The sequence below is a fragment of the Aplidium turbinatum genome, chromosome 2 (assembly GCF_918807975.1).
Source record: "Aplidium turbinatum chromosome 2, kaAplTurb1.1, whole genome shotgun sequence".
NCBI lineage: Eukaryota > Metazoa > Chordata > Ascidiacea > Aplousobranchia > Polyclinidae > Aplidium > Aplidium turbinatum.
In genome coordinates this window covers 48,785,188-49,073,545 of record NC_137473.1, presented here as the reverse complement: position 1 = coordinate 49,073,545, position 288,358 = coordinate 48,785,188, and the positions used below count along the sequence as shown (strand labels likewise).

Here is a 288,358-nt window from a genome sequence, read left to right as displayed (position 1 = left end):
TTGACCAGAGGTTAATAGTGATAGATTGATAGTACTGTATAATTGTATATATATTAATTCAACAATCAATATCAGTGCCAATGGCTCAGTATAATGAGAAGATTATCTTATCAACCCCTGATGCTTGGATTTAAGTTTTGGACCCACCTTTACCATATAATGTAGTACATATCATAGTGTTATAACACTCCTTATCAAAAGATTGATGAATGTATAATACAGGAACTTGTGATAAATATCTTGAAATTGCCTACATACATGACCACTACAATTTTTCTATGCAAAGAGAAGCAACTCTGAAATGAGGTTTTTGTCAATATTTGTACACCAAACGGTTGATGCCAAACACCCGTAAATGGGCAGTTGGGTTGGGCAGCCTTAAATAACGCAAAGTGCTGATGACAATTCTTATTTTTTACAGTTAAAAATCAGCTATAATTTGTATCATGGTGCCAGACTCCCTAGTCTATTTTTTGCTATTCAAGAAATTTCAACCCAGTTCCTTTCACCTCTTGCAAACAGAATACAATATGAGTGTCACTGTCAGGGAGCACCATGTTAAGTTACAAACAGTTGTATAACATATCATAGCATGTGATGCAATGTTTTTGTTTGACCGGTTTTGAAGCGATCTAAGGTCATTGGTTAGAATGTCATGTCTAATCAACTGTGAGTTCCATGCAATTATGCATTCACCTTTTTTTTTATCGGTCATCATCATCATAATCCATCGTCGGTTTGTTCCCCACTAGTGGGGGTGGCCGATTGTTTCCGCGCAGCAATTGTTTTAATCCCTTTTCTCCATTTCACCCTGTCCCTTGCATCTTCCTCCTTCAGTCCGACTTTTTTAAATTCATCCTTCACTTGTTGTTTCCACGTTCTTCTTGGACGACCGCGTTTCCTCTTCCCATCCACCTTTAGATCTAGTGCCTTTCTAAGAAAGGCACTAGATCTAGGTCATGTATGTATTTTAATTAGGTTTACGCTATGCATTAGAAAAATATTTTTCTGAAATCATAAAACGGTTTATTCTTAGCCACAAGGACAAGCCGTATCGGTTTCAACTTGGCACAGGAGAGGTTATCGAAGGATTTGATGAAGGGTTGGTGAATATGTGTCCTGGGGAAAAACGAACACTCACTGTTCCGCCAAATATGGCATATGGGAATGATGGTGGTCGTAAGTAAAGATCTAAAATGTAGAACTGTCTTTGTTGGTCGTCTATTTTCAATATGTATATTTTTATGTGGTGGTTTGGTGCCTTGATGTTTAAACTTACATGTACTACAATAAAGAAAAGTTTTTACCTGCTTAAAGTCTTTTTGGATGCTAAAGTAGGTCCTTAGGCAGCAAAATACGTCCTTTTTACCTTGATTCAACGTCTGAAGACTGGTGCGAGGTCTCACTTATAGTCTTGTTTCACACCCCGCAATTACCAACTGTCTTGATTTTAAATACAGTGTTTTGAAATATCCTATTAACATTTTGTAGGCTTCTGGGTTTAATAGGCAGTGGTTTTCTTTTTAAGGTTGAGAGCGCAGTAGTTGTGGTTAACACTTGAGACTGTATTTACCCCATAATCATTAGTGTTGTGTTTACGTAAAACTACGTCATCCTTGCAAAATCACTGCATTTGAACCTACTTTTTATCTATTGCTTAAAGATCTCCCTCAAATGCCTGGTGGTACGTTGGTCTTTGAAGTGGAGTTGGTACATGCAGAAGAAGGTCCCAGGCATCCTAAAGTATTCAAAAACATGGACCTCGATGGCGATAAACTTTTATCGAAGTTTGAGGTGCGTTTGCCTGAACTAAACAACTTTGCATACCCAGGTAGCAAATCAACCGTTTTTACATTGATTCAACGTATGCAGTCGTTGAATCAATGTAAAAAAAAAACGGTTGATTTGCTGTTTGGATAAATTTTGCCACACTTTTTACACGCAGATTGATTCGTTGTTGATTTTACGCAACAATGCTGCGAAGATAATTATTGAAATCTTTGAAGAAAGTGACCTCATACCAAAATTGTAAGATAATTATTATTAGAAAAATATTTTTAAGTTTGTTTTTGTTTCAGCTTCAAGATTACTTGAGAAATCTTGTTAAAGAAGCTGATGGAACTCCCATGTCCAGCAAAGAAGAGGTTGACATCATTAAGAATATTCTGGAAATGGAAGACACCGACAAAGACGGCTACATATCTCACACCGAATTTAGTGGCTCAAAGCACGACGAGTTTTGACATGTTTATCACAGCAATGTTTATTTACGTTACTTTTTCATATAACTTTAATTTGATCACCATTAATCTGCAAACCTCTACCAGCTCGCAAAATCCGTCTTTTTTTCGTTGACGAAACGTTTGAATTTCAAAGGACCCCCCTTAGGGTTATCCGAACAGTCATAATGTTTTTTATGGATTGGGAATAAAATTAGAGTAATACTTTTAAAATTGAAACCCAGTGTTGAGGTTTAACATTTTTGGTGGATTAACCAGCGCCATAGGTCATTCGTAAGCCATAGTTATGCGATGATTGCAGCATTTTGTATTTCATTTTGTCCATATTTGATCTATCTGAAAAACGATGTTATACCACACTATAGCGCTTTCATATGCAGTAGTTTTGTTTTATATTTTGTATTAGTCATGCAGCATTCGTATTCACACTATTCACTATTCAGTATTGTTGTTATTATTGTGCATTTTCGAGAATTTGTGCTTAACCAATGGTGCTTGGTAGAGTCCATATGTGGACCAATGAGTTTGCTGGCTGCTACATACTTACAACAACGGGACTTCACTAATATTAAAGCTCTACTGTGTTCATATTTTATGGTACAGTTCCAAAATATGTTACTTTGCATGGATACGATTACCTGTTTTAAATATTTTTTTATAACTTATTAATAGGCCTACTGCTTTTCACTGCGTGCATTTCTCATGTCTGACGTAGAATCGTATGTATTTGCATATTACGTAACTGCCATCATTTTCTTCGTGTAAAGTGAAACACCTGTTTACTGAATAGGTTCATCGGTTGGTGAGCAAGAAAGAACATTCGTCTAGATATCACAGTTGAATAAACAACCCGCTTTGTAATATAAAAAACTATGGTCAAACTATGATTTTCAGTGCGGCTTAAGTATCGGGCATCTCGGTTATGGCAGAGTAGCCTACTATGTAGCGCCCTAGAGCTTCCTTAGACATCACACGCTTCATACTCGTCGTGTCGGAATCCTACAATCCACTTAATTTGTACAATAACCGCGGGCTTTTAGCATAATCCCCCGCGTCTCACTTACAAATCTAGGAGCTTGCAAGCACTGGGATTTTGTAAGAATGCCTATTGCCTAATCGCATCCTGGTTAGTGGCTTCATACGCACATAAATTTGCCTCTATGTTACATTGACTGTTTGTGTACAGCGATTGCAATGCTTACATCGGTGTTTTTCCAATCAAGACTAGAGTCCTTTTTAAGTAGGCTAACTACAATCATGGTTTCTGACGTAGTTTTTCGGTCTTTTTCTCATGCTCACTCCAAAAAGAACCCTTAATTATTAAATTCAAGTCGGCAATGTAGGACGGCAGAGCGTTGTGTTGATTTCTGGTGGTGGGACTGTCTGTCGTTTCGGTGTTGTTTTCATTTGGTGCTCTTGTTGCCTGAATTCTGTCCTTCAACGTCAATTATGTTGGAATGAATCAATAGCGAAGACCATCGTGTCCCGATCACTTCTCGCCATCATCATGCCCAGAAGTGTTGTCCCATCGACGACTGTAGTCTATATGAGCGGACATGTTAACAAGCAACGTGCCGCTACAAGGATACCCAACTCTTGCATCAATAATCAAATGACTGGAGAGTTGATTTTTCCATTAAACTGGACTTAAAAACATTTCGAGTGCAACACCTAATTTCTTATTGGTATTTTCCGAATAGGCTACTAACAGTTCTTGACCTGTTGGTTTACTTAAAGCAGGGGTTCCCAACCTGTGGTACGCGTACCACTAGTGGTACGCGAAGGTTTTTCAGGTGATACGCGAGTAGCTTCAGTTTTTTCACAACTTTATATTTTATTTATCTGGTTTTGTTTACAACAAAATAAAATTCCCGAAGCTTATTCTTATTGTTACGAAACTTTTCCTGTGGTTTCGTATCATTACGATCTTTAAAATACAGGTCATGTCAATTGTCAACAAGGAGCACAGTTGCTTTGAAAAGCCGTACAACGCTGTGGGACAGTGGGCGTTAATTATGTCAAATGATTGCTCTTGCTAGATATCATCTACTGTTTTATAGCTTGAGCTACAAATGGCGTTGAATAATGCTAGTTGTAAGCTAAAAATAGATCGGAATAAAATGTTCAATAACGGTTACAAGGAATGTTCTCCAATAAACTTCTGGCTCAGTATGGCCTCTTCATATTCAACGCTAGCTTCCCATGCTGTTCCACAGCTACTGATTTTCCCTTCCTCGTGGGAATGCGAGCAGGGATTTTCAGTCATGATGATTATCAAGTCAAAAAATCGAAACCGACTATTAGGTGCGCCCGGAAATGACTTTCGATGCGCTGTTTGCAAATTTACTCCGCGCATCGACCAATTGGTGGACAGTAAACAAAAATCTCATTAAGTTTAGTTGTGGTGCTTTAGTGTTATTTTAGTACGCCAATATTATTCTTCTGAATAAAATATGATTCGATCAAATTAGTTGTTTTGCAAGAAGTGGTACGCTTGGCAGTACAGAGCGTCCAAGTGGTACGAGATCGTAAAAAGGTTGGGAACCCCTGACTTAAAGGCATACTAAATGAAATTTTCAAACGGAAATTGAGCATAAAAATGCGTAAACTGAACATTCAAGAATACATTTCAAAAAGAATTACCGAAAAAAAAATGTTTTCAATAGCACTGGCAAGGTAGGCACTTTTACATCACCCACTCGTCGAAGAGCGCCTGCTTTTCAATGTGAAATTGCTTTGTGTTTTGTTTAGTCACAATTTTCCTTATAAACTCCATTGATTGCAGTCATTAAAATCCTTCTTGCACTCAGTTCAGTTCCAGAAGAAAAATAGTATTAGCAGAGGGTGGTCACAGCGGTAAACCATAATTCTTCGTGGGAAAATTGTAACATAAAGTTCCCGGATCCGTTTGTCTGTACGTAATGACCGAAAAATAAACACACCTTCGAAACGTCTATTCAAAGTGTATTCCAGTAAAATTAGCCCGCGGCTATCGAAATGACTGGTGCAATGCCTACACCTCTAAAACTGTCACTACGATACAGATTACTTGGATAAAAGACGGAGAATTTGTCCAGCTAGCAAGCACCAAATAAACCAGTTAAATGTGCGACCGACTTCCAACAAACAACTTCGAGAATGAATCAGAAAAATTTGTGATAACTCAAAGGCACGAGAGCAGTTCGTGACGCAATATTTCATGTCCAAACAGGTCTCAAACTGAAACAGGTTTAAACCGGTCTGACACGAGTCTTACGGACGATGGTGCAATTTTGGCTCATGTTTTAGGAATTTCCATGACGTAATATTCAGTAGACCCGAACGGTTTCTACATGACGTTTGACCAGGCGAACAACCGTCTGTAACAGAGGGTAGGAATCGAACCCAAGAAATCGAAATTACTACTCCTCTGCCCTAACCATTAGGCAACGGTGGTTGTGGCAAAGCATTCAGTTATTATAAATTTCTTTGTATCAAAATTTTTCGATCAGAATATCACGTGTCGAGTCACATGACTGAAATCAGCTGAATCGCGAGTGAACATGTCACGCATGATTGCGTACCTCTTCGACAGTGGGTAATGTTAAAGTGCCTACCCACTGGCAAGGCCCAAAGTCCAGTGTTTCAATTTTTTTTTTAAATGACCAAAAAGTGCAAACACTGCTCGAGAATACGTCACTATCGACAGCAATAACAAAAGCCACGTTACCACTTCTGATGTTTCAACATCAAATCTGATGTTTTGAGCAAACTGTCTGATGTTGAAATCTGCTGTTTTGATGTACATACATACATAGCCTACAGTTAAATCGGCCGCAGTAACAACTATTGCGCGATCAACTGATTGCTCGCCTATAGTGACGTAGACTGTACAGTCGCACGCTTCGCTGCTCACGCCCATTCTCGTTTTGAAAGCTCTGACAAAAGCACGCGCGGAATGCTGATCAGACCGCAATGGGGCAAAATTTTATTGAAAATCGTTTTATGGTAGTATATTAAACACAAAGAACGTGTACAATCGCCAAGTCAGGCTTTTCCTTTAATATTCCTTTAAAGTGGACTACATCTGATATCTCGAAGATTAATAATGAGTTATTTGTGAACTTTTAGATCACTGCACCATGTCTGTGTCAAGGATTCATAGCGGTTCATGCGTAGCCTACAGTCTTGTGTACAATTAGGCTATGCGAAACTGCAATGGTTTTGGTTGGTTTTGAATCTTTATTCTCGGACTGACAAAGCCTTGATAGGTTACTCCTGGTAGTTTCCCATACTTGTAGAGGTCTTGACGCAGGGCCGGTTTCGAGATTGACAGAGTGAAGTTTTCCGATTCTTGAAGTGTTGTTGCCAGGGAATTATTCCATTGACTAGGTGCCGCTGAATGGAGAGCAGTCCTGAAATGCGTTGCTCAAGCGCACACTCCGATAGTCAAACTTGCGTCGCGTAATCTTGAGCCGGGCTCGTAACCACTGAGCTACCGGGGCAGACTGCAATGCAATGAAGAAGCTTTCGAAGAGACTTTCTTGGTCCGTTCGAGTTTAAAGATTCAGTCAATCAATTCCTACCTACGTAACCGGAAAGCTGAATGTTAAGATCAACGCAAAATCACTGTTTTTTGCCTAAATTCAAAGTACGGTAATCTATTTTGTGGTGACGTTAGACCAATCGCTCAAGCAATTTCCCCACTTAGTGTCCTTGTGCAAGAAAGTGCCACCGCGCGCTGCGCTATTGAAGACTATGATAGCCTCTAGCTGGGGAACGAGAGCTCCATTGCGCACAGCAACACCAGTCCTAGTTTATTTAGCAATTTCACAGTGTAGATTCAAACGATCTGTTATAGCCTGATGCTGCGGGTTCTTTTTGGCAATATCAAATTACACTAGCTTTCGGAACACAGTTCCCTAGTCATGTGCTATGACGAAGTGCTATTTCGTCATAGCACATGACTAGGGAACTGTGTTCCGAAAGCTAGTGTAATTTGATATTGCCAAAAAGAACCCGCAGCATCAGGCTATAACAGATCGTTTGAATCTACACTGTGAAGTAAGCAACGATCATGCTGCTAAAAGCGAAACTCATTCAACTATATTTAGCAATTATTATGTACCTGTTTAACACTCATTGCCAACTTCGGCGTCCTGCTGGGTGTAACAGATGTTTGCGTCCCATATTATCAGACAATCTCCCTATTCTTGCTAGTATTCAAGTCGCTGAGTTTCATTGCGAAAAATCTTCTCAGTCAACAATCATTGGGGCCTTATCACTTCTTTCACTCCAGGGTCTCTCTTCTTTCAAACGAGCATTCCCACGGACTGAAATCAAGACACCCATTTGTGCTAGCCGCTCAACTTTTTCTTAACGAAGCTGCCAAACAAAACACTTCTAAACTTAGTTGGGCTCAACATACATGGAAGTGAAATACCACCAAACTCCATTCATTGATCGCCGATAGCTCAATTGGTTAGCGCGTCACTTCTGGATCGAAGAAGCTTCAAGATCAAGCTGCGCTGGTTCGACTCTCGGGGTGTGCGCTTGAGCAACGCACGTTAAGGACTGCTCTCCGTTCAGCGGCATCTAATGGATGGAATAATAGGGTGGAGTGAAAAATTTTTTTTCTTTCAAATCGAAAAGTCTAGTTTACCAAAATTCGGAGTTGACCCCAAAAACACCATCAAACACAATTTTGGGTCGGTGCCCCCCAGGGGGTGCAGGCACACCTCCCCTAAAGTTCGAAAAACCCCAATTTTATAAAAAAAAATAATATCTCATTAACCACAGACGATAGAAAGTCGGTTGATGGCTCAAAATCATCAGAAGGTACAAGTTCATATTACTTTTAAAAGAAGTGTTATTACTAAAACACTACAAAGTGGTCATTTTTGCAATAATGTAATTTTAGTCGTAAATTTACGTCAAATTTGGTCGATTTTGTAAATTAAGTTAATCTTTGTGCTTAGTAGGCTATGTGTCATAGAAGTGAAAAATCAAGCAGATTCATTGTCATTTAACAATATGAATATCATAAAATGGTAACTGTAATGCAGTGTTCGCTCTAAGGTGCAAAGTTGAGAAATTATTTGAGCAATTTTTTCCTTGATTTGAAAAATGTGAAGATAGATTTGTGTGAAATTTTGGCATATTACTTAAAAAATTCGTGTGTTGAAGTAAAAGTATGGGCAAAATTTTTCTAAAGCAGAAAAAAATACGTTGGGCAAACTTGTACTTTAATCTACTTTGGGCAAGTACTTACTTTACAATTTTCTTAGCGAAGAAAACTGCTGTAAGAAATGCACTTAACTACAGTGAGCTGATGTAAAAATGTTCAATTACGTGTAAGTTATACGACCAAGTTCAAATTTATCATAAATCAAATTTCAGCAAATTTTTCATTAGGCATTAAATTGATTTTTGGTATTGAAGCACGGCATTAGCATACGAGACTTAATTTTTTGTCTGATCATGCCACCTCGTCTGTGAAAACCTTCAACGCTTGCAGCAGCTTCAGTTACCAAGTGCACATGCCTTTCCACTGCCTGGTTATGGCAGGGATGGTTTAGATCAAGTTTATCTGTGATAATTTGTTGCACAGCTTCATTCGTCATGTTCCTGACTGTAGGCGGCTCGTGAAAATCGGAAAGGTCCAAACTTGACATATTGTAATAGGCTTTGGCTCCCGCATCTAACTTCGGAAGAATGAACATTCGTATCTTAGCAGAACCACTTTCTTGATGGATGCTTTGACTTCTGCTTTGAAGAATTTTGTTTATTGCAGTGATACGAACGCTTCGGTCATCATCTCCCAGCATTGCCAAAATTATGTTTTCATGGTGGGCAAAAAAAGCATTGTTTTGCAAAACTTTAAGTCCAACGTTGTTTACCAGTACATTTGGAAAATGAGAAATGGCATTTAGCATAAAGAAAAAAATTTTGGACCCGTCTGTAATTCTATGATGATATTTGATGCGGAACCAACAGGGAAAATAGACTCGAACAAGTTATTCAGTCAAAGTGCGCAAATTCTTTGAAGGCTTCTTCCTTGAAACGTAATAACGTAGGATTCGACATCCTAAGATCAACCAACGGGAATGGCATTATCCACCAACTTCAAGGTATTTCAAATCCTGTGTAACAACGCCTGTCATAACAGCTTGACACATTTGCATAGCATAATATTGATCACTGCTCAGACTTTCAATTACTTCATCAGGAAGAATAGGAAACTCGTCATTAAAGATAGGCAGAAAATTCGCCACAGCCCAAGCTGACACTTTTCCATTTAATTGCTTGCCAATTGTTCCAGAAAACGATTCTGGGCCACTTGTTGAACCGTCTAATTCTTGAAATATATGCCTTAGAGGGAGCTCATTGAGATGCAGCAAGCATACCACCCATTGCAATGGATGCCCAAGCTTTTTTCAAGGGAAGTAATGAAACCAGATTTTTTTCCTGTCATAGTTGCTGTTCCGTCTGTTCCAATGATGTTTAGCTTGCTTTCCATTGCTGTGCCTTCAATTGCACCATACACGGCTTGAGCAATTTGTTGACCAGTTCCATTTTTTGGTGTGATATGAGTGATGTAAAATTCAAAGGGTTCACCGACAACTACATAGTGCTCTTCAATGATTCTGGTTCGATGATAGTTGCTCCCTTGTTTCACACTGGTAATGGTGGCATCCTTTCGCCCATCAACATACAGTCCATCGACAATATCGAACTGCAATTCTTTTTCCTTCTGAATTTCTTCTCTGTACTTTTGTCGCTCTCTCCTTAATTTACTTTGGTCAATAACTTGTGATTTATCGACGTCAGTTACTATACCAAATGCTTTGAGAGTGGCAGTAGCAACAGCAGCACCTGCTCTATCCGAAATTCCAAATCTTTCACTAGTTATTGCTACTTCTTTTAGAGATGATCGGTTTTGTGTGGTAGATTTGGTTGGCAATATTGACAAAGCTGAAGAACCTCGAGCACGTAATTAATCTGAACAAGTGAACATAGATTGAAATAAACTTACAATTATTGAAGCTACATCCGTGCCTAATCATAACAGATTAGGACTAAGGGAGTCATTAACAATGCGGTTTTGTAGCCAAGCGCCACTGTACGCATTTACACCGTACTAAGCATAAAATATCAACTGAATATACAAAAGTCGACCAAATTTGACGTAAATTTACGACTAAAATTACATTATTGCAAAAATGACCACTTTGTAGTGCTTTTAGTAAAAATACTTCTCTTAAAGGTAATATGAACTTGTACCTTCTGATGATTTTGAGCCATCAACCGACTTTCTATCGTTTGTGGTTAATGAGATATTAATTTTTTTTATAAAATTGGGGTTTTTCGAACTTTAGGGGGAGTGTGCCTGCACCCCCTGGGGGGCACCGACCCAAAATTGTGTTTGAAGGTGTTTTTGAGGTCAACTCCGAATTTTGGTAAACTAGACTTTTTGATTTGAAAGAAAAAAATGTTTTCACTCCACCCTAATGGAATAATTCCCCAGCAACAAGACTTCAACAATCGGAAACTTCACTCTGTCAATCTCGGTGACCGGGCCTGCGTCAGTGATTCAAAGCCTCTACAAGTACGATATGCGAAACTGCCAGAATTAAGCTCTGCAAGAAGCTTTCCCAGTCCGAGGATAAAGATTCAATCAATCAATCATAATGTTTTTTTAAACGAACAAGGTTGTTAAATAAAAGTTTTGTAAAGTATTTTTGTCAAGCTTTTTAAACAAAACAAAGTCCTTGCTTCTTATAAATTTTTCTATTTCACTTCACAGTTTAGTTTCTTAATGAGCCGATCAATAAGTGCCACTGATTTGTTTGTTAGGGAAAAAATCGAGCCAACTGCAACAACATATGTTGTATGTGTGCTGGCTAAGTCAAATATTCATCCATACAAATTCTCAGATAGGCTGCTGAGCTATTTTCGATCTTTGAAGTTCATTTTTATAGAAAGTCTATGCTTCGGCATTTTATTGATTAAAATGTAGGCCTAATTTGTTTTAGAAAGTAATGTAGCCTATTTCTGCGATGGATAGCCTCCAGTACTGTATAAAAAACACACACATCATTTTGGTTATTTTAATTTTGTTTTCATGCTATTATGTACTATGTTAAATGCCGTTATTATATTTTATTTGTCTAAGGTTAAAAAAAAATCACCTCTTTACCAAAACTGTATTATTTTAAGGTGGCGAAAAGCGCATTTCATGTTCCTCACACAGTAAAATCCGTCATTTTCACATTGATTTAACATCTGCAGACGTTATAACAATGTGAAAATAGTAGGAGTTTGCTCTCTAAGTCGTTAGTCAGATCAAAGTTTAATATATTTTGGTTGAGATACCGAACGCTTCTGCTTAGCAACGAATGCGTACAGTGTAGGCTCCTCTAGCTTTAACCTTCTACAAGAAAAGTGAATAGTACAATCTGTCTCATCATTCAAAATATACCATCAAAATTATAGAATCGATATTGGATTGAACAGTTTGTTGCAGCAAAATGTTTGTAGAACTTGGCTTTATTTTGACATACCTGATGTAAGGAGCCATTAGACGCGTGCAGATCCTCCATATTACGCTATAGGTAGGGCCATTAGCCTACGAGTATAATTTGGGCCCGATACTAATAAGATCCTCGAGTTCCAAATTAAGACACGTTTATGAAGAACACGCCACATCCAAAGAATACAAGGTTGTTTCTTTAAGTTTCCGAACCTTTGGAAAGGTTAAGGTCCCTAAAATCACCCCGGAGTTCAAAAGTACCCACTGAACCCATTGTCAACGCTAGTTCAGTTCAGTTCAGTTGTTTTTTATTTCTGACCATCATATCAAAACAATACACGTCAACATAGCAAAGGTCAAGAAAAAGGTAGAAGCGACAAAACGCGAACGTTAAAACGTGCTTGTGATCGAAGTAAGTTATTGAGTTGAAAAAAATTTGGCACGGTCGCAACACCTTCAGAAAAATTTAAGATATAAAGGGAAAATAAAAAAATAAAAAATGTTACAAAACAAATAAACATATAGGCTATAACTTTATTAGCCTACATAACTTTAGCTGATATATTGAAGATTTGTATGGACAGTTGCTATGAAGATCGGCCATGGTGCGTTATCAAGAGTGCTGATGGTCGTAAGGGAAACACGTCTTGATGCGTTTAGCTCATAGCAAAGAGCAAGGCAGGCAAAGAAAACCCCACAAAGAAATCCTACCACGGGCAAAGCCATTTCAAGCGCAACGCACCAGGCCTTGCATGACTCACAAACGCTACTGCCTTCAGGTAGCCTAGCAGACAGCATAGTCGAATAGTTTAATGTTCAATGAACAATTCTGTATATTTGAAAGGGAAATGCAAACAAATCACTATACGGTAGGCTACTTCCTTTAGTTGCAATGAATCAAGATGACAATTTTTTCGATAGGCTACGAATGTCATTATAAAACTTTGACATTAATTTGGTAGAGCAATGAATCAATGCTCATTGACATGACGGCCACAACAGTTAAAATCGATTTAACAAATATTGAATGCATAGCAATGACTATCGGAAACTTAACTGAATAGTATCGTGGTCTGACATACTCTCGAAAGGTCTAACGTTTTACATCCATTGGGAGTAGCCTATGTTGTGAATACAAAACCTAAAAATATCAGTTAGGAAATTAAAGATGCAAACGGTGATATCTAAAACTGTATTCTCGAACGTTGGGCAATATGCTATGAGAGCTTTATCACGACGACGACATCATATAACAGTTAGACATCGATGACTCTACCTCTGACGAAATCCAATCTATTTTTAGAAGAAAAATATCTAATGCTATAAGCACTTTGAAGTGTGAGAAATGTCCAGGTTTCGACGGTATTTATTCGGAATACCTCAAAGCAAGAGGTAAACCTCTAATTAGGGCTCTGTGAACAACATCTCGCCTCGCCTCTCCAAACCCACTTGTGGGCCCCTATGTCTACCAACCAAGAAAAGGAACAATCGAGGAAATCTTAGCTTTGAAACAAATTATAGAAAAGTATATTCGCATTGAATTCAACAATCCCTTCCATATCACCTTCATTGGCTTCAAGAAGGTGTTTGACAATAGTAAATTAGTCTACCTATGGCAACGTTTGGATAAAACTTCCATCAACAAAAAATATTTTAACTTCTTGCAAGCAACCTACGACAACTCTAAAGCACTAAGCAAAACAAAAATTGAAACAACCATATCTATCAATATCCTGAAAGGTGTTAAGCAATGAGATTGGGACCGTGCCATATTTTAAACTGATTGTCCTGCCTTGGTATCATGCACGCTATAACGTCCGCGTTTTGTCGTCTACCTTTTTCTGGACCTCTGCTATGTTTGTCATATATATTGTTTTTTTTTCGTTGTGATGGTCACAAATACAAACAAACTGAACTGAACTGAGATGTTCTGTCTGCTAGCCTGTTTTGCATCGTGGCTGCTGCAATAGCATCAGAAACTAAAAATGAGTGCATAACTGGATTTATGATTGGCGGTTACATACTATCCAACCGAAGTTACGCAGACGACATGGGCATCATCATCATCTAGGTATTACTCTAAACTGAAAATACACGAATATCTAGACACTTTGTCAAAAAACGCTGTTAAATTTGGCCTTCAAATAAATGTTTTTAAAACCACGTTATGACAACCGATAAAATTAACAACACACTTTATCTCACTCTACTTTATACCGAAAACAAATAGAACAAGTATCAAAACTTCGTATATCTTGGCCATACCTACTAACCAGGACCAACGATGGAAAAACTGCAGCACAACACAGAATTGGCTTAAGCTGGGCAGCTTTGGAAAAGAATAAAAAGTTCTTAACCTCCTATAGACGTCCAATCAAACTGAAACTAAACATTTTTATCACTTACGACAGTGGTTCCAACCTTTTCTATCCGGTGGACCCTTTTAGTCAATATTCAAATCTAAATTCCCCCCTTATAAATTCAGTTTGTTAAAAACTCGTTTACACTACATAATCTAAGTCGTGTAAGATAAACTAAACTTTCACTAGTAATAAGTTTTTTAGCCTGTAATATTCCTTTTCATACTAAAATAATTTAATTAAAAGAAGAACGTTGCTGAAAAGTATTTTATTCAAAGAAAAAAAAAAAGAGATACAAAGACCAGCTGAAAGTTTCCCTCAACCATGCAAACACTGATCTGGATTCATGGGAACAACTTGCTAGTGACAGATCACTCTGGAGAAAAAGAACTATGGAAGGCACAAAAAACTTGGAAAGAAACATGATACAAAAAGCTCATGAAAAACAAAACACTAGAAAAGAAAAGCTAAAACTAACATGTCCCCCACCATCCATACAATGTGATTTTTTCTCACGTCCTTCTCATCATAGACTAGGCCTCCAAAGACACATATGACACCACCATCCAAAGCCAAATTCGATCAAACACGAGCTAGAGCCAACGACATTCAAAATATAAGAGTCAATGCATAACAGTCTGTGTGCAGCTTGTGATTTTTTTGTTTCGACAACTCATGAATGTGGTGGAAGAGTATTGGGAAGAGCAGAACGAATATCATTCTCCACGTGTTGTCTAATCTGTTTCTCTGTTTTCTTTTCATCTGCAAGAGTTGAAAAACATGATTTGCATAGATACGTGGAAGCAAACGGAAGGATACTACGAATAGCTTTCTCTGACACTTTGAGATAGGAATTACACGTTAATGGCCAAAATCCAGTGATTGATTTTTTTCTCTGAATAATTCTCTTGTACAAGAATCCGTTTTGAGTTCTAAAAATTCGTTCTGCAATTTATCGGGAAGTTTTTCCATCAACAATGTGAATGAATTTCGTATTACATCAAGCTCATCGTCATAAATTTCAGGAAAATATCGAATAAATTCCAGTTCTAATGCTGCGAGATGTTTTAAAATCAATTCTTTTTCCAACTCTGGAAGAACTTGTTCTTTGCCGTCAACAACCAGCACCGATGATAATTCTTTAAAAATGGTGACATGTTCAATATTGTTCATTCTAACTTTTCTCTTGCATTCATCAAGCTTGCTAGTAAAAGCATCTTTAAATGCTGAGCGGTAGGCTACTATAGCATCTGCTCCTGGAAGGGCCACCTAAGCCAGGCTGGTCAAAAGGTAGAGGCCAGACATAACGTAGTCTGTGCTGTTTGTTATTGTTTATTATGAGGTGTTTGTTCACTTACAAATTATTAATTTGCACCATTCATTATGTAGTTTGGTAATACAATATGTCTAAATGTAAGGTCAGGCACCTGTTAAATGCATTAAAAACGCCTAACAAGTCTGAAAAATATCTGCTTTGTTGTACCCCATGCCAGTAAGAGCAGTTTCTTTGTTAGCTAACATTTTAAGTATTTTTCTATCGGCCCGTTGTAAAAAGGCCTTTATATGTGACATAGCCGGCCATATTCTACTAGGTGGCCATGCAGTGACATAAATCAATCACTCTCTTCCAACCTGCCTTGAGCCAGCATGGAAGCAGTCGGCCTACAGTTTGTAAATTCACATGGTATCAATATGTCAATGGCGCATGGATACAGATAACCCATGTTGATGCGCAATCTGTTTCAAACGGAGATGGCGATTGAATATACCTGTACACCGCATATTGGTGTTTTTCCCTTGCATTTTCAGATTCAGTTTATTCAATGGAAACATATTAACCAAATAAGCAAGGAAATTAATCCATCTGTCTTCATTCAGCAATGAAACAAATTCCAATTTTAGTTAAAGATTAAAAAATAATTTAAGCTCATCTCTGAGCTCAAACATTCGCTTGGTTACGTTTCCTCTTGACAGCCATCGAGTATTTGCATGCAAAAGATGTAGGCCTGCGTGATGGTTTGCATCCATGTCAGTGCACAGCAGTTGCTTGAATAATCGGGAGTTAAGGTTAAGAGTTAAGGGCTCCTCTTTAACGCTTTAAAGCTCTGGTCTAGGCCAACTTACTAGGCTTAAAAAGCTTTACAATCCTAAAACCAAATTCCCCCCTGAAAATTGCAAAATTCCCCCCTAGTGGGGAATTTCCCCCCGGTTGGGAACCACTGACTTACGTTATACCATTCGTGTTCTATAGTTTAGAATGCGTCAATTGAACATCATGAACAATGCAAAAACTCATTACTTTCCAAAATCAGAATAGCCTAGCTACACGGCGAAAGTGCTAGCAGCGAAAATGTTACATGACTAAATCCCGCATGAATTTGATCACAGTTTCACACACTGTAATTTTGGTTTTCATTAACCTACAAGTCTGTAAGTCGGTTGCACTTAACTTACAAAATATTTCGAGGAAGGAAGAAGCCTCGTTTGACCCCCCCCCCCCCTCTCTTGACTACGCTTCTAGCTACTGCCAACAACTAGCAAAGAACATAGCACAATATTTCAAGGTTCAATAAACAATTTTGTATGTTTGGTAAGGAAATCCAAATGATGCACTACAGATCTTTTATAAAGTTGCAATAAATCAAGATAACAATTTTTTGATACGAATGTCATATTAAACTTTGACATTGATTTGATAACGCAATGAATCAATGCTCATTGACATGACCGCCCAAAAGTTGAAATCGATTTAACAAATATCGAATGCACATTGCACAATGACCATCGGAGACTTCATTGAATAGTAACACGGTCTGACACCTACTCTAAGAAGGTCTACCGTCCGACTTCCATTGGAAACAGCCAACGTACGGTAACCTTGGTTGATCACATACAAAAAGCACTGCTCTGCATAAATCTAGAGTATGGAATCAGCCTACTTAGCATTTTATTAATAATTAATAATTACAATTTTTTGCTAACAAAAATTACCCAAAGGAAACATAAAAAAACAGCAAAACAAGCCAGTGACTCAGTGTAATCAATTAGTTATGAAGATCAAGAGCTGCTTGATAATGATTGAAGTTGTACGATTTCTAAAAACAGTCTTCAGTTATCAAGGACAGCATCAAACTATTACTAAAGTTAATACAACGCTGTATAAAGCTAAGAATATTCCTTCTCAATTCAGCGTGCAAAGTGATGACATCAAAATTATTTTGGTGCTCACCTGCGCTTACATAACGTGGCGGATTATATCGGATCCCAAGCTTCTCAAAAATGCTTAAGACAAGGAAAAACGATAACCCACCTATTCAACACTTGCGAATCATAAAACAACACACAGTACGAACGAATAAAAAAGTCTTTAACACCCGTTGAGCATTTATAAAATCTTGATTTTTGTTCGTTGACAATGCGATAAAGTCAACACACTTGCGCTAAATACCCACTTCATTAATTCTATTTGAATAAGCACTTTCTGACAATTTTGCAAAGGGTACAGACTGTAAAGATTACTTTGATTATATTGAGTCAATTTATTTGAATTGGCTCTGCTTAGCATTGTGTTTGGCATTGAGCACTCTTTTTTGGTATTAATACCATTTACCGCATAATGATTAGTTATATAGCCTAGCTATGTGATAAATACCCAAGTATTTAACCGACTTAAAAAAGAAAACTTCTTCATGTCCAAGCAAGAACTGTGGGTCTCGAGAAAGTTTAGAATTCGTCCTAGCACATGACTAGGAAACTAGTGCAAACCGCTACTACTTACTACAGCAAATTCGTTAGGCTAAAACAGGTCGTTTGTATCTACATTTGTGAAATAAACAACGATCATGCTGCTAAAAGCGAAACTCAGTCCACCGCAAAATTTAAAATGTTGAGGAAAAAATCACAAACCAAAAGATTGACTTGAAAGCAATGTCATGATTGGAGCCAAAGTCGCTACAGCAGTTAACAACATTTTAGAGACCAGACAGCTTTCCTACGAGGTGACTGTATTTTCTCTTCTCGTTTGTTAACCGTTACCTAACCCGTAAACCGATATCAATGCAGTTTATAACTTGTAAATTTTATTTTGTATGTTATTCGCTCTGAGGATGCGCATTGTCGTGGTGCGCGATACGTCAGTGAAGCAATAAATCAACTTGTTTATCTATGCTTTTACTTTCACTTTCTTCAGATGAACGTTGCAACTAGTGCTACAGTAGAAACAATCATTATTAAATTTGTGATTTGACAAAACGTTCTCCGCTTTGCATTCGTGTTTATTTGACATTTCTTATGTCAGCTATTTTGATAACGTTCTCCAAGTCAAAATTGTGATGTGATGTGCTGCAACACGTCCGCCCCGTTAGCTTAGTGGTCACGCACCCGGCTCAAAATTATGCGGCTCAAGTTCGACTCTCGGGGTGTGCGCTTGAGCAACGCACTTTCCGGACTGCTCTCCATTCAGTGAATGGAATAATTCCCCGGCAACAACACTTTAACAATCGGAACAACTTCACTCTACTAATCTCGGTAACCGGCCCTGCGTCAAGAGCCTCTACAAGTATGCGAAACTACCAGGAATAACCAATCAAGGCGTTGTCAGTTCGAGGATAAAGATTCAAAAACCAACCTACAAAGTGTATTGAATGCTATCAACGGTTGAGAAAGTTGCTGCTAAGAGGCAAATTGTGTGAAGTGGTTGCCACGAGATTAGCTTAGCTAGGAGATAGCCTGCCAATATATATGGCTGCCATCTGCCAGTCAATATATAAGCTAAAAAGTATAACTGCAATAGGTAGGCCCAAATGAAAGCACACGATGTATAACGGCAAGTATTATTCAGTTAAAGACTCTTCAGTCCAAAACTGGGCGGCCTTTAATTGTAATTAATCGGGTAATATTTTGTAACAACTATACCTCAAGTTTTTTTTGTTTTTTTTTCAGCATTTTTTTTGTTTTGACCTTATGTACCTCTTTCAAAGATTGAAACCTGATGTTCGATTAGTTTCAACTTGATGAAAAGAATCCTATTCGAGACGATGATAAAGCAACCTTGTTCATGTATAATTAATGACTCGGTCAAAACCCATTATCAGATTGTACAACTAATCCGCAAACCTGCGGTTGTTTTTTGATAAATGTCTAACCACATTTCAAAACATAGACAAGCTGTCTATTTTTCTACGTCTTTTTGACTATTTTTAAAAACTTCTCCGCGCAAAACGGATGTGCTACGTGGGTCATGGATTAAGGCAAATGTTATTTAATGAAAAAAACAACAAACCACCGAAATGTATTGCCAAATGTGAATCTAATATTTAAAAATGAAACACCTGGATTTATTTTAACATCCGTTTAATTTGATTAAAAAAACTTTGCTTTCTTCTATTAGAGGAGATTTTGCCGCCTGTACAGACACACAAGCGGAGGATTTTCCACTATTGGCGCGTAGCCTGAAGTCCTACAAATAGCACTTCTCCATTTAGGGACGGTACATTACGGGACGCGCAACTCCGTTGTTCCTTCAACATTAGAAGGGTCAATTGCCAATTTGACATTTTTTTACGCTTTACTGCTGGCTTGTTTTCAACTAAAAACCTTAAATTACTTTAAAACCAACTTCACTCTTCTTATATAACCCATAAAAAGTAAAATATTTTGTAAATTACAAAAAAACGTAACCCTTCTAGTGTTGCGGATAAGCCAAAAGCGGATGAAGTTTCGCATCCCTATGATCTACAATCCCTATTCTCCATTGCACGTTGCACCATTGTACAAGAGAATTGGCGAAAATTGTATCACGAGTTTGTTGTGTGCTTCTCTATAACGTGATGTAAAAGGTCAGTGGCCTATTGCATACTCACTCGGCTTGTTTAACGTCGTATGCAAAATTTCACAAACGTGGCATCGTGAGACCCATGTAGGGAGCAAACTGCGTTGTTTTGAAAATGGGAAGAATGTTACAATCTCATATTCTTCTTCATTTTGTCACAAGGCCGTAGGCCAGAGGATCATGCAAGCTCTTGCTCTATTATTGAACTCGGCCAAGTCTTGTGCAAAGCATTTTGATTTCAGACTAATGCATTGGAGCAGATGTTGCATCGTTTGCTCCTGTCTGTATGTGCAACTTATGCTTCCTAAGGAATATCTCCAGTGCTGCATTGACTTTGTACTATCCTTCGTACATTCCAATGGAGCACAAGATCTTAGTGTCTTTGTAGTCCGGTAGTCCATGTAGTTCGGGACACATTGTCAATTCAGGTGGTAAAATGATAGATCTTCCTCTTCTCTCAAAGACTGAAACGACAGTTACGATCAAATCTTCTACCAAGACGTGGTGTACGAGTTATCTATTATGACTGGGTCCTTGAGCCCAATTTTACCAGACTACTTACTAATACTTGCAGGTATCCAACTTGCTGAGCTTCTCCGAAAGGAAGCCAATATACAGTTGGCTTGCCAAGGCAAAAATTGTAGCTACTTGCTTCACGAAAAACTTTAGAAACTCTATGTAAGCTTATGTTAATTGGCTGGTCAATGAGACGGGTATGATGACTGCAGCGCCAGGCAGGGGAACAATATTCAACAATGGATTGAACCAACAACCAAGGCCTGGGTAGCAGTTTTCCAAGATGTCAGCACTTGCATCCTAATTTTTGCCCACCAGACCCTTCAGTCACGTAACGTAAGATCCTATTTTTGGCGTTGTGACTGTAGTGTAGATGGTAATGGTATGTGAATGACCTACCAAGAGTAACCCCAAGGTATGTGGACTCTGGGCAAGACGAAAATGTTTTGCTGTTGATGGTCACTTTTAAATCAAGTTATGTCACCCTTAAAGGCTGCCATACAGTTTCGTTTTTGCTGACTTCAGTTTTCATTAATGGTGATATCTTGATAAGGTAATTCGGCATGTTTTGAGCAGCCTCCTAAGTTTTCTGCTTTCAATAGTAAGTAGTATGCGTCTATCAGGTAGTGGTGAAGTTGTTTGCAAGCCAGATCTCAGTGCATAGCCGTACGAGACCAAACCATTTAATGAAAAAAAGTGGAGCTGCCATGTTTCACACAAGATCTTGCAAAGTTTTTTTGTTTTTGTTTTGTTTATTTTTTATTTTATTTATTTTTTTTTTTATCCTGCATTGCGGGAAAGCGGACTTGAGCGCTATGCATCGGTGTACGCCTTCCGACATACACCTGACCCACGCTGCAGCCGACGGCAATGTCTGTTTCCGGTTGTCTACTCTGCTTATGACTTAAATTTGGTACTACCCATTACTCGAAATCGATCACTGGGTAGAGGCAATTATCGTAAAGTTTCTTGCCCAGAGAAACAACAGCAGGTGCGGGTGGCTGGAGTCGAACACGCAGGCTCTCGACTGCAGGGGAACAATATTTAAATATTGGTGAAATTAACATGACACAGTTGCATAAACAAACTAAATATTTTTTTTTTGTTTTGGGGCGCAACTGCATCATTTTAATTTGGGTAGTTTTATAAAAGTAACCAAACAAAGCTAAGCAACACCGCAACATTAGGCTAACATTCCATTTAACAGGTAGCCTATAACATTTTTTTGTTAAATGTTATGGTGTTGCTTATAGTTACGTCCGTTTATGGTTGAAAAAGTACTGTAACCTCTCCACCCGAATTGTTTTATAAAAGTATTCACCAGATTTATATTCAATTCAATTTTCAATTCAATTTATTTTTCTTTGTCGGAAAACAACAGCGATGATAAAGTTACCAACAGTTTACGGGAATAAAACCAACAAAAGGAAACGGCGGCAAAACCAAAGAAGTTTAAAACGTGCATGCGATGTAAATTTAAAGGATACGTCGATGAAAGTAAATTTAAGCACGGCCACCAAACCTAACAGTTTAAAACAGATGAATTAGTTGAAAGAATCAGTTGGCTCCACATACCTAAAGCAACTGGAGGTCTGACTATATAAATTCATATTTTGTAGTTGCGCAAATCAAGATGATGCATTTATGGATATTATGAAAAAAATTAAAGACTTTGTCAATTTTGATGCCGAGGCAACTACATCATGCCAATTTGGGCAGTTTTATAAATAGACTATGATCAGATAATTTCATATTTTTTGTTGTCCGAATCTAAACGATACAGTTATGTAAACGGAAAAAAATTAATGAATTTGTTCATTTTGTGGAAACTGCCTCACGCTAATTTGGGCAGTTGCATAAACAGACTAATCAGTTTCATCAAATCATTTCATGTTTTCAGCTGCCCAAATCAACACGATGCAATTGCGAAAATTAATAAAATTAGCTATATAGCAAATTTTGCGTTTTGATTTGGGCAGTTTCACAAAAATATTAGAGACATATTTTGGTGGCTGCCCAAATTGGCATGATGCAGTTGGTTAAATGCATTTCGTACTACAGTTTGATCACCATGCAATACAATACATCAATACGGGTGTGCCAAATGAAAAATTTGCGACACAGTTCTTGTGCAAATAAGAGGCTGTACTTAGTTTGATAGGTAAAATATATTAATTTATAGTTTTTCTTAATTCATGCAATTTTGTAGCTTTTCATATAGCAATTTTTGCCCTAATAATTGCAAGATTTTGCCCGAATTCGCGATGTTTTGAAACAACAGGGGGGGCAGCTGCCCCCCCCTGCCCCCCTGGCTCGTACGGCTATGTCTCAGTGTCAATCGGTGTCATCGACTTTTCTTAGATCCATAGACAAATGCATCCTAGCAACCACACAGCATTTAACATAATAATGCAATACAGTGATGATAAACTATAACTTATGAACGTTTTTAGCCATACACATTTTCTTAGATCAAAAAAATAGTCCAATTGTCTTCAGTGTCCTAAATGAGTAACGTGACGACTTCTGTTGACTTCCCAAATCAAAAACCAGTGTAGTTTGTTTTTGGAAAGCAATAGATGAATTTATTGGTTTGACAGGCGTAGACCAGTCTCTCGTCAATGTTGAAAGAGATGCAGATTAAACTGATGGAGTGGTAGGTCCTTGGATCATGTATTGTTTTATTTGGCTTTGAGATCACAACAACCAAGGATCTTCTTGATGGGCTAATGTCTGAATCTTGAGGAAACGCAAGTAAACGATAGCAAGTTGCACAACTAGGACGTAGTCCGCCTAGAATCTTAGCTATATAATGTACATCACATACTTTATCTGGAAGTTACAGACATATTCTATCTGAAGCAGGAGACTGAATCGTATTTTCATCTTGTGAGCAGCTGGAAATACTTTCCGGGTCTTTCATGTTGATCTTTTAGAGCTGTGACGCTTTTTTGGCCACAAATCGGTCAGAAGTGCGATTGCTTGACTTGTACAATGTACAATTGTACTGTACAAGTACAGTGCAATGTACAGTGCAATGTACAGTGCAATGTACAGTGCAATGTACAGTGCAATGTACAGTGCAATGTACAGTGCAATGTACAGTGCAATGTACAGTGCAATGTACAGTGCAATGTACAGTGCAATGTACAGTGCAATGTACAGTGCAATGTACAGTGCAATGTACAGTGCAATGTACAGTGCAATGTACAGTGCAATGTACAGTGCAATGTACAGTGCAATGTACAGTGCAATGTACAGTGCAATGTACAGTGCAATGTACAGTGCAATGTACAGTGCAATGTACAGTGCAATGTACAGTGCAATGTACAGTGCAATGTACAGTGCAATGTACAGTGCAATGTACAGTGCAATGTACAGTGCAATGTACAGTGCAATGTACAGTGCAATGTACAGTGCAATGTACAGTGCAATGTACAGTGCAATGTACAGTGCAATGTACAGTGCAATGTACAGTGCAATGTACAGTGCAATGTACAGTGCAATGTACAGTGCAATGTACAGTGCAATGTACAGTGCAATGTACAGTGCAATGTACAGTGCAATGTACAGTGCAATGTACAGTGCAATGTACAGTGCAATGTACAGTGCAATGTACAGTGCAATGTACAGTGCAATGTACAGTGCAATGTACAGTGCAATGTACAGTGCAATGTACAGTGCAATGTACAGTGCAATGTACAGTGCAATGTACAGTGCAATGTACAGTGCAATGTACAGTGCAATGTACAGTGCAATGTACAGTGCAATGTACAGTGCAATGTACAGTGCAATGTACAGTGCAATGTACAGTGCAATGTACAGTGCAATGTACAGTGCAATGTACAGTGCAATGTACAGTGCAATGTACAGTGCAATGTACAGTGCAATGTACAGTGCAATGTACAGTGCAATGTACAGTACAATGTACAGTACAATGTACAGTACAATGTACAGTACAATGTACAGTACAATGTACAGTACAATGTACAGTACAATGTACAGTACAATGTACAGTACAATGTACAGTACAATGTACAGTACAATGTACAGTACAATGTACAGTACAATGTACAGTACAATGTACAGTACAATGTACAGTACAATGTACAGTACAATGTACAGTACAATGTACAGTACAATGTACAGTACAATGTACAGTACAATGTACAGTACAATGTACAGTACAATGTACAGTACAATGTACAGTACAATGTACAGTACAATGTACAGTACAATGTACAGTACAATGTACAGTACAATGTACAGTACAATGTACAGTACAATGTACAGTACATTACTGCGACTACAGAAGGAAGGATTAACAAAATAAAATACTGTTTGCATTAACTAAATAATATATGAAATTCGATTTGACAATAATGATATAAAATGTAGCCTACACTCACATCAAAACATACTTGAAGAATGAAAGTCTACCATAACGAATCTAAAGGATCGATGAATAAAATGAATATAGATAATCCAAAAATCGCCTACTGTTGTTCTTTAGCATTTTGCGGTCTGCAAACGGGATCAAAAGTAGCTTATATGAAGAGTGTTTACCAATCAGTGAAATGTGCTGTCGTTTCATGATAAACGTGTTCACACTCAGTACGAAATCAATACGTTTAAGACGTCATAAGAACTAAAGCCAATAGCCACTCCAAAATTTTTTTGACAGCAAACAAAGTAGGCTAATGGAACATAAAAAAAATAAACAAACAAGGCAAGCGTAGCCTAAATCTTAGGTTACAGTTTACAGCAGGTTATTGATTGTTACATTTTCTTATCTGTTTACTACTTGCCGCCATTTGAGGTCAATTTACGTGAATCTTTTATCACAGCAGCGCACAAACAACAATGACCCTATTGGTATATAAAGTGGTTTTAGTTCTCCAGAATTTCCAATCCCGTAGTTACAGATATCCCTGATCAACACCTTGAAGTAATTGCTTCAATGCACGATTGGCCTACGCTACAAAACGTTGTTGTTTTGCAATAGGCTGAATAGGGTATATTCAAAGCTTAAATAAAATTATTTTCACATTTTCACAAGATGCTTAAAATAATAATGTGTGTTACTACGTTACACAAACCAGGTGAAAGATAAGAAACAGTTCGATTCACCAGTTCAATTATTAATTAATAAATCAAAAAGTCGCAAGAAAAGTGATGGATTTACCTCCAGGCTACACATCGATAGAGGCAACACTCTTGAGACAACAAAAATCATCAGTTATTTCAGGAAAAAGTTTTGTGAGTACCGTACTGTAGATAATGCTCACCTTAATAAATAGCTTTGAAGAAAAAGCTTTCACCGTCGACATTGACTTCAAAGTTTATAAGCATCAAAAAAATGTCAAGTTTGCTGATGATGATCATATTTAACAAATCCAGAGGGTATCGGTTTTAGATTAATTTTGTATTGCATGTTGTTTGTCCTGTATTCACCATACAGGCGAGAAAAATATCGTATATCATGTCAAAATTAACCAAGATTAATACAATTGAATGGTAGCTAGTTAATAGTTTCGCTTGGAGTTTTCACACTTGAAGCTCGTTGTTTTTTACCCAGTTTGTAAATGTATTTCCGTATTGGTAAATTGTGTTGAAATCACCGCGAAGTGCAGTCCATGGACATTGGACAGTCTAAAACCAAATGCTCGACAGTTTGTATGCTTTTTTTGCAATTTGAACAAATTGGTGTGTTTGAATGAACGATTGAATGAAAATGTGGGAGTAGAGTGATCGATGATATTGGCATTCTTAGTGTCAGTAAAGTCAGCAGACATCAGGCTGAACCAAAAGTCTATTTAGTTGTAAAAAATGAAGTTTTTTGTGTTTATTGCTAAAATACAGTAGAGATAAATTAGCCTATATAGCCTGTATGTTTTTCTGAACTTGTTATGATCTTATTTTGTTTTAGAATTTTAGAACAATTTTTGCAATAAATAGCCTACACTTAGAAAGTTTTTAACGACGAAAAAGAAATCATTTGACAATGCATTGAGAATCCAATATGGAGATAGGCCTAATAAGAATTATAATATGCCCCGATAGCTCGGTTGGTTAAGGTTAAGCGCCTGACTTTACGAACAAAAAAACTTCAACATCAAGCGGAGCTGGTTCGATTCTTTGGGGTGTGAGCTTGAGCAACGCATTTCAAGGACTGTTCTCCATTTAGTGGTACTTTGCAGATGGAAAAATACGCAGATAACACTTCAACAACAGGAAACTTCACTCTGTAAATCTCGGTGACCAGTAACGTTGGGCCCACGTCAGTGGTTAAAAGTCTATACAAGTATGCGAAACTGCCAGGATTAATTTCTCAAAGAAGCTTTCTCAGTCAATGAAGATTCCCTCAATCAATCAATCTTCCATCACTCTTTGTAACCAGTAACGAGTCTGAAGAAAAAAAAAAAGCACCAGCAGAGTTCAGTCGAAGCAAAATGTTTACGATACAATCGGCAACATAATAGTTTGAAGCATCAATAATATTGCAACATGTAACAATTACATTTTTCTTTGTGTTTTTTTAGGGGGGGTGACACATGACCAAGTGCTCTTCCTCATTCGCTACACAGCTACAAAATACTCTAACTGTTATACAAGAATTAAATTATAAACTGTGTCATATGGCAGAAGATACTTGTTTCTTTTCACATGCTTTCTTGACAAAAGAAGTTTGTTGCCATGGAATACTTGACATTTCGGTGTAAATAATTAATAAATGTCTTGACTTTTTCGATGACGAGACACGCCAGAAAAAAAAATCTTTTTCGAAAAATTAGATGTCTCTTTGAATGCAGGGTTTCCTAACAAAGGTGAATGAGCTACTCAACTAATCTCCTGCACGTAACAACTACGTCAAGCCTAAGCCTCACAAAAAAAAAACAGAGTATTTGGATTAATAGTAGACCTTCTTTTTCATTTTGTATTTTGTTTTACTTTTCTCCTTCAACGTTTCAATTGGAATTTGAAAAAAAGAAAAACGTATTTAGTTTTTCAAAGAAGAAAGTAGTGCACAGCTCGTTAGAAGTGAAAAAATAATATAAATAGATTGTAGGAAGTCTTTCACGTCGCAGTATACTTAATTTCTACAGGAGCATAACAAGACAGACTTTGAGCTTTTTTGCATAATATAGAATATCATTTCCGTAAAAAGGAATCATGGGTAGGCGTAGGCCTGGCTTAAGTAATAAAATATAACGTAGCCATACCAGGAGTAAGACAGGACATAACTAAATTTATCTAATGAATGTGGTAAGTAGCCTACGGTATATCTCCGGTTAGACGAAGTTTCAAAAAAGCTATTAGCACTATCCTGTTATGCCAAATTCCAGAAAGTTTACAAAAGTGTCGCTGTTTTGTCTCAATGTTTTAGCATTGGTGTGGTTCATTAGAAGAGTTTATGATTTTGTAGAAAATTGAGCAGTTAGCACGAAATAACATTTATATTTTGTACACAGTTTTGATTTTCGTTTTTCTTAATTGCTTTGATTTTTAAAATGATTTTTAAATGATTTTTTTTTTAACAAAAAATGTTTCTCCTTCTTCATGTTTTGTCCAATCTTCTTCAAATGTTCGGGAATTGTTCACAGCAACACGGGCATTCAAATAACGGAACAGTTTTTTTGAAATTCATTGTAGCCTACTACTCTTCTAATGAAAAAAAAGTGCAAATAGAAAAACCTTGTTTTAAAGTTGTATATTTTATGACGCAATATTTCTCGTAACAAATCAGTTAGAAAAAAATCTTCCCAGTTTTTTACCCATACGGCAATATAAGCTGCAAAAAAGTTTCAACTTGATGGTTTCACCTTATTTATGTTTTTAGGTTTTAAATATTTTTGTTTTAATTTTTTTTGTTTGGCTTCGAGTCTAACTAATTAGCTTATCTGTTATCATTTCATGAAACTTTTGCTTTTATCTAAGCTTAATAGAGCATTTCAAGATATTTTCAAAAACATATAGGCCTACAGTAAGTTGTTGGGGCTTCAACAACATCTTGTTTGATTTGGACGTATTTATCCGCACTATCAAAAAGTATTGCTAGCACTTGTTTTGTCGCCTTGCCTTAAAAAACTGTGTGTGCTGATTTAAAGTTTTTCCATAGTTTTTATTGAAAATTAATAGACTTTTTGCAATCTTTACAAAGAATTTCTCCCTTTTTTCATTTGTAGTCACTATTTCGATGTAATCACACTCTTGGCAAAACTGTGAGTGCTAATAAACTGCTGATTAACGTTTGCATTTCTAAGTTAAGGATCGATCAACAATCTGCTGTCTCAAAAGAATTAAGTTGAACATAGATAGCCTGACAAAAGTTTTAACTCTTTTACATGAAATTTTGAGTCAGAGAGCTAAGTCTGCGTGTGACGCCATTTTAAACTTCAAACGACGCACCAGGGTGTCGTAATGCACAGTTTGAGAATCATTGTAATACACAAAGCACAACCAATATTTCAATGTCGTAATTTATCAATCATGCTAATCAAAATCTTTTACGGACCCCCTAAAAAGCTTCGTGGACCCCAGGTTGAGAACAGCTGATTTACAGTGTTATTAAAAAATCTTTGCTTTATTGCGTCACAGAAAATTAAAATTGATTTGCCGTCTACACTCTACAGTCTACAACTCTACACAGTTAGATTCGTAGCTTCAAACATAGAACATGGAAATCTTTAAAAGAAGTTTACTTTGAAACGAAGCTACAGTAGTCAAATCAATTTTGTGTGGGGACATATATGATGCATTTATTGCATGTATGATGCAGTGCAATAACTGCAAACTACATTGCAGTGGTTTGTCAGGCTTTCGATTTCTTGTCGAATTTCTTTCGTGCTCGTAGCCCTGCTTTAAACTACAATTTCACATTGTTTGATTCACAAAAATTCTCTGCCAAAAATCCAATTTAGTAGCCCTGTAACTCCCTTTGGAAATTTGTCTGAAGAAATTAAATAGATTTCATAAAATCTAGGCATTGTTGTTTCTAAGATGATTTATTTGGCTGATTTAAAAAGTATCTGCTGTAAGACAATCTTTTATTACCTATTTGCATCTGATAGCCGTCTGTATCGAAACACCTTTAAAGTGACAGTCGACTTGATGTGTAGACAGACAAGATAGTGTTTGGAGTTGATGTTATAAAAAAAGAAAACAAAGTTTCAACTTAAGCCAAACCTTGGACACAACCTCAAAGCATTTTGAGACTGAGTATTTTCTGTAGAAAAAAAATCGATTTTTTTTCAGTGTTTTTTTAGGTGCTCTGTAAAATTTTAACAATTTTAATAGATTTTTCTCAAGACTCAACTAATTTATCAAGATAATTACTGTAAATTGTGAGAAAAAAATGAAACTGTTTAATTTTTGTCATTTGCAGATATACGTAGATTATATGTTGCTGAAATAAAAATCACATACTTAAACATTATTCCGTAATCACTTTAAAAGATTTCAATCTTTAACAAAATTTTGAGATGGAAACCAAAGGCTACAAATTTGTTGCATTTCTATCATTGCTGTCAATACAGTGTACGAAACATTGTTGCCAAGCTTCAGCTTTAAGAGTCAGCAACGAAATTTTTGACGACCCTCCACAGCTTATATCGAACCATCAAAACCATTATCCACACGGAATGAGCGGAAAAGGTTTTAAACCGGAATTATACGGTAAGCGGATAAGCACAATATTTAACCTTAAGACTTGACTGTGCTGTTTGATAAGATTTATAAGGAGCTGGTTAAGTATCATGTGATGAGATTTTCTTGCTTTTTCATCATTTCTTCTGACGTCACTTCCGGTAGGCCTACCGATCTTGAAAACTTCGTATGATATTAGAGCAGCCGTAACTACTGCACAATAATTTATCGTGGTCCATTACATTCCAGGAAAAAACGTCGACCTAATTTGTCACATCAAAGATTTGTTTGCTCAAGAAGTGATTTTCTCAAGCTAACATAAAAACTACTGTAGGCTATGACAAAAAGTAACGCCTAACAAATGCCTTTTGTTATGGATATTAACTGTTTGATATCTATTGACCGGGTCGATAGCTTAGAGTAAGACGTTTAGACTGACAGCCTTTGAATCGGCATTGATATTCTGTAGCCTATATTGTTGTTAGCGTTATATGAATATCACATTTGTTCGTCAAACAATGATTGTATTTTTATGTTTTAGCTTAACTGTAGTCTATTGTAAGCACAAATTAATCCACTTTGAGGTAGGCTATCTGTACCATTTTAAAGCATAGCTATAGAATAAACAAAATGTCTTCTTTGCAGACAATTTCTCAAACAAACAGGAATTGGATTCCGAGCTTTTTCATCAAAGTAAATGCATTTTGAATTTAAATTTTATTTAAAATGTGATACCTTTATTTCGTATGCATTTTGATTTATGACACATACGAGAGCCTGTAAAAATACTCTTTATTTTTTTGCTTTATTGTCATTTTTAAAGTTTACATAAGAGATGAAACTGAACGTAAAATACCATTATCATCTTATCATGAAACTCTATGCAGGAAATGTTCTATCTGATGACAGAATTCTTAAAGAAGCACTGAGAAATTACTTACAAACCCATCAAGTCGCTCAAAATACAATCTCTGGGTTGATACAACGAATAAAAAGTTATCCCAACAAATTTTCCTTCGACAACCCTGAAAAACACTTTTCAATACCGGAAGCTCGACGTAAGAAAAGTTTGAAAACTTCTTTTAATAATATTATCCCAAAAATTCTTAGCCCAGTGATTAAGCTCCTAACTCAAGATGAAGCGACGCTGGTTCAGCTCTCTGGGTTTGTGCTAGAGCAAAGCATTACAGAACTGCTCTCCCTTCAGCTGCACCCACAGTGAATGGTATAATTCTTCGGCAACAACATTTTACTGTGTCAATCTTGGTAACTGGCCCTGCGTTAGTAGTTTAAAGCCTTTACAATAATGAGAAACTGCCAGGAATCACCTATCAGAGACCTTGTCGGTCCAACTCCAAGGATAATGATTCAAAATCAAACCAATTGCATTTTTTGCGTTTTGAGTTTTTGGGACAATTGACACTACAACGTTTATCAAGAATTGTTTGAAATGATGTACACTGGCGTTTCAACAAGTTGAAACACATTTAAAATTTAATTCAGAATATCAGTTTTAATGTTCGCCTTTGTTAAATGCAAATTGCAAAATTTGAGACATTCAGTTGGCAACAGAATAATTTAAAACGATGTAACTTTATACGCTAATGTGAGCAGTGGGAATCGACAACGAAAATTAACTTTTGATATCATGTAGGGTACCACAAGCAAGCAAGACACAATAACGATTTAAGATTAAGCATTACAATGATAGATTACACATAAAAGTAAAATGGTTGGAACGTCTGGTTAATCTAATAAAAAAATAAAAAGTCCAAAAGTGAGTATTTTAATAGCACTGAAGACAAAAAAGAAACATAGTTTAAATTGTTTGCGTTACAATACTTAACCAATAAAGTTTCACAATACGTTGAAAAAAATTCTAGGTTTGCGCAAAAATAAAAATGTGCTAAACATTTACCAAACCATATTATTGCAGAAATGTATCAAAGTCTACTATGAATAAAAACACACAGTTGGTGGCCTTTTAATATTGAAAATGTCACCAGAAGTGAAATTTCAAATAGGTTTTGTATAATTTAACGAGATGAACTTTGTGTATGAATTTGTAACATAACATACAGGTGCAAGTTTTTTTTTTAATATTACCAATTTCAAAGTTCACACGTTTTTGGAGCATTTAAAACAGAACGAAGTTTTTTTTCAACTTCATATAAACAAAGCTATTTGAAAATATACAGACTGTTGACGTTGAAAACATGTTGTACTTATAGATACGGATATAGGTATATCCTTTTAAAATTCAGCTCATTGTAAGAGTATTTTCTCTAACTAACTATTTATAAATTTATTATAAACTGAACAATAATTTGAATTTACAAAGTTGATATTAAATGCTCTTTGTAGGCTACAGGAGTTATATTTTTAGGATAAAGCAACGATTTCTTTTTGAAGATTCAATTCAGCTAATAATTACATGGCAATAATCGATGTAAATTTAAAATTTCCAGACAGAATGTCTTGGTATTTTTATTGTTGGCTAGCTTATTTATCCTTTTCCACATGTACGGTATAATTTTTATTTGTAAATGATTCATTTAGCAACCATAATTGGTACAAGCTATGAATTTTTAAAAGGTTTGAAGGATGTGTGTAACCTGGATTGGACCCCTACACACGAAATTTTAAGTAGGGTAATTTTTTAAAATTATGTATAGGTCTGTGCCAATAAGCTACTACGGTATATTCATAAACTTTATTTTGCGTGTAATTTAAAATCGAATTTTTTTCTTCTTTTATTTTTGAGCAGGTGTTTTTTGAGCATGACACTGGTTTGTCATCGCTTGTACTTTCTTCTGGCGCATTACGCTCGGTGGTTATTGTAACTGTCATCAGCAGCGTAGGCTGACTTATGAACTCCAAACCCTTTGTGACGTATGTGACGTCACGACAGTTGAATCAATAACAAGGATAATATCATTTATTAACATTATTGATTGGATTGAGTTTTGAGTTTATAATGTTCCAACAGAGGGGGAGAGTGGTGTTCACAGGCCCCTCTGATAGTTGCGATGGGTAGAAATAAAACTTTTCTATCCTGACACTCACGCTATGAAAATAGTCTTCCTAACAAAAACATTACAAAAGCATAAGAAAGAAAAAATCAAGCTAAAGATGCGCTAAGATCAACAATTTTGAAGGTTGTTTACATTTATCGTATTTTGCTAGGTTCTCACGACGAAGGCAAGGAAGATCTTGAACGCATGGATAGGAATTACTACGGATGGATGGATTTTGGAAAGCGATCGATTGATGAAGACGATTACCTGGCTTAATTATTCAACTCCGTCCTGGCAAATTTAACGTCGCGGTGCAAAAACTGACATAGCCTAGTTACAACGCTACATGAAATATCACCTCTAAACAATAACAAGAAAAGTAAATGTAGGCTACGCAAAACTACAGTAGCTCATTGGTGCATATGATTTTTAATGAATTAAATGAAATATTGTACAAAGTTAATAAAGTGAGATTTTTGGTTCAGTTCTTTTTATATTGAGTGTCAATTATAAATATCACATGACAAGTATTTGAAAGGATGTAAACTGTTCACTTTTTGTCTTACTAAAACACTCGCTACTATGAAGGCTATAGTTTACAGAATTACAATGAAATATTTCTATAATTACAGATTACAGTACAGTAGTCCTCGCTTATTAAGCCCACGGTTAATAGGCCAACCGGCTTATTAAGCCCAATTTGGTCCGGAATTACTGAATGTATAGGAAGGGCAGAAAATCGTCCACCGCTTAACCTTACCAGTCATGGATTTTTTCTTCATTTTATTTTTTTAATTTTATTGAAATTTTAACTGACTGGAGTGCATTGAAAGAAAATTCAGAAAATTGTGTATGCTGCAAATTTCGCGGAACGCAGAAATGTTTTGTATCATATATAACCGGCTCGGTGGCTTAGTGGTTATTGCGCTCTCCTCTGAATCGGTAGACATGGGTTCGATACCCTGTCGGGTCGTACCAAAGACTTTTTAAAAATGGTACCGAATCTATTTTTTTTGCTTGGCACTGAGCAATGGAGTGGATTTGTGTGATGATGTGCTCCATTGCGCCTCTATATGGCTGCTGCATTGACACTGTCTGCTTTGTAAAACGCTGAGGAGCAACGCATTCTGCAATGGATACAGCGCTATATAAAAACAACATTATGACTATATGGGTGCGAAAATGGCAACTTATTAAGCCCAAAGTCGTCCCATCACGAAGTGAGCTAAGCGGGGACTACTGTAATTCAATCTAATCATTTTGTAATTCAATCAATCTAATCAATGGAATAGCCAAGTAAAACCAGACTACTGGGTTATTTCCTACTGCTTAGCTAAACCAATCAAACAGAACGCAATCACAAAGACGGCCTACTGCACAGTAGCCTATTAGAGTTTCAACAGTGGCATGGTGGTCGTGGAGAAAAATAAACTATTGCACACTACAGGCAAACATATGCCACTACATTATCACTTGTTCAACTAAATCTAAGGGATGGGCGTGATGCATTAATATGACAAGCTAAAACAAGTTGAAAAAATCAATTGGTACCGCATCAACTTTCCCTGCAATTCAAAGGTGTGGGAATAGAATATACATACATTATGCACAAGGTCAAAAGTTCAAACCAGCCATGTAAGCTAATGGTCATTTTGAAAATATAAATTACCTTGCATGCTTTAAATAGTTTAAAAGGAATACAAATAGAAAATGAACAAAGAAACACAAATGCAGTTGCAAAGACATGCCATGCCAATACCCTATCTAGCGTGTAGCTTGCCAAAATACGTCCAGGCTAACCTCAGATTAGTGGCTAATTTTGGTAGGTTATTTGGTATTAACGTCATAATGCATGCGCTTGTTTCAACGGGTTAATATTTATAAAAAAACTTATAGATGGGCAGAACGATTTTTGTACGCAGCTTAATGGTAGAAAAGTCGGGAAAAACTCTTTGTTTTTTAAAAATAAATGTCATGTAGTTTGTAGAATATGAAAACAAACCAAGTCCATTTATTTTTGGCATTCTTTATGATAAGAAAGTAAGGCAAATGGTTCTATTACTTTAACACTTCTAAAACTTGTTTTAGCAGGCTACTTTAGAGAAATATTCGCAAAACGTAAACTAAAAGCAACCGTTCAAACACGTACATTTTTCAAAGTTGACAATAATTAATTTGAGCACTATTTTCTAAAAACTTAAAATCTTAGAAAAACGTGAGGTAAAGTTTAAAACACCTTTACAGCATTTAGTTGCAAAGCTTTATTCACACTTAGCGCAATTTAATGCAGTGGTTCTCAAACGTTTTCAGCTTGCGGTCAGGGTATGGGATGAAATGGAAAGGAAGACGTTTTTTTTCCATCTTCCATCCTGAGATTTTCTTCCATTCCATCTCCATTCCATCTTAGAAATCTTCCATTCCATCTCAGAAATCTCTTCCATCTTTACATTTTGTGATCTCCGAGTTGAATATGCCACAAATAAACCTAAAAACCATAGGCTAAATTTAAGCTAAAAATTTAACAGCAGTATTTTCCTAAGGATTACGTACCGTTTGGTGTTAGAACTAGAAGCGTAGATTAATTCTATAAATACAGAAAGAAACAAAGCGTAGCAAAGTTAAAGAAACTGCAGGAGTAGTCTATGCATGGAGAAGATAAAAAAGTAAGGAAAATACTTGAGAAGCATCGCGGACAATTGGTGTAATAAAAGCACAAGTCAAACTCATCATCATCGGATGACATTACTTTTGTTCTGGTTGCAAATACTTTCAAACGTTTACTTTTGAGACATTTTTGTTTTGTTTTCTTCTGTTTTCTATCAACTTTGCCACTGTAGTTTTTCGTTTCGAAATGTACAAAAATCTATTTCGTTTAACTGCCTTCTCGAAACAAAACCCACGAGAATCTCCAAACATAGAATACAAGTGTCGTATGATAGAATGCTGTCAAACGTCAAGAAGTTTCCTCCTCTTGGGAGAAACGTTTATTGCTTGAATCGTTTATTGCTTTCTGATTGGTCAATTCTGCCTAACGAAAGTAGGTTTGACAATTTGCGTCAGACAACAGTCCCGTTGGTTTAACACGAAACGAAAATCGAATTAACTTATTTCAGCAAGCAACGTAATATTTTGCATGTCTTGATAAAGCGTTAGAAAGTTAATAATGGATTTGGAATGGAATGATGGAAGACTGTCTTCCATCCCATCAGCAAGATCTTCCATTCCTTTCCATCCTTCACATTTTCCATCCCAAAATCTGTCTTCCATTCCATCCCATCCCATTCCCTGCTTGCGGTAGCCTACAGCAATAAACAAAGCATTCGCGCATACATTGCTATGAAACAAAGTCGTTACAAAACAAAGCAATGTTATACAGCAATGGGTATGCCTATTGGTAAACGTAGCAACCCTTACTACATACATGGGAAAGGCAATTTGCAGATAGGCTTACTTGTAACCTACCCACAATACCATCAGTTATTTAACGGATAGTGTGCATTCAAGTCTAGCATGACTGCCAGCATGCCTATTTCAATATTGTAGGCTAATACGAATTGGATTACTTTCTAAAATTCAAAAAAAGTTTCTTGGTACACCTGAGAATTTCTTGTGGTAGCAGGCATGCCAGATTGCCAGTGCGCCACGGCACGCAGTTTGACATCAAATTAAACCAGGGGTTCTTAAACTTTTTTTTAACGCGGACCCCTCGAAAAAAATTTTGGTTTGCGTGGACCCCTTTTATGGCCTAGTCTGAGAAACTTTTTTGATCAGCATGAATTAGACATTTAATGCAATAAAATTAAAATGAATTGCCAACAAAATATATTTCTATTTGAATAAGGACCTTCTGATGATCCTCCTTTTAGGGTGAAACAAGCTGTCAAGGGTTTACAAAGTAGTAGCCTAACTACATTTGATTGGAGGTAACAAAATTTATGTTTTATTAAATTTAAGAAATAATAAAATTGCAATTGCTTGCAACTGATAAAATTTTGCAATGTTCAAGTAGTGGCAAAACCAACAATGTGGATACTGGATAGTGCCGTAATAAACGTAGGGTACGTAACAAAAAAAGTAGGCTACAATGCAATAACATTTATCTGGAAACGCCAAACTAGAAATCATCAGCGTTGTTTGAACTTAATCTCTTTTCTTTTGAAAAATTTATTTCAATTTTGAAATTATACACTACATTAAGATTTCCATTGGGCTTTCATGGACCCCCTAAAACTAGTCCGCGTATCCCTTGGGGGTCCACGGACCCCAGAACCCCTGAATTAAACAGTTCAACTGTTGGTATATAGGCTTGCCTGTCTCTTCATCGTTTGGAATTTTGTTGGTTCATACGATGATATACATTTTACACTAACCGACAAAAGTGCTTCAAACCATTTTGTGTCGGTATCAGTGGGCCATTTGCTATTATTTTTGTCCTTGAAGATTTTCATTAGGTTTGTTGGTCATAAAAATTGTCAATTTTGTAACATGTGTGGTCTAAATCTATAACTACTCTTATAAAAGATTAAGCCATTAGGCCTATTACTGATTTATGTGTTAATGTTAAACAAGTCATTTATGCTGATTGATGTGATAGAATGGATAGAGAAGAACTTTGGTTCTGAACACCTAAATGTTTTTTTTTTTTTTTTCATTATTAAATGCAAGAAATATGTTAAAACTCAAGAAAGTAAGCCATTATTGAATATTGAATGTATGTAATTTAATTAGATCGTTACAAGCAATCAATCAAACTGATTTTCGAGTGGTTCTATGCTAGAGTTTCTGCATCACCAAATCGGCGAAATTAAGTTGGTCAATATCTCGACCAGTAAATCAACGGAAGCCTATTTGCATTGATTCAACTTCTGCAGACAAAGAATCATTAGTAAGGACAACTGATGTTTCACCAGATGAACCTGACCACAATGTTCGCTATACGAGATCTGATATAGCTTGCTCAAGACCGTAGCCAGCAAAACATTTCGGAGGGAGGGAGGCAATTGCCCTCTTCGCCCTCCTGACTACGCCCTGAGCTTGCAGTGATTTTATCCATGGTCGAGACATAAAAAAAACAATTGAAAAAAGCACTCCTTGATGGGATATTTTAACATAGCAAGCTACATATGACAGGAAATTTATGTGCTATAAACAAAAGGTGCTAAAACAAGCGAGCGCTTTTGATACAACATATGCAACAATAACAATTTGAAAAAAACCATCATACGCAGAAATGAAGGTTCCATCATCAGGGTCCCTCCTCCCAGGAGCAAACGCCAACTGGGCATAGTGGAAAATTGACTGTATTTGAATTTCATTCTATTTGAATAAGAACTGAAGATGCTCATTACTATGTAGCGAAATATATATTCTTTTTAAACATGAGGCTGGTTGAACTTTATTTTAATTCTCAACTTATTTCGATGTGATCAAGTCAACCGCTTCTTGCTGACGGCGTGCCAGAGTTAGGTCTCGGTGTCTCAGATGACATTCACTTTATCAATTGTTATCTTCAACTGATTTCCCCAAAGGCTCAGCAATGACATGAAAGATTTGACCTTGAAAAACATCGAGTGCAACAGTTGATCTGGCCCTTGAAGTTGTAGCCTACATTTATTTGAAGTTATTGCATTTAATGCATGACCGATGGTCAAAGTGTTTTGTGGGCCGCACAAAATTCTTTGACGGGCCGCAGTTTCGTCACCTCTGTTCTAAGCCAAAGGTAAGGTAGAATTTTTCCTCTATTTAATGGATAAAGTATAGTAGGCTGCAGTCGTTGGTGATATAAATAGGGCATCTAAATAATAGCATCTGGACTGGAAACTCAGTGGGCAACATGAGGCCAAAAGTTGGTACAACAGTTGGCCAACAGTGGGCCAACAGCTAAGTAACTAACCCTGTTGGCCCACTGTTGGCCAACTGTTGTACCAACTGTTTGGCCTCATGTTGCCCACTGAGTTTCCAGTCCAGATGCTACTATTTAGAAGTCCATGGCATAGCTTACTATGTGGTATTTTTAGTTCCAGTGCTCTCGCCGAAAGGACAAGCTAACTACAATCATAATATTGATAGCCTTCGTGGCTGTAAGCGGAAAAAACCGAATTGTATCTACGCCTGTCCCGATGAGGACATTCTTGTGAGATATGATGGATTGTGGGAATCGTTGTTCTCGGAATTGAAAGCTCTTTTGAAAACTTTTTTCCTGGCAGTTTCGCATACTTGCAGAAGCTTTGAACCACTGACGCAGACTCCGCCACCGACTTTGACAAAGTTCCATATTATTGTTGGTGGAGAGCTTTCCTTAAAATGTGTTGCTTAAGCGAACATTTCGACAGTCGAAAGAGGGCTACTTGATCTTGTTCATTCGTTTATGAAATCGGCGGTCAAATCAACTGAGTTATTGGAGCCGACAATAGTTGGAGATTAAAAAAAGCGGAGCCCAGGCTCCAATCATCATCTATTTGGTCATAAAGAGAAATGGTTTAAAACCATTGAAAACAAAGGCAAAACGTCAGACAGTGTCGATATAATTGACAAATGTAGATATCACTGACACCATGCCAATTAGCACCCACGTGTTGCGCCTTCAAGACGTACAAAAAGTATGTTTAGTTCGGTTTCCTGCTGGTGGCTACGTTAAAATGTGTAAATGACCAAAATTTTGCTATTAGTTTTGTTACTTAAACATCTTACTTTAAATCATTTGTCAAGCAGTGTAACAGTTATTTCAATTGTGCTGATAATTCAAATTTAATAATCAAAGCAAATCCAGAAAAACAAAATGATTGAAACAACCTTCTCAAACTTCAGTGGTTCATTGGAATAGGAAGTTTAAAGAACAATACAACAAAACGTAATTACGATTTATCTCCATTGACAATCGGAAGTAGTTTTCTGACAGAAGAAAGCAAAAATCGTCTGATTAATGCAGAGCTTTCAAGCATCAGGCAAAAGAATTGCCATTTTTGCACACCTTCAGTGTTGTGTGACGTTTAAGAGACGTAAACAATGGAAACCCCTTTTCAAAAAGCATGAAAAAATTAGGACGTGACATTCAAGTAACAGACTTTAACTCAGCGGAGTTGATAGAGAAAACCCACACTGACAGCTTCGTTTCTACTCTGTTGTGACTGAAAGTCAATTAAGATTGCTTGAGAAACCGAGTGCAAAAGTGCTAGTCCTGTGGACAAGTACTGGTAGGCTACTTCATAAAATATTGCAGCACAAGGAATAGGCCTACTCTGGAGTTGTAATTGTAGGCTGTTGACAGAATATTCAAAAGGAGAAATTAAACTATTTATCAAGGAACTAGAATACATTTTTTCATAAATTGGCAAACCGTGAAACGAGTGTTCATATTTACAAGCTACAGGTGAAGTTATAGCTTACTAAACATAATAAACTACCGTACTTTTGCTCAGTTTCACTTACTCTGCGTTCCAGGGTTGCTAATTCGGAGAAGTTAGTTTATTCTTAAAGTTCAAAAATGATAGAAAACAAGTCTACCGAGTTCAACTTTATTATACCAGTGTTGCTAAAACTTGTAAATTTGTATTTGAACTGAGCTGCATCAGTGGCGGATTTAGGGCAAAATTTTAGGGGGCGCCAAAGAAGCATGGAACAACCTTTCATATAATTTTTGTTCTTTCATAGGTTCTTTCATATAATTTTTGAATTGAGGAACCTATTATTTTAAATCAGGTGATTAAAGGTCATTGTTACGCACACAATAAAAGGTTATTAGCGGTTAGTAGGTCTACATGCCGAGACTAAACATCACGCATTGTTTTACGTTAGTAAAATGAAAATTTACAAGTTAAAGTATAGGACAAAAAGGAAATTTGCATGCAGACATAAAAAAATAAATTGGAATTTTACGGGGCGCCGCGGCGCCATAGGTAAATCCGACCCTGAGCTGCATTTAATATTGTCATAAACTGCTCTAGCAGGGGTCAGAAGCGAACAGGCGTAGCTTCTCAGACAGCAAACCACTCTTTCACATTGATTTAACATCTAAAAATGTTGAATTAAGGTAAGAAACACTGATTTTTTAACTGAGTTGTTGGCCAATTGGTCTTATTTTTGATGTAAAAGCCATTTGTCAGAAACAAAATAGCCCAATACCGTTACGCTGATGCGCGCAACTTGGTTCAACCAGGGGCGGAGTGAACCAAAACACAATTATGTTAACCCTTACGAGGTTGGGCTCCCTGGAGTCTTGCTCAGTTTGGGGGGGGGGCTGTCGATTCTTCTTATGCTTTAGGAGTGATATCTCTGTTATTTTTTAAGGTACGGCTTCAAACTTTGGGATTCACTTTGTAAAATTATTCACGCTGAGCATATCCGAAAATTAAACCTATGTGAATTTTAGAACTGCTCATAGACGTTGAAATGTTGAGGTGACTTATGACTTTTGGATTATTTTGCGATTAAAGCAATTGTAGCGTGAGTTTACACATTATTTTTTGGTAGAGTAATGAAGAACATGCATTGCCATGTTGTGATTAAATTTTTTTTACATAATCTCAATTTGAATCTATATTTTTCATGCAAAATAATAACTTTTCCCACGCTCAAAATAAAGCTCGCTTCTTGACTAAAAGAACAATGCTTCATCAATTACATGCAGTAATGAGATTTCTGAACGCGTGTCACACCAATTTGGATTATGATCTTGTGACCTCGGTTCCAAGAACAGCAACTCCTACGCTTTATTAACAAATGTAGACCAGCTGAAGAAGCAGGGTGGCGTTTATCAAATACTATTATGTAATCCACGAAACGAATGGAAGATCATGCAACAAAAAAAGCGGTTTAAATGCAATGTATTGTAGTTGCAACAGCGTCTCTCAATGTAAGTTCAATGTGAACTCGGCTACATACAAGGCTAGTACTAGGAGTAAGATTACCCGATAAAGTCGATGATGCTTTACATAAACAGAAGTCAGAAAGAAATTCAAAATAAAACAGTTACGGTTCATTAATTAACAGAACGTCACAACGCTTTTCATCAAAAGGAAAATCTGTAATGCCTCGGGTCATTTTCTTGTGGATTCAATAAGCTCTCTAAGATTCATATGCCACACACTAAAATCCAAACAATATTTAGATTTATTCAAAGTAGTATTTATTATGCGTCAAATCATTGTGAACCTGGAGAAATACTTTACAAAGAATTAGCTGCCTTTTTTTTTTTGCCTAATGGGCGTTTATGCGATAAAAATGTCAGTTTGGCAGCAAAATATTGATAAGTATTTTGATTTGGTTACAGCAATACCGGACTGCAGCAATTGGCACAAGGCTCTTGCAGCAACGTTTTTCAACTTGATTCAATGGTAAAGCAACCTGTGTTCTGTCAGGTTATGTACACACAAATTCAGAAATATTTAAGAATATGCAATGAGGCACATTGAAATTACAAGTGGCTGCACATTTACAGTTCGATAATACGAGAAATTGAATACAACGCTAATACAATCATTTCGACGTGGATTCAACATTGCAAGACGATGTAAACATGCGCGGGTTTGCAATTAGATTACTTCTCTTCTGTCCTTGTTTGTATAAAAGTCATAAAATCAGTCGTTGTATCCGTGCTAAAATTCAGCTATGCTCAAACCGCATTATATTGATATTTTCTAAATAGAAAATGGATTTATAAAATATGAATACAATACTGTTTCAGCATATAAAAATGCTGAATTTTACATCGAGTATTACGATTAGTTTTATGACCCACTTTTTATACAAAAAAGGATAGATGATTTTGATAAGCAATCTAATTGCAAAACCGCACATGTTTACAAGTATTCAACGTCTTGATATGTTGAATCAACGTAAAAATAGCTATCTGTCTAATAAAAGCAAAAAAGGAAAATCTCTCATTGAGCTCCGCGTTTTATTTAGGCTGTGGTTGAAGCCAAAGTTTATAAAACCGCAATCATTCAAATAGTTTATTCTGCGCAAAAGCAAACTTGACATACTCGTATGGAATGTGCAGGGCATAAAGGCTTTTCACAGCATTGACATTGGCCACGGTTTTTTGGTAGTTTATTTTTTGTGGCTTTGGCACCTTCTCAATAAGCAAACGCAGTAGTTGTCCACCGTGGGGACTTCGCTTTGCACGTGAATGAACCAACCCATCCTTTGGTCGATGATATCGGTGCCACCCTTTGTGAAGTCGTAAAGCTTATACAAGCCTGGCTTCTTTTTGCCGTCATCCTTGGTAATCCCCAATAGAGGTTGCATGGTCGTCAACATCAACACATTCCGCATGCCAGAATTCTTCGTTTTTACTACATAAGAATGTAGGCTGAGATCAGCCTCACTCGTCTGCCAATAAATTTCGTACGAAGATTTCTCCCTACCACTCACTTGCTTCACTTCCAGGGGTATTCCTCTACGTATAGCGTTGAGGGTTCCAGCTGACGTTATACCCCTGTCAAGCAACCACTGCGCGAGTGGTATGGAGGTGTAAAAGCGGTCATACAAAATATTCCGACCTTGAAGGTCACCGTGTTGTTCCAGGCTCATCACCATTCCTTTTACCAGTTCTTCTGTTCCACGAACGTAAAAATTAAATGGCTCTTCCTTCGGTTTACCTGAATAGACCGATGCCGCAAATGTGTATGGGAATCTGCTGGCGTTTACCGACTTGAACAGAAGGCCATATTTCGCAGGCTTGTTTGGATTATATTGCTTGAAGGCAATTTGTGTCCTCATGGGGTATAGCGTTTTGTCCAACGACAAGTAGTCACCTGGAATGACATGTTTGCCGCAGTTTTCGTTAAACATTTCGAAAACGACTCGAAATGCGGCCAACCAGTCATTCTTCCAACGTTGCGGCCTAGTATTTTGGTCGTCGAACGAAATGTTCGAAAATAAAAATTTAAAGCGGTTCTTGCTCATTGTTGCACTAAACACGGGATGTCCTTGCAGTTGATTGAACAATACATCCGTGGAATGACCAGCCTGTCCTAAAAGCCCCCGAAAATACTCCAATTCAACAAAGGCCAGCATCTCCTCGTTGTTGGTTGGGCCAAAATAGCAGTACCTGCTGTCATCTAAAATTCTCTCTGGCAATTGAGAAATGAGTGTGGCAATTTTTCTATTTGTTAAGAAAATGTATAATGAAACAAATTGTTAGTCCCATAGAAACTAGTTAGAAAAAAACTGTTACACAGAATTATAAAAATCGAGAATAAATCAAAACTTTGCAATATAATAAATTGTCAGACCGTTGTTAAAAATTGTGAAGTGCACTTTATATATTTACTGATGATGAAACTATATGAATGCTATGGTTATCTATGGTGATTCAGATTAGCTTTTTGAGCAATGCTTCACGTTTATGATAAACTACACGTAGAAGGGAAATCCAACAGGCGTTTGCACAATATCGTCGTTTAGCGACGTAGATTCGACGAAAGCGGCGTAATAATTAGTAGGCCTACCTGGTATCAATATTGGCTGTTTCTGCAATGTTGCATTATGACCATGAACGCCATGTGGCTTGAAAAACAACATTATAACGCTGCATGAAACCATGTGCATGAAACTGATAATCTATCTAATAAAATTATCTCTGATGTAAATTCAACGATTGGGCAATGGTATGTCTCAACAAAATTACCAAATATTCCATCATTTTGACGGCTAGAATGCATTGTTGAACCTAAACCGAAAAATATAGATGCGCTGTTCATTCATAATTTTTGATATTTGTTTATATGTTTAGTGAAAATAAGCTGTCATTCTTGTTATTATATTGAAAACGAAAAGAGCAGTTTGCAAAACGTCTATATTACCATGAATGCGGTTTCATCTATTTTGATTGTCCCTTGCTGTAGGCCTACTCAGGCAAGTTGTAATTATCACAATCTAACTTTTCCAAACTGTGAGCACTATATCTCGATGCGCATTTGTGTATTGTGAGAAAATTTTGATGGTGTCCAAAAATCAAATACTATTTACAAAATAACTCGGTCTCTTAGAATATCCTCATATGTCACATCAACAAATACTTTCCTGACTTACCAATAGGCCTAACTAAGGTAATAAAGAAACATTCTACTAACGGACAGTTCAGTGATAAAAAAAATCCAAAAGTTTGATATTTCTTGCAAATGCAAACAATATAAGTTTTTCATAAAAAGATGAAGTTCAATAGCATTACAAGAATTCCATCACCATAATTCAAAAAGAACCTTTCCATTACTTGGGTTGACCCTTGCGATTACCCCGCATATGGGTTATGTTATGTACCACTATAGTTCACCGTACTGCCGATTGCCTAAAGCATGAAAAAAGTTGCATCTGTCTGCGGTTATAAGTTATATTTTTTTCTAAATTCAACTAAAACAGCTATTCGCATTATGAAACAGTTGGATAAGTGCCATAAATCAAACTATGGAATAAGTTTGTATCTCTATAAAAACGCCTGCCTGCAAAATGATACCATGTTCATAAAAATTACTAGATGTACATAACGCAATATACTTTACGATATTATATTTTCTGATTATACATTTCCAGTCCTTGTCACAGACTGCATAATGCTTACTCATTCACTTTCAATGTAACTGAAAGTAGTTGTTAGATAAAACCTATATATCACACGCGCTATCAAGTAAAAGCGTTCTATTTTACATTGATTGGATTGGCTCAATATGAGATGGCTACTTCTAAACTACACTTATGAAGGCAGAGTCTGCAATTACTTTTGCAGGTGTTACCTACAATAAATAATGCGATTAATCGAATACAATTCTCACACAACTCGTGAATATGTCTAGTCAATCAGCGCTGACATAATGCTGGATGATGCATTATTGTTTATTGAATAATTTAGTAAATATGCGTAACTTCATTTGTTTGTTATTGTGAGACGAAACTAGGAAGAATGGAAATAGAAATGGATAAAATAAAGGTATTTTTATTCAATGTAAACGCGCTGCCGCGTGTCATTATCTATCTAAAATATCTCTCGCCGCTAGCCTATGTCGATTCATCGTTTTCTGACGTCACGTCCATTCGATAATAAACGATTTCTTTCATGCATTCTCAGTTCAGTTTGGCAGTTACCCGCCTTTCCGTCGATTCAACGTTGCAAGACGTCGCATAAGTTCATATTTTTAGTTTGGTAAACGGAGATAAGATTTCATTGTGACATTGCTATGCAAACTTATATTTCACATGAGACAACTTGACAAGTAAATACACAAGTTTTCACAATTTATGACGAGTTATAGCACATGGAAATGTTACGCTACAATTGCTTTGCGAGGTACTGCATTGCGGTTTAGTTTATCAGTGACAGTGAACCTGGTACAAGAAGCCTCGAATATATTGATTCAACTAAGCTGCATCACGTATAAACGTGGTGGAACGATCGTCCTTTTCACAAAAGCGTGATGTTCTGGTTTATCCTACACAAATGAGAAGCGTATTGCATTTCAAATCTTTACATGTCGACTTGGAAATAAATGTTTACAAGTATATGTGAGAAGCTTTGGGAACATCGACGCCTTTTCTGCTTTTGATAGTGTGTCGGACAAAAGGAAAGATTTGAAACCAAAATCATAATATGTTACAGAGCAGCTTCTATAGTAGGCAATAACGTTGTAGCCTATGCTTTGTTTGATTGAAAGGACATAATTGTCTGCGAAAAACTATTCTCGCTCTAGATGCATTGGCACCAAGTCTTATGTTTAATTTTACGCAATTTCAACCGCAAGCGACGGTAACTCATCGTATCAAAGTTGAAGCTTTTCTTGTATCGACGTCGCTTATAAGCCGTGGTGAGAACAAAAGGTCCACGCATACTGTCAATTTCCTTCACGCTGTGAAGCAGTTAGGATTAACAAGACATGGGCCAAATTAATTACTTTCATCCAGCTGGTGGGAAAATTTTGAACAATAGAATATGAAATATTTCAGAGGATGTGCTGAGAAATGCCTTATATCTCTCAATTTATAACCTTTATTCGCTCAAAATTTCAGCTCAATAGAGGTGAATGAAAGTTAGGAAAAGTCAAGAAATCTCATAGTCGCAGCCTCAGTGGTTTTAGAGATACAACTGTTGATGCAAAAAAGTTGAATTGACAGCCCCCCCCCAACCTTCAAACAGTTAAGGTATTTATTAATTGGACTTTGCAAATACAGCGTGAATAAAGTTACTTTTCTAGGGAGAAGCGGGAAGGCGATTGCCCCAAATACCCCCTTGTGATCTGTTTTTCGGCAGTCGAGTTTTAGCAAGAATGACAGTGATAGACACGTGTTTCACCCCATAAAGGTAAGCTGTTCAGTATCGCACCACTAATTTATGCAAGAGTTCCCGACCGTTGCTTTCCTTGTGCTGACGCCAGAAATACCGCTTCTTCTAAACACTGCTCTTTACTTTCGTAGTTTCGTGCATACATAAACAACTTGGTGGTGTCAATGCATGCATATGCGTATGTCAGAGTTGCCAGTTCTGCGGCTTTTCTGCAGAATTGGGGTAGTTTTGCTTTGGAGTAGTAAACAAATTTTAGCAGTCGTGGGAAAATTTTGGCAGTCACGTCTTTTTCGTTGATTTTGTTTCATTTTCACCAACATTTTTTAGATTTTGACTATATTTTGAGCTACTTTTGGGTTTGTTTCATCACTTGTTGCGATTGGGCTATTTTCAATTGAAATTGGGCTGGAAATTTCGAAAACATCTGGCAACCTTGTAGAGTGCCATCCATGCGGCAATGCAACCAGCTGAGTGGTCGAGTAGTTGTTGGTTATCGTCTCGGTTCTAGTACTAGGTAGGTATGAGTTCGATTCCAGATCAGGTAATACACTTTAAAAGACTTTAAAGGCGATGCGTTACCGATTTTGTTCTTTCTAGTATAAGTCGGGAAATAATTTGGTGACATGGTAAATATGATGCAAAGTTGAAAAAAATGCTGTTGTTAAAAATCCGTAGCTGTTGTGCAGCCACAAGAAATAAATCAATACGATTATGCGGCAATGCAGAGAAATCTAAAGTATATCCGAGAAATTAAAAGCGATTCGAGTCAAGCTGCAGCGTACGTTGATAGAGATAGATAACTCGATTAAACGTATGAAAATGACAGCAATTTCAATTTAGCGTCTTACGAAACAACAGTTCGAAATTTATGTGTTTGACTATTTATTATAAGTTTTGTTTGTGTAAATTTTCTTTATGTAATCGGGGACCATCTTGCTTCCGAGCAATCAAAAAGACACACATTTCACCAGTGTATGCCTTGCACTTACAGCTTACAGTCACAGATGACTCCGCTTGTAATCTACAAAAATAGAAAATATGTTGAACCCGTTGACGTTACTTAATTTTACGTTTTAAAGAGCAGGTGGATAATTTTTGTTTATTGTTTTTCATTAGCGCTCTTCTTGGAGAAGCAGTTGCTTAAACACATGTAGACATGTTCATTGATCAACCTTGATATTGGTATTTTTAAATAACCTTCCAGCTTCCAGGGACTCGAGGTTTTTGTAGCTACCGTAAAGAACTTCTGTTTCACAAGATTGATCATGATTCATTAGCTGTGACTTTCCTCAATTTCGTTCTGTCTTTTGTTTTTATTACTAATTTCGGCATGCTGTCCATTTCCGTGGTTTGCTTGTTATTGTCAAAATAATTCATTTTATATCGTCATTTTGTTCGTTTACCTTGCACCAACCCAGTCTTCTTCCTGTTTTACGCCTCATTTCCCGGAGTCGAAGTAGGACGGATCTGGCAAGGCACATACTCAGTCTCCACTCATCACAATCTAGGGTGCTAGTGTTGGTCACCTGCCACCCTTTCCTGCATTTATTGTATCAGCCCACGTCTTCCTAGAACGTCCAGGTTTCTTTGTGTTGGGAACTGGCACATCTCAGCAATGATTTATCCATCCGCTGCTCCTTTCAACATAACCCTTTTTTCAATGCTCCTTTAAACATTGCATTTTACGATGAGTTATTTGTGGCAAAGAACAGGCGTATCAAAAAAGACACGATTCAGCAAATCTACTGTAATGGGGTTGTGCGATCCACTCGGTGGCGCTACAACTGGGTCCTAGCAACACGCTCGCAGTGATTGCTTCAAGCTTTAGCACGCTTTGCGTAACGCGCGTATAGCTGATATGGGTGGGATGGGAGTGCAGTGTTGTGTTGATGTGAAGGCAAGAAGGTGCATATTACAAAGTTTGATACATGTTAGGCTTGATTAACGTTGCTGTGGCTATAAAAGCAAATAAGTAAACAGGCTTTTCGAACACATTGCATGACAAGGTATCGACTTGTGGTGACAGGCAGAGAGGGAGACAGAGCAGTTTTTGAAGCTATAATCCTTTAATAATGTCCTTGAAGTCTATGATTGTGCTGTCCCTTCCTTGTAATAATAAATTGAGATGATTTAACTCCGTAAACATGTCAGTTAAATAAGCAAGATTTTCTTCAAAATTATCAGCATTCATCACATCAATCAATTTTTTTTCAATCATGCCATTTTGTTTTTGGATTTGTTTGGCAGTTTGCTTCTTTTGCATTTCACTATCAATTTTATGCTGCATAAATGCCTTTACTTCTCTTCTTAGCTGAAATAATCGATTCAAAGCATTGCCTTTTGATTCAAAGCATTTGTCTTTTGATGACATTAAATAAAAACTCTTCTTTAATGTCATCTTTTATTTTGTAATGGACGTAAACTAGCATCTGTGCACAAGATCGAACTCCAGTGGACTCATCCACTGCAATGCTGAACAAGCCAGATTCTTTAATTTCCTTCACAACAGTCTCCTTAACATTGTCTGCCATTTCAAAAATTTGTCTCTGCACTTTTGTTGGATAGTGAAACTTGCATACCCTGCCATCACCTTTTATATAGGCTACCAAGTACTTATAGGCTACTTGCATACAACCATTTATATAGGCTACCAAGTAGCCTACTTGCATGTTTAACTGTATGATGATTGATGAATCAACCATGTTTGATGGGTGTGCGGAGCACACACTCTGAATATACGCCTCTGCAATATCCAGGGTTGCCATCGACATGGACCCCAAAATAAGGACAACAGAAAAATTAAATTTTCATACAAAATAAAACAAACGTTTTTGAACAAATCTCAGCATTTATACGAGCCATTATATATCACATGCCATATTGTTTGCCAGAAACAATGTGTTCCAGCAACTCATTGTTCGTAAAAAAATACTTTGTGCATCTCACGACAACTCAGGTCTAGGTTTACTTTTACTGTAGTGGGGATTTGGCTGTCATTCTACTAAGTTTATTCACTAATTGTTGAAAATAAGACAAAATAAGGACTCAAATCAAAAAGAAGGACATTTCCTAGCAATAAGGACAGTAATATTTTCTAAGATAGAGTTCTTCAAAATAAGGACAAATCTTAGAAATAAGGACGGTATGGCAACCCTGGCAATATCCCTGGAATGGGGTGATTTACCGATTAGGTCCGTGTTGTGTACCGTCTTCCTGGCGTTCAATTAAAAAATGGTTTTCGATTTCGCCATTTACTCGACAAACCTCCTAAGAAACTCTAGTTGCTAAGCGATCTGTTTCTGACGGCCCTCCCTACTGTACACTTAGTTAATTACAAGCACTTTTGCAACTTTATGAGATGTTTTCTTTATTTTTATATCACTCTTCGTTCCAACTTTCTAAAAACAAACATGTTTTGATAACTACAATGCATATCCGAATCATATTTTAAGTTATTCTTTCGCCCACGTATAACCAAGCGCTGTACAACGCATCGTCTATATGTTGCGCAAGGCTAGTTCTCGTCTAGAAGGACCCAGTTGTACCGCCGCTAGTGGTTTCGTGGTATCCTGTCGCACAACCCCATTGAAATCAGTTTTAAAGGGCAAAGTATTCTTCAATGTCACTATTTATGAAGCTTGAGACGCCACTGACAACTTCCGCTCTTGTTTGGCTTGATCATCAGACGCTCACAATACCGGTGTCGAAGACGAGTAAATTTAGTGAATGACGTAACGTATGACATAAGTCATAGGAAATACCTTTTCAACAAAAGAAACACACATTTCCATTCAATTGCAAACTTGATCGCACCGTTACAGTACCTATCTGGCAATTAGATAATGATGATTATATTCAAAGTCTGGGCATTTGACGCGAATTTTCTTTGATAGAAGGAAAACGAAATTGTGTTCTATGAAGAATGATTCGAAATAAAGCTGAATGAAATTCTTCGCAAGAACATATATATTCCGAATAGACTATCTTTCATAACAAACAGTAAATAGCCTTAGAAATTTGTAGAAAACGGAACTGCACTAAATTGTTTTTTTAAAAACAAGACAAACAGTTCAGTTCAGTTGTTTTTTTATTTCTGACCATCATATCAAAACAATACACGTCAACATAGCAAAGGTCAAGAAAAAGGTAGAAGCGACAAAACGCGAACGTTAAAACGTGCTTGTGATCGAAGTAAGTTATTGAGTTGAAAAAAATTTGGCAAGGTCGCAACGAAATCTCGTGTTCAAGACAAAATATTTTGCTTAGAAAAGCACTGAGTTGAAAAACTGTTCCATCACAGACTGGCCCTTCAAAGCCACAGTGACGATCGTCACTGATATTAATCAAAGAATATATCGGCCAAATACATAACAAAACCTAAGAGACAAACACCTCGGACATGGCAAAAGCCGACGACGGTGCCGGATCAAAAGCAAGCACAAGCACTGGAATACGGTAGTCACTTTAACATGTTAAACCCCAGTACGATCCGAATTGCAGCAATGACACCGCCATATAATGAGATCAATTTATGACAAAGCGCTGTTTGGTCAAAATCACCAAAACTACAGCAAACAAACGCTTAGCAGAAATCTTCTGAAGTGAAAACAGTGAATTAACAATCTATTGTGTATGTAGAGTAACTATGTCAGAAAAGATAAGATGTATGATTTTTCAAATGTGGGAAATGTTGTTTTGTAAAAGTGTGTCTCATCTAATTACAGTTATGGGAAGACAATAGCGGTTACCAATGTCATACTCTCTTTAGCCACAGCAGTCTATAGCAAATCTATGTAAAAAAATGCATTTGTAACAGTTGCAACTTGCAAGAGTTTTAATTACTTATGCAACTACAGTAGAGCACGACAGCTACGAATGAGTCAGCAGTGATTCTGCAAAACAATGTAGAAGTGCTAATTTTAGCAAATGTTCAATGAACAGCGCCGGCAAAGCTGAAGCGACAGTTTACAATAGGTATAATTTTACGTTGGCAATAGAGTATGATTAAATTTGTTTTGTCCTGTTTGTGTCAAATCAAAATCTCCTATTGCTTCACGCAGCAAAATTACACACTGATCCATTTGTCCAGTACGCACCATCAGTAGTCACAAACACTTGAAAGCAAGCTGTTTACAGTTGTTCCTCCATTTATCAGTCTTCAATGATTCGTGTCATTTCCATGCTAATTGTGTTTACTAAAACAGTCAGCAGTGCAGGTTGCTAAACTCAAGAAGTTCATTCATTTACCTACATGTTGAATCGATTGAAGGCAACATTGAAGTAATGTAGTATTACAAAAATACTTTATGAGTTGGAAAACCTAGTGATCTGTTTGACTTTCCTGCCAAGCTAATGAACCTCATCTGACAACATGCAGTTACGACGCCAAAAGCGCATTGTCAGTGTGCGGTAAACGTCTTTTAATTGAAGGTCAAGGGTTTTGACCGTGAACTTGAGCAAAATTGCATTACAGTTCACTTACTTTGTCGCAGAATACAGGAAATAACATCAGCTGTTCTGAAAAGTTGCGTTTTGCAGCAAAACAAGTCTAGTCTTCTCTTCAGAGGTGGCGAGGCTAAACCATGGCGACCTTTACAGATCGTTATGGGCTGAACTAAGCTTATACTTTGGTACACGCAGCACCAAACGACGACTTAATTATGTGCCCGAGATGAGGCGTATCTCGAAAGGCAGTAATGAGTAAGACAATGTGTCTGCAGGATTTGTATCAGTGTATAGTCAAGTGTTCCACCGTTTTTAATTTCTTGTCCTTTTTTGTGTTGTTTGCAGCAAAGCGTGAGTAGGCTACATCTTAAAATATTTACTATAGTTTATTACATGTGCTTTGATCTCAATTCCGTGTAGCAGGGAATACACCGAATCAAAGTTACAACTCTTGTTAATACACTGGCAGTGTTGTACCACGAAAGTAGAGTGATTTTAACTTTGCAACCGTAGCGCAACAGATGTCAAGCCCAGATATATGATTATTATTTGTGCACACAGCAAGCACACTTTAGACTTCGCAGTGAGTATAATACTAATATGCAATGATTAAAATGAAGCTAACTTGACACGACTTTTATCATGTATAGCTTGTTCAATGCAGCAGCTTCGATGATCATAAAGTTAGTGAAAAGCAATATTTTGAAAAAACAACAACATTGAAGTGCTGTAGTAAGTCAATATGCCGCGGTAGATATCGAAATTGTTTTGGTGTGCCGTTGTCCAAAAAAGATTGAAAACCACTGAGGGTTTATTTTGTGGTATGTCAGGTTTAGCAAAAAAAAAACATCTCAATTGAAATTCTATTCGGTATTCAATTGGCGAAACAACTAAACAACGATTGCGTTGTGCAGTATATTGTGGCTTTTTATGTTTTAAATGTCATAAAAAGTTTTTCTTTGACTGTAGCTTAGGTTTATATTTACTTGAGTCTTATTTATTACTCCGCTATGTTACAGGTTCGCTCATTATAACGTAACGAAGGCTTGCTTTCACTTATTTTGATTGAGTTTAAAGCAAATAAAGTCAGTTTGCTTGTTGTTTTTCAAATAAAGACATGAAACTCTTTGTTTTTCTGGCGCTGTTAAGCGCCTGCACTTCCATGCCTATGAGTGGAAGTCATATGAGCTCCCAAGGTAAGTGTACTTGGTCGACAGATTGATAGAAAGAGAAAATACTTCAAAAAAGTTAGAAAACGTCCATTTATTTCAATCATTCGGAATATTGTGTTGTTGATATCAAGTTGTTACCCCTCTTCGAACAATTAATTTTTCGAACAAATTAATGCCGTGGTCCGTAGGCTGTAGCCTAATGTAAATAACTATATACATTAGGCGTACTGTAGGAGTGTGGGTGATAAACCCAGACCCTGTACTGAGACCCACTGCCATTGATTTTTCTTGGTTTCTTGGCTAATAGTGAAAACTGACTAACGTTCAAGAGGGTTTTGGTTTGAGCCTCGCCAAAGTTGTAAGGTTGTTGCGGTATAGTGCAATGTGCAAATATAAGGATGAGAGAGAACATTTTATTTGTTTATTATCTTTTTCTATCCAGTATTAGAGGGCGAGGCCATAAGAGGCAACTGAGATTATGCTACGACAAAGATAACCTCTACATCACAGCTGTAATGTGTTGCGTGCAGAAAAACAATTTCAAGCTTTTTACTGTCGAAAAACGTCTTTTTTTTGACAAAACTATAATAATGCAATTCTCATAGGTATGTTAACGTTTCAGAAAATTTTACTCCGCGGTGTCAAGACAAAGATGGAACCTATTACAATTTGGGCACTAACTTCCAACGATTACGTGATGGTTGGTTGTGTAACTGCACTTACAACACTGATACTTTAAGAGCAGTACTAGAATGCAGATCACCAAGATATACCAACCAGTTGTCTGGGGCATCGTACTACAGACCAGGATACATTCAGAGAACAAGAAATATAGCACTAGGTAAGATGACTGCGTCCTAGATTATAGAAATAATTTTGTTGTCGTTTTAAAACAATAATATATACGTTTAAATTTTCTGGTTAACGGCCAAACGTTTTTTTTTAGTTTGACTCGCTGGTTTGATTAGTGTCAAACATTTTAAGTTTGCTGGTAATTAACAAGCTGTAGCTGCCCTTGTTTCTGTTCAATGGTTGGCACAGTACAAGGCTTTTAAAAATATTTTTCTGTTGGATTAATCTGAAAAAAAAAAAAACAGTACTGAGAACATAAATTGCTCAATGGCTGTATTCTATCTATCGTGCAACACTTTTAATGTTTTGATGGGATAGTTTAGAGTAGGCTTGAAGTTTTTGTCTACACTATCTTTTGTTTGCCGCCCTTTATGTTTTCCAGCCTAATGTGGAGACTACTACAGGCCACTGATATTGCTTTTGAATATGTAGGCTAGTAGACCTAATACAGTATAAAAATACAATATCTTGCAATGCGTTTTTATTGGTGTGGGTAGTAGTTTACACAACATTTTTTGACACAAAGGTTCTCAGCTGGGGGTAAAATCACCCTCGGAGTAAATTTTACTTAGCTTGAGAGTACATTTTGCAAGAAAAAAAATTGCCAACTTCTTTCTTACACAGGGCTTTGGAGCAGGCGTAAATGTTAAATTGCCCCAGCTCCGGAGCTCTCTTTTATCAAAAATTAGCTCCAGCTCCTGCTCCGGAGCTTATTGATACCATTGCTCCGGCTCCAGCTCCAGGCTGCGACAAGTGCCTTGATTAAAATAATGAAGACATATCAATTTAAATTCTAAAGCTTCAAATTGCCTGCAGTCAACTGTTGCTAAAAAATGGCACAACTTTATGAAATTTAAGGTACTTTCATGAAAATGTCATGCGGAACTGTGTTTCAAAACATATTCGTTAATCTGACGTCTGATCACGCAAATAGTTTCTTAATTTTGTGAAAGGTTACTATTAACTTATGTGAATTCAGCTAATAGTAGTAGCATCTTATGAAATACATTGGAGCCGGAGCTATTTTTCAAACAACTGGCCCCAGCTCCTGCTCCAGCTCTACTTGAATTTCATTTAGAGCTCCAGCTCCGTTGAAAATGCACGGCTCCGGCTCCTTGCTCCGGCTCCAAAGCCCTGTTCTTACAGACCGTGCAATTTTTAATGTTCATTAATAACAATGCTTTGTTGCTGTAAATTTGAAAGATTAGTCTTGCTGTGAATAGTAGGCTACTGTGTGATTTCAATGCTCATGTGGATCTTGTGCTTTAGTTGTTGTGTTTTTGATGTTTAATATTGTATAAGTCTATTTTTATCTTTTTAGTTGCTTGAATCATTTATCGATGTCTGAATAATAATCATGATTTTAAATTTATTTTTTAGTTTTCTTTGATGTCAATATTTGGTTGTTGATGAGTTGATATTCTGTGGATATGTGTAATCAATTATTGTAAGCGTGGTGTCAGGCTCTTCGATATGATTATCAACAACGCAAATGCGTCTACAAGCAGAGCTTTTGTATTGTTGAAGCTCACAGACATTTCCGGCTTACATTTGCAATGCAAATCATCAAACGATTCGTCGTGTTTCTTTCTGCATTGTTGTCACACAAGGCCTTGGCTGAGGGACAAACAGAATGTTACCTCTTAACAGTTGCTTAAGTCAAATTACCCCCGCGAATATGGACAACGGCGCTTCTGCTGCCTGCATGTAAACTCGAAGTTGTTTGTCAAAGATATGCTGACTCAACCAAATACAGCAACAACTCACAGTTCACTTTTCTTCTAAATATCGTGCAGCTTAATGTTGCCACATGGAAAATTTTGTTGACAAATTAAGGATTTCAAAGTTGTTGACACAAATTGTAATTAAGGAAATTTGGAGGTTTCGAAAAAGAGAGTGAAGGTAAAGTCCTAGACGAACACTTATCAAAACCAATATTTGAGAGGACAAAGTTTTTTTTCTAGCGATCGCCAAAAACCGATCATAGATGATGATTAGCCACTTGGGAGTTGACAAAGCGGCAGTAGAGAATTATTTTGGAGGCGTCTGGTTTAGCTCACTCATAGTCGTTTCTGTCGTTACGTCGCAGGTTGTGTTGCTACTTTGTTTTTCAGATCATTGTGTGTACGAAGGAAAAGTTTACAACAAAAACACAGAATGGCGAGCCGTAGTTGGAGGCGTCTTGATGGATTGTTCTTGCAACAACACTGCTTACTTGAGTTGTCGCACGCCACGTTCAACTTCCACAAACGTAAGTAGCCTACCTATCACCAATGATGCTTGGTTGCAACACAAGGTTATGATATTATTCATGACTTAATTTTGCAATCTACAATTACAACTTACAGTATTATAATATTAAAAAAAGGAGAGCGATTACTTTAAACCCGTATCAACGTAAAGTCAATCGGGGATCCGCGTAAAGCAGATACAAAAGCATCAAAATTTAAGAAAAATATGAATAGTTTGAAGTTCTTCTGTCGCATTTTTCCAATTTGAAATTCTTCTGTTGTATATCGCGATTTCGGGTATTGAACCCTCTTCAGTACAACTTTATCAACAACATGGTACAGTAAAATTTACAGCAGTTCACTTTAGAAAATGACTAAAAATGTTATGTGGTTGCCAAGAAACAAATTAGTCTGCGAAATTAACTTTTTTAGCAAACGTCTTTTTTCGAGCAATCGTTACAATCCCAGACAGCAAAATCTGTTGTTCTTACATTCAACGTCTGGAGACGGTGAATCAATGTAAGATGACCGGTTTTGCTGTCTGGGATGTTTCCCTTACCCCGACGTCATTCCAGAGGTTTACTCAAGAAAGAGCACAATCGGTGCGTTTGAAAGTTCTTGTTATAAGCGGAAGGAAATCGAAGCAGCACCACTAGAGCCAGAGTCAACAATCTTAAACCAGTCCATTACTGAGTCGGTTTACTCCATCTAGAAATGATTTTTTTCACATTGATTAGACGCTGAATCAATGTAACATGACCCATTTTGCTTGTTGGTCTACCGCCAAAGATTATTTTTTTATATAATTTATTGCAGACTGTAACCAGAGTGCGAGGTGGTTCTGCTGACTACAAATGCCAAACTGGGACTTACCACAGTGGAGAGTATTTTGCTTCCAGACAACCTGGAGGATTTTATTCAATTTGTACCTGCGTTTCTGCTTTTGCTGCTACTTGTCGAGGTATGTAAATATATTTTTGCTTTACTCAAAGTATGATTGACTCAGAGTTCAGTAGAATAGTTATTCTAGTCGTCTATTAACGGCATATTTCATAAATTTTGTCTACTTCATAGAATTTGCTTTGTGTTTGTGGTATGTCTCGCATGGAAGAACTTACGCCACGCACTATAATTACATTATGGCTGCTGCACCTGGATATAATAACGTGGCCTGCAACAGCCTCAAACGCAAGAAGAAGATTATGTGGACAAATTTTATTCTTGATAAAAGTAGCTGTCCACCCCGTTTTCTCAGTGGTTACGCGCTAGACTCAAGATTAAGTGACGCTGGTTCGGCTCTCGGGTTGTGCGCTTTAGCAACGCGTTTCAAGGACTGCCCTCCATTCAGTGGCACCTAATGGGTGGAATAATTCCCTGGCAACAAGACTTTAACAATCGGAAACTTTACACTGTCAATCTCGGTGACCAGGCCTGCGTCAGTGGTTCACAGCCTCTACACTACAAGTATACGAAACTGCCAGGATTAAGCTCTCCAAGAAGCTTTCCCAGTCCGAGGATAAATATCAATGAAACTACTCACCACAATTTCAATAAAGCAAATATCGTGCTTTTCTAAAAGATTCAATTCGGATTACAACGTATTGAACCACGTCTACTGTCCATCTTTACAAAATATTCTTTATTTTTGTGGCGGCTGTTACATTTGTGCCAGTTAAATTACGTTACTTAAGAAGAGTGTCTGATTATATCTTTAACAATTAATGTTATAAGTTTAGACAAACCCAAGAAAACTACCAGTAATATTTGTTATAAGAAAGTTACCGTTTACTATCCTGTACTACCGTTTTCTCCGCTTACAGGACAGTAAACGGTAGTTTTCTTATAACAAATGCTATAAGTGTTTGTGCATTTTAGTAAACCTTTATTATATAATTATTATCTGCGTTTTTGTGTACCATTGCAAATGGTTTTGGTACTACGACAGTTTATCGAACGACAGTTTATCGAACGACAGTTTATGGAACGACAGTTTATCGAAACGACAGTTTATCGAACGACAATTAATCGAACGACAGTTTATCGAAACGACAGTTTATCGAAACGACAGTTTATCGAAACGACAGTTTATCGAAACGACAGTTAATCGAACGACAGTTTATCGAACGACAATTTATCGAACGACAGTTAATCGAAAACCTAACCCCTAACTTAACACCTAACCCTAACCCCTAACCACTAACCCCTAACCATTATCCCCTAGCCCCTAGCCCCTAACCCTTAACCCCTAACCCCTGAGTATTCCATTGCATAATTATGTGCTTCGTCGTTCGATAAACTGTCGTTTTGATAAACAGTCGTTCGATGAACTGTCGTTTCGATAAACAGTCGTTTCGATGAACTGTCGTTTCGATGAATTGTCGTTCGATGAACTGTCGTTCGATGAACTGTCGTTCGATAAATTGTCTTTCGATAAATTGTCGCGTCACGAATGATTTGATTGTACATAATTGTGCCTGCATCGCTGTACTGATGAATGCAAGTTTTCTCTTTGAATACTGAAAAGTTTGGGTGTTCATCAGGACAATTATCGTTTCCAGCACTAGTTGCAACGTTCATCTGATGAAATTGAAAGTAAAAGTAACAACAAACAAGATGGTTATTCGATAACTGCTCTCTTGTAAAAACCGCTGCAATCATATTATGGTTCGTTTTTGATTAACGCAAAGTTTCATGTTTTATTATTTCAAACAAATGAATAGTGGTCACTGTCTCCGGCGAAGAATGTCAGTTTCCGTTTGAAGTCGCTGGCAACCTCTATTCCACATGCACATCACGCGAAGTCGGCAGACCTCGCTATTGTGCCACGAGCGCATACGGTGTTTCCCCTCCAGTGGTATCAAACTGCATAACGAAGATTAGAGGTAAGCTGCACTTTTGTAGAGTGCATTGGACTATTTTGAATTGTTGCATTGGATATTTTACGAATATCACTTTATTTTTTGTGAGACATATTTTACTTTAGATAAAAAATCACTGATTAAAAGGTTATATTGAAAGATCAACTTGCTAAAAGTCGGTTAGGCCTACTTCTGTTACGATCAATTGGCTACGACCTACGATCATTCGGTCAATCCTGAGTAAAATGTCTAATTTAAATGAAAACTGATTTTTCAAGAGAGCTTACATGGAAAGCGACGACAAAATCTTCTTTTATGCTGTCTTCTGCTCTCTACAGCTGCGCTGGAATAAGTTCAAGCAGCTATATACTTGGCTTACAGCTCATCTTCTTTATGAAATAATACGTTTTAGATGTTATAAACATTTATATACCTCTTAGAGTAGACTACATGTAATAATTTTGTGTTACGTAGGCTAGGCCTACTTCTACTCATTAATTTCATTTTCTGTAGAATTCCGGACTTACTTTGGCTACATTTTTACATTTGGTGGAAATGCAAATGGCGCTCGCTGTCATTTTCCCTTTTCTGTTCGAGGCGTTCAGTACAATCAATGTACAACACAAGGCAGAAGAGTTCCTTGGTGTGCCACTACAGCCAACTATGACAGACATGGACGCTACGGTTTTTGTCAAGGTAACAGAAAAAGTATTAAAAAAGAAGCCCAAAAGACCAATAAAAAATAACTTCGGATGTTTAATCAATCTGGAGAAATTTTCAGTAGCTTATACAAAACCATAGCTACGAAAGAAATTATAGGCCTGTCTTGATCCTTGTCATAACCTAGCTTGTACCTAGCTTGTAAGTGATCAAACATTTAGAATATATGAACGGGAGGGCAAGCAAGAGAATATTTGTGAACTGCGTAGTTTGCCAAGACAGCCACGTGCTTTCAATATGCATCGAACTACAGTTCTTGTTTGGATCCAGCGGGATATCAGATGTCGTACTTAATCAGTCCTCACCAAGACAGCAAAATCCGTCATTTTTACAGTGATTCAACGTCTGCAGACGTTAACGTTAGAATCACAACTTTAGACAAGTACTCACTAACGGAAGAATAGTAAGACGGACTAATGATCATCATCAGAAGATGTTGGGAAATCTTCCACCAGTTTGTGGAGCTCATTCTTCCACGGTGCTTTTCTGAGCAGGCGTTTCGTGATTTTGTATTAAACATATTTTTTAATTGGGCAATGGGCAGTACATCAACACTATGAGGCCTACATGTTAGCCCACACTAAACTTGCGGCTATATCTTATTTCAAATTACATTTTCACCTTGAATTATGATATAGGCACACAAAACGTATTGGTTGCCTTCTGATTCTGCATCATTCAAGCTAATCAAGTGACATGTTATGTACTCTTCAAGGAGCAACTACAGATTCAAGAGGAGGCTCAGAAGAGTTATACAATCGGGTCGGAGAACCAGTCACCATTGAATGTCGTTACGACAACATTCTCGGTAGATCTCCTCCCACCATCACGTGGTACAAGTTGGTTGACGGAGGAAGTCGCCAGAAACTCTACACATACAATGGCGCTACGCAACGTGGAAGAGAAGTAAAATTGCGATTTTGTGTGGTATTTTGTCCGTGGTTACCCATGGATGCGGCCTGATTTGTCACACTTTGCAGAATTTTCCAGATTTTACCAACTTTTGGTAACTCTGAATGAAATTTTATAAAAGTTATATTTTAACGTCTTCTTTACTGTTTTTCGCAGGTGACAAAATCATCAGGCATTGAAGAACAAAGATAACTTGATTTATAAAGTTTCAATCAGGCTATTAGCCACTCGCTTACAGTGTGATGGAACGTGTTTTAATTTACCTTATTCTCTTTTGCTGCTGCTTCCTCAAGGCAACAAATAGCTTTTATATCAATACGAGTCAGCTAAAAGTAAAAAAATCTTGGAAAGTTTGAGTCAAACAGCAACAGTATCCGCAATCAACCTTTGTAAAATGTGGCAAATCAGACCGCATCTCCAGGTAGCATGGTTTGTCATAATGTTCTTTGGATTGGTTAAGGCAAAATGAAAAATTTCAATATCTGCTTGTACATATTCTCCTTTCGAGTTATTCTTCATCAAAATCCAAGGTTTTCACTCATTAAAATGAGTTTGTACAATTTTGAACACAGGCAGGAACTGCTGGTTTCTATTCTGGAAGAATAAACATGCCCAATGCCAGACAGCTGGTCATTGATAACATGAGATTGGAAGATGCTGGAACGTTTGAGTGTGAAATAACATATGCAGGCACTGAAGACGTATATAGACGGACAGATGTTTCAATTGTAAGTCTTATCTTGATTCATTTTTGCATAGGCAAAAATAGTCTACTTTTTGCATTGATTCAACGTCTGCAGACGTAGATGTTGAATTTATGAAAAAAAGGTTTGCTGGCGAGAGTTGAAGTTTGTTATAAGATTTCGTTGACAAAAAATGAATTTAGAACGGAAACATTTCGTGTTACCTTCATAATCACTGATAAAAATCGTACAATATTTGACAAAGGGAACTCTGCTGCAAACAAAACAAACTTTATTTTGAAAGCTCAATTGGTTAGCGCGTCACTTCTGGAACGAAGAAGCTTCAAGATCAAGCGGCGCTGGTTCGACTCTCCGGGTGTGTGATTGAGCAACGCACGTTAAGGAATGCTCTCCATTCAGCGTCATCTAATGGATGGAATAATTCCCTGGTAACAAGACTTCAACAATCGGAAACTTCACTCTGCCAATCTCGGTGACCGGGCCTGTGTCAGTGATTCAAAGCCTCTACAAGTATGCGAAACTGCCAGGATTAAGCTCTGCAACAAGTTTTCCCAGTCCGAGGATAAAGATTCAATCAATCAATCAATCAAAAATGGATCGAAATTCTGTGTGAGCTTCAGGGGGACACTTGCTCGCGTGCACCTTGAAAAAAGTTCAATTGTTGCAGCGAAACAAGAACAAAATAACAAAATAACTTGGTGGAGGGTGAAGTGCCTCCAAATTAAGTTGCTGTGTATACCTCCTTTTGTTTGTGTCCTTCTATGTAGATTATATTTAAATTTGATATGCAACTTTCAGAGGAATATTAAGTTTAAAATGTTGCTAGGTAGTTGTAATAAGAGAAGTAGTATATACATTTTAGGGCCGAGTATTGTGAAATTGAATTTTGTACTAACCTTCAGTAAAATGATAAGAATACGTTTTAAGGTTGGAGAGTCTCGTAACAGTCCTTCCAATCTACGTTACGTTTACACTCCGAGGTATAATAGAATGCAATTCTTGTGGGACAACCCGGAAATCGAGTACGACTCCATTAGAATGGAGTACCAACAGGTAAAGAGCTACTTCGTCATAGCACATGACTAGGGATGAACTGTGTTCCGAAAGCTAGTGCAATTCGCCATTACCACAGCGAACTCGCATCAGGCTAAAACAGATTGTTTTGTGAAGAAAGAGCTGCTTGTCTAGCAAAAGTTATTATGGTATTTCTATAACGAGTTTTCTTCAGCTGTGATTTGATTGATCTACCGCTTCTGTTAATCAATGACTTTTCAGTGTTCATACATATGCGTTGTAACATAGCGTGTGGGTACGCGCGTCTATACCTCGTGATGATCATTGTCTGCTCAGTGATGGAGTGATGAAAGCATTCCATCAACTCACGAATGGACGGCTCTGCAGCTTGACCTTCATCGAAAGCATCAGGCTATGTTTTACTTGAGAGCTAGCAGTGGCGTAGCCAAGGGGGGAGGGGTTGGGGGTTACAACCCCCTTTTGGCACGCGTGTGACGTCACGATATTGAGAATGATGCTTTCAGTCTCTTTATGCTTGAGAATGATGCTTTCTGTCTAAAAAAATTGCCTAATTTTAAACAAAACTTTATTAAAAGAGCTAGTTTTGCCAATACCAAACATTCAAACATCTCAGCCAGGAATTAGCAACAAGAAAACATAGAGACTATCTTATCCTTTTGCTATGCCATCGGACAGCACCATTTTACAGGAATATTCATACCCACATTTTTGTTGAAAATGCTCTCAGAATGCACCAAATTCAAAGTAATTTTTCAAAATTTTTTGGAGGAGGTCCCCCAGACCCCCCGCCGCTGGGTCGTCCAAACCCCCCCTTTCAAAATTCCGGGCTACGCTACTGAGAGCTAGGGATTGTAGATCATAGGGATGCAAAACTCCACCCGCTTTGGCCTATCCGCAACACTAGAAGGGTCATGTTTTTTTCTGATTTACAAATAAATGTACTTTTTATGGCTTAAATGAGAAGAGTGAAGTTGGTTTTAAAGTAATTTAAAGTTTTTAGTTGAAAACAAGCCAGCAGCAGAGTGTAAAAATGTCAAATTGACAATTAGCTCTTTTAGTGTTGGCGGAACAACGGAGCTGCTCGTCCAATAACTTACTGTCCCCAATAAGAAGTAACATGGTTGAAGGTAGATTCTAACATTTTAAAATTCTCTACAACCAGGTCTAAGCCTGAATTTGACAAAAAGCTTGTCACAGTTGTAAAAATGCGAAAACGAAAAACCATGACTCATTATTCCGCAGGAAAACAGTGGGCAAATAATGCAAGTGAGAATGCCTAAAGGACGGACCAGTCACCTGACCTACCGCTTACGTCCTGGCGTGACGTATGACGCACGCCTGTACACAATCACCGACGGTCAGGATTCGGCTCCCTTACGCATGACGCTAACTGTGCCGAGAATTGCAACAGGTATGTGATATAGCAGCCTAGCAGGATGTTGCTAAAGTCATTTTTTGTGGGAAGGGGGTTAATTGTATTGATCTAGAATCCTGTGATCTTTCACACGATAAAATTTAAGGTGACTGTTCTCAACTGCAACCATGACATTATTTTAAATCATGATGTACTTACAGATAGGCAACCGGCGAGCAATCCTAGTGGTAGTTCAACGGTCACTCAACCTTTGGCCCAGCCTCGTATCACTGGAAACAATATCTATCTCAATTGGCTATCCAATCCTCTCACAAACACCCAAGTTTCAAGTAAACCGATCATTTATCCCGCTTTTCTTGGATTTACATCTTTATCGTTTAATTTGTGCGTACAAAGACAGCAAATCAGTCGTTTTTTTTACATTGGTTCAACGTCTGTAGGCGTTGAATCCAGGTCTCTCGTTGAATAAATGTAAAAAGCAACTGTTGTTATCTGTGTAACAGTGCTCAGTCATTTTTGAAACAATCTCACCCGGAAAATCTGTCATTTTTGCATTGACTCAATCTCTGCAAATGTTGAAATAATGTAAAAAAGCCAGATTTTCTTTCTGGGGCAGGTAAACAGTTTAGTCACTTACTGGCGGAGAAGAGTGATTCTAGTTTAGTCTGGTTTTGACAGGTTTTTAAAAAGTTTTTCTTCAGAATGGGTTGTTGTGTACGAGGATACCAGCACAGGAAACATCAAGAATGTTACTTTGGGTCCTTCCAGCGATTCCCTCACTCTCACTGACTTGAAGTCTGGTCAAAGATACAGAATTACTGTTTTTGCTGTTGTGGACAACAATAAAATTGAGGTTTTAACTGATTATTTTTTATGCTTTTAAATGTTGTAGCATCACTGTTGCAAGTGCAACAGGTCTGTCTCTGATGGTTAAATTTCTTTTTTGAAGACTCCTTTCTGCAAATGAAAACATGAGCAGGTTATAAACGTTCTCTCTCTTGAACAGTAGTTAAATATATTAACTCCAACTGGATGTTAAACCACCAATCTGAGATACCTTTCTTCGACTAGCAACCACTTATCAATTTTATTTTAAGTTTGATACGTTACGTATAATTGCAGCGTGTAATCTTAATAACATGTAAAGAATAAATCAAACTGTTGTATTATTGACTGAAGTGTTGTTCCGCATTCAGATTTAATGTTCTCACAGATCGCCTCAACTGACGTAATAACGGAACACACGCCGGTTGAACTAACTGTTACCCCCAGGATTTCAGATTCAACTTCAAGTACAGTCACTATTACTTGGGATGCCCCAATCACCGGAGAAGTTGATTCATACGAAGTGTCATATAGGTGAGTTAAGGACTTGATTACGGGATGATGAAATTGCCGTTGACAATTTACGTTATTTTGTAGTTGCTGAGGTTTTAAAGTAATGCTGTGCGGAGGTACTAAACCAGTGAAAACAAAGAAAGATATGCGTTTTGATGTGTATGAGTCCAAACTATTACAAGATGCTGCAAGCAATAATGTACACTGAATGGTCGTTCATTTTTTCTCCTTGGCGAGACATGACCAACTGTTTGAAGAAGGAAGAAAAGAAAATGTTAGTTTTCATGCCCACCTACGTCTGGTTTTTGTTTTGCTTCCAGTAAAGAATTCAACGTAATTCGTCTTTGCAGGGTTGCCAACGAGCCACAGACACCATGGAGAAGCTACCTTGTTTCGGCATCTCTAAATCCAAGCACAATTCTGCGTAATCTTCAACCATCAACACTTTACGATATTCGTATCACACCAATAACGTAAGTATACTGAAAAATAACGTAAATTTTGTAATTTAAAATAACTTGATAATAACAAAGATGTGAAGTAATGGAAATTTAAAGTAAAGTCTTATCTTTTATACCATATAAACGAGAAGAAACAAGAGCAAATTGGTTTTTCAGTGTTTGGGATATGCAGTAGCTAAACTTGGACAGAAAAACATATTTCTGGAATATAGACCCAGAGGGGACTTGGTCACACGACCCTTCACAACTTCCAAAAATGCGATTTTCTTTGGTTCAGAATAAAAATTGTTTGATGGTTTTGCTTACCCAATTAAAACAAATTGACCTAACGATGATATAAGTAAAAGTAACGCTTAAATCTCAATAGGAGAATTAATGAAAGGAAAAAGAGTTTAATACGACTATCACAACTTGAGCAAAAAAGCGCTTAGAACATTACTTTTGAAAAGGGTTTGCTTAGAAATTACTGAAAATAAAATTGAACTAAGACCCGCTTGAGCCAGAAGGGAAAATTTCGAATTACACAACACTTCAATTTTTAGCCAAAGCTTTTAAAATAAAATGAAACTATGCAAATCGTTTTTGACTTGATGATCATGGGTAAATATAAACTGCGTGTCAAGAAGTATTCTTGGAGCCATCTGCTCTCTTTCAAATGTTTTACACAGACTAGTCCGCTATTGAATTGCGTAAAAGCGAAATAAAAAATAAGTATTGTACAACCCTTACCAGGAATCGTCAACAAGGTTTTCATTTTGCTATTAATTGTTGGACTTACCTATCAATTCTTAGAGTAGATTGAATCACTATTCTCACAGTAACCTTTACAGCCTGTTTCACCCTTTTCTGGGTCGTCAGAGGGTGCTTAATGAAGTTTGAATAAGTAACTGCTGACGTTTGAATACGTAACTTCTGACGATCCCGCAAAGGGTGAAACATGCTGTTAAGGTTACTTTGATAATAGTGATTCAATTTGCTTGAATTAGCTCTGCTTACCATTGCGCTTGGCATTGAGCACTCTTTTGTGGCATTAATACCACTTATCGTATCAATTCGTATAGCAAGAGCGCAACATTTTAACTCTTTCGCACCTTCATGGTTTTGATTGTTATTTATGTGGTTTGTTTTCAGATTAAATGAAGACGATCTGGCAGATGAAACTATTGAAATCTAATTTTTAGCTGTTAAAAAATAAACTGACCTGGGTGAAAATAAATTTGTTTGTATTAGCCCTTCAGCAAAATGATCAAATCGAAGTGAAAATGTAGTGCTAAAGTTATTTTGTTTATTTTAACTTGTAGCGACCGACGCAGAGGCGTATATGTTCCATATCAAATAACCACAGCTGGAGATGAGCCGTCTGGCCCTCTTGGGCGGCCAAGGAACCTACAAGCTGCTGACGTCACTCGTTCTAGCTTCCTGGTTACGTGGGAACAAGCACAAGATGGCAACAACGTTCGTCGTTACAGGTCCGTATCTATTAAATGCTCCCCCCATAAACATACGTATATGTCAAAATCTCGAATCGATTGAGGAGATGACCATTATTTTCGAAAAGCTTTTTCTGAAGCAATAATCTTAGTAATTTTCGCATACGTATGGAGATTTTCAACAACTGGCAAAGGTTAGGCCTAAGTAAGCTACTAAATTATCGTTTGTGGTTAAGTGGTGGCTTGTAAATAATTCCATTCACGTAATGCCACAAAAGATTATTACTGAGGTACTCAACCACATGTGGCGAGATTTGAACCATGGTTTGTCAATTCACAGCTTTGCTTGAAGACTCTAGTATTGAGCTAAAAAGGTAGATGGCACCGAATTATGTGATCTGGTGAAAAAGTGTTGTTGTTCTAAATGTAAGAGAGCGTTTGTTACGATTGCATTCTTTTGTTCAATTGAGACAGATGGATTCGAAAACTTATGGGATTAGTCATTAGCATTCCAATATTACCACTGCCTGGATGATGATAAATGTACCTGGCTCTAATAATGCGTGGTGCTTGAAGGCGTTCAAAAAAGACAAAAGTTAATAATTGGACAATGGACATGTGTCATGTGGTGTACGGTCGTTTGGTCGACAGAAATTTGGTCGACAGGACGTTTGGTCGACAAGACATTTGGTCGACAGGACGTTAGGTCGACAGAACGATTCATTTTAGGGTTAGGGTTAGGTTAAGGTTAAGGTTAGTTAACTAACCCTAACCCTAAAATGAATCGTTCTGTCGACCTAACGTCCTGTCGACCAAACGTCCTGTCGACCAAATGTCTGTCGACCAAACGTCCTGTCGACTAAATGACCGGGTACCTGTCATGTAATGTGCGTGCAATGTCCAGCAGCATGTATTAATTGGACAAATGGACATGCACGGTTGTACCATATCGATGCTATTTTGAAATTACGTTTCTAGCACTAGTTGCAACGTTCATCTGATGAAAGAGAAAGTGACTTTTACTTCCATCTGCTGAACGTTGCAACTAGTGCTAGAAACGATAATTGTCTTGATGAACACCCAAACTTTTCAGTATTCACCATTCAGGCTATATTACGTTCATAGAAAATCGTTTTTTAAAAACAACTTAGAAATTTTATTCTCTAACTTGTGCTTTCAGGAGTAGCCTAACCAACAAATTTAGATAGTCGCAGATTGCCGATCCTTTATTTTTTCTGCTTTGTTAGATTTCCAGTATTTCTTCTGAGAACCTTGCATTGAACACGCCTGGCATGAGATATGGTCGAGCCTCATTGGCACACGCTATCTTTTTTTGTGTTTTTACATCAAACGTACGGACATTGTACCCATCGTAGCTAAGTTATCCCCTAGCATACTGTAAATCGGAAAGTAGTCACTGTTTTTACATGAATTGTTTGGTGCAGAGTCACCCGCAGTAAACTAATAATTTGAATGGAACGGTTATGTGTTAGTAATGATAGTACCCCAGTGGACTATTGCCATACTTGAAACTACTAGTGAATTCGCCAACATAGTAAAATTATAAGCCAGCACGTAGGTACACTATGATTTTGACGAAGTAAATGCTGCGATACAGCCAGAAACTAACAAGTAAACAAGTAAAAAGCGAACATTAAGTAAATGGATAGTGCAGCTTATCTTTTAAGAATGTTAACAAAATTAACTTGAAACCAGCATCATGAAAATATGTCTTTACTTGCAGGGTTGTGGCGTATGCATCTGGTGATGACAGAAACCCAATTGAGAGAACAACATCCAGGAATAGTTACCTGGTTCAGGGCTTACCCGGTGGCATAGAGTATACCGTGCAAGTTTATGCTATAACGTCGGAATCTGAAAGTTTACCTGCTACCACTACCGTTACTACAGGTTGATATTAACTTAAGTTGAATCAGAGCAAAACGCCTTTTTAGTGTCGAAAGATGTTTTACTTCTAAGAAAACAAGAACTTGACGAATTACAAAGAAAAAAAATCAATTATTCTTACCTGAGAATTATGGTATATAAAACGAAGCTTGCATTTAGCAAAGCTCTTAAAAACTTGTGTTTATTCTGCGTACTATATTGCTGAAAAATGGGCAAAGTTATCAAGACTTGATGGATGGATTCCTATCTCTTGTAGCTATAGTAATTGTAGCCTACAATAGCTGCTTTTATAATCTAAAAAAAAAACGAAAGTTTTCCTGAATCCAGTCTTAATGAAATATCCGATGTATCAGTTGTTATGCGGAAACGTATTGCATCTGTTTAGGTTTGTTCAAAGACCTCATGCTTGTTTTGTTTGTCATATCTTTATCCTGCATTGCGGGAAAGCGGACTTGAGCGCTATGCATCGGTGTACGCCTTCCGACGTACACCTGACCCACGCTGCAGCCGACTGCAATGTCTGTTTCCGGTTGTCTACTCTACTTATGACTTAAATTTGGTACTACCCATTACTCGAATCGATCACTGGGTAGAGGCAATTATCGTAAAGTTTCTTGCCTAGAGAAACAACAGCAAGTGCGGGTGGCTGGAGTCGAACATGCAGGCTCTCGACTGCGAGCCCAACGCGCTAACCACTCTGCCACTGCTGCCGCATGCATTTTGAAAAAAAAAATATTGTCTTTGATAGAATCTATGTTTAGTCTAGATTACTTTCTAACGCTCATCATTGAAATTATAAGAGTCAGAATCAGATAAAGCACTTATCAGGTCTCGTCGAAATCGAACCGTTTGTTGTGCAGTGAATGAAGTTTGTAGAGTCAGCAACGTTTGGAGAGCTGCTGATGAGAAGTTCTACAAGAAGAATGTCCGAGGTTACATGCAAAACTGCACTTGCTTCAGGACCTTGAATGGCGGGCGATGGGAATGTGACCCTATCCGTACGTTGACTTTATAAACTTTTATAACATATCGAGACGAGATATTGTAGAAAACCGTGTTTGCATTGTCCTATTGTTATTTCTTTTAGATGTGAGGTGGGTAGCCTACAGCCAAAAACTGTCAACTTTCTTTGAAACACGATAAAGGCGTTAAATTAGTCTTCGATGGCACATTACAAAGTTTTCTTTTTGGTTACTGTCTCCGACTACAAAAGCTGTCAAATATATGAAACCTTATTTCCTCTTTTCAAAGACTAAAAAAAAATCTCCGTCTGAAAACTTTGCGCATATTGAACACGCACTTTTCAACCTAACTTAAAATACAGTTTGTCGTTCGTCCAATGGAGTTGACTACCAAGTGGATCAGACTTGGGAGCAAGCTCATGAAAGCGGAAAGTATATTGAAGCTTGTACTTGTTCCCTGCAAGGAATGTACTGCCGCTACAAAGGTACTTATATGGATCTCCTGTGACTACGCCCCAGACAGCAAATCAGTGCTTTTTTACATTGATTCAACGTCTGCAGACGTTGAATCAATGTAAAAAGGACTGATTTGCTGTGTGGGCCGTGTGCGTACAGCTGTGATTCTGTTCATTTTTAATTGTGATAAAAACATATTGAACTCATATTTTTTTAGCAAAACAAACACTTTCTTTATAATGTAAATTAAGATTGGGTGATTTAATTTCAAACCACCAAGATCTTTCATTTAGAAGCCGTCATACTACCTCAAGAACCGGCGATCAGGCAGCCATTAGGAGGGAGGTTGGTGCTTCAATGCCCGCATGAGACTGTAGGAGAAGAACGTCCCAGCATTAGCTGGGTTAAATTAACAAATTCTGGAAGAGTTCCGCTATACACGTACTATGGCTCCAGAGGAGGTGGTCGACCTGTGAGTGAAAGTTATTCAATAATGTGGTTTTGTCGGGCTCCTCTGTGGGGCTAGTTAGGCTAGAAGTTAGGCTAGGCCAGCCAAGTTAGGCTGGAAGTATCTGTTATAATTTAATTTAAAAACAAATAAGCAATTTGCTTGTTCAAATTAGAAATACTATAGTTTTGTGTTTAAATAGTAAAAAAATATTTCATTGTATTAAAGAGAGGCTTGAGTTCGGAACAGCTAGCTTCTTTCGCCAGTTAATAATGCAATGCCTGTTCGACATTTTTTTTATTCTAAATGAAAACGAGGTAAAGTCAGGATCTTTCGCTGCGTGTGGAGCTACGTATCATGAGAGGTTTCTGATTTTTTTTATTTTTTTATTTTTCAAAGTTTAAACTATTTCTTTCCATGACTTCATTTTGATCTTGTTGATCAAACCAGTTTTACCAAAAAATAAACATAAAAAAACATTACCAAACGTTGAGCAAACGTCTTGCTTGCTGAACAGGCGTCAGAAGCAGGCCAGTTGGTCGGAAGAATGAGCATGCCGAATGAAGTCGACTTTGTAATCGACCCAGTCCATGCGGGTGACGCTGGGACTTACGAATGCACGATCCGATATCCTTCCTCACTAAGCCAGACAACACACCAGGCGAGAATTGACGTGGTAGGTCGAAATACAAATATTGATATTGTCGCAAATGTTTATCCAACACAGTTATATTGGCTACAAAAATTTCAATAAATGGCATTTAAGGTTTGAACGTTTATAATTTAATTACTTTAATTTGTCATTAAACAGCTGTATTTGTATAATTAAGAACTGTGCTTTATTCTGTATAGCTACAATAGATCTAGGCCTACCTGTTTTACTTCTCTGACCGTAAGTATAATCTTTTAAATTCAAACATTCAAAGTTGTAAGTTGTTGTTTTGTATGACGCTGTAAGTCCAAGCAGGTTTCATTTAGCCAATCCATAAGGACGTAGTTGCATTAGTGGGCTGTGACGTATCCTCCTTGAAGCTTCGTTACTGGGCACTCCAGTATGAGATGATTTGTGGACTGATTTTAGGCGTTGCATTTTGGGCTGTTTGGTTGCCTTCTCCCTTCGATAAAGGTTGTCGTTTGGTTTAATTTGTTTTGTTATGCGGTTTGCAGTCGACCATAATTTTCTGATAGCCGTGTCAAAGACTGGGAGAGCTTTTGTTGGATGTGTGACTAATTCTATACGTGGAAAGATTTTGTTATTCCAGATGTTCTGCCACTCCGTTGCAATATCAATTGGGAACGGGTCGGTTTTGTAGAAGGGGTGTCTAAATTTAAGTCGCGAGGTTTTTGGTGCTTGGTTTGTATGTTGAACTACTGGAAGATTTTCTACTGAACTGAGAATTTGTTAATGCAAGTTCGAAATTGCTGCTAATCTTCGGATGTGTGGTGGAGGAATATTGCGCATTGTTGGTAACCATTGTGTGGGGTACGTTTCAGTTTTCCAGCGATTAGATGCATTGTGGTTTGCAATTGTACATCAACTTTGTTTGCATGGGCTGACTGTGTCCTGACAGGTGCGCAATACTCTGCAACAGAGTAGCATAAAGCCAGAGCTGGTGCTTAGCACTTGTTGATTGGCACCCCATTTGATTCCTGCTAGTTTTGGGATGAGATTGTTTCTTCTTCGGAGCTTTCCAACCACGTTTGTGAGGTGTTTTTGTAAGTCTGTGTTCGGTCCAATTTAACACCAAAGTACTTTGGGTTGGGTTCAGGTGGATGTGATTTATCATCAACTTTTATGTTCACTGAGAGGTTGGATTTGTGGCTTCTAAGGTGAAATAAAGTAGACTGTTTTTGAGGTGTTCATTTTAAGGTAACATTTTTTGAAATGTCCGTTGAGGACGATGATATCTTTCTGGAATATTTTTTCAATATTGGTGATGTTTGTTGATTGATGAAGAAGTGCCCAATCGTCTGCGTAGCCGAATTTGATGGATTTTTTTGTGTGATATCTTTGATATAGATGTTGAAGAATGTTGGCGAAAGTAAACATCCTTCAGGTAGGCCATTTCGTATCTTCAATGTTTTGCTTCTGTCATTACCTAGGCGAGTAAGGACAGTAGGTTATCATTAGGATATTTTTTTTCTGCTATTCATTAAAACAAATTTTCAACATCCTGGACATGTCAACAACGACTCACAGTTTGACGCTGTTGATGAAACACTCAAGTTTTTTGGTAGGGACAGAGAAATAGAGACAAAGAGTATTACCTTGAATAAACTTAATTAACCATAACTTTAACTCCAAGAGGTAAAGGTTAGATCAAGTTTAACTCAATTTTCATTCAAATAGTAACTTTATCTGTATCATAAGAACTGATATGATAATAACCAATGAACTTGCTTATTTGGAGACTTACCGTAATAATTCCCGCAGACGCGCCGAAATGAACCAATCATTCAACCTACTGGTGGTGACGTTTCATATGACAATCCCATCGTCATACCATCCCAGCCATATGCAGGGGAAATAACAGACGATAGCATCTCAATAAGTTGGGATGTGCCATCTCCAAGAGTAACTGGCTACATAATCGAGTACAGGTATCAACGAAATCATTTTGTCACAGCTACTGCTTTACACATGGTTTATTGATACAGGCAAACTTATGTAGACTATCACAGAACGGATGATAAGCACTTATAGTATTATAGTTATATCATCTCATGTCGCTTCTCAGAAGTCTGGTTTTCATTCCGAGTCACCAGGGTCGACCAATTAACTATCTACAGCAACTTTTCCGTTTACGACTAGGCTATCTTTCGCCTTTTCAATTTAGAAGTTTGTTTTCTTTTCCACGTTTTCTTTGATCTTTTCCCGTTTGTTTTTCTTTTCCACGTTTTCTTTGATCTTTTCCCGTTTTTTTTTCTTTTTTACGTTTTCTTTGATCGTTTCTTATGTTTTCCTGTTTTTTTTTCAGACTATGGATCATGACGATATAACTTGTTTGAATGTTGTTTGAAACTGTATTTTTTTGTGAACATATGATGTTATTGAACTTCTATATACGAAGCTTTATTTTCGTGCAGTGATGTGAATGACAGAGGAAACGTGCGTACTGTCGAGGTGCCCAACGCAAATGTTCTTCTGCGTGGTTTAAACCCTTCTACGACGTATAGAGTGACCGTCATACCTTTAATGTAAGTAGAATTTGCTCACTCTCCCATCCACAGTGGCTTGATCACAACGTAAAATAGTTTTGAGTACCCTGCACGTCTTACGGTACTACAGTGTCTGTTGAGTGCAAAAAAACTTCTTCTTTTTTTTGCATTATAAAAGCATGACCACAATCTGGGCTATGAGTCTATGAACCGACGCCAGGAGTTTCGGTCAGGCACAATGCTCTTTCGTTTCCAGCACTAGTTGCAACGTTCATATCAGATGAACGTTGCAACTAGTGCTAGAAGCGATAATTGTCCTGATGAACACCTAAATTTTCAGTATACAATGCTCTTTCATAAGTTTTTTCAATGAGGTGAAAGATGAGTGTTTAAATGTACAGTATTTTAATAGTATAAAAAGCGCATGTCCTCATTAATATCAAATATACTCGTCTCATATTAGAGTTTTGCGCATAACACACTTCAAAATTTTACCAACTGTGTGAAAACATTTTTCCTTTGAATGAAATCAGCTTGTAACGCCCAATTCGTTAACATAGCGACAAGATAATTTTAATTCTTTCAAACCTTGTTGTACAATTATTTACGTAATTCATGCGTCTTAGTTATCGAATGACATGATTAGTAACACTTTGTCACAATCAATGTGCGAGGTCTTGCAACGGGCTGCTTGTATCTCGATCGAGCGTGCTGTTTTGGTTGTAGAATTCTGGTGCGATGTGTTATTATCGGTTATGACCTGAAGTAACCTCTGATTACGAAATCTGTATTATGTAAAATGTGTTTTCTGGAATCATTTTCCCTACGTGACATTCTAGAGACTTCTGTTGTTTACATTTAAATGCTGCTTGATAGAACAATGGTTCTTTATGATGTAACCTTACGTAACCTTCTCGAAGTTACTGGACTGAACATTGAACAACCAACTATAAATAGTGGTGTAGTTTGTGTAATGTTTATTATTATTATTATGAGTTGATTATGAGAGTTGTGCTATGAGTTGTGAATTGGTGGTTGATGCAGAAATTATTGGTGATTGAGACTTGAAGTAATTGAATACAAGTAGATGAGAATTGGTGCTGATATAAATTGTGTTTGAAATTAGAGTTATTTGAGAAGCCGTTCGTTAAAGTCCTTCAAGAAGTTAGATTATCATTCCACTAGTAGAATTATTCGACATTCAATTGACTGCTTTTCGGTTTGACCCATTAAACTACGTCATTGAACCTTTCCAAGTCTTTTTCCTGGTAAGAGATAGAAAGAAATCGTTACATTCTGGGGGCTCGTCCGGGGGCTCGTCCAATAATTTCTGCATCAACCACCAATCCACAACTCATAGCACAACTCTCATAATCAACTCATAATAATAATAATAAACATTACACAAACTACACCACTATGTATAGTTGGTTGTTCAGTCCAGTAACTTCGAGAAGGTTACGTAAGGTTACATCATAAAGAACCATTGTTCTATCAAGCAGCATTTAAGTGTAAACAACAGAAGTCTCTAGAATGTCACGTAGGAAAAATGATTCCAGAAAACACATTTTACATAATACAGATTTCGTAATCAGAGGTTACTTCAGGTCATAACCGATAATAACACATCGCACCAGAATTCTACAACCAAAACAGCACGCTCGATCGAGATACAAGCAGCCCGTAGCAAGACCTCGCACATTGATTGTGACACACTTGTAGGCTTCATGCTCAAGGCATAAAAGGAACATAAATACAGAAATAAGAAGGTGAATCTACTAAAGGTACTGCGACATAATTTACTCTTGACACATTGGAAGATTGACATTATACAGTAATCGTTATACAATATTCCCCGCTTATTAATCCCACGGTTAATAGGCCCAACCGCTTATTATGCCCAATTTGGTTCGACCGGAATTGCTGAATGTATAGAAGTGGCAGAGAATGGTCCTCAGCTTTATAGGCCCACCCGCTTAATTCGTCTGGCCCCGAGTTGGGCTTCGTAAGCGGGAACTACTGCATATGTATAGCATTATAAAATAGCGACTACAAAAACTACCAAAAGATTATATTAAATAATGCAGCTTATGTTGAAATCAACCAGTGGCAGTTTAGCTCATACGATATTTACTTTTCATCTTTTGCAGCGGAACGGAAAGAGGGGAACCCACTACCTTCTCAGTATCGACTAATAATGCCCCAGAACCCCCTCTGCCCCAAACAACCACCCCTCCTCCTGTTGTTGCTCCCAGACCTGTCACTAATCTACGGTTTGGTTCCATTGATCGGACGTCTGTCCGGGCCTATTGGCAGATACCGTATTATTTCACTCCAGTTGATTCTTACAGGTATGAAATGTTTTCAAACGTTGAATCAACGTAAAGTAAAATAACCTTGAGATGTCAAGTATTTAAGTATATGCATTGTATACAATGGCGGATCCAGATGGGGCTGACCGCCTCCCCCCATAAAACACAGAAAAGTAACTTTATTCACGGTGTATTTGCAAAACCGGCTTAATGTATACAGTATACATACATAGCATATCACTGTGTTTTTATTAAAATCTTCCCCCCTAAGGCTACTTGCTGGATCCGTGCCTGATTGCATAGCTTTGATTTGGTTTAAGAATAATAAACTAACTTTGCGTGTATTTGCTTGTCTTGGTCTTGAAAATGAACAATAGTTTTTATTTTTGTGAAATTTTAAACATGCACCATCTGGTACTTTTATTTGTGTTTCTGATTAAAAAAAACGTAAAACGAGGCCTAAAAATGCCTTTATATTTTGGTGAAGGTTAGTCTACAAAATTAAACAAGATATGAGTCCGCCCCGATAGCTCAATTGGTTAGCGCGTGACTTCGTGAACGAAGAAGCTTCAAGATCAAGCGGCGCTGGTTCGACTCTCGGGGTGTGCGCTTGAGCAACGCATTCCAAAGACTGCTCTCCATTCAGCGGCACTTAGCGGATGGAATAATTCCCTGGCAACAACACTTCAATAATCGGAAACTTTACTCTGTCAATCTCGGTAACCGTCCCTGCGTCAAGAGCCGCTACAAGTGTGCGAAAATACCAGGAATAACCTATCAAGGCTTTGTCAGTTCTAGGATAAAGATTCAAAACCAACCAAACCATATACTAGCAAGCAATGTAAACTATCTCTGGGAAATTCCACTATTGTTAATCCCTTGTTTAGATTTTTCTCTAATTTTACAACTTTTACATCAATTAGTCAACAATTTATGCTGTTTAATCGTTACAGAGTCGAGTTCGAGCCACAAGATTTTGAAGGGGAAACTTTGAGTGAAAACGTTCGCACTCGCTCTTTCACGGCAACCAACCTACGACCAGGCTCTTCTTACATGTTCCGCGTGTATTCCGTTAAAGACGGAATCGAAAGCGTTCCCGCTCGAGGAGTAGCGACCACCAGTAAGAGCTGATGGACAGGCAATCCTGCTTAATTAAACTACGTTGCGACCTGGCTAAATTGGTTTCATTTAACGGGTGGTTTTACTGGAAAGACAAATTTGTGCAGAAAAAGGAATTTGGGACCAAGTCAAAAAAACGGTTGGCTATTCCGATTTGACATGGACCGATCAACCAGTTTTGACTGTTGCGGTACTCTATTAACAGAACTTCAATCCTGGTGATAAATAGTTGGCGTCGGAAATACACAGCCCTTTAGTTTTCGGGGTAGTGGGATTTGTTTGGATGAAAATTCCTAAAACAAAAATGCACCAGTAATCTTAAAATACTCTACTGTATCCATTATCTAAACATTAGGGATAAAGTTGAAGTTTAAATTAACACCCCCCTCCTAATACTTCGTATGCTTTACGTTTATGCTAAAACGTCGTAAATGTTTTTTTAAATGGAACAATTTAAAACTTTAGGAAGGCTTTAAACAACAAAATACTCGTTAAATTCGTTCTTGGTTTCAATAATGTGATTTGTGTATCCGATATAAAAACATCCTTTAAATTTTAACATTAAATCAATGTTAAAACGTGTTAAAAAGTGTGCAGTTCAGTGCCCAAGTCTAAAACTTTCAGTGGCATCATAAGGTATACGATTCATGAACATAAATAACCTCACCAGCAATCTGAAACTGTAGTTCCATTGTTTCTTTATCTGCAATCTTCAATTTCAACCACTGACAAAATTCTTCGATTACTTCAGGACCGATTGGTAGAATTTTGGTTCAAGGCCGAAACAGACGTCGCACTGACCTCTTGGGTGGCGACGCGTCGTTGTCATGCATGTATGATCTCGATACACCCGGAAGTCCCACGATCACGTGGTACAAACGTGAATCTGATGGGTCAAGAACCAGTCTGGCTGTTTTTGATACATCAGCAGAAGTAGGAAGCGAAGTGAGTTTTGTTCCTGCACTAAATAAATCGCATCTTTTGATATTTATCATACTTTCTGTACCATTTTTAAATAGTCAATCAATGGTTTATTTGTCAGTAACAAGAACATAGTACGTGTTTGAAATATGCAAGTAATATACACAATGCAAAAATTACATAGTCGTGACTATGAGTAACCGGATGTAATATATCAGTTGCCAGACAACCTATAACAAATCATATTTCAGACAACTTGAAATCTGTCATGTGTCACCAACGCAATATCAGCAAGGTGTGGCAATAATTGCTTTCTATTAACCATATTGTCGCTTCTACCTTTTTTTACACCCATGCTATGCCATGGCAAGGTATATTATTTTTTGGCTTTGATGGTCGAAAATAAAAAAAAAACATGGTAATGATGATGATATTTAATGTTACCATCATACTGCAATATCGTACTTGTCACTGCTATTATCACCATTATTGCTGCAGTTTTCCGAATCCGAATCAGTTGGGGATTTTTCTGAAAGGCTTCGCGCGGACGGCCCAACGTCTCTGACCATACAAGGTCTAAAGGCCACTGATGATGGAAGTTATCAGTGTGAAGTAGCCTACCCTACTGGAGGTGGGACTGGTAACATGAGGATCAACATCGTTGGGTCACCAAATGCGGTACGCAAGACTTGATTCAGACAGAAACTTGACTTTGTTACCGTACTTCTGGTTTACATCCGGCATGACCTATTATGGGCCATGAATCCGGAAATTATTGCAAGTGTTGCCATTGTTCTAAAAATAGGTTACAAAAACCTGTGTAGACTGTTGAGTATCGAGCTGTTTGAAACTTCGGGCGCTCTCCGCTCGCTTCTGAAGTTATGCATTTGTAAATTAAAGCTCAGGTAGTCCACAATCAACTTGCAGGTTTTGAAATGTAGTAGGTTTTGAAATCTAGTTCTGTGCTAGCAGCAAATATATAAAAAAAAATTGAACATTTATTGGGTGTACTTACTGTACATTGTACAACCGTTAGTAATCGATTCATCATTTACATGAATCTAATTTTCAGGTTGAGTTTACTTCTCCTACGCTAAGTGATGAAGAGACAACTCATACGCTCTCGTGGAGTGTTGCGCCAGCTCCAAGGGTTGATCACTTCCTTCTAAATGTTCGGAGGGTAAATGATTGAGTTTATTGCTTTCCTAAATTTATTTATTCGTTGTGATTACAGATAACAGTGTCGTTGTAATCATCACCATTGTCGTTGAATTCACGCCAAATCAACTCGATTTTTAAAACGTAAATCTTTTAGCCTCACTGAGGTGAAAGATGGGCCCACAGGCGAAGATAGACTTTCTCACCTTGACGAAGTTCTAAAATTTCTAAAGGATTTTTTAGGTGTCTTGTAGTTAAATGTTTTCGCTGTGGTCGACCGTGTTGATTAGAAAATGATTTGTGACAAACCGTTGCTTCCATCTTCTGGCTTCATGTGTAAAGTCCGGATTTTGATTGATTGATTGAATCTTTATCCTCGGACTGGGAAAGCTTCTTGCAGAGCTTAATCCTGGCAGTTTCGCATACTTGTAGAGGCTTTGAATCACTGACGCCGGCCGGTCACCGAGATTGACAGAGTGAAGTTTTCCGATTGTTGAAGTTTTGTTGCTGGCGAATTATTCCACCCATTAGATGCCGCTGAATGGAGAGCAGTCCTTAACGTGCGTTGCTCAAGCATTTTTTGTCATCTAAATGTGCTTTGCCAGCACCATCGCCGTACCCATTTAGAAAACTTAAAACAAGAAACCGTTTTTTTTTTTAAACTGAACACAATCATTTTATTTGAACAAATTTTAAACTCAAAATTTATGTTTTGCTTTTTGTCATCAGCAAGGATCTACGCGGAAAACCTACACATCTTTCCGTCCGCCTGGTGGCGCTCGATCGTTTCTGTTTCGTAGCCTGAGACCCGGTCGGACCTACGAAGGTTACATCATTGCTCATAACAGATATGGGGAATCCCCTCAATCGCCGTTCAATTTCACAACTGCATCAAGTGTGAGTGAAATTACAGAAATTGACAAACGGTCGTTTCAAATTAGTTTTTATGTAACTTTTCGTGTTTTTTGTTTAACTCGGTACAAACTTTCCATTTTTTTATGCATAAATGGTCTGTTGGTTAATGTGAACGGAAAACTGAATTGAACGGAAAACGAAATAGGGGCAGACCACTAAGAATTTGAACTAATGTTTTGTTGGTTATTGTGAACGGAAAACTGAATGAACGGAAAACGAAATAGGTGTAGACCACCAAGAATTTGGACTAATGATATTAAAGACTGGTCTATGGTCAAGACTGAATTACAAAACTGCAATCGAAAAATTAACAAGAGAAAATTTGCTCTGCTTTGCCTCCAACCCTCGACGATTGGAAGGAACTTAATGATGATAATGATGTTGGATAATGTATTTGTTTTTGTTTTTTTCAACAGGGAAAGCCCGACTCTCCCACTGGTCTCCACCTCTCCAACTCAAATCCGACTGAGCTAACTGTCCACGTCACTGGTCCGTCCGAGGGTGTCCGTTATTTTAGAATACGCTATGCACCTGAGCAGCCCGTGGAAGGAGTGGTTGAACAGGTAAGAAATTAAGAAACAAATTTTGCAAGTTTTTAACCTGTTTTAGGTCATGGTTTCTTTTCAGTTAAAGAATTTTGCTTGCAATTTTTTTTAACTTGCTTCGGGAAATGATTTCTTTCTATTTAGAGAACCTTGCTTGCAATTTTTTTGATCTGTTTCGGGAAATGATTTCTTTCTATTTAACGAATCTTGTTTTACTGGTTGATTGTAAGTTATAAAAACTCTTTCTCCAGCATAAAGTTTGTTAGGAAAAACTTTTGTTTTGTTGCAGGTGGTTGATGGAGAACAAGGTTCAACCGCCTTGACCCTCACCAACATGATGCCAGACACTCCGTATGTTTTGCTGATTTCTGCTGTCAATGCTAATGGCGAATCGCAGCCACTCAGAGCTACTTTGACCACCCCTGCGGTAATCACATTGCAAATATCGTTGTAACAAAGGAGATTTAAAACCGTTAATACGCGCGCTTTATGCTTCCTTGTCTTTCCATCCACCTTGCTGATTTATCTAAAAACCTTCAACAAGAAACATAGAGGACGAGAGGGGTTTTACGATCGTTTGTGCATTGTTTGAAGACAAACAAGGACGTGCTTTCTGAAAAATAACTAAATTGTGTAGCAACTTTGAAGACATTCAATAGCTTCTGTTTAAGATTAGGCAAGTTAGCGTTGCCAATGTCCTTCATACCTATCTTGCTGTTAATTTACTATTTGTTAACTACTCTTAGAATGTTTTTGCGAATTGTTGTATAACAACGAAATACTGTACAAGAGTTAACTCATCGGATCTAAATTCACATTGTTGACCACTAAACTTTTGTGCATTTTCAAACTTTCAGGCCGTCCCAGAGGTTCCCCTGGGGGTCACTGTGAATGAACTTGAGCCTAGAATGTTAAGATTGTCCATTGACGGCCCTTCCGATGACGTAGATCATTATGAGGTCACATATGTACCAACGGTCGGTGCGGACTCACAAAGGGTAAGAAGTTTGATCCAAAGCATCACTAACTGTTGTAGATCAAGGTTGTAAATAATTAAGAGTTGGTGCTGCTGAAACATAAGCTCAATTTAACATGATTGGTTTCACGATGGCTGACATGCATAGATCCTGATAGCAAAGTCCGTCATTTTCACATAAAACATTATTAAACGTTTTTACACTAAAACAACAATGTAAAAAGGACTGGTTTTGCTGTCTGGAGATAGGCGATATCATATCTTGCTTTGAAACAATGCCTTTTTGCTATTTTTGTCATTTCAGTAGAATGGTACAAAAGCTGACACTTTGACAAAGCTATCGTGTTAAATACCATTCATCTTCTTCGTCGTATGAGCTGTTCTTCTGGACTATATGTTTGGGCATGATGTCATCAGCCACTCGACAGTTTCGTCATCCAGGGCCTTCAGTCCAAGCGCTCCATGTGGTGGTTGATGGATTGGGCAGTCATGGACGACATGATCTACTGTCTGGTCTGTGGCGCCACACTCGCATCCCGGTGAGGGAGCCAGGCCCCATTTGCACATGTCTGAACGAAAGCGACCGACGCCGGTTCTTCAATACCATTCATGTCACATCTGTACGAAAAATACGTTTTTTCAAAAGTCTACACAACTTCCAGTCAAAAATAGTCTTTTAAGAAGATTTTATTAGTGAACGTCATGGAGGAGGCAGTACATTATCTTCTGCCTTAATTGTGGCGTCAAAGCAATCAGAAATCTTTTATAGACCGTGCAGACCAGAGGAAACGAGCAAACAGTGCAATTGACCTTAGAACCGGGCACCCAGTACCGCGTGCGGATAGCTGCTGTCAACGAAAATGGGAAGTCCCCTTATCTGCAAACCTTTATAACGACGCCTCAGGTTATTTTTAGAAAAAGTTATTTGAAGACGAATCAGTTAACGTTCGTCGGTTTGACATTAACTTTAAATTGTTTATTTTTAAACCTACACTGTACAAATATTTCCCAACCATATGTTTGTTGAGTTACTTTTATTTAGGTAGGGTAACCAGTGGCCATGCTATACTGCAAATTCAGTGTATCACTGTATATAAACTTTGTCATATGCGTTACTTCCCTTACAGTACGATATTCCCAGACGGCAAAATTATGCTGTCTGGGTTGTAATTTTAACAGTAATGCTCTGTCCAAGCAGTGTCCAAAGTCAAACAAGCCGACAGGAATGACGTGGCCATCAAACGGATATCATGACTCGACTTTAGTAAATCCTTTTAAGCGACAGTGCGTGTGATTAATTTCGTGTGCTTAATAATGATTGAGTCATTAACTAATTATGCTCTATATTATCATCGTCATCATGAAATGGTCATGACCTTATGAGTCAATAATTACTACACCTTCTTCTACACCACTCCATCTTTTTGCTCTTAAATAAATATATGGTGGTTGATTTGTTGTTCAATATCGTCTCATCATTTCTCTCTTCGGCATTCCTCCATCTCTTTTCCTATCTCTTCGAATTCCCTCAGCAGTAGTGACGTTCCCGTTATGGGGGGTGGGGGGAGACCGGATCCACCTCCACGTGCCGCAATCGTCTTCACAGTCACATCCCGCCTCCACATCGATTTGTCTCAAGCATCTTCTCTTGTCAAGCCGGCCTTGCTGCTTTCTTCCTCAACTTGCCTTTTTCACGTTTTCTCGGCTCTTCCCTGTTTCTTACGACCATCCATTCGTAACTAAAACGCTCTGCTCTAAACATCATCTTCATCCCTCCTCAAAACATGCCTATACCACCTCTTCATTCGCCTTCGCCAACTTCCAAAATCCAAGAAGTCCCTTTATATTAACTTAAAGTTTTAAATCTTCTTTCTATCTCCCCTTTGTGCAGGAGGCATCACCTCCCGCCCGGCCCATCGCTTTTAGCGCCATTCGGCCCAGGTCGGATTCTGTCTCTCTGACATGGACAGGCCCGACAGATGATGTACAATATTACATTGTGGAATACCAATCTCGCAACGATAGAGAGCCTGCAGTGAGTACTCCGACAGAAATATGTTTTTGCTGTACTTGAATGTTACGTTTATCCCGGTGAAATCTGCGCACTGTTTGTGTAAGTTGAACGTGCGCAGTGGGATGTTGTTAACGTTGTGTAAACCCAATTACATTGTTAAACATTGCAAAAAGAAAATTATACGACTGTGAAATATGAAACTTAATGCTAAGGTTTAAACCAGTGGTTCTCAACCTTTCTGTTTTGGCGGACCCCTTTTGGTACCTTCGAAGCGGTCGCGGACCCCCAAAAAAATTTTATCTGAAATTTTGGTATATCGCTTTTCCTATAATTATAATGGAATCAAATGTTTTTGTGAGTTTCGAAACGACACACTTAAAAGAATTTGGTGAACTCGCGACACACTTATGACTATTGATGACATTAGAGAAATTATGTTATGAGCTTTATGTTGGCACATCAAAAATCAGTAAGCTATATAATCTATAATTATGTTGATTTGATGTTTTTCTATAAATTTTATCAAAAACCAATAGAATTTTGCGACCGTTACAAACAATTTCTTCCTTTTTCGTTTCTAATCAATATTAATTCGTTATAATCTTTGTCATCGCAAAACTGTGAGTGGTGATAGACTGCTGACCAACGTTTGTATTTCTAAGTTAAGCATTGACCAATCGACTACTGTCTCAAAAAAATTAAGTTGAACATAGCCTTATTAAAAAATTAATTCATTTATATGATATTTTTTTAGTTAGAAACCAAACCTTTGAACTTTCAAAGGACATCGCACCGGTTCGTTGGGAAGTACAGTTTGAAAATCACGGTAGCCTAATACACAAATAAAGCACAACCAACCAATTTTTACATTTCGTAATTTATCAATCATGCTGCAAACTCACAAGCTTTCACGGACCCCCTGAAATCGCTTCGCGGACCCCAAGGGGTCCGCGGACCCCCAGTTGAGAACCACTGGTTTAAACACTGAAATTACATTTCTGTACGTAGTTTGACTTTACAACTTCCACCAGAAACAATTTATTACCATCTACAATTCTACATCCTATCTACTTGAAGAGCTTGTGCTGAGTATAACGTTAGCTGGCATTTAGGTGTCATCCCAATATGGTGTCATCCCAAATCAAATTTGGTGAATTGTGCTTACACTTATGCCACGAAATCATATTATTGCTCACTTTGCCTCAACAGGTTATAAATACTCCAGGAAAGCAACAAACTGTAAGTTTGACCGGATTGCTACCAGAAACCCAATACAGAGTTGCAGTGAAGGCTGTGGGAGAGGGGGGTCACTCACCCCTACTAACAGATTACTTCTCAACAGAGGTAGGTCAAACGTCTTCTGGTGCAGCCTTTACTTATGTCTCAGCCTTACAACAGTTGCTGCATCAAATCAACGTAAAAGCGCGTATGTTGTATCTTTAATAAATTGGTGTAATTTTTTTGGTGTTTGCTAATGGAAATGATGGCTTGTGACTAAAAGTATAAAGCTAATACTAATATGAATGTAATGGGGCGTCCATCGATTAATTTTAAGTTTTTCGTGTTAAAAGTGGTATACCTGTTAAAACCGGTGTACCGTGAAGCGCTTCTACATTGAAAAAGTTCACGATTCAAATTTTCCTGGGCAAAGCTTTGTTGCTTGAAAGTAAGAACTTCGAGTGTGGGACCAGAATGTTCACTAACATCGTACACACTGTACATTAAACCTTGTTTGGCAAAAAACGTTCAGTCGGTGGCTGTGAGCAAGTGAAACAAAAATATGTACCTGGTTTCAGCCAGCTGCACCACAACCAAATGACATCACAATAACTGGAGCTTCGCCCGACGAAGTGACTTTTGACCTGGAAGGCATTACGAGTCACGCTGACTATTACATTGTGAAATATCACCCTGTTGGAAATGAAGGACAGGTTTGGCTTGAGCACGTTCATTTTTGAAAACTAGGTTTTCATTTGATTTTGTTGACATTTTGTTTCCTGGCTGGGGTAACCATGGAAGCGATTGTTTAACAAATTTTTAACTTACAAGAATAATTTATTTACTTTGGTATCAGAGCTTCAAAAATATTAAAAAAAAAAACAGACAACACATAACTTCGGAATGTCTTCATTTCTTTTGTCATAAGGACTCAATGCGTTGCATACTAAGCACACGAAAATTTCAAATAAATCTAAGGAAACATTACTTTTAAAACCTGTTTTTTTTTTAAATCCGTTGATCTGATAGCGTTGAAGCTGAAGCTTCTGCAACTATGTCATACCCAGACAGCAAATCAACCGTCTACAGACGTTAAATCAACATAAAAAACGGTTGATTTGCTATTTGGGTATGAACCACAACAGCGAATGTTGTTTTATCAACGAATCTTATTATGATGAATAGTATCACAAAATTAAAAAAAATGGCTAAATTAATATGTGAATTACACGCTCAAAAAGTTTTTGTTTTCGATTTAAGTGTAGATTTAAGAGTACGTTCACACAGAACAACTATAAATTTAAAAAAGAATGCTATGTCTAAAAAAAATGACGTATGGCGTTGGTGAAGGACCAAATCACAGCCACTCTATTCATATTGTTTTTGATATATCTGCAGGAAACTTCATTTACAACAACAAACCAAGAAATTGTATTGACAAGCCTCCAACCGGGAACTACGTACAGAGTGACTGTGATTGCTGTTTTGGGCAACGATAGATCAGAACCGCTTGTAAAAGAAATCACAAGCTCTCCTGGCCAGGTGAGTATGCTGCCTCTTGTGTGACGTAGCAGATGGATTGGTTTTTAACATAACATGAAAAAGTTTAGGTTTTAATATATTTTGTTTCACTAAAACCGTGTTAAAAATGATAATGATATTTGCGGCTGTTTTTAGTTCAACAAAAGTTCTTTAACAGGTGATTTTTGAAGTAGAAGTAACCTACTATCTATTAATAATCCCTTCTTTTTATGTAATCTACCCAAAATGCATTACTATTTAAAGAAAAAAAATAGCCTCTGAAGAAATTTTTAAATTGGAAAAAAATGCGTTTTCATACTTTTGTTCCTACGTTGCCCCAAGGCATTGACAAACACACATGCCAACGGTCTGCCAACATCCATGTCGTTGCCATGGAAACCGCCAAGCGCTGAACATTTTTCATTTCATTTCTTTTTTAGATTATTTATCACTAAGGTGTAATCTTTATCATGCAATAGATATTTCACAAAATGACATTGAGTTCATTTCCGCCAGCTCCAGCAAATAGCGCGTAAAGTGCGGTATTATTCTTAATTATTCTTAACCGTCTTTCAGGTTGTTGAGGCCGATAACCCCGTGGCCCCCGAAGCCCCAAGCTCCATTCGGCTCTTGGAGAGGGGACCGGACTCCGTGTCCTTTGTTGTTGATGTTCCTGAAGCCTTAGAGAATGACGACTATCTTCTGGTTACGTTCCGACCTACAAGTAGAGACGGAAATACAACGGTAGCGTCATTGAAGAATTTCAGCTAACATATTGTTTACACTTGTGATAGTTTTTCAACACAATGTGCAATTGTGCATATTATGTCGCATTCCTAAATCGGTCTTTTAATACATAGCCCACAAAGGTTCAGTGTAGGCTACTTGTATGAAATCTCATTGCCGATGAGTTTTTAGAGAACTTTTGAATGAAAAATGTTTCACTTTTAGTCTAGGTTACATAAAAATTGATTTTGTAAACTTAACAAGAACTATCGACAATCGATCATTGTGGTGACCAGTAGCGCACCCAGAAAAAAAGTTTGGGGGGGGCTAATTCAGAAATGTCGGACGAGTGGTTTGCGACAATAAGGACAGTGACAATAGGCCAATGCCCATCCCTTTGATTAATATTTAAAGGCACTCACTTTGCCAGTGGCTAGTGGCGTACAGCTAGTGGCGTAGCCAGTAATTTTGAAAGGGGGGGTTTGACGGCCGGCGGGCAAAGCCCTATGGCGTGTTCGCCTAAGACGACATCCAGTGGCGAGGGGTCTGGGAGGCCTCCCGCAGAAATTTTTGAAAAGTTACTTTGAATTTGGTGCATTGTGAGAGCATTTTCAACAAAAATGTGGGTATGAATATTCCTGTAAAATGGTGCTGTCCGGTGGCATAGCAAAAGGATAAGATCATGTTTTCTTCGGCATTTTTCCAAAATAAAGCTGTCTCTATGTTTTTTCGTTGCTAATTCCTGGCTGAGATATTTGAATGTTTACTAGCACCATCAGCTTCCTCATCCCTGCGTCCACTCTTGCAATCTTCTATAGATCTCGACGTTTTCGTCATGTATGACAAAATAGAATTAGCTTTCCGTTTGCCAACACAAATAAGTGCGAAAACAACAACTAGCACGAAAACAATTTAAAACAAAACACTAATTTTGTAAAAAATAAATTTGATGTGGACGTTTTTTCCACTTACAAAACATTCAAATTTAGTTCGTATTTTCAACTAAAGTCCCAGATGCCTTCGTTTCTCTGTTCAAACGTCATATAGGCTACAGTTTTACATGTCCGTGTGATTCGGCATTGATGTACGGTACATCGGTACGTATGTCCACCAGACATTTGACCACAAAAGTACAGGAGTATCTGAACTTTAGGGAGTTAAAGAAAAGTGCCATTAAAAACCATATCATGGAGTGTTCTTTTTACTCTGATCGAAAATTCTCTGCCGACTCATTTAAAATTCTACGCAAAGACAAATTCCAATTTGACACAAAATTTAGGAAGCACTGTTAATCAAACGCTATAACTCAAATTTAAACAAACAATTATTTGCTGGAGGCGAGTCCATTCTCTTCAACATTTACTGGATATCACCTTCCCTGTGGAGCAAATTTTTTCGTAGTTATTTATGTAGTTGCCTTTTCCTAATGTAATTTTACCTTCAAGAAGTTGGAATATATTGCATTTTTATAAATATTTTCAGATTCCTGATGAGGGCTTAAGTTAAACCGAAAACGTTCAACTGTTAAAACTATTTGTAAGTTAAATATGTAAAATATATTGTTATAATGCTCAGCCCTGTTGTAGCCTATTGTTGTGTTTCATACCTAACCTGTAAGCAAAATGTATAAATGAGGAGGTAAGTGTGTGGTACAAGTAGCACCTTTGAACCCTGGGCAGTCGCCATGGATTGTTACACCATGGGTCTCGGGGAACACTGGTCTTGATCACACATCAAACTAACAAGTGGGTCCACGTCCCACCTCATGGGCAACAACCTCGACTGGTTGGCTAAAACTTGTTAGAAATCCTGCTGCCTTGCAGGAAATACTTTTTTAAGTAAAGGCTAGGCCCACCGCCAATAACTGTGGTTAGCGTCAGGAAGGGCATCCGGCTGGAAAATCTATGCTCCAAAATATTATTTAAATGCAGCAAAAGAGAGATTGTTGGATATGCTAGAGATGAGAGAGACCATAGACCAACTGGCAAGGGCAAATGGAGTAAGATGGTATGGACATGTGATAAGGAGGGAGGAAGGAAGTTTTCTTAGAAAGGCACTAGATCTAAAGGTGGATGGGAAGAGGAAACGCGATCGTCCAAGACGAACGTAGAAACAACAAGTGAAGGATGAGTTTAAAAAAGTCGGACTGAAGGAGGAAGATGCAAGGGACAGGGTGAAATGGAGAAAAGGGATTAAAACAATTGCTGCGCGGAAACAATCGGCCACCCCCACTAGTGGGGAACAAACCGACGATGGATTATGATGATGATGATGAGGAGCATACAAAAACTTCATTTTTAGTGGCGGGTTTGAGGGGGGCTTGAGCCCCCTTAGCCCCATGCTGGGTGCGCTACAGGTGGTGACTCACGGTAGCCGACGCTTTATTCAGGCATGGCCGATGATGATGACGCGAAAATTTTATTTTGAAAACTTTCTAGGAAATGCTGTCTGTCCACAATCTGACTTATTTTGAGGAGTATAAACGCAATTTTCTTAATAAAATTAGTTTACTTTTTCAAGCAATTAGGTTTGTATAACTTTCGGAGAGCTATAATATTGCAGTGCTATAAAAATATGAAATAAGGCAAAATGTATCAAAATATTGAATTTTTTATTTTGATATTTTAGACATCTCTAATAGGCTAGTCATGTTGAGTTGCGGGATCAGTGAGAGTTTGATGTATTTTACACATACTCGCAGGAGATCAAGTCATATACCAACAACGTCAAGCTTCCCAATCTAGTGCCTGTGACGCGATATTACTTAGCTGTGAAGACCGTTGCGAATGGATTCGAATCCGAACCTTTCACTACGTACTTCACCACTGAAAGGGTGAGTATTAAGAGCTGTCCTCAAACAGATTAGCAGATATGATGGTATATGTACATTGTACAAGTAATGTATCTAGATCTTTTGCAAAGACCTTCCAAGGTATGTTCAACCTTGAAAAGAGCTGTATGATTAGCTGAAAACGGTTATTGTTTTTTTTTTTTTTTATTATATTAAATGTAGGCCTACTGCTGTTGCTGGGTTAGACTATGTCTATTTATGGTTTAAAAAAGTTACCTCTCTACCCAAATTGTAGTATGTTGTAATGTTTAAGAAAGTTATTGACAAAATGTCTACAACTGCAGTGGATTACAGGACATCAAATTCTTCTTTTTTAACTTTGTTTTCCGAACTCTAGTTACTGAGATCTTTTCAAAACTAACCAGGAACACTATCATTCAGGCCAACACGCAACCAGCTCCTACTAACTTAAGAGCTACCACAATCTCAGATGATGAAGTCGTTATCTCGTGGGATGAACCGGAAGACCTAGATGAAGTTCGTCGTTACCTCGTGGAATATAAACCTCAGTCTAGGCAGGATCTTCCCTTTGTGGTGAGAGAAACTTTAGCCGCAGCAAAAGAGATTTAGTTTTTTTGCCGCGTGGTAGTGTACTACTGTACTTGTCAGAAAGATTGGTTTTGTAAAGTTTTGTAATTTTAAAGGTACTGTAAAGAAAAAGGCGATCTTGTGTTGGTTGTATCTTGTTTCTAAGAGGTTCTCTCTTTCGAGGTCGCTGTATAGCAGCTTTCGTCCTCCATCCTTCTCTGCCATATGGTTGGCGAATCGCAGCTGCTCGCTGAACTAGTGAGTGCTCAGCCTTGTGCTGATAGCCGGGAAGAACGCCCCTTTCTTCACAATGTCCTCTGCCCTGGCGCCTGCTGGTTTTGTTGGCTCTTTCTTTGTTTCCACAAAGATAAGAGTTAAACTGACTGGTAAAGCGGTGGTCGAATAAATTTGTGGCAGAATACGGTGCGATACTGATGAGCCCAGCCTCATGGGCGAAACACGTGTCTATCGCTGTCAATTCTTGCTACAAATCGGCTGCCGAGAAACATTGGCTAGTTTGTTGGCCATGCCAAAAATTGCCATGTCATTGCCGCACAGTCTCGCCATCTCCATCGTCCACGCATATTGCACTGTATGTTCGTTTTCTTAGGTGGTCCTTCTTTCTCAAAACATGTCCAAACCATTACAACATCTGTTGGCAGCATGCTGTGATATAATGATATAGGCTAGACAATAGACATGCAGTACTGCAAGTAGTAAGAAGTCTTGCCGTAGATAAACTTTTGAACATTCTTTACTCCATAAATTAGGCTACAGTGTTTTATTATTTCTAGTATTACTTGATAACATTGATTGATTGGTTTATTTTTTTGTGCAATATTATAACATCAAAATCATTAAATAATGCAGCACGCTTAACGAACACAATTGAAACAAAGAAAGATAACAAATGTACACTGCATCTTTGAAGTAAATCACAACGGGAAGCTGCGAAGTGACCATGACGGTCTTCGAGTCAAGCAGCCACCCTCAGCCAAGTCGATGATAAACATTTAATAAACATTATACTACATTATCTACACTTACAACAAAGAGTCAAGACAGAAACAAACTTGCATCCATGATATGTCAAAATTTCAAGTTCCAGTATTAGGTGTTTTGTTTTTTGTTGTTCTTCGTAACTTTTTTTCGTATTCACAGAGAATGTACGCCCCGAAAGGAAACCCTTCTTCTACCCTGACGTCTCTCACCCCGGACACAGACTACTTTGTAAGAGTCAGCACAATGCACAAGAGAGGTGACACGACCAATGCAGCAACCGCGACCTTCAGAACGGTATCTAGTCGTTAATTTTATTTACGAAATGTTGATATAATTGGTTAATAAAATTTTGTGATTTTTAAGATCAGTTTTCTAGTTGAGTTTTTGTGCTGACTCCAAATTTGAGCTCGATTTTTTTTGGTGTTTTATGGGTTTTGTTAAAATGCACTATGAATTTTCATTTCATAATTCCACAACACCTGTCAGATGTATACTGTGCAGTATTGTAGCAAAGTTTTTGAAACAGAAAACACCGGTGAAATACGCATTGCGCTAGACTTTGTAGGCCAAACCTTAGCAACAAAACGCGCAAGTATCTTAAAAATCTGATATGGTGAGTACAATGTGAAGACATTTATGAAATCAGCGTCAAAAATACGTTTATGCACAAAAACTATCTTCGATTGAAATTTGCTGTTGGCTAGTGCAGTGAAATAACGACACAGTTGATTCAAAGCAAACATGCATTTATTTTAAACTGTTTGGTTTGGTGGCCGTGCTTAACTTTACTTTCATCGACGTATGCTTTATTTACATGGCATGCACGTTTTAAACTTTTGTGGTTTTGCCGCCGTTTCCTTTTGTTGGTTTGTTCCTATAAACTATGAGTAACTTTATCATTGCTGTTTTTTTTTCCGACAAAGAAAAATAAGTTGAATTGAATGCAATGGAATAATGTTCTTTACGGCTTATGCCTGCCCGCCAGCAAATGAATCACTTTTTACTGTACATGGTATGCAGACGTTGAATCAATGTAAAAATGTGATTGATTCACTGGCTGGTGGCCGACAAGAAATGTAATCTTCATATTCACCTTTGCAAGAAGTAGACCCTGCTCTCAAAGGGCGTCGAACCAATTACTCTTGCAGAATCCATCACTCGCTTTCACTGTTCAGCCACACATGAAACTATTCACAAGATGCTGCATTGAAGCACGAACTCTTGTTGTTTATTACAAAAGTTTCCACTTTTAGAAATGTTTTTACATCTCTTCAAGGTTGTTGGACTTGGTAAAAATCTATAAAAGCCATTTTCTTAATTGTTATTTATATTACTGTTTATTATTACTAACATCATTATTATTGTTCTTTAGCATTCGAGAACAACCATTGCCCCGACCCAACCTGCCAGCACTGAGGCACCAAGACAACGGACCATTGGTGCCCCTCGAGGGGTAGTAGTAAGCAGGCGGCAGTCAGAGCAGGCCGAACTACGATGGTCCCCAGCACCCAACCTTAATATGATCGACGGGTACCTCATTGAATTCGAACCAACTTTTGACAGACAAGGAAGCCCTAGGGTGCGTGATGTTTCTTTGAAAGCTACAGCATAGGTTGCTTCTTTTCGACGACAGTCTGGCTGACATTGTATCAGTGACGAACTTATTTACTTTTGATCAGATTGACCAGACTTTTCAACCATTTTGCTCCAAGCACGAAAAGGTTTTCAAAAATTTCTAACATTTTTTAAATTTTAGAAACCTGATAAATTTGTTAGTTGTCGTTCCTCTCGCAGTAACAGTAAATAGGAGCAGAAAACAGAATAATAATTGTTTAATTTTCAACGTCCACACATTTCTAAACGGTTAGAAAAACCTTTTTATTCTTTTAAAAGTTGTATTTACAAAGCTACAAACTTCTGCTGCATCACTTTCTTTACATTTTGATTCATTAAGTACTGTATCTTTGCAGACAATTCGTCTTCGCAGCGAAGAGACATCAGCAACTCTGAACGACTTGACACCAGGCACTGAATATCGAGTGCGGATCTATGCCGTTGTGGATAGTCGCCAGTCTGAACCTGCCACAGCTACATTTATGTCCGAGGTAAAACTACGTTATTTTACCGTGTTATGATGGAACTTCGCTATAAATGTAAAAATTTTAAATAAGGTTTTACTTCCACGATCACCAGCTACGTCATAAATTCGGTTTGCTTGACATGGTATGCAGACGTTATTGACGTTATTGACGTTATTGACGCAAATCGTCAGCGTATCCACTGATCTATAACTTCGATGCTTTTGTGAAGTGGGTTTCTTGCTCGAAGATCTCCGTGACTTTGTTCTCCTGATTTTATGGAGTGGGTTTTTTGTTGCGTGATTGCCGTGACTTTGTGCTCCTGATTTTGTGAAGTGGGTTTTTTGTTGGGGGATTGCCGTGACTTTGTTCTCCTGATTTTATGGAGTGGATTTTTTGTTGGAAAATTGCTGTTACTTTGTGCTCCTGATTTTGTGGAGTGAGATTTTTGATGGGAGATTGCTGTTACTTTGTGCTCCTGATTTTGTGGAGTGGGTTTTTTGTTGGAGGATTGCTGTTACTTTGTATTTCTGAGCTGGTGTTCCAAGATGTTGTCTTCGACTTTGGTGAGGGCTTCTACGTTTAACTTCAACAGTGTCACTTTGACATATACGACAGGAGGAGCCGCCTGCACTGAAAGTTGTACTTACTGGAGATCAGGATGATGAGTTCTCCTCGTTATACATTAGGGCGAATGGTTTTGCCATACCGTGTGCCCAGTGGGTTGAGGTCTCTGGTGGTTGACGTTCACTTCCCAAAGGTGAATGACTAGTACTCACCGCTAGAAGATGCGCAACATGAGATGTCATTGCCACGTTTTGATAACTATTCCAACCTATTTTCTAGAAACAATATTCTGTGGTATAGGTAGTGCCGTTGTCATTGAAAAGTCGACATTTTTTGAATATCTACTGCGTTATTTCTTTAACTATACTGTAATCTTAACAGCTGGATTCTCCAAAGCAAGTGCGAGCATTTCCGGGACGAACTCAGATCACCGTCACTTGGAGAAACCCTGATGGGCCTAGAGTTGGTACGAGATTCTCTTACAGAAAGGTAACTTTAGAAACTCGTCTATGAGCTCAAACTGAACAATACATGTTTCAACCAACATCTTATCAACAACTCTACCGCAAACTGATAGCCGATCTGGGCAGAAACGAATGTTTCACTTGGGTGTCAATGCAAGGCTCCCAGGCATCAAAATCCGCCATTTTTACATTGATTCAACGCCTGCAGACGTTGAATCAATGTAAAAATGGCGGATTTTGCTGTCTGGGCTGAGACTAAAATGGTTCAGAATGCCAAAACTTCTACTTTTGCTTTTCTGAATTTAAAATAGCTGAAGATTGGCAAGACAAGTAAAAGGCCAGTTCACCGTGTGATCGAAGCAATTTGGTCGGGATTGTTTGTTTGTTTATCTTTTATCCTGCATTGCGAGAAAGCGGACTTGAGCGCTATGCATCGGTGTACGCCTTCCGACATACACCTGACCCACGCTGCAGCCGACTGCAATGTCTGTTTCCGGTTGTCTACTCTACTTATGACTTTAATTTGGTACTACCCATAACTTGAAATCGATCACTGGGTAGAGGCAATTATCGTAAAGTTTCTTGCCTAGAAAAACAACAGCAAGTGCGGGTGGCAGGAGTCGAACATGCAGGCTCTCGACTGCGAGCCCAACGCGCTAACTACTCGGCCACTGCTGCCGACCCTAACCACTCTGCCACTACTGCCGACCTCTGCCACTGCTGCCGAAATTAAGGTTTGATGGTGGATGGGATGACGGTGGAAGGTTTGACGGTGGATGTGGATGACGGTGGATGGGATTGTTGAAATTAAGGTTTGACGGTGGATGGGAAGAAGAAACATGGACGTCTACAAAGAGCATGGAAAAACAGGGGAAAGTGAGGCAAGGTCGGACTGAAGGAAGAAGATGGCATGGACAGAATCAGATGACAATAGAGGGTGGAGACAATCGCTGCAAGGAAAGAATCGGCCACTTACATTGGTGGTGACAAAACCGCATTTGAAACGTTATATTGCCTGCAAGTCATCGTTGTTAGTCACTCAGTTTGAGAAAGTCATAATTTCCAAAAAATCTCGGCCATCACTTTTACCCATCTAGTTTGTAAAAGAAATTTATATTTTTCACAAAAATCTTCATGGAAGTAAAAAATAAATGGCATCATAGATCAAAATGTTTCTTCTCATATAGGGCAATGGAAGATGGCAAGAAGAGTACCTTTCCAGCGATAAAATTTCTTATGTCATTCCAATTGGAAGCGACAATGACGAACCAGTGGAAGTGTCGCTTACCGCAGTTGGGGGAACCACCGAATCATCGCCAGAGACTTTAACAATTTATCCTCGTGCGCCTATACCAAGTGAGTTTATGTAGTAGTTTATCACTTGGAAATGTGGATGGAAGGGTAAGAAATCAATCGTCAAGTCCGCAACTCTGCTTTCATGCATTTCATCAAGTGTCTTGCTAGACACAGTCGAGTATAGGCTACTCTTAATTAAGAGTGTCTAATCCGTAACTGTATGACAGTTGGGAAAGGGTTTTACCACTTGGCCAAGTTGTTTTGTGTACACGAAGCAAGTAAAGTAGATGTGTGTAATTTCTAAAAACATTTGCCTAGAGATTGTTTTGATGATTTCGCTTTGTGATCGTATAGCACCTGTTGGTGGCAAGCAATACAAGGTATTTTTAGTGGCATTTTCAAACTTACTTCTGAGAAGTTGAAGTAATTGAGCTAGAAATCGATATTAAATGTTTTTGTTTCAGCACCTAATTTCCCAATCACTGGCACGTACGTTGATGAAGTGAGCGACAAGCGAGCTGCTGTCGTTTTTGAGAACACTCGAACTTATGCCCCTGAAGGTAACTCTATAGTGTGTAACTTTCTACCAAAGGTAGCGTCCGACTGCATCGTATATCCACCATAATACAATTTTGTTCTCTGCATCTGTTGTGAAACAATTGCTAGCAGCATATGCACCATATGAAGTATTTTATTACGCTCAGGCTGGAAACTGACACTCTTAGACGATGAAGAGGGTGTAATCGGAACACCTGTTGATATCACGCCTAACATTGGATCCTATCCACTGAGAGATCTTAAAGCTGGACATATCTACACAATCTCTGTGGAAGATACCGAGGGAAATGAGGTTGAGATTTTTTTATCCTATTTTCGTCACGACAATTTAGAAAGTGAAGTTAAATGTTGATAGGTAAAGATGAACGTCACTAAATGCGAGTTAACATTCTTCTTAAGCATTAAAATCTTCTTACAAAAGGTAAAATAGAATGAATATTTCAAGAAAAGGTGTTGATTGCAGATCAGCCGAAACGAATTTATGACCAAAGTGGCCAAACCTCGGCGTGCCAGATCACGTGACGTCACACCTGACAGTGCAGCGTTGTCATGGGAACGCCCGCACGATGTTGTCACTGGCTACGTCGTTCGCTACAAGTAAGACTCAAATGGGTTAAACCAGTGGTTCCCAACTCGTTTTTAAGGCGACCCATTAAAAAAAAAATTCCCGTTCGGTAAAATCTTGCGACCCAAGCAAATTGTCGTAATATTTTAAAAGCCATACAGGATTGCGTTGAAAACAAACAGCACTACAAAAGAGTAACATTTTCCGAAAATAATATGTTTATCAAATCACTTATGGGATAGCTGTACCGGCTTGCTGTCAGTGAGTTTTTGAAATCGAGGCGCTATTTTGCTTAGGCATAGCCGCATGTCCGCTTTAACTTCCAGCCGGTTTCGCTGTCCAGTTTTCAATACACACATAGCGCTAAATCCAGTCTCACAAAGCCCAGTTGTTGCAAAGAATCTGGAATCTGTTTTTGAATCACTAATTTTGAAACTGTAGGATACACTTTGTAGCCTACATGGAAGCCCAAAAGTGGATATTTGCAGAATCTTTGGGGTATGTGTCTTTGAAGGACGCAAAAGAAATACGGTTTGCTGCTTTGTCGTTATGTCCATAAACTGTTCTGCAACATGGATGGGAAGTTGAGGCAGATCTTTTCAAACAAATGGATCAATTATCCAATCATTTTGGCTATTAAGTGTTAGAGATTCTCCGTAGTAGTGCGCAAACTTTTTAGCAAACTATTCCAGGTGTCCAATTATAGTTTTCTTAATATCAACTTCCTTGCCACAAATATATAGCGTTAGCAAAGAAAATATATCGTACTCATCTCTGGTGACATAGCTTATCCAGAATATGAGTTTTTTGTGGCTAGCAGAAACTTTTGCGGCGCGATCGATCACCGTAAAACCGTTGCCTTGCATATATAAATTTAGAGAATTCAGAGAGTCAAATATATCAGCATTCAGCAAGGTAAGCAACTTTTGCCTTGAAATCTTCTTGCAAAAACTTCTCGGCTAATCTCACACAGTTTTGTTCCCTCAGGAAGATAGCAATCTCCTCTCGCAAATTACAAACTCGCTTCAGGACACGACCTCGTCACAACTATCGCAATTATGTGTGTAGCAGCAATGCTTGATAATAATCAGAATCCACAAAGACGAAAACAAATGCCGATTTAGTGGACTTGCTTTGATGAAGTTTACACACTTCACAACATCATTCAACACTTCGTGCAGCTTTTGAGACAACTTTTTTGCAGCAAAGGCCTCTCTATGGAGAAAGCAATATGTCCATACAGCACTTGGGGCTTTGTTTTTGATGCGTTTTACCACACCAGACTATGTGTGGCCCAACGTGTGGGAAACTTTGTCATAGTTTGTCCGACATAGCGTTCGTGACATATGATGTACGTTACAATGTATATCCCGCAATTTTGGCAAGTTAATTTATGCTTGAGACTGAAATTTTTGTTGGGTTTACACTTTACATTTAATAATAACAATAATAAAAGCGAAAACTGTTAAAATTTCTTGCAGTACGATCATGCTACAAAGCTTTCCGATGTCTCGGCATGAAACGCTTCATGACTTGTGTTTATATTTTTTCAGTTTTGTGATCGATCTCTTCACGTTTTAAATTCTTTTTATTGTTATTTTTTCGCCCAAGATACAATTTGCCTGAAAAACAAGCGACCCAAAAAAATTATCGGGCGACCCAACTTTGGGTCGCGACCCATGCGTTGGGAACCACTGGGTTAAACATTAGTGTGCAAAAACACAATCTATCACTATGAAGGATAAAGCTGGTGTAAGACCATGGGCCGAGTCTGGCAGTCACTTGACAGATCCTTACAGTTCCCTCCTGCCATGTTGCTGCAAGTTAACTTTCTTTATCACGTAGGCTACTACTGTTGATTACAAATTCCTGTTTTAAGTTTTTCCTGCGCTGCTCAACTGGACCCAATGAGACTTGCATCCACTCCTTTTGATTTTAAGTTACAATATAGACCTAGGTGTAAAGTAAGACTGTTCATCAGGTATCTAACTGTAACAATATGTTGCGTTCTTCTGGTAACTTCAACTAATTGGCTACTGGTAATTGCCACGGTACTACAAGATGTTGAAAAGCTGGAGAACCTCATCACGTGCTGATAGCTTAGAAGCCTTAGACTACAGTCATCAGAAAGACGCATGGCATTTTTTATAAAGTAAAGGCCTGGCTTAAAGTGCCTCTGACAGGTAAATAAATTCGCTAAATTTACATAAGATACCAAAAAGATGACACTAACAAACTTCCCTGACCAGCAAATCGTAAAAAATATCAACAGGCTACTAAGTTACACGTTTGCAAACTTTCGTTGACATCGGCGAATCTGGCACTCATTCAATTGCGAAAATAAAAACGGCAACACCGCTGTGACGTCACAGTAAGCGGGAAGGATACATTCTTTCTCTGTGATGACTTGGTAAAGTATGGTACGGCTACTGCAAAACGTGAATGTGTGGGGCTCTGTTGGTCTAAAGCATGTGCAAATTAAGAATTACCGAAATGAAAAAGTGAACTTATTATTACTATCAGGTTTCGATCAAACATTGTGAGTTTACTTTTATCAAACAGCATCTCAATTCAATTGAAATTGCAGTTTCATAGGGCTACAATTTTCATACTTTTTTATTTGTCCTAATCTGGCTATAGGCATTTGCAGTGTAACAACAGTATCTCACAAACAGTACGGTACCTTTAATTCATGGTTGAGGCAATGCCTACAAATTGCTGTTTAAGTGACATTGTCAGTGACAAAGACCGTGTGCTTTCTTTTCACACTTTCCCACAAAACAAGGTGCTGAGAAGAAAATGGTCAAAGTTTTCTTCAAGTGTTCGAAAGTGGGATGGGCCATACAAAACTAGTCGTATATGTTCTCTTCACTTCACTGAAGATGATTTTGTTAATTCCACTCAAGTAAAAATGCCTACAACAGGCATGTGTTGGAGTGGATACTACAAGGTGATGCTCTCGGAAGCAACAATCGGATTGTGATGCCGTCATGCATTGTTTGGCGAATCCGGAACAGTTTTCCAGATCCAGATGGCCGTTACGCCGGATTTCAATGGCCAACTGAAGGCACATTATGAAAGAGAGAGAGAACTTTTATTTATATTTGAATAATGATGATGAATTAAATATGAATGATGATTCGTACGATTTCTTCATTTTTCACTTCAAGTATATTTTAGGTTTTGTAGGAACGTATCCAGTACAGTTTTATTAAACTGCAAAAAACAATAAATCTTCGAAAAAAGCAACCGCTTGTACCAACTCCGACCAAACTGTGATCCACCAATTACATCTAGGAAGCGTTTGTTTCATCCGTTGCTAACGACGCCCACTTAGGATGACGTAATACCACCAAAGTCGTCCCAGAGCAGTGAAATATAGAGTTTCGCCTGTGGTGGCGCTGCGGAGCAGTTGTTTGATTAAATTACGCCCTAACCAGTCGAGCTACGAGGTTAAGATTAAAAAGTTCGCTAAGTATAATTCTGCGCCAGGAAATGCTTTAAAAAGTTACTATACTTGGATACAACCTGTCAGGGGCACTTTAAGTTATATCAGATCATGGCAACCTGTCGTTATGCATCAGATGTATCAATATAGGCCAATTGTAACTATTAATGTCCGTCCTTGTTTTGACAATTGGCTCATAACAAGTTTATTAGCGTTTTTATGGTCGTTAAAAAGTAAACAGTTTTGCATTATTGCAAGGTTTGATCACATGGTAATTTTTATAGTTTGTTGAAGAAATTCAAACAATAAAAAAGTAATAAAAACATAACAGATCACAGTTAAAATCAAACTTTTACAAACCCAAGTTAAGAGTTTGATTAAAATGCTTGGTTAATTTAACGAAGGTTTTATGTTAACATTGCGTACTTTGTGTTTTCATAGGCCAGTAGCCGACAGAGATTGGAAAGAGGTTCCCATTCACCAGTTGGACAGTCCGAGGATAACACTGACAGACCTTGAACCAGTGACGTTGTATGAAGTCCAAATCATTTCCCTTTACAGGGACACGGTTGTCGAGTGAGTCGTAAATGTAATGGACAGATCGTTGTCAATATCTTTGTGGCAAAAGATCGATCGATTTTAAAAATAGTCATTATATACAAACTAAAAATGCCTTTTAGCAAGCAAAATCCTGACAATCCTAATAACGTCTGCAGACTTGAATCAATGTAAAAATAATGCATTTTCCTGTCTGGGTAGACTTTCGACAATAATTCACGCAGGCTTTGGTCATAGACCTTCTCAGCATTCTTGTGTAATTTGTTGAAGTGATGTGATGAGTATAACTAAGAAACAAACTAATTTTAAAATTTGTTGCTCAAATGTCCACCGCGAGAATCGAACCAGGGTTGCTTGATCTTTCGATCTCTTAATTCACATAGACGTGGTGGTTGAAGCCTCGAGCGAACAAATCCCAAACATCAATATTCAGTTCTTTGATTTAGGCGAAACGAGACAGGGATCCCAGCTTTCTTGCGATTCACGACGCCGATGGTGGCAGAGCCAACGCCCGAACCTGACGTGCCACCCCTTCCAGCTTCAAATCTTCGCGTTTCGTCTATAACTGAAGATTCTGCTGTCGCAAGATGGCGGCCATCACAAGACCTTGACATTGATATGTACAGGTTTGGGCATTGTTGAAGATTTTGTGCTTTGAAAGATGTAGGTATTTGGTAATATCGAAAATCTACATTATCTACTGACGCAGCTTATGTGACAATGTTTTTTAACCTTTATTGCTGTGGTGCTATATAAATTAATCCGTAGCTAGAATAGAAAACCATTTTTTTACTTTTCTTCGTTTCTGACTTTAAAAACCAGGTCGAATTTTCTATCATACAAAGTATGACACTGCGATGGGTAAGAAAAACACGGTTTTCAAATCGAAAAATAAAATATCTGTCAAACCAAGCCAGACGTTTTTAATAGACTAGACTGGTCTAATCGGTTCCAGGCACAGTTTTCGAGCGTGACCGCAACGGATTTGGTGAGTTGCATCATCCCACCATGGCTGAACTTTTCCTGCTGGAGCGTTGAATCTCAATTTTCTTTGCTATGAAAGTTGTTGGAGTTAACAGTCATCCCAACTTGTTGCGATTGTTGAGAAATGTTTTAGCCAATAACAATCGTAGTCTATTTCTTGACTGTAGTTTTGATGGTTGGTTGGTTTGAACCTTTGACGTCAGACTAAGGAATCTTCGGAAAAGGAATTCTTGGCAGTTTTGCATACTGGTAAATGTAGATGCTTTGAACGATTGATGTAAGCCCGGTTACCGCGATTGCCAGAGTGAAGTTTTCAGTTGTCGAAGTGCTGTTGTCTGTAAATTATTTCATCCACTAGGCGTGGTTGAATCGAGAGCAGTCCTTAAAATACGTTCTTAGAAAAGCTGTTGGGAATGTTTTAAATTTAGCTGATAAACATGGCCGGGATACTTCGGATCGGCGACTGACGGACCTTCTGGAGGCTATGCATTTAGTTAAGCACTGCATTTAGAGTAGAATGGAAATGGCCGCACCCTGTCAGTGGGCTATGCAACTTTATTAAAACAAAATTGCGCTGTCGGGTCCTCGATTGCGTCTTCCCCATGATGTTTAAATCAGCATCTCTCATTATTTGGACGTTCTTTTTTCAGGATTATTTTGCGACGCACGGACGACAATTCCTTGGTTGTTTCGACAAATCTCAGAAACTCGTTTGCTCGACTCAACAGCTTGCAGCCTGACACTGGCTATACTCTGTTCGTGTATGCGCTCAAGGGAAACCGGCTAAGTCAACCTGTCACTGAAAGATTTAACACAGGTTTGCGCGTTACTTTGGTCAGTGTTGCCCCTAGATTTGTAGGTACGTGCCGCATTTCAATATTTGTAAGTCTTGGCGGACCGCATCACATTTTTCACTCATTTTTGTCCTTGAAATTTGGTCTAAGCTTTAAGATTGTGCAGTATATTGTAGGGTAACCAATCACGAAAAGTTTTACTTGTGCAGTCAACCCCGCTTAATCAGTCCATGTTTTATCGGACCACCCGCTTAATTGGACTGTTTTTTGCTGGTCCAGAATCTAAATCGTTTTTTCTGTACAATTTTCCCTGCTTTAATCGGACCACCCTCTCACTAAAAATAGGTTCATGGTTAACGTTTTTTTGCTTTTTGTACATGTGTTTAGCGAGATTACACATCAAGAGTTGATGTTGGGCATTGTACTATGTTTTAGCACAACTATTAATGGCGAGGTTGCCAGATAGTTTTTATATTTCCAGCCCAATACCAACTAAAAACTAGCCCGACTTATTTTTAAATTGAAACAAGCCCAAGATCTAGCGAAGTTTGAACACGCCGTTGAAACTAGCCCAATCGGATCATCTGCTCTATCGGACCGCTTTGGCTTGGTCCCGATGTGGTCCGATTAAGCGGGGCTGACCGTATGTGCAACGTGCAATTCCAACTACCTAACAAACAACACATGATCATTAGCCTACGTAACAGAATGATGACAGACCAAAATTCAAGCACGTAAGGCTTGTTTGCGTTATTTTGACTTGTTGGTCTTGCAGGCTAAAAAATACCTTTATACTGTATTGGGCTACAGGTTTTGGAATTTGCTTCGCTTCAACTACAAAAGTTCAAAAAAGTCCGGAAAATCTGTCCACAACAACTAAGTTTTCTTCATCATATGATATAGCTTACATAGATTATAAGTCCAAGACGCGGGCCGCAGATATTGTTCCCGCGGGCCGCACTATGAGCAGTGAGCACCCTTCAGGCCATTTTCTTTCATGCGCCTTTTCGATTTGTAACAATTTCCTACTGTATGCAGTTTCAGTTTATATTTTATTTCTGACAAGGGCAACAACAAGAATACATGTTAACCATAGCCGAGGTCTACAAAAATATAGAAGTGACAAAACGCGATTGTTATATCGTGCTGGAGACCGATATATGATCACCAGTTTTAAATTTGGCATGGTTGCAACACTAAAATAGAACTATTTTAAATTTAGGAAAACCAAAAAAAAGTTAAGAAATGAAAGCAAAAGTTAAAGGATCCCATTCTCTTGTGACTACTTGATTCTGTGAGCTATAATATTACATGCTGTAGATGGGGGAAAACAACCATTCTTGATTTAAAACACTCGTTTATTCATTTTTGTTTCAGTGCTCACTCAACCCCTGCGTGTGGAAGTTGCAAACGTTGATGATGACTCGTTTGATGTCGTGTGGATGCCGGCCATCCCCTTAGATCCCCTAATAAGCTCTTACGTTGTCACTGTGACGCAAACAGACTCCAGCGAAAGCCCAATAACGAGAACAGTGTCCAAACTCGTCACAAGAGAGGTACAATCATCAATTGTTTGAGAGTATAAACTTTTATCAATAATGCTATATTAATGATTAAAGCCGCTATCAAGCCGGATCGAAATTTTCTGACGTCCAACCATCGCTTAACGAGCAATAAAGGACAGAAAACCGTGAACTAACTAACTCTTGCTGTGTTTTTGTTTTATGCTTATGATGCAATGTTCATTTATGTTATCTTACGTTTATGACAGGCGTTTAACCGTCTTCTGCCAGGGACCAGTTACGACATCACCGTAACTCCCGTTACAAATGATGGCTATGGCAGTCCAGTGTCCACCCGTGTCGTTACAAACCTGCCGTCTCCAAGAAATGTCCGTACTCAAGAAATATCTGACGACAGATTCACGGTCACGTGGGATCAACCAAGCGAAGTCATATCCGGTAAGATTCGATGCAAAACACGTGCATATTGAATTGATACTATTACCTACCATGCACCGGCCGCCAGATTTCCAGTAAAAGCTACTATGTACTTCATGGTGCTACACTTGAAGACAGCAATCCAAAATTCATGTCAACAAATTAGTCGTATTGTTTGATTAAGTCATAGACACCTTAAATAGATCTATTTAAGGTGTCTATGGATTAAGTAAAAGATGTTGGGAAGGTTTTTAAGTCATGTAAATGTTTTACCTCTTTTACACGAATCTGTTATCAAAAACTCGTGTACGATTTTATGCTTTTATATGTCTATGTACTCTTTGCAAATAAGAAAGACTAACACATGCGAAAGTGTTGTAGGTGTTTTTAAGTGCTTGATGTAAATGTGGAAATATTGTAGTGATATCAATTTTTTCTTGCAGTATTTTATGTGTAACTTGTGGAAAAATTGATACGATGCGATTACGTCATTCAATCGAACTAAAGTTTGTTTTTATACGTAATATTTCCATCATCAAACATTCCGTACCAGCTCTCTGGTAACTTGCATTTTATCATCAGTTTTTCGAATGTTGCAGAGTACATCGTGGAATACAGAACAGAAGACTCCCTTGATAACTTTATGCAACGGGTGATGGACAACACGGAAGCAATCATAACGGATTTGAACCCTAACACAGCATACGCTGTGTCTGTGTATTCGGTTTTCAACAACAGACGAAGTTCGCCTGGTGATACCAGAGCAATCACTCTACCTCGGTCTGGTAAGCCGTTGCCTTTTCATCAAGATATAAAATCGATTGTAGATTTATATTTGTTTTATTTTTTTTCTTCTGGGAAGTGCAACACAACATAACCATTAAGGTGTCCCACTTTTAGGCGACTGTTCAGAAAAATTAGGTTCGAGTCAAATTCTGACTGGATTTTCGTCACTGATGTCAAAAACGACGTTATTTTTTTTCATTATGACGTCATCTTGATGTGCCGCTAGCGGATTTTTGCTATTTTGGTCTTATCACGAATATGTTGATAGCTAGAGAGTTGGAGCATGCGCCAAAATGACTGAAGGGACGATTTCCTATTTGTTGTCAATACAACATGAAACGCTAACTGCAACAGAAAAGGAGTTATTTTGAAAAAGCATGTTTTTGCTCATTTTTGGACAAAAAAAATGAGAAAGTATTTCTGAACGTAATCATCATACATTGATACTGTTGTTTTGTGACAACAGTAATGTTATTTTACTGATTTAGGTTACATTTTCCAGCAGCCAAGAGGTTTGTCTTAGACCAGTACTTATGACATTATCTCAATACTCTTATTTTTAGGAATACCAATTCCCCAAGACGTTGAAGTATACAACCACCAATCACCGGCTTATGGTCCTAGCACATTTTCCATTAGGTGGCGCCAGATACCTGATTACGACCAACTCGTTACTGTAACACGTGAAGGGACAAGTGTAAGTCTCCACTCTCCAATGTATCTTTGAAATACTGCAGCACATTTTGGTTTAATAATAAAATATCTCTTTCTTTCATTGCTTTGTTTCTCTACGGTTTGAAAAACGTTGCTTGTTCTTGCCTAAATCTTCAAGATATGACGTAATCTGATCAAACCGTGGCCTACGAAAAAAATATTCAGAAATTTATGAACCTGGCGCTCATTGTAATTTACATCTTACAACTTAGCAACCAGTATATGAAGAGACAGTGACAGACTCCGGGAGCGTAGATATTGGCGGCCTGACTCCAAGTACAACTTACATTGTCTCTGTCTATGCCGTGGACAGCGATTCTGGTAGACAAAGTATTCCTGTGTCGGTCAATACAAAGGTAAGTACTGTTGAAAAAATGAATCAAACTCAAAGTTAGCTTGTCGTTGAAAAAGTTTTCTTTTTTTTTGTAGTTTTTATGATGTTAAAATTGATTATTTTTGTCTAGACGAAGCCCAGGACCCCACCAACCGTCTACGTGCAAGACACTAGCGACAATTCCATAAGAATAACTTGGCCTGATGTTAGAATAGATGGCGTGAAGATTGATGGTGAGAGTAAAAATGAATTAAACTACAAATGCAGAAACCAAGCCCATGATTCAGAAATGCGTTTCAAAAACCAAACTGTTGTCAGCAATGGTTTAGTGGTTAGTACTTCCGTCTCTAAATCGGTAGACATGAGTTCGATGCCCCGACTTTTAAAAGTGGTACTGGATCTTGTTTCTACTTGGTATTTAGCCAAAGGAATAGATTCAGGATGATAATGTACTCATTTGCGCTTTTATACAGCTACACTGACACTGTCTGCTTGCAAAGCGCTGAGGAGCAATTAGCCATTTGTTATACTTTGAGTTAAGTTTCCATTTTGGGCTTCATTGTTGTTATTTTGGTCAAATCATCGTTCCTACCATATCTCTTTCATGCCTAGAAGCTGTTGAAAAAAATCACCAAATTGAACTTAGCCCGCAACGCAACTTTCCAAAAGGGTACCATAAAAAATCCCCATCTTGAAACTTCGAAAGAACAAAGGAAAAACGCAAATCCTAGCTAAATTAAGTCATCGCTTTGCCAGAGGCTTAGGGCGATATGAGTCATTTCATGGATGTGGGTTTGATTCCCACCACTGCTATTGCTCTTTTTTCTTCTGTAATTACCAAACAAAGTTCAAAGTAATAAATGTTAAAGTGTTAAAATGCCTACTCTACTGATCAGCGCGATTCTGATTGGTCAAATTTCAAAATAGGAACTTTTTTATGGTACCTTTTGGAATGTTGCGCCCGCACCAATGTTGAAAAAAAAAATAGAATAAGACACGTACCCTTCGTTCAGGATACTTAGTTAAGTATCGTACAAGCGATGGAGGAAGAATAATCGAGGAAGAAGTTACTTCTCCAACCTTCGCCTTAACTTCTTTGCCACCTTCCACTACCATTCACGACTTCTCCGTGCAAACCATGGTAGATGGGGCTTTAAGCGAACCTTATGTATATCCTCGCGTTATTACAACAGGTAATGGACGTCTATATTTATTTCTTATGTTCAACATTGCTTTACTTAAACTATTTTTTCCTTTGTTCTAAAGCTGACGTTTTGCCAAAACGAGTAACTTGTAGTATAACTATTAACTACAATACCTATGTTGTGTAGTAATTGGCTATTGCTTTTTGCTTCATCAACTTTGTCAACAACTTTCACTACTTCCATTAAATCAGCAATTTACGATCGGCGTTGAATTGCTTCAGGTGCCTTACCGCCCCCGCGCAGAGTATCCATTCTTTCGGAACCAGAAATAGGTCCGAATTCATACATGGTAACTTGGGATCCTATTCCAAACTACGGCGGAGCCTACGAGGTAGACCTTTTAACATTCAATTTATCCAGAAAAAGTTACCATTTTTACATAGTTACAATTTCGCCAGACGTTGATAAGACAAAGAAAGATAAACGTTTTCTGCTGAGAAAAAAATACATCCAGCTGTTTTGGCGAAAAATCTGTAAGTTGGCTATTATTTGCGTCATTTTAGATTGTTTCAACATATGATAAATTTTACCTTTTAAGTGTCGATGATATCGCATCCTGTGATTACTTATTTAATTCCGTAAGTCTTCATAAACTTTAATTTCTTTTTTAAAAAGAAAACTGTGTAATTCTGACGTAATTGTTTGCCCAGATATCGTACAATCCGAGTGACGAAAGTCAAACCAAGCGACTGATCAGCCAACCAGGAGCCAGCTCTCAACGGTTACCAAGGTTACTGCCTGGTGTTCGATATGTCGTCAAAGTTTCACCCACAGCGTCACCAGTTCCGGAAAGTACCACCACTGAAGGAATTACAACAAGTTAGTTGACTTTCTGTTAACAAGAAGGCTCTGCTGGAGATGCTGCAAAGGCTATGCATGAAATGGCACACGTCTTCCACCGTTGGCTTCTAATAAACTGCGCTTTGCTTCAATACGAACGTTAAACGTTTTAAAATTCAGGTTCTTGGAGTTTGGATCAAGATTTAACTTCAACTACACGACTAGAAATGTGGTATTTCTTTAAATAAATAAGAATATCCTGAGACAATGATTCAACTCTTGATCTGAGCAGTTGACCGGAGCACTGAGCAGTTGAGAAGGCCTCTTTAGTGTCAGGTCTCTATTTTGCAGTCCAAGGAGTCATACAGTTTGTCTGCGACAGCATACCGCGTGCTTCAACTACAAGTGGTGTCTTCAATTTAATCTTGGTGGACAGACTTAATTCAGCAAATGAATGCCTACAAGCATGAAAAATGACCAGGTTTCAGCTTCAGCAAATGATTTTCGTCGTCCGAAGATAAATATTTCGCTGAAACATAAGCCTGCTGGGTAAATAGAATTTTAAATCATAAAATATAGGGAGCGCTTTTGCTATAATAATCTACAACTAAAACACGTTTTGATCGTATTTAGGCATACCCCCTCCAACTTCCTTCACTCTTTCATCGGTGACGCACAACAGTGCTGTCTTGCAGTTTGCTGCTCCTAGTTACGACACGGTGACGATGTACGAAGTGCGGCACTTCCCTGTAGGAAATCCATCCCAAGTGCGAAGGTTACGAGTACGACCTAGAGCTGACAAAATCATCAGATTGGAAGGTACTTTGTTGTTTTTTAAGTTTTGTTTTTGGTAGCAATAGCACCACGGCGTGGGTAACCTTATCCATCGTTTAATTTGTAAATATCCGACTCTGTAAACTCGGAAATGGCTATAAGCTATGCGGGCGGAAGTGAACAGTGCATTTTAGGGGCACTTTTCTACTTGACACTTCTACTTGAATGGAATGGGTTATATTGTAAGTATTACTATACTGTGGTTAGCATGTGGAAACTTCAACCTATCGATCTCGGTGGTTGAAACTACATCAGTAGTTCAAAGCTTCGAAAGCTTTGTGAGTGCCGGTATATAGGAAACTGGCAACACTGAGCTTCGGAAGAGGAGTGATTTTTGGTCAGAAAATAAATTTTCACTTAACTAATCAATTTTTACGAAGACAGAAGATTGTGTGTTCTATTCCCAGTTACAACGATGCTTCATTGAAGCTTTCACAATTCGCTTAAAGCAGAAATAAGGTGGTTACGCTTTTGTAATGCGTTTCAATAATAGGCTTTTTTAAATATACTATGAACTTGCTAGGTCGATGAATACTACCACAATGGCTTTAAAGAGACCTTTGTGTGATTTTTACACAAGAAACACTGACATAAGTTTTTACTTGCAGGTCTGATGCCTGACACTGAATACACAGCCCAAGCTATTACCTATGCTGGGTTGAACACAAGCCCACCAAAAGTATTGAACTTTAACACAAGTAAATAAGGAGTTTTAGCGTATCATTATAAGCTTACGTCATCACACTTTAATTATTTTGATGACGGCGGTAGTATGTTTGAAACGTGGCTGGCTGGCCTTACTGGTTGAGGTTTAAGAAAAGTAAAAACATGACTGTTTTGTTCTATTGGAAAAAGCTTGGTATTAGCTTTTGCTCCGTGTTGGGATTAAAACCTGTATAAAGGGAACTTTATGTTTAGACAAATGGCACCAACTTATTTGGAATAGCTAGCAATCCTAATCTATGGCATTTCAACAAGCGGTTGGATTGTAATTCTTTATTATTTTGAGATCTGGTTCGTTTAGATCTCCCAGATGTCATTAACACTTTGTACTAAGCATAGCAACTACTTGCCTTTGATGTTACAATACATTAAATGTCATTTAAAGTCAATGCAACGTGTCATAATTTACGTTGTAATCACGTAGCTTACGTAATAGGAGAACCTTCTCCAACACCTACGTCCGAGCCCACCATTCCACGCCTAGTAAACCCGGCACCGTTGAATTCCCAAGCACTCCGTGATGGGGTATATCGAGTACGGTGGCCCGCCTATGAAGGGCCGATCCAGTACTACAAGCTCATATACAGCAAACAATCTGGTGGCACACCTACTCAGGTACGTATCAAAGTAATAAATATTTCAAGAATAAATTGTAGCAAATGCAAACAAAGTGCTCAATGCAGGTAGCAGAGCTAATGATTGCAAAAACTGACATGGCTAAGTAATGCGCTACCTAAGGTTTCATGCAAGGTGCAATCGTCAGGCGCAATACTTATTCAAATAGATTCTATTGAAATTTGAATCTATTTGAATAAATGTTGCGCCTGACGATTGCACATAGCATAAAACCTTAGGTAACGCATTAGTTTGTAATCAAAGTCATAAATATATATTTACTTGGAGCATGGCTACCTTAAGATACGGCCTGATTTGTCACATTTTACAGAAATTTCCAGATTTTGCAAACTTTGGGCGACTTTTTAAATAAATTTTTCTAAAAATTATATTTTTACGCTTTCTTTACTGTTTTCCACAGATGACAGAATAGGTTTTAACATCCTCAGATGTTAAGAAACAAAGAAAATTTGATTTCGAAGATTTTAGTCAGACTGTTAATTCTTTAATAACAGTCTCATCCAGAGTTTTCAACTTAATTTTTCTCATTTGCCACTGCTTCCCTAAGGCAACAAAAAGCTTTTATATGATTAGGAGACAGCAAAAAGTAAAAAAAAATCTCAGAAAATATCAGTCATACCTTGATGCATTTGAAATGAAATGTCTCTTTCACTGATGCGTTCTTGTTCTAGGTGGTCATTCCCTCATATACTACGGAGTTCGAGTTAAGTGAGTTGTTGCCTTCTGAGACGTACCGGGTACAGGTCATAGCTGTGCTTCCTCAAAGCCAGGAAATCACTGTTGGCTCAGTTGACATTGAAAGTAAATGAAATTGTACTCACGTTCTTTTAACGTCGTTATTGCGTTATCACTATCACGTAGTCAAGCCTTTCATTTTCACCTTAACATTTGTCGATTGTCTTACTGTCACGGGACACGTGTCTTGTGTCTACCTTGGCACGGCATTTATCAAGAATTATGATCGTCTTCCATCACCTGTGAAGATGTTACATTCACTAACTGTTTTGTAACCGTTTGTTTCCTTCAATTTGCAGAGTGTGTTTTCGCCTTATACTTTAAATACGTTTTGTCCAGTTTTTCTTCTTCTAGAATTCCATTCTCTACAGAAGTTTCTCAGTTCCAAGTCTTTTGCCTAGGATTGCACCATAGACGATTATATATATTTATTAGAGAAGGGTTGTTTACCTGTAATACGTGTCAACAGTTCCAAAACGTTCAAATATTATACTTTTTTGTTTTTTTATTTGAAACATTTCACAACACAAAGTCTGCGGTACTTTTATTTATATTTCTGAGTACGCACTTCTACGCTGTTCTGTTAGCCTTTCCAAGAAGTTTTACTGTAAATAATGGGAAATATTATGATGAAAGTTCGTATTCTCGTTCTTCTAAATAAACGTCTCAACAAACATTCAGCTGAAGACCAAGGGGCAGGAGAAAGGTCAGCAACTATAGAATGGGTTCACCAAGACGACGACTTTACAAGATATCGAATTGTTGCCACTCCTCAAGGAAACTCTTTGGTATGTTGAAGGAACTTGTCCTTCGAGCATATTGTTAGTTTAATGGGCTTGATCACCATGTATCTTTTACAAGAGATGCTTCATTTTTAACATACGTATTTTTAAGGTTCTATAAAGCACTGCTAATGGGTTCATGGCACAAACAGTAAAAAAACTTATAGCGATTCAACTTTACAATTTTATTATTCCTTTGATTTATTCGAATTACGAGATGCCTAGCGGCAAAAAACTGTTTTTAACAATTTCAGGTCTTTTAGTTGTAATATAACTTTCTGTTACACGTGTAACAAAGGCAAAATTTATCTTACATTCTATTAGAGTCTATAATTTAGGCATTGATTCCAGGCAACACCCTTAACATGGATACGCGAAGCTAACGAAACTACTGCACGTTTGACCGGTCTGTATCCTGGCACCAGATATAATGTAGTGGTCAGCGGGTATACCAATGGAAGATACATTACCATACTGCAATCTGCAATTAACACAGGTAATTAGATTTATTTCAATTGTGTTATGAGTGAACTGTATTTAAGTTACGGCCAATAAGTTTGTTGCATAACCTGCCATAGTTTTGCGATAATTCATCATTTTTAGTGTTAAATTTCCGATTGTATTAAAACTAGATCGCTTGTCACTACCCGACCTCACTACTTAGAAAAAGCTGGGTTTTAATCTTCACGTCTTCCAAACAATCTAGAAGAATACAAAATCAAAGCCGATGGCCTGGAATTGAGCTTTTCATTTTCTTGAGTCTCCAAAACAGTCAGGAGGCTTTGATGTGGAAAATGCGTTAAACCAAAAATTTAAAGCAAAACCTCACTCGGATTTACTGCAATTAAGTTTTCTACGAAATTGGCATGGGAAGCTCAAGTATGGCCAGGTAGTGTTGGAAGTACGTCATCTAATCATACGCACGTCAATATCTAGTCTTAGTCTGTTCAACAACTTTTCATCTCTCATTAAAATCCGTTAATTTAATTCCACACGATCTTTCATCAGCTGTTGACTCCCCTACTAACCTGCACGCTTCAAGAATCCAAACCATGTCGATAACGTTGGAATGGGATAAACCAAAGGCACCAATAGACGGATACAGTCTAACGTATCAGCTGAGTAAGTAATTGATCAAAAGTAGGTTCTTCTGTAACTTCCTGTAGTCAGTGGCGCCTGCAGGGGGGGGGGGGGGGGGGGCAGGCGGGGCAGCTGCCCACCCAATGTTTTGGGCATCATCTTTTTAATTCTTTTTTTTTTATTAAAACATATTAATATTATTTTTTTTAATATTTGGATCCCAACCTCAAGTAATTCAACTCAAGTTGCAAGGGGGGTGGGTAAAAGCTCTCTCTTTAAAAAAAAGTATAGATAACCTTGATGACTAAATTGTACAATAGATAAAAAGATTTTCTACAGAAGCAAAGATATAGACTTTTTAAAGTTTTAACTAACGTCACATTGATGTAGAAAAATAACAACCTGTTAAATTTTTGATATCTCACACTCCCATGACATCTTCCGCGCGCATTTTGGCATTGGTTGCTTGCAGTGATTCTTTCACTTAAACAAAACGTTTTGTTTCAGCAGTTTTGAGTTGTTCGATTCTTAAGTTGTAAAGGAGACTCAATTTCTCCAATTAATATTTATCATTTATGTTTCTTCTTTAATCTCGGCAGAGTATAAAACTTGTAAAAGTTTTTCATCCATACGACGTCATGAATGAAATTATATCTCAAATCGGCGTAATGACGTGACATCATCTAAACATTTTACCGAAAAATAAATTAACAAATTCGATCGTCAAAAGTGGTTTGGTGGTGGTAAATATTACGTAATGAAAAAAATGTGATAAGGTTGGAAGACATGACGTCATGTATTTTCAATACAAATTGAAGTTTAAAATTTATTCTTTTGTTCATAGTCGTAATCCACCTTCAAAGCGGTACTACAAAGAACAATTTTCGATAAGGGGGGGCATCAAGAATAAGTTGACATGACTTTTAACCCTTAGAAGGTTGGGCTCCTGGAGTCTTGCTCAGTTTGGGGGGGGGACTGTCGATTCTTCTTATGCTTTAGGAGTGATAGGCCTATCTCTGTTATTTTGGCACGGTTTTAAAATTTGCGATTCACTTTGTAAAAGTATTCACGCTGAGCATATCCGAAAATTAAAACTATGTGGATTTTAGAACTGCTCATAGACGTTGAAATGTTGAGGTCACTTATGAGTGTAATTTGTAGCGTGAGTTTACACATTATTTTTTGGTAGAGTAGGCTAATGAATAACGTGCATTGTAATGTTGTGATTAATTTTTTTTACATTATTTTACATACAGCCAATGCCCTTCACGCTGTGAAACAGTTAGGATTAACGAGACATGGGCCAAATTAATTTCATCCAGCTGGTGGAAAAATGTTTCACAATAAAATATGAAATATTTCAGAGGATGTGCTGAGAAACGCCTTACATCTTTCAATTTATAACCTTTATTCGCTCAAAATTTCAGCTCAATAGAGGTGAATAAAAATTAGGAAAAGTCAAGAAATCTCGTAGGCACAGCCTCAGTGGTTTTAGAGATACAACTGTTGATACAAAAAAGTTGAATTGACAGGCCCCCCCCCCCCAACCTTCAAAGGGTTTGCATTGAGTCAACAGATCTATGCCTTAAAGTTTACGTCAGCTCCGGAGATCAGTAAAATATAAGGTTGTCATCTTCGGTGCAACAAGACCATTGATTGATTGGTTTAGTGAGGATTCGTAGTCCCATTGCTTTCGTTTTGAGTGATCATACTGATTTTCAATTTATTCCTACAAGACGTTACGTAATGAAAAAATATATAACTAAGGTTGGAAGACATTACGTCATATCTTTTCAATTCAAAATGAAGTTTAAAATTTATTCTTTTGTTCATAGTCGTAATCCTCCTTCAAAGCGGTATTACAAAGAACAATTTTCGATAAGGGGGCATCAAGAATATGTCGACATGACTTTTAAGGTTTACGTCAGCTCCGGAGATCAGTAAAATATAAGGTTCTTATTATCGTGATTGTAAGCCGCGGGAAATTTTTTCTCTAAAAAACAGATTCCCGGGAAGGTAAACATTTTTTCCAGCCCTGGTAGAAAACAAGAGAAATTAAATAATATACCACTGTCTTGCACCAGTGGCGTAGCCAAGGAAAGGGGGATCGGGGGTTTCAACCTTTCAAATTGAATTTACGGATGTTAACACATTGTTACAAGAAAAGCTTTAGCCTATGATGTAATTTCTCGTCAAACTGTGCAAGGATGCAAGCCATCTGCAACTGCTGAGATCGCTTGTTCGATCTAGTCTAGATTAACATCTAAACAGCTATTCGTTATACAAAACTTGAATATATCAGAAATAGCCTAAAGTAACTTCATTGTCTCAAAGCTTTTTGTTTGACACTCATCAAGATGTATGACCTCTATGACATGTTTCTCGGCAGCCGATTTGTAGCAAGAATTGACAGCGATAGACACCGTGTTTCGCCCATGAGGCTGGGCTCGTCAGTATCGCACCACTAATTCTGCTACAAAGGTATTCGACCACCGCTTTACCAGTCAGTTTAACTCTTATAACCTCTATGACGTTACATTTTCTAAACTTTGGGTTGACTTCAGAGCATAAAAGTTAGTGACTTACCGGAATAAGATCGTTTTTTGAATCAACCAAGGAGAAAATTGATAAATAATAAAACTGTAATAATCTCGCAAAAAAAAGCAATCAACCTATGTCTCTAAAACAAAGTTTGCCTAGTTTTAAACGAAACTGCATTAAAAGAGCGAGTTTTGCCAATACCAAACATTCAAATATCTCAGTCTGGAATTAGCAACAAGAAAACATAGAGACTTAGCTTTATTTCCGAAAAATGCCGAAGAAAACGTGATCTTATCCTTTTGCTATGCCACCGGACAGCACCATTTTACAGAAATATTTATACCCACAATTTTGTTGAAAATGCTCTCAGAATGCACCAAACTGAAAGTAATTTTTCAAAATTTTCTGGGGAAGGCCCCCCAGACCCCCCGCCGCTATGTGTCGCCTTCGGCGAGCACGCCATCGGGCTTCGCCCGCCGGCTGTCAACACCCCCCTTTTCAAAATTTTTGACTACGCTACTGTCTTGCACTGTCCATTTTTTGCCCCCCCATTGTTGAAGGTCTGGCGGCGCCACTGCCTGTAGTGCAGGGGTGCCCAAATTTTTTTTACTTACGGGTAGAATTTTTCTATTCGTGAGTCTTGGCAGGCCTCATTACATTTTCACTCATTTTTGTCCTTGAAATTTGGCCTTACCTTCAAGACCGTGTATTGTAGGGAAGGCAGTCACGAAACGTTTTCAGTTATACAATTCCCACTAAAATTGGCTATGTAGTTATCTTTTTATTTTTTCCACATGTGTTTGACAACATCACATTTCTTTGAAAAAATAATCATTTTCCCACTGTGTTTGAAATTTTTCTACACTCACTTGCTAATTTCCGTTTCTTGGGTGCTGCCATTTCTGGTGACTTGCTGTAAAAGTTTTTTTTGCTTAATTTGTTCAGTAGCGGTAACAGTTACGAAGCACTGGCTGACTTCATCTGGTGTTGAAACTGAGAAGTGAAACAGAGTTGAAGCTCAATTTTCTTGTTCGTGCCATATTTATTAATAATTTCAAAATTTGCCATGGACCAATAAAAACTGGACCTCGCATCGCAGTTTCGACACCCCTGCTGTAGTGTCTGTAGTTTGCCTTGGCTATTGTTCATATGTTTTTGAAGGCGGTTTGTGCACTATTATGTACAGTAGAAGAGGCGTCGAAGAGAATTTTGTTGTCCAAAGGAAATGAAAATTGTAGGAAGTTTTACCGTTGATGGTAGTCTTAGGGACTTGCAAGCTGTACCCGTCGAGAAAAAGTTTTAAATGTTTCCCAAAAGATGATACTGTTGAAAGATTTGTTTAGAAAACAAACTAAGGGCCATAACTAAGTTCGTGCGCGGACATTTTGCCGAAAGGACATTTTGCCGAAGCTCATTTTGCCAAAAGGACAAATTGCCGAAAGGACTAATTGTTTGTGAATGATATTTATGCGTTATTAGGTTATGTTAATACATATAGTATGTTTGTATAATTCAGGCAATTAGTCCTTTAGGCAAAATGAGTTTCGGCAAAATGTCCTTTCGGCAAAATGTCTTTCGGCAAAATGTCCTTCGGCAAAATGTCCTTTCGGCAAAATGTCCGGATACCACTAAGTTAATGTTCGTAGGATAGCGCCTTCATCATTTGAACAATGTTGCAATTTGTTAACAGAGTTTTGTTTTACATATAACAACTGAGGCTGCATTGTGAAAGATGGACAATTGTAGATGATACTTTCCTATGCTTTTTGTAAACGAGTGCCTTGATTCTGATACCCATGATACCCACACAATTTTTTGAATAGGCGAAGTTAGTGAAAAAGTTGGTTTCATCGATTTAGAATTTTGGTAAAAGGTAAAAAATATTAACACGCTTCAAATTAAATTCACAATCTTATTATGATTTTAGATGGCAGAGGACCAAAAATATCGAATATTCCCGCTCCAAGGGCCGGCGCTCAAAGAATAAACTTACGCAACCTATCACCCGGGCAACGTTACGTCATCCGTTTGTATGCGACTTCATCAGCTGGTGATAGTATACCTGCCCAACTTTGGACTGAAACTGCTGTACCTTCCCCCGTAAGGTGGGCCTCTTGACTTATGATGTTATTGGTTTAGCAATTGATGCATTGAACCAACATGTTTGAATCTAAAGCAAAATTACAGTACACACCTTGGTAAAAAATTTCCATGTGTAAAGTATTAGCTATTAGCCTCTACAGTATATGTCAATGCTGTCAACTACCCTCTTTACCTCGGGCTATATGTGTGTACGTATTCCACTTTCCATAAGGGATTGAGAAACATATGGAAACCATGTTTTGAAAGCAGCTTTTGACAGAAAATTTTTGTTAGAACAAAACGTTTTTGCAGGTTTCAAGCGAAACAAGTAACGCCCAACCTGATTGGTTTGAAATGGGAAAAGCCAGTTGATTCCCTCACGCACTACACGCTGAGAGTGGTCGGACCAGAGGATCAAGTGATTGTCGACAACCAACGCATTGAACAAGATGAAACTACACACGTCATCCGAAATCTTCAGCCAAGTAGAAATTCTCAACTTTTTCAATCTAATTTAAATTTGTCAATGTTAAAAAAAAGCCCTCGTTAATGAAAAGTTTTAAATTTAAACACGTTGAATTCCCTCTTCTGCTTCCGTTCGCTTAATTCAAATCCTCGCCTACCAAGGATAAAAAGGGTGTATTTCGAACTCACAACAATTTTATGTCAGATCAGTAGAATTCTAGATCCATGACTTAGAATTACCGGGATGAATTTGTAAAGCCGGCGACCTTAACTGTGATTTGTGATGCTTGCTATTCAGATACGAGGTATCACATGTACTTGACTGGATGGATCGGGGACTTACATTCCCAACCTGCCTACAGATCGAGCCTCACTCCGGCTCAAGTGAGTGCACCATCGCATTGTTGTTTCAATAGAACATTTGCCAGCAATTTTCTGTTTCCAGCAATTTTTTGTTGATGTTCTTTCCAGGCCATTTGTGCTTTTTAACTCATTTAAAGGTGTTGCTCAGTTGAGTGGTAAGAATATTAATACTCAACTGAGAAACATGCTAAGTTTCAATCTAGCAGTTTTACGCACCATGCTAAAAAGCTTAATGCAGGCCCGATCACAAAAGTAACTGAGATAGATTTGAGTTTTTCTGTGCAGTAGTTGAAATATGTTTGGTAATAAACCATTCATTTTTTTATGTATTTTTTATTTTCATATGGTCACAAATGACCGTATAACCGAAGCACAACATAACAGGGTTGCCATGTGGTCTGAAGTTTAAAAAATTATAAATTGGCCCAATTTTATCCACCATGTCCGACGGCTGCAAGTCATTTGAACATTTTTTTGTGTAAACGTTTAATTTTTTGTGATAGGCTATCAGTGAAGTGCTGAACCATAAATAACATATTTTGCATTATTTGTCTTAAAGTATCCGAATTCAAACTAATACTGTCTGCATTGCTCCAGGATTACCTGGCAACTCTGAGCACCAAGGCGACATTACGGATTTTATTACAAAGTTTGAGGCTCTATTCACTTTTGATTTAGGCTATGTTACACTAGAAGGGTAATTTTGAACGACTCTTGTAGAGTTGTTTGCTAAATTAACGTTTCATAGACTATGTGGAACTTGTGAAACTAATTTTCCAACAGTATAAAACTTCTGGTGGAAAGGAAGAAAGGAGGCTAATAATCAAGAGAAAAGCTTTAGTCGGGTTGAAAATTTCCTGTTCCAGCGCGCGCGATTAAAGGGTTTCTTGCACCGTAATGAAATGTCCCTTGATATAATTGATAAAAAAATTAGCATCAACTACAGGAAATATTGTCTAATCTGAAATAACAGAGTGCCGTTAATCAATACATAGCCTACGTTGATTGTTGAACTGGACATTCCTGTCTGATGCAAATAAATAATAATAAGTATAAAGTTTGCAAAATGGCGGCACAAATCAGATTCTGAAGGCAAATTGTTTGTAGGTTTCTGGAGTGACGTCAAAGAAAGGTAAAGCCACTGACGATGGATATCTGATCACGTGGAAAGGTCGGTCACGCTCTGTTGAAGGCTGGTTGATTGTCGTTGAATCCGAAGATGGAATGGATCGGTTTGAAAATACAGTGGAGAGATTCACCAAACGGTGAGTGAAGTAGAAAACCTAGTTTTGAAGTTACGAACAAAAATAAATCATGCTTTGAATAAATCAAGCTTAAAATAACTTAAACCACGCTGCAAACAATAAACTCAGCAAATGAAAGGCAAAAGCTGCAATGTTGATTGGTGTTTCTCTTAAAACGTTTCATATGCGTTCTTAAACTGTTTTGCACATGTCGAAAAACTGTTTGAATTTTGTAATCTTTTTATCGATTTCAAAATTTTTATAGTTTTTATATAGACGTCTAAAAAAATGCAGAATTTCTTTCACAACTTAGCAGTCTCTAAGCATTTTACATCTACGAAACTTCTAGCTGCACACGAACAAAATTTTGATAATACCTTTAACCTTAATAGATACCAACTAGAAAACCTGCGGGTCGGTGTCGCCTATACTGTCAAGATCTATCCGTACAGCGGCTCTATATATGGAAAGCCTTCAATCATCACCATTCCTGCATCTCAGTCCACCACCAGAGTAACCACCAACACTATATGGCGAATGCAACTTCCCCAAGTGACCAGTGATTCGGTTACATTGGTGTGGAATAGCCCTTTCTATAATACGCCGGTTGAAGGTCAGTGCCTGTTTTGAGCTTTATATAAAAAATCGTTCTTGTAAAAGAGTCTGTGAATCGTAAAGTGTATTCAAAACCGACTGAGAACGCGATTTAATATCGAAATGAAATAACACGGTTTTGCCAAATGCACCACTTACTGGCAGCTTTATATTCAGAATACGAATTGGTCTACAAGCGGTTGAGCGAACCTGCTTCAGCCTACAGGCTGGCACCGACTCAACCACAACCGAACGACCTGACAGCGAGAATCAATAACCTAGAGCCAGGGGAATCATATGCCATCCGTCTCACTGCTTTCCATGCAGGTAACTTCGGTTCATATAAAGTTAACATGTTTCAGTTTGCATGATCCCAAGAAGTTAACTGACCATAGCTATAGCCGTGTGGTGAGACCCCTGATTGGACGTACGAAAGGGCGCTTGTTCAAACACCGCTCAAAAGTATGTGGTTTTGTCTTTGGCAGTACACTTCAAGGCGAGCCTGAAGGTGACACTAAGATTGGCGTCCTTGCCTTCCCGTCCACTTGATTTAAATCTTTAGCTACCGGGCGTAGACTTGGATACGATAAAAAGAAAGTTTGCTTGATACCAAGAAGTTGGCGGACGAGCTTGACACATTTGTTACGCTGCAGTTATATGGTATCAACCGCGTTTGTATTCTGCGTTTCCTAAAAGGAACTTGGGAAATATCTTAAAAACTTGCAATTCTTACTTGTTGTCATTTCTTCGAGGCGTTTAAGATACGAAAGCCTAAACAAGTTTTTAGTTTTTTCTACATTCGTCATAACAGAAGTGATCACAGTTTCTAATACATGCGTTGACCAATGTTTTTTCAGCAAGACAACCAGGAGAAGACAGACTCACTGTTCGGTTGCTAGCGAACGTTACCACGCCGCTGCCCCCGCCCACTGCTCTCCATCTGGAAAGGCATGCTGACGGAGCCACCGTACTCACATGGCAACCATCCACTGTTGTAAGACACAAATACACTTTCACTGTCAACCAGGGGTTTTCAACAGGGTGTGCATTTACTCTCCAGAAGTAAATTTGATATATCACAGGAGGTTGAGAACACCTGGTATTATCTGAAAAGTTGCTTGCTGAATGTCACAAATAAGCTCTGACATTTAGGATGGTCAAGCGCCTGACTTTATGAAACTCTTCAAGATCAAAAGCTGGTTCGGCTCTCGAAGTGTGCGCTTGAGCAACCATTTCAAGGACAGCTCTCCATTCAGCGGCACTTACAAAATGGAATAATTCACAGACACCACTTGCACAACTATCAGAAACTTCACTCTGTCAATCTCAGTGCCCGGGCCTGCGCCTATCATTCAAAACCTCTGCAAGTGTGCGAAAGTGCCAGAGTGAAGCTCGAAGCTTTCATAGTATGAGGACAAAAATCACAACAATCAAACCATTGCTAGTTTACATAGTTTTAGTAGCATTTTTACGATATAATAACGATTGAAGAAATGTAATGAACTTCAACTGTTTGGGCAAGATGTCGAATTTCGCTCAATAATTTGCTTGCGACTAAGTTGAAATGCTGTCAGTTAAAACCAGTTTAAAAACAATACGATCTATAATCTATATTCTATAATAAGTTTTGCTTTATATATTATCAGCCGGTGTCCCACTATGTGCTGAAGTACAGAGTTACCGGAGGGAGCACTGAGCAGGAATTCACAACGCTCACATTGTCTGGTGATACAACGACGTCGACGCTAAACTCCTTGATAGCAGGTACTATGCTACAGCTTAACAACAAAGGTTACAAATTTTATGTATCCCTAGCGATAAATTGAGGACGATGATAAAATGATATATATTGATCGTATTTATGACCTATGATAAATACAAGCTAAGATGAGGACAGCTGAACCGACATGACAAATAAGCTATCTCTTGTATTTTAACGCTAGGTCAAAGCTACGAGATACAACTGTACGCGGAGAAGGGTAGCTTCAGAAGCAATATAATCATCTTTCGAATCGAGATTCCGGCAGAACTGGCGAATGAATGCAAAGATACAGAAACACAACACGTATACCAAGTCGGAGAAGTGAGTTCTTCTATAAACCACTAAAATACTTTAATACATGTAAGTTAAGGCATTGTTTTATTTTAGCCCTAAAGATAGCACGCTGGTCGCTGACTGTCCTGTGTACATTTGTGGCTTTTTGTGATTGAGCCGTTCTGACTCAGTTGCACAATTATGATTCTGTTTATTGATCTCGTATGAAGAGATGAGAAATATAAATATTTCAAGCAAAATAGACTATAGGCCTACTGTAGGCTATACAAGGACATAGTCTTTACTAAGTGTACCTTACTAAGCAACAGATGGTGCAAGTATTACCATTAGTCAATCTAGCCATCCTTATTAGTACGACAAATTTATTTTGTTTAGCACTGGATCTCGGAGACTGGGGGATTCCGCATGAACTGCACCTGCAACGGACCTCAGACCTACGATTGCGACACTGGAGACTGGTGCCACACAGACGGTCAGATCTACAACTCTGGAGACACATGGAGGAATCAATACGACAACAATAAGAAGGAGCTGTGCATCTGCAGAGGAAGATCAGGCTACGAGTGCTACCCGAGAAGTACGTACCGGTAGAGTTTGTTCACGATTTGACGTTTGCTATTCAGTCAGTTTTATTAAGATCCTTACAATTAGATTATTGAGTGTTATAACCCTACAACCTATACTCAGGTTTACACTCAACGTGGTATCCAAAGGTAGATGTTCAAATTGCTCCCTTATTAAACTTTACATATTTCTTTTTCATCGTCATTTTTTATTGTCTGGTCCAGGTGAAGCTGACTTCACAACTGTTACAAGTCTATTTTTACTATCGCTCTCCCGTGTTCGTGCAACCCTTCTGGTATTGCTTTTTTTTTTATACGTGAATGCGATGTTTTACGTGATCAGAGCTCATAGTAGCGTAAAATGAAATAATGTTTAATTACACTACAGGCAGGAGGTAGACAGAAAATGAAGTGTATTTTATTTTGCCAAGGACAGTTTAAGTTCTCATCGAGCATTTTCTTTCAGATTGCCAAGAAAATGGGGGATGGTATGATGCTGGCAGTACCTGGATCTCAACCATGGACGGCTTACAATGTACCTGCACTTGTCCGTCTGAGGTCACTCAGCCTTGTCGGACCAGATGTGACCCTGCTTAAGTGTCTTAGTCTTCAGCCAGACCTTTTGCGTGGCTTGTGCAATGGGGTTTTATGAGCCAGTACACTTAGAAAATAAAGAAACCTATTCTGTAAATATGTTTATGGTGTCTCCTATTCGTTCTCGAAGCGTTGTTATTTTACTAACTTGCCATACAAATACTACACTCTTTGAACGTTTAACAATTTCTTTGTTCCCACATAATTTTTTTTTAATATTCTCTTTCACAAAAATATTTGAAATGTCTGCCGATACAAAGTCATTCTGAATATAAGTAATTAAGTATGTTATGAGAACGTCTTTCAAGATTAATGTATGTTACTATTGAATTCACAATCTACAGACTAAACTTTCATTTGATGACGTCATTTTCACAAATATTTTATAGAACTTTCAAGCAATTGCAAATTTTTCTGAATTTTTGTGTGCTCGTATGTTTGTTAGGTTAGTGAATACATCAATGACAGTTATGGTGCTTAAATTTAATATGAATATTTGCAACTTTTCTGAATCACGTTTGCGACATTGAAATTGGATTGACGACGAAAAATGCTATAAAATATGGCAATATGTACAATGTACATTGTAAGCTACGTGTACAATAAACGCCAATTCTTTATATAGGTCTGCTTGAAAGTGGTAAGGTTGCTTGCCAGACGAGAACATAGACAGTTTAGTCAAGCCTGCATTAGAATATCTGTTATTAACCTTTTAGATCGATCTACCGCTTTCATCATGGCTTAGGCTACTCGAAGTAATCATCACTTATTCGAGTTTATTCAATTTTTGTTGTATCAAGCTTTTCCCAATCGCCCTAGGCCTAACACTATTGCAATACACAAAGTTGTAAACACTGGTTAAGTTATGTTGGTACTATTTTACCTTTCCAATGCAAAATGAATTTTTACTGCAGCAGCAATGTGAGTTTAATTAATTTTAAAGTGACCTGTTTGAATGACTCTGCCAAACCAGCAAAATTTCGTCGGATCTAAAACCATAGGTAAAAGGTAAAGGTGATCCCATACTTGATTCAAGTGTCGGGTATGGGAAGATAAGGTTATTGTAGTAAGCCTTCGGCACTAAAGAGAGTAAGGTGGCCTAGTTCCTTTCTCTCGGCCGCCTTTCTTTCAGCAATTATGCCCACCCAGTTTATTACACCCTGGGTAGAAGTGAGCGGTATTTTCAACAACCAGCTGAAGCCGGGAATCGAACCAGGTTTGCATAATTGGAAAGCCAACACCTTATCCGTTACGCCATCCCACCTTCAAAACCATATGCAATTAGCACGAAATGATCATCAAAAGAATAAAACAATATGTTAGTACTGTAACATCCAGTTACTTGAAGTGCAAACGTCATTGAATTTTAAGTTACATTGCTTAGGACTGGATACTACGTCACCAGGCAACATTTAACTACGACTAAGGCCCGTTCGAGAAGTGAAGTGGCCCAAATGTACCAATTGCCGATTAAGTCTGTTGGTGTATGGTTAATTTTGTTAATGAGCACCTGAAATACACTGATGAACCTCAACGAAAGATGTACGCTAACACAAATTTACATCTTCGTAAGAGAAATGGCTCCAGTGCTCTGGGAGTTTGTGTGGAAAATTGATTCATCGTCTTCATATGCTGTGTTGGTGTAAACTTCATCTTAGGTGGAAATGTTGTCTTTTTCCTTATCGTCCTCTAGATTTGTGATAAATAATAACACCATTTAGGCCTACATAGTAGGTAGGCTACTAGGTACCGTAAGCTGCTAGGCTACTTTTAATATTTTCAATCACTACTGGGCAGGCTAATATCTTGATTAGGTCCGACGGTACTGCCATTTTGTGTCATTAGGTAAGTCGTTGATTTTCAGTTTTATGTTTTATTTCCGACTGTTAAAGCAAAAAAACATTGCGGGGTCTGGAAAAAAGATAAAAGTGACAAAACGCGAACGTCAAAGCGTGTTCGAGACCGAATTGATTTCCTAAATACAAAGATTTTTCCATCGTCGCAACATCAGTGTAGGCTAGTTGAGATAATTACAGTATAGACTACTTACATTAGGCTGTATCTAAGTTATTTTATTAAAGTTGTTTGGAACGCCGATTCGTCCAATGAGAGTAGGGTAAGCCTTATTAAGGTACAAGGTAGGCCTATATTCAAAATCAGTATCCGAGAGTTGAGTCACTGTGGATATGTCGATAATAATATACAAATTATAATAAGCCAGTGACGTGGCTTGAAAGAAACTGTTAAGTGGAAAACGTCACTTTACATGAATTGCAATGGTATCAAAAGGTTATGATAGTATTAAAACAGGCAAGGCTTTAAAACAAGGAGGCAAGATAACATTTTGGAGAGGCAATTGCCTCCGGCTACGTTCCTGCAATACGTCAAAACTTACCTTTATCTTCTTGGTCATCTTTTGAATGGCTTGGTCCTTTTTTCCACAAGTAAATCCTATACGCAATTAGCCCAATGCAAACCCATGAGACCTAAATAGAAAATTATTCTAAATAAGTGACAATGTCAATTCTAGAGTTCCAGTAGTAGAGCGCCACTCAAATTTTTTAGGCTATGTAGTGTGTTGGCAGCTCTTCTTTTTATACCGTAGAAATGACATTTATGAAAGGGTCATCAAAAACATCTGACACATATCCCTGATCTGACATAAAAAACACTAGCTTATATATTTTTGAAATAGGACAAGACTTGACCATGTCATGACATTTGCATCCCAAGCACCAAACCAGGCTGCATGTCGACCAGTGTAATCATTCATCGAAGAATCCAGCACGGAAACATTTTGCAATTTGTTGAAAAGAAGGCTATCACTGGTAGAAATAGCAACGATAAGTTTTCGAAAACTTGCTATCATTACAATATATGAATATGTTCGTGATGACTTGATGGGTGATTAAAGATTGTAGATCAAAAAGTCTTTAAGACAAAATCTAGTTAAAAACTCCTTCGATAAGTAGGCTACTTTTCACTGTAAATACCCTCGTGGTTATTTTGTTCATTAATACAAATCATTAATAAATATTTTTAGCGAGAAAGTTAGATTTTTTATGAAGAATTTTTACGATTTCACAGCCAAAAAAAATTATTACAGTGTACTTTACCATGTTATAAGTTTAAAGCAAAATTGACAACTTAACGTTCCATAAAATTAATCTACATCTATCACAGATCTCACCTGACTAACAAAATATATGGTTGGAAATAAAATCATTTGGCCCACTTCCTCAAGAGTAAAACCGGATAATTGAATGATGGCTCCAGTGAGTTGTGTGTTTTGGATACCAGTTTCCAAAGCTATTGTCTTCCGCTCTTTATGGGACAAATGAAATGGTTTGTACAAAGATATCAACGATGATAAGCCTGAAATAATTACAGAACGCATGCCGTTAGACTCTACTGGGAACGCATTGATATTGCATTGCCCATGATTCACTGCTTTGGCAAATTGAGCGTTCTGGAAAATTAAGTAACGAAGTATCATGTGGTTTCTGTGTAGAGGCTCACAAATCATCTCATTTTACTATTACACAAACTGTAAGCAAAACAGCGCCACAGATCCATTGCAGCAGCATTTTTTTCGGTCAAACAAAGTCTTACAAAATTTAATTTCGTTATTGTAGACATGCCAGTTTGACAATTGCGTCAGCTACTGTACCCACATAGGTTGATACAAGCCATACAAGCCAACCAGGGATCTCTTAAGAAAGGGATGACCCACTTGAGAATTTTTGGTGTTATAGTGGCCACTAGTAGGGTAAAAAAGCACACACGATTTTGAGAATTATAAATGTGATTCGTTGAGGTCGATAGTGGTCTGTTTTTTTGCAAACAAGTCATTAATCCGCATGATCTTTATAATAATAATAGATGGTATCCCTTACATTTAAGGGTTATAGGTAAATTGTTCGTAAACAATTGTTTGTAAAAACAATTGTTCGTAAACAGTTGTTCGTAAAACAATTGTTCGTAAGCAGTTGTTGGTAAAATTAAATCCCTAAAACAATTCTTCGTAAAGCATTTGTTGGTATACATCAATTCTCAATTGCATGCACGAAGAAATGCTTTATGAACATTGTTTTACGAATTACGAAGAATTAATTTTACGAACAATTGTTTTACGAACAATTGTTTTACGAACAATTGTTTACGAACATTGTTTTACGAACAACTGTTTACGAAAAAAACGTCGCACACCCATTGTACGAGCAATAACGTGGTGGTTCTCGTTTCAAGAGACTTATCCAGAGGCTATCCACTTGTATCCAATATCCACACCACCCAATACTATTTTTAATAAATAAATGTGACCTATTGCTCCAAAAAGGTTGAATGTGTTAAACGTCATTATCAAATTAAAATTGTCTAGTTGTAGTATAGCACCGGTATTTAAAGAAAAACTCTCCCTTTTACGCATTCACTGATACATCACTACCGCTGCAAACCGGATTATACCCCTTAGAAGCCCACTTTGCTACCGCTTATTGGTAATATAGGCCCTATCTTGTGATAATCTCTGAAATGTGATTTGACAAAGTGGGTTAAGTTGCTCTCTAAATAATCAAAAAATAAATGGGGGTGGATCAGCGTTATGTATTGACATCTTAGAACATTAATTTAAGTGAACATTGACAAGTTTGCAGGGTTTTAAAAATCTACCCTACAAGTGTCCGGGCAAAAACAAGTGAGTCATCCCGTTCTTCAGAGATCCCTGAAGCCAACCTCTGCCCTTTGCCAAGGTTGAGCTATATTTCTTTAAGCCAAAATGCAGCAATTAAACTCTTCATCATGTGAAGTTTAGAAAACTGTCGGCCTGCTGTTTCCATCACCAATGCTACAAATCGAATGATGATAAAATTTGAAAACTATCATGTTCGGCAATCGTTTTTGAAGTCATAGCCTGCAAGCAATGATTTGATTCAGGATCATTTTTGAACGTTTGTTGAACGTAACTAATTTTTGCATTTTGGTCTCTGCAATTTTCGTTTCAATTCTGACTTCTTCTTTTGAAGAATGGAAAGTATCGATGTCTAAAAATGAAACTTATAGTCAATTTAATATCGTCTACAGTACACTCTACAGAACACAAAGAAAACACAGAATAGAAATGGGTCGAGGTTTAGGCTTCACGCTTAGCATTAATGGCAATTAAAACTATATTTCGTAACATACCATAGCCTAAGATCATTCCAGTTATAGGTAAAACAGCTGCACAGATGACTTGTTCATTTGTAATGTTGTACACTCCGTTGTATGTGAGTATAGATATGACCAAAATTACTATAAGTGAAAGAAATCCAAAAGCAGTTAGCACCTGAAATGCAATAAAATATTTCACTCTTTTATTTTAACAATAACCTAAATCTGTAACGTAAGATTAACAAATGTCGGGTGAGAGGTGATTTAAATATTTCCTTTACCATCAGTCCCCACCTTCGCTTGCACCTTTCGCATCAGTCCCCACCTTCGCAAAGTGCGAATCAACATGGTAACAGGTAAATGCTAGCCTACTGTGAATTTGGTTTTTGCCCCAGTTTGGTCAGTGTCGTCAGATTGTGCCCGGTTCATGCGGATTAGTTCTTCTTTTTTCCTCACATTACCTTTACCCTTTACTCTTTTGGAAAATTTTACTAACTCCGATTTTTTTTTTGATTGTGGCCAAACATCTCAGGACTTACGATTTATTATGTGCTCGCATTTGGGTATAGCCATGTCGAGTTAACGGGTGATAAATCTAAAATTTTTACCAGTTTTTTTAAATACTGTAGCTATGCTCTAGCACAGTAGTAGCCTATTATAGCATAGGCTAGTCTACTTCTACTATATAAGCACTGTTTCAAATTAGCATGAAAATGATATGCTGTAGCAAGCAGTGCAGTTCAGTTATGTCTCTAAAACATTAAACTTCAACAAAGTAAACAAAATCTTGTAGCAGAATTTCGAGGACTAGCTTTTTATGCTACCTTCAAGATTATTGGAGCTTTGCGGGGAAACATGTACCGCGTAATCATGCCAATGGCAACTGGACCTAAAAGACTAGCCAAAGTTATACCTGAAAAATAAAATTGATTTAAATCTAAAATAGAGTTGCTTCTCGCCATAGATACCGGTTCTTAAATGTGGTTCCAGGGTTGTCTTCATTTAAATCTCATTGTCACTGTTTGTTTTTGATACAAAATAACAATGTCATTTTATGTTGTTACAGCAGTTGTTTTACAGTCATAGACATAGACCCACTGTTAGAGTTGCCATCATAATTGCTGGCTGAGCGATTACTCGTGATCTTTAGTTGCATTACTGACGGTGCCATGAGTTATGATTACAATTGACTACCACGCTACATATTCTTTTGAAAGTTGTATCCATTCACTTCATTTGGATGGTAGCTGCTATAAACCACAAGCCTATGAAAAGTACAAATTTAAGTGAAGTAAAAATTAATTACAGTTATAGGTTTTAGCCTACAACTGTAATTGTACTGAAATTACCAATTGTACTGAAAGGAACTCTCAGAGGAAAGGAAAATCCAAATTGGTAAATCCACAGTAGTAAAGGCATCATTCCAAATCCAAGAAAGCTTGAAACAGTGGTCATGGTTATACTGCAAAATACATGTAATACTGTTGTATACTACATCTGCGACACTAAACCCCCTTTACTTCTGCCCTACTGCTGCTGTACTGGGGAAAAGAAGAAAACAAAACCTAAGCATGGCATTTTTGAAACCTACTTTAAAACGATATTTTAAAGTTTGAGTGCCCTGTACATTAATGATAATGTTATGGTTTTATTTATTGTCATTTTACAACTGCAATGATTCTTCAGCGACAGGGCTCATTTAACTTTTGTAACAGATTACGATGTCACCACTAGAACACTTACGCGGAAAAGTGACAGCTCGTACTGCTCTCATGAAACGTCTTGCTGGTACAAGGTGGGGTGCTAGCCCCTCAGTGCTGAGAACAAGTGGTTTAGCCTTAGTCTACGCCCCTGCTGAATACTGTGCTGCTACTTGGTGCAGAAGTGCCCATACTGACCTTGTCGATGTACCAATCAACAACTGCCTGCGAACTGTCACAGGTTGCCTCCGCCCAACTCCAACTGACTGTTTGCCTGTCCTTGCAAACAATGAGCCAGCTGCACTACGGCGCCAACGTGCTGTTCTTTCCCTGAGCCGTAAAGCCCTAAACCCTGGCCATCCGCTACACACAACCACGCTGAGATATCCACCAAAGCAACAGCTAATATCAAGAAAGCCATTTGTACGCGCTGCACAAGACCTTCTTGCAGCCTCTGGTGGAAGCCCTAGCAAACAGTGGTGCCACACGGCGTGGTGTGAACAATGGTCAAGCAGCACGTCCCCACTTCGCCAAGTATTCAGATCCCCGACCGAAAACCAGCTGGGACATGGCCTCTCTAGACTTGCCTCATCAAGGCGTAACCGTTTGCTCACTGGTGTTGGACGCTATGGTGCAGACATGTTGCGTTAGGGCTTGGCAGAGAGTGCTGCTTGTGAGTGTGGCGAAATGCAGACGGCAGCCCACATTATCAAGGATTGCCGGCTATATAGATCACCCCATGGTATGGAAGGCCTTATTTCCATCGATGACGACACCAGGCAGTGGCTTACCAACGGATGCCCTGACATATAGCGACAACACGAGAGAAGATAAAGAAGAAGATGTCACCACATTACTACCCGACTTTTTCTGACTGCATTATCCCAGAAAGAATGCAATCGGTATCGGTTTTGAAGTCTTCGGTGTGACCCGACCTGGAATTGATTTTAGAACACTAGAACTACTAGCACTAGACAAAGGCGAAACCAGTCGGCCTCTGAGCTGGCTTCTCCGTTGCAATTAATTAAAAGATATAGGCTAACTGGTATAACTGGCATCACATCAGTTTGAATCGTACGAATACGTAAAAATACGTTTTTGCTATTCAATCGCTACAAGTGTGTCGAAATGTTTGATTTCAAAGCCAACTTTAATCAACGCCCAACTTTTTTTAATTTTCTTCTCGAACAACTGACACAAGGTATGTCGCAACAACTAGAAGGTATTGAAGCCAACTCCAAAAACTCGCGACCTACAGTAGGAATTATCAATATTCAGATTGGTTGGTTGATTAATTAAATCTTTATCTTCAGACTGCAAAACATCACTCCTGGAAGTCTACATACTGTCAGGTCGTTGATAGAGTAATTTGGGCCCGGTACCAATGAAATCCTCGAGCCCCAAAGCAAAATATCTTTTAGAAAAGGGCGCTATTATCCAAAGAATACGCGGTAGTTTCCTAAAAATTATTCCGGGCCAGTGTCCAAAAGCACCCTCTTGACTTCTCAGTCAAAGCTGCTGCATATTGTACTTGCAGAGGCTTTGAACTACTACTGCAGGCCAGTTTACCGAGGTTGACAAAGTAATATTTCAGCTTAAAATAATGTTTGGTCATCAAAGATCATTGGTTTGGCTTTGAATCTTTATCCTCGGAATGACAAAGCCTTGAAAGGTTATTCCTGGTAGTTTCGCACAGTGTAAAGTTTCCGATTGTTAAAGTCTTGTTGCCGGGGAATTATTCCATCGATGAGGTGCCGCTGAATGGAGAGCAGTCCTTAGAATGCGTTGCTCAAACGCACACCCCGAGAGTCGATCCAGCAACGCTTGATCTTAAAGCTTCTTCGTTCACGAAGCCACAGCTATCAGGGCGGACATTACATTGGGTATTAAAATAATTGTCGTGTCCAGGCTTATACTCTCTATTTAAATATTGTGATTAAGTGAACAGGAAGGTCAGGAAGTCAATTTTTGTGTCCACTTTAGGCATACCTTTGAGTGTCCTGCGAGAGATATAACTCTACGCTCTCTGGTAGTGATAAACGGGCGCCCTTTCGGACGGCTTAGGCAACAAGAGCTCTCACAACGCGGCTATGAAGACGACAGAGCTTAAGTTAAAATACTACGGTACAAGTTTCCTTTCTCCCATTTCTCAGTAGTTGATTTGTATAATATCAAATACTAATATTTTTGAACACATATTGAAAACTATATAGTTTTATTCAAAATAATTAAGACAAAATCAAACAAGATAACCTCAAATCTATGTCGCCACCCATCCAGTATGCCACTGTATTGGAAACCGTTCCTCCAGGAGCCGAGCCAAGAAGAAGTAGTGCTAGAGTTTGCACATCTTGCATTTGAAAAACTTTGGCGAGACCAAAAGCGACGCTTGGCATTACAACTGTTGAGTAGCAAGTTTTTAGTTTTTAAACTTGTACACAAAGTAAACAATTTTACAATTTCTAAGTTGGCTATAACGTAGCCTGCGATAATTGGCCTCTTGCAATGTTTCTCAAACTGTTTTGTCCACGAAACACTGCATCGTTGTTTAAAGTTGACAAGGAAGCCTCATTACGCCAGATATGTCAAGAAAACACAAATGTTTTTCATCTGCTATAAACTGTCGTTGTTGAAGTTTTACGTACGTGTCGAAAACGTTTGAGTTTATTTTATTTAATTATGTTATATTTTGTGTGAAATAAAGTATGCTAAACCCGCTAAAGTAACTATGTTTTATTTCTCTATGGTTCAACAAAGCAAACTCTCTACCAAAGCTTTAATTATATAATAATAATATAATCAATTAAATATAATAATTATAATACTGTAAAAATAATAATTATTATAATTACACAATAGGCGTTTATCGTCATAGATTTCTTTACAATTGTTCAGTAATTGCAACCGTAATTGCAAAATAAAAACGAAATCACAACCGCATACGCAACCACAAAACTAAAAAAAGGAATCATAATCAGCACAGCCCCATCTATCAAAGGCTTGTAATTAAAAAGAACTGTTCAAAACTGAAACTACATGTACGGATGCCAATTTAAAGTTATTTTATGGAGCAGTCCTGAAATGAGTTGCTCCAGCGCACACCCCGAGAGCTGAACCAGTGCCGCGTGATCTTGAGCCGGGCGCGTAACAGTGAGCTAACGGGGCAGGCAGATTTCAGTCACAACAATATAAGCATGGGGTTCTTTTGCTGCTGAGATATCGCCTATTGTCGTTTATGGTTAATTTGATTTACAGAGAGCGAGTCATTTTACTTCCTTACCTAGCTCTTGAAGCTAATGCTTTATCACTGCTCATAGCAGAAATTGTCTACTCAAAAATTGTCTACTCTTCAGCAGAGTACTGTGCACCTGTCTGGTGCCGCAGTGCTCACTGCCACAACATCGACACTGCCATAAACAGCGCCCTGCGCACAGTGACCGGATGCCTGCGTCCAACACCATTGGACAATCTCCCCATTCTCGCTGGCATCCAACCTGTTGAGCTTCGTCGCGAAGAAGCCACTCTGTCCCTCGGTCGACGGGCACTGGAGCCTAACCATCTTCTCCACCACAAGATCTCTGCCTTCCCAAACGGGCACCCCCGCCGACTGAAATCAAGACACCCATTCGTGCCAGCCGCTCGGCTTCTGATCAACGAAGCTGATGAACAAGACATCTCTGCGGCTACTTGGGCGGACCATAAATGGAATTCTGAATGGAAGTCAAGCACCACCAGACTCCATTCATTCATCCCCGACGCCGACACACGCCCCATCGGCCTGACACTACAGAGACAGGCATGGGTGCGCCTCAACCGTCTCCGTACGGGCGTCGGGCTTTTCCGCTCAACCATGCACCAATGGGGAATGGCTTCTTCCTCCTCCTGTGAATGTGGTGCCGAGGAACAGACCGCAGACCACATCATCAATGACTGTACCATCTTCAAACCACCTAACGGAGTGGAAGGTCTGCGCGTCATGGATGATGAAACTAAAGACTGGCTGCTCTCTAGCAGCCTTCCAGTGTAGTCCGGGAACATCGTGAATCTGGGGTGGTAAAAGGATAGACCCTCGGCCCCAGAAGCTCAGACGACGACGACGACTGCTCATAGCTTTATCACAACCCTGCCAACGCTCATTGTATGTAAATTTGGAAAAGTAGATATTTAGTGAGCTCACTGACATCCAAAGTGGCTCTCTGTTACCTTTGTGCATTTGCAGTGTGTGTATTGTTTCGTTGTTTTGTTATGGATATGGACAGCTTTGTCTGACGCAAATAAATAATTATTTATTATAATAATAGGAGCTAATGTAGCTAACCTGTTATGCACATTACATTATTATTAGTTAATAGTTAAAGAGGTTAAATCAATAGTTTTTTTTCAAGTCTAAACCTTAAACCATTTGACCAAGTAAACACTCACAATAGTATTTCAAATTTTTTTTAATATAATTTATGTTGTGGAACCGGTTTTCTTCCTATAGGATTCATCAGCACAACTGGGTCGAAACGAAAAAATTACAGAAGATTACTATTAGCACAACTAGCCCAAAAAAAACGCAAATTTACATGTTAAATAAATAAAAAAATAAAAGTCACTAAATGTCCAAAACCTTCATATCCTTGCTTTATTCTTTTTCATTTCTTTTTTTTCTTCATAGTATTGCCAAATACAGAAAATATTGCAACAATTTGATACGGTATCTTACTAAAGCTGTCCGTACAAGCAGCAGTAAAAAGTAGAATAATTGAGATGAATTTTACAAGTATGATTAAGAAATGCTTATGACGGTGCAATATGGAACAAACGCTTCTATTACATCATCATGCTAAACTTGCAAGATGCAAAAGGTTAGCAATCAATGCGGCAGAAATAGGTGACAAGGAATGGAAAAACTAGAAAAACCAATCTATGATCAAAAGTGAGAAAAACTAACTGGTAAAGGTGATCAGGTACTATGACACTTCCTCAAATGGGCGATCAACCTAACACAGAAAGCAATCATTAAGAAAATAAATCAATAGTTTTTTTTCAAGTCTAAACCTTAAACCATTTGACCAAGTAAACACTCACAATAGTATTTCAAATTTTTTTTAATATAATTTATGTTGTGGAACCGGTTTTCTTCCTATAGGATTCATCAGCACAACTGGGTCGAAACGAAAAAATTACAGAAGATTACTATTAGCACAACTAGCCCAAAAAAAACGCAAATTTACATGTTAAATAAATAAAAAAATAAAAGTCACTAAATGTCCAAAACCTTCATATCCTTGCTTTATTCTTTTTCATTTCTTTTTTTTCTTCATAGTATTGCCAAATACAGAAAATATTGCAACAATTTGATACGGTATCTTACTAAAGCTGTCCGTACAAGCAGCAGTAAAAAGTAGAATAATTGAGATGAATTTTACAAGTATGATTAAGAAATGCTTATGACGGTGCAATATGGAACAAACGCTTCTATTACATCATCATGCTAAACTTGCAAGATGCAAAAGGTTAGCAATCAATGCGGCAGAAATAGGTGACAAGGAATGGAAAAACTAGAAGTCAAGTCAAGTCAAGTCAAGTCAAGTCAATTTATTTTGTTTTAACAGCGCCATATATTAACAAATAATCAGAGTAAAATGTAATTGTCAAAACAATGCATTGTACAACTGTTGGTTAGATTATGGCGCAATCAGGATGGTAGCGAAAGACCATAAGCAGTCATCTAGTCAGCCACCACCCCATCACAGTAAATCTAACTACACATTCATACACACTAGTGTGCAGAGGCAGGCACACTACTTCATTGAATAAAAAGAGTTCGCCACTGAGATTGAAAAACAACTACTGTTGGTTTGAATCTGCACTCTCAGACTGAGTAAGCCGAGGATGAAGATTCAAACCAACGAGCAACGACCAAGAATTGACCAACCACCAATAATTAGTGATTGTGTGCTATAATAGGCTACAGCACTTGCGACAGTTTTCCTGAAATAACGAGGAAAAACGTGGATACCACCACCGAATTGCAACAATTTTTATGTGAAGCATACAAAAACAGGGCAATTTGATACTAGTAACTGTAGAGAACAAATATTAATAAGTAACTTACGATATGATGATATAGGCCTACTGTAAAGGTAAGTTATCCTTTGTATTGAGCACTTAAGGTACGCATGTATATTCATGTAACAGTTGGTTTTTGAGATTTTTTTTAAAGCAATGGAACGGTAAATCTTTTACATCGTGTGAAATTTCACTCCACACTTGCACACACAAGAAATGGAGTGTTTTTTTGCCAAAGTTTGTTTCAAACCTGGGAAGAAAAAATCTGGTTTTAGCCTTATGTCTTGTATCATGTTGATGTATGTCGTCTAATTTAACAAAGTAGCCAGAGAAACATGCTGGCAAAAAGTTATTTTCGTACTTGAACATGAACTGTGCATATGCCAGCTTTGCAAGATCACTCACTTTTAATACCTGAAATTTGCTGTACATGTAGGTCGTCGAAGTTTTCCTGTCACCAAACAAACACGCTCTAATAAATTTGTTCTGAATCACTTCCACCTTGTGTACTAACGTTTTGTTGGCCCTACCCCAATTAATTATCGAATATTGAAGATTTGATTTAAATAATGAGAAGTAAATTAATCGTAATGTGGATAATGGGACATAGTATCTGATTTTGTAAGCAATGCCACATACTTTACTCAATTTTGTGCAAAGGTCAGAGATATGGGCGTTCCAGTTCAATCTGTGGTCCATCGTTACTCCAAGATATTTTACTTGATCAGTTTTGTTAATGCTTTGGCCGTTTAAGGTGAGAGAGAACGATTTTGCAACAGGAAGATTTCTACAAATGATCATAAAATTAGTTTTAGTGTAATTAATCGATAATTTATTGGTTCTCATCCATACATCAATCTTTTTTATTTCTTCATTGGCTTGTTGTTCTAGGCAAGTCAAATTGTGGTGTGTCATGTTTAGGCTGGTGTCATCCGCAAAAAGAGTGGTCATGAAAGAGGACGCAGTAGGTAGATCGTTCACATATAATAAAAATAACAAAGGACCAAGGACTGACCCTTGGGGGATGCCGCATTTGACCGTCGAAAAGTTTGATGATATGTAGTTAAGTTTGGTGCATTGTTGTCTGTTGGTTAAATAAGACTTCATCAAGTTCCATATTTTTCCACGTAAACCATAACAATATAATTTGTTCAATAAAATTCCATGATCAACAGTGTCAAATGCTTTACTCAGGTCAAGAAAAATGGAGCACGTATAGTTATTGTTATTTAAGTTTTTGAGTAAATGATCATATATGTGAGTTATACTGAGTTCTGTCGAATCGTTTGTCCTAAAACCATGTTGACTGGGAGTTAATATATTATTTTTATCCAGAAATTTAATCATTCGTTCGTACAAAAGCTTTTCAAGAATTTTAGAGAAAGTGGGCAAAAGAGATATTGGCCTGAGATCGGTTAAAGCGGTGGGATTGGATACCTTTGGTATTGGGATGATTTTAGACAGCTTCAGTGGATCTGGATAGGTCTCTTGAGCAAAGCAGTTGTTGTATAATCGAGCAAGAATGGGTGAAATAATACAGTTTGCAAGTTTGATGAATTTTGTCGGGATATCGTGTATTCCAGGAGAAGTTTTTGTTTTCAATGTCATTATGATGTTTGAAACCTCACTGGGATTGATGTCTTCAAGTAAAAAACTGGATTGGCATATTGTTGTTAAAAAATCTGAAGAGGATACGCCAGTTGGTTTAATTTTACTTGCCATATTAGTACCAATATTGGTGAAGTGCTCATTCAATAGGTTTGCAAAGTGGGTTGATTCAGTTTTGTGTAAAATGTTATTTATTTCCATATTGGTGGGAAGCGATGACATTGACTTGGATTTGCTAGTGATCAATTCGTTAATTACTTTCCATGTTTTCGATGCATCAGCTTTGTTTGCTTCAAATAAATAAGTGTAGTGTTGTCTTTTAGATATTCTTTTTATATGCACCAAGCGATTATTGTAAGCTTTATATTTCTTTATTTTCATGTCATCTTTGTGCTTATAGCACGCTCGATATAGTCTATTTTTTGTCTTTATGGATTTAAGAATTCCTTTTGTGATCCAGGGTTTGTTTTGCAATTTAACTTCTTTACGGGATAATTTCCTTACAGGTGCGTGTTTATTGAGTGTTTTTTGGAACGCATCTATGAATTCACAGAATTGTGTGTTGACGTTGTTTTTTGTGAAATCAAGGGAGTTCATAGCAACATGCATTTCAGATAAAAAGTTTTCATTGTCAAAATGCCGCATACATCGTGTCAATTTCGGAACTTTGGTTTTAAGGAAATTCAAATTAGTTACGCTCAAGAACACTGGTAAATGATCAGAAACATCATATAAACAGATACCGCTGGTTTTGTGTTGTTTTTCAATGTTTGTGTAAATATGGTCCAATAAAGATGGTTCACTAATTTTAGAAAATCTAGTTGGATGGCTTATCACGGAATTACAACCTATGGCCACAAGTGAGTCCAAATATTCTTTTACTTTAGGGGTTTTATTTTCATGCATAAGGTTGATGTTGATGTCTCCGCAAATGATATATTGTGATTTCGTCTTCTCAATTTCCGCAATAGTTGATATTATCCTGTTTTGAAAACTATCAATGTTTGGTCCAGGATGCCTGTAGATGACACCCACGACTGCGCTGTCTTGAGAATTACTTTTTATCTCGATCCAGAGGTCTTCACAATTTGGTACATTTAAGCTAATATCATTACGTATAGAATATGCAATATTATTTTTAATGTAAAGTGCAACGCCACCAGCATTTGTAGGAGAGTTTTTGTGTAAAAATTTGTATTCGATGAGGTTAAAGTTATCAACACAATTGGGTTTTATTTTAGTTTCAGAAATTGCAATAATATCTGGTTGGTGATTAATTTCGGCCAAAAATTCTTCGAGTTTGTCTTTGTTTTTGCTTAGACTGCGGGTATTGAAGTGGAACAAGGAGAGCTTTGTATTTTTATTTTCTTGAAAGAATTTTTTAGTATCTGATGTAGAGAGGTAGTTTTTGGAATCGAAATTGATGCTAGTAGTGGACATTACAACATACACAATAAAAATGACTGACATATACATGTGCAATGAATAATTACAATATGACTGGTTAGGCTACGGAGTGACTTTCAGTTGATAGACGAAAACTTTGAAAAATAAACACTATTATTGGGTTATAAAATATTTAATTTAGCAAGGATTTTACTACTAAACAAATAAGTAAATAAACCACCAACACGTGCATTTATATCTTATAGTCAAAATAACAGAACTGAGAAATTACTTATGGATGACAGCAGAAACAATTCAACGGAAGAACTTGTAATTAATTAAGACTAAATAAAACATATAACAAATCAAGTCGAAGTGGTGTGAGCAAAACCTGGAAATAAAAGCACTATTATTACGTCATAATAAAAATGTTTTACAAGAAAGTTGAAGATTAGCCTTGCACCGTACGCATGAAGTTAATTTTTTTTTTAAGTAGAAATTTACAACAAAAAGTTAGTGCAGAACTACAAACAATTGGCCAACAAAAGAAAATTAAATCAAAAGCGGAGTTGTAACATACAATACTATAAACAGTCCAAATTCAATCCTTCTTTAGAAATTTGATTTAATAGTCATAAGAACCTTTTTCTGAGTCAATGGTTACTGTACCAAGCCTGGACAGGGTTTTATCTTGTTCGGGGTGGAAATGAAGGTTGACTACGGTTAGGTGGAATATAAAGAAGTCCAAAAAGATATCTTGTGACTTTTCTTCACTTTGTCTTCAAAATTCAATTATCTATGAGCGATCCAACTGAGAAATGCAAATTGCAAAATGGCTGTCAAATTCAATGATAAGCTTCTAGCTGGCCTAAATCAAGATTTCTTCGAATTGTTCTGTCTCTGCGAGTTTTTAATCAATTTTGAAAATTTTTGGACTGAAATGACCGCAATTAAATTTCTTTCTTAATTTGTCAAAATCTAGCTATTCTCCAGGCCTAAGTTTTTCTTTAGTCCAATTTATATATTTAGACCTGGAGAGCAAAATCTTTGCTGCTAACTGCTTCCCGCGCTTTTTTCTTTTTTATAGAAAAACCAATCTATGATCAAAAGTGAGAAAAACTAACTGGTAAAGGTGATCAGGTACTATGACACTTCCTCAAATGGGCGATCAACCTAACACAGAAAGCAATCATTAAGAAAATAAATCAATAGTTTTTTTTCAAGTCTAAACCTTAAACCATTTGACCAAGTAAACACTCACAATAGTATTTCAAATTTTTTTTAATATAATTTATGTTGTGGAACCGGTTTTCTTCCTATAGGATTCATCAGCACAACTGGGTCGAAACGAAAAAATTACAGAAGATTACTATTAGCACAACTAGCCCAAAAAAAATATTTTCTTATTTATTTTCTTAATGATTGCTTTCTGTGTTAGGTTGATCGCCCATTTGAGGAAGTGTCATAGTACCTGATCACCTTTACCAGTTAGTTTTTCTCACTTTTGATAGTTAAAGAGGTATGTGTATTGTGTAGTAGTAGAAATCATTAAGGCCACAAAAACAAGGCCAAAAAACATCATTAAGGCCAAAAAAACAAACAAGGCCACGATTGAACGAAAATGGAAGTCGTCATACTCAAGCTTTATCTTTGTTTGGATTATCAGTAGTCCAAAACAAGGGGAAACTTAAGTGTAACGACATCCATTTTCGTTCGATTGTAGCCTTAATGAATATCATTTTGTAGAATCAATTCATCTAAAAATACACCCCAGTTTACGATAAGTCAATCGTAAACAGCATAGGCTTACAATTTGAGCTTGCGCAAATTTAAAGATTTGTTGGACCAACCAGCTGCATATAGGCTACGCTTCAACGGCTGTGATGCACATTGGAAAAGCTTTTTTGTCCAAACAAATTCAACACGGTTAGCCTAACGAAAGATCAAACTTCAAAACAGTTTGATGAAAAAAAGAAGTAGACCAACGCGTGCGTCAATGTGTCATTAATCGTTTGTTTAGAATTAGATAATATGAAACCAAGGAACTTTCAGAAATAATTAATTAAACTACCATTCAACGTTTTATAGGTAGAGAAAACTTTTTCTCAAACCTATTTAGAATTACTTACCAAACTGACATATCGCTCCTATTGTTATCCCGACCGGCTTTTTCAAATACTTCTTCAGCTTGGTAATATCTATCCCGCAACCAATTCCGAACATCACAACTGCGATTGTAACAGTGAGGACAATACTGAGCGGTGTTCTCGAAATCCTTCCAGTTCGTGTTGCTGCTGCAGTTGTCCCATTAAATGTAGCATTCAGTGTTGCCCATTCGAATGATGTCACAGTTACATTTGCCATCCTCTCAGTACCCTGCAGTTCAATCTACGATACCGTACTTAATATTTTTGTTGATGTATGAAATATTAATGTATACAAATTAAGCCACTGAATTAGATTAGTTACAATTCAATGAAAATTCGCTAAGGTTATCAATCAAAAAGTATACAAATTCCATCAATCTTTATGGTAAAACGTTAGCTGACAAACTATTGCTCTAGCACAGCTCAGCAGTACTGCTACACTGGAGTTTAGGTCCTAAATCATGAGCGAAAACAACAATTCTTTTAAAGAAGCTCGTTCTGATAAGTTATTTTCATCTGTGGATTTCACTTTGACTTGCAGTTTATGATTTGATAGTGTCTGTCAATTTCGTCTTTATATGAATTTCCAATTCATAAGAAACTTTAACAAAGAGCGAAAAAATTTTATAATGTTTTTCGGAAGCTTTTCTTTTTGAACAATTGTATAATCAACACAAATAGACATGAATGCATCACGTATTTACACACGCGTCTGCTGAGTTAATAGGCCGCTATGCAAAAGCATTCTGGGTTTGTCACAGCAAGGTAGAAAACATGTTTTGACTACAAAAATACCATAAATTTTCTCTTAAAATCTAATTAACTATACCCCTATAGGTTTATATGTAGACTTTACAAACCTTCAATTAATTATTGAATCAATTTTATTAACATAAAAAGTTTACAGATTTAATTACTGTTTAAGAAGTTGTTAAAAAATATTAAAACATGTATTAAAAATGACTGAGAAATATTTGATGAACAGTTTATTACAACTGCAATGAAAATCGTGATGCTTGGACGGGAAAAGCAAAATCTAATAAACCCTAGCTAGAATAATGTATAAGTTTCAATAACTTAGGCTGTATAACATTTTGGAACGGTGTGCAATTTTTACTTTAACAGCTCCAGCAGTGCAAAGCCTTCAAACAGAAATTAAAACAACCTGAACAAACCGACAACGTCTGACGAAACGAAATAGGTCGGACCATGGACGGACTGACTAGGTCTGGTTATTACTGAATGCGTTTCGACATTATACAATTTCTGGTAAATTAACGCAATATAGAAAGGAGTGCTGTATAACAAATGGTTTATAAAATTGTGAATGAAACATGTTGCTGCTGAGCATTCAACAAAGAGGAGTGGAATGTCTGTTAACAGAGTGCTGAACTACACTACCATATGGCTGTGTTTAAACTACCTAAACTAAATTACATCAGGCTATGTTTATTCTTTATGCTATCGCAATAGCTGTATTGAATGTTGACAAGCTGCTGCATTGGCTGCATTGAATTTTGACAAGCCAAATAACAAACTCTAAACATCCATAAAAGCACATTTTACGATCCTGCAAAAATCCTTGTATCACAGCTTTAGCTCACAGTTCAATCTGAAAACATTACGTCGCTTTTTTATAGTTTATTGTATAATTAACATTAAAACTACGTTTACTACAGACTTGTGCAGTCGAGTCTAAAATACTGCAACGACTCTACACCCCTTAGTTTCATGCATTTTTAAAAACTCTCATGGTCTACAGTGCTTCTCTAATCGATTATCGACGTTAAAAAGGTACTCAATGTTGTATACATTCTAAATTGTACTGCGCGGGGATTTTTAACACAATATTTTTCTTACAAATAGACGTTAAAGTTACGCATAAAATTGAAGCGTATTTTGAACCAATCGCCTTCAGGTACAAAATCGGACATAAAATCTGAAACACGTGTCTACGGGTTGCCAACTTGTCTTTAAAAGTTTGTGACAGAGATGTCTGCTGTGCTGTGAGGATTGGCGTGGAGTGGGATTGGAGTATCTTTTTCATAAGCTATGTTGGTGTGTGCGTTTTCATCTTTGATAGAGACGTCTTTCTGCATGCTGGCATCTACATTAAATACCATTAAAGTCTGATATCAAATCTTTCGATCAATCAAATCAAGGTCGTTGAATTATGTGAGTTAAAATCAATTTCAACAACGAAAAATGGAAATAGATATAAAATAAATGCATTTTCTACTATTACCCCGCATTTTCTTTTTGCTTTACTATCTTCTTTTATATCCGTCCATTCTAAAATGGCTTAGATATGTTTATATTCTTCTTAGCAAGAAAAATTAGATAATATGAGATGTTCTACTGGTGCAAACTAAGCTAAACTATCACAAGATGTATACAGTGACAATCTGCTTTTATTCCGACGTTTCGTCAATCAGAAACGACTGACTTCTTCAGTGGGTTAGACCAGGTAGTGACTACCTGTCTAGCATGGCAAAACACAGGACATATTGCTGAAAACAACTAAACATGCAAAATGAAAATTCAACTTCTAGACAAAAACTTATCGCGCGCAAAGTTTGAAATAAGTTCGAAAAAAGGGAGGAGACTTAATTGTTAACGATCAACAAGAAACTTAAATAACAACAAGATAGGAGAGTGAACGGCATGAATCATGAATCGAGTTTTGTACGCACTACTGCACAGATTTACAATCAGCATGAAACCAATTTAAAAAAACGTCAAATAAGCACTTACAATAGTTTTTTGTAGATGGCAGGAAAGAGATGCCATCATTGCGATTCATTACATGAGGCTTTTCATTGATGAACCAACTTTCAGAAAACATTCGCTTTTTATAATCACTTTCAACTTTTAGAATTGCTCCAAGTTATTTTGTGATCTGAAGTTATGGCATGCATGCAAGGAGCAGAATGTTCAGGGCGTTTATATTTGAAAGCACTTTTGTGTTCATTAATGCGAGATTTAAGATCTCGTTTTGTTTGGCCAACATAAATTAAATTGCAATCATCACAAGAAACTTGATACCGGTACACTAAACCTGAAATTTCGCTTTGTTTCAAGGGGTCTTTTAAAGACGGCAAAAATTTACTTATTGTCAAGAAAGGTTTCAAAGCGACTTTTACACCAATTTCATTTAAGATACGCCAAATTTTTTCAGAAACTCCCGTAACATAAGGTAAAAAAACAAAAGACTTATACTGGGTAGATGGAAGTGCTAAACTTTTAAGTTGTCGTTGGCAAGCATGCTTTCTTGGAAATCCATTGAGGCGCAAAGTATTGTTATAATGAGTTTCTGAAAAAATTTGGCGTATCTTAAATGAAATTGGTGTAAAAGTCGCTTTGAAACCTTTCTTGACAATAAGTAAATTTTTGCCGTCTTTAAAAGACCCCTTGAAACAAAGCGAAATTTCAGGTTTAGTGTACCGGTATCAAGTTTCTTGCGATGATTGCAATTTAATTTATGTTGGCCAAACAAAACGAGATCTTAAATCTCGCATTAATGAACACAAAAGTGCTTTCAAATATAAACGCCCTGAACATTCTGCTCCTTGCATGCATGCCATAACTTCAGATCATAAAATAACTTGGAGCAATTCTAAAAGTTGAAAGTGATTATAAAAAGCGAATGTTTTCTGAAAGTTGGTTCATCAGTCAAAAGCCTCATGTAATGAATCGCAATGATGGCATCTCCTTTCCTGCCATCTACAAAAAACTATTGTAAGTGCTTATTTGACGTTTTTTTAAATTGGTTTCATGCTGATTGTAAAACTGTGCAGTAGTGCGTACAAAACTCGATTCATGACTCATGCCGTTCAGTCTCCAATCTTGTTGTTATTTAAGTTTCTTGTTGATCGTTAACAATTAAGTCTCCTCCCTTTTTTCAAACTTATTTCAAACTTTGCGCACGATAAGTTTTTGTCTAGAAGTTGAATTTTCATTTTGCATGTTTAGTTGTTTTCAGCAATATGTCCTGTGTTTTGCCATGCTAGACAGGTAGTCACTACCTGGTCTAGCCCCCTGAAGAAGTCAGTCGTGTCTGATTGACGAAACGTCGGAATAAAAGCAGATTGTCACTGTATACATCTTGTGATAGTTTAGCTTAGTTTGCACCAGTAGAACATCTCATATTATTTAATTTAATGCCTGGTGAACAGCCTCATTCAATTTTTAGCAAGAAAAATGTTGTGAAATACGTGGTTCACACACTAACGCTTACGCTTAGGAAATGGTATCTTCGATGGGGTGAATCAGTCAGTAATCATCAGCTAAAAGTGAAATATTTAATAAAACTACCATTTAACGTTTTATAGGCAGAGAAACCTTTTTCTCTCTACATTGAGAAATTCCAAGTCTGACTACTTAGATTGCTGGAAGATGGAGACTACCGTTTCTTCGACTTCTTGTTTTTCTTTAGTCATTGCAAACAAACTGTACTTCAGAAATGACTGCAAATAAGCAGGCACTAACTAAAACTGCCTATAAAACGTTAAATGGTAGTTTTATTAAATATTTCTGGAAACTTCCTTGGTTTCATATTATCTAAAAGTGAAATACATTCTAATTTCTAAAAGCAAACCACGATGAAATAAACGCTTATACTAACCGTTGGATTCCTCGTCTACGTGGGGAATATGGGACGTTTTCCTCCACAGATGAATGCGGTATGGGATTAGCATTAGAATCACCCAGGCATACTGAAACGTTTAAACGTAGGAATGATAAACTACGAGCATGTTCGTACTAGCTTTGCAGCGACCATTGCGTATCTTATTAACAGTCGTCTGCGGACGTTGATTCAATGTAAAAACGGTTGATTTGCTGTCTGGGTTATTGCATGACACTTTATTATTATTATTTTTATTTGCCTATTATATTTATGCTTTATAATAATTTTTAATAGCAAGTTTGTAACCTTGCTATAGTTATTGTGCATCAACACCGAAAAAGAAAAGCACGTGCTGACTTTGGCTAAAGTTATGAGATTTTCTAAGTAGGATGGAATAAGTAAGCATCCAACGCTTTGTGTATCGTTCACAATCGTTTATATAAGCATCAAAAACAGCTTATTTCCAACCACGTTCCACCTCCAACCAAATTGATTGTTTAGTAATAGGGGACTATTCCTTGATGATGGAAGGTAAGTTGTTGTTTAGTTAGTATCTTCAAACTTGAGAAAGAGGTTCTTTCTGAGTAGCTCACTTACAATGAACAAAGTCTCCCTAGTAAGCAACCCAGACAGCAAATCAACCATTTTTTAGATTGGTCCAACGTCTGCAAACGTTGATTCAATGTAAAAAACGGTTGATTTGCTGTCTGGGAAAATAAATCATACTTGGCTTGCTAAATAGATGATAGGAAATAACACCATCCGTCCAGTGTCTACCAAAGAGAAACCAGATAATTGAATGATGGTAATTGCCAGTTGCGTGTTTTGGATTCCCGTTTCGATAGATATTGTCTTTCGTTGTTGGTGGGACAAATAGAGCGGTTGATGAAGAGATACCAAAGAAGATAACCCTGCAATAATCACAAAAACCTTTTCTTTTGTTGCCCAGTGGCATAGCTTGGTGGCCCTTCTAAGTGAAGAAAGTAAACAGAAATAGCAAAGATATAAACGATACAGACAAAGCGACAATTTCCATAATTAGCAAAATAGGTTTTATTTACATCAATTCAACGTCTTCAGACGTAAAATTGATGTGAAAAGAACCAGTTTTCCTAGCTGGGTAAACGAGTAAAATACAGTATTTTAATGCCTGAACATAAGCTACCAAGAATGGTGGTTGTAGCTTGTATTGAAAGTTAAAAACAGGATTTTCGTTGACCAAACCTAAATCTGTGAGTCATCGTCCCAAATAACGTCCTTAAAAGTATGCATCTTTATCTGGCGTAAATTATTAAAAAAGAAATATCAATAACTTTACTGTAATTAAAAAATACGAATAAATTTGAGGGCTTACTATTATTATTAGCTTACCGTCAAAAATCAATTAGAAGAAAATCGAAATCCGACACGTGGTTTAGGCAACGATGAAAATACACCAACATAAATAATTTGGTTGTATTCAGGTTACAAACATTTTAGTAATGTACACATTGTACAGTATACACAAATAAAGATTTAGCTGTTTTCCCAATTATGGCAGTGAAATTGGTGTCTTACAATATAGCATACCATAGCCTAAAGCCATTCCTATGCCAGGAAAAATTGCTGCACAGATAACCTGCCCCGTTGATAAGTCGTACACTCCGTTGTATGTGACTATAGATATGACAGCAACTACAATAAGGGCAAGGATTCCAACTATAGTTAGCACCTGCAATAGAATAAAGTACTGTCTCTGGGTGAACCTAACACAGCAGCTTATCAGCAACATGCATTGTGATTAACACAACCAATACAACGATGCATAATCACGTAAATGCAACGTTGTTTTCACCACGGAAAGACAACTTGTAACATGAAGCCGATATGAGTACGGAAACCACAACGTAATTATTTTTCATAAACCTGACAGTTCGCACTTCGAAAGTTGTATAAAAACTTTACTAAAAAGGTGTACTGTAGAATCATAAACAGTTGCATAACTAAAAAATCTCTACTAGAGAGATAAATTCAGCTAAATTTAACCTCTGGCTACAGTTGCGATAGGAATGCCATATTTTTGACACTAACAAAAAGTAAAGAAGGGTATGGTATTTACATTTATCTTACTGTTACAGACAGCTAACGACGGCTAACGCTGTATAACCCCTATCAGTTGTGCCTCTGAGTACAGCACAATTACATTGCAAGATTTTTTTTTTAGATTTTTGTACGAAACTTACTTTTAAAATGATTGGAGCCTGACGAGGAAACTTAATTCTTATGACGATTCCAATGGCAATTGGCACTAGGAGACTGGCTAGCGTTATTCCTAAAACAAAGACATTCGTGAAAAACTGTTTTGTGAATCCCATAAAATTTCCACCAAACAAGGCTATTTAGTTAAAATCCTTTTCAACCACACTAACACTCCGTTAATTTCACAATATACGATGGTCGATTCACAGTAAAGAGTAACAGCCATGGTCTAGTTGGTTTATTTTCTTGTTGACAACATAAACAAATGAAATGAGAAACATATGAAGATAATTTTTTAGGCTACACTTTACCAATTGTTGCAAACGGAACTTGCAAAGAAAAAGAAAATCCAAATTGATAAATCCACAGTAGCAGTGGCATCATTCCAAATGCGAGAATACTTGATACAGTTGTCATGCTCACACTGTGAAGTAAAAAGTGATTAAAATACCTACATCTAAAGTCCTTTTGTTTGCTTTCACTTAATGATTTCGGTTAAGTGGACCGATAGTTAATGTTTAGATTAAGTAGACCAATCGAGATTTAGATTAATTGGACCTGTGATTAAAATTTAGCTAAGTGGGCCGACTTAAAAGAAAACTCATTTACATGTCCATTTTCAAGCACGAAGGCCTAATTATTTTCAGACTGTCTTTCTAAAACGGAGCCGCGTGCCCTCTACTACTGTAGATGTCGAAACGACGTTGTCTCCAACGTAGAGCACAGATGCTTTTTATTAGAGTTACATCTCAAATAACAGCTGGATTAAAGTACCTTCGGACCAAGTCATACTAGGCCCCAATTAACTGGTTGGCCAATGGCCCGTTGAAATGGGAAAAGTGTAAGAAAAAGTGGATTAGTGTCCAGTTTAAGTGGTCCAAATAACCTGATGTTTTGATTAAGATAACCCGATCAAGCAGGGTTGACTGTGGTACATTTTTTTTTCAAAACGGAAATACATTCCACGCAAAGACTCCAATAGCTTGTAGGCTAACTGGAAAAAGGCTGATCACCACAGCTACGCATTCAAACCTTAAACTCATATCTCCACCAATCCAATATGCCACAGTGTTCGAAGCAGTTCCACCAGGTGCAGACCCAACGAGAAGAAGCGCCAAAGTCTGCAGGTTGCCCATTTGGAAAATTTTAGCAAGAGCAAATGCGATGGTAGGCATGATGACTGTTGAAAAAGAATTGTCATATTAAGAAGCATTCGATTTCTAAACTCCTCACAAAAACGTGTTTAATGTAATTGCCTTTAACAACTGCATTTTTAATAATTTATTGACGTGAATTTAGCATACTTTGATTGCCCTGAAATATTTACGATATAACTAAGCATCTGCGTGGACATTTGATCGGATGATTAAGCCCTTTGATTGCTTGACACCTCGCGCTCATTGCACTAACCACTTAGGCTGTGGGAGTTCTATCCATTCCCTCAGAAACCGACAATGCTCTGAACTAAACCCGCAAATCACTGATTAATAACAAAATTTTGTTGAGGATATAAATTCGTGTTAAACTCCATGCTTCAACCTAACAAATTTATTAAATTAGATTATTAGACGATGGAGAATTAGACGAACTAAAATGTACACAACACTCAATTCTGTCCGGACCGACAAAATGTGACGAATTAAGTGAACTGACCAAATAGACGAAAACGATTTCGACTCCATATACTTACTAAATTGACTTGTTGCTCCCACGATTATTCCAACCGGCTTTTTGAGGTGTTTCTTCAGGTTTGATAACTCAACCCCACAACCAATCCCAACCATCACAATGGCAATTGTTACTGTGAGGACAATGTTAAGAATTTGTCTGGAAATGGCCGGACTAGGTATTCCAAGAGCAGTTGTCCCGTTTAACGTGGTATTGGGTGTTGTATTTTCAAACGGCATTGCAGTTGAACTTGTCATCTTGTTAATAGCATGCGGTTAAAACTATTCAATGTATTCATTGCCTACAAACAGATAATATACAGTATTATTAGACCGGGAGCCCGCGACGTCCACCCTAGGTGAAAAAGTTACCAATTTCTATTCATACAGCGATGTCCGATGGTATGTGGGTACTCATAATCTGGAAGTCTGCCGGCCCGCCGGTGGTGGGTATGGGAATGGGGGGCATTTTTCATGGCCCAAAAAATGCGCTAGGTCAGCTGAAAAAGTTACCGCTTGAAACTTAGTTGGTTGTAAAGTAAATAGTTTCTAGATGATTGTCTGGTATGTGACAGACATTTTTGGTGGTGGGGGGGCTCTGACAGACAAGTTTTATACCCCCCAAAATTTGTGCTAGGTCAGCTGAAAAAGTTACCGGATAAAACCAACTGATTATTAATCTGTGAGTTTTAAGCTTCACAAAAATATATGTGACAGACAAATTTGCTGGTGGGTGTCCCCTGACAGACGACCTAAAGTAGGTGACCCCCCTAACTGAGCTAGGTCAGCTGAAATAGTTACCGGATAAAATCAACTGATTATTAATCTGTGAGTGTTAAGCTTCACAAAAATATATGTGACAGACAAATTTGCTGGTGGGTGTCCCCTGACAGACGACCTAAAGTAGGTGACCCCCCTAACTGAGCTAGGTCAGCTGAAATAGTTACCGGATAAAATCAATTGAAAATTAATGTGTAAGTGTTAAGCTTCACAAAAATGTATGTGACAGACAAATTTGCTGGTGGGTGTCCCCTGACAGACGACCTAAAGTAGGTGACCCCCCTAACTGAGCTAGGTCAGCTAAAATAGTTACCGGATAAAACCAATTGAAAATTAATGTGTGAGTGTTAAGCTTCACAAAAATGTATGTGACAGACAAATTTGGCGATGGGTGTCCCCTGACAGAAGACCTGAAATAGGCCTAGGTAACCCCCAGGTTTGCACTAAGTCAATTGATAAGAGGGATTTGTTAGCTGTGCTTTTGAAGTACCGTATACTAAGTAACAGAACATGATTTATCTACTTCATTTGTCTACACAAATAAAAATAATTGCAGTGCAAGGATGCCTGCGTTGTTATAACAGAAATCTCGCAGACTCGCCGCTTCCTAGGCATTATTATTCACAAACCTTCATTGGATTAGCAGAAACAACAAACAACTGACTAAAGAAGAGGCCTTGTTTATGCCTTATGCCTTATGCCTTGCTTCTGTTTGAAATTCATCTGCAGCCTTGCTAAAATAGATTTTGGCTTAAGATGTTCTTCTGATGCAAATAAGATTTACCATCACAAAGCGTTTTTTTTTTTTTGCAAATTGCAAGTGAAAACAATCTGCCTTTCCTTTTTTTGCTAATCAGACAACTCTGGTTTTTTCAGAAGACCAAATGACTTGTTTGGCAAGGAAACACTTATTGTGTGTAAAATAGTTTAACTTCGTCCTTTTGAGGTGAATTGCCGGTAGCGGAGACAAGCAGTGACCACCTCTTGACATAACGTCAAATAAATTAAAACACAAATTGTCCTCCTAGCACAGCTGCAAACAAAACACCACGGACAGGTAATTGTTGAGCTTACATAATAATCTGCCATTAAATGTTTTAAGCCAATGCAGTTCCTTTTTTCAGACAAGTTTGTGGTTGGTATGAAGTTGGTTTTACTAATAAGAAAATCATCGCTGAGTTCAAAGTACGCAAACTGCAACCCCACAAACATGCTATTGGACTCAGCATCATTTGTCTTGGAAATTTTCACCATAGTCTGTTGCACCTTTTTTGAAGATATGCTCATTGCTCATTATCAACTCTGCTAAAAACCCGCTAAAAAAGCAACAAACTAACGTAGGAAACAACTAATTTAAACACATGACATGCTCTGGTGTAAAATAAGCCAAGCCATGAAAAGACTAGTAATGATTAAACATTTGTTCCAACTGATGTGATGGTAGTCGGCTAGTTTACCTGAATTTGGTCCTGACTTATCAACCATAAAGCAAAACCGATTGTTCGACCAGAACAGTTGCTCGTCATAATCCACTCAGATTAGGTAGATTGATTGGTTGAATGTTTATCCTCGGTCTGGAAAAGCTTTTTGCAGAACTTGTAGAAGCTTTGAATCACTGACGCAGGCCCGGTCACCGAGATTGACAGGGTGAAGTTTCCGACTGTTGAAGTCTTGTTGCCGGGAAATTATTCCATCCATCAGATGCCGCTGAATGGAGAGCAGTCCCTAACGTGCGTTGTTCAAGCGCACACCCTGAGAGTCGAACCAGCGCCGCTTGACCTTGAAGCTTCTTCGTTCCAGAAGTCAGGCGCCAACCCACTGAGCTATCGGGGCGGGCTGAGGGCGAACTGAGCTGTCAGAGGTTTTTTATATTTTTATTGAGTCACAATGCGTCACAGCACTGTTTCGTACGTTTTGTTAATCAGACACGATTGGCTTCTGCAAAGTAGATCAAGTGGCATTCAAAAGTGGATCTGCTAAGAGCAACCATCGCTCATTTTCTGCAGCCAATAACTTTCCTCACCTACTTGTCCTTCAACAAATAGACGACCTCATTGTTAAAGCTGTGCTGCTGTTCTTCCCACTAAACAACTTCGACTCAAGTAAATAGAATCGTCCATTGAGGTCATTGCCCATCAGCACATTGTGAATAACTTTTCTAAAAAAAAAACACTGATAAACAAAAACTATTTCTTTGGTAAAAACGTTCATGCGTATTTTTCACAATACCATGCATTCCAAAGCTTTGGTTTGTCGATTGAAATTCTTTGTTCTGTAATAATACAGGTGCTCAAATTTTACTGGAACAATCCAACTAACTATTTGCTTTGTGGGAGTCAGTATTGTTTTTCCATCTTTCAGTGTCGAGCAACTCTTGCACTTAAACTGTGATTTATTTACGGATTGATTTGACGTTCGGCGATGCAAAAGCAATAAAAATTTAAACTGCACAGATAAACAAACTGTCATCACGCAATAATTTGAAAGAGGTCAGTGGAAGAACATAAATTCTTGAATAATAGAAACTCCGACAATTAAGTGTAACCTGCTTCGAGAGCTAAATCTAAAGTAAATTATTGTAAACCCTAAAGTAAATTTGCGAAACACCATCAGTAGTTGAACAATAGGTTTGTCTGCCACTTTATGAATGAGACCAGTTTTATTTTTTTCCAATATGATACCATGCAATATCACTTATGATCATATCATAATAATAATGTTATTCTTTATTTATTGTCGTTCTACAACAGTTAAAGTCTTTTATTGACAGGACTTAATATCTACAACGTCACCACATTTTTACCCAACTTATTGTCTCTGCGTTGTGCAAGAAAAAATATAGTCGGTAGACCACCATTATTTTTAAGTCTTGACCTGAACTGGAATTGAATCCATACTTCCCCACACTGGAGTCAAAGGCGATAGCTACTCGGCGACTAAGCTGGTCATAATCATAGGAATAAACGGTGACAAAACGGTACAAAAATTAAAGTTTAAGGTCGCTAAATGGTGACTTAGCAATTGTGAAAACTGGGCCAGCAAAGTTACCATTTTCACTTCCTTTTTGGTCCAGTCGCGATGAAGCGACGTATAAATAGCAACTTTGGTTTGCATGGAGTGACGTTGTGAGATAGCTTTTTCGATTCATGCAGTTTCCTTCCAGATATCATGTGCAATCATTGCCCACTAGCTAGCAGAATTCGTCTTTTTGACATTGATATACTGATAATACTGTACACTGTGCAGTCCCTTCTGTAGACGTTGAATCATTGTAAAAAGAATGGATTTTGCTAGCTAGATGAGTGGCTCCAGCAAACCTTCAGCAATTATGCGTATTGTTGTCGCCTGGCACATAGACTCCTCTTCAAGTTATGTTTGTTGTTGCTCAGAATCGCTAACTCAGTGGTGTGATAGTTGGCGTCTTTGTTATTGATTCTTATAAGCCTTAGTTCGCCCCTAAGTGTTGCCATACCATAAACTAGCAATGATGACTGTTATATTCTTTTTTTACGTACCCATAAATGGATGAGATCAAACTGGAGAAGCGATATTTGGTTACATCATAAATGCTATACAGTAAACTAACAGCACTACAGTTGCTAAACAAAGTCGAAATTTAGATTAACTGGACGAGAAGGCAAGAAAGCCACTCTCACACATCCGCTTTCAAGCATGTCCAACTGCACTAAATGTCGGACCAGAGTCTTTCTGAACGTTTTCTGACGTTTATCCAAAGCAACTCAGAGATGTTTACAATTTCAGCATCACAGAGTGATTGGCAGTAGCCTATCGTCCAGGAAAACAACTCTTGACGACAGCAAGCTACAGTAACCCGTAGGTCTCTATTATAATAGGTAGGCTAATCAGTAAAACTCTTTTCATTCAAAATCCTTCGGGAAAAATTTGATCTTTGTAACTTTTCCCACCAAAAAATATCCTTCTACTAAATAATTTCAATTTTATACCGGAAGAAATATTTACTGGAGCCATTTTTGGAGAAGATATTTATTAGGGTGGATTATTCTCGCAGAAATATTTAATTGTTTATATTACCAGAGTGGACTTTTTGTGGATGGATATTTGGTAGAGCAGATTTTTATCGGGGTATTTTTACCAGGGCGATATTTACCTAGATACATTCATTATAAAAATATACTAAACTTGGCTTACCACGCTGGTGCTTTTTAACAGATACGCTAATGTCCTAATAAAAATTAATGCATTCTAATGCACTTTTTACCGGACATTCTCTATCTTATTAGGGTATTTTAATTGAATAAATTTCCAGGATAATTTTACTTTTACCTGCTTCCTATATGCTGTAAGGACTTACAAATAAGCATTTACTCAAGTCAACGCAATACAGCCGTAGAAACTATTAACTGCTAAATGAGATTAAAGTGAATAAGCAACTGGTAATATAAACATCAAGCAGTCGCTTATTCCACGTTTTACTGCAAATGTAATAAATAACTCATCCTCACTAACCTACGCTAGCCTATTTGTACGAGAAAAATGTTTACGTATAGTATTACGTACGCATATTACGTAATGTTCACGTATATTACGTACGTATTTTTCCAGATTTCTTCGATTCAACCGTTTCCACCCAGCGCTTATAACCAGCACAACATGAACATGACGGTCAATAAGCTAGCTATTGATATGAAATTTGCTTGGCCTATGCTGACCTGATACCTTACGATTGAGAAGACGTTTTTTCAACAACAAAATGTCATAGATGAACAAACAAGCACCATAGCTAAAAATGGTCACTATTCCAAGTATTCCACCATCTCTGCGACCTAACCAATGATTGCGTCACTGTAATATTCTCATGACATTGTGGGCATTGTAGGCAATTGGTGGCAGTGCGGAAAATACTGCAGGCCTTGGCTTCTTGGAAACACAAATAAACAATGCTCAGTTTTTCAGATATAAGTTTTAGTACACTTTAATAGAAATAAACACAATTTTCAACTGAGATTTTCTGATATTTTGTCAAGTTTGTTGAAAAGGACTTCCCTCGTTCATTTGAGTGACATTATACGTCTCTCAAAATATTGTTTGAGCTCAAAAGTGCAGTGCAAACACATGTTTTTGGAAAAGTCTTGATGGCTAGTGTGGAGGCTACACCGGTATGGTTAGCGAAACACAATGTTTGCTGTTCTATAGTGAGTAGTCAGGTAGTGTTACAACAGAACAATATTCCTGGTTTCATGTATTTATGTAGCACTATGGTCATCAGTTCTATGAAACAGTTAGGTTTCCCAAACAACCACTTTATCTGGTCCAGATCTGGCAACGATCGGGTCAGATCCGTAGCCAACGCAATCTGGTAAATATCTGGACCAGATAAAGTGACTTTCTGAGTGAAGACATCTTTAGATTTTTTTTTCAGCACAAACAACCACAAGCCAGCCATTAACATTAAAAAAGCCAGTTGGACGTCAAAAAATTGAGCATTTAGTCACCACATTGTGAGAAAGCACAAAAAAAAGCGATTAAATAGTTTTCCCCCTTTTCCCAACAACACAAAAAAGCGTTTTAGAATTTGTTGGTAAAATATATGTAACTTTATCTTTTTTTTCTCCAGAAACAGCTTACACCATGCGGATCAAGATCTTTATGTGAATTAACCTTTTCTCCGCAATGGATTCTGGACTGAGAACAACGAAGCGCTTTCAATCAGATCAAAGACGCCTTTGCAACAGTTTATTGCATCATCTCAAATAGGATACAAATATAGAAGTAGATGCAGTTTCGAAGCAAAGTAGTTTGAAACAAAACAATGGAAAATTAATAATTTTGACAAACAATTGCGTTGATTTTCATCAAGAAAGTTTACCTATTTTACATTGTTTTGTTTGAGACTGTCAGTTGTAATGTAGTGTAGCACCAGCCGTTCTACTTGGCGGGAGTTGTGGAAAACGCATTGAAAAAGAATAAGAATTTGTAATGATATTTTATCAGGTAAGTTTGCAATTTCGTCGATTTAGTATTTTCTTAAAAAGCAAATTTATTGATTTCTTTTTGGTTTTTCCGCTTGGCCTTGATCTTCCGGTTTTCACAGTCTATTGTCACTTTTTGCTTAAACTGCCAAGTCGCTCGTGGCAACCCCTTCCTTCGCTTCTTGTTGGTTTGTGTCCATGTCGACGTCAAAAGCATTGTTGACTTTTCCTTGCAGAGCAGTCGCGTTTGTAGAAGTTTCTAAAAAAATATTTATTCCAGTGATCTCCCTCTAATGCAAAATAACAAAAGCTATTTACGCGTGGGCTGCAAGAGTTTAAAAGAAAAGAAAATATTATGCCATGTGATTATAGCCCTTTTTCTTTGTTTAAAGAAAGACAAAATATTTCGTATTTTTGAAGCAATTTCAACGTTATTTAGCCATTAGTCAGTGTTAAGCTTCTGTTTTATTTGCTTACACAAATTGAAAGTAACTCATCATCAGAATACCGCATGCAACACAACATGTTAACTTTGGTTTTAAAAGCTGTTTTTTTTTAAACATATCCATCAACACATTTATTATTAAATACCTTACCAGTGCAAGAATGCTTGCTTTGGTCTTGCAATCTTGCAGTTCTTTTCAACAGGACGTATATCTGATGCACTGCGGTCATAACAAGCACCCACACCAACTGACAATATAAAAAAAAGTACAAGTTAATTTCGAGTAGGCCTATCTTACTTCTTTACTAGGTATCTGTAAACAGACCCCCATTAAACTTCAAGGTTTAACCAACGACAAACCCGATTGATAAAACAACATAGCCCACACTGTATGTGATAGGCTACACTTTACGAATTTTGCGTTAGGACGGATTACTGTTGATGAAAGGAAGAAATCCGTAATAATTTATTGCGTCACATTAACGGAACAATAGATAAGAAATTTCTCGCAATAAGCCACGTTACGTTTTAGCATAAAATGGCAAAACTGTCGGGCAAATCCGGATAAAGCGATATAGTAAGCGCAACTTTTGTCCGGAATAGGCAAAGATCCGGATTAAATAATCCGGATAATCCGAAGCTGTTTCTCAAGAAAAAGATTACAAACCATTTGTACTTCCAGTTTTATCTGGATTAGGCGAAGATCCGGATTAACCGAGTTCTACTGTAGGCCTATGTCAAAGCGTGATATTCACAGTGCTTCTTGTCGCTTAAAAGGAAAAGTATACCAAGCTAAAAATCATACGCTGGTAGGCTACCATCAGAAGGCTAGTTATCTACAGCTACAAAAATTACATCAGTCATGACCTCAAAGTAAGAAATTCTTCTCTCAAAAATGAAAATACAAAGATTGACATAAAAACAAATGATTATGCTGCATAGCCAAAGCCCTGGTATACGGCACTCGAAAGAGCAGCGGCTCGATCCCAAGAGCACGCAGTTGTGGCTTAGGTAGGACACTTAAAGGCTAAAGGTGGGCACAGAGATTGGCTTCTTTTGCCTTCTCGTCCACTTAATCGAAATCTTCAACTACGGGCGTAAGCCTGAATAATTTTCTTCACTATCTGAAACGAGATTTGGTTGAATCATCGGAATTGAAAACAGTTGTCAATCATGATAGAAATGCTTTTCTTTGGTGTTACCATCTATCCATCAAGTTAAAGATATCTGTATGATGCAGCATATTTTGATACCTGAGAAGTTGCGTAGGCAACTGGAAATAATAGTATTTGGCCAGTTTCTTCTTTGGAGAAGTTAGATAGTTGAATGACAGCTGCGGCAAGATGACCATTTTGAATCCCAGTCTCTATGGAAATGGTTCTGCGCTGGTAATGTGGTAACCATAGCGACTTGTGCATGGAGATCAGAGAAGATAGACCTGCAAAGATGTTGCATTGTTGCTATTTTAGTAATAAGAATAAATTTTGAATTGATGAGCTACTTTGGATTTTGTCTAAATTCTGTTTCAATGAACATTTAAAACTTTTGACATTGTGTTAGCAGAACTATGTTCATTAGGTGGAGGCTATGTTTTCTTAGTTTACCTGTTGCTTTTATCATAGACTTGGAAATATGATAAGAATAGAAAAGTAATATTTACATAACATAATATGTAATTGTTATGTAGAATATAGTTATTACTCTCTAAACCTCTACAGCCTGTTTCACCCTAAAAGGGGGATTATCAGAATGTCCTTATTCAAATAGATTTCTATTGGAATAAGGACCTTCTGATGATCCCCCTTTTAGGGTGAAACAGGCTGTAGAGTGTAGAGGTTTTAAAGAGTAATCAGTAATCACCATACTTGATATAATTCGCTCTGCTTGGATTTTTACTTAGCATTGAGCACTTTTTGTAGTATTAATATTATTTATTGTTCAATTAAATATAAATATGAATAATTAATATAACTTAATACATAATGTCATTAATAGTAGGCTGTTCGAAATTTTCAAAATGTCTTAGATGTATGCAAAGGCAATGCCGTAAAACTGTTATTTTAAATTATTTGAATCTGCATTAAACTCAAATAACCTTTAATCCAAACAGTTTAATCTTATCCACAACGACACCAAATGACAGACAAACAATTAAGTGGTTCTCTATTGCTCTGCTGCTTGTGATGCCATGCAGTAAACAGACTATAGCATGGACGTCACTATTGTCCACAACTGTAGTTGATACAAATAGAAACAGTTTGGATCTGGACTTTATTACAGAGTCGCTGAAACGCGGCTCACATTACAGCTAAGCGTTTTTACATTCGTTTAAACTTTTTTCAAAGTTCAAGGTTCGAGGGACTAATAATATTCAAACCTCTATACGTCACATTATAAATCTTATTTTTACGATTTGGTCACAAAATTTAAACACTTTCACTTGCAATTGGTTTGGTTTTTAAATCTTTATCCTCGGACTGACAAATCATTGATAGGTTATACCTGGCAGTTTCGCATACTTGTAGAGGCTCTTGATGCACTGATGCAGGGCCGGTTACCGAGATTGGCAGAGAGAAGTTTTTGGATTGTTGAAGTGTTGTTGCCGGGGAATTATTCCATTCACTAGGTTCCACTGAATGGAGAGCAGTCCTGAAATGCGTTGCTCAAGCGCACATCCCCGAGAGTCAAACCAGCGCCGCGTGATCTTGAGCCGGGCGCGTAACCACTGAGCTAACGGGGAGGATTTTTATCTGCCATCCTGATTGTGGCAATGAAATAAGCTAATTCCACAATTAAATAGTGTACTCAGAATAAATCCGTTACCTCGATCTTGGCCCTATTTAATTAAAAATTTCCCACAACTTAAAGAAACAGTTCAGAAAGAAGCCTGCAGCCCTGCGACTTTATATTTTTGTCATATCCAGGCTTAGGCTTAATGATTGAAAATGTAGATTAAGTGGACTGCAAGACAAGGATGCTATTGGCATTTAAGTGCCACATAAGTCAATCTTCTTTTTCACCTTCGGCCGTGTCTTTAAGTGTCCTGTCAAAACACAGCTGTATATTCTTGAGGGGTATCGAACCGGCGTTGTTCTAGTGTTATACCAAGTTTCTCACCATGCAGGCTATTTGTATCCATCGCTTTAGTTCTAAATGCTAGCATTTGCACAGCAATGAAATTTTAGTAGATATTTTTCTCAACAATTATTGCTCTTTGCAAAGATGTTTACTCACCATATCCCAGTAACATTCCAAGAAAAGGGAAGAGTGCAGCACATATCAGCTGAGAGCTTGTCAGATAAAGCAATTCGCTGTACACCACAAAACCAAAGACACCAATGCCTATAATCGCAACAATACCAAACACAGCCACCACCTGAAGCAAACATAAGTTCAGTAATGTGCACTTGCATGGAGGGCACCCACTCAAGGGTTTCAAAAAATGTAAACAATCACATAACAATAAGAAAGTTTCATTATTTTGAAAATGTGTTCATTTCAATGATGAACACAGATTGTTGAGCAAATGTTGAAAACTTGACGAGCACATAAGCGTTGTAATAAAAAAATATTAATGAACTTATTTTGATGAATTTTACATACTTTGTGTAGGTCAAGGTTTTCTTATTTTTGCATGTCTTACTTTTCCCTTTATTTACAAAGCCTCTTTTACATTATATGTTGTTGAAGTTGTTTCAATATGACAGCTTTTTGGAATTCTATTAAAAACTGATGCTTTTCCTACCTTTAGAATAATTGGAGCTTGTTTGGGAAATTTTCTTCTAATGAGAATCCCAATACCGACAGGAATAAGGAGGGCAGCTAACGTTATACCTGCGAAATGATACGTTGAAAACACGTTATTTAAAGTTGCTTTAAATAAATGCTGTTGCTGTGCCAAGAAAATGTGTTAAAGACTTAAGTATACATGGCAGGGTTAGCTTGCTTTTTACAATGGCGATTAAATTGTGACTTTATCAAATAACAAATAAATTAATTTATACTGTACATAAAATTATGCTACCTAGTTAAACTCGTTAGTTTTATGACAGTAAGTTCTTTTTCTTATGTTCTTATTTAACTCTTTCGCGCCCAAGAACAGTTTAAAATAATGCTCGTTGATGCATGACACAAAGCGTCCTTGTGTAACAGAGTATCCATATCTTCATTGACCCCTTTTAAAATGCGTGTTGTGAGATGATAAATTTTAAAATAATTGGGAACAAAAATTTAAAATTGGAGACATTTTCAGGTTCTAGAAAGTTGCATCACGACTCGAGCCCTGCAAAAAATGCGGCAAAATTACCTGTTCTTTTTTGTCAAACTGCAAAAAACGCAAAAAAGTTAAAACTCGCTCAGTTATTCTACAAAACCCACCAATGCTTTGGTAAGGCAGAGACAAGGATCCACCAAAAGTAAACGAATACAGCCAGAGCAAGAGAGGCATCATTCCAAACGCCAACGTGCTGGAAACCGCAGTCATAGTGACACTGCAAACCAAGGTTTAAAATAACAAGATATACAACTAGAGGCGCAGCAAGCCATTTGAAAAGTTTACCTTGCTTGTAGGCTATAGGGAATTTAAATACAACAATATGAAATATAACGACGTTACTACAGCTGTAATACAACGTCGTTTTTGCAAGGAAAAAAAATGTTTTCAATGGCCAAAGAAAAAGTATCAAAAAAGGTTACATCAGAATAAATATTGTTTTTTGCGGATGCAAGATAACATTTCCTAGGACGTCTTGGAAAAAATAACTCTACATGCTCCCCATGGGTGTAAGACACAGGCGGATCAAAGGTAGAGGGCAAATGGAGTAATCGCCCCTCCCCCTGATTTCGGCTTTGAAAAGTTAACTTTTTACATAATTTTTTCTTTAAAAATAATAATTTCAAAACATGTTAATCATTTAGCGGTGAAACTGCCCTTTTGCTGTCACGTTGTACTTGCCATCTCAACGCAATTATCTTCGTTCAACATGTAATTGCATAATATAACTCCCATCAACGCAATTAAAGTGAGTTTTTTTACAAGAGAAGCCAATCATTGCGATACAACCATGGATTAAGCTATTTGCAATATAGCCTGATGAAGCAATAAAGCCTAATATCACTCCCATACAGATTATAATACCAGTCTATAACGCTAATCATGCATTGCATAATGCACTGCAGATAAATTTCTTTCTTTTCATAAAGAAGTACGCTTAAATTCTTGATGCTTTTCATCAGTGGAGTATAGCAAGAATTATTAACAGCGATAGATACGTGTGTTCGCCCATGAGGCTAGGCTCATCAGTATCGCACCACTAATTCATGCCACAGACTTCTCGGCCACTGCTTTTGTCAGTGAATTCTTATCTTACTTGATGTTATGCAATGATACATATTTCCATTAGTAAAAAAAAAATCTTCTTTTAATTAGAACTCATAATTTACGGTCATTACGTAAATTCGAATAGAATGTGGCCAAACGATCTTACAATGGATGCACAGAAACGTATACCAGTTGGTCTGTTTCATTACTGGACAAAAACATTTCTCGGACCCAGACAACGAAACCTGTCATTTTTACATTGAGTCAACGTCTGACAGCCGGGATATCAAGCTTATTTTGTTAAGTTTATTTTACATCATTTCGACCAAAAGATACCATTTCTTCTCAAAATAATCTAAAAGATCCACTTCAGTAAGCAGACCACTTGCCTTAATCCGATGTCTCCCCCAACCCAGTAAGTCATCATGTTGGAGGCAGTTCCACCAGGACACGAACCGACAACCAATAGAGCCAGAGTCCGCATTTTCGACATTTCAAAAATTTTGGCAAGAGAAAGCGCTATAAGTGGCATAAAAACTGAAACACAGTAAAGTAGACCATAATAATGTATGAATAAGAAGTAAAGGCTTGCTTTTTTACATTTTTTTTCTTAAGAATTAAAATTGTCATGATGAGTTAGGCTGACTTAGCAGTGATTGTGTAGAACATTTTTTTCTCTAGTCTATAAATCGTTTACGGTAGCTGCCTACTTTGCGTACCCTGACAACAATTGTATGTCCTGAACAAATTATTTTATGTAATCAAACAAGTTCAGTTTTTACAACAGATCACTTTTTTAAGCCAGATGTATAGACCTTGTGGTTATTCTTTGACCCAATGTACAATTTACCGGTAAGTAAAGCAAAAGATGTTTGAGGTTAGTAGGCAATAGGCAACATTAAGCCGAAGGCTAAGTATCAAAGTAGGCTACTTGACCTACAAACCCATGACTATAATTCAGTAGGCTGCTGGTAGAAAGTGAAATGTAAAAAATGTCCGTTTACATGCAGGGTAAACTAAATGCTAAGGGTAGCCTACTCAATAAATAAAAAGAAAGGACATATTGCTGTCAATTATGTAAGAACGGCATGAATATTTATTTAATCTGCCAGACCCTCGGCATCTGGTAAAACGCTCTTCTACTATTAGCCTACTATAATAATCAGTAGGTCTACAATGCTTAGAGCCTTAGACCACCACAAAGCAGCATCATCGTATCCAATATAAAGATATGAAAGTTCTTACCAAACTGACTAATAGCTCCAACAATGACTGCTGTCGGTTTCTGTAAATGATGTTTCAGTTTTGTTACATCTATGCCGCACCCCATACCAATCATAATTATGGCTATACCCACTGTCATCGAAATACTCAGAGTGGTACGAAGATTGAAAGACCCAGGCTGTGCTACTGTAGTATTGGCTATCGTGGTGTTAAGGGTTGAGTGTTCTTCCCAGGCTACTGCTGTTGGGCCAGTCAGTGAATAAGAAGCTAGAGATGACATTGTTCATCAATAAAGGTAACAAAACTATTAAAAAATGTAATAAACACAAAGTAGCCTGCGGTGTTTAGCTTTTCACAGCTTCATGAAAAATCTAATAAAAAAAAGAAATTAATTTCATTTCTCTGCAACAGTTATGGTGTAATCTTAAGGCAGATAATAGCCTATCTGGCTTATCAAATTGTTGAGACCGTTTTAAATAATAAAATTGCCCATTCCACAACAGCTTTGTAAAATTATAGGCCTTATCCAAGAATTGTTCTGTTCGCTTTGTTTTGTCTTTTTTGCAAGAGCCTTTAAGTTCTAAATGCGTGACTTAAGTGACTCTGGACCTGAAGTTTTCATTTTCGCCTTAATTTTAATCAATAAACCTCGTTCAAAAGATTCCTGAGCAACCGAAATCAAATTTGATTTCATTACGTCATCAAGCGTATACGTTTGACAACGCAATTAAAAACCGTGAAACAATTTTAACTTTCGCAAACCCTGGTGATGAGACTGCATTCATCGCAAGAACAACAGCAGCTTTCTGGCATTTGACATTCGTCTCGATCATACACAAGCTTTTCCAAGAAATCACAACGTAATATCAACGTAGGCTATGTTAGAATAATTAGATGATACCTGGTGTTTCAAAGAAAAACAATATTTTCGCTCCTCCCAGCTCATTAAATTAAATTATTATTCAACAGTAAGCGTACTTATGCGTTCCTCTATGTTCAAAAATTGTAGGCTATGTTATTGTGATGCAAGCTTATTGTGTACCGCACTATTATAGAATCTGATTGGCAAATAAAGTTATTTTTCTCTCTTTACTGCACATGTGAGTCAACTACGGTAACGCCTAGAACATCACACAACTAAGACGAAAGAGCCATGTCCATTGAGTCCTGTCTTTGTCATGAGTTACCAAGGGGGGTGGGGGGACTTGTATACCTGGGACTGGTATATAAGTCCCCCCCACACCCCTTGGTAACTCATGACAAAGACAGGACTCAATTCAATTTTCTTTTTCGCCTTAGTTGTGTGATGTTCTAGGCTTTTCCGTCAACTACTGCCTTCCTTTTCACTTTGGCACAGAAAAGTTACGTAAGTAGTTTCATTGCAGCCAAAGCTTTCAACCTTGTGCGAGATTGACGTTAACATATTATTGTCTGGTGTTGCTTGACGCTGAACTGCAAGTGCTCGGAGTCTTGCAATCAACAGAGCTTTCAGAAAATCGCGTTGCAGCCACAACATTGGTTTACTTGATTTCTAATCTAGATTGGGTGTAGCTTACTGACAATTTATCTTCTGCTTGGTTCGTCATCTGTCTCAGGTTATAGTAGGTAAAAGGTCAAAGTCTATGTTTCAATATGATTGCTGGTATTTAAATTCGTCAAGTGACATCTCTTTCACGTTACTCTGGTCCTTTTTATCAGTTCAGAACAGAAATCAATAGACCTGTAACAATTTCTGATTGAAAGCTTACAAGTATCAAGACAACATTGATTCAACTTCTTGTTTATGCCTTGGAATGTAATAAATGGTCGTAAATTGAGTTGCTGTAAAATTTACAAAAAATAATTCAAACGCGCAATATTTAAGTCACATAAAAAGACAGCTGTGCAGAATCTGTATGGTCAAAAAAAAAAAAAACTTTCACGACACCTTCAAAAGCACGAAACCAGTAACTTCGACCTTCGAATAAGATTCAATGGGCTACAGGTACTGATACAGACCAAGAAGCTTTAAACTTTTTGGCTGAATAGCGGCGCGGCGACTGTTAGACGGAACAGACCAGCTATCTCGCAGCAGCAGTACAGTATTGCCAATTGTTGCTAATAGACCAACTTATTTGTTGGTTATTATCAAGGTTGTGTAAACTCTGAAGCAGTGGTTTTAACCTTTTTTATATCACGCCTCCCTTTAGCAATGCTCACGTGCTTTCCTCCCCATTGTTAACAAGCGTAACATCAAAAGCATGTTTGGTTGATCTGAGTAGGCTACATATCAGTGAGATTCTTGACACTGCTTTTAGCAAAAACATTTTCAATTGAGGTTTGCAGAGATTTCTCAACCTAGCCTCAGTCATCTCTCAAACTGTCTCTGGTCTTGACAGCAGCCACAGCAGAAAACGTAGCTTCACTAAGATAGATGGAATCGAACTATTAACACTTGAACTGAGACTAGTGGATAAATAAGATAATTGGCTCTGACCGTTGAAAAAGTGAACTTTTAAAAGACGATTGTTAAAGGCGCCAGTTATTGTGAAATTGACCATCTCGACAATCAAGTTCAGAGCACCACCCATTGCTTTACAGGAGGTTAAACTTTTTGATGCTAAAGTTTCGCAATAAACAATGCAATGAGTAACTTACTTACACTACATTCTTTTTCACTTACAACAAATCCAGATGGTAAACCAAGCACAAAAGTAGCCCCATTTGTCAAAAACTCTGCCAGCGCTTCCGTTCCCAAAAAATTTAGTTTCTTCAAAAACGTTTTGGCGCAACATAAAATATTAAAACATAGTAGCTTACTAGGCCATATACGGACAGACAGTACAAGACATTAAAATTACTACAAACATTCGAGCCTATAATTGGTGTAGAAACTCGCCCCCTCCCCCCCCCATGAAAAACGGTTGACGCTCCCGAGCTTAACGACCACTGCTCTAAAGCTACTACTTCTAAAAAAAATTCAAAAAGAAAAACAAACCAGAAAAAATAAATGCTTTCAATAAAGTGTACATCTTGCATTCAATAAAGAAAAACAAATAATAGCATATTTGAAAACGCTCTAAAACAATATTTGAAGGCGTGCATGAGTAGTAGCGACAAAAGAAGTTTTCCCACAATGTTTTACCAAAACTGTGAATGAACAATTGAACATTGCCAATTATTATTCATTATTTTTTTTTAAATGATAAGATTGTTACAAAGGCCACAGAGCTCATCCAGCGGTGGTCTACCCAGTGAAGACACTTCACGAAAATAAGACAGAAAATTTTGCAAATCGTTTGGTTTGAATCGTTGTCTTCGGATTGACAAAGCCTCTGACGGGTTTTTTCTGCTAGTTGCACATACTTGTAGAGGCTTTGAACCACTGACGCAGAGTCGGTCACCCAGATTGAGAGATTGAAGTTTTAAATAGTTGAAGTGTTGTTTCCCGAGAGTTATTCTATCCACTAGGTGCAGCTGAATGGCGAGCAGTCCTCAAGTGTGTTGCTAAAACGCACACCCCGAGAACCGAACCAGCGCCGCTTGATCTTGAGTCGGACGCTTCAACACTTAGCTAACAGACAAACAAAAAAACAATGATTAATTTGCACAACAGTCCAAATAAAATCAAAATCTGCTTTCAAAGTGAAGCAAATCGTAGATTTATGTGTGTGCAGTATTAAGTTCTTGAATCTCAGCTGAGTTCATAAAGGCGTTGATTGCGAGTAATCTTCAGAGACCACTTCGTCATACTTAGGAGGCTTTGATGACGCATAGGCTCCGTTTTCTATTCCCTTTTCTTCCAATTCGCTTCCCTTTTCCTTGCATTCTAAAATTGCATTGTAAAAATTATACTGTAAATAGAGCATTTTACATTACCTCTATAGCCTACCATGCAACTTTACCCAACGTCCACTGTGGTAGAGTGATCATTTTTTGGGTGTTCACTTTTTTAGCAAGATTTAGTCTACTTGTATTTAAATAAGCACTGGGTGCGATTCAACCAAGTCAGCTCCACTATTTGTTTTTTGTTCTTAAATATAAGTGGACTGTACGCTTAAAGTTTACTGAAATAGTGAACTCCCAAAACCATTGTTACGCTACGCCACTGTCCACGCCGGTTTCATCAATGACTGAGCCTTCCATGGGACGTTCGCCATCGATATTGTGCGCCGATGGAAGATCACAGAATCTTCGTCGCATTTGTCATCGACATTACCCATCGAGTATAATGCCCTAGCGAACAATAAAGTCACTGCTCAGACCCGAGCAGAAGCCAATGATGACGACTTAACCAGCAAAAATCATATTTTAACAAATCGGCTACTATGTTGATTTAAGGATAAGGTAAAATTATCTTCATCTTCAAATACCGTACCATCAAGTTTATTTTCATCTTCTGGTTGTACTTGAGCTCGTGGATGGAATCGCTGATACAGTTTGTAGGCCACCAGCATCAGTGCCACCCAGACTAGCTACATTGCAAAAGTACTTGGTTATTTGTGATCAATGTGACAGTGTAATCCCTTACAAAATAAAATAAATTAAAAACTTTACGAGTCGCAATGACGTTTCACAGACCACCAGTTGCGTATTTGTAATCTGTAAGTCGTACAGCAGATTCAGTGTCACACGCACGTGATATTGTGAGCGTTCTTGTCGAAATATTTCTGATAGAAAGTAAACTAAGTGATCGTTTCATCGTCGGCAGCGTGCCCTGTCGGCTTGAGGGTTAGGGAATAGTCATTTCGATGACGTGGGTTCGGCTCCCACCCTTGCTATTACTCTTTTTTTTCTGTAACTACCAAACAAAGTTCAAAGCAAGAATCAACTGTCTAACTGAGTGCTAGAAGAGTCGAAATGACTGCAGTCAGCTGGTTCATAGGAAAAAAATGTCTTACGCTAAAGTATCCACCTGTCAAAAAAACCCATCTGCTGCAGCGACCTACAGATTACAAATACGTCCCCGCTATTATGTTTCACAAGCCATGTACTATACTCAGTAGCGTAGCCAGGAATTTTGAAAGGGGGGTTTTGATCACCCAACGGCGGGGGGTCTGGGGGCCTCCCCCAGAAAATTTTGAAAAATTACTTTGAATTTGGTGCATTCTGAGAGCATTTTCAACAAAAATGTGGGTACGAATATTCCTGTAAAATGGTGCTGTCCGGTAGCATAGCAAAAGGATAAGATCATGTTTTCTTCGGCATTTTTCGGAAAAAAAAGCTAAGTCTCTGTGTTTTCTTGTTGCTAATTCCTGGCTGAGATGTTTGAATGTTTGGTATTGGCAAAACTCGCTCTTTTAATGCAATTTTGTTTAAAATTAGGCAATTTTTTTTTTAGACTGAAAGCATCATTCTCAATATCGTGACGTCACACGCGTGCCAAAAGGGGGGTTGTAACTCCCAAAACCCCCCCTTGGCTACGCCACTGACTATACTTGTGCTTAATGTGCAACCGCCATCGTGAACTTTACTTTAAACCGGAACGTTTAGATTTAGAGTGTATGAACAATGAACGTGGCATTTGTTTGCACTAAAGAAGCGATATTTATCTTAAGCAGGCCTACTGATAACATTTGACACACAAATACAGTATAGAAAACTACTGTCTTCTGTCAGACATGCGTCTTTGTCCATTCAATGCAAATCTCCAAATAAAACAACTGAGAAAGTTGACAAATGTCTTTTCTTAATGATAACCTACCTGAGTGACAAGATATATAACTGGAAACAATATAATTTGTCCAGTCTCGGCAAGGGTGAATCCTGACAACTGGATGATAGCGGTGGCTAACTGGACATTTTGCACTCCAGTTTCAATGGAGATTGTTCTTCGTTGGTGGTGATGGAGGTAAAGTTTCCTACTTAGTGATACCAGTGATGATAAACCTAAATAATTGTATGAACCATGGATGAATGCAAAACGAAAAAAAGGGTCAATATTACATTATAAAAACATGTTTATGGTTTTCTTGCCAGTCTGTCTGCGATTATCTACAGTAAAATACGTCGTCTGCATAGCCGAGTGGTGAGAACCCTGGTTCGAAACCGCTCAAGAGCATGTGGCTCTTTGGCAAGACACTTACAGGCATGTCGTCGGTTATGGAGTGGTGCCCTTTTGACCATAACCCTTGACCCCTTTTATGCTTATGAGTAACAGAAGGCTGCTCTAGAGAGGAATGCCTACGGCTCTTCTCGGGACTAATGGCCTGCTGAACTGAACAGTAAAAAAAGTATTTATGACTTTAGATGTATTGTATTTACCGTATCCCAAAAACATGCCAATTCCTGGAAATATCGCTGCACACACGATTTGTGCAGGAACAATCCTGTAGGCTCCATTGTATGTCACTATGGATAAGACTGCCACCAAAATGATTGCTATTGCCCCGACCACAGACAGAACCTGTGTGATATTGTCAATGGTTAGAAAGGTCAGTTGATACACCCCAGACATCAAATTAGTTCTTTCCATTTTTTTTATTGATTCAGCGTATGTTAACATTGATTCAATGTAAAAAGACTGATTTGGTGTCTGGGTTGTTAGTCATTGATTTATTTTTTGCTTGATTCATTAAAGTCTTGCACAAAATTTTGATTTGACGCATTCACCCATACTTCAATCGGCTGTGATGAAATACTCTAAAAATTATGCGCGTTATGTAATTGACGTATACAAGAAATATAATTATTTACACTTGTAAAACTACCTTGTAGGGATGTTTTCAACTGCGGTTGTAAGTAGAAAAAGAAATTAATATTTGAAGCATTCGTAACTCACTTTGAGTAGTTTAGGAGCTTGGGCTGGAAATTTGATTCTAATCCCAACTCCTATTGCTATGGGAACGATCAAAGAAGCCAGTGTTATCCCTGGATAAGTAAGCATAAAAATAGTCAAATATATGGAATTACAGTAGAAGCAGATTTTAATCGTAGTAACATTCAAGATAGACGCTGATTCCGGCACCTTTGCTTTGTTGGGATGGGCAAACCTGCTTTCAATTTAATTTTGATACTTAAAATATGATATGAAAACAGTTCACATTATGAAAGTTTTGCGTAACTCTGATGTAGGTTTCTGCAGCTGCTAAATTTATGAGGCTATTTCATTCAGACTTGTACTTGCAGTGAAACAAATCACGCAATAATGGATTAATTACATTAACAAATTAGCTTGCATTACAGAAGAAAATAGCTTTCAGATTCGTTGACTATCTTCGATGATGGAAAGTGAACCTTATCGTTATACTGTATAGTACAGCGTAGTAAGAATATAGGTTGTAAACGTCAACAGTCTTTCTCGAGACTGTGTGACGTCACGATTATTGAATTGATAATACTGATAATTTAACTATTGGTGTTAACTATCCAAATATCGTGTATTTACACGTCTAAGAAAACGGTGTTGAAGTTCATAGTCCCTCTAACTACACTACTGTGTGTAAGTTGTATAAACGTAATGGCCGCGGTACCAACCGATGGTTGAAAAGGGAACCACTAAACCGTTGGAAAATCCAAAGGAATAAATCCACAAAAGTAAAGGCATCATTCCAAGACCCAAAGTGCTAGAAACTGTTGTCATGGTTATGCTGAAAGTTTACAAAAGAAAACAATCGTTAAGCGTATAGGCTACTGCGGGCTATGCATCAAATTGTATGGCAAAATGCTACAAGACAGTAATTCCCTATACCTTAGGGCAGTGGTTCTCAAACTTTTTTTGTTGCGACGCCTCTGGAAAAGTTTTCTGGACTTGCGACGCACCAGCAAATAAAAGTTAATGAGGAAAATTATTATTAAAGTTGTGTTTGTTGATACAACAACAAAAAGCAATCCATATTATTTAATGTGACGTGTTGGCTTGTTTGTTTTTACAAAGTTCATTAAATCTTGGGAGAATTTTTGAAATTGCCACCCGCATTTTTCTTTCAGTGTTTATTGGTGATCGAAATTTGCTTTTTATCACCGCCAAGGCAGAAAATCCTGCTTCACATAAATATGACGTGACAAATGGGATAATAATTCGTAGTGCTTTCTTCACCAAAGCTGGATAATCGCCATTCATTGAAATCCAGAAGTTTGCCGGATTTCCTGAATTAAACATCCTTTTCAGGGAATTGTCACAAGAAAGGTCAATGTAGGCTTCTTTTTCTTGTGCAGTAAAAGACAGTGGAGTAGGTTGGACGAAAGGATCACGAATCCATACGTAGTTTGATAAATTTTTCAGGAAGTATTTTGCAAATTTTGACTCGAGCTTGGACAAATGTTGCCCAAATATGCTTCACAAATTTGAAGGCAGCTTCATACTTTTCTTTTCAAGCAAATTGGACAAGAAAGTGAAGTATCGAGAGCTTCCAGACAGGTTTGCTATAGCTTCCTTCCACAATAGCAGCTTTTTAACGAATGCTGCAATTTTATCTGAAATGTCATTTTTATTCGGCCCTTGCATAGAAATGTTCAGTTTGGCGAAGATATCACACAAGTAAAGTAAGCCAATTTCAATAAAAAATTGTTCTGAGCTAAACAATCTGCAAGTGGATTATTTTTTTGCTGCAAAAAAGCCTGAAGTTCATCCACCAATTCGTAGAAGCGTTTAAAGAATTTTCTAAGCGAAAGCCACCTGGATGAAAATTAAAAGAGCAAACTCCGATGCGCTGCATTCATTTCTCCACAAAGTTGTTTGAAAACTCTTGACTTCAGTGGGCGTGTTTTAATGAAGTTAACAACTTTGATGACAACTGAAACTGCTAATCAAAGATTAACCTCATCTTTATAAGATAAACTGAATTCAGCTACGAAACGAAACTCTTCTGCGACGCCCTTGGAAAATTGAAACGACGCACCAGGGCGTCGCGACGCACAGTTTGAGAACCACTGCCTTAGGGTTAGGTTTAGCAAACATGACAACGGTTTTGACAACACTTGCCATGGCTTTGTTGATTAATGGATCTATGGATCATGTTTTGGGGGCATAGATCAATACAAATTCACGCATCTTGTCATCACAAGAAGCAGTGAGGTATATTTCAGTATAGTCTTACATTCGGCTCTAAAATACAAAGTCGAAAATATAACATTACTATAAGCCTTGTTACTCAATGCAACAAACAGTGTAGGCTACGGTACCAGACTCATTTTTTAATCATAGATCGATTTCGCTATCACAGCATCCATACAGTATGATCATGTCAAGAGTAATGATTCGAGACAGTCAACCGCTTCAAGTGGACAGTTTGCTGGGTTGGTTCGCAAAAACAGAAAAGTTTTATTTGTCAATATAACATTTCTTTTATTGTTACCGCTCTGCAGTTTGATCGCGCAGTGGATAAAGCGCTTGCTTTCTCATAATGCCAAACTGGTTCGACACCCAGCTTAATCTGGCTGTTGATAAACTAAAAGATGATGTGCTAACAAAATATCTTATCAATTTTTATAACTGTGAATGATAAAAACCTCAAATTCATGTCTCCGTCTATCCAATAAGTGACCACGTTTGAAGTTGTTCCTCCAGGACAAGACCCCACCAAAAGAAGAGCAAGAGTTTGCAAATCCCCCATTTGAGCTATTTTGGCAAGTGCAAAGGCAATTGCAGGCATGAAAACTGTCAAATAGATGAACATAATAGGATCAGTTTTATTTGCTACATCTCATTCACAAAAACTTAAACCGGTTGCAATAGTTCTGAGTAGTTCTGATTACTTTGGCAACTACGTCAAAATATTTTATTAAAAATAGCTCGTTAGATAAGTTAATAATTATAAAGTTCAGGGTTTTATTCATTTTTTTCTTGATGTTATTTAAAGTTGTTTGCGTCGTTGAACAAATAAAAATTACATCTCTGAAAAAGAGTGATGGTTTTTGTAATGTTTTGAGCAGAAAATTAACACTGTGGAGTAAGGAGATAAACCAAATTATGTTGAGTTTCATTTGGCGTTTTTGAATTTTAGTTTTGATTCTTCTGGCATGTTTGTTTGTTTTGTTTTGTTTTGTCATATATTTATCCTGCATTGCGGGAAAGCAGACTTGAGGGCTATGCATCGGTGTACGCCTTCCGACGTACACCTGACCCACGCTGCAGCCGACTGCAATATCTGTTTCCGGTTGTCTACTCTACTTATGACTTAAATTTGGTACTACTCATTACTCGAAATCGATCACTGGGTAGAGGCAATTATCGTAAAGTTTCTTGCCCAGAGAAACAACAGCAAGTGCGGGTGGCTGGAGTCGAACATGCAGGCTCTCGACTGCGAGCCCAACGCGCTAACCACTCGGCCACTGCTGCCGACAGTGGCCGAGTGGTTAGCGTAAAATAAACTCTACTGTAAAATAACTGTAAAAAAACTGTAAAATAAACTCTACCTTAAGCCAAGTTTTCTATTTCACTTAAAGCTCATAATGTGTATTTCATCAAGTGAAAGTGACACATTTCAATAATTCATTAATAGATCTTACCAAACTGACTGAGAAACCCGACAATGATCCCAGTTGGTTTTTTCAGGTGTACTTTGAGTTTTTCCAAATCCACTCCACATCCCATTCCAATCATTACAACCCCAATGGTGACCGAGAGCAGGATGCTGAGAACCTCTCTTGGAAATGACGATGGAGAAGATGCAGTTGTTCCATTCATGGTTGCATTCATTGACATGTTAAATAAGAGGGTCGTCGTTTCCATTCCGCTTCCATATGTTTCCATTTTGCTTGAATAACGTTAAAAACCTCGCAATCTCTCTAGGTAGGAAACTATTTTCTGTAAGTGAAGAACAAGTGCTCAGGACCAAATATTATTGACTGTCACAAATGGTGCCTATTGTCATTAACCGTGTGTCTGAAGAGCGAGGAGAAAGTGTGTCATTGCTCAAAGCTGCAGTACTTTTCGTCTGACTCTCTTCAGGAGCTTGTCTTTAGAATATAGTCAACCTAAATGTGGTGAGGCATACTAACGACAAGCTTCTGTACGAAAAGTACTGCAACTTCGAGCAATATCACACCTTCTCGCCAAATTCAAGTTTTGTACCACAAATCAATTCTTTATGTATAAAAGCCTTTGAAAACATCATAGATTGTTTATCGATATACGACCCTCCAAAGAAGTCTTGAAAAGAACTTGCAATATAATTTCTAAGTCCCCCTCGATAGCTCAGTTAGTTAGCGCGTGACTTCGTGAACGGAGAAGCTTCAAAATCAAGCGCACTGGTTTGACTCTCCGGGTGTGCGCTTGAGCGACGCATTCTAAGGTCTGCTCTTCATTCAGCGGCACCTAGTGAATGGAATAATTCCCCGGCAACAAGACTTCAACAATCAAAAATTTCACTCTGTCAATCTCGGTACCTGGCCCTGCGTCAAAAGCTTCTACAAGTATGCGGAACTATCAGGAATAACCAATCAAGGCTTTGTCAGTCCGAGGATAATGATTCGAAACCAATCAAGCAACAGAATTATTGTTAATTGATTTTAGCCTACTATTATTTGTTTTTAAAACCAACATTTGCAAATACTTTTTTCAAAGTTCTGTGAAAGTGGTGCACTTGCAGAATGTAGGAACCATTGCGTTCCCTAGCACTAACAGCAACCACTCTTCAACTTAACAAAGTGGCTCTGAGTTTGATAATATTTCAGTTTTAATGCTTAAATTGGTGCTATTAAATTTTGAAAAGCAACTGCACACATTGTAATACCTCAGGGAATATTAAATTTTTACTGCAGTATGAAGTGCGGCCTTTTTCATACTTTACAACCTTTACCCTTAAACCCAGTACCATTGTTAATTTTTGTTGTAAAGTTATAGAATTTCATTTTGTGATATTTAATGGTTATGAACTTTTATTTTTACCCTCTGGAAGAATCAAAAATTGAATCTGAATGATTGTGAAATATATTTGACGAACAGGATAGACCACTGGTTTTTGTCGAAAAGTAAATATTTAATCTCAGAACAACTTTAAAAAATCCACTTTTCTCAAAGTACACCATATGACACTATTCAACACGTTGCTGTCTTGTTTTAAACAGTAGGCTAACAAAAATCCTGTTTTGCTTTATGGAATTCTGTTTGCACAAAATGGCTTCTCTTTTTTAAAAACACTTCCTTTTTTACTTAGCTTGTTGATGATAGGATAATAGGCGAAACATCGGGTATCTATCGCTATCAATTCTTGCTACATTTGGCTGCCGAGAAAGATAAGCTTTCGGTTGTGTTATAAACAAATGTGAAAAATTAAAGGAGCACATTTAGCCAAACTCCATTCTACCTCTGCTAACGACTCTCAAAATCGGATCTTCATGTGACATGATCTGCAGACTTGAGTATTTTAAGATTAAGAGTAGCAGCATCAGCAACCCAAAGCAACAAACTGCCAACTTTTGTGATCAGTCTTGTTTTTAAAGGGGTCTTCAAACATGAATACTGTCAATGTTTTTGTCCTTTCAATTCCTGATGAGGTAGAATTAGAACTTAGTCATATCGAAAAAGAAACGCATTTGTAGTAACAATGCAACCTACTGTATGATGTAGGCTACACTATGAATCATTCTTGTAAACTTAAGATAGGTTTGAATTTGTTGATGACGCTTTAATTTACGACAATTTTGTTAACGCTTAGTGTATTTGTTCCTACTTTTGTTTTTCCGGTTTTTCGCAACCAAGCCGGGTGTTTACTAAAGTCAAGTAGTTGACTGGAGGAATGCCACTCGTAAAGAATCTCTCTGTTTTCAATACAATCATTAATGAACATTAAACAATGTAGCTTCATCGGCATGTAGCCTACAATAGTAACAATAGTATAAATTTTATAAAATACAGAAAAACAAACGGCCAGTTGCAAACAAAACATGAATTGCCTGTTACCTGAGGCAAGAACTGCTTGTGCACTCCAACCAATTTTACATCATTATTTGTAAGTGCTTCTGTTTTTAGAAAAACAAATTTCCTGACATGTGTTGTGTAAGGAAATGTAACGCTTTCTTCTTTTTTGTTTGATTTTTTGTTCAGTGTCAAACGTGGTCCGAACGATCCTGATGGCAAATGGAAGAATTAAGTAAAAAGCTATTTGTAATCTCAGTACGGTGGACTTCTATTCGAAACACAATTAATGTTGGTAGTACAGCAAAGTAAGGGTTGATGGTGACTAACTGAAATGTTGCTTACAAAAATGGTTAGAGAAAGTCAATTGCAATCTCCCTAACACAAGACGTAGCATTGCACAAACCGTTGGAAGCTAAAATTAGTCCTTCCGTCGAAACATTAAATTGTTTTACTGAAGAACGTTCTATTTACTATTAATTTTTTTTCTAGTTTATATATAGACAGTGAAAAATATTTGCACAGTCTTTTAGGTTTTGTTGATAACGTAACTCAACGACAAACGTCGTAAATAATAAAATTTGAAATATGTGCTTCTTGGACAATTTAGCACGACATTTAGCACTACATTTGTAAGGGCATGAAGCCTACTTGAACTGTAGGTTTTGTGTCACCTAAAATCGTCTGACAATAGAACACACTATCTTTGTTTTTATTTGACTTATGACGTAAAGGAACTGCTACAAGGAAAGTAACTGGAAATGCAAATAGATTCTTCTACTGTCACTTAGGCAATTGTTGTTACAACAGTGAAAAATAAACATTTAGATTATTTGGCGAATTTTGTAAGTGGGTCTGAGGTTCATCATGAAACAATATGTTTAAAAGAAGTGTTGAAACTTCTTTTTGCAGGAACTTATGTATTTGAAATAATGCTGAATTTTCTTCTCGTATTAACGTTTTAGTTTCAAATATTAAACTGTCATTGTGTATGATAACTTTTTCGAAGTTTGCGGTATATGTTTTTTTTTTTTCGCACCAACCTGTTGACGTTATTTCGTTCGAAGTTAGGTTATTAAACTGTTACGCTTGTAGGTACTGCAGAATAGCTACAGAAACCCAATAACCTAAATGAATTGAGAAGAGGTCTTAATACGAGTAAGAGCTATATGTACAATTAAGGGACAAATCACTGTAGTGGGTACCAAGTTCTGCTGCAATAATTGCAAACTACTCACAGCTACAGAGTGGCACGACGTATAATCAAGTTCACGTGACTCGGTGCACAGGCACTAAGGCAATAACCATAACACAAAACTAACGTTCCGGAACTGTATCATAAACCTTATTTCTTCAGCGCAGGAGCCATGAAAACTTATTTGATTCTATATAAAACTAAGGCGGAGGAAAGGCAGCCAGTACGAAAAAGTCGGATCAGTAATTTCGTCTGCAGTTGTTGAATCAATGTAGAAAACGGTTGATAGCGAGAGAATGTTCGGTCCATCTAGAAATGACGAATGGAAGGTAATAAGAATATTACAAAATGTGCACTTTTGTACTGAAACTGTGTTTAAAGAGGCTTCACTCCACAAATAAGTTGCAGTTAATTAGGCCTACATCAAATGGCCTATAGTTACTATTCTCTACATCTCTACAGCCTGTTTCACCCTAAAAGGTGGATCATCAGAAGGTCCTGAAATCTATGATAAATCGGTAATACCGGAAAAGATATTAAATATTATAACCTTGATTAATTGATTTGATCTGCAAAAAAAAACGTCAAAATTACAAAGGGCTACTTACATCCGTTACCACAAAAGCCTCAAGTAAAATGTCCAAATGAAAACCAATCACAAAAAAGCAAAATACAATAAAAATATGTTAACCTGTAGTTATCTGTAGAAACCAAAGAAAATTTTTGAATAAGGACCTTCTGATGATCCTCCTTTTAGGTGAAACAGGCTGTCGGGTTTAGATAGTAATAACTGTATTTGATTTATTTTATTTTGAAGTATTTGGGTTTAAATTTGTTGCAATGACGACATTTACCCACCAGTTCAAAACGTTTATTCAAAAGGTGGTTACAATCGGCCTTCAGAATGGCCAGTTTTTCAGCAAAACAGAGGCCACAACCATTGCGACCACCTCCACTGTAAGACCGAGCATAGCGGTGAATGGACCATGATATTTTAGGATCAACACCATTGTCTTTAAGGTCCCAAACCGCCTTAAATAGTTCTGTGCTATTTCATTTAGACCTATCCATAAATGAACATTTGTGGTTTGAGAAACGTTTTTTAAAAGTCGTTTCACAACAACCAATGTAATTTAGAACCTTAAGGCTGTTATCAATGGTGACTTTGTAAATAACGGCCTTCTGCAAGCATTGCCCGTTCAAAGGACAATCTGGTTTCCCCCTACCTACAATTACAACCAAGCTGAGATGGTTCATTAGCAGCTTGCAATATTGATTTATTGTGGGTGAAAAAAAATTGTCAATGTTGCTATCAACCCGCAAGCTGAAAGGAGGATTAAACCATAAAAATTTCCGACTCCTTTTCCTAGATGTGCTCGAGTTATTAGCAGGGTTGTAGCAAACCCTCTCTGCAAAACCACTTTTCAAAAGGGCATCATCATAAACATATGCGGGCCCATCAAATTCAATTTGGCCAAATGATGTGGCGGGCAATCGCCCTGCAATCATACAGTAGTCGGGATTTGTCTCTTTGTTAAGTCGCGCGCATCTAGGAAAAGGAGACGGAAAATTTTATGGTTTAATCCTTCTAATTCCTTCGTCTTTTTATCATTTCGAAATCTAGCCAATTTCAATACGGTATGCGCTGTTCTTCCAGTTTTCATCAGCAAGTTTTCTGCAGAGAGCAAACAAAGTTAATCCAGTTTCATTACTATTTACAAGAAAAACCGATGCGTCATGCATTGTGTTGAGGTTGACTTTTATGTGAACTGGTCAGTCGTCACGAAATGACAATAAAAAATAGAATAAAGACCTTTGTAAAAGGGATATGATTTATAAATGGAATTTGTCCTTACGTTTTTTTTGTTTGATTTTATATTGTTGTAAAAATGCGCAATGCGTATTTCAGCAACTCAACGGACGACGTGAACTGAGAAGTTGCAACATGGAAACAAAGAACGATCGTAAAATATCAGATTTATGAAATTTTTAATGGTTTCTATAAACTGAATTTGTGTCGTGGAATGGCGACCTGGCGATCAACAACGGTTAGATTGTTTGCCAACGGAAGTTTCAATGCCATGCCACAAAATATACTTTTAGAGCAAATGTTGTTCTTACGCTTTTACGACTCAACCGTTTGTGTCATTCCGTATTTTCTCATAATCATGCACCGGTAAGTTGTATGAAACTTACTTAATAAGTGTGAACACTTTCCGAACCTGACTGATGCTGTGCACTTGCTTGGGAAATGTTGTATGTCAAGCGCTAATTGAAAGTTGTAAAATTAGTCATTCTCTTCGTTGTTCTGCTGGTGATAGCTACAACGTTTCATTGCCTAACATTTTTACGCACAACATTGAGTTAAAACGCTTAAAAAATGAATTAAATGAAGCAATGTCTGCTCGTCCTTTCATAGTGTATCTCTAATACGCGTAGGCGTACAGTTTTTAGAAGTAACCTACATCTCTAAAGGCTTGCATTGTTTACTGCTACATAGATAAACGAATATACACTGCAGTGAATTTGCGATACAGTTGCGTACTGATACTTGCAGTTTACTTAACGAACAATAAAATCAAACAAAACCCTATCATGAAAAATAGCATTGCAATTGAACTTGTCGCTTAAAGGTACTTCAGCTAAATAGTAAAAGTGTCAAAAAACATAATTCAAAGTTATAAGGTGACGCATGGCCATCTTCTGGTAGCCACGGAGGGATGCTTTGTGATGAAGGGATGCTTTGGTTGTGCCGTCATCCGCCAAAACCAAGGACACATAGTTTTTCTTTAAAAAATGCAAAGAAATACGTGACTCTACATCATCGATCAATCGCCTTTCATCATCTGAAGTATGCACTGGCTGGAGTAGTAGATCCTGTGGTCACGAAGACGGACAACTATCGCCATAACAAGATCCCGAATTTGCAAATATCTTGCAGCCTGAAAAATAAATAAATATGTATTATTTACATTTAAAAAATATAAGTATAACATATAACTGCAGACAGTGGCACAACGTTTTGGCCTTCCGGCCTCCCCAGTGCAAATATAAATGCATAACTATAAACATAAGCGTACGCGAGAAAGGATCTTTGGGGGAGAAACTAGTGCATCATGCTTGACACTTCTAATCTTCTCATTATTATTACATTACTCATTATGGCATTCTTACAAATGGTGTTATTGTCTTTCATTATTCTTCGTTACTTCAACCATGCTTCCACTTATTTTTGGTTTCAATGTGAAGCAAGGTTGGGAGGCACGTATTTTTTGTTGTGCTACAGCAATTAAGCCAAGGAACTGTCTCTGGCAATGAAAAGAAATTGGGTAGGTGGTATCGAAATTACCAACTTTTCCTGTGCATAAAATTGCATGAAGTACAAAGATTCTTACGCTGTTGGAGACCGGAAGTCAATAAAAGTTGCGCAATACCTTCACCAGGAGATGACATACTTGCAAAAAGGATGGAGAATTAACATGGGTCGCATTTAAATTATTCTTGAGTATTGACAACCTTGTTAGGTTAAAAATCTCCACCATATAAGCTTAAAATATTGCCAGTGTAAAGTTAAGTAATAAAATTTAATCAATACAACGCTGTTAGTAATTCTTGAGATTATTTAGCCATTCACCGATAAAAATATTTTACTCCACAACAACAATCGAAAGTCTAAATCCTACTTGCCTTTAATAACTCGAAAAGCGTGATCACATCTTCGTCCAAGAAGTCAACACACCACTTCGAAAAAGTAGAAGTATCATCAGATTGATTTGACAAGTGATCATAATAATGGTGGGACCACTCCAGGACCTGAGATGCACAAATACAATTAACAATTTTGCTAATTTTGAAAAGTTTTAGACCGCCAGAAGTTCAAGAAATCAGTTATCTTTCTCGGTGACGCCTTATTCCTTATTTAGATGTCATATTAACAAGTAGGTATGTGCTACTGGTCTACGTTTATTGTTTCAAGCAATATATCAAAACATAATAGTTTGCATGCTTTTTCTACATCATATCCATTACACAGATTGCTGCATTTTGTTTCATTTACGCAGTGGATTATAGAAGAAAAATCGAAAGGTTAAACAATTCAAATGTATGACAGCAAAATACTTCCCAAAAACCACAGGCAAATGACAACCGACTCAGCAGATAATTAATCATTGAAAGTGTTCGATTGCTTGATTTTATACAAGTGAATAAATTGATTGTACAATTTAAAAAAATAAGACAAAAGATAGTCTCACTAAAACCTACAAAACTTTAAACTGAGCTTTTTGTTTCTTACCTTTCGGAAGATAGGTCCAGTAATCAAAGGAGATAGCACGTGGGATTCTAACTTCACATCCTCATGTCGCAGTTGCATCGCGTGTTTTAAGCAAGATATTATAGTCATCAATAAAGGACTCAGTGAAGCAATGTCTTCAGAGACGATGAAGGTTTCTCCATCTACCGTTTTCATCTCTACATTCATGATTGATCAGATGTTGCAGAAGTTGTGGCAAGATGGGTATTCACTTACGATATGAGTCATTTTGAAAATTTTTGCATGTTATAAAGGATTTGGTGCTGCAATCTCTTCTTTGAAGCTTGAAGGTGCAAAAATGATGATTGTGTTGACCTGTTGCGAAACTGTTGACACAGAAATTGAAACTTAGAGAATTCACAGTTGGAGACAGATTAAAGAGAAAAACTGACTGTGTTTTAAGGGAATGAGAATAAAGTCCTCAACTTTGCACATCATCAATGGACTCCTGTCTGTGCGATGGAAATTACTAACTAGGACTTTCTCAAATATTTTGCAGAGCGACGGATTTTAGAAGTTGTTATCAAACCAATTTTTCTTTTTACTCTACAGTACACTGACAAAAAAAATTAAAACGTTTTAACTTTTGTTAGCCTCAAACATCAAAGCAGCGTTAAATGACAAAAAACAAGCGATGGCTTTGTAAACACCATCAAGCTTGAAAAACAATTTCACTACAACATTTCATTAATTGGTACTTAGATGATTCGATCCAGTAGCGTAGCCAGGAATTTTGAAAGGGGGGGGGGTTTGACCACCCAACGGCGGGGGTCTGGGGGGCCTCCCCCAGAAAATTTTGAAAAATTACATTGAATTTGGTGCATTCTGAGAGCATTCTCAACAAAAATGTGGGTACGAATATTCCTGTAAAATGGTGCTGTCCGGTAGCATAGCAAAGGATAAGATCATGTTTTCTTCGGCATTTGTCGGAAAAAAAGCTAAGTCTCTGTGTTTTCTTGTTGCTAATTCCTGGCTGAGATGTTTGAATGTTTGGTATTGGCAAAACTCGCTCTTTTAATGCAATTTTGTTTAAAATTAGGCAATTTTTTTTTAGACTGAAAGCATCATTCTCAATATCGTGACGTCACACGCGTGCCAAAGGGGGGGCTGTAACCCCCAAAACCCCCCCCTTGGCTACGCCACTGATTCGATCACAGTTGGACGACTATCTGCAACGTTAAAATTTATGAAAAGCACTATAGAAAAACTTAAATCAGAATGTAGATACTACATTTTCAATTCATGTATCATTGAAATGTAGGTCATTCCAATGATTTCCAGGATGCAAAGAAGAACGTTAAAGACGCGCTCTCTTTCATGCCTTCGTATTGTCGCGGAATATCAGAGCTTCGTTGATGAGTCACTGCCTAGTGCCTAGTGTCATCGTCAATGGAAAATAGGCCCTTCTCTCTATGGGGAGATATCAGGCTGTCCTTGATTATTTGGCCTGCTGTCTGCACCGCACGCGTAGTCATCATTCTCTGCCGAGCACCAACGCAATATATCTGCAGCCGTAGGCCATGCTGCAGCAAAGTGTCCAACACCAGTGAACAAACGGTTACGTCTTGATGAGGCAAGTCTAGAGAATCCATGACCCAACCGTATCTCACATGGTGATTCGATTACTTGATTTAGTGGAGATATGTTGCCTGGCCATATTTCACACCACGCCGCATGATGCCACTGCATTCACCAAAGACTGCCAGAAGGTTGTGTGCAAAACGTCCAAATGGTTTTGTTGGTTTTAATCGTTGCTTTGGTGGCTTTCAAAAGCTTGTTGCACGCTGTGTCACACGCCTAGTGTTTTAGGTGTTGCTGAACCATCGGTTTGAGTTGGTCGAAGGCATCCGGTGACAGTCATAAGCTGCATTGGCTCGCTTATAAGAAGACAAAGCTATTAAGGTCATATGGTTTTTAACTGCCCATTTGTTATGAACAAATCGATTCAATTTTTAAAAGGCTACCTGTACTTGAGTAGATAATAGTCTTTTTTCGTAAATAAGGTCACTTCTGTATTATCTCGTAAACATTTTCAGCAATTAGTAGGCTATTGTGTGAAAGTTTATAAAATACCTTCCATTATAATATTCATTTTGCTTTTGTTTGATCAGCAGCTTTAAAAGCAAGAAAATCATTCAGATTAATAGAATTCACAAAGCAGCCGGAACATTTTATTGCATCATGAACACAAGGTCATTCTATGGGATGACTAATAAGCATGCTTCCTAGCTCATTGAATTTATAGGATATTATCGGAAAACTAGTAATAATGGTCATAAGCAACTCACTAAAATACAAGTTTATCGTGTTTAAAGATTGTGAGCTTTTATTTTAATGCTCTGCAGCAATCAAACGTAAAAAGTTTCGAAATCCACTAATGGGCTTCTATGTTTAGTGATGGCTCTTAAACATAAGACAAGAAAGCGATACGTTATAGCCGCAAACTTTTTCAAGGTATGCAAAAAATTCACGTTCATTATTTCAGCAAAGAGGAAACAACTCCTAGATTTTTCACTGGACAATGTAAAATTTAATGTCCGAAAACGTAAATTTAGATAGAGTGGTTGTGGGGGCTTGTTTTTTAGAAAAATTTGACAAATTTATTAGGCTAATCTTCTTTCGGTCACTTCTTAGGCATTTTTGGAGCAGTACTGTTTTTTTTATCAAGATGCACACTTTGTATGTAACCATAGATCGCTTCGCTTCACATGTAGTATTTTCACGCCACAGTGCACTTTATAGCCTATCTCCATTAACACTAAAGTTTTATCAATTTAATTGTTAATTTTCTTGGCCATTTGAGTGAGCAGTGGTGTTTACTTTGTAATATTTAATTACTCTGTTAGTTGTTTGTCGAACATAAAAGTTTTTCCTTCCCTTCATCCACTTCTGAAACTATCTGCATGTCTAACATCGCTGGTGAGATGGTAGAAATGTGGAAAATAAAATGTGTTGAAATGGGGAAAAAAAAATGTGGTTAAGCGAGCAAAGCGAGCGAGAAATTTTTGAAAATATGGAAAAAAATACATATTAAATGTTAACCTGAATGTAAAATTACAAGTCGAAAAACGGTGCCTGAACTTAATATGCGTGGGCCCCCAGCCGGTGGTTTGGGAAACAATAAATGCGGCCTTTCATGATTTAAGCGTTTAATTATCAAGCTTCTGTAGCACCTTTTTTTTTTTGAATTAGTCACAAAATATTAAACAAACCAAAATGAGTGGGCTCCCAAACAGCACCACCGACTGGGGTGCTGTTTGCCCACCCCGACTGGGGGCACGGCGCGGTTAACACGGCCCTGACTGTCCTTGAAGTGCGTAACTCAAGCACTCACACCAAGAGTTGAACTACAGTAGAACCATCTTGGATTGGTGTTGCCGTTTTTTGCCAAGCCGGTTACTAAATGATATGAAAAGTAGAAGCAAGGCAAATTTTAGTTAAATATTAACAATGCAGGGCTGGTGACGTAGGAAAATAAACCTAAAACACAACTATAAAGTCAAAACGAAAAGCCGAGGTCTTTTTTCTTATTGTATATTATTGTATATTATTAGTATATTATTGTATATTATTGTATAATATACATAATCTTCTTTTTCCGAAAAAAGAAAAAAGATATTATCTTTGAGCAGCTTTGATTTTTTTTTGTAGAAACCATTTTATTTTGATTTCAATAAGACGCCATGTTGTTGTTTTTAAGCTAAGACTTTTTTCCGACTCTATTGATCTATTGAACCTCAAACTGTGAAGGTTCCTTTGAAGTTGTGAAGCTCGTAGATTCGTATAATTCTTCCCCCACAAATCTCAGTTGGTTAAGCGACTGACTTCCTAATCGAAGAGACATCATGAGCAAGCGGCGCTGGTTCGACTCTTGAGGTGTGCGCTTGAGCACCGCAATTCCAAAGACTGCTCTCCATTCAAATGCACTGTATACCAAAAATAAAAGGTGGTTTCTTTAAGTTTCCAGACAACTTGGAAAGGTTTAGGGCTCTTAATATCATCTTGCACCCGCGTACAAAAGCGTCCGCTGACCCTCTGTTAACGGTACTGAGCCTACATTTATAAAAGCTTGCACATTTGATAGTCACGTAGACAAGCGGATGTAGAATGGACTGTCTTTGCTATAGCCTACAATTATAACGCATTAATACTTGCAGTTTATTTACGAAAATTAAAATTAAACAAAGCAGTAACCTATCGATAAAAATAACATTGCAATTGAACTTGTCGCTTAAAGGAACTTCAGCGAAATAATAAACTTGTCAAAAAACAAAAACATAACGCAAAGTTATAATGTGATGCATGGCTACCATCTCCGGGTAGTAATGGGCGTTGGACGGATGCTTTGGTTTTGCCGTCATCCGCCAAGGACACGTGGTTTTTCTTTAAAAAAAAGCCAAGAAATACGTCATTCTACATCATCGATCAATCGCCTTTCATCATATGAAGTATGCACTGGCTGGAGTAGTAGATCCTGTGGTCACGAAGACGAACAACTATCGCCATAACAAGATCTCGAATTTGCAAATATCTTGCAGCCTAAAGAATAAGTCTATATTTATATCTGTGAAAAACAAACTTAATAAGAACTATGGACAAAATCGATCGTTGTGGAGACTCACGGTAGCCGACGCCTTATTTAGGCATGGCCGATGATGATGATGATTTGTGAAAACAGTAGCCTATATACATAACCATGGCCAAGGATTTGCTTCTGACAAATAAAAATGAGAAAAATTGACTAGCTGGTATCAAAATTACTAAATTTTCCCGTGCTTATATTTTATACAGCAGCCTGTGGATTTGTTGTGTTTGTAAGTGTTGTGAGGAAGTTTAAAGCAAAACTAAGCTACTGTCGACCAGGGGAAATTATTCGCTTTAATAACTGGTGGCTTTGGTAATTTTTTGTAGGCTACAGACAATTTTAACATGATCCAACTAAGTTTTTCGTCGAATATTTGTTATCACAAAATGTTTTATTTCGACAGAAAGTTCTTTTGTCTTCTCCTATTACTAATCCGTAGCAAATTGGTTTGTTGATGAGCTCAAAACAAATGTAAAATGCTTGAGATTCTTATGTGAGACCGACACAAGATGATGATTGCGCAATATCTTCATCAGTATGACATGCTCGCAGATAGCTGACTACTATCAGTTAATCTCTATGAGGGCGCCATGATCTCTATCATGAAAGCCTAAATTATCGCCGAAGTAAAGTTATAAAATAAAAAATTTAAGCAATACAACGCTGTTAGTAATTCTTGAGATTGATTAGCAATTCACCAAAAGAAATATTGTATTCCAAACAACAATCGAGATTCTAAATCCTACTTGCCTTCAATAACTCCAAAAGCGTGATCACATCTTCGCCCAAGAAAGCAATACACCACTTCGAAAAGATAGAATCATCATCAAATTGGTTTGTTAAGTGATCATAATAATGATGGCACCACTCTAGGACCTGAGATGCACAAATACAGTTAACAATTTTAGTAATATTTTAAAGGTTTAGACAGCCATCAATTCACGTAGGGACAATGGAAAACCTAGATGACTCGCTTAACTAACTTTTTTTGCGATGTAAACAGATGGAGGATTACGGCCAAAATCAAAATAACTGCAAAAAATGTCTTCGTGTTTACTTAAATGTATCCTCGGCAACCTTTACTTTCAGTGCTCAATCCTCTACTTAGAATTCACGAACAGTTATCACTTTTAGTTACTCCTTAATCTATTCAGAGGTTACATTAACAGGTAGGTATGTAGCCTACTACTGTTTTACAATTATTGTTTCATACAATATATCAAAAAAATAATACTTTGCATTCTTTTTCTCTATCATAGCAATCACACAAGTTGCTATTTTGTTGCGCTTGCGCAGTGGATTACCAAAGAAAAATCAATGGGTTTAACAATTCAAGTGTATAACGGCAAAAATATCCGCTAAAACAATAGGTAGACTACCATTAACATTTGTTATATTCATTAAATATTTTCAATTACTTGATTTTACATAGGTTAATTAAAGAACAAATTGATTTCAAAAACTTTTTGAAAGTCACTAAAACACACAATCTACAAAACTTTAAACTAAGCTTTTTGATTCTTACCTTTCGGAGTACAGGTCCAGTAATCAATGGAGAAAGCACATGGGATTTTAACTTTATAACTTCATGTCGCAGATGCATGGAGCGTTTTAAGCATGATATTATGGTCATCAATAAAGGACTCAATGAGGCAATGTCTTCGGAGACGATGAAGGTTTCTCCATCTACGGTTTCCATCTCTACATTCATGGTTGATCAGATGTTGCAGAAGTTGTGGTAAGAAGTGTATTCACTTACGATATGAGCCATTTTGTAAAATTTGGGATCTTATATAGGATTCGATGGTGCCATCTCTTCTTTGAAGCTTGAAGGTGCAAAAATAATGATTGTGTTGACGTGTTGCTAAACTGTTGATACAAAACTTGGTATTTGGAGAATTCACAGTTGGAGACAGGATTAAAGTGAGACACTGTGTATAAATGGCTTGAGAATCGATCCTCAATTTCGCACATCATCAATGGACTACTGTCTGTGTGGTAGAAACTAGCAATTAAGAGTTGTTGAAATATCGCAAAGCGACGTATTTTAAACGTTGTTATCGAACTAATTTTTGCTTTTTACTCTACACTGACAAAAACATTTAAAACGTTTTAACTTTTGTTAGCCTTAAACGTCAAAATCAACTTTTGTTAAGCTTTGACTAAGAAAATCTCACTACAAAGTTTTATTAATTGCTACTTTGGATGGTTCGATCGCAGTTGGACGACTTTACGCAAAGTTTACCACACAAAAATTCATAAAAAACACTTTAAAACAACTTAAATCAAAAATGTTAATGCTGTATGTTAAATTGAAGTGTCATCTGAATGGAGGTTATTCTAATGATTTGAGCAATGCAAAAAAAAAAAACGCAAAAGACGCAGTCTCTTTTATGCTTTCGTATTGTCGCTAAATATCAGGGCACCGTCAGTTGGATACTGCCTGGTGTCATCGTCAATGAACACTAGACCCTCCATACTATGGGAAAGACAGTCCAGAAGGCAATCCTTCATTAGTTGGCATGCATCTGCACCTCACCGCACTCACAGGCAGCACTCTCTGCCAAGCCCCAACGCAACATATCTGCGCCAAAGCGTCCAACACAAGTTCCTTGATGAGGTAAGACTAGAAAAGCCATGACCCAACTGGCTTTCAGCTGTAGATTCGATCACTTGAAGTACTGGAGAGGTGCTACCTGACCATTTCAAGCTACGCCACATGGCATCACTGTTTATTACAAGATCCACTAGAGACTGCCATGAGGTTATGTGCCTACAAATGGCTTTCTTGATTTGAATCGTTGCTTTGGTGGTTTCATAAAATTGGTGGCATGTCACAGATGGCCTGGGTTTAAAGGATGGCTTTAGAGTTGTCTTTGAAGTGTGTCACACAAGCTCTCACGCCAAGAGTTGAACCATTTTCGTTTGATGTTTTTTTTTTTCAAAGCCGGTATACCAAATGATGCAAAAAGGACAAACAAGGCAAATTGAACTGACATGTAACGACTGCAGATGACCCATCCCCCCTACTCGGTTTACGCACTACAGTTGGAACTCCTCTGACTTTTTCTGCTTGTTATATAGTGAAAGACTAGTTTCAATCTAACAAAGTAATCGCAAAAATTGACTAAGGGAGCCCAATTAAGAATGAGCCAGGGGTGACTGATTTTTTATGTGGATCCTTCTTTTAAGTGACGACTTATATTTTGGAAATATGCATATTGGGTTATTGCAGATAAAAATTATATCGAACGCATGGTTTCATAGGCAGCTTTTGGTGTTAAAACAAATTTATCAATCAAGTGATCAGACACCATCACAAAATTTGAAAATAATATGTAATCATCAATTTCCAATTGGACGTCCCTTGTAAACTTTGTCTCGCTCCCCCCTCCCAAAACCTAAATTCATCATTGATTGCAGGTAAACTAGTTATTGAATGGGGAAAGTATTTTTCGAAAATATTCTGCTCAACGAAAAAAGCCAATACTTTTGACCCTTTGAGGGATATAAATTTTTTAGCTGATTTTTTTTACTAAATGCTGGCTATAAAAGCTATTTGTTGGTAAACAATAACGTTTTTCAAGTTGTACCCAAACTAATTAAAGCGTGTGGATTTTGGCGCACATACAGTGTATGTAGGCTACCACCAACCATCTGGGGATTTTTTTTTCTATTTTTATACATTATTGTTTTCTGCTTTTTTGGTTAATGAAAACTTACTGATACCTTCTATGCCCTTTGTTGTGACGAGCAAAACAAAGCAAAAACATTTGAAACTTATCGAGTGGAGTTATTGCTTTTATTGCTATATGTGAGTATCCCAACCTTGATCTTGAAGTCACAAGTAGCGCAGCGCGCCATCTCACAGTCACAAACGCTCAACTCACTTCTGTCCCCTTTATGTATTAGCAGATTAGTCAACTCAGATTATTAATACGTCATATTTGTAATGCCGAGCAGCATGCTGATGGAATGCTTGGATTATAGGACTACAGAAGGTCTTATGCCGATTTTTCTTGCTAACTTCCTTCTTGTTGACTAAGCAAAAATAGCAGTGAGCTAGACTAAAAAGAACTGAGTGTGTGCGGTAATGTTATGCTATCGGAATAACAAGCAGCCAAAGAATCCCAAGATCATGTAAGTAACTGCTAGTTTTATTTAGTCAACACGAAGGGAGTTGGCAAAAAATCAGCATAAGATCTTATTGTAAAAACAGAGAGAAACTGTTCACCAGGCATTTGGTAATAAAATTAGTTTGCGTTCTTCTGGTGACTATATACTAGGTTACCTCGTGATGTTAAAGATGATAACTAGCTTTTGTATTTCCGACGTTTCGTCAGTCAGCACGACTGACTTTATCAAGGTGGCTAAAACAGGTTAACACAACCTGTTCAGCAACGATGGCACAACACAAAAACATACTGATAAAATGAGTAAAGTAAAGCAGCAAGAATCAGAATTAAAACACGCAACGATACCTAGAGGTTAAACTAAATGCAGTGAATGCCTAAAACCAGTAGGCTACTTTCCAACAGCGTAAATTTATCTATCTATTGGGCCACTGTCAAGAAACGTTGAAAAAACATCAGACAAGACAGAAAACAATGGGATTAGCAATAACAATGGTAGAGAAGACGCACTGAGAATGGAAAAGGTGAAGCTAAAGTTAAAGTAATTTTTTTGTACACAGAGGAGAAATTCTGACCATCTTTTTGGTTAAGAGCATGTTGTGCCTTCTGGTTTATGTACCATTTTTCTGTGAACAATCTTTTTGTATAATCCTTTTCAGTTTTAAGAATGGTGGCGTTGGTCCAAGTAATTTTATGGTCTGAATTTATAGAGTGTTTGCAAAGAGCGGAATGCTCTGGACGTTGAAATTTAATAGCTCTTTGGTGCTCGTTGATTCTAGATTTAAGATCACGTTTTGTCTGTCCAATGTAGATTAAATCACAGTCATGACACGGAACTTGGTAGATCAATCCAGAAACTTCACCTTCTTTCATGGGGTCTTTAGCGGAGGGAAGGTATTTACCTATTGTCAGATAGGGTTTCATTGCAACCTTGATTCCTATGTCATAGAGAATACGCTGAATTTTGTAGATCTTATTGTGATATCATGCAACTTTAAGCAATACATATCGATATAATCCAGTAACAGTTGAAACTACTTAATAACACGAATAACTGCTTATCATATGAAATAGACTAAAAATTTATACAAAATGGTGTAGCTCAAAGTTCTTTTTTTTTTTAATTAAAAAAGCACACAACTAATTAATAATTGGTTAAAGATAGTTGGTAGGCTACTGCTAACTTTTACTTTTAACTACCCAACCGCTGGCCTGAGAATTATAACGAGTCAGGGACTATTGCCACTAGACCTAACAATCGCTGTGGTAGTTTCAGTAGAATTGCAAAGTCACACCCAACGCCAAGGGTTACTAAAACATTGATATAAACACAAAATTATAATAAGTGAACAAAATCAGTTATGTTCGGAAACTTGTATAATTTATTGATAAAGCTTTCGCTGCCGTAAAGGCGGCTTCTTTGGTATAACTTTTCATTTTTTTAATAACATCGAGGAGGCAGAACAGAGATATCAGCGCTTATTTTATTACTTATCTTTAATTAGATGGCTTCCAAGTCAAATTTGTTTCTTTTTCAATATCATTGATTAAAAACTGCAGTTTTTTCCAATGCAGAAAAGTCATCTTGAAAATGATTTTGATCTTCAAGTTAACTTTGTTTTATTATTTTGGTTTTCAAGATCATCAAAACTGGTGATCTTGCTGGTTGCCCACCTGTGATGATAGCTATACAGTGTTTCATAGCCTAGCACTTTTACGCACTGCATCAAGGTAAACGTTTGGGGGTCAGCATTAAAAACAAACTTTGAATGAAGGAATGTAGGTTCATCTCTCTAACTTTTCTTAGTCTACTAAGCGTACTATTTTTTAAAGCAGCCAGCAAGTCTGAAGGCTTGCGTTATTCACTGTAATCCAGACACATGAAGCCTACACTGCAGTGAATTTGCGCCACAGCCATAACATACCAACACTTGCAGTTTATTTATTGTATACGAAAAAAACATGTAATCAAACAAACTAGTAAAAGTTACATCGCAATTGAACTTGTCGCGTTACGGAACTTTTGCAACATAGCGAAAAGCAATATTCAAAATTATAAGATGACAGAGAGATGTTTTGGTTTTGTCGTCATCTGCCCGAACAGACACATGGTTGTTTTCACAAAAAAAAAAACAAAGAAACACGTCATTCTTCATCATCGGTTAATCGTCTTACGGTATATGGAGTATGCACTGGGTGGAGTAGTAGATTTTGTAGTCACGAAAACGAACAACTAGCGCCATAACAAGATCTCGAATTTGCAAATATTTTGCAGCCTAAAGAACAAAATATATAATTATAATTGTGAAAATAATATATGTGAAGCATATTATGGCATATACAGTAAATGCACAACTTTTACCATAGGCGCATGCAAGATGTAGTGGTTGCATGCAAAACTCCAACATTTAGTATTTTCTTTACTAAACATGGCTTTTTACATGAGAAATTGTATTTTGTTGTTCTTCCTTGGTTCAACTTATTATTGATTTTTGTGTAGATCGAGGTAAGAAAACATGTATTTCTGTTGTGTCGCGATATCTACATCAGTAGGCAACATATTACCATTCATATATGATGTACTTATAGCGTTAGGATAGTGAACAAATGTGGACCACGTTCGTATTCTAAACAATTTGGACTTCGTTTAAAAATCTCTATTATGAAAGCTTAATACAGTATAATGCTAAAATAGGCTATAGTTATGTAGTAAAAATTTTGAATTGATACAACGCTGTAGTAAGTCTTGTGGTTAGTTAGCCAATTACAGAAACACAGATTTTACTCCATTACAAGAATTAAAATTCTAAATCCCACTTGCCATTAATAACTCGAAAAGTGTTATAGGATCTTCGTCCAAGAAATCAACACACCACTCCGAAAAGGTAGAAATATCATCAGATTGGTTTGACAAGTGATGATAGTAGCGATGGCACCACTCGAGCACCTGAGATGCACAAACACAGTTAACAATTTTGTTAATCTTTAAAAGTTTAGACTGCCTGGAATTCATCGAGGACAATTATCACTTTTAGAGACTTTTGGTTAGTCAGGTGTTGTATTAACAAGTAGGTATGTGCTAGTAACGTCACTTCATTATTGTTTCAAACAATACAATATTAAAATAATAAATCTGCATTTATTTCCTGCATAATATCGCTTACGCACACAGTGGATTGCTGACGAAAAATCGTTTGGTTTGACAATTTAAATACATAACAGCAAAGAATCTGTCAAAACAATGCATAGATTACATATATTCATTAAATGTTATCAGTTATACTTGATTTAACATAAGTTAATTAACGAATAAATTGATTCTACAAAGTTTACAAAAATCTTAAAAGTCACTTAAATCTTTAAACAATCTTTTTAAATTCTTACCTTTCGCAATACCGGTCCAGTAATCAATGGAGAAAGCACATGGGATTTCAACTTCAAATCTTCATGTCGATGTCGCATCGTCTTCTTCAAGCAAGATATTATGGTCATCAACAATAGAATCAGTGAAGCAATGTCTTCGGAGACGTGGACAGTTTCTCCATCTACAGTTTCTATCTCTACATTCATGGTTGATCAGATGTTGGAGTATAGTTGTGGTAACAAACTTCTTCGCGGACGATATGAGCCATTTCGAAGATTTTGGGATCTTATATACGATTTTGGTTGTGCAATCTCTTTGAATCTTAAAAGAGCAAAAATGATAATTTTACTGACCAGTTCACACAGCAATTGATATATCAAGAACTCACAGTTGGAGACAGGATTAGAGTGAAAAACTGACTTAGTAAAAAGGGCTTGAGAATCAGTCCTCAATTTCGCACATGTTCAATGGACTTATGTCCGCGCCGTCTAAACTACCAATTAGGAGTTCTTCTTGAGACGTTTTTTAGAAATTGTTATTGAACTAAGTTTGCTTTTTATACTGACAAACAACATTTGAAAGGTCTTTACTTTTGTTAACATCAAAATAGTGCAAAAGCAACGTTAGATGACAAATCGACAAAACATGTGATGAATTTGTGGATACCATCAGCTTTTGTTTCAGTTTGAAAAAACAAATTGCGCAACAAAGTTTCATTAATTGCTACTTTGGATGATTCGGTCACAGTTGGACGACTTCATGCAATCTCGTACATGAAACACACTTCAATAAAAGTTAAATCAAAAATGTCAATACTGTATTTGCAATTGGTGTGTCATCTAAATGTAATTTGTTCATATGCTTTTCACGGTGTTTAAAATAACGTTGTAAACGCAGTCTCTTTCTCTGTCTTACTTCCATATTGTCGCTAAATACTTGGACACCATCGGTTAGCCACTGCCTGGTGTTATCGTCAGTGGAAACAAGGCCCTCCACACCATGAAAAGGTCTGTACAGCAGAGAAGACAATCCTTGATTATTTGGCCTGGTATCTGCATCCCACCGCATTCACAGGCAGCACTTTCTGCCTAGCTCCAACGTAACAAATCTGCACCAAACTGTCAAACATAAGAAAGCAAACGGTTACATCTTGATGGGACAAGTCTAAAAAGGCCATGACAAGTGTTCCCTCTAAGCCTAAGGTGTGCAAATGCGCAGTTACACCAGACTATTTGCTCTGTGTGATTTAATTTATGTGTACTTGCAATGCTTCAAATGTAAAACAAAGCTTTTAAGTTTACTGTCAGAACAAGATCTTTTTGAACAGCACTCTGTGCTCTCAAATTTTATTTCTAGATTCGCTACTGAGCGATAGCCAAACCTGACTTTACTGAAGCATCAGGAATATGGATGACGTCAGTGAAATGAAAACTGTGTGATCACTGGAAAAGCGCGAAAGCAAAGAAAAGTAAATTGTAATTTGTTTGTGCTCTTTGATATTTTGAGATTACTTCTTATAGTTAACTAAGTTTGTAATTCACTTGTAATTTTGCAAACAAAGTCTTAAAATATTAATTTTTCCTGAAAAAATGTAGTATGCATTGAAAAATGTTCTTAAAGAGAACCCGGGCCATATTCCAATTTTTGATATGGAGGAGATGTGCTACTTGGCGATTTCACACCACGACGCATGACGCCATTGTTTCCAAGATCATCTCCCAGAGATTGCGGGAAGGTCGTACGCAGAGTGTGCTTTGGTTTCATAGAGCATATTGCAACAATTTATTTACAGCATAACCGTTTTTTTTTTTATTAGGACTGGTCAGTGCAACTTAAAAACGAAATACGTTAATTTTATCATTGACCTTTAAGAACACAGTAAATAGTTAAGTAATTCCACTATTTGATTGCCTTGAAGGTTTGACGAATATGAAAAAAACTTAAGTATCTCTTTAATTTAATGATAATAACGGACCTTAGAGTGATCGTTCATTTCGAGGAAGTATCTTAGTGCCAGATCTTCTTAGTGTTTGTCTTGTTATGATTTCTTTAGTTTACCACATCTTTGTCACCATTCTCCCCACATTGAATGCACAAACTCTTGCAAATTATTTCTAGACTTGTGCATGATGATGCTGTAATGGCTATTTACAACTATTCACCATGTTTTTAAAAGATTAATGATATAATTATTGTATTTCGTTTTTGAATTGCACGGAGGAGTCCTAATGGACGAAGAGCGATTTTGCAGCAAATAAATTCTTACAATATGCTCTGTGAGTGATCCCGCTATTTGGTAGCCTTGAAGGTTTGACCAAAATGGAAAAAAATTAGTATCTTTTTTATTGAATGCATAGCGTATTATCGGAAAACTTATGATACTGGTCATAAAATAGCTTAATAAAATTCAGGTTTGACATGTTTAAAGATTGTAAGCATTTATTTTAAAGGTCTGCAGCAATCCAAAGTGAAGAGGTTATAAAGGATGGTTTAGAGTTGTCTTTGAAGTGTGTCACACAAGCACTCACGCCAAGAGCTGAACCATTTGTCTTTTTTGTCTTTTCCGCTTGCAAAGTCGGTATACCAAATGATGCAAAAAGAACAAACAAGGCAAATTGAATTGAAACGAAACGACTGCAGACGATGCAGTAAAATAAAATTAATTTTCAAAAAGCGATCAAACAATCAGCAGAGGATTTTTATCGGAAAAAGAAGTGTTCACTTCACAAGGTAGATTTAAACGATCTGTCTTAGCCTGATGCTGCGAGTTTGCTGTGGCAATAGTAAGTTGCGCAAGCTTTCGGAACACAGTTCCCCAGTCAACACCATTCATCATAGCACATGACTAGGGAACTGTGTTCCGAAAGCTTGCGCAACTTACTATTGCCACAGCAAACTCGCAGCATCAGGCTAAGACAGATCGTTTAAATCTACCTTGTGAAGTAAGCTACGATCATGCTGCTAAAAGCGAAACTCAATCAATTGCAAGAAGTGTTTATCTTTGACCATCGTTGATTTTTAGAATCTATGTTATTTTGATTGCATAATACTAATTATACTATTCATAAACTATTTCTTTCTTTTTAAGAGGTGTTTTTCGAAATGTGCCGCTCAACGAAAAACGACGATAATGTTTAAAGTGGACATAGTGGAAGATACTTTTGTCCCTGCGTTGTTAAGCGTGTTTGTGAATAGGCACTAGGTAGTTGCTTCTCAGCAAAATGTTTTGCAATGCTTTTTAAGCGAGAAAACACTCGATAATGAAAATTGGTCTTTTAAATTTAACTACGGTGGATCAATTATTTGAGAGTTACTTTGATTTAAAAAATAATAATATTGCAAGACATTTTGCTGGAACATAACTTGACATCTTAGTCGATGACTTTATGAACATTGTGTGGAATAAAGTTGCTTTAAAAAACTCAGCAAACGTTTCAAATTTATATGATTTCATATGTAACTTCAGAGTTAAGCGCATTTTTTTAGTTTAATAGAGTTCAACCACACCTTTTAATTACGATGTATTTGTTAACATTTTGAAAATCCAAACCACTTGAAAATCTATCTTAAATAAGTCCGCTTTGGTGTGGAGTATTGCAGTTAAGTGTAGCCATGATACTCTGTTTGGTTCATTGTGAATTTGTGTCGATGTATTGTCAATTAATTCTTAAGTTTATTTTAAGTTTATTCTTTGTTAAAATACTGAAGCCGCTTTTACGGTGGCAAATGCATCATCAACAGATATGCAAGGTTTCGAAACTGGCTAATTTTATTCACTTGTTAATTCGAGTTTTAAATATCTTGACAAAGTAGCTTTACAAGATGGCTTCGTGGATTGATCAGTTGAGGAAATCTTGTTCTAAGAGGGAAAAGCTTCTTTGACAGATAAGTCCTAACAATTTTACATACTTGTATTGGCTTTTATCAACTGACCAAAGGCCAGGTAATGAAAATTGAAAAAGTGAAATTTCCATTCGCTAAAGTGTTGCTGTCTGTGAGTTCTTCCATCCACTAGGTGCTGCTGAATGGAGAGCAGTCTTCAAAAATGAGTTACTCAAGTGCTGCTTTGTTCAAAAAGGGGGTTGCTCAAACGATTGAGATAATGGGGCGAATTCGCAATGGCAACCTCATTTGGATTAGTCGATTAGCTTGAGTAGGTGTAGAAAATTTTAGGCTGCACTTCCTTCACAAAGGGTTGATGTACCATTTCTTTTTGACTTAAACTTTGGCTCTTATGCCGTTGGACTTTATCATCAAAAAAAAAGAGTGATTTATTCTTTGTATTTGATTGAAAAAAATCTTCTTATGGTTATTTTTACTTCCTCACCGATGTTTTGAAAAGATTCTATTTGCAAAAAGTAATCTTTTTGAATAACTATAAATTTACTAACATGGCAAGTTAAAACTTAACTTTTTTTGTGGGTTTCAGTGCATAGTAAAACACTTTCTTTAAGTTTTGCTTTTTTTTCAATGTCACCACTTGAGACGACTGAGCAGTGATTGATGTATATTTAAACCGGAAAAGAAACACAACACATCGGTAAAACGTCCAAGTCTGCCGTGGTATCAAATACGACCTGAACAAATAAAGGGACTTGAAACACGCGATGTCTCAAAACTACACAATGCGATCACTTCGTGCTTTTCACTGGAAGGTCTAGGAACAAGGGATAGTTTGATATCTTTTCATCATCAATCACAATTGCGTTTTCAACATCTAATCGTGTTAAAACGACGAAAAAATATCAACAAATGGCGGTCGGGTTTTTAAAATATTGTTTCGGTATTAAACAGCAGTAGGGCTAAGATTTTTTCTGAAAGCAAGCTTCAGTCAAGCTGCAATTATGATACGTATACTACAGTTTAAAATCTACCTTTTTAGTATATTTTTTGGCCATATTCTGAAGCAAAAATTTCCATAACTGACGTGCTTTCTCTGGAATATCTAGTGTTGGTTCGCTTTTATTTATTACAGTTCTCCAAGATCAAAACTAAGCAATAAATGTTTCAATCATCACTCTTAGGCTGCTGTCATGCACTAAAAAGTTTTTGCTGAAACTTGGTTACTTCCTGGGCTCTTCACCATAAACATCAAAAGTTTAAAGAGTGTTTTATCAACTCTTCTTTCAAGTACAAATTTTTTTTCAAACTTTTAATAGTAAAGCATAAACTGCGTAGTTTAAAAACGTCAAGGTGATTTGGCAATACAAAAATTAAGGAATATTAATTTACAACAGTTGTTTAAATCATAATCATAGAATCTTAATAGAAGAATTTCATACAAGTATGATATACCAATTGACCAACAAACAAAACAACTCTTTCCTGTTAGTATTGTTAATTCTGATAACACGTTATTTTGTGTACTTTAGGGTTTTAGGCTACTTCCAAAAACAAAGTTGGGATCGGTGAGCAACGTCTTACGCTGGACGTGGTACAAGATAACTTTTCGTTGTTCATGTGAACTACAACGGCATTTTGAGGATTGCATGGGAAAAGCAAAGCTTCAAATTTGCCATTTTTAGTAACCAAAAAAAATACTACAATTCTTATATGTAGCCTAAATGGTTTTGATGTCGAAATTAGTTTTCCATTAATGTAGTTTAAATAAGCGATCCCGTACATTTCTGTGGTCTAGAGAACACTTTTAAAAAAATTAACAAAACTGTGCACCCTAAATATTGCAAGAATAACTCTTGAATACTGATAACTCTTGAATATTGAAATTGATGCGCAAACGAAACTCTTTAAGCACCATGAATTTTTAAAAGGACTTTGGTCTACAAGTTGAGAACACCTGCTCTAAATAAACCCAATGCTTAAATCTTGACGAGAGTATGTTTAATAAGGATAGAGGATTTTGGTTGTAAATCCAAGAGTTGAGTTGTGAGATCTGGTAGTAATGTCAATAAGCTATATCTGTAATCAACAGTAGCAATGATAGGGGGTCCAGAAGGCACTTTTGGACACGAGCCGAGATCACTTTTAGGTGCCAAAGCATTTTCAAGATGCCTGAAAACATGAAGAAACCACAGCGCGTTCTTTGGATATAGTGCGTTTTTCTTATAAATGCCTTGCTTTAAGGCCTAAGAATTTTATTGGTACCGGGCTCAAAATATCCTCTCAACGGCTCTGGCCTCTGGTAATCAACGTTCACTCTGGAAGTTCTATCAAGCTGTTCATTTAGAAATATATTTGGGTATTAAAACTCTAGATCAAATCAGTCTGCAACTTATACTGAACGAATCATTGTAGTTCACTATTGTTGCAAAAATCGTTTATCTAAAAACCACCGCAACAGCATTCAGTGAGTTCGTTCAGTATTAGAACGTATATAGATTCTTAGCAGATGAGAACCAAGAAAAGGTAAAACCTAACTGTAACAACTGTCTTCCTTTTTGTTTATATTCTGCGTGAAAACTGAGACCAGTATGCCGATTGCGGTTGTTTATTTCTCTGGACATATATTTTAGAATACGCCACTGTTTGTACTTTGCAGTGAATTTTTGATTTGCAACAGTAAAAAAGCTTTGCTTTTCCGCTTTCAAATTGTTTTGCACCAAGTCATTTTATGAGGTCAAATTGTACAACAATAAAGTCACTCTATCACAAATATTTCAATGTACCAGATGTCCTCGGACCAAATCACTGTAGCTTACTGTTTCAACAGCATCTTTGTGTGATGTTTGTCAGCTTTAACGTTTTAACGCCTAACATCATAGGTTGCCATGTGCATTCAATGGTTCATCCTCCATTCGATTTCTTAGACAACTTTTTCGCATTAAGCATTTGGAAAAGTAAATTTTGCTCATTATAAAGGATGTTTCTTTCTTTTCTGCCCCATCTTTCTTGAAAAAGAGAAACTCTTTCATTTTTTTCTCGCACCATTTCTTCAATCAGAGCAGGAGTGAGTTCAACCTCAGTTGGATAGTCATGCAGAATTGTAAATCTTGAGTTTGTGATTCCACGGCGAAAGTTGAATCTAGGTATTTCTCCGAATTCTTCTGTGCTACCAAATGTAGAAGTCATACCTCTTTGATTTCGACTGATTTCTCGAAAAACCCATCGTAGGTTATTTGTCACTGGAGCTATAAAACACAAAGTTGAAAGAGTTTAAACAAATTAGCCTACAGCAATGATAAAAAAAAAAAGAGTAGCCTAAGCAACCATGCCTGCCTTGGCCTAATTGCAACGTAAAAAACACGTTAGACATAGCCAATTATTTTACTAAGCCTATGGCATTGCATTCAACACAGTCAAATATCGCATTGCCAATTCAATTGTTTTTAGCCATGTGGGGTTGTAGGTGAAGGTTTGATGTGGGTATTTTTGGGCTACCAGGGAAGAAACAAAAAAGCCTTCCTGTTTTCGTCAAGTAAAACTTCATATCATTCATTTAACGACGGTAACACATTCTACTCATGTGCTGAAACTTAGAAAAGCCTCTATTGTTTGACGAAAGCCTAAGAATTGGTATTAGAAAATTATATATTGAAGCTTTTTTAATGACTTTGAATCACTGCAGTACAGACTTTTGAACAGCATAGTCTTTGTTAAACCACCTGTCAAACTCACTTGCGCACAACTCATCATAGTCAGAGCAGCAGTCTTGAAACCTTTTGCAATCGCTGTCACATTTGCACAGCATGCTGGCGCATCTAGTATCTGATTCCTGGCAAGTAGACATGGATGCTCGCTTACATTGCGGATAGCCAGGAAAATTTCTAAGGCAGGACAAACCTATAAAACGAGGGACAAAAAACTAAAGAAATCAAATTGATAGTGGAAGGTTGCAAGCTATTATAAAAATTGATGTTAGATGAACGTGAAACATAAATATCGTTGTTTTGGTATAGCCTCAAGGACGGATGAATTTTAAGTCTTTTGTCAAGTTTTTTGTGATGTTGAAATGGCTTTAACAATCACAGTAAAGATTGCAACAGTGTTTTGGTATACTGGGACTGGGCCACCCAGCACAGATTTTCACTTCAACGTCTCTATTCTTACTCAGATTAACTTGATGAGGTCGTTCGAAGACATTACAGTAGTTGACGTCACAGCAGGAGAAGCAAACGTCCCCGTCACTACAAGTAGGATACGATTGCTGAAGCGTCCGACAAGCGGCGGTTTGTTCACAACGCTTCGACACCCGTCGTTTGCCATATCGCATGCGAACTTCTGTCACACACGATCTCTGCAATTCAAAATGCGACCAAATAACTTTTTGGCTATGGTTTCTATTGCTCATCAACAGTGTAGCCTACTTTGGAGCTTAGAATAGATCCTTAAAATTAGACTTAGTTGATATTTATTGAATTCTGGTGCACGTGGTGCTCAGACTGAGGAACAGACCGCAGGCCACATCATCAACGATTGTACCATCTTCAAGCCACCTAACGGAGTGGAAGGTCTGCGCATCTTGGATGATAAAACCAAAAACTGGCTGCTTTCTAATAGCATTCTAATGTAGCGCGGAGAACATCGTGAATCTGATGTGGTAAAAAGAGAGGTCCTCCGCCCCAGAGGGTCATACGGCGAAGAAGTGTATTTGGCCAAAAGGTTGATTTCACCAATGAGACATAAATTTTCAAGATACTGTACAAACAAACGCTGAAATATAATTAGTTTCTACCTGGTTTGGTTGACATTCAACAACTTCTCCTTTGCTGTTGCACTCTTCATTTGATGACGCTTCCTCGCAAACGAAACATCTTAACAGCGGTAGACCGCCACCTCGCGGCAATACTTTTGTATATTCTCCTCCAGTAGCGCCACCAAATGGATCTACCGCTCGAAGATCTTTCGGTAGAACGCCTAATCACAATCACACATACAGTTATAAGATTTTTTTTGCACAAGCATAACATGAAGTTTCAACACGTTTCAACATTTTTTCACGTTTAACACGCCTGTGGCAGTGTGGTAGGAGCCCATGTAGCCTACTTCAAGGGACCATTCAAAAGCGTTGAAATTTTTTTAAAGTTCAAAGGATTTTTACGTCAACTCAGTCTCAACATGCTTGTCAGTGTTAAGGTTTTCAGGTGGCATGTTGTAAATTTATTACCTCTGGTTGTATATGACTTTACTTAATAAAGCTTTGGTAGAGAGTTTGCTTTGTTGAACCATAGAGAAATAAAACAAAGTAACTTCAGCAGGTTTAACATGATGTGTGGTTAGCATACAGTCAGTAGCGTAGCCAAGGGGGGGGGGGGGGGTTGGGGGTTTCAACCCCCCCCTTTGGCACGCGTGTGACGTCACGATATTGAGAATAATGCTTTCAGTCTCTTTATGCTTGAGAATGATGCTTTCAGTCTAAAAAAAAAGCCTAATTTTAAACAAAACTGCATTAAAAGAGCGAGTTTTGCCAATACCAAACATTTAAACATCTCTGCCAGGAATTAGCAACAAGAAAACATAGAGAATTGTAGCTTTATTTCAGAAAAATGCCGAAGAAAACATGATCTTATCCTTTTGCTATGCCACCGGACAGCACCATTTAACAAGGATACTCATACCCACATTTTTGTTGAAAATGCTCTCAGAATGCACCAGATTCAATGTAATTTTTCAAAATTTTCTGAAGGAGGCCCCCAGACCCCCCGCCGCTGGGTCGTCAAATCCCCCCCTTTCAATATTCCTGGCTACGCTACTGCATACAGTTACACTGCAAATTCAAATTTACCTTACAATTTTCATTTTATGTATATTGCAGATATGTAATTCCTGATGAGGACACACGTAGGGGAAGACGGGGCAAAGCGGGACACTTTTCGTAAAAACGTAATTTCAGCAACATTGATTGTTGGATTTAGTTAATTTCTTTTTTAATCGAAAGCCTTAGTTGGTCAGCATATTTGGTTCGAAGATCAAGCGGAATCTTTCTACTCTTATAGTACAAATCAAAAAGAATTTTTTTTTTTAAATGTCCCGCTTTGCCCCAGCCGTGGGGCAAAGCGGGACACTTCATTTTTGCATGATTTGGTACTGTTTAGCCGCTTCTCTCAAAGACAACTTCTTGCTTTTCACATCTTCTATTGCATTCTTAATATTGATAGCCTATCCGTCCATTTACCTATTTCAGTTTTTCTCTTATAGCGACGAACCATTGTCAGAATTAAATTGTGTAGGCCTACCGGTACAATTTAAATGAATGCTGATAAACATTTTACAATCTTGAAGGCTGAAAGAGTTATAAACAAAAATTCAATCAACAGAAGAACCACAGATACAATCTAGACTTCTAGAGTCTCATGTTGCTCTAATGCACTGTCCCACTTTGCCCTAATACAGCTGTCCCACTTTGCCCCAAAGTATAGCCTTTAGAAAATTACATCTCTGCTGAAACCTGTAAAGTTTTAGGTAAAAGTTGCTTTTGTTACCAAAAAATACTGTCTCAATGTCTAAGATAAAAACAAAGCTACCAACAAATTCGCTTATGCTAACAAATGTGGTAGCTATTTTTCCATCTCTTTCTTATAAAAAACCATGCCAAAACACATTTTACTTCCTCACGACACGCGTTGTGCTCTGCCAGTCGCCATTTTTTCACAGCAAATACAGTTTATAGTTGCCTAACTAGTGCTTCCGGTTAGAGGGAGCCAAAGAATACAAAACGTGAGAAATCGCGATGTCCCGCTTTGCCCCGCGTCCCGCTTTGCCCCGTCTTCTCCTACGTGTCGAAAACGTTAGAGTTTATTTTTAATTATGATATATTTGTGTATGTGATACATCATGTTAAACCGCTGAAGTTACTTTGTTTTATTTCTCTATGATTTCACTTAACTTTCCTATGAACTGACCTACACACACGTCTCTATAATCACCGCAGCAATCCCCATTCATCTCGCATAAAGTATCGCAATGGCAAGGTACACCTTGCCCTTCTGCCGGGAGAAAGCCGTTTCTTTCATTCCAAAAGCTGTTTCGACAGAACGGAAAAAACTGAAGGCAAGATTGATCTATGGAATAAAACACAGGAAACGTAAATATGTCATAAAAGATTTGCAATTAAGATCTGAGTAAACTACTTAAGTCGCGTTTTGTGGAAATTGAGTTATCACCAAAAATGTGTTGCATAATGGTCAATGCATGTCTTCGCACAAAGTTTGATTTGAAAACCTTCAACTTGCTTTTTCCCAAAAGCTGTATTTTGTGACTTAAAGTAGTTCATCAACTCAGGTCTTCAATTGCTTTTCTTGTTTAGCTAAACCTGTGCGAGCAATTTGCTAAAAAAAACAAAAAACTTTATAAACTCGCAAATTTGTGAAACACAGCAAGAAAGGTGTTATTGATAAATTACTATTTAGCTCAAAAGAGTAAAAATATCTTCTATTGTTTCACATGTTTACCGTTCGCATTGCTTAACTATTTTGAAAACGAACGTTTACGTTTGCCATAGCCTGCCATTAGCCCATTGCATCTATTTCAAATGCGTCTGAGCAGGTGCAACAAGAACAAAATTATTGCTTGTTCTTGTAAAAGAATGTCACATGAAATTGTATTGTTTTATAAGATTTTTTATGTGTTTTCTCACCTGGTTGTGTGCAATAATAGCGACAATTGCAACAAAAATTATTGCATGGGCAACAATTTTTTTGTTATTTTAATCCAACAGTAATCCGTTCTCATAAACCATAGGTTCTTTCCCAATTGACAGGTTTGTACACTTTTTAAAATAACCTGATTAAGTACCAATTTGCCACAAAAATTCTGACTCATTGCCACATTTTTTGTCATTATTTAATCAAAATGACTACCCAGCATCATTGTCAATCAAAAGCGAAATTTTACTCCTATATTGCCGTGCAAGCTTGCAAGGAAAATGTGTGAACGTTAATTAAAGCTAATCAGCAGGAGTGTTTTCACACATTAAGGGAGTCATTGTTTGTATTTTCAACTACAACGCACAATTGCACAATGCCTGAAAAGACAAAACCTGTCTTACTTCTGCCAACTAACTGTGGGGTTTCAGCAACATTGCAGTGATCGTACGAACAACAGTAATGACAAACTGAATTGTCGTATCCAGCATTGCATCTTTTCCTGCGGTAAACATAACGATCAGATTTCCTTGATGGAACAATATTCTCGTTTGCCTGCACCCGACATGATTTCTCCTGCATACAACCTTTCCGTATTGAGTACACTCCACCGTGGATACGAATCTCGGAAAAGCAGCTAGCCTGTAAAAAAGAAAAGCATACAAAATGACAATCTAAAAATTATAGAACACAATGGGTAACATTTTGAAGATTGTATTTATGACCTGACCGAAAGTCAGCCTAAGATGTCCTGGATACAGTAAGAAGCACTCATCAGGCCATACTGCTGAGATGGTATTCTCGTGTGTAAAGTTTTCTTAAAAATAAAAACTTCGCTTTGTAGCTTTAGAGCAGGGGTTTCCAACCTGAGAGCCATGGCCTCCTCGTGGGCCATGAGCCATTTTCAAGGGGGCCATGGAAAATTTTGAAAAATATTATTTTTTTTAAATTTATCATCTCCAAGTCCACTCCAACACTATATCAGAAAAGAAATAAATTAAAGTTTAATGATTATGAATAATTGAATAGTTATGATAGTGTGTTGTATTTATATCATTTTATCATTCTAACTACCGGTAACTGTATAAATAAGTTTTTTAATTAAAATGACGTTTCTTAATTTTTTCAAAAGGTTGAAAAAAATAGGGGAGCCATTGATTTTTCAAAATTTTCAAAGAGGGCCACGGTGTAAAAAAGGTTGGGAACCCCTGCTTTAGAGTGAAAAGTTTTCAAATTGTAAAGAGTGTATTAATGCCTTGTTCTGACCTTTAGGTTCTTACCATCACTGCACTGATGAGGCCCACAAGGGCGAAGCAGAACTCCATCTGCATTTATTCTTTATAAACATCTCAAGCCTTGAAATTAGTTTATTCTTCCTTAAGCTTAAATAGTAAATGCAATCGATTATTTCGCTATAAACCTCGATGTCTTGGCAGACGTGTTGTGTTGACATTCAATTGTTTGCCTTATGGCAATCGTGCAGTGAAATTGTGTTTTACTGCATAGTCAGTAGCTCCAGGTCTCGTAACAGCCTACGAAGAAATTTAAATAAATTCTGTCTACTAGTCTATTAGTTGTGTTGCATGGAAGAGATTAGAGTTAGCAAATACAATTCATCAACAACAAAATTTTAAGAATGTCTACAAACGTACAAACAAAAACTTAATCCGATCATTTCAAACAATAGTTTCGAAGCTGCGGTTCTGTTTTTAGTTGATATTATTCAAGTCTTGACTCTGACTTCCAGTTTAGGCTGCTAAAACCGTTGTTGGAAATGTTTTTGTGAGCGCAACTATGCTGAAAAACTTTTAACCTGATTATTACACCTCGCAAACACTATCTTCAAAATAATCCTTGAAGCTAATTAATAGGATTACAAGACATTTGGAAATGCACAGTATACAAAATTTGGTTTATTGCAATATACAACATTTTAATCGTGTTGCCAAGTTTTAAAACAAGTTTGAGACAAGCGATTATCGCCGACAGTGTTTTTTAGTTTTTCTAATGGTGATATTTTGAACAAAGCACTTTACCTCCATTGTTCAGCATGTGTGGTGTTTTTGATTGATGCTATATGCACAGTACAAACAAATGCCCAACCATGTATATTGTACCCTTTTTGGTACACCTTAGTTCTGTAGGTGTGCTCTATGTACCACCATGTTGTAGTATTAAAAGGGTGTTCCAACTTGTGTCGTAATTAAGACAGTAATGTATGTATTAGGCCTGCTATAAAATTATACGTTTAATTTATAGCATGCTGATTTTGTTTATATCACAAAAATGTTCAACGTCAAGCAGAACTAATTAGGTACGTAAATGAAATCATTATTATCAAAGGAATCTGTATAACGAGCCTCACGCAATAATGAACTGTCGAAGATAGATCTATGTAAAAAAAGACAGAGGTCTCCTCTTTTCGAGCTGGATAGCCTATCAGCTATGAATCGCATTCTAATTCGGCTATGTCATATTTGCATCAAAATTTCGGTTTCTTTACACGGATGCCCGTGCTCCAATGGTGCTAAAAAACCTTTCGTAGACTGTAAGGATGTTTGTCATATTAATGTTTCAAAATTACTTCAAAATTTTGAAATATCTTTTTACGCTTTGAAGTGAAATTCTTTGCCTTGGTGTCGTTCCAGTTTGTTTAATCGAAATATTTGACATAAAACAAAATGATTTGTCAATTAATCAGGGCTCAGGCTTATGAGTAGGCTATTCAGGACCAAAGCATCTGACTTCGTTTCGATTCGTTTTGATTTCGTATGCTTTCGCATAACGTTTTTGTAAAAAAAAAAAACATTTAAATAATGTCCTTGGACGCTTTATTTTTGAATCACAGAACTATTCAGAAGTTTGTTGATACGTTGTAGAATAGATCTATAGCATCTACAGACAATTGGCACTTCCTGTATATAAAAATGTTCAGATTAGTTTCATGCATTTGTGAAACAAACTTGAGCAGTAATTTATCTTGCTAGATTGGGGTGCAGTAATGTTCGAGTGTATTTTATAAGTGTGCCTTGTTTAGAAAACATGTGACAGCCTCTAATTTGCGCACAGAATGGCCAGTTTATATGACAAGCATAAAACATTTTTTAAATTGTAAAATTCTTAAACGTAAACTAAACGTACAATCTTAAAATGATTGAGAAATTCGCAATGCCTAAAAGATGGCTTTTTTACAATGCTGAAAAATTCAGCTCATTATACGCCCACAGTGATGTTCTAAATTGTGGCATTGAAGAATCGTATCACTTGTTTAAAAAATATCGCGTAAGCAAAGTAAGACAACACCGATGTTATGAAAATATGCTTGACAACCTGTTCTTAAACCACAATTTTGTTTGAAAAATCACCTGCATTGTTCGCATTTTGTGGATGCAACAAACAATCAATGCATTGTTGGCGATAAAATCGGTTTTGCGCTTTACGCGAAAAAAGGCAAAACTTGAGTTGTGCCATTTGAAATAACAAAACGCATTACAGTGTTTTTCACTCATTTATTATCTAATAGCGTTGACTTAGCAAAATTAGATATTTTAAAAACGATGCCTAAACATTGATCCAACGTAGATTAAACTTGACACATGTCTCTTTGTTGGCGTGATGTATCTTCAACACGATACTCTTTTACGAACAATAGACTAAGTTTGAAATATGTCCGTTAGCCTCTTACGTCGGCGATTAACTTGAGCTCATAAAAGCTTAAAATGTTTTTTGACAAAAATCGACTTATAAAAATTCATGTAAGCTGTGATATATATCCACTTAGCTGAACACTGCATAAACAATCGCACAAATGGAAATTCATTTTCTTGTTTGCACCATAAACTATCCAAAATTCCGATGACAGCGCGATAACATGAAAATATGTAGAGGCTATAGGCCCTATAGCTAAACTGGCAAATTTTCATATGCAAGGCTGAACATTACACTACTTAAACGCTTTTGTTAAAATAATAATAATAATGAGCCTATTAATTCAATAGTAACAACTTTACAGCGGTGGGGTGGCGCAGCGGATAAGGTGCTCGCTTTTCAATCATGCAATCCTGGTTCGATTCCCTGGCTTAAGCTGGTTGTTGAAAAACACCGCTCGCCTCTACTCAGGGTGTAATAAATTGAGTAGGACCAGTTGCTGACGAAAAGGCGGCCGAGAGAAAGGAAGTGGCCACCCTACTCTCGTTACCCTACTCTCGCAGCGGATAAGGTGCTCGCTTTCTAACCATGCAATCCTGGTTCGATTCCCGGCTTAAGTTGGTTGTTGAACAACACCGCTCAACTCTACCCAGGGTCTAATAAATTGGGTAGGACTAGTTGCTGAAAGAAACGCGGCCAAGAGAAAGGAAGTGGCCACCGTACTCTCGTTAATTCTAAAAGGCTTAGTATAATGAGAGTTTTATCTTCTCATCCCCTGATGCTTGGATCAAGCATTGGACTCACCTTTACCTAGTGACAACTTTAAAAAGATTAGCAAATTTTATGACAATTATTATTTAAGCAAAAATCTTTATAATATTTTGATTTTTTTAGCTCGGCCTTTGTTACAACATAGAAGCTCAGACAAAATATACAATTAAATGTGAAAACAAATACTATGTGAAATTATTTAACTTTTTGTAATAATCCTATCAAACTCTCTAGAAGCTGTTACTAGTTCAGCAGCCTTCCATTCTAAGTTAGTTAAAAAGAGCTGCATAATGTACAACCGACAATGTTTCCAAGTTTAGTTATTTTTATAGTTTAGCAAAGTTATTTCTTCATAAAAATTTTAATTTTCCAAATACGTTAGGCCTCTAAGGCCTGATAAAACAATAATACCAAAATACCAGTAACTAGTCGGATGCTAATTACCTGCTGAGAAGAACATCTTTCAATAGTTCCATTCAGGTTACATTCGTGATTGCTGGATACTTCGCTGCAGGTTACGCAATGCAAACCTGGAAAGGCATTTGTCATGATATATTAATAAATTGAAGTTGTGATTTAGGAAATATGAAAACAAGTGCAAAACGCAGTCACCAATAATTTCACTTTATAAACGTTGTATTGCAGAATGCAGAGTTTTGAAGTGGATCAAAACACCTGCTTTAAACCACGACAAACTCGAATCAGAAACGCCTAAATCCTTGCTTAGTTGCTGTACTCTCCTAAAAGCCTGTTTTACCATGTTTTACTCATGGTGAAAACCTCTGAAGGTTCTTATTCAAACATAATTAAAATACAAAACTGGAGAAAAGGTAAACACTAGGTTGCATTATAACTTGATGGATTGATTCAATGAGCAGGTGACGTTGGATTAGTCACTAGATATTTAAGAAATTAGTGTCAACATTTTGCCGAATAGATCTTCGTGCTGTAGTCTATAGGCCTATAGACAAAAAGGAAAATAGGCTTATATGGCAACAACACAGAAAACTCACCTTGGCTTGTTGATGCAAGAAGTGACATCATAATCAGCAGATGACAATACATCAGTGAATAGCCAGTAAAAGAATGTAGCTTGGGTAAAAATACCATTTTAACAACAGTTTGCACAAAAAAAGTTATTTCCAAGTGTGGTGTCTGGATAACTGTATATGCCTGGGAATTATGATCCCTATGTCTCCTAAGACCTATTTAAAGCGACGTGGTAAAGTTGTATTTTAAAATATATATCTTAGTATTTACCAGCTCCGTGGATTGAGGGTAAAGTGGTTGCGTCTGACTCGTTAGACTTGAAGTTCGGTACTATGTCAGTTCAACGATCTTTTAAAAAATGCACTGAATCTGTTTCCTGCTTGCACGCATCTCTGAATAGGTTTTGCTTCGTTTTAATGACATTGTATTACTAGTTGAATGACGTTTTATAAACGTTTGGCTGCAAACTATTTTGATTATCCATCAGATTTCGCACCTTTAAGCTTGTGTAACTTCATAATTAAAATATTTGTCCATCTCAACTTTCATTTTTCCCCTTTAAAATTTGCCTGCTTTGTCATTTTAATCATTTGGGATGCAGGTAGACAGTATTTTAAAACCTGCTTCAACTAATTACTGGACTAGTTAATTGCTACTAAACAATATCAAAATTTGCAACCTATAGTTAATTTTAATTATTCTCATTTAACGTTGAAGAAAGGCCAAACCTGGAATAAATTTATTTAAGCACAGTTTGCATTGCATTAATGACTCCCACGTCTCGCGTTTAAGTAGAAAAGCATACAAAATCAGGCATCTCGCTGGATGTCATCAACCTTAGGCCACATTGCTGTATAGCAAAGGAGTTAAGTATTTATTCGTATTAATACAATTTTGGTAGAGAGGTGACTTTCTTTAACCATAGACAGATAAAACCACGCAACCATACCGCATTTAACATCATACAATTAGAGTGAATATAAAACTATAAACTACGAACGTTTTCGGCCATAGGCCACTCAAGTTAGCCCTTCTCAAGTAACGAAAATAACTGATTTTACAATAACATCTACATTGAAAAACTCAGTTATTTTCAATGTTATTTTCTATTAACTCATTTATAACTCAATTATAACTCAATTATTTTCAATGTGCCGGTAGATGTTATTGTAAAATCAGTTATTTTCGTTACTTGAGAAGGGCTAACTTGAATATGGCCGAAAACGTTCGTAGTTTATAGTTCTATGTTTACTCTAATTGTATGATGTTAAATTCCGTGTGGTTGCTTGGTTTTATCTGTCTATTCGTATTAAGTAACCTAAAGTAATTTCATTTATAAAGTACTCGTATCCTTAATTCTAATGTACCCGCACTTAACAGTCAAAGAGCTTTTATCAGTGCATGGCTGCCATAAGCTATTTGTACAGTACACGTGGACGGCAGCATAAAGTTTTATCTACAGCCACAAGTTGTGCACTTCTGACCTACTCTGTATCTTTTACGTAAACACAGTTTCAGCACCCTTTTTTTCATATTAAGCCGTTGGTCACTGATGTCTTGACAAAATGCTTCCCGCAGAAAAGCAATGAGCAACGTGTATTTCCGCTCTTGCTTCATTAACTAATTTTTCCAAAATATGTTGATGATGTTTTTATAACACTTTGAAGTTACATCCTACATTAAAGTATGTTCAGCTAAGATTTAGCATTGTACTACAAACGCTCAATGTCTCTTTCGTGCTAAGTAACTTATCATCTCATCCTGATAGAAAAATCTGTGTGAATAGCTGAACTATGCCTACATATAAGAGTCTATTGTAAAAAAAACTTGGAACTAAAAATTCATTACAACTCAAATCTTGTTTGTTATCACTTATTCGTATGCCACACCTCATCACGTCATTTGTTGAATATATGTAAATGTAAAGGTACTTGTTGAACAATGACAAAAAATGCGTTGCAGTGCTTGTTGCTCCGACCGGAGTTTGCTGCCTTTTTCCTCCATTAGATCGGATGACGTAGGGCAGACTTGTTAAATGTCAACATGCCTTGCACCAAGAGAATTTAGGTCTCGAAAGGTGTTGCGTAGTCAATAGCGTACGTGTGGTGATGTAAACAAAAGAAGATATCTCTTCAACAAAAGATTAATGCGAATACCATAGACAAACCGGTCGTACCGCTTTTAAGTTTGTCACTCAATTTTCGTTTTAGTGAGTCGATCATAGACCAATTGATTTAATATCACAAACTTACAAATTGCTGTAATTAATCAAAACTATCCTAACTTATTTCATTTAGGTTACGTTTCGTCTCTGTGGTAAATCTTTGTTTAAATAAGAGTCTATTCGTTCTATTGATTGTGCAGTGTAGTTTTTACGTTTACACAAACAATAGATTCATTGAAAGGTGGCAGACTTGATGAGAGGAAAGTTAGAGCTCGATTCCAATCCGGGGCCCCAATGAAAAAACCTATAAAAACAAAAGCCTATGCACCACTTAAAAACCCAAAAGTTACCTCAAAGAATGGAAAGATATGACGAAAATTAAAGTAAAATCATCGATAAAAGAGATCAGTGGCATAGCTAGGGAATGTGCCGGAATGTGCCGCCCGGGGCGGATTCAGATTTTTCCGCCCCTTCAAGAAAAAGCATGTGAAAATGAATTGCGTTTTTTATCAGATTATAATCAAAATCAAAAACCGCAGTCTGAAAGTGCCGCCCCTAGACGTGCCGCCCGGAGCGGTTCGCCCCCTCTGCCCCCCCCCTAGCTACGCCACTGAAAGAGATACAGTAGTTTTCGTCACAAAAGCAAGAGGTTTAATGAAAAATGGATTGGTAATACCAATGCAGCTATAGGAGGGTACAATGATATGTTTTACTTTTTTGCTCACATAAAAGGTTTTGCGTCTGTAAAATCATACGGGGCCAAGATGCAAAAGTAGTCTACCCTGAAATTCCTGTCAAATCTAGTCTACTGGGTGAGTGGTCGTCTAGGTACCGGTAGCTAAAAACAAAAGCTAAATTTTGGACTAAAGTAGCCCATTTCTATAATTATGTTGGTGGGCGGTAGCCCCTCCATTTATTTTCCAAAGTCAAAAAACCTACTTTTGAAAAACCAAACAAAATAGTGCCGGAAGATGTAGGCCAATAGGCCAGCATTAATGTAGGTAGGCTATGCCTTTCTTCAAATCATAGGCTACTCTTTAAGCCTAAATACTTTCAAAACTAGCTGCACCGCATATTAGTTAATTTTCGTATTTTGTTATACTTATTTTGCTACTCTTTTTTATACTTATTTTGTTATTACTTATTTTCGTTATTTGTTATAGACCTACTGTTAGAGATATTAAACCAAAAGTTATATCTTGAAAGGTACGGGCGGTGCTTAGATTTAATCATTTTATGGACAAGATTTACAACGCAGACAACCAATACTTTCTCCCATAGACGGTCAAGTCATATTTTATCAGTTTGTTTTTGAAAATCAAAAATTAAAGAGCCAAAAAATGTAAATACCAAACTCATGTTCAGCAAACACACGTTTCGAAAACTATACTGTCTTCATCTTCAGTGTTATAAATGTGAATCTCTTAGCTTATCTCTTAGCTTTCTCACAAAAACAAAAATGTTAATCTCTTAGCTTTCTCACAAAAACATCAACTATGGTTTAAATGGCTTCAAAGCAAAAAATATCCTGTCAGCAGGTTTTTCAACAACTGGGCGCTTCTTTTGTAGGTATCCTATAGCTGTTACCGTAGGCTACTCTATAATACTGTAGTTCGTACGAATCGTACCATAGGCTACTACATGGATGAACTCAGGGATTTCTACCAAAAACTACTATAAAAACCTACTAAAAACTAACCTCAACTATCACAAGATGTTCAAGATGTGGTGATATTCTGTTTCTATTCCGACGCTTCGTCAATCAGGCTAAATTGAATTTCATTTTGCATGTTTAGTTGGCTTACATTACAACAACTTGGTGCAGTGTTTTGCCATGCTTGACGAGTAATCACCCCCTGATCTAGCCCCCTAAAAAGTCAGTCGTGTCTGATTGACGAAACCTAGGAATAAAAGCAGATTATCACCTAGTTATAGCCTGCATGCATACCATAAGTAAAGTGACGAAGGAGTACCAAAGTAAAATTTGAAAAAAAGCAAAGGTCGTCTGAAAGTGTCATAGCCTACCCAAAACAACGCTTGAGATAAACGACTCGACTTTTTGGTCTTGGTTTGGCTATTTCAGCTCCAACGAAAAACTACGATAACCGGTAGCCTATATATTTTTTCCACCACTAGAACCTTGCCGCCTTTGGATATGTTCAGTTGTTTACTGACCACGCAGTATCTAATGGATTGCTATGCTACTGACAATAGAGTAACATCCTTTTTCCTAACTGGTAGCCTAGGGTACTAGGGTAGCCTATTGGCTATTTGACTGTATATGAGCATGTGGCTGGTATTTCAAAACAAGCTACGAAAGATAAAATTGTGAATCTTTTCTTAATCAATAAATAAATTCATTTGAATATTGGCCTAAGTGGGCTACTTATATCACTTAGGCCTATAGTCGTCTCTAGGCCTACTGTAAGCCTACATTCTTTAGCATTGATTGCACTTAGATCAAAATTATTATTAGACTACACCGAAAGGTTATTGGAAACATTCGGTCTTTTGGTCTCAACACCAAAGACGAGCAGACCTTGTGCTTCGTTTGGTGCACAAGGATACAGGTTTGCGGGCTATAGCTACAGTAGGCCTACCTTTTAGCACCACAATTGCAAGAAGGAGAACGCAGTATGGCACTCAGAAATCGTGCCAAGGATTGAGCAAAAACACTTCGACGTCTGTGCGAAAACGGTTGAAAAGTAACAATCCAGGCAAGCCACGCCTATCCTGATAGAGACAAGCCGATCAAGCTGATATTGGTGTGGGAGCAGTGGCGCCGCCAGACCTTCAACATTGGGGGGGCAAAATATTGACAGTGCAAGACAGTAGCATAGTCAAAAATTTTGAAAGGGGAGGTGTTGACAGCCGGCGGGCGAAGCCCGATGGCGTGTTCGCCGAAGGCGACACTTAGCGGCGGGGGGTCTGGGGGGCCTCCCCCAGAAAATTTTGAAAAATTGCTTTCAGTTTGGTGCATTCTGAGAGCATTTTCAACAAAATTGTGGGTATGAATATTTCTGTAAAATGGTACTGTCCGGTGGCATAGCAAAAGGATAAGATCATGTTTTCTTCGGCATTTTTCGGAAATAAAGCTAAGTCTCTGTTTTCTTGTTGCTAATTCCAGACTGAGATATTTGAAAGTTTGGTATTGGCAAAATTCGCTCTTTTAATGCAGTTTCGTTTAAAATTAGGCAAACTTTGTTTTAGAGACATAGGTTGATTGCTTTTTATGCGAGATTATTACAGTTTTATTATTTATCAATTTTCTCCTTGGTTGATTCAAAAAACGATCTTATTCCGGTAAGTCACTAACTTTTAAGCTCTGAAGTCAACCCAAAGTTTAGAAAATGTAACGTCATAGAGGTCATATATCTTGATGAGTGTCAAACAAAAAGCTTTGAGACAATGAAGTTACTTTAGGCTATTTCTGATATATTCAAGTTTTGTATAACAAATAGCTGTTTAGATGTTAATCTAGATCGAACAAGCGATCTCAGCAGTTGCAGATGGCTTGCATCCTTGCACAGTTTGACGATAAATTACATCATAGGCTAAAACTTTTCTTGTAAACAATGTATTAACATCGGTAAATTCAATTTGAAAGGTTGAAACCCCCGAACTCCCCTCCCTTGGCTACGCCACTGGTGCAAGACAGTGGTATATTATTTAATTTCTCTTGTTTTCTACCAGGGCTGGAAAAAATGTTTAGCTTCCCGGGAATCTGTTTTTTAGAGAAAAAATTTCCCGCGGCTTACAATCACGATAATGAGAACCTTATATTTTACTGATCTCCGGAGCTGACGTAAACCTTAAAAGTCATGTCGACATATTCTTGATGCCCCCCTTATCGAAAATTGTTCTTTGTATTACCGCTTTGAAGGAGGATTACGACTATGAACAAAAGAATAAATTTTAAACTTCATTTTGAATTGAAAAGACATGACATAATGTCTTCCAACCTTAGTTATATATTTTTTCATTACGTAACGTCTTGTAGGAATAAATTGAAAATCAGTATGATCACTCAAAATGAAAGCAATGGGACTACGAATCCTCACTAAACCAATCAATCAATGGTCTTGTTGCACTGAAGATAACAACCTTATATTTTACTGATCTCCGGAGATGACGTAAACCTTAAGGCATAGATCTGTTGACTCAATGCAAACCCTTTGAAGGTTGGGGGGGGGGGGCTGTCAATTCAACTTTTTTGTATCAACAGTTGTATCTCTAAAACCACTGAGGCTGCGACTACGAGATTTCTTGACTTTTCCTAACTTTCATTCACCTCTATTGAGCTGAAATTTTGAGCGAATAAAGGTTATAAATTGAAAGATATAAGGCTTTTCTCAGCACATCCTCTGAAATATTTCATATTCTATTGTGAAACATTTTCCCATCAGCTGGATGAAAGTAATTAATTTGGCCCATATCTCGTTAATCCTAACTGTTTCACAGCGTAAAGGGCATTGGCTGTATGTAAAATAATGTAAAAAAAATTAATCACAACATTACTATGCACGTTCTTCATTACTCTACCAAAAAATAATGCGTAAACTCACGCTACAAATTACACTCATAAGTGACCTCAACATTTCAACGTATATGAGCAGTTCTAAAATTCACATAGTTTTAATTTTCGGATATGCTCAGCGTGAATAATTTTACAAAGTGAATCCCAAATTTTGAAACCGTGCCAAAATAACAGAGATATCACTCCTAAAGCATAAGAATAATTGACATCCCCCCCCCCCAAACTGAGCAAGACTCCAGGAGCCCAACCTTCTAAGAGTTAAAAGTCATGTCGGCTTATTCTTGATGCCCCCCTTATCGAAAATTGTTCTTTGTAGTAGCTTACCGCTTTGAAGGTGGATTACGACTATGAACAACAGAATAAATTTTAAACTTCATATTTGTATTGAAAATACATGACATAATGTCATCCAACCTTATCACATTTTTTCATTACGTAATATTTACCACCACCAAACTACTTTTGACGATCGAATTTGTTAATTTATTATTCGGTAAAATGTTTAGATGATGTCACGTCATTACGCCGATTTGAGATATAATTTCATTCATGACGTCGTATGGATGAAAAACTTTTACAAGTTTTATACTCTGCTGAGATTAAAGAAGAAACATAAATGATAAATATTGGAGAAATTGAGTCTCCTTTACAACTTAAGAATCGAACAACTCAAAACTGCTGAAACAAAACGTTTTGTTTAAGTAAAAGAATCACTGCAAGCAACCAATGCCAAAATGCGCGCGGAAGAAGTCATGGGAGTGTGAGGTTTGCTACTGTAGAAAAATCTTTTTATCTACTGTACAATTTAGTCATCAAGGTTTTCCATACTTTTTTTTGAAGAGAGAGCTTTTACCTCCTCCCCCCCCCCCCCCCCTTGCAACTTGAGTTGACTTACTTGAGGTTGGGATCCAAATATTAAAATAATAATATTAATATGAATTAATAAAAAAAAATTTTTTTTAAAGATGATGCCCAAAACATTGGGGGGGCAGCTGCCCCGCCTGCCCCCCCCCTGCCGGCGCCACTGTGTGGGAGACAAAGAAACGAAGTCTGGTTGCATTGATTGATTGTGCAAATCTTTATTCTCGGACTGAGAAAGCTTCTTTATAAATTCTTTATAGAGATTTCTTAACTATGGCAGTCTCGCATATGGTAGTCCACTTGTAGGCTAAATGCTAATTTGAACCACTGAAGCAGGCCTTGTCACCAAGATCGACAGAGTGAAGTTTCCGATTGTTGAATTGTCTGTGAATTATTTCTTCGTCCATTAGCATCTAAATGAAGAGCAGTTCTTGAAATGCGTTGCTGAAGCGCAGGTACACCACGAGAGTCGAACCAGCGCTTCTTGATCTTTCAGTTGCTTTGTTCGTGAAGGCAGGCGCTTAACCAATTGAGTTATCGGGACATTTGATCATTTATGTTCTTTTCAGTCCTCAACAAAAAGTTTTCAACCTCGTCCTCAGATATGTTCTACTGGTCAGCTTTGCTGAACAGTCAGCTTTTCTGAACAGCTTTGCTGAACAGTAAAACATATCTAACTGTGCGGTTGGAATCAGTGACTTTCTTCATATTATTAAACGAGGTTGCTCGTTTGGAGAAGAGTCGACAAGAAGTGAGATGGCTCGTGCTTGTCGACTGTAAATAAGTGTTGTTTTTTTTTTGGACGAAAGTTCTGCAAAATAGACGCAAACATCTGGTTAGTCCGCGGGGTGTCTTTGATAAAAGTGTCGACCTTGTAATAGTGAACACTTTAGTCTGTGGAGCCAAGAAAGTGTGCAGTAGGATAGGCTACTCTGCTAAAAAATTGGCAAAAGCCAAGGCTGCTGTTACTGTTGGCTTACTCTACACAGTGTGTTAACCCCGCTGAAACCCACCACCAAACGCTTCACCAATGCATAGTGTTGTTGGACTTCCCCAAATACATTTCCTCGCACTAAGCTCAAAAACTCTACAAAACTCAAGTTCATTTTACCAAGTCTGTTTCACTGTAAATCGACTTCAAGAGTTGGCCTACTTCCGATAAAGAAAATTACCAAAAAAGGCCTTCATTCGTTTTCCACAGAGTTTTGCATGATTTTTAAAAAGGCTTTCAACTCTTGAGACACTGGTTCTGACGGGCTTTATGTGCAAGTCTCGCTTCCTACTTCAACTTTCCAAGTTCTAGAAATTTTTTCTTTTTAAAATTTAATACCAAACCACCACGTGGGGCGCCACGCCATCAACTTGAAAAACTCCCTAAAAAGTATTGGCAACACCGTAGTTTTGCAAACATACAACAGAACCAGGGCGCAGACTAGCCGCTGTAGCAAATTCAACAAAAGTAAAGCTTTGTGGCAGCTTGTCCAGTTGATTGAGCTGCTAAAAACTTGTTTTAATTAAATTAATTATCAGATAATCTTTATTTGGAAGCAGCTCATTACATTCAAAACTTTGTTAATAATATTTACAGTTTAGTCAAAAAATCGACTTAGTACATAGGCTACGGTAGCCTACTATGGTAACATTTCAAATTTAATAATTACAGAAAGTAGGTTTATACAGTATTTATATGTAGTGCAAGATCGTAAATGATAAAAAGCACAGCCTATCAATCAATGGTTTATTTAAATGGAACAGTGTATGGTTGAAATATGCAAGTTGTATAGCCTAGTATCGGCTACATACACTACAAAAGTGGCACAAGTTCCCATACTGGCAGGGCAACAACGAAACGACCATACGGTCTACTAGTCAATTGCCACTCTACAGAAATGATAGTTTTGTCACTTTGGACACAAAAAAATGTAACAGAAAAATATATTGTTCTCGTGTTTCAAAATACGCACCAAATGAAAAAAAAACATTTACCGGTATTTTAGATAAACTTTTAACAAAATTACAAGAAGCAGATTAGATTTCCATACCATATAGCCTGTATATATACAATTTACGATTTTCCATAGCTTAGTAAAATGAGGGCTTTCATGTCTTATGTTACCTACACTTCTTGAATGATACTCTAAGCCTTCTTTATTCAGTAGATGGAATGATTCCCAGCAACAACACTTCAAGTTCAACACAATCGGAAAGGTTACTCAACTGATGTTAACAAAGGTCCGGTTTGACAAATAGAATATTTTTAGCGGTCGGTGAATAAGTTATTTCACATGCAACCAGGAAAGTATTCAGAACTTCCAAAATGGAAACAAGATGTAGCGTGACATTATATAAAAAAGCAAACGTAACCAAGACGGAAAGAAATGTAACCAACATCGCGTGGTTCCCCAATTTATACCCAGCAATAAGTTTGTGAAAAAAGATTTGTAAAAAGCGATTGTTTCAGTACAGTACGTCTTTAGTTTGTATCGGTTATTTTATTGTCATGTTCATAATGATGTCATATTCATATTCCGTTACGCTGACCCGGAACTGAAGTTTGATGACACACTTGTCAGCGCAATTTCGATTACCACGAAAAGCTAGGCCACACGGATTCTAATTGTCTTGGCTTTCTGCTCTAGACAGGTTTTCAACATGCGTTGTCCCAAGAGCGAGAGAGAGATGAGTTCGGCGGTTTTACAGCGTGATATTGGCTTGATATCAAATCATGCTCAAACGCCTTTTTTCAACGCAGCGTTGTTGCGGAATTGCTTTGTTCTGTTGGATACCTAGCGAGAGACATAACGTAAAACAAGAAGTTGCGCTGCAGTTGGTTGGATAATTTAGTGTTTAACAAAAACAGAAATAATTGTAACAAACACTTCATAAAAAAAGAAGTTCTTTTATTTTGCATAAGTGTCATGAAAACAGGGTGGGCGAAACGTATTTTGCCCACCCTCGTTTCACAGCAGGGTGGGCGCCGCCCACCCTATTTCGACGCCTATGGTAGCTTATATTCAAGCAGGTGGTAGGCTTGATTGAAGAGTAACTAAGTTTTCCGTCAAAATCCCGACTAGGTTTAATAACGAGTAAAGTCGCGCCATTATGCTTGCAACTTGTAGCCAGAGTTCGTATCCCCTTTAGAAATGTATTCATGTAGTTCGAGCGTTTTGTCTCGTACGACCAATCCATCCCGAGTAGAAGTAATTGCGAAAGATAACAGATTAAGTAAAGTTCCATGTGGCTGCAACCTGTGTTCAGGATGCATAGCAAATGTCCTGTGGAGATGTGCTAATATCAAGAGTAGTAGAGCGTTGTCTCGCACCTCATGTCCACACGCGCATTAACAAAACAACATATTTTTCTGTTCAATATAACATTTTGTGTGAAAAGCATTGCCCTACCTGCCAAGCTGATACAATCTGCAGACTTTACTAGGAATAGCACGTAAATGAATGGGCGCTACAGTGCTCCGCACCTAAATATCCAGAGTCCAGACGCCACAGTGTGCACGCCTATCGCCTATCTGACCGGCGCCTAACTCTCTCACCTAAAAGACGTGGACCCCCAGTGCAGTGTCTTCATATGTCTATGAGATCCACATTATTGATATCTGAACACTGTTTTATTGATCCATATTTTAAACTTTTTTTAGTTTTGTTAAATCTTTTCTTTGTTGGTGCCAGATTTGTGTGTTTACTTTATCATTGTTTACATGTTTGTGCCATAAAAAAAAATAAAAAAATTGAATTAAAAAAGAATGTATTATAAATCTACTTCACCATATGGGCAGTTATGCAGATACATGCATACTGCTAGTGACATTGAAAATGAGCCAGTTATGATTGTACATCAGAGTACAGTGTTTACCAAAGTACCATAATTTTACCAAAGTAGCCTACAGTAATAAAATTAAAATTAAAAAAATTCAGAACATGTACCCTCATAATATAAGCAGCTTAAAGTATCATACTTACAAACAGAAGGGTGATGTCATTATTTTTCATTTTTGCAAGAGTTGTTTTTCATTTAAACTTGTTTTTAGATTATTTGTATACTTATTGTGTAGCGTTATATATAATGGGTAAATTAATTCTTGGATATTTGGATTTGCGTGGCAAAGGAGAACGGATTCGTTTGATGTTGGAATACCTGGGAATTAACTATGAAAATATTTTTTATCGTTTTGGAGGTCCACCAGATTACAGTCTTGATGAATGGCATAGTGTGAAGCACACCTTGGGACTTCATTTTCCTAATCTTCCTTACCTAATCGACGGTGACATAAAAATGACTGAAAGCTGGGCCATTATGAGGTATCTGGCTCGCAAAAATAATAATCAATTATACCCGGATCTTGGGGAACAGGAAATGTTTTGTGAGATGGCTGCAGGTGTAGTTAACGATTTTCGTACTAATTTTATGCTGATGATTTATAAACCTAATTTTCATGAGCTAAAAGTTGAATACTTGAAAAATCTCCCTAAAAAGTTGGATAACTTTGAAAAGTTTTTGAAGGCTAGAAATTGGCTGGCTGGAGATAAGTTGACTTTTGTTGATTTTGCGTTTTGTGAAACACTTGATCGTCACATCATGTTGGATGCAAAATGCTTAGATAATCACCCTACTTTAAAACATTATTTTGAAACTTTTCAGAATTTGCCACCAATTAAATCATATCATGAATCAAATCGATTCAAGAAATATCCTCTTCACAAGCCAACTGCATATTGGGGTCATGGCCCTTGAAGTTGAATTTGTATTTTAGCTTAGTGTGCAGTACCTTATGTTGCAATTATTTCTAATTGATAAATTATGCCCAAATGCATTTATGTTGTATATATATTAATTTTGTTAACACCAAGAATAGACTACGCAGAATCCTTATCTTTGAGTAATGGTAATGGTGTAATGAGTAATGGTAATACACAGAGCTATGTTTTTGTGTTTGCTTTAAATGTCTGACTGCATGTGAATACTGCAATGTGCAGTTTTATTGCAAAAAGCATTTAACTGGGTTTTGTTGTACAAAAGGAAAAATACATACTTATCATGTTGCCATTTGTAGTGAAAATCTTGTGCTCATGGAATGAAAGTGCACTCAGTTTTAGATGCTTTTTTTACATAATATGCCTAATAGTTTGATACTTTTGCCTTTAAAAATGTATATATAATATATATTATATATTTTTACCAATCCATATTTTTAATTTTTGAAACATTAAACAACATCTATCAGATGTTATTAACTGTATTCTGTTTAGATAGGAGCCAATTAGTCAAGTGAAATATGTAGTTTGGAGTTGTTATTTTGCTGCATACGTCAACAAAGATATTTTCATGTAATATTTGAAATATGGCGTCTATACCTTATGTCGCAGACCCATCCGGATTAACTTTAGCCACAACAGCTGGAAATCAGGTACAAACACCATCTAGGAAATTTATGGTGTTGCATTTGTTAATAATTTTAGATATAAAAGTTTGAGTTATTAGATTATGTGTATTACTAGATGCCGGGTATTCATGTATCATTCATCTGTGTACTCTTATGTCACCCGCAACACTATGCAGTAATTTTTTTTATTAAGTTGAACAATTTTGTCTTTGTGTTACAGATAAATGCATGTAAAGAATCACCAGAAAAATATGAAGGATACTTGTTGAAGAAAAAAAAGTGGCCATTGAAAGGATGGCACCGGGTAGATTTATTTTTTGTACTATCCTAGGCCTCTAAACTTCCGGCAGCCATCTTGGCCATGGCTGCTGATAAATCGTCAAATTGCCTCCAAAACTACCGTCTCGGTAGGCCATGTTTGGTCACCGGCATCCACAAGCCAACATTTCTCCACTCCGTTGATATTTTTAATTTTTTCCACTCGCGTTTGTACATAAAACTTTTTTATCTTTACTCGCATTTACAGCCTTTTTTCATAAACAAGACAAACTTTTACATGTCGATGAGAAATATTGCTAATAAAAGTTTCGCAAAAAGTCTGGCTTATCGACTTATAAAAGCTTGAAGACTAGCTCTACATCTACTTGGAAGCAATGCTTTTAAATGCAATGCAAATCTGTTTCAGAGCCCTATTCTTACCTGAATGAACGCAAAAACATGATATTAATTAACGGCTTAACAGATTTTTAAAAGCACAATTTGTTTTATTTTGGAAAGAAACTCTGGTAGGCCATGCTTGGTCGCCGGTAATATAAAGGAGCTTTGAGGCCTGCTATCCATATAATTTTTGTGAACAGCATTTGTGCTGTATATTATTTTAAGTCATACACTGTACCTGGTTTTAGTAAGGTATTTATTTTTTAACTTTACAGAGATACTTCTTCCTAGAAAATGGATTTTTAAAGTATGCCAAAAGTCCTCGTCGTGTAAGTACTATATACATTTAAGCTATCTGCCCGAGTGCCCGTGTACCTCGTCCAACACAAAAAATATCGTAGAACCCCATTCAAACTATTTAAAGCACTGTATTACTCAACTGATAGGCTTAATTTTTGCAATGTCTATATGTATCAGTTGCCAAAATGTGATTTTTAAACAAAGCGGTGGTATTTTGAGCTGCTGTTTATCATCATTACAGATACAATGGTACCCTTTTTAACCAAAAAGTAGTACTTCTAATGGTTAAAATACTTAAAATAGTGTTGACTTGTAAACGTTTTGAGACAAGTCAAAAACTTATCAAATAAATTAAGTTTTTATTGTAAATCTGTGATCTATCTTACAACCTAATTTTGGTTCACAAGAACTTTGAAAGTTTGCCATTACAGTACCGGATAAATTTACATACTTAATACTTATCAGTCCACTTGCTACATGAAACTTCTACTTTTGTTATTGCTTTAGTGGTGAAACAATTTTTCTGCATTGATAAAATAAAGTTGGAACTTATACTATTGATGAAAAGTGCAATATTCATTTTTGCAAGTAACTAAAATTGGTGAGTCACGTCAAATAGATGATTAGTGTTCCTCTTGCCGCAGCTGACGAAGAACAAACTCCATGGCATCATGGACATGGGAATGAGTGTGATGTCTACAAAGAAAAACGCTCTCACCATTGATCTCGACGCGGAAGATATTATATTTCATTTGAAAGTAATCATAATTGCGTGTTCAAAGTTTTTATGGAAAATGTTTCATGCTAATTTTACAATTATAAAGCTTTGGTAGAGAGTTTGCTTTGTTGAACCATAGACTAATAAAACAAAGTAACCTTAGCGGGTTCAACATGTTTTATTACACAGAGATACAACATAATTAAAAAAAATAAAACAAATCAAACATTTTCGACACGTACGTGTATCCACATCAGGATTCAGGAATTACTTAAATCTGTAATATACATAAAATGAAATGAAAATTATAAGATAAGTTTGAGTTGATTTATGTTTTTAATTATGTTATATCTCTGTGTAATAAAACATGTTAAACCCGCTAAGGTTACTTTGTTTTGTTTGTCTATGGTTTACATTAATAATTACGCATTATCATATCGGCAAGCCTTAACACAGTACGGTAATAAAAGAAAGAAAAAAATATTACAACTAAAAAATGTAACACTTCCTTGCCTCTAATGTTTGACCAGAGGAAGCTACGTGATGTTGCTCATACCGATGTGTTCTGCAAAAAAATATAACTGTGATGCTTTGAAGAACATGTTTAAAACTTTTGCTTATGTTATTTCTAAAGTGAAATCGACTTATCTTTCAGCTTTAAATAGCGCTTCTTTTATATCGTAGGTAAAGTCGATGAGCTTGTTCCAGTTGTGGGTTTCAAAACTGCGTATCCACAGAGACTTTCGCTTGATTGAACTGAAGAAAGATTCAACCTTGACTCATGCAACAACCACAACCAGTAGCTCAGAGGTCCAGGTAGCCTATTGCTGCAAATGCTGCTGCATTGAAATGTCTTTATAAATCTGACTCCATCGTTCATACCATATTAGGAACTGCCAATTAATATGGCTAAGGTCTTTTTAAAATGTGGATTGATCTAAGTATCGTTTTATGTGTGGATTTTATTTGAGAAGCACCTATAGAATTTTGTGGTGTTTCGCGCCCTATCGATACGCTCGGACAGCGTTGAAAGCATGTAAGGGGAAAAGTTTTGGCTTATCAGGCTTCCTCAGTTACTATGTTGTGCAGTTTTTAGCCTTGTTTAGTTGTGATAATTTAACTAATTTCTGCCTGGGATTGGTCATTTCATTCTTTGCAGAGCCCAGTCACGTACGTCAGCAATGAAGATCTTTTACCGAAGGACCAAAATCATGAGTTTGAATCCTGCAATCAAGGTAACTGATTCCAGTAAAAAATAGGAACAAGATTATTCAGTTTTAAATTAAAGGCTGCTCATGAACTTAGCTGTAACGGCTCAGATATCTTAATATTTTCTAATTCTGTTGTCACAATTTTAATTTTTGTGTGAGATTTGCATTAGCCATTTAAAGCAAAAGCATCACAAATTGAAGAAAAAGTGTCAAATTGACGTTTTTCTATCATTGCAATTTGATTGTGCTTCTGTTTAACGCAACGAAAAACGCTTGTTCGATTCCGAAAAGCTTTAAGATTTGTTTCCTGTGTTTAACTACCCAGCAACCGTTTTACATGCTAAAAAAGTTGATTTGCTGTCTGGGAATGTATAATTGTATATGTCAACTTTTTTTCGAAGAGTTCGGCAGTTGGTTGGCCTAATTTTCAGCAGGATATTAATCTAATCAAATTTGTTTTCTTGCAGTGGTGTATGATTTTCAAACCGTGTAATATAGTGAACAGATTTTTACACAATGAAGAGCTTTACTTGTATACGACTTTTTTTTACTTAGTAAAATGCATTTCCAACAGAAAAGTTGTTCCATCTGAGACAGAAATTCTTAAACCGAGAGTAAATCTATTTTCTAATTTTATTTTTTTCATTAAGTAATGTATTAGGAGGAATTCTGGTAATCTTGCTTGGTAAAGTGATAACATTTGCAAAAAAGGATAAGACCAACTGCCTTCGAGTGGTTTACTTCCAGATAAGTGCACAACGAACACCTGACTGCTTCAGGGGACTTGTGCATATCTGGTCGAAGAACAGTTGGCCAGACTAAAGGGTTTATGAACCTAACTGAATTAGAACCTCACTGTAGAAAGCGCATTTTTTGTATTTCAGGTCTACTATACGTTCAACGCGAAATCGCCTTATTACAGCAAATGGTTTCTGAACTACAAATGGCGACTACCTCTGTCATTACAACCATAGTGTCCATGCCCCCACCACAATCACCTAGCTTTTCAAAGAAAGACAAGGATAGGAAATCTAAAAAGATCTCCAAAAAAGCTCAAAAATCAAACACCGTTATTTCAAACAGCAACTACGCCGGTTCAAGATTGTCCGCAGAGCTGAGCGCCGTTGTAACGCCTACTTTCCTAACTGCCGATGTATTCAAGGTAAGCCAACTCTCCAGCAAGCAAAGCGAGCCTTTTTACATTGATTTAACGTCTGCGAGTATTAAATCAACGCGGATACGATCATTTTTGCTTGTTGGGTTGTAGTCGTAGATACTCTAGCTCTTCAGTTTTCAGTTGCAAATTCATTCAGAAGGTATTGAACAGGCTTCAGATATTTTGTTTTAATTTTGTTCCTTAATTTGTTTTTGAGCCAACCCGTGCGTGGACTGTCAGCTTAATAGCTTCCGTTCTGCGAAGCGCTGTGAGAAGTGGTGGACTGTCAACAAAACTGACAATGAAGCGTCTTGTCAAGTTGTCATTGACCAATATTATGACGCGTTTCATAGCAGGAAGTGATTGCGCAATACCAGCCTCGGCGCCACCCAATGTAATGCAGTCACCGGTGTTTAAACAAACACGTTTCCTTGCTGGGTGTCATCTGATTTTTTTTCTCGGCTCTCGGCTAGTAGTAAGAGCTGTGATAATGACATTCGAAAGGTCACCGGTTCGACGCCACTGAAGAGTGTGCGACTGTATCTCTGGCAGAACGTTTTAAAACGTGCCTGAAGGTGGACACGAAGATTGGGTTCTTTGCTCTCTCTCACTCTCTCTTCCTCTTAATCTAAACCTTCTACCACGGAGCACAAGCACGGTTACGACATAAATCTTGAAGTTTAATATTCATATTTGTCGCAAAATTAACTTTAACTTTATTAGCATTTCAAGCTTTGTACAAATGCAGTTGTTTTTCAGCAATTTGCTAAACGCTTGCTTTGAAAATCAACCTCCTGCGAATTTCGTGGGAAACATACAATTTATTAAATTTAATCTTTTCACAAATGCCAAGTGTATCTTACGGGCAACTTTGTACTGTTGATAAAATGTGGTGTTTTTTCTTTGCACTGCAACACACACGAATTTCAAATGATTTTTGTACCAATCACTGAATCAGCTTCCCTGTTTACTGCTGTAAAGTTCCAATCTGTTTTTGAGTTACTCACGGCAGGCGATTTGAACTCTAACCGGTATCAGTTTAAAATCGTAACTTGATTTTTATGCTTTGTTTTCAGATTCCTTCCTCCGTCGACAACATGCATAATTTAAGTCGCAGTAATCCAGATTTGACTTTAATCTCAACTCCAAATTCCATGCCACCAAACACCGAGGAGGATTGGAGCAAGAAACAACTTGCCGTAAGCGCAAAACAATTGATTAAGTTTCGACGATGAAAAGCGATTTTCTGTTGGCCGGAAAAAAATAATTAGCGACGTTGCTTGGCATTTATTAGGCACACTCAATAGAGATTTCATTAGCATTGGCCTAATGGAAAACTTTAAATACAATCGATTGACTTTAAAGCCAAGTGCTTTTATTTCATCATTTTTTGTTTCACAAAGGAATGAATTATTTCATCTATTGTCAAGCTAATGCAAATATCATAGAATTATTCATTTGTTCCATTTCATAATTGCCAATTTCTGTAAGATGCATTCACCGAAAGCGCCAACTGCTTGGTGATGCTATAAAATGATCACTACCAATTCTTTCTTTATATTGATTCAACATTTGCGGACGATATTTCAGTTTAAACTAATGTAATAATGAACTGATTAACTGCTTGAGATTTTTATCATCACACAGCAGTTGGCACTTTCGGTAGACACATTTCTATGGCACATCTTTCGAAGTGTTTCTAAACTTAAATGTCCAGCCTACTGCATGAATATCACCGTCGCAAGCAGTCACTTTTTTCTTCCACTTTTATTGGCTACATTTGCTACAAGATAATTTTTGTTTCTGTTTCTATCATTTTATATGGTCATGTCGTGAGAACTTTTATTCAACGTCTCCGGACGTTGAATCAGCGTAAAAAAGTACTGTTTTTCTGGCTGGCTTATTATAATACTTCACATGCAGCACTTCAATGTTTTTGTTTTCATAATTCATTTCTTATTCACATAGTTTAGTACCCTTATCAACGTTGTGTGGATGTAAAAATAATTATATATTTCATGCTCTGGACAGTTATTTTCTGTTTTTACACTGAGATACTCGATAAAAAAAGAAACCAATCATACCAGATTCAGTTGGAAGTTGTATTGTTGTGCAACATTGATGGTTGTATGTTTTCGACAGCTCACACATTGGTGACATTGCACAGTATACACTATACAGGTAGTTCAAATGACTTTGGAGTAGCTCTATTAGCCGAACAAAGTATGTTTGGATAGTTTCGATAAGTTTTTTTGGAGTATGTGCTTTTGTGTGCTTCTAGTAACGCATTATCAAGCAGTGCGCTATCCCATCCTATATGTGGTGTACTGTTTTGCAGCATGCATGCTGTATTGACACTGGATATTTCAATCATTAACCTAACATAGATTTCACACTTGCAAAATACAGTTTTAATTTAATTCTTCACTGACTTAAGCGTCAGTTACCGCAAAAAACTATGCGTAACTTAAAAGTTCAATCAAAAACAATTGTGCAGGCTTCAAGATCGGTTCAATCCACCCCGACTCGAGCCAATCCATCGCGGACAGCGACATTTTCTGAGTCCTCCACGTCATCACATACTTCTCCGCTGGCGTCCGCTTTGAGCGAGCTCACGGATAAGCAAAGGACATTTGTTTCTGGCGCTTCAAACGGTGAGAAAACCTCTTCGCATTGCAACCGCTTTACCAAACTTTGTCGCGTGATGAGAGAAATCCCCGCTATGTGAGCATCATACGTAACTATGCATGTCATGACCAAGCAAGGAAATTAGCTACTTGTTGAGTTGTCTCGTTGCTGTTTGAATTATTACATTGCTACCTTTCAGTTCAAACTTCTCTGTCATCTATTGTTGAAAAATTTAAACAATTTGAAGAGATGAACAAGAAAAAGACCAAAGTTGCCCAAACGAAAAGCACCATCACTCAGGTGAACTAGTAACTTAAGCACCAAAGTTTAGTTTTAGTTACATTGATTCAACGTTTACAAGCGTTGAATCAAGTAAACAATACCACATTTGTGAAGCTGGAAACTTACCTGTTTCAATTTGCCAAACACGTATAATGAAAGTTCTTCAACATTTAACGCCGCCAAACGTTTAGATATTGTAGTTGACGAAACCATTCTTTTACATATTTTAGGTCAGGACAAAGTTCGAAAATAATTCCTTAATTTTAGAATTTAAGTTGGTTGTTTTTTAGTGGTTGCTTGTCACGAAAAAAACATAAAATTTCTTTGTTTTAGTTGGAAGCGACAGTTTTCTTTTTCGTCTGTTATAAGTTCAGATCAGTCTATAAGATGATCCGTGCGTTTCGACCCGGATACTTGCTGAGTTTGATAAAAATTAAATGTAGATCTAAATTGAGGCAAGCTGCTATAGAACTTGCCATTTCCGGTAGGATTTATTTAGAAAATTCAATTTTGGGACTATTTCAAGCTTGAACACTTTAATTTTTTCAGATTTGCACTTTTTAAAATACTGTACACGTGTACAGGATTAAGAAGTGCCTCTCTTAGAACTTTGACTCCTAGCTACTAACGTGCAATAGGTCACAAGATAATGCGTAGGAACAGGGGCGTAATCAAAGGGGGAATTACCCCTCTTCCCCGAAATATTTTGAATAAACATTTTACCTTCTGTTACAGCATTATTTGACAGAGTTTTACCATGAATGTAGGCTGAAAGTGCTCTCAGAATGCGCAATTTCAAAGTATGTTTTCAAAATCTTTGCTTTTGCAAATCATTGCTGGGCTCACCGACATGCGCATTGTGCAATAATACTTATTTGCTCCCCCCCCCCGAATTTTTTTCTGGCTCCGCCCCTGCTTAAGAATGATCTCAACTTTAAGCTTTTAGTCTTTCTTTCTTCAGCTAACCAACGAGAACAACGAACTTCGATCAAGGCTGCAGAAGATCCACAACGACTCCTCACTTGCAGAGCCAGTTGTCCCGGCCACACAACCTCCGCTTAAGCGAAGAATAGTATGTCACTATAACGCATTCTTCCAAATATACTACTTGGTAGAATCGCATCTGTCATAGTCAGTTATTCAGCTTTATGTTTAGATAATATAGGCATGAAAAAAAGCACGGTATCTTTGGAAAATGGAAGACACCATACTCGAGTTTCATCCTTGTTTGTGGTCATCATATCCATGTGTCTTGAGCGGGTCCCCGTGGATATGCACTACTGATGGTCCCCAACAAGGGTGAACTCAAGTATGGTGTCTTCCATTTTCATTCCATCGAAGCCTCAATGGCCTTACAAATCCCCACGTCCCTTTAAATCTTAAGCATCTTTGGGATAGGCGTTCAACCCACAAATATAAAACCAGGAAATAAAATCATTTTCGCTCATGTCTTGCTATTTGCATAAACTTTTGTGGAAGTAACCTCATAGCTCGAAATCGATTTCTTGCTAAATATGATTGAATGCATTTAAGTGCAAATCAATTATTTTATAGTGTGAGCAAGTGATCTTTCTTTGGTCTGTAACTCACGTTTTGTAAGGGGTTTAACATGTTGTTCTTTTTCAGACAAATAAGTCTGTAATGAGCCGATTTCTTTCCGAAAGTCAACTGTCGATTTCGGAAACAGTGTCGGACATGTTTTACGACGCGGAAGAATATCTGATCTCTGACGAGGGCAGTTCCTCTGATGAGGTGATTCAATTTTTTTATTGTATTAACTGGCATTAGCTTTACTTTTTCGATTGTTCAAGCTTTTGTTGATTCTGCGATAATTCTGCAACCTTTGAAGATGAATGATCGCATGTCTCTGGTTTAGCTTTGACCAACATGTTAGTAGTGCGAAGGTTTTGCCATATAGATCAACACAGCAGTTTTCTAATATCGCTATTTAATCTCTCACTTTTCGATCAGAATTTCAAAAACTAAACATTCCACTGGTATTAGCTAATGCGGCGTAGAAGTGTTAAGTCTTGGGGGTGGTTCTAAGTGCCGTCGCATTTGCAGGAGAGCGAGCTCATAGAGGACGAGGCCTCCAGCGAAGCTGAACTGTCGGATGGAAGCGAAACGACTTCCACACAAAGTTGTAAGTATATCCCTTCTTCTTTAGCACAAGTCGTAAGCCAGACACCAAATCAGTCGTTTTTTATATTGATTCAACGTCTGATTTCCTCTCTTGGAATGAACACGTGGAAGTTTTGTTGTAAATCTCATGTCCCATTCCGCTTGCCACGTGATCGTGGGCAGCATCATGTGATACGGTGATTGCGTTTCACGTGACATATCTGACGTAGTTTAGTGCTTTTGTTGACTCCGTAACGCAGTTTACGTGAGGAATTTATTTAATTTCGTCGATGACTGCTGGAAAAACTTTGAAAAGTTTAGCTTAAAAGTCAGATATTTTTGAGTTTAGTTTTTGATTAGGCTACCAAGTTACAAGTTTCATTACATTTTTGAGAAAAAGAGGTGTTGCACCCCAGACTGCAAAAACCGTCATTTTTGCATTGATTTAACATCTGAAGACGTTGAATCTATGTAAAAATGACTGATTTTGTTGTCTGGGACTTTTCATTACCTTGTTACTTGCCGCTCCAACTAAAACAAACAAACTGAACAGCTAGTGCATGCCTTTAATTTATTTCTACTTTGTTGTAAGCATACATGATTAGACTTTTGTGCCATATCAATTCAACCCCAAAAAAGCAAACAAATGAATCAAACGTTTTTCATTGTTGGACGTCTCTTCTACGTGTATGTGTTGTATGAATGTGACGGTGCACTTTGTTGTGTTATTTGATATTACAGGCGCGCGATACAAGAGAACAATGGTACAACAATTTACTTGCCTATTCACGTTTTATCAACATCATATTTATGTTCAAGAATTATAACTTGCGCTTTGCAGATGCCGAAATCCGTCATGTTTACATTGATTCAACGTCTGCAGACGTGGAAGTTTACATGTTTACGTTGAATCAATGTAAACAAGACGGATTTTGCTGTCTGGGTTTGACTCAACGCTTTTAAAGTACAACGGGTTGCAATCATATTTACATCATATCAACATCACATTTACGTTCAAGTGCCGTATGAAGTCGAGGAGATCGGTGGTGCAGCTCCGAACCTGCAGGCGACGAGCCGCCGCACCAAGTTGCCGTGCCACAAACCTGATACCGATGTTAGCCTCTGGAATATCTTGAAAAAGAACATTGGAAAGGACTTAAGTAAAGTCGCGATGCCTGTCACCTTAAACGAACCTCTGAACGCCCTCCAGGTAGAGATGGTTATTTTTAGAGTTTTTTAGTTGGATCAACGTTTGAAACCGTTATATTAACGTTAAATTTAAAATAAGTTTTCCGCTTTACCCATGGATCAATACTTAATACTTGAAGGACACTTTTAAAATCGATAACTCTCTAGCAGCTGACAATCTCGTCATCTTTAGCAAAACTGCTTTATAGTTATGTCGAATTCAAATCAATTAAAAGACCAAGATAAGATTGACAGCCGACTCGCATGTGATTCTGCAGCTTCTCTGCGAAGAACTGGAGTACAGCAGCTTGCTGGACAAGGCAGACAGCTGTGACGACCCGTGCAAGCAAATGGTCTACGTAGCCGCCTTTGCCGTGTCCGCGTACGGTGCGACGTACACTAGGTAAGACGCGGCTGTCCTTGTTTTTCCCAGACCGCGAGCCTGTCGCTTTTTACATAGTTTCAATGTAAAAACGACTAATTTTCTGTCTGAGTAATTGTATCTAGATTTTTTCAACTTTTTTTCGACATGGCTATACAGTATACAATGTACATAGTTTTGCTTTGTTATTGCTGAGCCATTCATCAGCTTCGAGTCAATTACTTTTTTCGCCGCCAGGCTAACGATTTGAATTTTGAAAGTAAGGCTAACTGAAACCGCGTTATGCTACGACTTGGAGCTATTTTTTGCTTTAATCTGACATTTAAAAACATCGAATATGCGTAAATATACCTCATGTTTGTTTGAACGGTTGCTCGGTTATGAAAGGATTGTAAGCTGCTCATTGACCGAACGTCCAAAGGTGTGTTTTTGTGCTGACGGTCTCATCTCATTTCATTGGGTGTCTAATGTCCACTAGTTGAATGTCGCAAGTCAATAATAGCTTCAGACAATCACGGACAGAGAGTGGAATCAATTTTTGTTCATAGCTGATTGGTCATGATCATTCTCTCTTAATCACTTCTGTTTTGTTAAGTTTGTTTTTATCGTGCTTGCGCTAATGCTTGATGGTTAAAGATTTAGCTTTAGTGGAAAGAAGAGAAAGCCAACTTTCGTATCCACCATTTCTTTGAGAATTTCCTTAAGTATTCTGTATGCTCTTGATAGGTGTTGAACCATGGTGTTGAACTAACACCCTTCCTAGTTTGATGCACGTATTTCCGATTGTCCCTTTTGTTAATGCTCGTCAAACCTGCAAAATTCTTTATTTTTACGTTAATTCATTGTCTGCAGACGTTGAGTCCAATCTGAAAGTGATGCATTTTGCCAGTTAAATTAGCAATAAGGAAGAAACGTCATAATCAGTCATTTTGACTTCACTTTCACCTTAATGCTTTATGTTTAGAGCCGGCCAGAAGCCATTCAATCCCATTCTTGGTGAAACTTACGAGTATATGAGAGAAGACAAGTGAGTTGGTGGTAAATTTTGTATTTTGATTTTGTTCCATGAGACGTTGTGATGGAATGGGACAGATTCTCAGTTTTCTGTCTTCGTTTTTTTTACACATCATAGGAATTGACTCACGGAGACTTTATAAAATCTTTAATTAAGGGAAAAAAAGTACCGTAGTCATTTGCACTAAATGCGAAAGAGTGCAGAAGATATGCTTTTTTGTAATGTTGTGTCTATGTATGTCGTATTGCTATTATCACTCTTACCTCTGCCATCGCTGCCCTTCTTTCGCTACAACATTTATGCGAACTAAACAGTCCTGCTTGCTTCTATCCAAGTTTCAATAAATGGCTTTGTTCCCCAAAATGATTAAGGTCAATATTTTGTATAATTTTTTGTACATATTGTTTTTGGTCTCTTTCAGCTGTGGTTGGTTATTTTTTCCTGATGCGCAAATGCTATTTGGAGAACTTTTTAACTTGTTCTTGTTTTGCTATCTGCATAGTTTGAATAATGCTATTCAACCCAATTGTTCGATTATCTTGCGCGGCAAAAACGCTTCTTCTTTGAGTATTGTTATGTTTGCATAATTTTTACGTAAGATTTACATTACTTTCAGAGCGTTTCGTTTCCTGGCCGAGCAGGTCAGTCACCACCCTCCCATATCGGCCTGCCACTGCGTGGGAGAAAACTTCGAGTTCTGGCAAGGTGAGAAAAAAAAGACTATTTTAAACTTCAAAAAATTGACTTTGCATTATGAGTATGTAGAGTTGCCATGTTAAAGTTCTCAACGAAAATTTGATTTCGTCATGGCGAGGTATAACCAGTGCTTCAAGATTAAAATTTTCACGGAACACTTTAAGGTTTTAGTATTTTAAAGTTAGAAGGAAAAGATTATTTTACTAATAAAACTTTAAAGAATTACTTGTGAACTCAACTAGCCTTTAAAAATATGAAAAAGTTGTTTTTAACGTTTTTGAAACAACTGGTTTCAAATATGCCTTGTACGTCTCAAAACCACTTATCTGGCAACCCTGGTACGAGCATCACGTGATGCGTCACGCACTTTATCAGTAGTTATCCGAGTTGAAATAAATTACATAGTTAATTTCCATCATTCTGTTTTATACCCTAGTTTTGTCACAGCAAGTTTGAGTTGCCGCCATGGCATATGCGCTACTGCAGCAGTAGTCTATGCCATGACGGCAAGTGCTGCTGCATAGAAACCCGTCCATGTTTTCCTCGACGTGACCATTTAATAACGTGTGAGACTATTCAATCTGCTCATCCATCCGTGAAACAACGTCAAAGGACGAAATAGTTTTATACATTTTTCAGCAAGTTAGTTATGTGCTCAAATTGCGTGGAGCGTTTATGGCTTTACGGTCATCGCATATGAAATAGGGTGGCTCGTTTTTGAACTTTTTTTTTAATTCTTTCGGGGTAGTAGGGAAATGGTGCCAATGAGTGAGAAAACGCTCATGACATAATTTGAGATTCGTAACAAATTGTCTTCAGCCTCCTCATGGGGCCCAAAAATCGAAAAATGGGGTCAAAAACGCATTTTTTTTCAAAAGTATTTTTAGTTTTGGTAGATACAATATTGTTTAGATATATCTAATTAGTCTAAGAAAAAAAATTGGAGTCATTTGAGCTATTCCTTCAGCTTCCTCACAGCTTCTGAAAATTTCCATTTTGCTGAAAATTTTGCATTTTTGTGGGTGGTTACATGATACATAATTGCGTTAGACATTTTGCCAGCTATAAAACGTCATTGTATTTCTCTTTATAGACCTGCCCTGAGCTGTTGCGTCATTTTTTAATGAAATTGGGTGAATTTGGTAGGAAAAAGTGACGTCTTTTATTTGAATTTACGTCACTGACGTAGTTTGTAGTTATGTAACCACAAATAAAAATGCGAAATTTTCAGCAAAATGAAAATTTTCAAAATCTGTGAGGAAGCTGAAGGAATAGTTCAAATGACTTCAATTTTTTTTTTTAGGTTATTTAGATATATCTAAACAATATTGTAACTACCCAAACTAAAAATATTTTTGAAAAAATTGCGTTTTTGACCCCATTTTTTGATTTTTGGGCCCCATGAGGAGGCTGAAGACAATTTGTTACGAATCCCAAATTTTGTCATGATCGTTTTCTCACTCATTGGCACCATTTCCCCACTACCCCGAGAGAATTAAAAAAAAAAGTTCATAAACGAGCCACCGTAATATGAAAGCAATGCGTGTGCTTCATTTCTGCATTCATGTCTGCAGATGTTCGCTTCAAGAATAAGTTTTGGGGAAAATCGCTTGAAGTATTTCCTGTCGGATCTGTTCACGTACGCTTGAAGAAGTAGGTCTCATTCGTCTTTTGGATGTAGTTTTAAAAGTGTCGAACTCGCAATATGTCACTTTTGAAAATAAGGCGTCTTTAAACATTTGAATTGCATCTGAAATCATGTTTGCTGTTCAAACGTTTTCCATCAAAAATGAATTTTGGACACTTTTTTTCAAGCTGCAGATTTGTAGTCACATTCAGCTTGTTACGCCATTCTTTTCCCCATTGCCAAGCCTAGCTCTATTTCTTACGTTAGTTTGATGTGAAACGATCAAGCGGCACAATGAACTTTTTCCAGCGATGGAGAAGACGCATCGCCTGTTTGCAACGAAAACTTCAACCTTCAAAAAAACATTGAATGTTGCTGTTTTAATGTAAAAGTTTTTCTTTGTGTGAAAGCCCAGTCAGCAAACCAGTCCTTTTTTATATTGATTCAACGTCTGCAGACGTCTCTTCCTTCCTTAAGACGTCTGCAGACGTTGAATCAATATAAAAAAGGACTGGTTTGCTGACTGACAACTCCTTTTTCTTAATTTGCTCAATCTCTCATGCTTAGGCAAGAGCGGGTGTACCATTGGAAGAAGGTGACATCTTGCGTGCACAACATTATCACAGGGACTAGGTGGATAGAACATTATGGAGACATGGTCATCACATGCGGGAAGGACACGTGTAAAATAACCTTTAGCAAGGTGTGTTTTGTCTTTATCTTCTCGCACTGCATTTCGGCTTCTGGCAGTAAGCTTTTGATTGTAATATACCTCATAAAACTCAGGAAAACTTCGCTCACGAATATTTGGCAATTATAACATACGACAAGCTACAAAGCAGGAAACCGCAGAGGATAGGCTGCTTTGGAGATCTTCCTCTGATGAAGATGTTGCCACGTTTGAGAAGAGCCCATCTCAAAGGTTGAAAGAAAAAAGAATACAAAGAAAAGAACGACAACTACACCTCCAACCAATTCTTCCAAAGGATCTTAAATGTCCCTAATGTAACCGAGCTTTTAAAGCCAGACTTGGACTCATTGGCCATTCAAGAACTCATCGTTAGCGTTTTTTTATGCGAAGACCATCATCCTCGAAGACGAGGGATAGCCATCACCTCATAAACTTATATTCATGCAGTAAATTTAGCATTTGATTCTCTGCTGATGATTCTTCACCTCCTAATTCGATTTTGTCCCCACTGTTCGAGGTGGAAATTTGATACAGTTGGAGTAACGTTTATTTTGCGTTATGGTCATTGCCTAGTGCATTGCACCGGGTCACGTGCACTTGATTACGTTGTGCCGCCCTGTGGCTGTGAGTAGTTGGTAATTACGGCAGCAGGACTTCTTGGTAGCTACACAATGATTTGTCCTTAGTTCATTTTCTAGCTCTACTCGTGTTGAGACCTCTTTTCAATTTCTTTACGTTTACCTATAAGCGTAACAGTGGTGTCAGAAGTAAAATAGAATCTACGTTGCAGTTTTCTGAAGTGAGAAGTTATTACATTGTCGCAGTGGTTTCTGCACAAATTAGTTATGGAAGAAACAGTCAAAGCAATGCTAGCCACAATGGAGAAACAGCAGGAACAGTTTTTATCAACGTTAAATGACATTAGTCGAATGCAAACCAACGAATCAGCGCCAAAGTTTGAAAGTTTCAACCAGGATAAGGAAAAATGGAAACAGTATATGCAAAGGTTCTTGCATCACATGGACATTTACAATGTTGCAACTGATGACAAGAAAAAGGCATGTTTGTTATCCTGGGTTGGACCCGAGACGTATAGCTTGATTGAGAATCTTTTCGGCGACAAAAACGTACGTGATAAATCGTTCAACCAAATTTCAGATAAGTTAGCATCGCATTTTAAAGAAACCATCCATGTTCAAGCAGCGCGCCATAGTTTTTACAACTGTAAATTACAAGTGGGTCAGTCTTATAAAGATTGGACAGCAACTTTACGAGGGCTTGCTCAAAATTGTGAGTTTATATGCAAAAGTGAGCAGTGCAATCATCTCAGCTATGTCGACGAGCAGATTAGAGATGTTATTGTATTAAACACCCCACACCCTGAAGTCAGGCGTCAATGTTTGACGAATTTAAATTTTTCACTTGATGATGTTCTCAACAAAGCTGAAGTTTATATCAGAACTGTGCAAACCGATAACATCCTAAGAGGGGAAGGGACATCAGATGAAGCAGTTGTCGTTAATAAGATGTCCGCAACCTACATTAAGAAGAGAAAGAAGCCTTCAGTTGGTCCCACGAATCAAGGTCGCAAGGCGTGGAAGTCATGTCAGGATTGTTTTTCTAAACATTCTAAGGGTGAATGTCCGTTCAAAAGTTACGTGTGTTACAAGTGCGGAAAAAAAGGGCACATCAAATCTGTGTGCCAGGCAAAGGGGTTACAACGCCAGCAGAAAGACCGAGTAGAAGCTATAGGCCATGTAAGCAGTTGCAACCAAATTCAAAAGACACCTCCATGGAAGGAAAAGCGGAACTCAAAAGCTTACCAACGCATCGGAAAGCAAATTTGGATCCGTGCCGAAGTTAACGGCAAACCGTTCACGTGCCAGTGGGACACTGGCTCAACATGTTCCATGGTTGGATTAGATGGATACCACGAGTTAGGTTCTCCCACGTGCTATCCATCAGAAACCTCACTACATGCTTATGGTGGTAGGCCTTTGCATGTTAAAGGTCAATGCTTCGTAAATGTTAAAATAGGTTGTCAACTAAAGTCAAGGATGAAGTTAATCGTACTAAATGAAAACAAAGGCACAAACCTAATGGGTCTAGACTGGAGTGACAGTTTTGGCTTGACCAGTCAGGGTATTTCGGTGTTAGATCAAGTTTCAGACAAGAAGAAACATCTCGTATCTTCACAAGTTCAGCAGACAGAAGAATCCTTACTAAAGCAGAGGGAAAGGCAAGTTTCAGCTTTAACTTGCAAATTTTCCAGAGTTTTTTCGTCTGATCTTGGTAAATGTGTTAAGACAAAAGTTTCTATACACTTAAAACCGGAAGCAAAGCCCGTTTTTTCCAAACCAAGACCAATTCCATTTTCCAAAAAGCAAGCTATCAAAGAAGAATTGGACAGACTTGTGGAGCGCAACGTTTTGCAGCCAATAAATTATAGCGACTGGGCAGCTCCGATCGTAGCGGTGTCGAAAGCAAATGGAAGTATACGAATTTGCGGCGATTTCAAGGAACTGAACCAGCAAATACAAGTGGATCAACATCCGTTGCCGACGTTGGACACGTTGCTGGAATCACTGGGAAAAGGTCAGTACTTTTCTAAAATTGACTTGTCGGATGCTTACTTGCAATTAGAGCTTGATGACGAAGCAAAAAACTTTGTGTCATAAACACACCTTTTGGTCTTTTCCAATACAATCGTATGTGTTTCGGTGTGGCGTCAAGCCCAGCCCAATTTCAACGTTGCATGGATAAAATGATTTCGGGAATCCCTGGTGTAGCAGCATATCTAGATGATATCTTAATTACGGGACCGACAGAAAAAGATCATTGGAATAACTTAGAGAAGCTTATGGATCGTTTAAGCGAGTATGGGTTTTGTGTTAAAGTACAAAAATGTGAATTTTTCAAGGATTCGGTTGAATATCTTGGTCATGTAATCGACAAAGACGGCAAGCGACCGTCGAGCACATCAGTCGAAGCAATAAAACAATTACCCCAGCCGCAAAACCTCCAAGAACTTCAAGCTTTTCTAGGGAAAATTAACTATTATGGTCGTTTTATAGCAGATCTTCCAGACAAGGCAAAACCTTTAAATTCTTTGTTGAAGAAAGGAGCAGTGTTCAGGTGGACACAACATTGCAAACTCGCTTTTCAACAACTGAAGGAGGACGTGATCAATGCAACCACGCTAAGTCACTACGATGAGAGCAAACCACTCATACTAGCCACCGATGCATCCCAGTACGGAATAGGAGCAGTTTTGATGCAGAAGCACGATGGTGTGGAACGTCCACTCGCCCATGCATCGAAAACTTTGAGTGAAACGCAGAAGAGGTACTCACAAATTGAACGAGAAGCGCTCTCTATCATCTATGGAGTAACGAAGTTTCACCAATACCTGTACGGTAGGAAGTTTACTTTAATTACGGATCATAAGCCACTAGTTTCGATTTTCTCACCAAAAAAGAATCTACCAGTCCTAACAGCTCAGCGTCTTCAACGATGGGCTATTACCTTAATGGCATATCAATATGATATTCAGTACAAACCAACTAATCTACATGGTAATGCAGATGGACTGTCTAGATTGCCTATGGGGTTAGACAAAACGTTTGACGAAAACGAGGAGAGAGAGAATGCAGAGGTTTCTCATTCTGTAGAGGAAACCATGGACGGTTTACCTTTAACTTCGAACGAGCTTAAAACAAAAACGCTTCGCGATCCGGTCTTAAAATTAGTTCTGTCGTATATCCAGGACGGTTGGCCTAAAAGATTACCTGACAATGATAAGCTGCGCTGCTATGCTTCGTATAAAGACTCGATGTGGGTAGAAAACGATGTAATACTTTTACAACGTGACGGTTTTCCACGAGCAGTAATTCCGAAATGTTTGCAGGCACAAGTTTTAAAACTCTTGCATGAAGGTCACTGGGGAATCACCCGAACGAAGCAGATGGCACGCAGATACGTATGGTGGCCGGAGTTGAACAAAAGCATCGAAGAGATGGTGAAGTCGTGCAGACCTTGCAGGCTTGTCGCAAAAGCTCCGGACAAAGAGTACCAAGCATGGCCGAAAACTACAAAGCCGTGGCAGCGGATTCATCTCGACTATGCTGGACCTTTCTTAGGAAAGATGTGGCTGATTTGCGTTGATGCACACTCAAAATATCCTTATGTTTCTATGCAGAATATCGGACAGGCAACTTCTAAAGCAACGATCAGCGCACTTCAACAAATCTTTGCGATAGAAGGCTCTCCGGACACGATTGTCTCAGACAACGGAAGCCAGTTTACGTCCGGAGAGTTCAAGACATTTTGCATCAAGTTAGGAATACATCACATCACCTCGCCAGTGTTCCATCCTGCTTCAAATGGCGAAGCGGAACGCTTCGTCCAAACCTTCAAAAGGGCGATGGAAAAAAACTATAAGGGAGAAGTGAGCAAGCAAAATGCTCATCTCTTAGTAGTCACAACGTACAGAAGCACACCTCACCCATGCCTCGACTGGAAGACTCCAGCCGAAGTTCTTCATGGGCGCCAGCCGAAAACGCTATTGTCCTTGTTCTCGCCAAAGGAAAAAAGTAATTCAAAACAAGAACCTGCATCTAATAAGCGAAGCTATGAAGAAGGTTCATTAGTTTATGCTCGAAACTATGCATCTGGTTCGAAGTGGCTCCCGGGTACGGTAATTAAAAGACGGGGACGTGTCCTGTACAACGTACGAACGGAACGAGGTGTTTGGAAGAGACACATCAATCAACTTCAACCCAGGTTTCAAAACGTTCATGCTGAAAGTAAAAGTGACTTTTCTGATTCAAGTAAAGTTGAGGTTGCACCAATTCCAAAGAAAGATTCCGAACCGACCGATACCAATGAACACTCTGGGCACAGTAAAGCTGTCCCACAGAGACGCTATCCAGTTCGAAACAGACGCAAACCTGATTTTTATCAGGCTTAGTCAATACGTTTGTTAGTCGTATGTGCTTCTGACCCCAATTGTAATACGACCATTATTGCAGTGATCTGTCAGAAGCACTATATATATTGTGTATGTTAAGTCGTGAATACTTGGTTAGTATCACCCTCCCTTAGCTGTAGGCTGATGGTTTATTTCTACTGCTAAGTGTTAATTTATAAGGGAGGAGTGATACAGTTGGAGTAACGTTTATTTTGCGTTATGGTCATTGCCTAGTGCATTGCACCGGGTCACGTGCACTTGATTACGTTGTGCCGCCCTGTGGCTGTGAGTAGTTGGTAATTACGGCAGCAGGACTTCTTGGTAGCTACACAATGATTTGTCCTTAGTTCATTTTCTAGCTCTACTCGTGTTGAGACCTCTTTTCAATTTCTTTACGTTTACCTACAAGCGTAACAAAATTTTTATCTTAAAAGCGATTTTCTACACTCCGTTTCTTCATCGCATCTTTCCAGACAACAAATTAGTCGTTTTTTTTGCACGTCTGCAGACGTTGAATCAATGTAAAAAACGCTGATTTGCTGTCTGGGTTCTTCAGATGACCTTGTTTGCCTCTTCCTTTACCTCTTCTTTCCATGCTCTTTTTTGGACGTTCTCATTTCCTCTTTCCATCCACTCTTCCCATAGACATAAAGATCTCACCATGTTGTTGCTGTACCCACCACAGAGCGGCTACTGGAGCACAAAGAACGGGGAAGTGAATGGGACCGTTGTGGACCGCAATGGGGATCTTAGATACAAACTGCATGGCAAATGGTTTGAAGGGATTGATTGCGACATGGAGGGCAAAACGAGAACCATCTGGCGGCCAAGTAATGTTAATTATATTATTGCACTATGCTTTTTTAAGGTTGTTTCTGACTTGTAATTGTATAATGTAGTCTTTGCTGATTTATTGCCCATTAATTTTTAAGGTTTATGAATTGTACAACTAATGTCTAATTGTACAACTCTAACCCAGAATTGTACATGGACCTTAGTTTTGGACCACAACGTGAAAGTTTATTCGAAACGCAAAAACTATTCTCGAAAACCAAACACAAAAAAACTGAAATTAACAGTTTTTGAACGAATTAAAAGAAACAAAAGCATTTTGGCCCAGGCCTGCATGAAGGTGTACAAAATGTGGAGATTTCAAGCCAAATATTTTTCAAAATTATCTCCAACTTGATTAACCGCTTTGCTTCCCAAAGCCTGTGTGGACTTAAAATCTATCGTAATTTTTTTAATAGTGTTTTTACTTAGTTCCTCTTTTCACAAAGAACGCCATTCTTGTCTAGACCCCCTACCTGCAGACTACGAGAAGCAATATGGCTTCACCAGGTTCGCCATCGAACTCAATGAGCTATCTCCTGACGTCACAGATCTGCTTCCGAGGACTGATTCCAGATTCAGACCAGATCAAAGGTAGGTTGGCGCTTGGAGAACTATTGTGAAAAAGGTTGTTTGGTTTGTAAAGCAAGTCGTTTTAGTAATCGTAAATAAATACCAAGTAATCGTAACAAAAATCCATGTCTTTTTGTTAGTTGAATCAGTGCATAGTTTAACGAACACGCAGTTCGACAAACAAAAATAGAAAGGTTAAGCAGATGTTTTTAACCTTTTTGTGCCTCTTGACGATTTTCTCAAGATAATTTGCCTCATCAGCTTTTGTAACTCAGAAATTTTTTTTGCATTTTTCATGTATTTCGTTGTACTGTATTTTGTTTAATCTCTTGATAATGAAATTTACCCCCAGAGAGTAAAATTTTTCCGGATTGAGAATGCTTGGTCAAGCAAAGAGAGTTCATTCCCCCATATGTACAGTTGGACGGTGTAATACAAGACCAGCATTTTTCTTTAAGTGTATAGGCACGCAGTGAATCAAATGCTTTTACAGGCAACAACACTTCAGCAGCAAGCTAATATTTTTCACTGTCAACCTCTGCGACCAAGCCAGGGTCAGTGGGTTAAAACCTCTAAAAGTACACCAGACTATCAGTTTTATGCTTCAGAAAAGGCTTTTTCAGTTCAGAGATAAATACTTCCTCAAATCAACTGCTCAATTTGTATAGAACTTTGCAGGCTGCATGTACATGTGAAATATTTTTCTATACTCGTCAGATGCTTGGAAAACGGTGACGTACCAGGAGCAGAACGAGAAAAAGTGAGAGTGGAGCAGCTCCAAAGAGAACAGAAGAAACAAAGAGAGTTGAAAAACATTGACTATCAGCCATGTTTCTTTCAGTAAGTTCAATTTCAACCGTTTGAAACAAAAATACACCATTTCAACGCAAATTACTTGTCTTTCTGTTCTTTTTCAAACGCAGATCAAAGATTTGCCATAAAGCCAAACTCATGTGTGTTAAAAAAATGAAAAGTTCTTACTGATTCCTTTTCGAAGCAATTTTTGTTTCGTTATGTATGGTTGTCGGACCACTCGACATGCGACAACTCAGCAAGTGCAACTCAGCAAGTACATTTCAGCTACTGCCAAGTCAGCAAATGCGATTTACTTGCTCACGTCGGACTTGCTTGGTTATCGCTTGCTAAACTGAACTTGCTGGCTTGTGACATGTCACGTTTTGGCTTGCTCAATTATTACTTTCTCAGTCTCATCATTTACCAACTTCAACCACTTGCTAAAATGTTGCTAGCTCAGTTGCACTTGCTCAGTGGTCTCTTTCTCACTCCACAACAGCTGACTTGTAGGAGACTCTTTTGTATCAACCCATGTGCTTGAATTTTTGTGTTAAGTCCGTTAAAGCAAGGTCCATAAACGCGAGTCTTTCCTGCGTCGTATTGAAATTACAACGGTGCAACAAATCTAACCCACCTCCATACTGCAAAAAGTGCAAATTCAAGAAAGCCCCGCCCAGGCACGGTGTTCTAACTTTGAAATTGTTTTCAGTTGACACTGTGTGGACACTTACCCACAACAACCATAACTCCAGCCAGTAAATCAGTCCTTTAAAAAAATGATAATTTACTAGCTGGGGCGATTTTTTTATTGAGAAATATGAGAAAATAGCCAAGCTAAGTAATTACATGAAAGAGCTTGGCTATCTTAAAAATACGCTTAGTTTCTGCATTTATTCTCTTTATTATTTCGTTAGATAATTTGCTTTTTTGTACCTGGGACAACAACGCTGTTTATTTCGATTAAATTCGTTTTATTTGCTTTATCTCTGCAGGAAGGTGAATGGCAATTCAGAAGATGAATGCTCTTGGATATTCAAAGGGGACTATTGGAAGCTCAAGGAAGATCCCGGCTTTAAAAACATCCAAAAACTTCCAACACTTTGGTGATTACGTCAGACGTTTGATTTGTTGTCTGCAAAGACGTCATTCATTTTAGTTGACGGATGTGTTGCGAATGAACCTGTTGGTAACGGTTTTCGCTTATTTTAACGTTAAGATTGATCATTTCCGTCTTGTTTTTTTTTTAAACCGCACATTCCGGAAAGGAATTTTTGTTCTTTTTTACTTTAAAATCAAATCAATATTAGCTAATTTTCTACATTAATTGCACATCAGTTTATTTGTTTCTTGCATACTGGTAACAAGTGATGTTAAAGTAGCTTCCACTAGTACTGCTGTATTTTACCTCTTGTTTAGGTTTGCAGAGGTTCTCAACCTATTTACTCTGATTTATCCTCTTACTGACCGTCTAAAGGCGAAGTCATCCCCGATAAGATTTGAAACATTTCTTATAGAGTGTGTACTTTCTTTAGTGAGTTTACCCTCTTGATAAATGAAAGTTATCCCTGGAAAAAATTTCACTCTTGTTGTAATGGAGAGTTCAAACACAACATGTCAACAGTTTGTTCTGCGCCGCGTGCTGGTGCTCAGACAATCACACTCCATTGTACTTGTGAAATAGAAACAGTAAACTTATGTCCAACTAAAGTTGGTTGAGTTTAACCCTATCGCGCCGAGGCAGGTCTAATTCTGCATTCCGCATGAAGCGTGGTGTTAGTGGGACATTACTCCTCTTTTTGGAGAGAGAGCGCTTACTAAGCTAGCACAGATGTGTACGTCATTATGTTGTTTGCCCGCTGTTGCTATCAACTTTACTGAATTGAGATAATGCTGCCATGAAATACGCTTTCGTAAAACAAGTAAGCTTTTAAGCTTTTTACTACTTCATCATCGCCATCATGCCGGATCGAAATTTGCTGACGTCCAATCCTTGCAATACAGGGTGCACCAACTAACTATCATCAGACAGTCATGCCACTGCTGGAGGTTGGCCTCCGCATACGTTTTCACACCATTCTGTCTTTTGCTGTTCTCCTCCAGGTGATACCAATCTTTTCTTCAATGTCATCTGGCTATCTTTTCGGTCTCCCTCCAGTTCTTTTGCAATTTTTAATACTTACGTTTTGAAAATTACCCTCTTTTCACGTTTAGTGCCATAATTCAATTGGAATAAAATAACAATTTGAAACGTAGCTGAATGACTTAAGAAGAAAACTCTTAGCATTCCTTCGCTTACTTTACATCACCTACTCTTGGTAGATTTTAGACATCCATTTCACTGCATACACTTACGTAAAGCCAGGATATACAATATTATATTCTTAAAGTAGTGAAAGAGCTTCTTCTAACCGATGCTTGTTAACTTTGCTAAAGCCAGTTATTTCCAAGATGAATAGAAGTTACTTTCATCTAATCAACACTTTCAAGCTGGGGCATACAAAACTATTTATCACCTGGGTACACTGGCTTTTCACTGAAGGTAATACTGGAAATCTAATAGAAAAAACTAAGCTTTCTCGTATTAAATCATGTTTGTAGCATGTGAAAATAAAATTTTAATTTAATTTGAAGTAGAAAGATGATGGTTGATTACCAAGGCCTACAACGTCGTGAAGAATTTTTAAATGCCATGTTTGTTTCCATATTGCACTTTCTTCGTATTACAACGACAGTTTGTGTTACCGACAAAGTAGGATTTTATATGTTATCCTTACAGTACTTTTACATTTTCACTAGTACAGGTGTACAATCAATTATAATCTAATAGATTGAGGTTCGCTTTTAGCAACATGATCGTTGCTTACTTCACAATGTAGATGTAGATATTAACAACCTGTTTTAGCCTGATGCGAGTTCGCTGTCGTAGCAAATTACACTAGCTTTCGGAACACTGTTTCCTAGTCATGTGCTATGACGAATGGTGTTGAAGTCACTGAGTTGTTGTTTTATGCGGCTCTTTTGTTTGGCTTGAGGCTGCTGTCTGTTAAATGTCTGTGTTAGGCGTTATTGCTGTGAAATTTTGTTGAATCTGTTAATTGATAGATTAGGAGACTTAGTTCTTCTCTTTCGGCACAGTTGTTGATATTTGGACTCTGTCTACTTATGAAAATGGCCTCTTTGAAGGGTAATGGTACCGCGTTGTTTTCTCTGGCAATGATAGTAAATTCAGAGTCGGCGAGGCACTGTTGTTGATGATCAAAGACTGAACTTCTATCTGAGCTAAGCTGTTCTTTCAGGCGGGAGAGGAGCGGGCGGATCGTGCTGCCTATGTAGATTTCGCTGCATGTCTTACATATGATCTTGTAAACACAGTTCTAGGTGGTACACATGTCGTCGTTCCGTAGTGGGCAGTCTTGTAGCCGGCAAGGTTCGGCTTTTTGTGGTTTTTGAAGTGCGTTTCGGAGGGTTCGAGAGCGTCGAAAGAGGCGGACTGGCAAATCCAGGTCTTTGAAGACTTTCTTTACTTTACGGTCTGCGTCGTCGCTCACAAAAGGAAATTCAAAATGTGTTGGGTTATATGGTGTTTGGGGTTTTGTCTATTTTGCTGGTGTCGTCGTCCAGACGGTTGCTTAAGAAAGTCCTTGGGGTATCCGTTGTTTTCGATGGTCTTCTTGACTTCCATCAGATTTAGTGATGATCTGTTGGGTGAGGAACACCTATCCTTTCTTCTCTCTATTTCGTTTAGTTTAGTATTTAGTTTCTTATCAACTGATTTAACAAAATTTCACAGCAATGACGCCTAACAACACAGAAACTCAACAGAGAGCATTCAAAACAGCAGCTTCAAGCCAAACAAATGAGCCGCATAAAACAACAACTCACTGACTTTAACACCATTCGTCATAGCACATGACTAGGGAACTGTGTTCCGAAAGCTAGTGCAATTCGCTATGACCACAGCGAACTCGCAGTATCAGGCTAAAACAGGTCGTTAATATCTACATTGTACAATTATAGTCTAAACTTTAAACGTTAATTTTAGTTATGTTGAAATGGCATGTCATCGCCCTCTTTATATAGATTTCTTCGTCACCTTGTTTGGAGTTTCCCTTCATTTAGTTACGCAGAATCAATGCCAATTTTTAGTTATCTTTGCTCTGAAGTAAACGTCAAGCTTCAGACAATATGCTCTGTGCTTCATATTTTTTACTAATCACATTTTCGTTAGTGTAAAAAAATACGTTAAACACGTGTTATAGAAAGACAATAATATTTTTTGACCTGATCGTTCATGTAATTTTCTTGTATTTGAAATCCACCTCATTCTGACTATGAGTTGTTGTCTTATTACTGAAAAGCTTGGCTCAAAAAGTTCATCGGGATTTCTACTCTTTTGGCAATAATTGTAAATTACTTGTCAGTTGGATAAGAAGGTGATTGACTTGGTTGCTTCACTGACGTTTCACCCACCCTGACAATAATGCGTGTCATCAAAGCGAACAACGTACTGCCTGAAATTTTCGAAATCTGTCCTGCAGTGCTAATGAGTCTTAAAGATAAAAAGTTCAAAACGTCACTGAAGCAATGAAACAAACTTTGTGTTTTTTTTTTACTTTCATTCCCGCATGGCTACCTGGAGGTGTGACGTGATTTGTCACATTTTGCAGATTTTGATTATCGCTACAACTACTGTCTGACTGAAATTTCCTACGTTTTTTTTTTTACTTTTTGGTGACTCGTGATGGTACAAAAGCTTTATGTTGCCTTGGGGAAGCAGTAAAAGTGAGAAAAAGTTAGTTTAAAAAGACTGTGAAGCTAGCGGATGATAATTTTTTGAATCAAATTGTTTGTTTTTCAAAGCTTGGTAAAGTTAAAACCCAATTCGTTCAAATATTATATTTACAATATTTCATTTAGACAGTTACCAAAAGTTGGCGAAACCTAGAAAAGTCCACAGAATGTTACAAATTAGGTCCTACTTCCACGCAGCCATGATTCCTGCGACAATCTCGATCATGTGTCGATAGTTTAGCTGAGAAATTCAGTATTTTTCATTCCCGCACTGGCAATTCTTATCTGGCCATGTCATTAGGTTGGACGAATAGCAAAATGTCTGCATCTCCAAGTGCTGATGTGTCACATCGTGACCTCGTCTGTAACAAGTGGCTTCATGTAAGCAGATAAAGTTTACTGATTTTTTGTTCAATTTTGTGTTTTAATTCTTAGTGGTGATTGAGTTTTACCGCGTGTGTTACCTTCCAGTTTACCTACGCTAACATGTCCATTGTCCAGCCATATACGTCGTCACGTAGTCTAATACGTCGTCACGTACGTCTAATACGTTGTCACGTACGTCTAATACGTAGTCACTCAAGTACGTACGTACCTCATATTTTGCTTGCTGAACATTGATTTTACGTGAATTACGACTGGTTTGAATACAAGAACAATTTATATCAATTATTCTAAGTTTAGTTTTCCAACTGTTTCCACTTTTAGCTGGGCACTTATCATGTGTTGTTTGATATGCATAACGTGTTGTATATGATTTGTGCAACTATAATAATTCCTTTATCATTAAAATACACTGGTTATATTTCACCTTTTTTGTAACATCATTTCAACAAAGCTTCTGTCATCAGAGGCTCACAGGTGCTAAACAGTGATTGACTCCATTGAGCTGTTTTGTTACTCAGCTATCTGGCTTGCGAAACAAAACTCCGTGCAACAAATAAGCTAGAATGCAGCAAAAATCGTGTATCTGTACGAAATATAGACGTTCCACCAGGTCCAGACCACTGACTGTACGGTAGGCTCTTTAACATAGGACAGTTTTCCTTGCGAATCAGCTGATTTCAGTCATGCGACTCAGCACGTGATATTCTGACCGATCTACTCGAAAGATTTTTGATAAAAAGAAAATTAAGTGAATGTATCGCCACAAGCAGCGTGGCCTAATGGGTTAGGGCAAGGGAATAGTCATTTCGATTGCGTGGGTTCGATTTCCACCCTCTGCTAATGTTCTTTTTTCTTCTGCAACTGAACTGAGTGCAAGAAGGATCTTAATGACTGTAATCAATTGAGTTTATAAGAAAAATTGTCCTACCTTTCTTAACCAATGCGCCGTGCCGCAATGGTGGTAGCTGGTTCGCACGGAAAACTGTCCTATGTTAAAGTGCCTATCTGACTGTACTGCGCAAGTGATAGCTTCCATGACTGAACTTGCATTCATTTCAGCAATGATATCGATTATATTGGCCTCTATAAATAATATTGGATTCGTCGCAAACAGACGAACAGAACGTCATCACTAATGCAGATTTTATTTGTACATTCACAGTGTCAACGATTGACATCATAAACAACTCAAATTTGATACTTTTTGAATTTTTTTGGCTGCCGGCTACCAATTCAATTATAAAGTCCAACTGACGCAAGAACAGTACAATGTAATGGTTGAGCAACAACTTGAATTTGACTTACACCAAGTAGGCTACATTGCCGTTAAGTTCTCTGATTGCAAGTTCTTGTTGCATTTTACCAACAATCCTTTAATTATATTAGGCTATGCTTTATTGTAACGCAGAGCAAGTTACTTGCCATACGAAAACGCTGAGAGTTGTTTATTGATAAGGGAGTTTTGTGGAACGATTAAAGCAATAGAACTTCGTCTGGCGAAAAATAGTGAACTAATAACAAGCTTCACAATTTCATACAAAATAATATGATTCATAACGATATCTTTAAGGCGTGGAACAGTGTAGCTGCAAAATGCCGTTTTTAAGTCAGCCTAAAAACGCCCAGAATTCTGCTACAAGCAACAAAACACTCGAAAATTTAATTTGACAGCAGTTAGTGCTCTGACGGATAAGGCGTTGGCTTTCCAATTATGCAAACCTGGTTCGACTCCCGGCTTCAGCTGGTTGTTGAAAAACACCGCTCACCTCTACCCAGGGTGTAATAAATTGGGTGGGCGTAGTTGCTGAAGTAAAGGCGGCCGAAAGAAAGGAACTGGCCACCCTACTCTCCTTAGTGCCGAAGGCTTAGTGTAATGAGAACCTTATCTTCTCATTCCCCAAAGCTCAGTATCTGAATATGGGACCTTTAGTGCTTTGACGTAGCGGACAATGCGATTAGGGTGTGATAGCTCGACAGTAGATCCAGTCATTCGTTGTCGCAGCCATGCGAAAAAATGTTTGCAACCTTTATCAATGTCGAAATGCATTCTCAAACAGAAACAAACTCGACATTTGACAAACCTTTTTTGGGTTTCAAATTGAAAGTTTTGCTTTCTTAAAATTTAGCAAAAGTTACATTTCTCAAAATTTTTGAGGGGTAAGCCACCTGTCTCATGCTTTGTTTCATCGAACCTCATAATGTACATAAACTTTGCTTTTGGAGAAACTTTAGTGCTACCCAATTTTTTTCTGGATCCGGTACTTCTATAGCTTAATTTTGCCGTAACTTTTGGTTTTGCATCCGGTATTTTTTCATTGTAACCGGTATAGCCTACTTGGAATTGTTCTAAAGTTTAAAGTCAATGCCTGTTATTTAAGTTATATTTTTAAAATGATAATGTAAATTTGCCAAAAAGATTTATATGTTGATCGAACTTTCGAGGGCTAAGCATAGGCGTAGTCAGGGGGGGCGAAAGGGGTCATGGTCCCCCCAAATTTTTTAAAGTTTGGATTCCGAAGTTAAACCCTTTGTTGAAAATAGAATATAATTTTTATAAATTTATATCGTTTTCCAAGACATCTGGCTATTAACACTCCCCAGGACTTGTTTTAGACACACAGAAAGACACCAATAAATTTTGCAAATCGTAAATCGCGCAAAGTTTACGCGATTTACGCTTCTTTTAATTAATCTGTGGAAGCAATTTCAGAATCGCTTACTCTGTTGGGTTTTTGTGTAGCTGAGTTTTTTGTGTTCTCTAATTTTAACCGCAGTTTTTGCCCGTTCGTGTGTAACAGCTACCTTTAATAAGTTAATAGCTGTTTATCTGCCAATAAATTTCATACAAATATTACCCTGAAAGTGTTTCCAGAAAGCGCTATAATCCATTATTTGAGTGTAATTTTGCAAAAATTTTCCGGAGGAGCATGCCCCGGACCCCCCTAGAATACGCGTGCCTTCGGCACACTCTAACCCTCCGCCAGCTTTATAGCTTCCCTTGTTTAACCCACCAGGATACGCCACTGCACATCAGGTGGCGATGTCTTAAATCAAACACTTTATCGTTCTCTTCAATTCATCAAATATTTGACCCCCCCAAAAATTTTTTTCTGGCTACGCCACTGGGGCTAAGGGCAAACAAAAAATCACAAATTGAACGAAAGACACCAAATACTCCCAAAACAAGAAAAGTATCGCAATGTGCAAAAAGTACAACCTGCGGGCAGCAACATCTACCCTTTTCTCACAAACTGTGCAATATAGCCTACAGTCGACTACTGAAGCCTATTTTACCTACATTATATAGGTTGTAGTCCTTGATTTTTCCATGTCCTTGACCATGGACTTCTAAATAGTAGCATTTAGTACTATTAGTACTATATAGTACTATTTAGAAGTCCATGCCTTGACCAGCTCGGTAGCAGGTTGGGGACTAACTGCTTCTAGTAGACTTTGGCTTCGTACAAGATGGGTTCTTACCAAAGACCATTAAAATCGTAATGATTGCGTATTTTTGTTCACAGTCAAAATGGGTTTGGACGAAAACATTTACATTGTGGATGTAGAAAAATATAATATGTAGGCTACAGTCGCTCGTAAAAAGCGTTGATAGTGCAGCACAGCTAGCAAAATTCGTCGTCTCTACATTGATTTATTGTCTACAGACGTAAGGAAAAATGCATTTTGCTGGCTGAGAGAGAATCGATAAATAAACGATATGACCTTATTTGGTCATAGCCTCCCTCGTCTTCAAAAGTTATATTTAAAAATTAAAACAACTTTCCAGTTTGTGAAGACTGTGAATTTGCTTCTCAGAGCGGTGAATAAGTTTTGCCAAGTGACAGACTGGACACCAGCAGCATTATCGTCCCGCTAAGTTGAGAAGTTCTGTTTCGTACTGTTTAATTTGTTCTAAAGAAGTCATGGTTGAAAAGTTGTCTGCGTCTGAAATTTCGTTCCGACGAGTTTGTCGCTTGCCACTTTTGGTTGAGGTCGGTATCCTTGAAATTCTCGAGCTAGCCGAAGAAATCTTTTGACGATTTTCTTTTACAGAATTAGCCGTTGAAGCTCGTGATGACCCAGTACCCTTGTTTGGGCTTTCCTTTAATAGCGTTGGGCTACCGTCATCAGCTGTGTGATAGCCACTCGTATTAGACAATGTCTCAAAAGCGGACATCTTAATTTCTTCCTCGACCAGATCAGTACTGCTGACGTAAAGCGACGAGTTGCTTGAATCCGTACGAGGTCTCTTGGTCAACAAGTCTGAGAGCTCGCGTTTGGTGAATTCTTTTGTGCTGGGTCTGAGTAGAAATAGGCTGAATAATTTTCATTAGCCGATAAAAGAAGCTTGATAAATTGATTGATTGAATATTTATCCTTGGACTGGGAAAGCTTCTTGAAGAGTTTAATCCTGGCAGTTTCGCATACCGTACTTGTAGAGGCTTTGAATCACTGACGCAGGCTCGGTCACCGAGATGGACAGAGTGAAGTCTCCGATTGTTGAAGTCTTGTTGCCGGAGAATTATTTCATCCATTAGATGCCGCTGAATGGAGAGCAGTCCTTAACGTGCGTTGCTCAAGCGCACATCCCGAGAGTCGAACCAGCGCCGCTTGGTCTTGAAGCTTTTTCGTTCCAGAAGTCACGCGCTAACCAACTGGGCTATCGGGGTGGACAACTATGATGATTTTTAGAAGCAAAATTTTGGAAGAAAAATACCGTATAAAGAAAAGATTAGAAACAAAATAAATGGATTTGGTTTGCATGCATTTTTTGCAAATTTTGACTTTTTATTAACAACAAGTCGCTTACCTACTGTTGGAATTCTTCTGCAATAAAGACAACTCAGAAATGTTGTCGCTCCTAGCGGAAAGAACTTCTCTCGCGTACCTTCCGCTGCAGGACGCTGGTGAAGCTTTTGGCGAGGTTGGGTCTTCTGTGACGTTTTTCAAATTGATCAAAGAGCTTTGATTGGACGATTCAGCCCAATAGTAGTAGTCGTCATCTTCTGGTATGTCCTGAAGGTTATTGTTGTGATGGCCAGAGTTAATTCTTTCTCGTGAATTCGAGTTGTTGTTTCCGTTTCTGGTGTCCCTCATAGGCGCAATTTTTCCACCCCTTGTTTTTCTGGCAGTTTGTCTTTTATTTTTATTTATTTCGTTGTGCAGCTCGACAGTAGTTCTCTTTATCTTTCTGTCGCTGAATCGATTTTCGTTTTTTATGGATACGTCACTCTCAGATACGCTGTCATCGTAGCGATTGCCTTGCTGTGTCACTGATGACCTCATCGATGACGTCAGAGTTGAGCTTGAGCTGTCAAATCGATCTTTTAGCAGAGTTCTGATATTCCAAACTTTCACGGTTCCATCGTAAGAGCCACTCAACAACGTGTCTTCATGCGGCTGCAATAGAATAATAAAGATGACCGGCTGTGGCATGCAGCTTACGGCAGCTTTTACATGCTGATTAGGTTTACATGTATCGTAGTCGCCTACAGTTTTTAGATATTTTATTGTTTTTGTATTGACACAAAAAATGACTAGCCTATATGCATTATGCTACCTTTACGTAGCCAACTTAGAGCAAAATTGTACTATAGCATAGCATGGAAATTGTTTTTAGCTGTAAGCCTTGATTGAATGTGCATAAAAGGCTATTACTATTTTATAAATCATAAAAAATAAGTTAGCACTCACCACTAAACAGTTCACTGGATATTTATGCCCTTTAAAAGTTCGTTTTAATGTTCCTGCTTTTCCTTCAAACGCTCTGACAGTGGTATCCCCAGAAGCGGTAAAAACTGTGAATGATAGGTTTATGTGACTTTAAAACTGCAATATGCTTTCAAGTTGGTTTTCAATGTCGGTAGAGGATCAAAACCTCCAAACTCAACTACGATCTTACATGACTTACATAAGTACAAATACATGACTTAAATTGATGCTTTGTTGAAAACTATTTATTTTTAAATTTAAGGTTGATTGTTACTTACAGTAAATGGGCCTACAAGTTCTTTTTTAATGTATGAAGCATAGCCTATTATCAGAACATGAACACTCTTTTCTAGTTTTAGCTAGATTTCTAATTTACCTATTCCTTGGTGAACTTTCATGTCGGAGATCATGTGGTCATGTCCGACATACTTTCTCGTGGTATCCCCAAACTCAGCCACCCAACACCGTGCTGTGGTATCCGCGCTAGCGCTATAGAGCAACCGGTGGTTGAGCTGCAGAATTAGAACATTGTTTATTTTTTCTAAGGGTGTATAAGTTGAAACATAGTTTTTTTTCGTATATTAATAAATTTATATTGCATGGTGATTTTTTTCTCTTGCAACCGTATTCGGTACCCACCTGTGTGTGAACCGTGCGCGGACATTTTGCCGAATGGACAAATTGCCGAAAGGAATAAGTAGTGAAATCTGTTTGTGAATGATATTTATGTGATTAGGTTATATGATAATACATATAATACATTTGTATAATTTCGGCAATTTGTCCAATCGGCATTTAGTCCTTTCGGCGATTAGTCCTTTCGGCAATTTGTCCATTCGGCAAAATGTCCGGGTACCGTGTGAGCAACGTCAAAAAGGATTGTTCGGTCTCTTTGCATTAGTACTAAATCAACTGAAAACAATCTTCAAATGCTGCAATACCCAAGTTGAAATAATGGATATTTTGGTAAGATTGAGGCGGCGTTTTTTTGGGGACAGTGTTTTATCTTATTTTTGCAAATATTCCATGAACAAGGCCAGAGGTAGGCTACTGCAGCATAAAATTCAACTTTCACAGAAGTAAAACTAAGATTAGATTACACAGAGGTTTACAGTAGTGATAACTGAAAAGTACCGAACGAAGTTCAGACCATTGTTTTCCACTAAGCAGGAGCACTTCTAAGCAAAATATTGAAGGTAGGAAAACGAGATTCCAACTCTAATTTGATTTACAAAATGTATTATTGTAGCACTGCTTTAACATCTTTTCACTTGTCTGGACAACTGAAAACTAGCGAAGAACATTCGAAACAAAATGTTAAATCAAAGTGGAAGTGTTAAATCACGGTTTAAACCTTAACAATAAATGCCAATTAAAAATATAGAAACATGCCCAAAACGATTAGAAAATTTATATCTAGTAACAGCTTGACTAAAATCTTGTTGTTCTACTGTACTGCAATTCACCTGTAGACAAAGCACCGACCCATCGTGACCTTTGAATACTTTCAGGCCACCCCCAGTGAGCAAATTCCACTTTCGTATCGTGTTATCCTTGGATCCTGGAAAAGGAAAATTTCAACATGATTGCTGCATGCAAAAAAAAGCAACCCCAAACGAAGAACAAGAAAGTAAATATTTTGAATATCTGAGCAAGTGGTGCAATGGCGATAGAATAAACGTTGCTTTGATGTGTTTGGAGTTGTGAGGAATGATGCCAGATAATCCAAAAAACAACGTTTATAAAAAGTTTACATTTCTTGAATCATTTTATAAACTTCTGTAATTGTTTTGGACCTTGCCGTACATTTCTGTACAAAATTATCATATCGTGACGATGGAGGTTCAATTGAGCTTCATCAGAGCTTCATTTACAATTCTAAGCCATATGGATATGATCAACGAAGAATAGCAAAGACCTCTAAGACGTATACTGCGAGAATGAATAGACCTTAGGTATTTATATAGACATTTGAACTCTTTAAATATTTGTTTACACCTGGAAAGAATAACACTCAGTCCAGCACTGGAAACTCATTTGCTCTTTCTTTCGATCAAAACGTAAAAATAGCCGAAAATTACTTAACTTTTATCGTAAAAAACTAAGAACTTGCACAAGCGACAACTAGACAATTCCTTCATCAATAATGCATGAAAGGAAATGATACCAGTATACGCCTAGCTCAATATTCTTACTGATGTCGGCTTATTCTTATTTGTACGAATAAGAAAACCAAACGGCTTTCATGGTAATTTAAACCCAGATAGTGTGACATTTGTTGACCATGCAAAAATTGCTTCAATAGAAAGCTTAAAACTTAATATTCCAATAAAAAGCTGCTCCTCTCCCCCTCACAAATATAGATTAATTTTTAGCGTTAAACATAAACTTTAGAATATTTTTCAGACGTTTTAATAAAGTACGGCACTGCATTTCTTTTAACCATACGTAACTTAATTTTTTGCACCTGAAAATATTGCATGGTACTAACCTACTTTGTGGTCTAAATTTCCTTTTTACAAAAGATTTCGTGCAAGTCTATGTTGCATTGCGTTTCACAACTTTCAGAATTTAAATTAAAAATACTCATCGTTCATTAATGAAACAATTTTTTATACAATATGATGTTTTAAATAGGCTAATGTTGATCTGGATGTATGACAGCAACTATAAAAATGACAACCTGAAGACTTACAACACGATTTACAGAGTGAATTGTGCGTATTTGGAGCTAAAAGGTAAACCTTTCGTAAAGACAGACTTGGTTGTTGTTAACGCATACAGTAGGCTATTGATTGCACGCGTAGCCTGCCAGGAAGAGTAGACAACAATTGACACATCTAACGACAGGACCTGTGAACAGCATATTGTTTTCCCTGTCCACTACCAGACAGAGGATGGCGTCTTTGTGTCCTCGAAATGTACGCAATGACGTGGCAGATGTGATGCTCCACATACGAGCTGTTTTGTCCATCGAACCTGGAATACACAGAACATGTTAAACGACGAAAACTAAGCGGAAATTAAATAAGCTAACGTTAAAGTCGTAAATCTAAGTCTCAAACACTTTGCTCACTAAGTTGCGTTTGTCAAAGCTTTATCAATAGTCTGGCTCTCTGTTGTTTTGGATATTTATTCTTGGACTGAGAAAGCCTCTAATAAGTTCTCCTGGAGGTTTCGCATGGAGACTTTAAACCATTGATTTACGTCCGGTCATCGAGATTGAGAGAGTTTCCAATTGTATTTTAAGAGTTTATTGTATTTTAAGAGAGACTTTCCAATTGTAAGTTTTTAATTGTTGAAGTGTTGTTGTCTGTGAATTATTCCATCCACTAGATGCCGCTGAATGGAAAGCAGTCCTTGAAGTGGGTTGCTCAAGCGCAAACCTCGAGAGTCGAACCAGCGCCGCTTGGTCTTCAGGCTTCTTAGTGTACAAATTCTGGAACTTAACCAACTGAGTTATTTATATTTTGACACAAATCGTCACAGAATTCCACAGCAACTTACACAAATCAAGGTCTGGTAAAAAGCTGCCGTATATCGGTCTTGGTGAAAATATTCTATTAAATTTTAAGTATATAAAAATGGTACGTTCTCTACCGTGGCAGCAAGACACTTACCAGTGATGATAGAATCTTTGTTATTTTCTATGTCCGTACATCCTCCAGGGTCATGGTCTGATCCTTCTATATAGGCAAGAGGAAGAACGCTTTTTTTATGACCACGGAAGATGCGGGATGCGTCTCCGGTGCGGATATCCCAACACACAACAGAGCTGTCGTAGGATGAAGAGAAAAGAAAGCTCCCAAATAACAGCAACCGATTAATCATTCCGCTGAAAAATCACACAATTAAAATGACGCAAACTAATTTTTTATCACTTTTAAGAAGATTCTTGCTCTTGTTAATCATTAAAAAAAAGTGTGCTAGGTAAGATTTTTAAGCACTTGAACTGTTTGATTGAATGATGGAGGACAAATTTTATTCTTGGACTGATAAAGCTTCATAAAGAGCTTAATCTTGGCAGTTTCGCATTGTAGAGGCTTTGAACTGCTGATTCAAGCAAAGTCACCGAGACCGACAGTGAAGTTCCCGCTGGCTGTTTTATACCATACGGCTGCACGGCTGCAATGTCATGCGCAAACAAAAGAAAAATCATTGCAATTAGTTCTTTCTCCAACTGCGACAGAACGTGTCTGTCCATGATACGTTATGTGACTCTACCGAAATCCAGAAATCTTTTGCTTCTCTTGGTAATGTATGTTTTCGTAAAACTTTTTATTTTATAAACCAAGTCAGTGGCGGAGTGGTTTCGCCTTCGGCTCTGGTGCTGGTAGATCTGAGATCGATTCCAGGTCGGATCGAACCAAAGACATTAGAAACAATATCGATTGTGCTCTTTCTTGCATAACTCAGTAACAATAAGTCGGGCAATAATGTGATGACATTGTGAACGTGATATGCTGTAAAATGAAAAATGAGCTCTTTAGCTAAAAGACCATCATACCAGTTGCAGAGGGACAATAAATAAAACCATAACATTATTATCATTACGAGACTTTATGCATAAAATACAACTCTTTAGGATGATAGAAATGTCAAATTTAGAGTTGCTACGTTGTTGAACAAAAAGACCATTCAGTCTGTTTCCTCGGCAAATAACAAAAAATAGTTTCTGTTCTGTGCTGAACTTCATTTACGTCAAAACTTATATTAATATCTCGCAACTGGCTTTCAACAATTAAATGATGAATAATTCAGTAGCAGTTATCTGAACGCTTTTTGTGACGTATTTAATATCGTGTTCATTGGAACGCACGACGATATTATTAGAGTGCAAATTTATTGATAATATCATCTACAAGGTCTGTGACATACTTCAAAGAAATAAAAAACATGAGGTTAAACATGATTTTCAATAATCTTGTCTGTTTTGTTCATGGTTGATTCTACCCTAACGTTTGGTAATACAAAAATGTGTTAGCATTTTTCTTACATTTTCGTATGTTAACTACATGCAAATTGAATAGTGTTTTTAGAGAATAAAGTTTTATTTCGGAGTTTGCTACAAAGCCAAATCGCTCTAAATGTCTATTTAGTTTGGTTATTCTAAAGCTATTGCAATGCAATTTGGTTCTATGGTCGTGCAAGTCAGACTTACGTCAACACAAAGTTTCGTAAGCAAATGTAACCCAAGGACTATCTACAGTAATTGCTTTTATGGACGCATATTGTTAAACGTAGACACACACTTCCAATCTGGTATTTTTTGTTCCAAATTTAATAGATCATGATAAGGTTAAATTATTATTAAATCTTTACCTGTGGCGCTCTAACTTTAAGACGCAGTTTCCTGAAGCGGTATTCCATTTTCTGATGGTCTTGTCGAAGCTGCCTGTCAGAGCAAACGCACCTTGCCATATCCTGCAGCAAGTGATGTAGCCGCCGTGTCCTTCCAGCACAACCTGTTGGAATGGTTGAAAATGAGAATCAAGTCGATTGCTGTGTTGATGGTATGTTACGTCACTTGACAGTTGCACCACACAATCAACCAACTCAGTGACCGAGTGGTTTAGTCTTAGGCTCTGGTGCTGGTAGATTTGAAGTCGAGAGTCAAACCAAAGACTTTAAAAACGGTATCGATTGTGTTCTTTCTTGCAGTGAGAATACATCCGGTAATAATGTGATGACATCGTAAACCAGATATAAAATTTAAAATAAGCCCTGTCGCAAAAAGACCTTAGCAGTGGTAGAGCGACAATAAATAAAACCAGGCTTCAGTGCTGGTAGATCTAAAATCGATTTCAGGTCAAGTATAATACTAAAAACTTTAAAAATGATTCAGATTGTGTTCTTTCTTGCAGGAGACAGTAACAATAAATCGGATGATAACTACCGCTACCGCTCAAGAACTGCTGAGATCTTTTAGTGACAGGGCTCATTTTTAATTTTTTATCAGGTTTAGAATATCATCACGAGCCCTGTCGCTAAAAGACCTTAGCACTTGTAGAGCGACAAAAAAATAAAACCATAACATTATTTATTATTATTAGTTGAGCCAAACATGGTGCAATAATTTGCAGCACAACTAGCGATATTTAAAAAAGCAACTAAAATTTCAAATAGTTTTTAACTACGTTGTTGCAAGGTCAATAGCAGCATGCGTAATTCGTAGAACAGCACGTGTTGCGTAAATCTGTTCTGCTGATTTGGACCACAAATCTATACAAAAAGTAAGCTTATACTACAAGCAACTTGATAAAAACGTTTTAAGAAGACATTAAAAAATGTATCGGCCCATTTGATATCCAGGTATTTTCGTTTTGGAAAAATCGATTTATTTTTTGTAACAGTAGCGCAAAGATACACAGAAAATTATTGTGAAACATTGCTATTCTTCTTATCGCTATCTTAAATGTTTGTTTACAAACGGCTACATTTTCGCTTTTACTGTAAATCTTAAACAAATACGTTTGGTACTGCGGCTTCAAACTATGTCAACATTGTTAACAAGAGCTAGATATAACAACTTCTTTTTTTCATTGAAGCTGAAATAGTGCATTAGCTAAGCCATAAATGTATCATTAACAATACAACATTTTTCTTTTGATGAAAAGATTTTACTCTGTTTTTTTTTTTTATATAAGTGCTGAGAACTGCTGCACGACACTCAAAAAAACGTCACTTCGATGTCACTGAAGAGTGCGCGGCTGTGTTAAGGCGACACTCGGTGACATGTGATATCTTTCGATGCTTCCACCCACGTGCTGCATCCGCATTCCTTTTGTACAGTATTATCACAATGGAAAAGATTTCGAAAAGCAAATGATTGCTCATTTTTCTGCCCGGCGTTTGGCCGTACATTGTCACAATGTCATACAGGCTGCAATGCTCAAATCCTTTAAACTTATAAAAATAATCTTATCTAGCAACACAAATTTACCCTAGAAATAACTAATCGAAGTGCAGTTTGTGAATGTAGGCTATACTTTGCATTACAAAATATATGTACGGCATCATTTAAATGAATTTGGCCTACTTGACTGTTTAGATTACTTTCACTGATGGACAGTTTATTTATTTTTTGCTACACCTTCAATCATTTCAAATAATTAACGACCTTGTTAAGTTTTACAGAAGTGACTCAATTCGGTTGCCTTGGCAAACGACTGCACATATATAGAAAAGTTGGCTGTTGTCACGTAAAGTTGTAGTCTATTGACGATGTGTCACGCCAACTTATTTTAGGTGGAACAAGATTAAAGTTATCATTAAAATCCGACATAATATGAAGCATCGAGAGTGTTCAATTTTTGACAAGATCAGAAGTCCGTCATGTCATTGCCTATACGTGGAAAAACACAAACAGCAGACAAACTAAGGTTTGTAAGTCACTGAGATGACCTATCAACATAACATGCGCATTGCGCATTTGAATCGCGCAACTGAAAAGTTCTTTATCCCATAAAAGGTCTTCATATTCAAGCTTGCGTCCGGTGGTTGAGGATTTAGATTAAGAGAACGGAAAGTAAAAAACTCAATCTTCATGTCCACCTTTCAGGCACGTTTTTCAGTGTACTGCCGAAGACACAGCCAAATACTCTTGCACGGTATCGAATCGGAATCCTTTTGAGCGTCGAACCAGTATTCTAACTACTCGGCTATACAGAACATGGACGTGTGTGTGCATGATGATTATCGAACCGATATCATCTCGAGTGTGAAGAAGGCGCTGTTTTCCAAGACACGCAGAAGACACAAATGCGGTCTTTTAGAAATTCAGAAATTGAGTCATCCATGCTTAACCGGTTAACTTCAAGTACAAATCAGCAATACTACAATTGCCTTTAACAGCAATATTTCATTGCAAGGCTTTTTTTGCTTTGTGATCTATTCATTGCTTTCACTCTTGAATAAAGAGTGTCTATCAAGTTTCACAGAGCAGATCACATTACTAAATTTCATTCACCTGTAGTTAGGAGCGTTGACAGGGGAGTCCAGGGGTTACTTTAAAACCCGGGCCCGAATGATTTTGGGGGCCGGTTGCCTCTCCAAGGGGCTCGGGAACTTGAAGAAACGACCTTATATTCTTTAGATATAGTACGTTTTTATAAAACTCATTGGTACCGGGCTCAAATTATCCTCTCAACAGCCCTGCCTGTGGTTGTGTTGGATTGTCTTATGGCTTTATTCGCGCGGCTGCTGTTATGTCTTTTATTTTTGTGTGTTGTTTTGGTTTGAATTTGAAAATTTTTGTCTGATGCAAGTAAATAATGGTAGGATCACTGCGGAATTAAAAAATAGCACCGCCGATCCCACATAGTTGGATGTGCAGCTACAATATTAGTTATGGTGGACTTTCTACATACAATTACAGGTTGGATCCGTACTTGAATGTGTTGATGTCAAAATAGCACAATCATGAATGAATATTTTGCTACTTAAGCCTTGTCAAATCTTTTTGATTACCTATCGCCTTGGGCTGGGTCTAAGAATTTGTCCTTAAATGGTTTGTTTGGAAGAGCATATAGAGATAGGTGTGTATTGTGATTTACGTATTGATAAGAGAGCATGCCAGCAATCTTCCAAATTTAAAGTGTCATGACTTCTTGTCATATACTATTAGTGAAGGGACTTTTGATCAAAGCGAAGGATTGATTTATAATTGCAGGTTTTAAAAATTGTCAGGAGTGTAATTAAAACCAAAATGTACAAAAATCGCAATAACTTCATAAAATTACAAGGTAGCCAACTTAAAATCATTTTAATTAAATGACAGCTTGACAATTAGTTGAAAGGTTTTCAAGGAAACAACTGCTGCTTGTGCAACTATAGCTGTGTTCTTGTATGATTGGCTTATCATCTGTATTCATAAAGACTTTTAATTGTTACTTTTGTATGAACCAAGGTAACGTGATATCGCATTTATAGAGATCAAAACTTCTTTTAGGTCTATCTGTTTTTTGAGCAGTGTTTACCTGGCAAATTCATTTTTCGTTAGACTGTAGCGTAGCCTACCCCGGTCTTTTAAGTTTTTGTTGTTTAAAAGTCTCATCACCCACAGGTAGGCTACTTTGTTCCATCAAAAATGTAGTTTTCTTGTTAAAACTATTGTATAAGTTTTATTCAAACCCAGTAATATAACCGGCAAGCAATGAAAAACAAACGCTAGGAGTGAGCATTGCAATAATATATGGCACATGCTACAAATAATTTGAGCAGTTAAACTCTTTCGGCCCGATCCTATTGTGTTGTTATGTGTTGCCTTGCCTGCAGTACAAGAAACCAAACTTTATTCCGAAATTATAACTTATTGTAAATACTATATAGCTGCTATATTTTTAGAAGGCATATTTATAACATATATAGTTATACAGTATACTAAACAGAATTTACTCTCAGCTAATCGTACATTAAGAAGGTGTTCAAATTTAAAACAAACCCACAATGTTTGAATGGGCCTCGATTACAATGACAAAAAGCAGCAAATTTGTTAAGTGGTTGACAAGTTTCAACAGTCAAATCATCATCAATGGATTTTTATCATCCATGGGCTAGTATTAGTGCTCTTTGGAAGCAGAGTCATTGAAAGGATAGTTTTGCCAAGTACCAATAAGACCTTCGGGCCTCAAATATACAGTATAGACACTTCCAAGAAAAACACATTGTATCCAGCGAATACGAAGTGATTTTTTTAAATTTCCTGGCCCCTTGAAATGGTTACGAACCCCTAAAATCACCCCGGCTAGGATATAAAAGTACCCCTTGCACTCTCTTGTCAACGCTACTGCTTATAAGTATCAGTACGTCTTTTGTGACTTGTAATTTCAGGATATTGTTTATTTGTTTGCATCAAAATGATTTTGCATTTGCTAACGCTCTAAAGCCAGCAATGTTTCCAGATCGGATCAAAAATCTCGGTTTAAGAAACAGATTTTGAATTGATCTTTCATGTTTTGAGATGGCCTTTTCATCGGTTTTCAAGCTGAATTTTTGGCCCACAGTAGGCTACATTAGATTTGTGAAGTTCTTAAAAAATGTTTTCTCATCGCTTCAAAATTTTCTTAAAACGTCTGAACGTTGTTAAATTGCTTACTTGACTATGATATTGCGCATTTTGAACAGAAGAAGACGAATATTGGCAATGTGTTAATGAAAAATTTACCTTGCATTCATAAGTTAAAAGATCCCATAAGCGAGCAGTTCTGTCGTCAGATCCAGTTAAAAGCAAATTCTCTGCAACGTCCATGCAGTTTATGCCACCAGTGTGACCAGTTAAGGTCTGCAAAGAACGATTTTATACAAAACACATTATACATTATTTAACTGGTGCTGTCTGATATGAGTCAGACTATGATGACATACTTCTACTGTAAAGGCATAGAAATTATATCACAGCAGATAAGTTGCTTTATGTTTAGTTCATCTTTAAGGTAGCCTATGAAACAAAATGTAAAAGCATTCTTTAAAAAAAAAACTCTTTCTTTCATTCTGCGTTTCATCAGTAGCGGATCCAGGGGAGGGCGATCGTGGTGTTCGCCCCCCCCCCCCCCCCATAAAACACAGAAAAGTAACTTTATTCATAGTGCATTCGCAAGGTTGGATTAGTTTAGATCTGCACATCATTGTTTTTTGTTGAAATCGCTCCATCCCCCATGGCTACTTGCTTGATCCGCCCCTACCTTTCATGCAAGATATTTTTTACTAAATAGCGCATTAGAAAGAACAATAAGAGTTGGATGCACTAACAGCAGATTGTTTAGGCTGCTGATTAAGCTAAACACCCGATTACTCCATCAAGGATCAATTGCGCCAAGTTTAACGATAGAACAATAATCGCCATTACATGCCAATCAGACGATTATGATTTGAGTAAGAAAATAAATTAGTCCGTAAGTTACAGTAAGTTGGTAAATCGGCCGATTTTAGATAAAATAATCTGCTGGTGGTGCATCTAACTCTAAGAGTCGTAACAATTTACTTTGAGTAAAGTTTTCTTTTCTTTTTCCTCAAGTTGAGCCCTCGAATCCATCCGTTTAGATGCACCTGAACCCATGATAACGCAAAACGGCAGTACCTTTACAGCTTTCGAAAATACATGTACGTCACTTTCGGAAGATTATCGCCTTTTCATTATCACTCCTTTCACTCTGCATTCGTTTAAAGCACAAACTTTTAATTCTGAAACAAAATACACATTTCATTTATGTTTTTCCGCAAAAAACTTACTTTAATGATGTAGCGCTTTTGTGCTATTTGAGTATCGAATAGGATAGAGTACATAAATGGTAGCTATAGTAGGCTATGTTGGCAATGTTGTTGAAAGTGGAGATGAATGAGCACCAGTAGGCCTACTCAAGTTCAACCACTTCTATAAAACTACTTAAATTTGCAACCATTGAGCAACCAAGCTAAAAGTGGGTCATATCGTACGTATTTTACGCAAAATATCAGCAATCTGAATCCACAGTTTTGACGTTTTGCTTTTCAGAAAAACAACCTTTATTGCTGTGCGCTTGTTGGCGAAGGCTTTGTCTTCAGCTTGTTTCTTTGCAGTGGCCTATGACATGAAACTTTAAATCGATATTCAATTATCAATTTAGTTTCGTTTCAAATGCAGGCGTTTGCGCGGCAATTTAATCTCTCAATAAGTTACAACATTATTAAATAAGTTACTCATGGTCATAGGTAAGCTACGTTTTACTGGTGTCATAAGTAAGGCATATCCTCACTCCACACTTTTTCTTTCTTGAAAAATTATGATGGTGCAAACAATTCCTATTTATATTTTTGTTACTGCTCTAACTACAGTAAAGGCCACTTCAAATTTACCAAACGCGAAAGCTGCCGTCGCTTGCTCTGTTGTGATATTTAATCTCTTGCTGGTGGCAAAAAATCTGCAAACCCTGATCAAGAAATTCCTATTAAGTTAAATCAATCTAATGTCAGGGTCACAATCTAATGTGACCCTGTCGTACCCACACATCTAAAACAGCAAACGTTTTTTGAAGCTCAAGAGACCTTGAAAATAGTCAATAATAAATATATTGTCACTGCAATAGTCAGCCGCAGGCTTCTATCCAAAGACATTCAAACCCGTCTGAGTGCATCAAGAAAAAATGAAGAAAACCAGAAATTTTCATTTTTTTTCTTTATCGTACTTATTCTCTCAATTGGATATCTCTATGGTAACAAATGACAAACACCTGACCATATTTAACGTTTTTAACGTTGTCCTGTTTTTGACTAACATTGAAGAAATATCGCTAATTTGCATCACGCTAACTGGAAAAGAGCTTACTATAACTCAAAAATAATAGCTCCACCCAGATGACTTTATCGAAACGATCTCACAGAAAATCATTTCCTTGTTTTGCTCGCAGATTCAATCACAAGCCATTTTAACCTTCAGTTGCCTGATAACAATAATAAACTGTTATGCTACGTAGATGGAAATTTGACGTGGAATTCTTTCAAACCTTAAACAAATTTCTGAATTAGTTTTGTACGTTTCTTGTGAGAGGCACTTTCAATAACAAACGCTACAATTAAATCACAGCAGTAGCAGCTTTTGAGATAATTCGTTCAGATGAGTCGAAGATTTTTTATAAACTATTTTGTTTATGCATCAATTTTGTTTCCGTTATTGTGTAATTTATTTGGGGACGTGCAATCTACAAGGGATCTTTGAATGAAACTTCACACTATTCATCATAAAAAAAAAAACAAGAGAAGAAAACTTTTGGTCAACACAAAGCAGACTTTTGAAGCACGTTTTTGAAAACTTGTTTTTTTTTATTTAAAATGATATCAAACATCATGTTAGTGATGCATTGTTTTCTATCCACCGAATGCAGTTATGGCAAAACAAAAGAAAACCAAAGCATACTAAACCTTGTGATCACTAATGTTAACGGAAAGATGTTTATGTAAAGAGATAAGATGAACGAAAAAAAAGCGTTGACTTATTTTATGCACGTTTGTATAAGCAAACGTTGAACCACGGCCCACTTAAACACGGCCGGACATCTTGCTATGTAAGTCAATTTTTAACGGTCTTAATTGTTACCATAATAGCCATGACAAATCTATCAGTTTCCTAATGTCAAATTTATGTAAACAAAGCAACATGTGTACTTGGACATATTTGTGGTACGCTTTGTCTCAGATTAGATATGTTAGCATCACTTTTGCCACAATAATGCAATATAAGGTTTTTTAACTTCCCCTTGACTGAAAGTTAGTAAAAGGAGGCGAGGGAGGCCAAAAAGAAGATGGAGAGATTAAGTGACAAACGATATTGAAATAGTTGGAGTGAAGAAAGAAGATGCTGCTGACAGAGTGATGTGGAGGACTGCAGTCTGCACCGGCGATCCTACTTGAAGTGAGAATAAAGCCAAAAAAAGAAATTCACCTTGACTATAGTCTCATATTTTTAATTATTGCAAGAGCTGTCTCAATGGCCATATTTTACATTTTACCTAAAAATTTTAACTTGGCAAAAATAAAATAATGTAAAATCAAAATTTTCACATTTGGCCAACAACTTACAGCATAACGTAGAATCCACACAAAATCCAAAATACGGTCACAACGAGTAAAACTCTGAGAAATTGATCTACATAGAAAGATTTCCGGCAACGGTTGAACATTGGTGTAGAAAATTCAAATAAAACAATTGCAAAAAAATGAAATTGAAAGTGGAAACGCAAAAACAATACAAGCCATGCTATAACATTAAATCACAGTTTGCATAAAATTTATTGACATTAAATGAAACCATACCGACCAATGGTGTGTACTTTTAGTGGCAGTAGCGTTTCTGCACTGACAACTGCGGCATGTGTTAGACTACATCATACGTTTAAAATGCTATATTTTAATGTTTATGTAGTAAATTTCTAGAAAGTTGTAGCTTCTAACTTAACTTGTAAAGTGCGGTGGAATGTTCATTTAATGGCACCAGCCCGGGCCAAAAAATTCTGATGGAGAAAAAGAAGTTAACTTGTTACCATAAAATCACTTTCAATGCGAGTGAAAACTATATGACGTGTAATTGACCTAAATTCTGGCTGAAGTTTTCTACTTACAAGAACAACAAGCAGACCTAAGCAAATCACCTCATGCAATCTAGTCGGAATTTCCGCCCACATTGGGTTGCGTAAACAAAAATTTCGTTTGTTAAAAGCACCACTCCTCTTATTGATGTCAAAGCGTTCACCATCTTGAACTTGTCACCGGAATAAAATTAAAGATAGTTTTCATCATTAGAACGTTACTTAACCTAAAATGATGCAAAAAAATGCACAACCACGAGAGCTTCAAGACTGACAAATTGCTGCAATGGCAATTGACAACAAACTGTGGTCATGACATGTTTCGGTGAAGATACAAGTTTGTTATGCTAGTTTTTAGTTTGCTGTTTACACAAACAATAGAGTTTAAAAGCATTCAAAGTTAAGCGGAAATGATCGGTATTTGTTCTAAACTGTTAACTTGCTTATTAAAATAATTTCAATGCTTAATCTATCGTTTACTGCGAGAATATTTTGGTTTGTTATCTTGCGTGTAAACTGATTGCTGTGCTTGTAATTTTATTAATCCACCTCTGTGAAATCATCGACTTCAAAAATGTAATCAGATAAACCTTCATATTGAAAACTAGAAGTGACAGAAGCAAGAGCCCCAGTGACATTTTCATAACGTTATAATAGACTTACCCGTTCAAAGAATTTAGACTTTCATATCATTTAAGTTCTGGTAATAGTATGTAGGCTATTATGTGTTACACTAAAGGGCCATTGGTTGTATTGAAAAGTGGTCGAATAAATTTTTTTTTGGTGGTTGAGATAATCTGCATAGCAAACTTTAAAGTGACAACATGACAGTTTGCTTGAAAAGGATAAAGTAAATAATCAAACCACAATTGAATCCTTGTTCTACGGGAGGCAGAAATGTCAACAAATAAACCGTGTTTGTCTTTATTAAAAGATCGATCGTATTGCTTTGGCTTCAAACTACAAAATCCAAATTTGACGCTCTTGAAGCGGCTTTGTTGGTTAGATAAGAAAAGCCACACCTTTCTTTTTCTTGTACCTTGCAATATTGCTAACAAGAAACAAGCAACTAGGCCTACAGCACAGTGCATTCTATCAGTGCGCAGCAGTAAAATTATAAAAGACATTTGGCAGTGGTCATTGGTCAATGGTCAGGTGCGTGTTAAAATTTAAAAAAAAATGCGCTTTAGAAGCGAAATGATTGGAACTCCTGGTTCATGTATTCAAAAAGTAAAGAGCCCAAAATGTAGAAACTAAACTCATGCTCAACAAACTTTTCGAAAACTAAACTGTCTTCATCTTCAGTGCTACAAATGTCATATATAGAATGTCAAATATCTAACATTAAAACTTTTTACTGGCATACCTTCAGACACCCCAAGTTATGGCTTTTGCAATCTAATTTTTCGTTCTTGCATTACTTACGCAGATTCACACTTCTCCACTGCACCGGTGTCAACATGCAAGTAGGCGTGTGACGTCATATGTCGTGTATCTCCAGTTGAAAATATCTTTAGTGTTGAAAAAAAAATACGAAAAACTTTACAACTAACTTTTGATATGCTGCTATGTTAAAACATAGCATATTATAAGAGCTGCTATGGTCTAACAATTAGTCATATCATACAATTAAAAGGCTAGATCCTTGAATAACTCAATGTACGGTAAGTTATTTTTCCCAAATTGCAGGAAAGTTTTTCAATTTAAATAAATGCAATACGGCAAACTATGTCATAAACAACAAATTTTAAATCTAGCTTAGCAAGTTATTTAAGATTAAAATGCCATAACAAAAATCTGTGTAACAGTAAAACATAATAAATTTCTTATAAACTAGACAATTTGGCCCCAATTTAATGCAACCTACATTATTGTGCAGTTAAACCTTTTAACGAATTCTTTATTTCATCCAAAGTTGCTGCTTAAACCTTGAAGAAACTTTTCTGATCCTATCTAATTTGTTTACTGTAGCCTATATATACAAATGTTTAAACGAATAGAGTAAAAAGGTCAACATCTCAATTAAGCCCATTTCACAAACAAGTCAAATTTGAAGCAAATGGCTCTTTTCAAACGAGTTGACTGACCTAAGCTTGGCTAATAAATGTAGCCTAATGATCTACTGATTCATACTGTCAGTAACAAATATTTTTGTTATAGAGTAAATAAAGTCTTCAACGTACTAGTTTAGTATAACTTTTGAAGTGCATGATTATTTTGAACAATTTGTCCAGTCAGTTCAATATACAGCAACATTGTGTTTTTGAGGTTTATAAGTTAGATTAGGGATGCCAGACAAGTTTAGAAATCCTTAAGCTAGATTATAAACAATGTCAAATTTGTTGGTTTGTATTTTAAGCCCTTTCAAATTTTCAACAACGTAACCTATAAGAACTATAACATTTCACTGGCAACACAACAACTAAAGATTATGTCATTTCAAGTTGTTTGAATCAACAGAGAATAGTAGAAGCCTTGAAAAAAAATGCTACAAAATGATAATCTACGCCGTAGCAACCCGTTTTGAGTTGGGCATAACATGAATAAGGTCAAAGCACTTCCACTAACGACCCTTTGAATGGTTTACAAATGACAACGACTGTAGTAAATCTTTTGTATAAACAAGACTATGTCACAACAGTAAGAAATAATCCCGAAGTATAATAATGAGACATGTTTGTTGGAACAGGCGTAAATGAAGGAGAAATGTTTCAAGATTGTTTGGCGGTTTTTGTTTATCTTTTTGCTGTGTTGTTCGATTGTTTACTAAACAAGGTTTTCTTTATGACATTTAGAATAAAAGAAACTCAAAATTCTAATTTTGCAAATTGAACAAAATTGTTCACTGGACGTTTAGGGTAAAGAAAAACGCCAAATGATAATAAAGCGATGCTGTGTTTGAATGTTCTCAACATCTAATGATAAAAATAGTTATTGTGACTTTTTATTACGTTGAAGTTATGTTATTTGAATATCGTTTCAATCACACGCACAACAGTTGAAAATTATCACTGAAACTGATCTGGTCTCCAAAATTGAGATCTGAGGATTTTTAATGAAAAACAAACATACGTAGCAATTATTTTATATTAAAACATATACACATAGCCTATTAACAAAATAAAACAAAAATGTCAAACTAATGCAATACTCTATTACAGAGTTAACATTGCTTCAAAAATGTCTTTTAAATGTTAAAGTTTTTCGTAAAGCACAAAATTGAAGGTAATTTTTTATTGTTTTTGAAAAACAGTGATTTTGAAGCTCATGCTATGAACCGACCAACTTTCAATCAGCTATATCAGATAGCCTACATTCTAGGAATTCAACGTCAAAACACACAGAACTAACGTGAACACTATAATATTGAATGCTTGCCGATCTTCCAGGAAACTTTTTGATTGAAGATAATCTTCTATGAGTAATATTCCTTCTATATAATCGTAAATAGATCCACTTTATATTCTGTAAGAAATTTGATGTGTTTGAACAGTTTCAGTACCAAAAACATTCATCCAGTAATTTTCATATACTTTTGTGGAAAGATAACAAAGTTTATTTATAACTGTGCCGAGTTACTGGTTTGTTTTTCATTTATTTTACTCGAATGGGTGAACATTTTGCATCGCTTTTCATCACCAAAAATCTTCTTGCCATGCATAATTCTTTATAGCGTTTATTTGATCAAACTCAAATGCAGCACAATAAATATTTGCCTGATGAAATCTATTAATGATAATAACCATCACTTTGCATAAGTTTAAAGAGACGAAACTTGAAAAAATATTTAAAGCTTAGGTTGAAATTCGCTTTTTGCGTTTGAATGTGTGGAGGCAAGTTTCCCTTTAAAACAATGTGCTTTAAAAGGTCGGGCTAGTTGACTAAATCACACTCAATTAAAATTGTGATTATATCGTTTGCTGTGCAAGTGTCAATTCGTACTTTACCCGGCTCACAAGCCCTGGCAAGATTAATACAAATAAAAGGCACATGGATATGATTACCCGTGCAGACGGATACTAAAAAGCCATTTTTATTAGTACCATAGAACTAGGCTGTGATTGTGCAAAGAAAGAATTGCAATTTAAACTAAAGCTTATTTACATAGTTTTACTTCTTGATCTGTTGCTAATATTAGCAACAGATCAAAGAGACTAAAAATTAAGATTTTTTTTGTTTTTCAAAACTTTAAAAACGATCTATAGAACTCCAATATTTAATTCTAACAGAACAATTATGACAATGAACAGGCAACGTTTTGACAGGTTGACTATTGAATCTATCTTTTAAATCAAATATAGTTATTACTATCTGAAGCCTTTACAAATTGTTTCACCTAACGGATCATCAGAAGGTCTTATTCAAATAGAATCTTGAATTTTGAAAATTTTTTAATTTTTGAATTTTTGAATTTTGAAATTTTGAAATAGAATTTTGAGCACTTTTTTGCTTAGCATTGAGCACTTTTTTGTAGTATTGATAGTTTTCATTGCTTTGAATCTATCTTTTAAATATTTTTTTCAGAAAAATTTCTTAGTGTTAATTTCTAGTAAGAGCAGTGGTGCAAATGATTCTTGTCCGTTTTATATCTTTCCTGTTTGAGAACTTTTGCCTTTTTTTATTTTACGTAGTAGCCTACGTAAAAAATTGTCTGAAACGTGATATTTGCTTTCAAAATGGACAGTAAGAAAATTAATTCACGCTTTCCATCGGCAGTTTGGATTAAACAATGTTGTTTGGCGCTTGTCAATTACTTTTTTCTAATCGTCGCGCATTTCGTGCTGATAGCAGTGATTTGCTTATGGTAAGAGTCAGGTTGGACAAGTAAAAGATATTAATAAAATCAGCCAATTATCAAGCGGGATGCTACAGATAGCATAGCTAAAACCGGTAATTGTAGGCATGTTTGATATGAATTTTGTATTATCAGCAACCACGGGACCCATTCTCAACCTTTAGACTACCAGGGGCGCGGTTCGCCTTCTTTCCGTTTAGTTTCGCTACTGGCCAACCCTTGGTAGTTGATACAAGCAGTGACTCGTCATCTAAGGTGCCTGAGATTCTGCTTAAAGTTTATGAAACCAAAATTTACTTAAATTGTAAATATGCATTTAATTAAAGTGATCAGATGCAAAATTCAAAATTGAAATTTCACATTATCCAAGCCATCTAACCAGCCTTATACATGGTTTTATCATTTGCAGACGTTGAATCTAAAAAAAAATCAAAACTGGATGTAACAAAAGTGACCAAGTAGATGTTGGTTATCAGCGGTGTAGCCAGCACAAAATTTTGGGAGTCAAATTAATATCATTAATGCACTTGCAAGTGAGCGCGGCAACGAATCGGCAAAGGTGAAGCACCTGGAGGGGGTCTGGGAAACCTCCCCCAAAAAACTTTGAAAAATGCCTCAAAATTGCCCATTCTGAGGATACTTTCAGCTAAAATCAATAGTAAAACTCTGTCAAAAGATGCTGTAACAAAGATTAAAATGTTTATTTCAAATATTTTGCTGGGGAGGCAATTGACCCCTTTGTTCCTCCCCGATTACGCCCCTGCTGGTTATGCTTGATGTAGCATCAACTTTCCAGAACTATACATTGCGTTGAAGCGAAGTACTAACAATTTTTATTAGCTTAAATATCACAAAAACAAAGCTTAACATTATTCCTATTTCGCAAGCCAATTTATTTTTTATTTAATTAATTTTTGAAGCTTAATACTAACAGACTAACAGTCATATATTTGTAATGAAAGCAACAAACTACTGCCGCAAGAATAGCTGCCCAAGTTCACAGTGAGATGTAATCGTTGCTTGATGGCGTGTTCTTTCCAGAGCACCCTTCCATCCTGATTCTGAATAGAGATCTGCTCTTGAAGCGAGTTGCCTACTGTGTACACGTCAAGAAATGATCCATCGTTACTTCGACTGTTGCTTGTTTTAGTCGGTATTTATTGATTGATTGATATAGATTCTTCTTCTCTTATCACCAATAAACGAAGTGACAAGGTAAGATTTTTTGTCCTTTTTTGTCGTATCCAGGTTTACGTCTCGTGATTGAAGATTTAGATTACGACTTCAGGCCTTTAAGTGTCCTGCCATAGCTCAGCCGCATGCACACTGCACAGCCGCATGCTCTTTTGCGGTGCGGACTGGCGCCTTTTTAAGCGTCGTGGCAGACCTCTCACCACATGGCTATGTTACCGACATTCGATGTCCTATAAATTTATTGTTGTACTTGATACTGCGTTGACTCACAATTAATAATTTATTTGAGTTCACAATTTATTTGATAACATCAGAAAAGCTGTAGAAATAGCTAATCTTTGGCGCCACTTACAGGAAAAAATTCAAGTATTTTTGATCGCATGTGGGCAATAGCAAACTGTTTATATCAATGGGACACCGCCAAGTTCTGATACTTCTAGGACTCTGGATGAATCTGATTTTCTTCTGTACGATTTCTTGACTTCATCATTTTACATTTTACGAGATAACCTACTTGCAGAATCGGATGCACAGATACATGACATACACCGTCGCCTTTGATAGGCTAATTTAGGTCAGGTACCAATGGATTTTCTGGGCACCAAAAACAAGACATAGAGTTGTTTTGTCATGATTTGTTAATTACGTACTCAAAAAGAGATTTACTCCTCAAGATATACTACAGTGTTTTCGCGTTTGGAAATGTACAGTAATAAACTTTTCAATAAAAGCATTCAACCGCAGTTTGCTAATCAACGTATTATCTCAGACAGCAAAATTTGTCATTTTTACATTGATTCAACGTCTGCAATGTCTGCAGACGTTGAATCAATGTAAAATGGCAGATTTTGCTGTTATGGATTAACTCTCTTGTTAAATAAGGAGCCTTGCAGGATATTATCAGTCGCCATCATATATCATACCATCAATAGATGCGCCTCCAGAGTGCTATCTAGCAGTGACTTTCAGTCGATATTGCTCAGATGCGTTGTTTTTAAAAAACATCATTTCGTATGTTCGACCTACTGTAAAGGTAAAGGTGAGTCCATTTCTTGATCCAAGCATCGGGAATGAGAAGATAAGGTTCTCATTATACTAAAATCAAAAATATGTGCATTGTGGCCCTTCGGCACTAACTAGAGTAGGGCGGCCAGTTCCTTTCTCTCGGCTGCCTTTACTTCAACAACTACGCCCAGCCAATTTATTACACCCTGGGTAGAGGTGAGCGGTGTTTTTAACAACCAGCTTAAGCTGGGAGTTGAACCAGGATTGCATGATTGGAAAGCGAGCGCCTTATCCGCTGCGCCATCTGTACACCAGCGATTCGACCTACTGTACGTGTTTCAAAAAAATAAATAAAAATTTTCAAACAGTGAGAAGCACGCCATTAAGTCCCCTGATGGATGTGCTACTGCAAGGCTACGTCATTACCAAACGCAAAAAAACGTTAATAAAAACTATCCATTAATTTGTCTTTCTTTTAAAAACGTCTCGTCATGGTTGGTTGATTTCGCCTTTTTTTCTTTATTTGGTCATAACAGGCGATTAGGCTATATACAGCAGGGCTTCCCAAACTGGGGGTCGTGACCCCCCCAAGGGGTCGGGTAACGAACTTCAGGGGTCGCAGAAAGTAGCCTATACCATTTTGCACAAGGTAGCCTACTGCATACTAGCACTTCTGTGCGAGATGCTGTGACAGTTATTAACTTTATTAAAAGTCGCGCACTCAGTAGACTGCACAGTGCATATATTTTGGAAAATTTATGGGGTGAAGTCCTCGGGTGAAATGGAATCGGAATTAAAAACTCTTTCACTGCATTGTAAAGTGAGGTGGCTTTCAAAAGACAAAGTTTTAAAGTGGCTGGCCAATTCACGTTGAAAAATGAAATCGTGATTTTTCCAAAAGAGTAAAATTCAGTCTTCGTCCACCATTTTCGCAATAACATCTAGCTGCTTTTGAAATTATGCCAAATGTCAGATTTGCTTTAAAAACTAAACAAATTTAATTTGTCCCCTCATAGGAGAAAACCTCAATATTTTGCATTGAAATCTAAAATTGATGCGTTCATTAAAAAATTGAACATCTGGAAACAAAAATTTCAGAATGATTTATCTGAATGTTCTCACTTCGCCTACCGTTCCAGCCTAAGCAACATTGAAACATTGACGTAGACAGGGGGGGCGAAAGGGGCCATGCGCCCTCAAAATCTTCAAAGTTTGGATTCTGAAGTTGAGCCCTTTGTTAAAAATATAATAAAATTTGTATAAATTTATATCGTTTTCCAAAACATCTGGCAATTAACACCCCCCAGAACTTGTTTTAGACACACAGAAAAACACCAATAAATTTTGTAAAAACAAATGAACGAAGTATTTTTAAGTTATCACATTTAGACTTTTTGCCGATTGTGTCATTTCACTATCGGTCCTAACTCCTGGAACTCGCGATTTTGACTTAAAATGTACTTGTATGTCACGAGAAACAATTATATTTAGGGTTAGATTGCTGATTTATGTCTTTTCAATTAATTCAAGATCATATCTTAAACGTTTTCTTCGCTACTTTTGGCGTACGTGACCTTAAGGTTGGGCCGTCGAGACGTTACTACGAGTTTCTACGCTTTTCCAGAGGCATGTGATAATATTTTAGAATCGCTTACTCTGTTTGGTTTTTGTGTAGTTTTTGTATAGCTGAGTTGTTGGTGTTCTCTAATTTTAGCCGCAGTTTTTTCCCATTCGTGTGTAAGAGCTGCCTTTAATAAGTTAATAGCTGTTTATCTGCTAATCAATTTCATACAAATATTACCCTAAAAGTGTTTCCAGAAGGCACTATAATGCATTATTTGAGTGTAATTCGCAAAAAATTTTCGGAGGAGCATGCCTCCACACCCCCCTACAATACGAGTGCCTTCGGCACGCTCTAACCCCCACCACTTTTATTGCTTCTCTTGTTCAACCCACCAGAATAAGTCACACACTTTGTTGTTCTCTTCAATTCATCAAATATTTGCCCCCCCCCCCAGATTTTTTTCTGGCTACGCCACTGCATTGAAACCGCCTTGAGAACACTGAGCCACGGCTGTACTTGCTTTGTGGCAGAAAGCAGTCATCACACCCATCCATGCACTCATCTCATCACACTGAAAAAATAAGTTTGCTTTTTTGTTTTGTTTCCAGTAGGCTGCCCTGCCCATAGACTTCGTTATTATGGTCAGAAATAAATAAAAACAAACTGAACTGAGAAGGTTAAATTGTTTTTGGTTTTCGTTAGATTTAAGCTTTTCAATAAATATCACAAATGTATACTTCGCACTGTTCGTCGTTTTAATCGTAAGGAGCCGCGAAACATTTTAGGAGATTAAAAGGGGTCGCGATCAAAAAAGTTTGGGAACAGTGCTTCCACTTTTACAAAGCTAGATTACCACTTGTATTACATTTGTCCTCAGATTACAACATTTTTTACTGTGACTTTCTTCCCGATTTCAACCGTACTATAACTTACTTTTACATTAACGAAGTGGCTATTTTTTACCCACTTGTTGTCATGGTTACAATCAGGTGTTGCCAGAGTTAGGATTGAAGTTGGGATTAAAGTTAGGAAGGATTAAGATGAGGGTTACACTTAGGAATAAGGTTAGGGTTTTGACCTTCACCCAGAACTAAAAAAAATTTCCAAACTACAAGTTTTTGTTTTTAACAGCTTTAAACTTTTCTCAAATTAAGGAAGAATTCCTTATCTGGAAACGCTATTATTTAGCTATATTTACATTGTATAGTGACACTGACAGTACTGGTAAAAAACTTTATAGCCTAGGCTAGTAGGCTAGGTCTAAAATAACTATCGGTACTCAGTTTATTAACAGTTATTAAAACGTCCGAAAAAAGTAAGCAAAGTACTGTATTTGACACTGCAGCTAGAATCTGAAAGACATCTTGACTATGATCACATGGTCAGTTGGTCACCAAACGTTCAAAGTCAAAAGTCAGGACTCATTCCAAAATCAAACTGAAAAACAGCTGAATATGCTAATCACATTCTTTTATAAGTAATTTTTGCATATCTGTTCGATTTCGGAAGACAACAGTTTAAATACTCTTATTTATTGATAGTGTTTTATGTCAAATTTTCAAAATTTATAGTTTCTACATTTTGCCAATATTCCCACACAAAATTTCCATATTACCACTAAATTACCACAAATTTTTCATTACCACATTTTTACCACAAACATGATGAAATTTCCACAATTGTGGTAATTTCCATTAAAGTGGAAGCGCTGTTTGGGAAGCCCTGGTATACAGCGTAAAATTATCGTATTTAGGCCTAGCTTTTTGCTAAATTTTCGATACGATTCTTAAGTTCGCCAATACTGTGGCTACAATAACGGTATAAAGATAATTTACTTTTGATCGAAAGCTCTGTTTCGTCTGCTTACAATTCATCAAACACAATAGATCATAAACATGAAGATAACTTTATATTGTTTTAATGCAACAGATCGTTAAACTGACGCAAGAAAATGTTTTACAAAACGTGGATGATTGAAACTTAAACAGACATAAAGCATAAAGACCAACTTTGCACAAAATATTTTAAAATTAGAAGTATAAAGAATGTGGGACACTCCCATGGCTATTGCGTACCGTCAAAAAGTGTGAACATTAATCTCAAAACAAAAGTGCACCTAATACTCGTATATGGCTCACAAAGACTACCGCAAAAAGCGTTTCCAATTTTACTGCGAGTTATTAGTTTCAATCTGCAGAAAAATTACTGGAGCAAATTGAGTGCATTTTGCAAGTTCAACGTGTAATGGTTTTGGCTTAGTAAACGAAACATAATCGGTCAACTGCTTTAAAGATAAATAAAACATGAAAGAAATCCAGAAAACATTTGACTGCTGTCCACTTAATAACAATACAAAAGGACAAAGATTGTTAATAAAATTACTCTGTCCCTTTTCATAACACCGATGGATTAGCAAACCACTGACTTGCAACAGCAACAAAAATACAACACTTGTGTATGAACTAAACCATGTTTGTCAAAACTGGAACAATATTATGACAAAAAAGAATTCAAAGCGAAATTGATTTTGTAAGTTAAAGACATTATACAAACTTTCCACGAATTTATTTTCACACGAGTCAGTCCAATCATAAACAGCTAAAAATCGATTTCGATCAGCTAGCAGCTAGATCATCTTCAGTTAAGCTTATTTAAATAGAATAAGCTTTTGAATATTTGAATAAGCTTCACTGCAGATAGCTGCTAGCGGGTCGAAGTCAATTTTGCGCTGTTTATGATGAACTGACTCGTGTGAAAATAAATTCCTTTGTATTACTATTACAAGACATGTAATGTTACCGAGTCGTTCATTCCAAGCATTGTTGTGGGTTAGACACCTGTCACAAGATACTTCATTTTCTTGATGATTTCCATTCTTGAGTTAATTATCAATATCTTAGTTCACGTGTAAAATGTGTATTTTTTAAGCTAACACAATACAAGGTATTGTATAGTCAAATGCCAGCAAAGAAATAAGTTGCCAAGCTGCTTCAGCTTATTCTGAAGCTTTAACTTCCGTGTAATAAAAGAAAACGAAAATAACATATTGAATATATTATTGAAGTTTTTCTCTTTTTTGGGCTAAGTCTTTTATTCCGTTTTGCTTTGGTATTGTGGGTCTTCAACAAACAACACTGCATCACTATAACGAAGTGCGAGTTATGTAGGATTATAAAACACTGCAGTAGAGACCATTACGGCGTTACTACTGATGATATTATATAAGATTTACGGTTAAAAAATTAATTATAATGATAATACACTCTCGCAAAAACTTTAAATTACAGCATAAGAATTAATTAATCAGTTACTGATTTGTTTTAGATATGTATTTTCCTAGATATCATAGATGTGTTTGCAAACCACCCTTGAAATGCATACAAAAATTCGTAAACACTTTATGGATACCTTTTAAAAAAATTACAAAGTGCATTAACAGAAATAAGTTACCAACTGTCTGTTTGGAACATCTTAAACTTGAACATTTCAAAATTACGTTTAGCTTTAAAACACAACACTCGTCAACTTGCGGCAGTGAAATTGTATTTGGCATCTCTGTTACCAGTTAAGTTTGTTTGTGGAAATATTCTGTGAAACTTACGTACACCAAAGTCTAAAATGCAAAAGAGTTTGGAATAAACTTTCAGTTATGTATAAATACGTATTGGTTGCTATTTTAACTCAAAATAGTTAAAAATTTAAAGCAGCACAGCTGTTCCATACATTAAACTTTCACCTGAGCAGAGCTTGTGTATTAATTTAGGCTTCTTTGGCATGTCATAACCAATTAATGTAAACCTTAAATTAACTAAAATATTTTATTGTACATTAGCCATTAGATCTAATGTCCTCTGCAAGCATTGTGGAAATGGTACGGCAAGGGCTTGAATTTTATGACGATACAATCGTCGAGACCCCAAGGCAGCAAGAGATTTAAGATCAGGCAAAATTCCCAAAAGTTTCATGAAATAGTTTGGACGATCGGAAGTCACTGTGCTCTTGTTGGAATGTTCTTTGAGGCTCTCTAAGACAATTCCTTGCATTTCTTCTACCTTTTGATGATCACGTAACCCGGGTCGTTCTGTAAGAAAACAAAGACTTTTTTAGGCTTGGTGCTTGTCAAAAAGTCTCCAAAACTAAACTCTCTACAGTCCACAAGTACAAGGATAAATTTAATCAATTAGCTGTTGTTTAAACATGGCCTGTGCCGTGAAGAAAAATACATGACATTGTTCCGTTTATACCGACATACCGGGTTTGGCTTGGAAATGTACAAATTAAAAATTTCACTCCAAAATTACACCAGACAAACAGAAACAAATTTCAAGAGTATTGCAAAAAGTGGTTTCACTGCACTGTAGATAAAACACGGCAGCCAGTAGCCTACCGAGTGGCAACAGAATAAAGGGAAGGCACAGTAGAAACAGTAGCTTGCACAACTACAACATGCTGTTTACCTTGAAAGAGAATGAGAGCCAACAAACAACTGAAGGACGAGATGTCGACATTTAACTCAGAAAAGGAACAAGCGAAGGACAAAAGGCCATCGATCCATTCGCCAAAACTTCTGTAAAGTTGGTCTCGGTGAAGAGCTATTCCGTTACAAAATATGAGTTTACCTTCTTGAATTTCTGACCTGCGCACGAAAAGTTTATTAAATAAACTTTCAATTAATTAAATCTTGAAAGATTAACGTAAAGATTTATTTAGGTTTTAGTAAGTCTCGCCTTCAAGCATATCCTGTCATGGCTGCAGTAACCTAAGGTTATTGTTAAGCCAACAGTTTAAATAACAGACGACACAAGACTGGTATGTCAGTTTTGGTGCTAGAATCATTGATCTAACCTCACCTGTAAGCCAATCTTAAAGCAAAAATTTCCATGAAGGAACCTTCCAGAAGCGTAGTCTGGTCTTCTTGACACAAGTTACAAAATCCAGGAATTTTTTCAGCCCATTGTCGAGCTACAGGCACACAAGAGCTCAGAAGATCATAAAAACTGCTCGCTTCTTCAGCAGCGCTCAGTTGTGGCAAACATTGCGGCATACCAGGTGATCGATACTGAAAAAAAATTATCCAAATGATTTGTAAGGCCAAGAGTTATATAAATGAACGTAAGTTTTTGCAAAATAAAAAAAAATCTTTGACAGTAAAAATATCGAAACGTTTTCACTTTGTTCAAAGCTTATGTTACGGATTGTTTGTAGCACCTCGGGCGATACCATGAAGCCTATAAACTGCTTCAGCAAAAACTGTACCATATTGACGAAACAAAAAACCGCTTATCTTAGAGACAAGTGTTTACAGGGATGTTATGGTTAGCTGAAACTAATTTTATCTTCAAAACAATTTTGTAAAAGTTATGTTAAAGACAAAAAAAGTTTCTGCAACTTAAGTTTACCTTCGAAGTATCGGTGTTTGAGATGGCGGGATTGGTATCAACATGCGCTCTCACTAACGAGGTTATGAAACTAACCGGGGGAGAAGGAGGGGCTACAGGATCTTTTGGCCCTTTAGGTTTAGATGGCAATCGTCCTCTTCTTCCTTTGAGGTGATCTGTTCTTACCACTACAACAAAAACAACAAATTTAGGGTGTTTGATAAAAATGACTATACTGACACATTCACATTAGGATGTATTGTATTTGTTAAGGACTAAGTCAAAGTAATTTTTGTATTTGTATTTTTTGTGTGAAACGAAGTTTTTGTATTTCTGTATCTTTTAACTAAGCTGGATAACTACAGTACATTCTGTCTTAGGGTGATTGTATTTGATCATGTTCTTTTAAACAGATACATGTGTGTGCGCTGCAACACTGGCAATGTAAATAATTGCAACCCAATCAAAATGAATCTGTAGATGTCAAACTCCAACAAGGGTTAATGCAAACATTCAGAAGTTAAAGCTCACCTTCTTTTACCATTCCAACGGCAAGACATTTCTCAAATCGGCAAAACTGGCAACGGTTCCGTCTTCTTTTGTCAACAGGACAGTTTTTGTTTGCTAGGCAAACATAAGTGGATTTCTTCTGGACAGTTCTCTGCAGAATCATAGCTCAGTGAAAAAGCTTATTTCATAAGTCTTTTTGCAAGGTATTGTGTTACATCAAAGTTGTCATTTGTTAACGTTCAACATTAATTACAAACTAAAAACTTGTTTTGATGAGTGAGTTACCTTAAAAAATCCTTTGCATCCTTCGCATGTTCGGACTCCATAATGTTGACAAGCGGCGTTGTCACCACATACGGCACACAACCCCTCACTTGAAGGTCGAATTGAGGAAGACGCAGAAAGTGAATTGCCGTTTCCTACTCTGTCGTGGTGGCCAGCATACGGATGATGTGGTTCAACTCCTGAATAATGGTTTCTTAGAGGATGGTAACTGCTGGAGTTTGGAATAGGCAAATACATTTGCCCACTATAGGGTAGGGATCCAGGATATGCGCCTTCGATGTCTTGCTTTATAAGGGCGGTTGCAGTCAAGCCAGGATGTGGCTGATTTGTGAATGCATTGGATGTGACATCTTGTGGAAGATATGAATTCGCATCGATCGATCGGTATGGAGTACCAAATATATCGGATAAGGCAGGAACTTGTTGCTGATCTTTCAGATGCCTTGTCAATCTTTTGTCGAACACAGCCTGCTGTTGATAGGCATACTCAGTATGGCTGGGAGGACTACTCACTGAAAGATCCGTCGGACTTTGCTGGGGAGAAGAAGAAACGTGTTCAGGCTCACAGTAATTGCTGGCTGACGTAACTGGTGAATTTATCATTGATATGAAGTTGTTTTTTGTATTCATGGGAGAAGAATCTTGTTCATCAAATTCTCTGTAGGATTTATGCCCGTGTGGAGACATGAGTACTCCTCCGAAGGATGAGGTGGGAGGCTGAGAGTGCTGAGTCATTAACTCTGGTTTGATGTGAGTTATTTCTGGTCCAACCGAAAAACTTTTTTTCAAGCTGTGAGTTGATGGTAGATTGGCAGCTATACCATTGTTCATGATGTACGGTTTAGTTTCAGTTTCCAAATAATTCGTGACTCTGTGAGTTCCTTGCATGCCAGGCATTGTCGTGTCTGTAAAACAGGACAAAATGTTTCCAAAGTCTCGCCTGTCGTACATGTCTGACATGGTGTGAGGTGAAGGAGGAGTGATGGTTGATGCACGTCTTCCCTCGGAGTAAGAATGATGACGCATCTGTTTATTGCGTGGAAAGCCACTACTGGAGTGAAAATCCATTTCAAATTCTTCACCATGTTTCAGGCTTGTCTTCCTTATTTTGCGAGGGGGATACTCTTCTTGATAAAACTCTAATGGCGACGTAAGAGAGGGCGTTGGAGGAACTTTAGAAAACTGTTGTAAACTCCCACTTTGAACCTCTTCAGAGGGGTGTGAGAAAACCGGACTAACA

The 288,358-nt window shown here is 37.3% G+C and overlaps 15 protein-coding genes across 15 annotated transcripts in view; 5 read left to right on the top strand and 10 right to left on the bottom strand.

Annotated features, from left to right (window-relative positions):
* Positions 1–3,127, top strand: part of LOC145764895 (uncharacterized) — a 3,299-nt gene extending 172 nt beyond the window's left edge. The window contains exons 1-4 of the mRNA XM_082576590.1: positions 1–10; positions 1,037–1,179; positions 1,664–1,794; positions 2,079–3,127. The exon at positions 1–10 is cut by the window's left edge and continues 172 nt beyond it. Coding sequence (XP_082432716.1) covers positions 1–10; positions 1,037–1,179; positions 1,664–1,794; positions 2,079–2,243 — 449 coding nt within the window. The 3' untranslated portion in view covers positions 2,244–3,127. The remainder of the gene's footprint in view (positions 11–1,036; positions 1,180–1,663; positions 1,795–2,078) is intronic.
* Positions 3,128–29,849: 26,722 nt separating this feature from the next.
* LOC145765608 (uncharacterized) lies at positions 29,850–33,628 on the top strand. The gene is made up of 4 exons (XM_082577442.1): positions 29,850–30,132; positions 30,748–30,795; positions 30,990–31,160; positions 33,289–33,628. Exons 1-4 carry the CDS (start codon positions 29,940–29,942, stop codon positions 33,393–33,395), a joined length of 519 nt encoding a protein of 172 aa, XP_082433568.1. The 5' UTR covers positions 29,850–29,939; the 3' UTR covers positions 33,396–33,628.
* A 20,325-nt stretch (positions 33,629–53,953) lies between these two features.
* On the top strand, positions 53,954–125,651 carry LOC145764368 (tenascin-X-like). The gene is made up of 77 exons (XM_082575984.1): positions 53,954–54,032; positions 54,631–54,849; positions 56,975–57,111; positions 57,908–58,052; positions 59,812–59,973; positions 60,463–60,645; positions 61,385–61,575; positions 62,154–62,309; positions 63,213–63,338; positions 64,563–64,731; positions 64,896–65,024; positions 65,397–65,548; positions 65,909–66,054; positions 66,384–66,506; positions 67,796–67,963; positions 69,669–69,835; positions 70,693–70,830; positions 71,157–71,279; positions 71,544–71,722; positions 72,216–72,374; positions 74,133–74,299; positions 74,786–74,896; positions 77,008–77,208; positions 78,123–78,289; positions 79,040–79,233; positions 79,708–79,887; positions 80,282–80,389; positions 81,097–81,264; positions 81,699–81,845; positions 82,117–82,254; positions 82,685–82,825; positions 83,573–83,707; positions 84,695–84,838; positions 86,027–86,161; positions 86,614–86,748; positions 87,434–87,577; positions 88,133–88,300; positions 90,984–91,115; positions 91,515–91,667; positions 92,823–92,957; positions 94,036–94,242; positions 94,634–94,768; positions 95,690–95,797; positions 96,960–97,128; positions 97,533–97,628; positions 97,773–97,918; positions 98,090–98,223; positions 102,081–102,215; positions 102,644–102,823; positions 103,832–103,998; positions 105,353–105,531; positions 105,747–105,936; positions 106,515–106,700; positions 107,265–107,398; positions 107,628–107,771; positions 107,880–107,982; positions 108,763–108,942; positions 109,176–109,285; positions 109,605–109,773; positions 110,368–110,553; positions 111,177–111,266; positions 111,728–111,906; positions 112,599–112,728; positions 113,344–113,450; positions 113,796–113,940; positions 114,453–114,566; positions 118,993–119,170; positions 119,460–119,632; positions 119,911–119,996; positions 121,083–121,240; positions 121,612–121,832; positions 121,991–122,140; positions 122,671–122,807; positions 123,460–123,577; positions 123,757–123,896; positions 124,245–124,446; positions 124,899–125,651. Exons 1-77 carry the CDS (start codon positions 53,954–53,956, stop codon positions 125,027–125,029), a joined length of 11,571 nt encoding a protein of 3,856 aa, XP_082432110.1. The 3' UTR covers positions 125,030–125,651.
* A 146-nt stretch (positions 125,652–125,797) lies between these two features.
* LOC145764367 (ileal sodium/bile acid cotransporter-like) lies at positions 125,798–143,292 on the bottom strand. Its single transcript, XM_082575983.1, has 8 exons — positions 143,058–143,292; positions 134,131–134,278; positions 131,527–131,639; positions 131,002–131,090; positions 130,211–130,352; positions 128,217–128,401; positions 127,422–127,512; positions 125,798–126,715 (listed from the first exon to the last, which is right to left on the bottom strand). Exons 1-8 carry the CDS (start codon positions 143,290–143,292, stop codon positions 126,681–126,683), a joined length of 1,038 nt encoding a protein of 345 aa, XP_082432109.1. The 3' UTR covers positions 125,798–126,680.
* Positions 143,293–144,048: 756 nt separating this feature from the next.
* On the bottom strand, positions 144,049–151,897 carry LOC145765377 (ileal sodium/bile acid cotransporter-like). The gene is made up of 8 exons (XM_082577193.1): positions 151,631–151,897; positions 150,973–151,120; positions 150,252–150,364; positions 149,925–150,013; positions 149,272–149,413; positions 148,429–148,613; positions 147,700–147,790; positions 144,049–145,182 (listed from the first exon to the last, which is right to left on the bottom strand). Exons 1-8 carry the CDS (start codon positions 151,863–151,865, stop codon positions 145,049–145,051), a joined length of 1,137 nt encoding a protein of 378 aa, XP_082433319.1. The 5' UTR covers positions 151,866–151,897; the 3' UTR covers positions 144,049–145,048.
* A 5,428-nt stretch (positions 151,898–157,325) lies between these two features.
* On the bottom strand, positions 157,326–165,690 carry LOC145765312 (ileal sodium/bile acid cotransporter-like). The gene is made up of 8 exons (XM_082577113.1): positions 165,349–165,690; positions 164,493–164,640; positions 163,161–163,273; positions 162,529–162,617; positions 162,018–162,159; positions 160,037–160,221; positions 158,935–159,031; positions 157,326–158,597 (listed from the first exon to the last, which is right to left on the bottom strand). Exons 1-8 carry the CDS (start codon positions 165,605–165,607, stop codon positions 158,479–158,481), a joined length of 1,152 nt encoding a protein of 383 aa, XP_082433239.1. The 5' UTR covers positions 165,608–165,690; the 3' UTR covers positions 157,326–158,478.
* Positions 165,691–168,308: 2,618 nt separating this feature from the next.
* On the bottom strand, positions 168,309–176,046 carry LOC145764862 (ileal sodium/bile acid cotransporter-like). Its single transcript, XM_082576553.1, has 8 exons — positions 175,756–176,046; positions 174,757–174,904; positions 172,783–172,895; positions 172,088–172,176; positions 171,571–171,712; positions 171,011–171,195; positions 169,685–169,781; positions 168,309–169,135 (listed from the first exon to the last, which is right to left on the bottom strand). The coding sequence occupies exons 1-8, from the start codon at positions 175,997–175,999 to the stop codon at positions 169,011–169,013; spliced, it is 1,143 nt and encodes a 380-aa protein (XP_082432679.1). The 5' UTR covers positions 176,000–176,046; the 3' UTR covers positions 168,309–169,010.
* A 6,082-nt stretch (positions 176,047–182,128) lies between these two features.
* LOC145764366 (skp1-related protein-like) lies at positions 182,129–183,780 on the bottom strand. The gene is made up of 3 exons (XM_082575982.1): positions 183,595–183,780; positions 182,988–183,113; positions 182,129–182,242 (listed from the first exon to the last, which is right to left on the bottom strand). The coding sequence occupies exons 1-3, from the start codon at positions 183,778–183,780 to the stop codon at positions 182,129–182,131; spliced, it is 426 nt and encodes a 141-aa protein (XP_082432108.1).
* Positions 183,781–188,037: 4,257 nt separating this feature from the next.
* LOC145764365 (uncharacterized) lies at positions 188,038–189,908 on the bottom strand. Its single transcript, XM_082575981.1, has 3 exons — positions 189,723–189,908; positions 188,948–189,073; positions 188,038–188,151 (listed from the first exon to the last, which is right to left on the bottom strand). Exons 1-3 carry the CDS (start codon positions 189,906–189,908, stop codon positions 188,038–188,040), a joined length of 426 nt encoding a protein of 141 aa, XP_082432107.1.
* Positions 189,909–194,501: 4,593 nt separating this feature from the next.
* LOC145764363 (SCF ubiquitin ligase complex protein SKP1a-like) lies at positions 194,502–195,900 on the bottom strand. Its single transcript, XM_082575980.1, has 3 exons — positions 195,715–195,900; positions 195,152–195,277; positions 194,502–194,606 (listed from the first exon to the last, which is right to left on the bottom strand). Exons 1-3 carry the CDS (start codon positions 195,898–195,900, stop codon positions 194,502–194,504), a joined length of 417 nt encoding a protein of 138 aa, XP_082432106.1.
* Positions 195,901–202,338: 6,438 nt separating this feature from the next.
* Positions 202,339–212,694, bottom strand: LOC145764362 (uncharacterized). Its single transcript, XM_082575979.1, has 8 exons — positions 212,667–212,694; positions 212,098–212,183; positions 207,639–207,876; positions 206,494–206,652; positions 204,327–204,508; positions 203,702–203,888; positions 203,270–203,434; positions 202,339–202,782 (listed from the first exon to the last, which is right to left on the bottom strand). The coding sequence occupies exons 1-8, from the start codon at positions 212,692–212,694 to the stop codon at positions 202,439–202,441; spliced, it is 1,389 nt and encodes a 462-aa protein (XP_082432105.1). The 3' UTR covers positions 202,339–202,438.
* An 11,569-nt stretch (positions 212,695–224,263) lies between these two features.
* On the top strand, positions 224,264–225,398 carry LOC145765398 (glutathione S-transferase Mu 1-like). Its single transcript, XM_082577216.1, has 2 exons — positions 224,264–224,595; positions 224,859–225,398. Exons 1-2 carry the CDS (start codon positions 224,283–224,285, stop codon positions 224,873–224,875), a joined length of 330 nt encoding a protein of 109 aa, XP_082433342.1. The 5' UTR covers positions 224,264–224,282; the 3' UTR covers positions 224,876–225,398.
* An 89-nt stretch (positions 225,399–225,487) lies between these two features.
* LOC145788262 (oxysterol-binding protein-related protein 6-like) lies at positions 225,488–248,566 on the top strand. Its single transcript, XM_082600042.1, has 23 exons — positions 225,488–225,624; positions 225,821–225,904; positions 226,533–226,586; positions 227,202–227,315; positions 227,960–228,085; positions 228,435–228,510; positions 229,371–229,648; positions 230,719–230,841; positions 232,140–232,296; positions 232,470–232,570; positions 233,514–233,624; positions 234,179–234,304; positions 234,617–234,695; positions 235,693–235,883; positions 236,140–236,264; positions 237,208–237,270; positions 237,875–237,963; positions 239,529–239,607; positions 240,149–240,284; positions 245,927–246,071; positions 246,540–246,666; positions 247,363–247,485; positions 248,433–248,566. Exons 1-23 carry the CDS (start codon positions 225,559–225,561, stop codon positions 248,545–248,547), a joined length of 2,688 nt encoding a protein of 895 aa, XP_082456168.1. The 5' UTR covers positions 225,488–225,558; the 3' UTR covers positions 248,548–248,566.
* A 7,857-nt stretch (positions 248,567–256,423) lies between these two features.
* LOC145764361 (uncharacterized) lies at positions 256,424–273,785 on the bottom strand. Its single transcript, XM_082575978.1, has 11 exons — positions 273,754–273,785; positions 269,312–269,511; positions 268,496–268,612; positions 263,653–263,795; positions 261,951–262,165; positions 261,184–261,309; positions 259,797–259,891; positions 258,707–258,842; positions 258,313–258,416; positions 257,429–258,018; positions 256,424–256,919 (listed from the first exon to the last, which is right to left on the bottom strand). Exons 2-11 carry the CDS (start codon positions 269,384–269,386, stop codon positions 256,481–256,483), a joined length of 2,040 nt encoding a protein of 679 aa, XP_082432104.1. The 5' UTR covers positions 269,387–269,511; positions 273,754–273,785; the 3' UTR covers positions 256,424–256,480.
* Positions 273,786–282,235: 8,450 nt separating this feature from the next.
* Positions 282,236–288,358, bottom strand: part of LOC145787958 (uncharacterized) — a 7,869-nt gene continuing 1,746 nt past the window's right edge. The window contains exons 3-8 of the mRNA XM_082599800.1: positions 287,119–288,358; positions 286,855–286,984; positions 286,345–286,511; positions 285,796–286,004; positions 285,403–285,581; positions 282,236–285,026 (exon numbers count right to left, since the gene is read on the bottom strand). The exon at positions 287,119–288,358 is cut by the window's right edge and continues 642 nt beyond it. Coding sequence (XP_082455926.1) covers positions 284,764–285,026; positions 285,403–285,581; positions 285,796–286,004; positions 286,345–286,511; positions 286,855–286,984; positions 287,119–288,358 — 2,188 coding nt within the window. The 3' untranslated portion in view covers positions 282,236–284,763. The remainder of the gene's footprint in view (positions 285,027–285,402; positions 285,582–285,795; positions 286,005–286,344; positions 286,512–286,854; positions 286,985–287,118) is intronic.

Bases quoted from the DNA above. Each gene is read 5' to 3' on its own strand.
- LOC145764362 (XM_082575979.1), bottom strand. From the start codon at position 212,694: ATGTCACTTCTTGCATCAACAAGCCAAG. The intron at 206,653-207,638 runs GTAAGACAGGTT...TTTATTCCATAG, and splicing joins CCCACAGTTAGTTGGCAGAA to ATCAATCTTGCCTTCAGTTT. The intron at 204,509-206,493 runs GTCAGTTCATAG...GATTGTGATTAG, and splicing joins TTATAGAGACGTGTGTGTAG to GCGTTCTACCGAAAGATCTT.
- LOC145764363 (XM_082575980.1), bottom strand. From the start codon at position 195,900: ATGAATGTAGAGATAGAAACTGTAGATGGAGAAACTGTCCACGTCTCC. The intron at 195,278-195,714 runs GTAAGAATTTAA...TGTGCATCTCAG, and splicing joins CTGGACCGGTATTGCGAAAG to GTGCTCGAGTGGTGCCATCG. The intron at 194,607-195,151 runs GCAAGTGGGATT...TTTGTTCTTTAG, and splicing joins CACTTTTCGAGTTATTAATG to GCTGCAAAATATTTGCAAAT.
- LOC145765377 (XM_082577193.1), bottom strand. From the start codon at position 151,865: ATGACAAGTTCAACTGCAATGCCGTTTGAAAATACAACACCCAATACC. The intron at 147,791-148,428 runs GTATGATTTATT...TAAACGTTTCAG, and splicing joins TCATCTATTTAGCAAGCCAA to TATGCCTGGGTGATTCTAAT. The intron at 145,183-147,699 runs GTTAGTATAAGC...TATTTAATGTAG, and splicing joins CGTAGACGAGGAATCCAACG to ATGCCAGCATGCAGAAAGAC.
- LOC145788262 (XM_082600042.1), top strand. From the start codon at position 225,559: ATGGCGTCTATACCTTATGTCGCAGACCCATCCGGATTAACTTTAGCC. The intron at 225,625-225,820 runs GTACAAACACCA...TTTGTGTTACAG, and splicing joins CCACAACAGCTGGAAATCAG to ATAAATGCATGTAAAGAATC. The intron at 234,305-234,616 runs GTGATTCAATTT...TCGCATTTGCAG, and splicing joins AGGGCAGTTCCTCTGATGAG to GAGAGCGAGCTCATAGAGGA.
- LOC145764361 (XM_082575978.1), bottom strand. From the start codon at position 269,386: ATGGGTTCAGGTGCATCTAAACGGATGGATTCGAGGGCTCAACTTGAG. The intron at 262,166-263,652 runs GTAAAGATTTAA...GTGATTTTTCAG, and splicing joins TTAAAGTTAGAGCGCCACAG to CGGAATGATTAATCGGTTGC. The intron at 259,892-261,183 runs GTCCTGTCGTTA...TTCCTTTTCCAG, and splicing joins AAACAATATGCTGTTCACAG to GATCCAAGGATAACACGATA.
- LOC145764365 (XM_082575981.1), bottom strand. From the start codon at position 189,908: ATGAATGTAGAGATGGAAACCGTAGATGGAGAAACCTTCATCGTCTCC. The intron at 189,074-189,722 runs GTAAGAATCAAA...TGTGCATCTCAG, and splicing joins CTGGACCTGTACTCCGAAAG to GTCCTAGAGTGGTGCCATCA. The intron at 188,152-188,947 runs GCAAGTAGGATT...CTTATTCTTTAG, and splicing joins CGCTTTTGGAGTTATTGAAG to GCTGCAAGATATTTGCAAAT.
- LOC145764367 (XM_082575983.1), bottom strand. From the start codon at position 143,292: ATGGCAAATGTAACTGTGACATCATTCGAATGGGCAACACTGAATGCT. The intron at 131,091-131,526 runs GTAATTTCAGTA...TTTATTTTTCAG, and splicing joins AGTTCCTTTCAGTACAATTG to GTATAACTTTGGCTAGTCTT. The intron at 130,353-131,001 runs GTAGCATAAAAA...ATTGCATTTCAG, and splicing joins AAGCTCCAATAATCTTGAAG to GTGCTAACTGCTTTTGGATT.
- LOC145765608 (XM_082577442.1), top strand. From the start codon at position 29,940: ATGGAAACCAAAGGCTACAAATTTGTTGCATTTCTATCATTGCTGTCA. The intron at 30,133-30,747 runs GTAAGCGGATAA...TCTTCTTTGCAG, and splicing joins TTTTAAACCGGAATTATACG to ACAATTTCTCAAACAAACAG. The intron at 31,161-33,288 runs GTAAGAAAAGTT...GTATTTTGCTAG, and splicing joins TTCAATACCGGAAGCTCGAC to GTTCTCACGACGAAGGCAAG.
- LOC145764366 (XM_082575982.1), bottom strand. From the start codon at position 183,780: ATGAATGTAGAGATGAAAACGGTAGATGGAGAAACCTTCATCGTCTCT. The intron at 183,114-183,594 runs GTAAGAAACAAA...TGTGCATCTCAG, and splicing joins CTGGACCTATCTTCCGAAAG to GTCCTGGAGTGGTCCCACCA. The intron at 182,243-182,987 runs GCAAGTAGGATT...TTTATTTTTCAG, and splicing joins CGCTTTTCGAGTTATTAAAG to GCTGCAAGATATTTGCAAAT.
- LOC145764368 (XM_082575984.1), top strand. From the start codon at position 53,954: ATGAAACTCTTTGTTTTTCTGGCGCTGTTAAGCGCCTGCACTTCCATG. The intron at 107,983-108,762 runs GTGAGAGTAAAA...CCCTTCGTTCAG, and splicing joins AGATGGCGTGAAGATTGATG to GATACTTAGTTAAGTATCGT. The intron at 110,554-111,176 runs GTACTTTGTTGT...TTTTACTTGCAG, and splicing joins CAAAATCATCAGATTGGAAG to GTCTGATGCCTGACACTGAA.
- LOC145765312 (XM_082577113.1), bottom strand. From the start codon at position 165,607: ATGTCATCTCTAGCTTCTTATTCACTGACTGGCCCAACAGCAGTAGCC. The intron at 164,641-165,348 runs GTAAGAACTTTC...ACTGTGTTTCAG, and splicing joins TGGAGCTATTAGTCAGTTTG to TTTTTATGCCACTTATAGCG. The intron at 162,618-163,160 runs GTGGGTTTTGTA...ATCATTTCGCAG, and splicing joins TCTGCCTTACCAAAGCATTG to GTATAACGTTAGCTGCCCTC.
- LOC145764862 (XM_082576553.1), bottom strand. From the start codon at position 175,999: ATGGAAACATATGGAAGCGGAATGGAAACGACGACCCTCTTATTTAAC. The intron at 172,896-174,756 runs GTTTTTATCATT...GTAAACTTTCAG, and splicing joins GACGGAGACATGAATTTGAG to CATAACCATGACAACAGTTT. The intron at 171,196-171,570 runs GTAAATACAATA...ACAATTATTTAG, and splicing joins TGGCATGTTTTTGGGATACG to GTTTATCATCACTGGTATCA.
- LOC145765398 (XM_082577216.1), top strand. From the start codon at position 224,283: ATGGGTAAATTAATTCTTGGATATTTGGATTTGCGTGGCAAAGGAGAA.